This window comes from Podarcis liolepis (assembly GCF_965112155.1).
Source record: "Podarcis liolepis genome assembly, chromosome: 1".
NCBI classification, from domain to species: Eukaryota; Metazoa; Chordata; class Lepidosauria; order Squamata; family Lacertidae; genus Podarcis; species Podarcis liolepis.
In genome coordinates, this window is record NC_139554.1 from 3,158,635 (window position 1) to 3,434,956 (window position 276,322).

The window sequence follows — 276,322 nt, forward strand, 5'->3', positions numbered from 1 at the left end:
ACTATTTGATTCCAGCAGGCTTTTCTTCTTCGTGGTAGTTCTTTCTTTTTTAAAGTAATCAAATTTGGCTTTCACTGCTGGTCCTCTGCCCTTAAAGCTCTTAAAGCAGAGGCTGGATGGCCATCTGTCATGGAAACTTGAGCTGAGATTCCTGAACTGCAGGGGGTTGGACTAGATGACCCTCAGGGGTCCCTTCCAACTCTGCAATTCTAGGATTCTAAGAAAAATACAAAGCACTTTAGAGTGGGGCAAAAGAGGCAGATTTCAGCTCCTCTTTTCGAACCTGAAACGTTTCCCTGAAACCTTCCTCACAGCATCCGGCTGCTTCACCAATGGCAGTGTGTAAAATCATGATGGTGATGAATGCATTTGCCAAGTGTTCCTTTTTAAGAAAGAAAACGATGCATCTGTTGATGATCTAGAAGACTGGAGACTCTGCAGGAATCTTTAATGCAGAGTTTTCGGTATCTCGACACGTGTACCGTATTTTTCGCTCTATTGAACGCACCCAACCATAAGACGCACCCACTTTTAGAGGGAGAGAACAAGGAAAAAAAATTATCTCCCTCTCTGCCCAGCGCCCCTTCCATTTCTCCTCCCGCTTCTCTGAAGGGGCGCTGAGCAGAGAGGGAAAGCTACGCAGCGCCTCTCCAGCAAAGCAAAGCCAGGAGAGCAAGAGATGCGTACGAGTCCCTCTTACTCTCCTGGCTTCAGCGAAAGCAAAGCGAAGCCTCCGGAGGCTTCGGGTGGCTATTCCTGAAGCCATGGAGCCTGCATTCGCTCCATAAGACGCACACATATTTCCCCTTACTTTTTAGGAGGGGGATAGTGCGTCTTATAGAGAGAGAGAAACGGTACTTTCTGAGTGCGGTGATGCCTGGCTACTTGTACAAATTCATAGAAGTCAAGACTTTCAGTGGCTGCTAGCGAGGATGGCTGTGTTTCTTGTGTTGCAGTTCATGGTGCCTCCTTGATTCTTCAGAAAGGACCATCCCATCGCAGGAAGACTTCGTGCAACTTCAAGCCTTATGGGCTCTATTAGGCGCAGCCAATGTTCACAATAAGGGTGATATATCTTCTTGGTTTTCTGAACGCTAATCAATATATTGCAGCTGCCTTCAGATTGCAATTTTGCAACTATTATTTAGAACACGATGATTTGGAACATAATTATTGATAACAGATCAGTACCTTATAGATGTGGGAACTGCAAGAATTGATGTGTGCATTGCTTGGTACCAGCAGTCCTCAAAACCCAGCACTCTAAAGATTTAGATTAGCCTCTGGACCAAAACAACAGGAAGGCACCAGGTTGGGAAAGCCTGGTTTTGATCTTTTCTGATTTAGTCCTCCGAAAGCTTCCTCCATCACGTCAGCCACCTGGATGCAGACAAGGAGTCGCCCACCTGTGACCTGGAGATTAAGCTCAGGGGGGACGACACCTAAATCTCTTCCAAATGAGATTTGTGAGTGAAAACAAGCAAATAACAATATTTCAAGTCAATAAGCCTGGAAGCCCCAAATGTCTCCTTCAGAGTCAGATTAATCTTCCTGCAGGCAATTAAACCAACAAATGTTCTGTCAGACGAGCCTTCCTAATCAGCTCAGACAAGCATCCGTCATACCCTACTTGACTCTGGAGCTGCGGGAGCTCAAAGCCAGCCTGTAACACGCGATCCGTGATGGAGACGTCTTTCGCCCATAAGAACCCAAGCAGTGCCTTGTGGAATGAGGCCAAAGAGCCCATCTAGCCCTGTACCCTGTCCTCATGGTGGCCACCCAGGGGCCCCGATGAGAAGCCCCCAAGCAGAACCTGAGGACAGCAGCAGCACCTTCTCCAGCTCTGGTTCCAAGTCACCGGAAGTCACTGGAAGAAGATCAGAGATGTAATAGTGATGTTGTTGTTGTTTAGTCGTTTAGTCATGTCCACCTCTTCGTGACCCCCTGGACCAGAGCACGCCAGGCCCTCCTGTCTTCCACTGCCTCCCGCAGTTTGGTCAAACTCATGCTGGTAGCTTCGAGAACACTGTCCAACCATCTCGTCCTCTGTCATCCCCTTCTCCTTGTGCCCTCCATCTTTCCCAACGTCGGGGTCTTTTCCAGAGAGTCTTCTTTTCTCATGAGGTGGCCAAAGTCTTGGAGCCTCAGCTTCAGGATCTGTCCTTCCAGTGAGCACTCAGGGCTGATTTCCTTCAGAATGGATAGGTTTGATCTTCTTGCAGACCATGGGACTATTTTATTATTTGTACCCTGCCCATATGGCTGGGTTTCCCCAGCCACTCTGGGCGGCTTCCACAAAGACCAAAAATACACTAAGATGTCACACGTTAAAAGCTTCCTTGAACAGGGCTGCCTTAAGATGTCTTCTGAATGTCAGGTAGTTGCTTATCGCTTTGACATCTGATGGGAGGGTGTTCCACAGGGAGGGCGCCACCACCAAGAAGGCCCTCAGCCTGGTTCCCTGTAGCTTTGCTTCTCGCAGTGAAGGAACCGCTAAAAGGCCCTCGGCGCTGGACCTCAGTGTCCGGGCAGAACGATGGGGGTGGGGACGCTCCTTCAGGTATCCTGGACCGAGGCCATTTAGGGCTTTAAAGGTCAGCACCAACACTTTGAATTGTGCTCGAAAACATACTGGGAGCCAATGTAGGTCTTTCAGGACTGGTGTTATACGGTCCGGGCGGCTGCTCCCAGTCACCAGTCTAGCTGCCGCATTCTGGATTAGTTGTAGTTTCCGGGTCACCTTCACAGGTAGCCCCACATAGAGCACATTGCAGTAGTCCAAGCGGGAGATAACCAGAGCATGCACCACTCTTGCGAGACAGTCTGTGGGCAGGTAGGTTCTTAGCCTGCGTACCAGATGGAGCTGGTAGAAAGCTGCCCTGGACACAGAATTGACCTGCACCTTCATGGACAGCTGTGAGTCCAGAATGACTCCCAGGCTGCGCACCTGGTCCTTCAGGGGCACAGTGACCCCATTCAGGACCAGGGAATCCCCCACACCAGCCCGCCCCCTGTCTCCCAAGAACAGTACTTCTGTCTTGTCAGGATTCAACCTCAATCCATTAGCCACCATCCATCCTCCAACCACCTCCAGACACTCACACAGGACCTTCACCACCTTCACTGGTTCTGATTTGAAAGGTGGCTGCTGTGCCACAGGGCAGAAGGCAGGGAGCCCAGCGGGGGGGGGGGGGGACAGAGGCAATGAGATGCACCAAAGCTAACCAATTCCGGTTTTCTCCTTCCTGAATCTGTAAGGGCAGCATGGAGGCTACAGAGGAGAAAGAGAGGGCCACTCCTAGACTGGCCATGTACAGGTAAGTGAGGAGCTGGCAGAGGGCAGGTTGAAGATGGCAGAGCAGTGCCCTCTTCTCCCCAATTACTTTCTAAGAATACTTAAACAGGAAACTCCGAATTTATGCAGAGTGTTTGATGACCGGGACATTCACAGGGAAACCAAAATGCTTGTTTACAAAGCTATTGTACTACCAACCTTACTGTATTCTTGTGAAACATGGACCACTTATAAACACCATCTCCAGCTCCTCGAAAGATTCCATCAATGATGTCTCCAGAAAAATTTACACATCACTTGGGAAGACAGGTGAACTAATGTCAGTGTACTGGAAGATGCAAAGATCACCTGTGTTGAAGCAATGATTCTTCAACATCAACTTCGTTGGACGGGTCATGTTGTGCAGATGCCTGATGATCGTCTTCCAAAGCAACTACTCTATTCCGAACTTAAAAATGGAAAGTGTAATGCTGGTGGTCAACAAAAGAGGTTTAAAGACTCTCTCAAGGCAAATCTAAAAAAAAAGTAGTATAAACACTGACAACTGGGAAACACTGGCCTGCGAGCGCTCCAGTTGGAGAACAGCCTTTTCTAAAAGTGTCCTGGGCTTTGAAGACACTCAAACTCAGGACGCAAGGGCAAAACGTGCTAAGAGGAAGGCACACTTGGCAAATCCACACCGTGATCAACTCCTGTCCAGAAACCAATGTCTCCACTGTGGAAGGAGGTGTGGATCCAGAACTGGCCTGCACTGATTATAGTCATTGTTTGGATGGGGGGCTTTTATCCATTTCTGCAGTCACACAATCAATCAATTAATCAATCAATCAATAGCTGAACTGGGTTCCACACAGTCTCAAATACAAATTAACCGAAGAAGCCTCAAAAACAAAAACGCAAAATAAATACCAAAAACAAAAGCGCCAAACTTAATCTATTCCGGAAGTCCGTTTGACTTCCAAAATGTTAAAAAACCAAGGCACAGCTTCTGATTGGTGCAGGCGCCCCAGAAACAATAGCTGACAGCCGCATCCAACGTTCAGTTTCCAAAAAAAGTTCGAAAATCAGAACACTGACTTCCGGGGTTTTGCCGTTTGAGAACCAAGGCGTTTGAGAACCAAGGTGCCACTGTATTGTCTGATGGGTTCCAAGTGTCATTTTAATTGTGGCTTCATTGTGTTTTAATTTGATTATTTTATTACAAGAAAATGCGATGGGGACCAGCTGGCAGACAGAAAGAAGACAGATGCAACAGAAAATAGAGGAAAGGAAAAGAGGGAATCTGAAATAATATTTAGAATAAATTATGTTTGTGATCAGCACCCTATAGTTTCTCTGTCATTAACAGTCCTTGGTTACCTTTTTCTATTCCACATATTGTAAATGTACAAATTACACTGTTCTGATGCTGGATTCATTCTTTAATTTATCGCTTTCAGAGCTATTTTCTTGAGTCAAGTTTGTTTGTATCTGTGGTTCTGAGTTGTCACAATGTAGTCAATTATTGGTAACGGCTATTGATTCTCATACAAATTCGTTACCGTAGGTGCTCGTTCATGTACTCATATATACAAATATTTTATGCTATGATTTTCCTTCGCCCTTATCGTTTCAATAGCAAGAATGCGTAAAAACAATTTCCGTGTAATGTTCTTTCCTGTAGGTTCTTTTTTCTAGCTCGAAGATTAGATCCCAGCATATATCTACATCTGTGTGTCCCACCCTCCTGCCTATAAGTTAGTTTTTTCTGGGAACCTATAGCTATAAATGGGATGTTGAATAAGGGCGCAATCAATTATTGGTTGCTGTTTTGAATTTTATTGTGTGGTTATATTTCTTAGTGCATGGGTAGGCAAACTAAGGCCCGGGGGCTGGATCCGGCCCAATCGCCTTCTAAATCTGGCCCATGGACAGTCCAGGAATCAGCATGTTTTTACATGAGTAGGATGTGTCCTCTTATTTAAAATGCATCTCTGGGTTATTTGTGGGGCATAGGAGTTCGTTCAAAGTTTTTTTCCCAAAATATAGTCCGGCCCCTCACGAGGTCTGAGGGACGGTGGACCGGCCCCCTGCTGAAAAAGTTTGCTGACCCCTGACTTAGTGGGTTGTGCAAAGCGCTATTCTGAATAGTGCTTTCTATAGGCCCATTGCCTTGCTTCACCGGGGGGGGGGGGCGGCGGCTAGCCAGGTTTTTTGCCCCAGGTGAAGCCTCCATAGGCGTGCCACTGAGACTCCCAGCCTATTTGTGTCCAGAAGCCCAGAAGCAGTGCAGCTCACCTGACCCATGCCCTTCGGATGTAGACTGTGCCTGGATATGGAGGCTCTATCCAGTCGGCTCTATCCAGTCGGCCAGTTCGCATGCACGTAATCGTGCTCGCTCTTTTCCACCAGTCCCTTTTGGAAACACGACCCCCACCCCCATTAAAAAAAAAAATCCTACCGTAATTTGATTTCAAGTTTGTTTAAAGACAATTTTTAGTCCCCGACAAGTAAACATTTATATAAAGTGAGTGAAGGGTTTTCAGTTTAATCAAGGAGCGGCAACCAGTCGCTGCTGCCATAAATATTCAGTTATGGAAATGATGCGATTTAAGTAGGTTTTCTTGCCTGCCATAAATAAATGTTGTCGGGGATGAATACACCCTTTCAAACAACCCGTGAGAACTAAAGACTCACTGATGTCTGGTGACAACCCAGAAGCAAAACAAAAAAAAAACATTTTTGCCGAAAGGCGTTATCCGGCTGCAAAGCTGCAGCAAACCGGGGACTTTCCAATTCTACTATCTTAAGTTTGTTATCCAGGCACATCAAGGCAACACATTTTAGGGGAGGGTGGGGCGAAGGCAGGCCTTTTGGACAATCCAGGAGAAGCTGGATTCAGAGAACCTGCTTTCAGCACCGCAAAGCAAAGTTCACATTTCAGGCTCTGGCAAGATTCCAGACTGGACTGCTACAATGCCCTCTACATGGGGCTGCCCTTGGAGGCAATTCAGAAACGATTCAGAAATGTCCACCAGTCCAAATTGCAGTGATCAGATCAATAAAACAACAACAGACAAACCTATGGTCACGTAAAGCATCCTCAATAAACACATGAGACGTAACCGGATGTGTTCTTAGATAAATAAGGTATACTATTCATAGTCTCAAATTGTAAATTTCAACAGAAGTAACTCATAAAATTCAACAAATGACCAAAGCTGAAGACCCAGTGGATCAGATCATTCTATAGTCAGTTCATGCATAAGGTCCATTCATGTAATGGAGTCTATTCCACCTATCTGTTCATTTTCTTACTCAATTCCTTACATCCCTCAGGTCTGAATACTGAAATTGATTATAGTTGTTTTTTGTGAATTTGTACTGTTTACATGTAGCACACCTGAGCATGGACTATGTTTGATTCACCTCTGTGGGCCAAGTGGATTTTTTTTAGTACTTAATTTTGCATCTGTGGGTTGCTATTACTTTAGATCCATAAATTGTTTACATTAATGTATGAGTTTGTATTAATGTTTATATGTATATCATCTGAACATGGATTAAGTTTGTTTTATTTGTGCTGTGCCATGTGAGTCACTTTAAGAAAGATGTTCTGTATCTGTGGATTGCCAACACCTGTAACCCAATCAATATTGTGCTTGCCCATATAACCATACAGTGGTGCCCCGCAAGACGAATGCCTCGCAAGACGAAAAACGCGCAAGACGAAAGAGTTTTCCGTTTGTTGAGTCGTTCCGCAAGACAAATTTCCCTATGGGCTTGCTTCGCAAGACGAAACGTCTTGCGAGTTCTTGCGAGTTTGTTTCCTTTTTCTTAAAGCCGCTAAGCCGTTAATAGCCGCTAAGCCACTAAGCCGCTAATAGCCGTGCTTCGCAAGACGAAAAAAATGCAAGACGAAGAGACTCGCGGAACAGATTAATTTCGTCTTGCGAAGCACGACTGTACTTTGTAACAGTTGCTGCTTACTGCAACTACTAGTATGTCGTGAGATCCACTGTCCTGTAATATCACATATGGTATGTACAGTTATTTATGTTTTTATATTATTTTTGCTGTATCATGTGAGATCATGATATTGTATTTACCGTATTTTTCGCCCTATAGGGCGCACCAGCCCATAGGGCGCACCTAGTTTTAGGCAGGGGAATAAAGCAAAAAAATTGTTCCCCCCCCCCCAGGCGCGGGGCTGGGGCGGGGGAAGCCCAAGCTTCCCCTGACCCCAGCCCCCAGAACAGGCTGCTATCCGTAAGCCTAGGGAGCCCAGCGGGAAGTCGCACCGGGCTCCCACGACTTGCGGAGAGCTGCCCGAAGCCCGGGGCGCGCTACGCTGCGCTCCCCGGGTTTCGGCCTGCAGGCTGCTGTCCGCAAGCCTTGGGAGCCCGGCGGGAACTCCCACAGGCTCCCAAGGCTTGCAGATAGTTTCCTGAAGCCTGGAGAGCGAGAGGGGTCAGTGCGCACCAACCCCTCTCGCTCTCCAGGCTTCAGCGAAAGCCTGCATTCGCCCCATAGGATGCACACACCTTTCCCCTTCATTTTTGGAGGGGAAAAAGTGCGTCCAATAGGGCGAAAAATACGGTATTTGCATTACCTAGAGCTTTAACGACTGATGAAGCCCAGGACGGCGAACCAAAGCCAACATTCCGGAAATCCTTGTCTAGATTCTGTGAAAGGATTTTGTGGAACTGTAACAACCTTTCATGTGGCTGGTTTGGACTTTATGAACAGACAGGTGGAACAGACACTAATACACAGATGGACCTTATGCATGAACTGACTATAGAATGATCTGTGGCCTTACCTGTCCAGGTAAGAAAAGGACAAGTCAGGCAGCACACCCTTTCTCTTTGACTTCCTCTGTCGTTGGAGCAGCTTTTAGCTAGAATTGCTCTTTTGACTCTCAGCCCACAGAGGACACTGGGATTATCTCCATATGGGATAGATCCACATGTACATAGTTACAAAGTATATGCATATACAAAGTATATAAGTCTGCCTTCAGGGATCCAACTGTGAACCGATGATGTGAGTAAACTTCTTTTATATACTTTACACAAGACTGTGGCGTGTTTATTCTTTTAAAAGGGATCTAAGGGAACTTACCAGGAATCTAATATTGAGAGGCTTAAACAAGCCTGCAACCAGCTATCCGCTGTGTGTTTAAAAGGGGAATGTAAAACTCTGCTAAGTTATAGAACTTGCTAGCGCAAGTTAGGGACGCGGGATCGCATGGTCGGCGGTTTGAATCCCCGTCGTTCGGTCCCAGCGCCTGCCAACCTAGTAGTTCGAAAGCACCCCCGGGTGCAAGTAGATAAATAGGGACCGCTTACCAGCGGGAAGGTAAACGGCGTTCCGTGTGCTGCGCTGGCTCGCCAGATGCAGCTTGTCACGCTGGCCACTTGACCCGGAAGTGTCTGCGGACAGCGCTGGCTCCCGGCCTCTAGAGTGAGATGAGCGCACAACCCTAGAGTCTGTCAAGACTGGCCCGTACGGGCAGGGGTACCTTTACCTTTACCTTTTAGCGCAAGTTAGGAAGGATATTAATAAACAATATATCCTCTCCTGCCTCCCTGAACATTCCCACACTTATGATACTTTTAACTTCAGGTGCCGAAGACTGAATTTAGCACCTTCTGCCATGCCTGCTGCTCATAATACACGCCTCCTGGAATCGTAAGGGTGGCTTGGTGGAGGCCTGGTCGCAGAACGAAATATCAAAATCAGAGGGAAAGGAACCTGAAAAAGAACATAGACGGTTAAGGCATTGTGTTACACAAATATTATGGTGCACACACAGTGGACACACGCTCCAGAAAACCAATCTTTCACCCTTCAAAAATTAGGAAATATTCCCTGAGAAAAAGACACTTTATTTTAGTTCACAAAGCGATCCCAAAGCAATCTTGGCCCTCTTAAATGACCCCAGATATTTTCTCTGCAGTAGAAGAAAGTATCTTGGGAAAACCTTTCCCAATAGTTCTTTTCACTTGCAAAATCCTTCACACCCTGTAAATCAAGAGCCTTCTCACAAGAATAGGGGAGGTCTGGGACAATGGATGCAAGAACTCAGGAATTTCAAAAGAATAAGGCAATCAGCAAACATTATCAGGGATCTTGATAGGCAGGAAACAAGCCGCCCTCTGGCCGGGGAGGGCAGGGTATAAATAAAATTTATTATTATTATTATTATTATTATTATTATTATTATTATTATTATTATTATTTAGCCTTCAAGAGCCCTGACCTCCATGAATTCTCATCCTCTTTTGAAGGCATCCAAGTTGCTGGCCATCACTCCCTCATGTTGGAGAGAGTTCCACAGTTTAACTTTTTGCTACGTGGAAAAAAGCACTTTCTTTTTATTTATTGCGCCTCCCTCAACCATGTCCTCCATCACCCACGTGGACCCTCCTTCCTTGGAGGATTTTAAGCAGAGGTTGGTTGGCCATCTGTCATGGATGCTTCAGCTGAGATTCTTGCATTGCAGGGGTTGGACTAGATGACCCTCAGGATCCCTTCCAACACTAAAGTTCTAATATTCCCTAAACTTTGTTGTTGTTGTTGTTTAGTCGTTTAGTCGTGTTCGACTCTTCGTGACCCCCTGGACCAGAGCACGCCAGGCACTCGTGTCTTCCACTGCCTCCCGCAGTTTGGTCAAACTCATGCTGGTAGCTTCAAGAACACTGTCCAACCATCTTGTCCTCTGTCGTCCCCTTCTCCTTGTGCCCTCCATCTTTCCCAACATCAGGGTCTTTTCCAGGGAGTCTTCTCTTCTCATGAGGTGGCCAAAGTCTTGGAGCCTCAGCTTCATGATCTGTCCTTCCAGTGAGCACTCAGGGCTGACTTCCTTCAGAATGGATAGGTTGGATCTTCTTGCAGTCCATGGGACTCTCAAGAGTCTCCTCCAGCACCATAGTTCAAAAGCATCCATTCTTCGGCGATCAGCCTTCTTTATGGTCCAGCTCTCACTTCCTTACATCACTACTGGGAAAACCATAGCTTGAACTATACGGACCTTTATTGGCAAGGTGATGTCTCTGCTTTTTAAGATGCTCTCTAGGTTTGTCATCGCCTTTCTCCCAAGAAGCAGGCGTCTTTTAATTTCGTGGCTGCTGTCACCATCTGCAGTGATCATGGAGCCCAAGAAAGTAAAATCTCTCACTGCCTCCATTTCTTCCCCTTCTATTTGCCAGGAGGTGATGGGCCCAGTGGCCATGATCTTTGTTTTTTTAATGATGAGCTTCAGACCATATTTTGCGCTCTCCTCTTTCAGCCTCATTAAGAGGTTCTTTAATTCCCTAAACTACAAAGCCCCAAACCTTGAATCCTTTCCTCCTAGGAGAGTTGCTCCAGCGCCTTGATCATTATGGCTCCCTTAACTGAACCTGAAGCTACCCATTTGCAGCCCCAAAGAAGGGCAGCATCCATAATAATAATAATAATAATAATAATAATAGTAGTAGTAGTAATAATAATTATTATTATTTATTTATATCCCACCCTCCCCAGCAGAAGCCGGGCTCAGAGTGGCTAACAACAAGTAAAAATAGCACAGTGTACATAAAATCACAATCAATTTATTGAAATGCATTCTAAAATCAACTCACTCTAAAACCAATTCAAAATCAAATTAATGGCAACCACTGGGCTAGAGTTCTATGTGGATTACCGAAGGAGGGGGTCAGGCCTTTTAAGCCCCCCTTTTAAGCCCCCCTCAAATGCTGATGCCAAAAAGCATCCTCAGTCGCGTGACAAGTCTGCCACCTACCTTCCGAAATCCGGCACAAGGATCAGAGCAAAACCCTCTCCCTCTTCAAATGATCTCATTTAATTTCAGTTCAACATATGCGTCCGTGGGATTATTAACCCAGCACGCAGCAGCTGCAGAATATTTATTGCCACAGATAATAGATGTCTCCTTTTCCTCTGTTTTAAATTAAAATAGTGATTTGACCATTAGCCCACTGTTTGTACTACCCTGCACGGAATATTGATTTGGCTGTTGAAAGCGATTCGCAAAAGCGCAGAGCGTGGGAGATCCCAGGGCCAAGCAGTGTTTAAGATGCTGCGGGGGGGGTGAATGTTTGCACCTCCCAGAACTACTCCTAGGCTTAATTTATCAGAGGGTGGTGGCAAATGGGGCCAGGTAAGGGACATCACCTTACCAACAAAGGTCCATATAAGTTAAAGCCATGGTTTTCCCAGTAGTGATGTATGGAAGTGAGAGCTGGACCATAAAGAAGGCTGATCGCAAAAGAATTGATGCTTTTGAATTCTGGTGCTGGAGGAGACTCTTGAGAGTCCCATGGACTGCAAGAAGATCCAACCGAAGAGGCGGACACGACTAAACGACTAAACAACAACAAAGGGATTTTAGAAGGTCGGATCCACGCTATGGCCTTGGCTGCTCCATTCCCCCACCCCCAGTTATTCCGAGGTCTCCTGTTCCCTCCAAAGATTCCGACCTCATTCCAGAGCTGTCAACATTTCCCATTTTTTAAGGGAAATTCCCTTATTCCAAATAGGATTCCTCGCAAGAAAAGGGAAAAGTTGACAGCTATGCCTCATTCCCTTGCCACCCCTTTCGCCTGGTACTGTCTCCCCAAACACCTGGATGAAGCCATTGCAAGGGGCTGGAATAGGGGACCATTCCCTGGGGTCCCAACTCTACAATGCGATGGTCTTTCTCTTTCTTCTGTCAAATGCCTCCACGTAACTCATTTTTTTCAGTGTCTATGGACCTCCTAATCATAGGAAGAGCCTGCAGGATCAGGCCAATGGCTAGTTCAGCATCCTGTTTTCATAGTGGCTGAAACCCGCAAAGCAAGACCCAAGAACAAGAGCCCCCTCCCTCTTGTGGTTTTCAGAAACGGGTAAGAACTTAATTCGTACCAGAGGTCCGTTCTTAACTTGAAACTGTTCTTAACCTGAAGCACCACTTTAGCTAATGGGGCCTCCTGCTGCTGCCGCGCCGCTGGAGCACGATTTCTGATCTCATCCTGAAGCAAAGTTCTTAACCTGAAGCACTATTTCTGGGTTAGTGGAGTCTGTAACCTGAAGCGTCTGTAACCTGAGGTACCACTGTATAGCATTTGTAATAAAAGTGAAACATTATATATATACACACACACACTGTGATCATACATTTATATGCACACTCTTTCAGAAATTGTTGCTTGTGAAACCATTTTAATTGGTTTGCTGAGAGGCAGAGCATCTATTTTCCATGCAAAACGTCCCTGCTTCAATTCCCATCATCTCCAAGAAGGACCGGGAGAGCCCTGAGCTGCTACCAGTCAGTGTAGACAATACAGTGGTACCTCGGGTTAAGAACTTAATTCGTTCTGGAGGTCCGTTCTTAACCTGAAACTGTTCTTAACCTGAAGCACCACTTTAGCTAATGGGGCCTCCTGCTGCCGCTGCGTGATTTCTGTTCTCATCCTGACCTGAAGACCTGAGGTACCACTGTATTCCAAACAGTGCCGGATTTAAGTACAGTGGTACCTCGGGTTACAAACACTTCAGGTTACAGATGCTTCAGGTTACAGACTCTGCTAACCCAGAAATATTACCTCGGGTTAAGAACTTTGCTTCAGGATGAGAACAGAAATCATGTGGCAGCAGCAGGAGGCCCCATTAGCTAAAGTGGTGCTTCAGGTTAAGAACAGTTTCAGGTTAAGAAAGGACCTCCGGAACGAATTAAGTACTTAAGCTGAGGTACCACTGTATAAGCTAAGCAACCTAGCAGTTTGAAATCATGAAGTGCAAGTAGATAAATAGGTACCACTCCGGCGGGAAGGTAAACGGCATTTCCGTGCGCTGCTCTGGTTCACCAGAAGTGGCTTAGTCATGCTGGCCACATGACCCAGAAGCTGTACACCGGCTCCCTCGGCCAATAAAGCGAGATGAGCGCCGCAACCCCAGAGTCGGCCACGACTGGACCTAATGGTCAGGGGTACCTTTACCTAAACAAGCTCTAGCTTAAGGCCCCACTCTCTTGGGGGTACATTTCCAAAATATAAGATAAAAAGCAAATAAAATAAAACAGAACCTACAGAACAGTGTTTTGTGTTGTGCAAGGGTGATGATCAGGGGTGTTGGGACTTGTAGTCCCAAACCAGTTTAGGGGCAGCTTCAATGGGCCGTATCTGGGAATCGGAATATACATTGTGGGGGATCACATCCCCCCCCCCCATTTCTAAATAAAGCTCAGCTTGCTCATTTACCCTGTGATTCCACTTCTGGAAGGGCTTATCTGTTTCCGCAGCTAAAAGATCCTAAAAGCATCTTTCTTCCCACCTTCCTATGCCGAAGCGCTGCTGCGCTGACCCCTGCTGGCGGCTGGGGGAAGTGCGCGCGGCCTGAGAAGCACTTCCTGGCTCTGGCCAGGAGGAGGCGGTCGCGCAGCGCAGGAGCCCATTGGGCTCTGTCCGGTCAGTGGAGAAGTTCTTTGCAGAAATGCAGTCAAGGCTTGCGAGCCGCCGCCAAACTCCCTTTCCCGGCCAACACTCCCTGCAACCCGCTCCCTCCCCGAGATCTCGGTGCCCGCGGGGCCCGTCGCTTTTCCTGCGGGCTGAGCAGTTCCTGCAAGCGGCCAGAGACCCCCTGTCTGATCCGGGGGGGCAAAGGCAGGGGGCGAGTTCCCTTGATGGAATCTATTCATTTGCCCTTCATGGAATAAATGCATTTAATATTGTTCTTTCTGCAGCGTCTCTCTCCCACTTGCCCTTCTTAAGAATAATATTATTATTACTCTTTCAATGAGCAAAAGAGTCTGGGTTTGGCTGTGTTGCCCCGGCGAAGCTGCAGCGCCTCTCTCTCTCTCTCCCAATTGCCATTATTATTATTATTATTATTATTAGATTGCTGCTGAATGCAATAAAAAGTCCTCTCCCAATTGCCCTTCATATTAATATTCTTCTTCTTCTTTGGTTGCATTAAACAGCAAAAGGAGAGTCTGGGTTTGGCAGTGTTGCCCCGGCGAGGCTGCAGCGCCTCTCTCTCTCTCCCCATTGCCCTTTTTATTAATATTATTATTAATTATTAGAATTCAGCAAAAGAGAGTCTGGGTTTGGCTGTGTTGCCCAGGCGCGGCTGCAGCGCCTCTCTCTCTCTCTCTCCCAATTGCCCCTATTATTAATATTATTATTAATTATTAGAATTCAGCAAAAGAGAGTCTGGGTTTCGCTGTGTTGCCCAGGCGCGGCTGCAGCGGCTATTCACAGGCGCGGTCCCACTACTGATCGGCACGGGAGTTTTGACCTGCTCCGTCTCCGACCTGGGCCGGTTCACCCCTCCTTGGGCAACCTGGCGCGCCTCGGCTCCCCGGGGCTCGCCATATTGATGCCGAACTTAGTGCGGACACCCGATCGGCATAGCCCACAGCAGCCCCGAACTCCTGGGCTCAAGCGATCCGCCAGACTCAGCCTCCAGGAGTAGCTGGATTACAGGCACGCGCCACCGCGCCCGGCTGGCAGAAGGAAAGAAGGAACAGGCTCTTGGCTCGGCGCGGAGTGACGTCAGGGGAGGGGGCGGGGCGGGCGGGGGCGCAGGAAGACGTGACGTCAGAGGAGGGGGCGGGGCTGGCGGGGGCGCGGCGTCAGTGAGAGGGGCGGGGCCTGGGCCGGCGCGGGGCACCACGGGAGAGGCTCCTCCTCCGCCGGCGCGTGCGCAGTGGGGCGCGGCCTTTCCCTCCTCGCCAGGCGCCGAGCAAGATGGGGCACCAGCAGCTCTACTGGAGCCACCCGAGGAAGTTCGGCCAGGGGTCCCGATCCTGGTGGGTGGGGGCCGGGGGAGGGAGGGAGCGGGGGTGTGGGGGTGTGGAAGGATCAGGGAGGGGGGCGGGGGAGGGAAGGGAGCCCCGCCGCCATGAGGCGCCTCCGGGAGAGAAAGAGAGGGAGGAAAGGGCAGCCAAGCCCGGCGGGGGGGGGTCTGAGGGGGCGCTTCCTCCGAGGGGAAGAGGGGGGAATATAGGGAGTGGGGGGGTCCCGGCTGACCCACAGGCCTCTTCCTCCCCCTCCAGGCGCGTGTGAGGGAGGGAGCCCCGCCGCCATGAGGCGCCCCAGGGAGGGAAAGATAGCGAGGCCCCCCTCCTCCGGGGCTCTAAGAGGGCGGGGGGGAAGGGCAGCCAAGCCCGGGGGGAGTCTGAGGGGGCGCTTCCTCAGAGAGGAGGGGGGAGTATAGGGAGGAGGGTCCCCTGACCCACAGGCCTCTCTCTTTCTGTGGGAGGGGGGTTGAGGGGGCGCTTCCTCCAAGGGGGGAGGAAAAGAGGCGTCCCGGGCCTGACTGACCCCCAGGCCTCTTCCTCTCCCCTCCCAGCCGCGTCTGCTCCAACCGCCACGGCCTGATCCGCAAGTACGGGCTCAACATGTGCCGCCAGTGCTTCCGCCAGTACGCCAAGGACATCGGCTTCATCAAGGTGAGATGGGGGGCAGGGGGGATGGAGGGGCTCTGGGACCGGGGGGGGGTGCTTCTCTAGGGAGAGAGGCCAGCGAGGGCCGTCAGCCCTGCTCCTTGCGCTTCCCTGAGCCTAAAAGGCGGGCAGAAGGGCCGAGGAGCAAGTTGCTCCTTCCCAAGGGGAGAAGTGCCCCAGAGTAGAAAAAGGGGCCTCTTGGGTCCTGGCAGTCCCAGGCCCAGAGGAAGAAGCCACGGTTTGGGGGGACTCCAAGAGAAAGTCACGCTAAACCTCTTCACTCTTCTCTCTCCCACTTTTCAGCTGGATTAAACATCTGTCCACCCACAGAGATGGCCTGAAGAGGACGGCAAACATGGAAGCTGCATCAGCCAGATGAGACCCTCTTGCCGCACATAAGATGCTTTTGTGTACAGAACAATAAAAAATAGGGACTTGTTTGCCCAGATTCTCAAACTCTGATGTGATGCTTGTGATTTGACATAGTTCTATAGTCAGAGCAAATAGCGCTTGGAAGGAGGAGATAGCAGGGGTTGGATCCAGCACCCAAAAGGGGCCTTGTCATCTTATGGCCCATATCGATAGTATGAGCAAGGATTTGTTCAAGAATCTGTACTTAAGTTTTCCATCCCTATTTTTGTTGAAATTACTTGCACAAATTAGATCCATACAGAAATATTACTCATTAACAGACAGGATCATAAAGACATTGGATCTCCACGTACACTGTTAATTTTTAAAGCAAATAGGGTTTCTTTAAAAGCTCAATTCATGGTTTGGTTTATGTTCTCTACAATTAAAACAACTGATTATCGTTCTCCATGCTTCACCTTTGAATTTGTTTTTAGGACACATAGCCTGACCAATTCCATGTTTTCCTTCTAGGAGCCACTTTTTAAAAATGGTATCATGTGATGCCATCCAATATTTTTCAAAAGTAAGCCTTCCATTAGATGCCCATTTATAATAAATAATAAGAGTGCTCCCTTGTGCAGCAGACATACTAAAATTAAAAAGATACAGAAAAGATAGGAATAAACATACTTTGCATATTTTTACATGGTGAAAAATGCAAAACCAGCTGGATTATATCAACAACCATCTTCCAAATAAAATAAAAAAATTCCTTTCAGTAGCACCTTAGAGACCAACTAAGTTTCTTATTACTATGAGCTTTCGTGTGCATGTACACTTCTTCAGATACACACCTCTTCCAAATAATATACTCCCCCACATGTATAAAGTTCTTTTTATTGTTATGACCAAACCCGCACTCCTCATTATTTGTTTTGTATGCCATATGGGTTGTATCTTACAACTGTTTAAGCAGAGCAGGCCCCTGCTTTGGCAGCAGGACTTTACTGGGCTCTTTTGACAATGTTCCAAAGCTACATGGCTTAGCCATAGAGTATCATATAGCTCCCATTAAACAAAATGGATTTGTAGAAAACATTCTCTGCAAGTGGAATATTCCTGGTTATGTTCCTGGCATCTAATGTTCAAAAAACGATCTTGTATATAATGGCTCAGAAAAGTAGACTGCTTTTGGAAACCCATTGCAAGTTGGAGTGGGCAGGAGCAAGTGAGATGGTCTGAATATAAACACTCAAATATGTCAAAAATAAAAAAATTCCTTCCAGAAGCACCTTAAAGACCAACTAACTTAGTTGGTCTTTAAGGTGCTACTGGAAGGAATTTTTTTATTTTTGACTATGGCAGACCAACACAGCTACCGATCTGTAGCTCAAATATGTGTTCAATTTGTAGATGGACCCTGCTATAGATCTCACTTTAAATAAATTGTTCTTTGTAATTTAGAATGAAAGTGTGTTTATTCTAGTTTATAGCTGGGAATATAGAAGAGGAAAACACACACAACCTAATCGGTAAGAGTAAATAAAGTGATAATTACATAGTTATATACAGATGTTACAAGGTAATAGGATGCTTATCGTTAAAACAGCATCAAACGCTCCTAGTTTACAGGTCAAAAAGCTTGGAAACACAACCTTAACTACTGATAAACACAAAAGTTTGTCCCTAAATTCATCTAAACCCAAATCAATATAAAAAGCCCGGAAGCCCTGCTGGATCTGACCAGGGGCCCCGTCTAGTCCAGCATCCTGTTCTCACAATGAGATTCCTCAGTGGGAAACCTGCAAGCAGCACCTGAGCACAACAGGTGCACAACATTCATTATCCCCACTCTTTCTGATCCAGTTTGCCCCTTGCTTCATTGTTCCGTCTTGGAAGCAAAACTTCCCTTTATTTCCTAGGGCTTGCCTCTTTCAGATGAGATGCTATCTGGTTTCCCCTCATTTCTGATCTTCCCTTCACCACCTGCTGGAATAAAGAGAGAAACCCAGTCAGAGCCCAAGGGGGAAAGAAACACTCAAATCAGTTCACTTCTAAATTATGTGTGTTGGTGAGTTGTCTTGGCCTGAGCATTTCTGCCATCAAAAGGGGCAGTTCACAGCGTAACCCAAAAGATGCTCTTCTAGGCAGCAAGCTGTGGATCTGTCTATCCATCCTCTTGCCCTTGGATTCTCCTTTAAAAGGATTGCTCCCATGGAATAGGAGTGCTTGTTTTCCTAACTCTTGTACCCGGTGACTCACCAGACTCTTAACTAGCCTCTGCATGCATCTCAGGGTGCCACGGGTCATGGACATAGCCAGGAGGGGGCAGAGGGGGTAGCTGCCCCCCCAATCAAGTAAATTAAAATACTTAACTGACCAATTGCGTTGCAGATAACTTGGTTTCTTAAATTCCTGGCTACGTCTATGTCAGCAGCCTTATTTTGCATGTATCATAATTGAGGATTCAGTAATCTCTCTGCAGAAGCCTGACCATTCTCAGCTCATCAAAGGATCCAAACGCACATTGAAAGAGCTACCTGAACATTTCTCTCCATCGTCCAGGCCACAGACAATTGCAACTTCTTCTAGGTATGAGAACTGGTCAGTTTGGAGAATTTGAAGTCCTTCTTTGGAGAAAACAAATACATAAACCAGTCATTTCAACTAATTCCCATTAAAATAAAATGGTCAGTGGTTCCATTCCGGGTTCAGTTACCTGGGCTTTGTTGGTGCCTTTGCTCCAGAGATGGGATCACTCAGTTTGTGCTGGACCAATGAAAATGCCCCTTCTGGAGAAGAATCAGCTGTTTTGTAGGAGGCAACCCACAGTCCACCTTGTGACTTAAGGTTCTAGATCTAATCCATCACCCTCTTGAGCTCTGGCCCCCCAGGTGCCCCCTGGGAAGTTCATTCCCATCAGAGAGTGCAATGGGACTTTTCTTCCTGCCCCCACCCCAAAAACTGGCTGGGGTGGTGGTAGGGAGGCAAACAGAAATGCTACTGGAGTGAGCGACCATCAGGCAAACAGAAATGCTACTGGAGTGAGCGACCTCCTTAGTTATGCTGAATACATCCCATAGAAATTAATGGACCTACCGTACTTAAGTCCATTAATTTCAATGGGATGGATAGTCTGAGAATCAATTGGTTGGACACAAAAATAACTAACTAAATAAATGCACAACCTTCTGCCTCTCCAAGCAACATCGGGAGATCCCTGTCAACAGAATGCTCAACTTCACATCCAGAAAGCTGCCTGGTAAGAGTCAGATACTAGTTCAGTGTCATCTCCCCCCGCGATTTCAGAGATGGTCTTCTCCAGCCCTCCCTGGAGATGCCATTGGGACTGAACTTGGCTCCTTCTACATGCTTCCTCACTGAGCTAAGGCCCTTTCTCTGCCTAACTCATGAAAACATTGAATTTGCTCCACTGCAATTGCACTGACCGCTGGCTTTGCCTGTTGCTCTCTTCATGTTATTGGGGTGATTCTCTCTCCTTAGCTCAACATGAAAGGGACATGTTTAAACTATAAGCTGCCTCGGCTGAGATTTTGAGGAAAGGCAGTATTAAAAGAAGAAGAAAAAGCAAGGGGAGTTTTTAAAGAAGGAATGCAACTGAAATTATTTAGTGTTTACATTTGTCTCCTCCCTTTTTTCACATAACACACAATACAGCCCACAATCTTGCCTTGCACTGAGAGCAAGGCCTCACTTCATAGGGAGCCTGTGCAACCGGATGCAGATGTCTTCATGCAAAAGGCAACAGCGCTCTTGCCAGGGTCGTTCCCAAGCACTCAGCATCTGTGAGCGAATGATGGGGAGCAGCCAGCACACTCACAGTAGTGCCCCCCTCACCCCACGGTACCTTACACCTCATCAATGCACCCAGAACAGTTCCAAAAAGTCCTCTGTGATTTCTGGAATTCATGGAATCAGAATTGTAGGAAGGGACCCTTAGGGTCATCCAGCCCAACCCGCTGCAACACAGGAATTTCTGTGTCCTTTTCCGAAATACTCCTCTGAAAAGTGTCACTGCACGATCTGGTCTCTTAAGCGGTTTCTTCCTGTGTGCACACATGCCACACCCACTTTGCGCTTTCAGCTCGTGCTGAAACCCTCCCGGCTTTTCCCGTCCCCCTGGTGGATTTTGTGGTGCTTATTCAAGTTGGCCCTCTGGATGAAGCTCTTCCCGCATTCCGCGCACTCGTACGGCTTCTCCCCGGTGTGGATCCTCTGGTGCCGATTGAGGTTGGAGTTGCTGCCGAACCTCCTCCCGCAGACGGGGCACTTGTGAGGCTTCTCTCCCGTGTGGATCCTCTGGTGACGGTACAGGACCGAGCTGGACCTGAACGTCTTCCCACAAGACGAGCATTCGTAGGGCTTCTCCCCCGTGTGGGTCCTCTGGTGGATGATGAGCTTGGAGCCGGAAAGGAAGAACTTCCCACAGACCTGGCATTTGTGGGCTTTGGCTCCCGCTCGGCGGCTCTTGAGCATGCCGGAACCCGGGCTGAAGCTTTTCCCGTAAGCTCGGCAGGTATTCCGCTTCTTCCCTGTGTCCACTCCTGCCTGGACGGTGGTCACAATGAGGGCTGTGTAATCTCCCCCAAAAGGTACAGATGCGTCTCCATCCCCTCCGGAGTAGGTCCTCAGCTGGCCCTCAGGCCTCTCCTGACTGGCGGCAGCATTTTCCTGGAAGCGGCACTGGGGAACCACCTCTTCCGCTTTCCACAGGGACACCCCTGCTTGGCCCGAATCTTCCGCTGTGAACGTCTCCCTCTGGTGTGCGGCCAGCCGTTCTTTGCCTGCGTAAGAAATGAGAGAATCCCAAATGACTCTTTCCCTGCGCTAGAGAAAAGAAACAAAGAGTTTTAAAGCAGGGGAAATATAAAGGGTGGAGAATCAGAACATTAGGGGGAGGCAGTGTGGTGTAATGGTTAGAGTGATGGGGCAAAGGACCTGGGAGACCAGGGTTCAAATTCCCCACCCCACTGGGCCATGAAGCTCACTGGGTGATACTGGGCCAGTCGTTCACTCTCAGCCCAAACCCAGCTCACATGGTTGTGGGGATTAAATGGGGGAGAAGATAAGAGCATATGCCACTTTGAGCTCCTTGGGGGGGAGTGATATACAAATTTAATAAGCGAACAAACAATAACATGACCCATTCAGTAGGGGAAACAGCATTAGCAAGCTCACAGAAGGGAGTTGAGAGAGGCCCAAGCAATCTTTAGGTTTTTTACCTAAATAACTGCTGGACATTTGGTTTAATGTAGTTTGACGCAGTACGTCTGAGTACATCTTGCAATTAAGTTACCCGCCTCACAGTTACTCAGATCAGGGTTTCACGTATGGCTGCTCCTGTTCTGTGGAGCAGCTTTCCTGCTGAGATACAACAGGCACCAACTATCTGCACATTCCTGAAACAATTGAAGATATGTTTGTTCCTACAGGCTTTCCCAGTGAATGAATGAACGAATCTCTGCAAGAACGCCTCCTTCTTTGTATTGGGCTTAAGTAGATCTGTTTGCAGTTTCGAAGGCAGCCCTGTTTAGGGAAGCTTTTAATGTTTGATGCATTAAGGTATTTTAATATTTTGTTGGAAGCTGCCCAGAGTGGATGGGGAAGGCCAGCCAGATGGGCGGGGTATAAATAATTTATTATTATTATTATTATTATTATTATTATTATTATTATTATTACACCAGCCATTAATGCATTGGTGAGGATAACAATGGGAGCTACCAGAGAGAAATACAAATTGCATCAAGAGAGTGTTTTTTTCTGGGCACTGTCCCCACCTCCCACCCTTAGAAACCCCAAAGAGCCTGGACATTCTAATGGCAAGAGCATCTCCTGAGCCTTTCTGCAGAGAAAGGAGGAACTCAGACCAGCAGGAACTCGGGCGCAAGGCACCCCCCTCTTACCCAACTTGCCAGCTTCCTGGTCCTCCTCCTCCTCCTCCTCCTTTGTTTCAGCGCACAGGGGGCCCTCCTGCTCCCCACCATCAGGAGCAGTTTCTCCCTCGGAGAAATTCACAGCCACCACCTCAAAGGCCACCTGCAAGAGGAGCAAGGAAGCCTTTCAGAACGGGGGACCCCTAGATCCCAAGGCCCACTTCACTATCCCAGTCTTGACTTAGCAGCCCCATGGCCACATTGGGGGCTCAGATACAGGCTGCCTGTCTCCAGGAATTCGGAGTCTGATTGTCGCTCACCCACAGCAACTGACCCCCAGCCGGAGGGGCAGCTCCAGCAGGACAGAGCGAAGGCACTCCTGGAGGCTTTCTGCCGGGGGCAATTGGCCAGGGGGAGGCCACAGAGGGAAGAGCAGGACCCTCAGTGGTTGCATCTTCTAGCTAATGCAGAGGCCTCTCTGGGCAACAGGTGATGGGTTTCTGCAGCCTGCTCTGTGGGAGCGACGGAGAGAGATGCACTTGAGCAGAGAGAGGGAGGAGTGTGTGAGAAAGACAGAGGTACAATATCTGTGTGTGTGTTTGTGAGAGAGGCTAATGCTTGTCTTCACATGCTGCATGTTTGTGTGAGAGAAATCAATATTGTGTGATGCCCACAGTCAGGACCACCAAAACTTGGGTGACTGCATGGCAAGCGTAAGATTGTGGGTGAGAGAAAGAGCAACGACTATATTCTTTCTAAGTTTGCATTATGCCATACCACGCTCCCCGTGGAAGCCCACAACACTTTCTCAACATTCAAAATGTGCCCACCGGTCCCAAAAAGGTTGGCGACCATGGCTGATCGTAAAGCCAGGGTGGTGTAGTATCAGACTATGACCTTGGTGACCAGGGTTCCAATCCCCACTCAGGCAGGAAACTCCCTGGGTGACCTTGAGGGAACAGCCACTGCCTCCCAGCCCGATCTACCTCGCAAGGGGGTGTGTGTGGGGGGATTAATGAGGAGCAGAGCCATGCACGCTGCCTGGAGCTCCTTGGAGGAAAAGGTGCAATAATTATTTACAGAGGGCCTTCTTGGCAGTGGCACCCACCCTGTGGAACGCCCTCCCATCAGGTGTCAAGGAGATGAGTAACTATATAACTTTTAGAAGAAAATCTGAAGGCAGCCCTGGATTGGGAAGTTTTTAGTGTTCAATGTTTTATTATGTCTTTATATATGTTTGAAGGGACGCAGGTGGCGCTGTGGGTTAAACCACTGAGCCTAGGACTTGCCGATCAGAAAGTCAGCGGTTCGAATCCCTGCGACGGGGTGAGCTCCCGTTGCTCGGTCTCTGCAACCTAGCAGTTCAAAAGCACGTCAAAGTGCAAGTAGATAAATAGGTACCACTCCAGCGGGAAGGTAAACGGTGTTTCCATGCGCATGCGCTGCTCTGGTTCACCAGAAGCGACTTAGTAATGCTCACCACATGACCCGGAAACTGTACACCGGCTCCCTCGGCCAGTAAAGCGAGATGAGCGCCACAACCCCAGAGTCGGTCACGACTGGACCTAATGGTCAGGGGTCCCTTTACCTTTATATATGTTTGAAGCCACCCAGAGAGGCTGGGGCAAGCCAGTCTGATAGGCAGGATACAAATAATAAAATTATCATGATCATTATTAACCAATAAGGCTTTCCTACCTATATCGGAAGGAAGGGGGAATAGGAATGCAATGCAAACTTGAGCACCCAGATTTCGGATGTCCTGTTATTTACTCTGTGGGGCAACTGTGAGGGTCAGGCCAGGCTGTGGGCACAGCTGTACCCAAAAACTAGACCTGGAGGGTGCGCTTTCTGGACCCAGATCCTTAAGTCCCACCGCAGAGGAACTTTGCGGAGAAATCACCTGGCTTCCGTCTCTCTCAGCCTCCTGCTGCCTGAGCAGAAAGTCTTCGGCCAGGGCCACTGCCTGGGAGCAGGTCTCGGGGCCCCGTCCCCTCACCCAGCCCTGGATCTCGGGCGGCAGGACGGTCAGGAACTGCTCCAGGATCAGGAGCTCCAGGATCTGCTCCTTGGAGTGCCTCTCAATGGCCAGCCACTGGTGGCACAGCTCCTGGAGTCTCCCATGAACGGCCCGAGGCCCCTTGGCCTCCCCATAGCCGAAGCGCCGGAAGTGCTGCCGCCGCCTCTCCCGGCCGAGGGCATCTCTGCGCAAAAGGGCTTCCTTCACCTTCCCGTAGTCCTCCCGGTCGCTGCCCTCCAGCAAGCCAAAGGCCAACTCGGCTTCTCCTCGGAGGGCCGGCAAGAGCCGCGCCACCCACTCCTCCCGGGGCCAGCGGCAGGCAGCGGCCACTTGCTCAAAGGAGGCCAGGAAAGTCTTTGTGTCGCCCCACGGCGTGGGCTCCTCAGGCTGGGCTTCTGGGCCCTGGCAAGGGGGATCCACTGTCCTCAGGAAGTCCTGCCACTGGGATTCCCACTGGTGGGAGAAGCCTTCTTCTGGCTCCTCTTTCACCGGCTGCGGAGCTGCTTTCTGAATGGATCTCATAGCTTCTGGGGGCTGCGTTCTGTCCTCCATTTTGGGTTTGCAGTCTACAGTGTCCTGGTCTCTTCCTGCTTCCTCTGGGGCGCATCCTGTCGCAGCGTCTTCCTCCATCTTCATCTTCGCCAATAACTCCAGCAGCTCAGGAATAAACGACAGCAATCTGGACAGCTGCGCTGAGCTCCTGTCAAGGAAGAGGAAAGGCAGAATTGGAACACTGGAGATGTCAGCCTCCAGAAGACCCTTCGCCTTTTATTTCTAAACAAACTGGCCATATAGCAGATAACATGGACTTTCTGCCTGTTTTAGTGGGTTTCCAAAAGATTTTTAAAAAACCCAGCCTATTTATTTTGTAAATGCAGCCAGAACTTTACCTAACTACAGTCTCTTTTCTGCTGTTTGAGCACTCAGAGTGAATTTGAAAGTGAACCATTTCCCAAACCCAGATTCATCATCTTGGGATAGTGGGTTCAGGAGGGGTCCCAAAAGAGGAGAAAAGGAGGTGAGAATGGCAGTGGTCAGATAGGCCTCCTGTGGATGAAAAGTGAAGAAACCTTCCAGCTCAAATCCCTCAAAATCTTGGCTATGGAAGAATAAGATGGGGAAGATGAGATCATGAAGAAGAGGCCCATCCACAGCAACCAGCTGTTGCCTCTCCAGTTGAGGACTGCAAGGGCAGATGGATGCTCCCACTAGAGTTCTGGGCATGTGTCTCCCCGGAAGAGAGGGCTCTTATCCAGGGAGGGGGACAGGAGGGTGCAGAGGGTGGGTCCTTCTGGGAGCGTGCAAAGCTGCTTTCTGCCAAGTAAAGTCAATGGTCTCCCATCTGGTCTGCTCACGCGTCAGGCCCCCCCCCCAACCTTGCCCCTCTCCATGGAGATGCCTCTCTAAACACACACACACACACACACCTACCTCCTCTGCCCTGGCCTTATTTAATTGATTTACATTTCTTTACCGCCCCATATCCGTAGGTCTTAGGATGGTTCACAGGATAAGATCACAGTAGAAAAATATAAAATACATAATAAAAATAGAAACAAGAACCCAATAACCCCCCTCCCCAGGCATCTCCATAGCCAGGGCTAACTAGATACAGAAACAGCCCGTCTCTGCCCCCCTCCCTTCCCACCCCAGTGGGGTTCCCAAGGGCCTAGATCCCTCCCCTATCCTTGCAAAGCGCCCCCTCCCCAGACAAATTCACTGATGCTGCACAGCTGGCAGCTTACATTGGGGGGGGGATTGCAAGAAGGGCTGAATGGTGGGCGGGGGGGTCTTGCAAGGACCTGGCCACCCTCTGTCCTCCCCCCACCCCCTTTTGCAATGCAACTCCTGCATCTCACCTCTGCACGTGCCCCCCCCCACCCCGCCTTCCTCCCCGGTCCTGCTCTTTCTCAGCTGCTGCTGCGCTATTTAGTAGCAAACCTTCCCCAGCCACGGCTCCGCATAGAGATAGGAAAAGGCTAGAGTCACCGCAGGATTACTGTATGTATTTCTTTTTGTCTGAGGCTGAACTTCCGGGCTCGTTTCCTTCCTTCGCCCCGGAACGGAAGTGAAATCTTCCCATGGAGAAGAATGGAGAGATCGGAGACGTCTCCATGGCTGCTCTTTGTGAATGAATGAATGAATGGATGGATGGATGGATCTTTATTTGCGTCAGCCATCGGCCATAGCAATAAAACAACAATACGACATGCAAAGAAGAGAAATGAAAAAGTCAGTTATATAAAATACATTTTAGGGTTTTGAATCAGTAGTCAAAAAGTGCATTTTATTCTGATTGCACCAGCTAAAAACCTTGCAACCTTGCAGAGTCCTCTTTGGCCTGCGAGGGATTTCCCCCCTGTTCTAAACCCTTGGCTCTTATCTCCTGCTGTTTCATATTCTGATGCTCTGTTTATTGCTTCTATTATCTTAACGATTCCTTCCTCTTAAAAATTTTTTGCGTGCAGCTTTGGGAGACAGCAGGGCATTTAAATGATCGACATAATTTATTGCCTGCGCCCAACCGCAAAGGCAATGTAGGATTCTTGAGCTGTGATTCCCTTCATTGCAGGGGGCTGGACTAGATGACTCACGGGGTCCCAACTCTACGGACATTAATCATGCTCAAAATGGGGCCCGTGGAAATGAAATGAAGGGGTGGCTTAATTGGGTATCACCCAGTAATTTTTAGCACGGCTGGTATCGCACAGTATCACATCCACACAGAAATAAGAGGCAGGAGATCATGAATGCGAGTTGCTGAGAGGAATCCGGAGCCAGGAGAGATTTGCTGCTGTTCCAGTCCCGCTTGTGGGCTTCTTTCGGTTGGAGTGTCTGACTACTGTCAGAAGAGGATGGATCCAGAAGCCAGACTTCTCTGCTCTTCTCCCCTGCCTGATCACGGGCTAGTCCTGCACATGTCTGCAGCTGTTTCAGCAACCTTCCTTGGCATATTCCATTAATGGCTTCTGGGAAGCCCCTGGGTGCTCTCTTGACTTGAGGCTCTGCCTTTAAATCCAGGTCTCGTCCCAGCGAGAGGAGGGTGTAAGGGTGGCTTGGAGCTGATAAAGGCATTTATTTCTAGGTGGTTCATAAAGTTGGCACAGGGAGCTATTGTTACCTGGCCAGACACAAACTGATGTTAGAAGAATAAAAAAATTCCTTCCAGTAGCACCTTAAAGACCAACTAAGTTAGTTCTTGGTATGAGCTTTCGTGTGCATGCACACTTCTTCAGATACACTATGACTATGGCAGACCAACACGGCTACCTATCTGTAACTGATGTTAGAAGAGGAAGTGAATGGAGCACTATTTTCAGAAGCTGAATTTAAAAGTGTTGGATATCAGAGAAAGAGCTTAGGAAACTGAAGCCCCCACCACCAAACCATCATTTACCTATTTATTTATTGCATTTATATCCCTCCTTTTCCTCCAAGAAGCTCTAGGCAGTGTGCATGGTTCTCTCTCCTATTAATTCTGCGCAACAACCCTGCGAGGTAGGGTAAGCTGAGAGAAAGCAATGACCCCTGAGATCACCTAGTGAAGTTCAAAGCTGAGTGGGGGATTTGAACCTTGGTCTCCCAAGTCCCAGTCTGACTCTCCAACCATTAAGCCACACTGGCTCTCAAAAGCACCCCAAAGATCGCAGGGCAGTTCACAAAAGCAAAACACCTAATCAAACAAAAACAAACCAATTACCTCCCTCCCACAGATTTAGCAGGAACATAGAAAGCTGTCTTATACTGAATCAGATAATTCAGATTTTCAACCTATTTGAGTCCACAGTTCCCCTGACCTACTCCATTCTTTCTGCGGCACCCCTGTGGGACTCAGGAACCCTATTAGGTCACCCAATTGCCTGCAGAGCTGGCAGCCCCTCACCCTTTTTGGAACACCCTCCCCTGTGGAGTGTTCCCTCAACCTCTCCCCTCCCCTCTCCTTGCTCCTCTGGGCAACCGCAGCTTCTGCCACTGGTCTTTGAGCTGTTCACCCCACCCCACAGAGTGGCACCTCCTCACACTGCCCTACAGGGGCCTGGGAAGCACCCCCCTGGCCAGCCCCAGAGGCAACTTTCACCTGCAGAGCTTGTAATCAGGGCTGCTGCAACAAACAGCCATGCAAACCTTCAGGAGGCGGAGATGCAAGAGGGCATCAGAGGGAGGGAAGCAAAGAGGGACAGAGGCCAGTGTTGCCCACAGCACCCCTGACCATCCTTCAAGGCACCCCAGGGTGCCACGGCACACAGGTTGAAAACCACTTATTGATCTCTCTGGTGCAGACTGGTGGAAAGCAGCTCTCCAGAGTTTCAGGCAGGGTCCTTCCTCAGCCTACTCGGAGGCCAGGACTTGAACCCAGGACCTTCAGCTTTGCCCCTTCAACATGTGGATTTGAGAAGACTCCCGTGAGATTGCCCTGGTGAGGTCCCCTGAATGGTATGACATTCAGACTTAGAATTGAAGTGGTTCAACTGGGGTTTCATTGCCTGTTTTACAGTTGCTTTACCCATTCATTTCTGCACCTGCAAAATTTTCCTTGTTACCGACTCCCCACAAGCTTGCATTAGAGAAAATGGCTTCCTAACTGCCTTGAGCTTCAGCAAATCTCATCCCTACAACTCCGCAGCTTAAAAATTCTAGATGTACATACATTTAATAGCAGGTATAATCTCTCTCTCTCCTGCCATCTACTGGCTGTTGCATAGATCACCTTAACAAGTTTCAAACTTATGTCTGGAGGATATAAACCAGGTGGGCAAAGGCAGCTCTGGCCTATAATTCTAGCTCCTTCGCAGGCTGAGGCTGGTAGATGCCTTGAGCACTGTGGGTCTATGGTCAACCGGCATGCATGCTCAGGCTACCCTTTGGGAACTGAGGGGCACCAGGTTGAAAAAGGAAGGATGAAATCATGCCAGTCAAGAAACTTTGCCACACAAAATGGCAGTCCCATGTGGGGAATGTTATCTATAGTGAAACTGCAAGTGATTCCAACCTCTTTTGATGTAAAAACACCCACAACAAACCCCCGTGGATCATAGAACAAATCTGCTTTGTAAAACTGGCAGCAAATATTTTCCAAGAGAAATAAAATATAAACCACAAAACTTGGGAATTTAAACCTTCATTTAGATGGGAGTGTGAAGTTGACGAGAAGGCGACAACTTCCACCCCTGCCTGGAGAAAACTGGACATTTGAAACGTATGTCCGGCGCCCAACCTGACATTTTATAAACTTCTGCTCACTTGCTGAGATGACTCTCCTGCTGAAGAACCTAAGAGGAAGTGAGGGCCAAGGAGAGCCGGAGACATCATGCTTCTGAACTCCATTTGCTGGAAACTGCAGGAAGGTCCTGCTTAAAGGATTCCCATAGGTGCCAGGTTGGCCACTGTGAGGATTGGGATGCTGCCACTAGCCTGAACCAGATGCAGGACTCTTTTATGTTGGTATGAAAGCAACAGGGTACAAAAGAGTCAGTAAACGGAGGAGTCTCTCTGTAACTAAGACTCCTCTTCAGTTAGGCCCCTAACTCATACCATGGATATGACAAGGCCCCTTTTGGGTGCTGGATCCAACCCCTGCTATCTCCTCCTTTCAAGCGCTATTTGCTCTGACTATAGAACTATGTCAAATCACGAGCATCACATCAGAGTTTGAGAATCTGGGCAAACAAGTCCCTATTTTTATTGTTCTGTACACAAAAGCATCTTATGTGCAGCAAGAGGGTCTCATCCGGCTGAAGCAGCTTCCATGTTTGCCGTCCTCTTCAGGCCATCTCTGTGGGTGGACAGATGTTTAATCCAGCTGAAAAGTGGGAGAGAGAAGAGTGAAGACCTTTAGTGTGACTTTCTCTTGGAGTCCCCCCAACCCGGGGCTTCTTCCTCTGGGCCTGGGACTGCCAGGACCCAAGAGGCCCATTTTTCTACTCTGGGGCACTTCTCCCCTTGGGAAGGAGCAACTTGCTCCTCGGCCCTTCTGCCCGCCTTTTAGGCTCAGGGAAGCGCAAGGAGCAGGGCTGACGGCCCTCGCTGGCCTCTCCCCCGAGAGAAGCACCCCCTCCGTCCCAGAGCCCCTCCATCCTCCCTGCCCCCCATCTCACCTTGATGAAGCCGATGTCCTTGGCGTACTGGCGGAAGCACTGGCGGCACATGTTGAGCCCGTACTTGCGGATCAGGCCGTGGCGGTTGGAGCAGACGCGGCTGGGGGGGGGAGAGAGAGGCCTGGGGTCAGCTGGAGGGCAGGAGGGACCCCCACTCCCTGTACTCCCCCCCTCGGAGGAAGCGCCCCCTCAGCCCCTCCCCCACGGGGAGAGAAAGAGAGAGGCCTGTGGGTCAGGGGGGGCAGGAGGGACCCCCCACTCCCTATATTCCCTCTTCCCCTCGGAGGAAGCGCGCCCTCACCCCCCCCCCCGGGCTTGGCTGCCCTTTCTCCCCCCCCCCCGAATTTTAGATCCCCGGAGGAGGGGGCCTCCTTCTCTTTCCCTCCCGGAGGCGCCTCATGGCGGCGGGGCTCCCTCCCTCACACGTGGCTAGGGACGAGGAAGAGGCCTGTGGGTCAGCCGGGGGCCCACTCCCTATATTCCCCCCTCGGAGGAAGCGCCCCTCAGACCCCCCCCCGGGCTTGGCTGCCCTTTCCTCCTTCTCTTTCCCTCCCGGAGGCGCCTCATGGCGGCGGGGCTCCCTTCCCTCCCCCGCCCCCCTCCCTGATCCTTCCACACCCCCACACCCCCGCTCCCTCCCTCCCCCGGCCCCCACCCACCAGGATCGGGACCCCTGGCCGAACTTCCTCGGGTGGCTCCAGTAGAGCTGCTGGTGCCCCATCTTGCTCGGCGCCTGGCGAGGAGGGAAAGGCCGCGCCCCACTGCGCACGCGCCGGCGGAGGAGGAGCCTCTCCCGTGGTGCCCCGCGCCGGCCCAGGCCCCGCCCCTCTCACTGACGCCGCGCCCCCGCCAGCCCCGCCCCCTCCTCTGACGTCACGTCTTCCTGCGCCCCCGCCCGCCCCGCCCCCTCCCCTGACGTCACTCCGCGCCGAGCCAAGAGCCTGTTCCTTCTTTCCCTCTGCCAGCCGGGCGCGGTGGCGCGTGCCTGTAATCCAGCTACTCCTGGAGGCTGAGTCTGGCGGATCGCTTGAGCCCAGGAGTTCGGGGCTGCTGTGGGCTATGCCGATCGGGTGTCCGCACTAAGTTCGGCATCAATATGGCGAGCCCCGGGGAGCCGAGGCGCGCCAGGTTGCCCAAGGAGGGGTGAACCGGCCCAGGTCGGAGACGGAGCAGGTCAAAACTCCCGTGCCGATCAGTAGTGGGACCGCGCCTGTGAATAGCCGCTGCAGCCGCGCCTGGGCAACACAGCGAAACCCAGACTCTCCTTTTGCTGCCGGAATTAAAAATAATATTAATAATAATAAGGGCAATTGAGGGAGAGAGAGAGGCGCTGCAGCCGCGCCTGGGCAACACAGCCAAACCCAGACTCTCTTTTGCTGGTGGATTTGATAAAAGAATAATAATATTAATAATAAGGGCAAGTGGGAGAGAGAGAGAGGCGCTGCAGCCTCGCCGGGGCAACACAGCCAAACCCAGACTCTTCTTTTCCTGAGGAAAACAAAGAAGAAGAATATTCATAATAATAAAAATAAGGGCAATGGGGAGAGGACGTTTTATTGCATTCAGCAGCAATCAAATAAGAATAATAATAATAATAATGGCAATTGGGAGAGAGAGAGAGAGGCGCTGCAGCCTCACGGGGCAACACAGCCAAACCCAGACTCTCTTTTGCTCATTGAAAGAGTAATAATAATATTATTCTTAAGAAGGGCAAGTGGGAGAGAGACGCTGCAGAAAGAACAATATTAAATGCATTTATTCCATGAAGGGCAAATGAATAGATTCCATCAAGGGAACTCGCCCCCTGCCTTTGCCCCCCCGGATCAGACAGGGGGTCTCTGGCCGCTTGCAGGAACTGCTCAGCCCGCAGGAAAAGCGACGGGCCCCGCGGGCACCGAGATCTCGGGGAGGGAGCGGGTTGCAGGGAGTGTTGGCCGGGAAAGGGAGTTTGGCGGCGGCTCGCAAGCCTTGACTGCATTTCTGCAAAGAACTTCTCCACTGACCGGACAGAGCCCAATGGGCTCCTGCGCTGCGCGACCGCCTCCTCCTGGCCAGAGCCAGGAAGTGCTTCTCAGGCCGCGCGCACTTCCCCCAGCCGCCAGCAGGGGTCAGCGCAGCAGCGCACACGGACCGGTGGGAAGAAAGATGCTTTTAGGATCTTTTAGCTGCGGAAACAGATAAGCCCTTCTAGAAGTGGAACCACAGGGTAAATGAGCAAGTTGAGCTTTATTTAGAAATAGGGGGAAACGTGATCCACCACAATGTATATTCCGCTTCCCAGACACGGTCCATTGAAGCTGCCCCTAAACTGGTTTCCAGATGTTTGGGACTACAAGTCCCATCACCCCTGATCATCACCCTTGCAGGGCCCTGGTCTTCGTGGGGCATCCTGGAGGCCCTTGGTGCCTCCAGAGACTGCCAGGATTTTGTGGGAGCGATTTAAGGTATGGTTAGCAGATTTTTGTCAATGAATCCGGGGACACTTTTTTTTGGGAAGCTGAGTAGCAACAGGGAGTCAGTAGTGGGGATGGTGAGGCAAAAGACCCTGGGCCCAAGCACACATGCACATTGTATAAAGGTGCAAAGCCCTTCTTTCACACCCTGTGAAGCATAAATGCGAAGCACAAATGCACCGGCGCTCCGGAGGCGCAAAAGCTGCGCACAGACAGGGAGAATCGCTCTTGCTCTAGTCTACCGGATGCCAATCTGCCAGGCGCACTGCGCTTTCAGGATCATTATGCATTACTAGAGGAAAAGCTGACAAACATCATTGTGGGCTGGTCTCTTTTTAATGAGCGTGAGGTACTGTAGCAGCCTGCTTGTGGTTAACGCTTAGCTGGAATGAAATATTCAACGCAGCAATAGAGAATTTAAAATAATTATTTATTTGTCAGACAAATAAATGAGAGGCACAGTGGTATATGGTTACCAAGCTCTGGCCTGGCTCCTGCCATTATGGCCAGCCCTTATATTCCCTTAATCCAGCCCCCTTTGCTCCTCCTTGGGCTGCCTCTGTCCAATCAGCCTGGTTGGATTTCCTATTGGCTGATTGCTATAACCAATCACAATAGATACACCCATTTCCTTCTATCCTTATAAGGGAGACAAAGAGCTATATATAAATGACAAATAAGTAATAATATATCTTACATGTGTCTCAACAAGGAATCTTAATTACCAGCTCACCTCTTGCCCTCCTTGCCCTATTGCCTTCTAAAACAAATGGTTAATCTTAAATTTTTATCTTAAACATATGTCAAGGATCTTGAGTTTCACATCAACATTGAAAGATATCCTTCATTTGAAGGTTTCTAAACAAATGTCTGACAGCTAATATATCAGGACAGCATTTGATGGCGTCTTCTTGTCTGGCAAGAGGCTGGACTGGTGGCTGACTTAATTTCAAGATAAATACAACTCTTCTAGCATTTGTTAAATCCTTTGCATAATTACATTTAAGCCAACATATTTAATACACAACACAGATAGCCTCTTAAAAGGAATAAGGCCTTTTTAAAGTAGAGAGAGAAAGAAAGAAAAGGACTCAGTTTAAAACAGTTTCAGAAGAAGCCTCCCCCCCTTCAGCAAGCTGCTTTTCCCATTATCTGTTTAAGGAAGAAACAGCTTTAAAAAGACTTCCCAGCTAGATGCTTTAAAAAGACTTCCCAAAAAGCCTCTCTTTCTCTGTCAGCTAGATGTTTTTTCTCCCATTTACCTCTGGCCTTAGAAAATACAGCTCAAGGTTTAAGAGAGGCCCATGGTATCATTTTACTATTTGCCCATTCCTAATTATGTTTATCTCTGTTTTTTTATCTTCTGTAACATGTAGGGTCAATGTCCTGCTTTTAGTCTGTAATTTCAGCTTTTACGACTTTGAGAATTGCTTTCTGCTATCAATCAAAAAGGGGCCCCTTGTCTAGGAAAACAGTGCCAGTGTTTTCTTAAGCAGCTAGCCTTCTTGCCTGGCATGAATACTTTTGAAAATCTACTTTTGAAAATCTAAGCCCTCTTTAATATACAAGTCCTGATCAAACATTAATAAAATGCAGGCTTATGCCTGATGCCTCATTCCCCCCTTTCAAGCTCAAGGACCTTCGTCCCAAGTGTCCTTGATAGCTTGACCTTCATCATATTCCTGAGGTAAAGCTCTGTATAGGGCCATGATATGAGGTAGAGTTTCATTTGAAACCATCTTGCTAATTGTACTTCTAAAACATGAAATGATACATGGCATCATACATAAAACCATTACCACTACTGTCAAGAAAAACAAGCAAGACAATAGTATCCCTTTGAGTCCTGTGACATTAGGTAACCAATTGGTGAGCCATCCCATATCCCATCCTTCCCATGTTTGTACTGGGACATGTGCTATATTCTCCATCTTTGTGGCCAACACACGGATTGCCTCACCATTATCTGAAATGTTAAAGCAACAGGCATTCCCTGTCAAGTTCAAGACTCCACATAGGCCTCCCTGCTTGGCAAGTACATAATCCATTCCCATTTTCAGCTGCAAAATGGCGGCTCTACTTTCATCCAATTGTTGTGCAATAAGTCTCAAACTCCGGGCCGTTGCATTGGTTACAAGTTCCACTACTGCTTGCAATCGAATTATTCTGTTTAGATTATAAATAGGATCCCGTGCCCCTTGTATGAGCTCACCAGGATTCCAGGAGGCAGGATCATAATAGGCTATAATGCGCTCTGGTGGCCAATCATCAGTACCGCTCCAACTTTGGGTACTTCCTCCTGCTATATGAGAAATATCAGCGTTTCTTCGTGTACGCTTGGCCAAATTAGTAGGCATAATCCACATTGGTGGTAATACCCATCCCAGGAAACAAGTCCCACTCCATTTGGAGGGGAGTTTCTTGTATGCCCATTCTCCACATATCCACCACAACCATCGTGTCTGAGGTCTTTGGTACGTGGAGTACAGAAGGCGAAATAGCAAAAGAGGTAGAGAGTTCACAGTGCAGTATGTTAGATTGCCTTTTTCTGTCACAGTTATGTTCCATACCACTTTCCATGCATGAATAAAAGGAGGTGCACAGGGCAAGGCATCCCGAGTTCGATAGGTAGTATCGTGTGCCCAGGTATTCTTAATATTATCCCAAGTATAGTGACAATGAGAAGAGCCTATCATGGTAGAATCAGCTGCATCTGATGATTTATGTACACAGAATTCCCCTTGTACAGGTATAACTCGTAATGGTTTAGTTGAGTTCCATCCGGGGAAATTCTGTACTTCTGTCTGGTGTGGTATTTCGCTTACCATACCAATGGCATCTAATGGTATCGGTAATAAGGGCATACCTCCCTCTGAATCATCTGGCCCGAGAGAGCAAACAAGGCAATTGGTCCTATTTGCAACATTGGCTACCATTTCAGCTAAACCTACCCACATATTGTGGTCATGGTGGAATCCATATTTAGTCAATTTGGCCAGATTCAAGGACCCTTCCCCTTCCCAAGGGATCAGGATTAATAATAGAATCATGTTGATGTCTAGCATATGCATTCCTTCCACAAAAGATTACCTTATAGTGATAGCAAATAAATATTAGTCCCAATATAATTCCCCCAGTGACAGAAATGGGGAACCACCAAGACCAAAACATATATCCCGAGGATCCCCAATGAGTAATATCTCTGATAATTGTTCCACAAGGGGGTGGGCAGTCAATTAATTGTATAAGAGAATCTTTCCTTTCACAATCGCTGGTTCAGATGCTCCTCAAGCTTCAGGCGTGCGCAGGTCAGCCAGCTTCCAGGTTGTGGCTGCAGCAGGCCGGTCGTCTAATGTTGCCCGTGACCTAGCCCGTTCCCGGTAGGGCTAGATACAGGGGTTTTTGGAGAGAGTCAGTTTAAGAGGATTAGAGGGGTCACCTTTGCACGTCCAACTGCCTTCGGACTTCTTCAAACGGGAGTGATGAATCCAGGGGGTCACCTCAGCTACCTTCACCGCTGTTGGAGTAGAGAGCAAGACGGTGTAAGGTCCACGCCACTTAGGTGCAAGTGGATCACGTTTCCACTCTTTCACCCATACGCTATCGCCAGCCTGGAACTGATGAATCGGCTCGGCAATGCTGCACGGCGTGCGCTCGAGGACCCACCTGTTAAGAGAAACAAAAACACGGGAGAGAGATTGCACTTGTCCCTGTGTCACATGGTCTCCTATTTGTTTAAGATCAGCTGGAATATCCTGAACAAAGGAGGGCGGTCTCCCATACAGGAGCTCAAAAGGTGACAACTTAAGTCTTTTTGTGGGTGCACACCGAACACGAAACAGTGTTATGGGTAACACATCACTGCTGTGGCTAGCATCACCATCTTTTCCTTCTGCCACTTCTTCTTCTCTTGTTTCTCAGCCTCATCCCTATTCCGATAAACTCGGCGTGCAATGGCCATAATTTGGCTCATCAGCATCCCTTCCCATCCTTCTGATTTCTGAATTTTCTTACGAATGTCAGAAGCGCACTGGGCCACAAATGTAGCAGTAATCATTCTGCTGTTTTCAGGGGCTTCAGGGTCAAAAGGAGTCCATATACGATAGGCTTCTTGCAGCCTCTCTAAAAAGTCTCCTGGACTCTCATTTGGTTTCTGTTCTACTTCTGAGACTTTAGACATGTTAGTGGGCTTCTGGCATGCCCTGCGGATACCTTGCACAAGCGTCTGGCGATAGGTGGTAAGCCTGGCCAGGTGAATTACATTGTTTGGATCCCAATTAGGATCTTCCAAGGGAAAGTTGTCTTGGAGATGACGGTCAATATTAAAAATATTTCCCACTCTGGCCTGCTCACGCAAATATATCTGTGCCTTTTCAATTATGTCTCTCCTTTCCTCAGTGGTGAACAGAGTATTCAGGAGCTGGCGGCAATCTGTCCAAGTAGGACTATGAGTATTTATTATTGAAGTCACCAAGTCCATCATAGCCTGAGGTTTTTCTGCGAAAGATGGGGTGTGTGTTTTCCAATTCATCAGATCCGTAGTTGTGAATGGAATGTACTGCAGGGTCGAAGTTCGAGGTGGCCTTGGTCCAGGTAGCCCGTTAACCAGCACAGGCTCCTCAAGTGCATCAAATACTCTTCTGAGAGGGGCTACTAGTGATCTTTCTCTTCGCTTTGCTCTAAGGGCCTCAAATCATAGGGGATGGTATTTGTCCCAAGGCGTTCTTTTAGCAGCTTTATACGCCTGGCTGTATTGCTTGCTGACCGATTAAGGTCTCCCTGTAACTTCTGTAATAATTCTCTAGGACTTGGATGTACAGGAGTTTGGGGTAGGCAATCAGTTGTTTCACTAAAAGAGACTGTAGATGGAGTTCTACTGGGACTCACAGATGGAATAACCACTTCTGCTTGGGCTTTATTATAGGCCTCCAATGCCTCCTGAAGATATTTATCATAATCTATCAAGGAATCAAGTTCTGTGACTCCAGCCCCATTATTCATTCCACTTTCTTGCCTTGGGGTTACAACTGGTGGAGTGTTTGGATTAGGCTCCCTTCGATGTGGAGCATAGGGTGGAGGTGGAAGCAGCTCTTCCTCTGGTCCCTCAAAAATGGGTTTGAGTTTATTTGGCAAGATTCCTTTCCTAGCTTCGGCTTTTACAGCCAATAATTTGCATCGTTGGACTTTGCATTCCCTTATCCATGGAGGATTTTTATTTAATGTGCTCAGCCAGGAATCTATATATGAAAATTGTTCTGGGCACCCTCCAATTTCTTTGGCGATGTTAGACCAAAGTTTGCTTACTAAATTTATATCAAAGGTTCCTTGAGATGGCCATTCAGTATTTTGCTTCGGCCACTCTAATTCACATAACGTTCTCAGGCGCTCTGGCGTCATTTTGACTCCATATGCCCCTGAGAAGGCTTTCTTAAAATTATTTAACATACATTCAAGAGGTGTATTTTCCCCTTTTGAACCCCCAACTCCCATTGTATGGCCCTGTGAAGTATCCACTCAGTCACTCACACACACGCTTCGTGGGTTTCCTTGCCCAGATGGAGTCGCCTCACTGGGAACCGAAGTACTACCCACTCCACACTCAGGTCAGCTACAGATTGCTCTGTACTTTCTCACACATACAATGCGCTGGATACTTCACCACACACTACCTCCCAACTTCCCCTTTTCCCCCACCAGACCACCATCTGATATACCCAACCACCTAGCGTACTCAGTTCCCACTTACTGAGACGCAGAAGTTTGATCAAGACTTCTCTTCCTCCCAATTAATTGGAGGGCCAAAAATCCCTTTGTGCACTTACCCCTGGTTGGTTCCGTTTCCCCCCGGTCCGTCGCCGCCAGTGAGCAGGGTATCAGACAGACGAGACTTCTGCGTTCCCCCTGGAAAAATTTACCAGTGCGCGCTTGGGTAAGCAGTTTAGAGATCCTCTCTCTTGTACCCTGCTCAGTAGAGCGAAGGGGCTGCGTTCCAGCAGACCACTTATCCGAGTCACAGGGCACCATAAAATGTAGCACCCTGCTTGTGGTTAACGCTTAGCTGGAATGAAATATTCAACGCAGCAATAGAGAATTTAAAATAATTATTTATTTGTCAGACAAATAAATGAGAGGCACAGTGGTATATGGTTACCAAGCTCTGGCCTGGCTCCTGCCATTATGGCCAGCCCTTATATTCCCTTAATCCAGCCCCCTTTGCTCCTCCTTGGGCTGCCTCTGTCCAATCAGCCTGGTTGGATTTCCTATTGGCTGATTGCTATAACCAATCACAATAGATACACCCATTTCCTTCTATCCTTATAAGGGAGACAAAGAGCTATATATAAATGACAAATAAGTAATAATATATCTTACATGTGTCTCAACAAGGAATCTTAATTACCAGCTCACCTCTTGCCCTCCTTGCCCTATTGCCTTCTAAAACAAATGGTTAATCTTAAATTTTTATCTTAAACATATGTCAAGGATCTTGAGTTTCACATCAACATTGAAAGATATCCTTCATTTGAAGGTTTCTAAACAAATGTCTGACAGCTAATATATCAGGACAGCATTTGATGGCGTCTTCTTGTCTGGCAAGAGGCTGGACTGGTGGCTGACTTAATTTCAAGATAAATACAACTCTTCTAGCATTTGTTAAATCCTTTGCATAATTACATTTAAGCCAACATATTTAATACACAACACAGATAGCCTCTTAAAAGGAATAAGGCCTTTTTAAAGTAGAGAGAGAAAGAAAGAAAAGGACTCAGTTTAAAACAGTTTCAGAAGAAGCCTCCTCCCCTTCAGCAAGCTGCTTTTCCCATTATCTGTTTAAGGAAGAAACAGCTTTAAAAAGACTTCCCAGCTAGATGCTTTAAAAAGACTTCCCAAAAAGCCTCTCTTTCTCTGTCAGCTAGATGTTTTTTCTCCCATTTACCTCTGGCCTTAGAAAATACAGCTCAAGGTTTAAGAGAGGCCCATGGTATCATTTTACTATTTGCCCATTCCTAATTATGTTTATCTCTGTTTTTTTATCTTCTGTAACATGTAGGGTCAATGTCCTGCTTTTAGTCTGTAATTTCAGCTTTTACGACTTTGAGAATTGCTTTCTGCTATCAATCAAAAAGGGGCCCCTTGTCTAGGAAAACAGTGCCAGTGTTTTCTTAAGCAGCTAGCCTTCTTGCCTGGCATGAATACTTTTGAAAATCTACTTTTGAAAATCTAAGCCCTCTTTAATATACAAGTCCTGATCAAACATTAATAAAATGCAGGCTTATGCCTGATGCCTCAGTACAAGCACAAGAGAGGCTGAAGAAAAGGATGCAGTTAAGCAGCCTGGCTGGTATGCAGGAAGTAGAGCCAGTGCTTTTTGCTAGAATAAGAGGTGCTGGTTCTCACCATGAAGTTGTTACAGTAAGTGTTGCACTTTTTAACCAAAAAAAAAGGTTGGTGCCGGTACTGCGTACCCTTGAGTGCCCCCCTGGAAGAAGAAGAAGAAAGCACTGGATATAGCATTGGCAAAATTACCAGTCCTGCTTCTAGCCCCATGACCAGTGCCTCTGAAAGTCCTTTGGTCAGACATGGCTCTTGACAGCACCTGAGAGACAGTCTGTCCAACGTCCTTGCTAAGAGACCCACACCTGTAATTAAGTCCTATCTTGCTAGGTGGGCTCACTAAGAAGTTCTCCTCCGCCTGCTTGTTATTACTGATTTGCATTTCTTCCCTACCCTTCACCATAAGGTCCCATCTCAGGTTACAGCAATCTTTGTGACATTAAAAACAGTGTAAAATGAATAAATGGTGACAGCAGCCACGGAATTAAAAGACGCCTGCTTCTTGGGAGAAAAGCAATGACAAACCTAGGCAGCATCCTAAAAAGCAGAGACATCACCTTGATGACAAAGGTTCGTATAGTTAAAGCTCTGGTTTTCCCAGGAATGATGTATGGAAGTGAGAGCTGGACCATAAAGAAGGCTGATCGCCAAAGAATGGATGCTTTTGAATTCTGGTGCTGGAGGAGACTCTTGAGAGTCCCATGGACTGCAAGAAGATCAAACTGATCCATTCTTAAACAAATCAGCCCTGAGTGCTCACTGGAAGGACAGATCCTGAAGCTGAGGCTCCAAGACTTTGGCCACCTCATGAGAAGAGAAGACTCCCTGGAAAAGACCCTGATGTTGGGGAAGATGGAGGGCACAAGGAGAAGGGGAGACAGAGGACGAGATGGAGGGACAGTGTTCTCGAAGCTACAAACATGAGTTTGACCAAACTGCGGGAGGCAGTGGAAGACAGGAGTGCCTGGCGTGCTCTGGTCCAGGGGGTCACGAAGAGTCAGACACGACTAAACGACTAAACAACAACAAAATGAATTACAGTCAATAGAATAGGATGGGGCCTAAAACATGCATTTCAGGTGTCAAAGGCGTTTTAGGATGGAGGTTGCACTACAGGACCCTTGCAGTCCCTCCAACTCTACGGTTCTGTCATTCTGTTGCTTCTGGCTTGTGGGTGGAAATTCGGCTTTGATCTTACCTGGGATTCCAGCAGAGGGCAATGCAGACCAACAATCTATTATTGTCCCATAAAGAGGGAAGCAGAAGTCAAGATATCAACATCTGCATTCACACATTTGGGGCTGTAAACAATATTTCAACTAGAAGCAATGACTGGCACATCCCTGAGTGATAAGTTATGTATCCAGGATTGTGCCATTGCTTCCAGAGGTTTCATCCCCATTTGTGGGAAGCTGCGGACAGGGTACAGAGCAATAACTCGGTGGTGAAGTGCACATCCGGGGCTTGGATTTGAGAGTTCATTTATTTATTTCATTCCGCACTCCACCCCCCATTTCTTTCTTTTCTGATTTTAATTTATTTTATTTTGCAACACACACATAACACTAATAAAAGGAAAAGAAAAGAACACTTCAAAAGAAAATACAAAAAACCAATACGAAACAAATAATGGACAATGAACATATTTCAGCTCTTCTTTTCTTCCACTTGACTTCCTTCGTCCCATTTCTATCCCACTGTTCATCCAAGGAGCTCAAGCTGGCGTACCTCGTTCTCCACCTCCCCACATTACCCTCACAACAACCCTGTGAGGTAGGTTGGCCTGAGGGCAAGTGACCAGCCCATGGGTAGGCAAACTAAGGCCCAGGGGCCGGATCTGGCCCAATCGCCTTCTCAAAGAGGAAGTGAAGTGCCCAGTATTCCTTAAGGGGGCGTCTCCTCCCCCATATTTCTCCCTGAGGTCCAGCTCTGAGGGCCTTCTGGCGGTTCCCTCCCTGCAAGAAGTGAGGTTACAGGGAACCAGGCAGAGGGCCTTCTCGGTGGTGGCGCCCTCTCAGTGGAACGCCCTCCCACCAGATGTCAAAGAAATAAACAATTAACTGACGTTTAGAAGACATCTGAAGGCAGCTCTGTTTAGGGAAGTTTTTAATGACTGATGTTTCAATGTATTTTTAATCTTTTGTTGGAAGTGGGGTAGAAATAATAAATTATTATTATTATTATAAATTTTTATTCTGCCTCCCACCTGTTAGTAAATTATAAGAAGAGGCCTGTGTTTGGATCAGCCCAATGGCTAATAATAATAATAATAATAATTTATTTGTACCCCGCCCATCTGGCTGGGTTTCCCCAGCCACTCTGGGCGGCTTCCATAGAAACAAAAAATACAGTAAAATATCACAGATTAAATATTTTTATTTATTTACTTGAATTGAGGGAGGGGGAAGCTGCCTCCTGACCCCCCCCCCCCCGGCAACGCCTATGTGCCTTTCAGATTTAGGTCTCCAAACAGAATTAGATTGATGAAGTTAAGAGTTGGACGCTATACCATCATCTGCGGCTAGAGGGCGATAACTGGCTTTTATAGCCTGCCCGGAAGATACTGTAGCAGAGACGGCAGAAGACCATAGAGTTGCTTTCTACCCTTTCTCCATCTCTATGGAATCCGACGTCGCTGATCCCACGGGCGGGTTCGCACTGGGGGTCCTTGAAGGCAGATGTGGCTGTCTACCTAATCCGCCTGCTGCACTTGGATTTCTGAGGGCGGGGGTGGGGGCGAGAAGAGAGAAGCGAAGTTCGCGCCACAACTCTAGGGAAAAGAAACGGGTCAGGGGGCGGCTGCCGTGTAGAGATTGGGAGACGGGGATTCATCAGGCAGGCAGCGCTGTGGTCAGCCGCGACGCGCCGTTGCGTAAGTATGGAAGCGACCGGGATGAGGAAGGCCCTCTTTGGCTGTGTGGCGGTTTGAATCCTTTCCCGGCGTCGCGATGCGCGCGCAGGAGGCGGGAAAGGCGCTCGGTGGCCTTGGCGGTTTTTTGGCGGCGCCTGAGGCGGCGTCCGGGCGGAGATGCGTCTGCCGTGCGAGGTGTCGGTGGCGAGCCGCCTGCTCCCCTCGGCGGGGCTGCGAGGGCCGGGCCGCGCCGCCAGGGCTGTGCTGGCCCTCGGGAAGCCGCCCGGAGGAGGAGGAGGAGGGGGAGTCTGGCTCCTGGTCAGCACCGCCCGACACCGCCCGGGGGCCAAGTACCAGGTCAGGCAGGCAGGCAGGCCGCGCCCCGGCCCTGCTCTCGCTCTCTCTCTCTCTCCCCGCAGGGAGAGTCGGGGCCTCCTCGGTGGTGGCTCCCCGCTCCTGGGAAGCCCCACGGGATAAGGGTCGCCTTATCCCGTTTGTTATAAAAAGTATTTTAAATATTATTAGTACTACGGTGGTACCTCGGGTTACATACGCTTCAGGTTACAGACTCCGCTAACCCAGAAATAGTACCTCGGGTTAAGAACTTTGCTTCAGGATGAGGACAGAAATCGTGCTTTGGCAGGAGGCCCCATTAGCTAAAGTGGTACCTCAGGTGAAGAACAATTTCAGGTTAAGGACGGACCTCCAGAACGAATTAAGCACTTAACCCGAGGTACCACTGTACTGAGGTCCAGCACCGAGGGCCTTCTGGCGGTTCCCTCTCTGCGAGAAGTGAGGTTACAGGGAACCAGACAGAGGGCCTTCTCGGTAGTGGCGCCCGCCCTGTGGAACACCCTCCCACCAGATGTCAAGGAAATAAGCACTAGCTTATCTTTAAAAGACATCTGACGGCAGCCCTGTTTAGGGAAGTTTTTAATATTTAATGTTGTATTCTTTTTAACACTTGATTGGAAGCCGCCCAGAGTGACTGGGGATAAGCAGCTTAGCTAATTATCCCCTGGCCTCCTCGCTGGCCCAAGTAGGACTAATTCAGCCACCTAGCCCGGGTATCTATCTAATTCTTATTAGATGGATTTCCCCCAAATTGATTCTTGAACTTTGAATTTTGTTGTTATTCATGTTTTTATACTGTATTTTATGCTGCTTCTACAGTTGTTTTACATCTGTTGTTAGCCACCCTGAGCCCGGTTTTCTGAAACGGGAAGGGTGGGGTATAAATTTAAAAATATTGTTTATTCATTATTATTAGAAAGGCCTGGGAGAAGAGGAATGTTTTTGCCTGGTGCCTAAAGAGGTGTAAAAAGGGGGCAGGTGAGCGCCCCTGGGCAGAGCATTCCTCAAGCAAGGAGCCAGCACAGAAAAATCCTGTTCTTGTGTTGCTGCCCTCTGGACCTCTCACGAAGGAGGCGCACAAAGAAGGGCCTTCAGATCATGATTGCAGGGTCTGGGTCCGTGCCCGTGGGGGGAGGCAGTCCTTGAGCTTTTGCTGTCCTAATAAAAGCTTGGAGGATTGGGCAAAGGCATAGAGGAGAGGGTATTCATGGATACTAGCCACAATGGCTGCGCTCTGCCCTCCACAGATGGAGATAGCATGCTTCCAAATACTGGAAACTGCAAGAGAGAAGACTGTTATTGTGCTTGGGTCTTAACTTCCTCTGGTGAGCATCTGATTGGCCACTGTGAGAGGAGGATTCTGGGCTAGATGGGCCACTGGACTGATGATCCAGGAAGCTCGTCTTAAGCTCTTATGAGACTCTTGCCCAGAACTGCCAGCAGCCCCTCCTCTGCATGTAATGAGGACCAAGACGAGGGTGCCGTTCATTTATTTTGGCTGTCAACCTCAGAAGAGCCGGGCTACCTCAGCGTGGCCAAGCAGGTGCCTATGGGAAGCCTGCAAGCAGGACCAAGGGAATAATAGAGGCCAACTCCCATCATGCCCTGCCTGTAAGCTTCAATAATAATAATAATAATAATAATAATAATAATAATAATAATAATATATTATTTATACCCTGTCCATCTGGCTGAGTTTCCCCAGCCACTCTGGGCGGCTCCCAATCAAATGTTAAAAACAGTACGGCATTAAATATTAAAAATTTCCCTGAACAGGGCTGCCTTCAAATGTCTTTTAAAGATAGGATAGCTGCTTATTTCCTTCATATCTGAAGGGAGGGTGTTCCACAGGGCGGGTGCCACCACCGAGAAGGCCCTCTGCCTGGTTCCCTGTAACCTCGCAATGAGGGAACTGCCAGAAGGCCCTCGGCGCTGGATCTCAGTGTCCAGGCTGCGCGATGGGGGTGATGACGCTCTTTCAGGTATACCGGTATTCTAAGGGCATAGCTGTAAATTTTTCCCTTTTCTTGCGAGGAATCCTATTCGGAATAAGGGAATTTCCCTTTAAAAAGGGGAAACGTTGACAGCTATTTCTAAGGGTCACCTGGTTGGCACCTGAGGGAGAAAGCTGCAGTGAGGGCTGCTGGAGCATTGGAAAATGTACTCTTTAATAGTTACTTGGATTTATATGTAGCTCTGATCAGAACATGCGGGTCCCTTAAGAGGCAGAGAACAGAAGCAAAGAGCGACATGGCAACAGCCACGTTAGCAAAGCTGGAGGACGTGCCCAAGTAAAGGGGCAGCAAAAATTTATCAGGCTTGAAGTCCCCAGATACTCAAGGTGAAGTACTTCCTGGAGCTGAAGAACTAGATTAGGACACTGAAATCGGATACTAATTCCACTAATGAATTGGCAATTACTTGGCCACTGTGTAAAATGCTTTAAAAATTACAGATAATATGTTGTTTGGAAAGCAGAAGCCCTTCCAAAGCTGCTTTTGTCAAATATTAGCTTTGTATATGATTATTCGGCGGCCTCCGTCTTCCTGCTCTGAACTTGTGCTTGTAGTCCTTATCACCTTGGTCCTGGTTTGAAAAGCCATGGGGCAGATCTGGGATATTGCAGTGGTGAATAGGGAACAGTGGAGGGTTAAGGTGCCATTTGCTCCAGAGGAGTGGGAAGCTGTGCCACCAGTATTTTAAGAAGAGCTTTGCTGAATCAGGCTCAGCTTTCGGACACTGTCCAGTCACAAGGGGCTTTATAAAATGAACAGATTGTGAATCCCTTCCCACATTTTTAAAGCCGGAATATCTGGTTGGCAATTTGAACATGAAGCTTGTTTTTGGGTTCTCAGCAGGGAATGTTTACTTACAGGCTCATGGCTCTATTGTGCTCTTTTCCTTTTGAAAACAGCTGAGAGAGAACATAGAACAGCTCTTTACTAAGTTCGTGGAGGAAGGAAAAGCCACCGTACGGCTGAAGGAGCCAGCCGTGGACATCTGTCTTAGCAAGGTATGGCGTCAGGCCAGGGGCAGCAGATGGCCTTCTAACTGCGTGTTCTCACTTGCCAAATTAGGATGGTGTCTAGGTAGCCCTCCTTGGATGACGGGAAGACATGCACCCTCCCCAACCTCTAACCTGTCTCTGCTGAAATGATTAAATTTGGAGTTGATTCACAGGAGTTTGGATGCAGCAGGAAGCTCGTTAGCTTCTCCTTTGATCTTCCAAGAAATAGCGGTTGGGAGCTTTGTGACGTCTTGGCCGTCTCACAGTGAAGAAATAAAAATGCATCGTAATGTATGTGCTTCATTGATTTTTAAGCAGAGGTTGGATGGCCAGCTGTCATGTATGATCTAGTTGAGATTCTGGCATTGCAGGGGCGTGGATTAGAGGACCCTTGAGGTCCCTTCCAAGTCTACAATTCTATGATTCTACTTGTTTAAGTTATGTAGATATCACATTATATATATATCTCTCTATCTATATTAAATACATAACCGCCAGTTGCTGGGGACCAGGAGTGGGGAGAGTGCTGTTCCTCTCGGGTCCTGCTTGCGGGTTTCCCACAGGCATCTAGTTAGCCACTGTGAGAACAGGATTCTGGACTATATGGGCCATTGGGGCTTATGGTCCCCATATATATTTCATTTCTTAAGTTAGTGAACAGATTGGGAGAGATACCTTGCAACTTAAAATACCTTTCATCAATGTTGATTCTGGCTGGCAAGTTTTATATTTGCATCATTTTAGAAATGAGGTAGATAAGAGATTTTCTCGTTGCTTTGAGAATGATTTTTAAGTTTAAGCTTTGTGCTTCAGAACAATGCAGGTTTCGGTTTGTAGGACCAGATTATTCATGAAAGTTGTACAGTGTGACAATGCTGAAGCTTTCTTCTGCTGTCTCAATAGTTAGTCCTGTTCTTACAGGCCCCGCTTAATATTAGAGCAGTATTTGCCCAGCCTCCCTCGATGCCCCTGTTGACAATGTGGTTTGTTAATTGTGGCAGAGACAATGCTAGACAAAAATGCATTGTGCTTTCTTCCCCATTCGCTTTCCAAAGGCTGCCACCTGATCCTTTCCCACGTGTTTGTGTCATGGTTCAGAAAGTGCCAGCGCATTGACAAAAGCGTTGAATCTGCAAATGCTTATTATCTTGGTGTCCTATTTGGCTGCAGGCAAATGTCGGCCACCTGAAGACTTTCCTCTCTGCAATGAAGCTGGCTGACCGAGGCACCAACGAGGAAAGCTTGCCGCTGTCCACCTTGGCCCCACCGAAAGCTTCTGAAGTTGAGAAGCCAAAGACAAAGATGACCATAACATCCAGGAAGGATTACCCTTTCACCCAGAGCTTCCCATACACTCTGGAGCAACTCCAGGCCTCTTACTGCAAATTACCCCGCATTGATACGCACATACTTGGCCTGAAGAGTCTCCGGAAACTGGACTTGAGCCACAACCTTATCAAGAAGCTGCCAGTCACAATTGGGGATCTCGTGTTCCTCCAGGAGCTCAGCCTACAGGGCAACCTCCTGGAGTCCTTTGGCGCGGCCCTCTGTAATTCCACCCTCCGAAAGTCGCTCCAGTCTCTGGATCTCAGCCAGAACAAAATCAAAGCGCTTCCAGCCCAGTTCTGCCAGTTGCGGGAACTCATTCACTTGAAGTTGGATGACAACGATCTGATCAGGCTGCCGTTCAAGATCGGTCAACTGAGCCAGCTCCGCTTCTTGTCCGTGGCTCGGAACAAGCTCCCCTTTTTACCCAACAGCTTTGGAAAACTCTCCCTCGAGAGCCTGGATTTATTTGGCAATCCTTTTGAGCAGCCCAATCCCCTTGCTCCCGACATACAGCTAAAAATACCACTGACTTTGTGGGAACATTCAGCTAGAGCTACGATCAATTACAGGTAAAGGGGTTTGGGGGGGGGCTCTGAATGCCAGAAGCGGTGCATCCCTTTCCTTCCTATTGTTTCTTACAGTCAATAATCATATCAACGCTTTAGGACTTTTCCTAAAGTGTTGAGATTATTGTTGAGTGTAAGAAACAATTGTAACGTGAAGGAAAAGTAGGTAAAGCTCATGGAAGATTTTCAGAAAGGCCTTAGGATGATGTGCTGATGTGCATTTGTGGGGCTTCCTATACGAATACAGTATTTAGTGACTCGCAGAAGATCCCAGAGTCAATCCCTGACGGTTCCAGGTAGGGTTGGGAAACAGGCCTGGCTGGCGTGGAAGCCTTGGAAGTCTCTGCAAGTCAGGGTATTTGGCTCAGAAGTGTGTTTGGGGTGCATACATTCAATATGTTAATTTACAATGCTTGCAGGCTTCTTTCCAAGACAGGCTTCCAGGCTCTATGAAACTGCTCAGCACAAACTGTATTCACATCCAGGCCTTGTTCTCTTTTCACAGGCTCCCGTACAGCTGCCACGTCCTTCCTTCTCACCTCTGTCACGACCTGGACATGTCCAAGAGCTGTCACTGTGGGCGAGCCTGCCTAAGCAGCTTCATTCAGACGACCGTGACCATGAATCTCCACAGTGTGGCGCACACGGTTGTCCTTGTGGACAACATGGGGAGCACAGAGGCCCCCCTCCTCCGCTACTTCTGCTCTCTGACTTGCTACTCTCAGTTCCTGGACAGACATCTGCAAAGCATCCGATGACCTGAAACCGAAAACCACATGTGGTCTGAGAAGCCTCACTCAGCAACAGACGCTGTCTGATGTCGAAAGCAATGCTGGGACACTAGGAAGCAGAGCCAAGAGATCAGTTGTCTCCCAGGCCTTTCCTTTTTTCATCATCCAGAAGGAGCAAGGGAGGGAGGCAGGCTTGCATTCTAAACAGAATGCAGTTTAGCAAAGGCTACAGGTTCTTAATGAAACTCTCTTGCCTGCATAGATCAGGGAAGCTCCTTGCCTGAGAGTGGCAGGTTATGTTCAAGATGTGAATATCATATTCCTTCACCTTCCTGTTCATCGCTATGATTGAGCAGGAGGACTCTTCTTGTCGTGCCCTCAAGCAAGAACCTGATTTCCTTCTCCTGTGCATTATAAGGACACTGTTCTACCTACAAAAATAGTTAGCTGTTTGTTATTTAAAGCAGAACATGTTCAAAGTGTGTCTAGACGTTTGGCTTCTCTGGATGGCATGCGACTTGTTCAGACAAGCTCCAGGTTATTTCATCAGTCTCCCAAAATCTCTTCCCTGAAATGGTGTTCGCTCTGAACAGGACAGTATTACTAGTTAACACAGAGTTTATGCTGATTTTTTAACGTTCATGCCATTGTCAAAAGGAAGTTTGTCACGATCACACAACCTGTTGTGTTGCTATTGAAGAAGCGATTCAAAAATAACGATTCAAAACAAAATATTGTGGTGGCCAGTTCATCATATATTAAAATTTGTATGCAGGAACTGGTTTTTCCGAGTACCAGACGCAGGCACAAAGTGTTTTGGGAATGGTGCCCACGTGCAGAAATTGTAGTTTGAAAGGACAGGGGTATGTGATGCAAGAATGGGAAAGGATTGGGCCCCTGCTAGTCTGGATTTTGCCTGTAAAATGTGTGCTCTGTATGCAAGAATTATTATGGAGTGCATCATATGAAGCAAGTTTTGCATCAGTTAACTTCTGAAAGCCTCTTTTTATTTCTTAAAAAGAACAAATAAATGCTTAAGAGTCTGAAATGGTGTGAAATGAGTCTTGCATTACTCTTAAATGGAGCTGGGCTTTAGAAACAACATAGATCGCACCAGCATATTTCTGTTCCCTGGTCTCTGCTCTTTAGGATCGTGAAGGATTCTAAATTTACAAAATACAGTGACAGCACAGATAGAAACCTTTGGCCCATTAGAACTGAATGGCCTCTTTAACTCAGGGGCTGCTGTACTGCTTTCCAGCCCCATGGAAATGATGATGATGATGATTTTATTTATACCCTGCCCATCTGGCTGGGTTTCCCTAGCCACCCTGTGTGGCTTACAGAATATATAAAACATAATAAAGCATGAAACATTAAAAACTTCTCAGTACAGGGCTGCCTTCAGATGTCTTCTAAAAGTTGAGTACCTGTAGTTCTTTATCTTCTCAACATCTGCTGGGAGGGTGTTCTACAGGGCAGGCGCCAGTGAGGGAACTCCCAGAAGGCCCTTGGCGCTGGACCTCAGTGTCCAAACTGGCCAATGGGGGTGGACACGCTCCTTCAGGTATACTGGCCCGAGGCCGTTTAGCACCAACACTTTGAATTGTGCTCGGTAACATACTGGGACCCAGTGTAAGAGGGTCATTCCATATAGTGACCCAACTTTTTTACCTCATGTCATCCAATTTTCTTAATATTTTGTACACTTGTTGAATGATCAAAACTAAGTTCAACTCTAAAATAAACAAGACTTCGGCCAACAGAATTAACGCCTTGAAAGAATTCTCGTTAAGTACTAAATAATTATTTCAAAGTGTTTATTGTATCATGCAACAGCAAGCTGTCATTCTGCTATGGAACACATTTTTTAAAAAGCCTGACTAGCTTTTCATATACCTTTTAATTGAATAACTTTCTAAAGAAATGCCTGAGGTAACTGATATTATAGGTTGTAGTCTTTTTTATTCTGTTTTATTTTACTCCAGAGAGACCCGTTTATCCTAAATGGAACCCAATAAGGCAGACATGTTTGTACAAAAAATAAAAATTAATGTGATCCCAGTGAGATCCCACGGTGAAATTTTGCAGGAAGCAAAAATTTATTGGGGAAATTTTAATCGTATTAGATTTTGTAACAAATTTAAAGTACACCCATCATGTGACATACATTAAAGCCCATGAAGTTCTGAAGAGATTGGTGTTTTTAGTTTTGACAAATCTCAATCCTGGGCTGAGCTTTAAAGGCCAAAATGGTCAATTTTTTGAAATATCAAACCCTCATAACTCACAAACGGAATGAGATAAAAAATTAAAATTTTAGATTTGAACTTAGTTTTGATCATTCCACAAATGTACAAATTAAGGAAATTGGATGACATGAAGTAAAGAAGTTGGATCACTTGATATGGAATGACCCAGGAATTTCAGGAGAGGTGTTCTTTGGTCAAGGCCTGGGCTGCTTTAAGAGTACAGTGGTACCTCGGGTTAAGTACTTAATTCGTTCCAGAGGTCCATTCTTAACCTGAAACTGTTCTTAACCTGAGGTACCACTTTAGCTAATGGGGCCTCCTACTGCTGCCACGCCAACGAAGCACGATTTCTGTTCTTATCCTGAAGCAAAGTTCTTAACCTGAAGCACTATTTCTGGGTTAGTGGAGTCTGTAACCTGAAGCATATGTAATCTGAGGTACCACTGTACTACCAAGGACATATCTGGGTTTGCAGAGGGGAGAAGAATACTGTACATGAAGTTCAGAGTTCCACAGATCCCTTTTTTTTGGTGTGTGTGTCAGAATGAAGTGTCAAAAGGAATAGTGGGGCTGTAATGTATAGCTGGTCTCTTCCAGAATTAAAAGCCGCTACCAAGGTTTCAGAAAATTCCTCTTCTGAACTCTCCAACCTTCCCCAGTTCCTTCTATGCAACACACAAACATTTTCTTTTTCATAATAATAATAATAATAATAATAATTTATTTATACCCCTCCCATCTGGCTGGGTTTCCCCAGCCACTCTGGGCGGCTTCCAAAAGAATATTAAAATACTGTGATACATCAAACATTAAAAGTTTCCCTAAACAGGGCTGCCTTCAGATGTCTTCTAAAAGTCTGGTAGTTGTTGTTCTCTTTGACATCTGGTGGGAGGGCGTTCCACAGGGCGGGTGCCACTACTGATAAGGCCCTCTGCCTGGTTCCCTGTAACTTCTCGCAGGGAGGGAACCGCCAGAAGGCCCTCGGCGCTGGACCTCAGTGTCCGGGCAGAACGATGGAGGTGGAGACGCTCAGTCTTGTAGTTTCAGTCTTGTAGTTCCAGCCAGATGCTTCTTTTGGATGTGATTGTTTTTAAACTGCCAAGTAATTTGCATTTGCTTCTGAGTTCCAACTGGCGCTTCATGCAACAGCTGCAGCAGGCGGATGTCTTGGAAAGCAAGGCCACACCATTCCCAAGCAGGGAGGGATTAAAATGAAGACGCTTGTTGCACCCATCTCAGAGCCTGGTGTCAGCAACTCCTCTTTTACTTAAATAACATTTATGCTGCAACTTGGCAGATCAACAAAATCACAGCCACCCACATCCTCTTGTGTGCAATCCTAAAAAGGCACAACACAAAAGGAAATCTGGTTGAGAGGGAGGAGGAAATATGCAAGTACCAGTTCTTCCTAACAACCAGCTGTTAGGGAAAAGTTCTAGGTAGAGGAGACGCTGCCTTCTTTTTGCCCTTCTTTGCACGGCTGAAGACTCTGCACATGCTCTATGATACCCCATCCCCCACTGAGTTAAAGGGGGAGGCGGGGCTGGCACTTTGTTAAAAATGCAGAGGAGGAGGGGCAATTGTCTAATATTGAGACCTTCCATGATGTGCCCCTGTATTCCAGGGACAATCCCCGGATTTACAGAAGCTGTCCCGGTTTCCAATTTGATCCTAGAATGTCCTGCTTTTCCTTAGGACAGGGGTCAGCAAGGTTTACCTTTGCCTGGGCCGATTCACTCCAGCCGAGATCCCTCTGTGGGCCAGATAGCGTGCACCATTTTCGACGTCTGCGTCTGCACAGGTGCAATTTCCAGCGCTGCGGAAGTGAGTCCCCATGCCGTGCTGCGCCGGTTTAGCACAGTGCACAGGGACTCGCCGAGCAAATGGCTCGGGTGGGGGGGCAGCTCATGGGCTGGTTAAACAACCCCCATGGGCCGCAGGATGCTGATCTGTGCCTTAGGACATCCCTATTTTCATCAGAGAAATGTTGGAGGGTAAGGAGTTATGCAACCCTGGAGCCAAGGAGATAAGCGACTTTATAACCTTCAGAAGACATCTTAAGGAAGCCCTATAGAGGGAAGCTTTTTAATGTTTAATGTTTTTATACATATTGGAAGCTGCTCCGAGTGGCTGGGGCAACCCAGTTACATGGGCAGCCCATCATCATTATTGAATAGGATGTCCCTATTTTTATTGGGGACGCGGGTGGTGCTGTGGGTTAAACCACAGAGCCTAGGACTTGCCAATCAGGTCAGCCGTTCAAATCCCCATGACGGGGTGAGCTCCCGTTGCTCGGTCCCAGCTCCTGCCAACCTAGCAGTTCGAAAGCATGTCAAAGTGCAAGTAGATAAATAGGTACCACTCTGGCGGGAAGGTAAACGGCGTTTCTGTGCTTAGTCCTGCTGGCCACATGACCTGGAAGCTCCCTCGGCCAATAAAGCGAGATGAGCGCCGCAACCCCAGAGTCGGCCACGACTGGACCTAATGGGGTCCTTAGTCCATGGGGTCACAAAGAGTCGGACACGACTAAACAACATTTTCATTGGAGAAATGTTGGAGGGGAGGGAGTTATGCGACCCCCCAGGCAAGGAAACAGAAAACACCTGAAAGCAGCCCTGTAGGGGGGGAAGCATTTTAAAGGTTTAATATTTGTTGGAAGCTGCTTAGAGTGGCTGCAGCAACGCAGGTGACAAATAAAACTATTGTGATCGAATGCTTCGTCCCTCTTTTCGGGGGAGAAATGTTGGAGACTTTCCCGTTCCCGCTCGGCCGGGGCCCAGGCCGCCCTCCACCCCCGGCGCCGGCTCTTCCCTCTCCCCGGCCGGCCAGGGGCTCCGGATGCGGAAGCCGCACGTGGAGGGCGGAGAGCGGCGGCGGCAGGAGGAGGAGGAGGAGGATCCGGAGGCGGCGCCCTCGTCGCCGCTGCTGCAGCCCCGGCGGAGCGGAGCGTGGCGGCTGGTGGCGCGTCCGGGGCGGGGCGGCTGGCTGGCTGGCTGGCCGGCTCCCTCCCTCCCTCCCTCCTTCCTCCTCCGCCCGCCCGCCCGCCCACGCCCCATCCGGCCTCGGCGCGGGGACTGGCCGCCTCCGGAGAGAAAGAAGGCAGGCGGGCAGGGAGATCGAGCCCACGAAAGATGCCGCGCGCGCGGCGGAGGGCACCGTTGGCCGCCCGGCCGCTCGGCTGATGCGCCCCGGAGGGAGGGCCGCGCCGGGCCCGGCTCCTCGGTGATCGCCGCCGCCGCCGCCATGAGGCTCCGCATCTACAAGCGCAAAGTGCTGGCGCTGCTGCTGGCCCTGGCCGCCGCCGCCTGCGCCCTGGCGCTTTGGGGAGGCGCCGGAGAAGCCGGAGGGAAGCGCGAGGCGGATGATCGGGCGCCGCCGCCGCCTCCACCGCCGCCGCCGGGAGACCAGCCCGGGGTACCGGCCGGCAGCAGCAGCAGCAGCATCCTCCCCGCCCGGTCCGGCCAGCGGCTGCCCAACGCGTCGTCTCCGGCGTGGCTCCCCGGGGAAGAAGCGGCGGCGTCGGCCAACCGGACGCTGCACTACCGATCGCTGGTTTACCGGCTCAACTTCGACCAGCCCGTGCGCAACGAGGAGCGCTGGCGGGCGGCGGGCGGCGGCGGCGACGGGGCGGACGCGGTGCCGGTGGCGGTGGTGGTGCAGGTGCACGAGCGGGCCGAGCACCTCCGGCTGCTGCTGGCGTCTTTGCGCCGCGCTCCGGGCGCCGACCGGGTGCTGCTGGTGCTGAGCCACGACGTGTGGTCGGCCGAGCTGAACGCGCTGGCCGCGTCGGTGGACTTTTGCGCCGTGCTGCAGGTCTTCTTCCCCTTCAGCCTGCAGCTCTACCCGGGCGAGTTCCCGGGCACCGATCCGCGGGACTGTGCCCGGGACGTGGGCCAGGCGGCCGCGCTGCGCCTGGGCTGCCTCAACGCGCAATACCCGGACGCCTTCGGCCACTACCGGGAGGCTGCCTTTGCGCAAACCAAGCACCACTGGTGGTGGAAGTTGCACTTCGTCTGGGAGAGGGTGCGCGCCCTGCGACGCCACCCGGGGCTGGTGCTTTTCCTGGAGGAGGACCACTACTTGGCACCCGACTTCTACCACGTGCTGCAGCGCATGTGGGCCGCGCGCCAGAGGGACTGCCCCGAGTGCCAGGTGCTGTCGCTGGGCACCTACGCGCCTGTGCGGGGACCCTTCTCCGGACGGGCCGACAAGCTGGAGCTGAAGACCTGGAAGTCCACCGAGCACAACATGGGCATGGCCTTTGGGCGGGACACCTACGAGCAGCTGATGGGCTGCGCCGAGGCCTTCTGCACCTACGACGACTACAACTGGGACTGGACCCTGCAGCACCTGACCGTCAGCTGCCTGCCGCGCTTCTGGAAGGTGCTGGTGCCCGAGATCCCCAGGGTCTTCCACACGGGCGACTGCGGCATGCACCACAAGAGGCAGTGCCAGCCCGCCGCCCAGAGTGCCAAAGTCGACGCGCTGCTGGACGCCAACCGGCAGCACCTGTTCCCCGAGACCATGGTGGTGGGCAAGAGGTACTCGCTGGCCCCGCTGAGCCCCCATGTCAAGAACGGCGGCTGGGGAGACATTCGGGACCACGAGCTCTGCAAAAGTTACCGCAGGTTGCAGTGAGCCCAGCCGGGCCTGGATGGAGCCTTGGCCTTTCCCCCATCTCGGGCCTGAAACAGGGGGGGTGGCGAAAATGTATTGATTGGTTTCTGCTTTAATAGGGACAGTGGTTATTACAGAGAGAGAGAGAGAGAAAAGAAGTATTTCTGAGGCAGAAAGGTCCTGTAGGGGAATGTTAAAAATAAACATAAATGCTACTTGTTTACTGGAAAAATAATTGACAATTTTTACCTAGGCCTTTTTATAAAGTGTTTGTGACACTTTCAAACAACCCTGAATTCCGTTTTTCTTTTGCAGTTTGGGTGTCAAAGGGTTGGGCGAGTGCCTAAGATGACCAGGGCCCCCTGTTCCGCAACTCAGGAGCCCCCCAGTTCTGAACTGGTTGGCGCTTTCTGAACAACCCCTCACCCTCTCTCTGCCAACCACTTATCTTACTAGAGAGAATCAGTCGTTCAGTATTCCATAATCTTGTACATGCTTGCTTGAAATTTGGTACCTTAATACCTGCAAAAGCCTTCTATTTTATTTGCTATGTGCTTATGAGAAAATTGGAAATCCATTTCTTTTCACTTAAATGTAGAAATATGCAACTTTCTTTTTTTTTAGTTCTGCCAAAATAAAAAAAAATCATGTTTTTTGTAACACAAGTCTTCCAGTGATCCGAAACAATCCCTTTTAATTTTTATAGCGCCAAATTAAAAGAACAGCTTCAACAATGGTAATGACGACACAGTGCAATGATACAAAGTAAAGTAAATTAACAACATAACATTTGAAGAACTGAACTGAAAACAATGACAACCATTTACCTCCTGTTACAGAAACAATTCAGGTTCCTGCGTAGGCAGCCCAGCTTAATGAATAATTAAAAATAGGGCTGGGTGAAGAAACAGAGGAGAGCATCCAAGAGCTAAAAGCCCCAAGCAATGTAAAGTAACAGCATATGGAGAAGAGATATACTAATTGAGAGCCTAGTCTACATCTGTGTTAAGAGGCTCAGTAACCTTCAAAAGCCCTTCTGGATGAAAGAACACAGATCTAATTTAACTAGGTATTGAATGTTACAGCGCAATCCCATCAAAAAATTCTCCTGCACAAGTTCTTCGTAAAGTTAATGGGCCTTGTGCGAAAGAACTTCCCAGTGGATTGTGCCCTTCCTTCCTTGCCTCTGGAAAAAGGCACCAAAGATGAAATCCATTTCTATGCCCAAAATGTAACAAAGGCCCATTTGTGTATTGTGGTGCAGTAATACAGGCAGCAGCAGAAAACACAAGATGGCAAAGTCATCTCCAAGGCATCCCTTAGACCTGCAGCAAAACGCTTTATTGGTGAATTTTAGTGTGTTCCTAGATTTTACAGGACAATCCAATTAGCGGAAACTACTGAATTCTGTCTAACATAATTAACTGCTGAGTGTTTTCCAGAACTTGACTTTCTGGGATGCAAATGTGTTTCTTCAGGTTACAAGAGAGGAAAGACTTCATTAGGTTAGTCTCCCCTGCTCCATTTCAATTTTGAACATGCTAATTAATGTCGACAGAACTTCTAATTTAATGGCTTGAAGAGTGCTGATGGGTTTTCAAGCAGGTCTTAATTGAGAGTGGGTTCTGGTGAAATCTGTGGGACTGAGAAGAAGGTTACAATCCTGCTCCAGCCGAGCACTGTTGAGCCCCGATGCAGATCATTGGGGAACAATTATTCCATTTAAAATGTGCTAAGTTTTAGCTTCATGGTAGGTACCTGCCACATCCAGGGTATTGATGACTTTTGTTAAAACAACAGTTGGCACAAAACCTCTTCCTGTAAAATGCAGGCAGTTTCAAAAGCATCCAGCCTAGCTATGGTAGACAAATTAAGCAGAAGTTCTAAAATAGTCTTTGAACTGTGAAAACTAGTTTGGCCGACAGAAAACCTGACACACATTTCTGCTGTAAAACGTAGAGCTGGGAATAGATCTATGTACAGTAGCTGCTTGTGGGGCGTGCTATTCTCTGGCAACGGTTGGGTACAGCCCTGTCCCTTGAGGGCATGCTTACTTTGAAATCAATTCCATTAAAATGAATAGTATTATCTTCCTGTGAATGCAGTTTACAATCTGGCTATGACACCCAAAAACAGTTTTCATGCAAGAAACCAGGGGATTTCCCAAGACAGTTGCAACACTTGACGTTCAGGAGACTTGCATGGTTTTTGATGAACAGAGAGCAACTCATGGTATGTATACTGGTTTTAGCATCCACCATGAAAGCAAGCAAGCTGGTTTCTGCCCAGCTGGTGCTGTTGTATTTTTATCTACCTGTTTGAAGGGTGCTTGCAGAGTGTGAAAGGGATGCCCCAAAGGCAAGCCATACAAATTCACCCCTGAAAGTGATTGTGGCAGCACAAGTCGTTGTGAAATGTGAGGCTTCTGAGACGGGAGGACACTTCAAATAGTGGGTTGTTGTTTCCCCATCAGCGGAGAAGAGATGGGAATGCTGGAGGAAGGGGAAGTTGGAATAAAGGCATTATGAAACCCTGAAGTTGTGACAAGGCCTTGCGCAAGAGCATGTCTCAGTTGGCTCAGCCGAGAGATGAATTAGCCTTCTGCCCACACAGCCAGCCTCTTCGCTTTGCCCTTCCGTGGCACAAGACGTCACAACCAAGAAGTCTCCCTGTTTCAGTCACCGGCTTCAGAACAAGCCAGCACCCTAAACGAAACTTCAAAGTCTGGTTTAAGGTCCTCATTCCAAAGCTAGTAACTAGAGTCTCCCAGTTCAGAATGGGAAATTGATTAGAGACTTCCTGGGTTAATCCTGGTTGTGTGCACAGGCAAAAGGCATGTTCCTATTTCAGTTTAACAAACCTAGATGTAGCCTGACCACGACCTGTATGTTCCCCTGACTACTCGCAGCAACGGGATTTTGACTTGAATGAACTGCCAGTTTCTTTCTGAAATTCAGCAACTTGCTGAGTGCTCGTCTAAAGCCAGGGCTGCCAAGGCACTGCTCTCCAGATGTTGCTGCACGGCCACTTCTCTCCTTCCTGACCTTTAGCTGGGGCTGATCTGGAGAGCACTGTGTTGGTAACCCCTTCATGGAGTCCAATCCTTTCAAATCTCCCAAATGGAAGTGAACGTTTTTGAGCACATGGGACTGGTGCTTTGTTTCCGCAAGACTTGTGGTTGGGGTTCTGCACCGTCCCTTTCCTGTGCTCTTTGGAGGAAATGCAAAATGTAAAACTTGAGGTTTTTCTCGCCGCAGAGCCCGGCTGGGAGCTCAGCACATTAATCCAGTTCATACAACAAAGCATTCTGAAAGGCGACTGCGCAGTGCGTTGTGTGGCTGGTAATGTACTGCACACTTCCATCCCGCATGTCTGTTTCCTTTAGCACAGGAGGAGCCGGCCTGCTCCTGCCCTGGCCCTGGCTGTTCTGTGCTGACTCTGAATGCACACCCTTCCCCCCTCTGGTCTGGCCAGGCTCCTCCCAGTTAAACTGGGCTTGTGGTGTGGACGTGGCTCTTTCCTCCTCCCTTGCAAAAGCACGTTCTGACTCACGGCACTCCCTTATCTGCTGTTTCCCAGGGCTTGCCAAGCTGGGGTTGCTGGGGTCAAGCTCCAAACAATGGCCTGGTCCCCCGCCAACTTGGCCCATTGTTTCCATGGATGTGAGCGGAGCTGTTTGTGCGGGGCAGCTTTCTGCGTCTGCTGAGAGTTCACTGCCATTTTCTTGTTCACCATCCTCTCCCTTGGGAGCAGCTCCTTCTTGCATTTTACCAAGCTCAAAGCCGTTCTGCTCCAGCGGCTGTGAAAAGAAAGGGGGAGAGCTGTTTGTTACAGTGGTAGGCTAAGGTAGAGAGAAGTGTTGCTGAAAACGGTCTCAGCCACCAAACAGGAACAACCTGGGCTTCCTCCCAAACAGGTCTCCCTTTTTTTAAGTCCGTACCTTCTTGCAATGTTTCCAGTAAACAGGGCTGGAGATTTTTGCAGGCCTGGCAGTGGACCCTGACCTACAAAGCTCTGGGAACGTGCTCAGAGGCAAAGTTGCAAGAGTTCTGCCAGGTGGCTTCCCACTGTGTGCTCCTCACAGGAAGGATGATTCTGGCTGGGTTGTGCAAGATGCCTTGCGCTTGTCACAGAGCCGTAGTTACCCAATGCCCTGGGGCCATCTGGATCATGCACATTTCAGAGAAGGAGTCATGGTTTCAGCTGAGGAGACTCAATGTGCATAAGTCATAATTGGTGCACTAATTGGTTTTATTCTGATTACATGGTGTACTTGGACTTTCGACAAGGAACCTCACCAAAAACACCTCAGTAAGCTCATGGAATAATTGGAGAGGTCCTCTTGCAGATCAGGAATTGGTTAAGTATCAGGAAGTGGAGAGTAGGAAGAAATGGCCATTTCTCTGAATGGAGAGATGTAGAAAGTGCATTCCCCCAAGAATGGATACTGAGACCTGTGCTTTTTAACTTCTTCATAAGCAATGTAGTTTCCTAGCCCAGTTTCCAGGTGATGTTAAATTGTTCAGGGATAATGAAACAAAAGGAGATTGTGAAGACCAAACTGGGTGAATGGGTGGTCAAATGGCAAATGCAATTCAGTGCAAACAAGTGTAAAACAATGCATGTAGTCTAAATTAGGGCAAAGGGGTGTTTTGAGCCTCAACACCTTGTTGCTGAGGAGGACTGCATCTAAATCCTCCAAGGACCCTCTATGACAATGCTCACAAGCAGCCAATGATTGGTAGCCCAGGTCCCTATGTCAACATTCTTCCAATCGTTCCTATGCAGCAGGACGGGCCACATTCTGTGATGCTCAGAAGACTTTACACCAGCTCTCATTTTCACTGGCAAATAAAGCAGTCCTCTAAGATACAGAATAAGGCACAAACTCTCGCAGAGTAGCCTGGATATGAGCAGCAGGTGGTTGCCAACTTCAATATTCTTGGCCCTGTGCAATCTAGGACACCAAGGTGGTCTGTGCCACGGTGCTGGCTGCAAATGTTAATGGAAAAAGCTCTTCTGCTCCAGTGCAGAAAAATGAGAGCACAGATAAGGGAAAACACACCACGTAGATACCAACCAAGAGGTCTGGGTGTAGGCTGGAATTGCCATCCAAGCGATATCAAGCTCTGCTCTCCTTTCAATAATTAAATGTAGAAAATCAAATATTGATATTCATTGCAGTTGGCAAGTTTCCAACAGCTAACAAACAACAGGTGCCAGACCCAAGGTAGAAATGCAAGGCAGCCTCTGAGCCTTTAAATGGAAGCGGTAAGTTGACAACACATACAAAGTGTGAGACACTTTTATTTTACAGTAGGGGAAGCAGAAACAACCCCAGAGTCCGTAAGGAGAGCTGGGCTACAAATACAGGTGTCTGCTCTTATCTTTCATTTCATTGTGTGCAGGCAATTAAAGAGAGTGCACCTCGCAAGCAACCCACCCCCAGGAGCAAAGTCCAGACTGTGGCCTTGAACTTTCAGAGTCTGATCCAAGATACAGGCTGGCTGAGGCACATGATTATTGAAATAATATTTGCAAATGCAGCATGTGGAGCCACACCGTGTTCGGTCTATTTCAGGAAGAGATTACAACTCATCGGCTGCCACTTTTAATCATTTATTATTTGGGATATGCTATAATTTTACAAATTGCAAAGTTCTTGTAATGATTCTGCAGATTAAGTTGGGAGGAGGGGAGGGGAGTGGCATCCTAGAAAGCCTCATTCTGTGATGGGAATCTGACCGTTTGTTACAGCAGGCTATTTGAGAAACCGCCACACAGGACCAAGTAATTCTTAAATTCTTAAAATTTCAAGAGACTCTAAATATTAGGTGTCAGTCCAGCCAGCTGCCTCTGTTTATATTTGAATTTGGATTTCTATTCCTTCCAAGATGACAAGTCTTCATGCTCTCCAAAAGGGCTTCAAAATCACAAAGCTTACAAGATCCGCAATAAGATGAGAAAAATCTGACTTCCGACATGCAGTTAAGATCCTCTCCAAATGCAGTGGAACAGTGTGGTCTGTTCTGGGAGCATGTTCATGGCCATCAGGAACATTCTTGCTTATCCTAAATCTCTCTCTGCAGTTTAAATTCAATGTTGCTTGTCCTGCATTGAGTTGAAGCCAAATTCTGGCTGATCTGCAGATTTCTGCACAAGCATGGCAATCTCATTGAAACACAGAACATTCCCAGCACACGCATGCCAGGGTGGGGAGCTTAATACAAGAGGAATAGCAAGTTGCCATGTTTGCTGAACATTTAATTTGGAAGTTTTCAGAATCAATGGGCGCCCGTAACGCACAGGTAAAAATATCCTTACAAGCAGCAAGGCGTTGGGCAAATGGAACTGGAGACAGGTAAGACAGTGACTGGTTTCTCCAGTGTTGTTCATGGATGATAAGGCAGCCCTGCTGAACAATGCCTTACCTTTAATCTGATCTGACTTTTGCCCTCCGAGACATCCAACACTTCAATTAATGGCTGATGTTCCATCTCAGACGGGCTGGAACGGGACATCCTCGAAAGACTGTCCAGAAACTCATCCACATTGTCTTCAGTGACAAACCACCTTTCCTGAAGGGGAGAAACAAGTGCAAGGATTAAACTTTCCCTTTGGTTACAAAACACCAGCCCTTAGGCACCCCAAAGCTGCCGTAATCCCCAGATCTCTGATTCTCCTTAAAGCTGGCATTCTTAAATAACGGATGAAACCTTCAGCTGTGGCACCCTCAATCAGAAAGTCACACACAACCAAATGGATCAGCAACAAGGTGTAGATTTTATTGTGGGCTGACAGACTTCATGCTAGTCAACAAAGTGATGCTTTCCTTAAGGTATTTCTATCCCTTTTCAAGCAATCTACTTATACTAAAAACCAGAATCCAGCTGCCTAATTTTCTAGCAGATCCATGCTTGCAGGTGATAATGCTTTTTCCATATGCTGGCAAATGGCACAAGGGCAGGCCAGACCGGGTTGGTTTTGTTTTCTTTTTCTTTGGTTAAAGCCTTTTTGCCAAGGCCCTTCTTCCTTGTGAGCATCTGTCTGAGGGATGCCATGGAACTCCAACAAAAGAAAAGTCTTTCTTGGCAGTGACACCTGAACTCTCAAATGCCCTTGCCACACAGCCTTTAGCAATGACAAACCTAGACAGCATCTTAAAAAACAGAAACATCACCTTGCCAACAAAGGTCCGTATAGTTAAAGCTATGGTTTTCCCAATAGAGATGTATGGAAGTGAGAGCTGGACCGTAAAGAAGGCTGATTGCCGAAGAATGGATGCTTTTGAATTCTGGTGCTGGAGGAGACTCTGGAGAGGCCCATGGACTGCAAGAAGATCAAACCTCTCCATTCTGAAGGAAATCAGCCCTGAGTGCTCACTGGAAGGACAGATCCTGAAGCTGAGGCTCCAAGACTTTGGCCACCTCATGAGAAGAGAAGACTCCCTGGAAAAGACCCTTATGTTGGGAAAGATGGAGGGCACAAGGAGAAGGGGACAACAGAGGATGAGATGGTTGGACACTGTTCTCGAAGCTACAAACATGAGTCTGACCAAACTGCGGGAGGCAGTGGAAGTGGAGTGCCTGGCGTGCTCTGGTCCAGGGGGTCACGAAATGTCAGACACGACTGAACGACTAAACAACAACAACAACACACACAGCCTTGCTTCCCTGGCACCCTCATCAGAGTCCTTTCGGCACCAGGCTAAGGTGTTTTTGCTCACAGAAGCATTTTAACCTTGTGTAGTACATTTTAATGATTAACCATTTTATCTGTTGTTTCATTATTGTGCTTATGCTGTATACACCCAACCGGTCTGAAGGTCAGGATGAAGATTCAATATATACAGTGACAGGCCAATTCTATGTTAGGCTGCAGACATTTTTTTAAGGCCTTTGAGCAAGAATCCAGATGCAAAAGTGCTGCATTACTCAACCCCAAAAGACATTCACCAATGAGAGAGAAACAGAGGCTATGCAGATTTGTCAACCTTTTTTTCTGGCAAAGCGCCAGCGCCTTGTACAACTGTGCGGCGAGGAGAAATTCAACAGGTGAAGCTTTTTACACATGGGGTAAATGAACTGGACCATGTGGCAATAAAATCTTCAGCCAGTGAATTTTTGCTTGTAATACCGTTGTAAAAAAAAAAGTAGAGCAGATCCCCTATGAGGAAATGTTGCAACATTTGGGACTTTTCGGTTTAGAGAAACGGCAAGTACAAAGGCAACGGTGCCCAAAGCTGTTTTCTGGATTGCAGGTACAGGCGTGCTTTGTCCTGGAGCCGCCATTTCCTCAATCTCAGGGGACAGCTGGGAGAAGCCTCTGAAGAGCTCCAGCTAGAAGAAAATACCAAATGGAATGGATGCCCCAAGGAGCTCTATGGATCTGGCCTTTAAAGCTAAAGTAAAATGTCCAGGTTCACTGATGAAGCAAACTGCCCAGTAGGGAATTTCACTTTCGTTATTTTTGCCCATGTTCCCTGTCTGCACATCACTGAAAAAGATGGCTCCGCATGCTGTCCTGGTTTGAGAGCAGTACATGTGAAAAGGATCTAGGAGTCTTGGTTGACCACAAACTTGACATGAGCCAACAGTGTGACGCGGCAGCTAAAAAAGCCAATGCAATTCTGGGCTGCATCAATAGGAGTATAGCATCTAGATCAAGGGACGTAATAGTGCCACTGTATTCTGCTCTGGTCAGACCTCACCTGGAGTACTGTGTCCAGTTCTGGGCACCACAGTTCAAGAAGGACACTGACAAACTGGAACGTGTCCAGAGGAGGGCAACCAAAATGGTCCAAGGCCTGGAAACGATGCCTTATGAGGAACGGCTAAGGGAGCTGGGCATGTTTAGCCTGGAGAAGAGGAGGTTAAGGGGTGATATGATAGCCATGTTCAAATATATAAAAGGATGTCATATAGAGGAGGGAGAAAGGTTGTTTTCTGCTGCTCCAGAGAAGCGGACACGGAGCAATGGATCCAAACTACAAGAAAGAAGATTCCACCTAAACATTAGGAAGAACTTCCTGACAGTAAGAGCTGTTTGACAGTGGAATTTGCTGCCAAGGAGTGTGGTGGAGTCTCCTTCTTTGGAGGTCTTTAAGCAGAGGCTTGACAACCATATGTCAGGAGTGCTCTGATGGTGTTTCCTGCTTGGCAGGGGGTTGGACTCGATGGCCCTTGTGGTCTCTTCCAACTCTATGCTTCTATGGTTCACACATAATGCTGAACTGTAATAACAATAACAGTTTTATTATCTATACCCTGCCAATCTTCCCTGCCCTCTCCTCCACCAGGACAACCAAGAGGAGGAAATCAGAAGTGATTGCTTCCATCTGCAGATAACCATAGTGACTCAGGTCCAAAGCTAGGGGAAACTGTGATGAATGTTAACTATATTTCAGAGAACAAGCCGCCTTCAAAATGCAGTGTATTAACTATAGTTAACACTGATCATGGTCCTCAGTTTGGACAAAATAAGTAATTACAGTTGGCTGAAAACAGAAGCAAGAGCTTTCCATTTCCTTGTGGCTTTTCCAGAGGTGAGGGAGGTGCCAGAGGCTCCCCCAGACTCATTCTCATAACCTTACATCACTGTCGCCACTGTTTCAGAGTTAACAAAACCCACACACGCGCCCTTGGAACATGTCACTCTCAAGAAGCTTCACATATATTAAGATACATTTTTATTTTATAACATTCATAGGATGACTTTATGAACTCATTCAATGTGGCTTACAGCCTTATAAAAATACAACTTTCGACAGAAATAAGATAAGTAAAAAAACTTCTAATAGAACCACAATGTTAAGAAAACCTGCAATAATAAATACATGTCCAGCCCAGAAAAAGCACACAAATCCATCAACCAAGAGAAGGCCAATGGCAAGATGGAATATCACTCATAGGTAAGTCACTGAACCCAACTGGGCATACTGAGAATATTGCACAAAACCACAATAACGATGTATGTCTAGGACTTAACACTATATGTCAGCACTATGTCACGTTGTTCATAGGGCATTAAATAAAATCAACTAATAAAGCACATTTTGGGTTCACAGTAGTCTTTGGAGCAATTGCCAATGGTAAGAAATAAAGCTAACAGATCCATTTTTGCCCCTTTATCAATAATACCCAGTGCTAAGTTATTAGAATGGAAAGTTTCTCTCCAGCAGACTGCAGGCATTTTAAAAGTAGGTCATGCGCTGGATCTAAATTAAGTTAAGGTGCCTTTATGGTGAATTCAGGAAACAGGTTCAAAAGAAACTCGGATCTCAGCGCCTCTCTGCCTTTTTGCAAATCCTGCTGCAGAGGAGATCAGCTAAAGTCAGAGTCTCTACGGCAATGGAAGATGAAAGCCACAAAGGGGGGAGTCTCCTATGTATAAGGTATTAGCAATGGCCAGAATTAAGACAGCTCCAGAAAGGCTTTCGGCTGCTTAATCAAGAGGTTAATAACTTTGGTGACACAAGTTTCCTATACCAGGAAGGCGGCAAATGAAACTTAAATATTAATGGCTTCTAGAAAATGATGGTGCTTTTTATCAGCGATTAAATCAGTAACAATTTTGATGGGTAGATTTTCTTTTCCAAATGTATTCTCTATTCTTTATTCTAGTTTCTGTGATGTATCAAGACGGCAAAATGGCTTGAAATGGCCCTGGGTTTATTTCCTCCTGTCATTCCCGTTTTCGAATACCATGTTACAATAAATATTCTAATCCCGGTTCTATATTTGTTACGCCTCTGCTTTGACAAATAATGCTTAGATAAATAGAAACTTCCAAAGCAAAGGTCAACAACAGCACCAAAGCAAACATCTATAAACCACTGAAAATTAGTATGTAACAGCATGTGGGGGCTCCTTTCTTTACTTTTAGAACTGCTTTGTTTACGCAAATTTTTCAAAACACTGTTTTGCATCTTACAATGTTTTTGAACAGTTTTATGTGCTAATGGGGTGTACTTTTAGGGAGTTGTTTGTTGGCGGCTCTGAGCATTTTCAAACAGGAAGGCAGGATTAAAAGAGCTTTGAAATAAACTGAACAAATAAAATCTGGTGACAAATGTGGAAATGTGGACTTAATTTCATCAGATATTTATAAAGGATAGGAAATGGAAGAACTGACTACTTTGCTCCACATTAGGGAGGACACTAGCTAGACAAATATATTTATTTTGGGGAAAGGGCATGGCATTAAGAGAGGTGTGTTTTTTGCTTTGTGATTGTCTAAGAGTTGCTCCTTGTTACACTAATTTGCTGTAGAAAAAAGAAGAGGGGGAAAGAACTGCTTAATACAGGTCTGCGTGAAACCTTTGTAAGTTGTGCATAATTGCCCCATCCCAGTGTTGCTAAAGAGAGATCTGTCTGTTTACGCCTTCTCTCCGATTCCTGTTCCTTAACCATTTACTTACTTTTAAGAGGACCTCTCCTCTGATCCCACGACAGCTAAGCTTACTCAGGAGTCTAATGCTCCTGTCTATCTGAAGTATAGACTAGCCTAGAGCAAAGCTGCCACCAAATACTTCCATCCTAGCAACCCACTGCAAATCCATTCAGATGACTAAAGCTGATTTGGGAAACTGGGCATTAAAATGGAATTAACGCTGTGGACATAGTTTTATGGGGAAAGTGTGCATTATTAACTAAGGGGGGTTTATTGCTCACACCCTGGCTTCCAAAATGGCTTGGAACCCATTTGCCTATTACATCATTGCTGAAATACAAAGAGATGGAAGGAACATCTTTTTTTAATCAATCTGAATATCTTCTAGTTGGCATCCTAAAGGTTTGGTTTGCATAAGATCCTGGATGGTTTAGTTTACAGCCTGGTGCTGATAATGTCAAGATTGCAAGTTTGCTTCTCCGTATGGGACAGCTGCATATTCCTGCACTGCAGGGGGTTGGACTAGATGACCCTCAGGGTCCCTTCCAACACTTCAGTTCTGTGATTCTATGGTTGTACCCTGATGTGTGAGCCTCCTTCGGTTCCAGCTGGAAGAGTAAACACACAGGAATTCCTCCCAGGTGAAGAAGAGTGAGATATGGTCTCCGGTCTGTTAGTGCCACCATGTGTAAGCGAAAAGGAATCCTATTTTAAAACATTTATGTAGGTTGCCTTCTCACAGCACTAAAAACCAACCCCTGCTTCTTGGGGGAAACATAGAGAGCGAAGAACTCCACTGCCTATCTGCTGGTGGTGATGACGAGAGCAACAATTTCCCCCCTCTGAAGAGCAAACCGCGTTTCACCATGGCAATCCCCTTAAACGTCCACGTGCCAAAACCAATTCTAGTTGGCATTTCTCCACTCATTTGGAAAACATCAAGAACTGGCAATTTTCCGCTGTTGCCAGCAAAACATGAAACTAGCTGCTCCGTTTTGGAAAGGAACAACTAGGCAAACATGTAATCTGTGGATTGACAAAAACAAAGGATCCCAGAAGAACCCCAGCACCACAGAAAAATACCAAGGCATGGGGAAACCCAAGAGATTCCACAGTAACATGTGCGCCATTCTAGAAAATGCAAGATACAAGCAAATGAGTATAAAACTATTTATGTGCTTATTGCTAATGGTATCAGTTTGGAAATACTGGAAACCACAACTGTATGTTACTCACAAAAGTGTGGTGTTAGGAGAAAGGTCGTTTTTCTTTTCTGTGGATTATATTTTACATAAAGTAGATTACCACAAACTTTTATTTTAGTCTGTATTTCTTAGCTGATGTGCAGTCATGATTATTGTATCATACAGTAATGCAGGGCGCAGCGAATTACAAGAGCGGTCGCAGGCAAAAATCACGATGCAGGAGAAACCGTGAAGCCAGCCAGTGCCCCTACCTAGCTCCATCCTTATTTCAGACATTGTCATACATTGGTATATTGTGATGCTGGAAACCAGGTATTGCCCAGCCCTGGCTTATACACTCTGCCTCCACAGTCATGGGGACATTTGAAGCTTCCACTTCCATTTTCTATTTACCACAGCTTAGCGTTAGGTCCAAACACAAAATGTAATTAATCTTATTTATGGTTTACTGAAACAAGTCAGCTTCATAAACCATGTTTTGAATTGGGTTTGTTTTATTAAACCAGATGTTATAAACCTTTTAAACCTGTTGTGAGCACCAAATATGAACAGCAACCAAGGACAGAGCTCAATGTATCCTATTGACTAGCACAAGAGAATGCTTCTTTCAAGTTTAATTTCAGTGGGTGGAGGAGACTCTGTAGGCACAAGGGAAGGTCTCTGTGGGTGCTGGTGAACGGAAGAAGAAGAAGAAGAGGAGGAGGAGGAGGATTTTGGATTTGATATCCTGCTTTATAACTACCCTAAGGTTATGGAGAAAGCTAGAGAGTTCCAGAAAGACATCTACTTCTGCTTCATTGACTATGCAAAAGCCTTTGACTGTGTCGACCACAGCAAACTATGGCAAGTTCTTAAAGAAATGGGAGTGCCTGATCACCTCATCTGTCTCCTGAGAAATCTCTATGTGGGACAAGAAGCTACAGTTAGAACTGGATATGGAACAACTGATTGGTTCAAAATTGGGAAAGGAGTACGACAAGGCTATATATTGTCTCCCTGCTTATTTAACTTATATGCAGAATTCATCATGCAAAAGGCTGGGCTAGATGAATCCCTAGCCGGAATTAAGATTGCCAGAAGAAATATCAACAACCTCAGATATGCAGATGACACAACCTTGATGGCAGAAAGTGAACCTTTTAAGGAGGGTGAAAGAGGAGAGCGCAAAATATGGTCGGAAGCTCAACATAAAAAAAACTAAGATCATGGCCACTGGTCCCATCACCTCCTGGCAAATAGAAGGGGAAGAAATGGAGGCAGTGAGAGATTTTACTTTCTTGGGCTCCATGATCACTGTAGATGGTGACAGCAGCCACGAAATTAAAAGACGCCTGCTTCTTGGGAGAAAAGCAATGACAAACCTAGACAGCATCTTAAAAAGCAGAGACATCACCTTGCCAACAAAGGTCCGTATAGTTAAAGCTATGGTTTTCCCAGTAGTGATGTATGGAAGTGAGAGCTGGACCATAAAGAAGGCTGATCGCCAAAGAATTGATGCTTTTGAATTATGCTGCTGGAGGAGACTCTTGAGAGTCCCATGGACTGCAAGAAGAACAACAACAAGGAGTCTCAAAGTGCCTGACATTCTCTTTTCCCTTCCTCCCCCACAACAAACATAAGAGGACCCTCCTGGATCAGGACAATGATCCATGTAGTCCACCTTCCTGTTCTCACAGTGTCCAACCAGATGCATATGAGAAGCCTGAAATCAGTTAATATATCAGTTTCTTGTAGGGCAGTGGTTCCCAATTGGAGGTCCACAGACCCCAGGGGGTCTACATAACCCACCCAAGGGGGGTCAGTGGCACCACTCACATAAAAAAACCTACCATAGAGATATCAAAATTTTCAGAAGTAGGGGCTCCATGGCTTGCCTTTTGAAAAACAGGGGGTCTGCAGTACTAAGCTAATTGGGAACCACTGTTATGGGGAGTAGAATCCCTTCCCTTCTTGACTCATACACATATCAACACATGATTAGCACAAGAATTATGGAATGAAGAGACAACAATCCAGACTAATTTTCCCAAGAGTCATTCTAATATTGAGCAAATTGTTCCCAACTGTGCATTAAATAATTAGTGTTATTAATCCTTTCTTGCAAGGGTTGGCATTCATTTTGACTACCTCCTGTATGTTCTTCAACTACAGTCAGCAGCTATTGGACAGGATTTACAGTGTTCGGGAACTAATGGTGCTGACTAGGGCTGATGGGAATTGTAGTTCAAACTAGGTTGGGGGAAGGATGACTTATAAAGCCACCAATATATTCTGAAGCACACCTCTGTCAGTTAACCAGCTGCTACAATGTCAGTGTATAACCTGAAAATATTTATTTTTTTCTAAGCATTCTCCTATGAAAGTATTTTCAGTTGCTAGCTGGAGGTCAAGCAAGAACTAATTCCACTGGCTAATTCCAAAAGAATCTAGATATGTGGGAAGGATAGAAATAGGAAAACTAGAGCTGCTGATAAAATTGTTTATACTGTAACAAGAAGGTATCTGGTTTCTTGGACCAAGACGTGGATAATCTTGAATCTCTCTCCACGAGAATGTCACTAAATAAACCCGTTTTTCTCATTCTAAACAGTGCATCTTTGCCTGAAGGCTTCATGTCTGGAATTTATGCTTTCCTGCATGCCTGTTTCTTATATCTCTCTATCTTCCCTGGAGAAAAAATGGCCAATTGTTGTCCATACTGCAGGGGTATCACTGCAACCAGGCCCCATCCATGGGCTGCGGAAGGCAAAGACCCATGAGCACAGCTGAGCCAACGCTGGCAGTACAGATCTTGGTCACTGGGACACACCTTCAGCCTCCAGGTGCCAGCTGTTCTGTATGATGGAAAACTTATTTGCTTTTGCTGTACCACTTGGCTGAAAAATCTGACGAAATGAAACCAGTCACCTGCAACTGAACCGTCTCCCATTCGTAGTCCTCACACCCAGCCAGCGGCAATGCCTGACATAAGGAGTTAATGGTTTCTGCAAAGCATTAGATTAATGACCTTTCACCAGCCTCTGAGAGAAATGCCACAGTTATTTTTTACCTCCTTGCCATCAATGATCCATACTGAATGAGATAATATAATTTTAAAAATTTTAATCAAAAGGGCATTTGATCTGTTAAAACCCTATTTAACAAACTGCTGGCCTTTAAGGAACTTCAGAACGAAAGGTCACATTACCTCTCTCAGAGATGCAACCCTTGGAGGAATAGCAGTGGGGAAAGTCCAACCGTATCAAGCGCTCAGTCTCTTTCTTTAAAAACTGCTGTGGTTTTCCAATCCGAGGGTGTGCATTTAAGATGGGAGCAGAAGGTGAACACAACTAGCACTCCAGCACAAGACAAGATCCTCCACAAAGTGGTGGGTTGAACTCCAGAACAGGAGGGAAATTACTAAAGGCCACAACTGAAACACCTGAGAAAGGATAAAGATGTATCTGTCGCCAGAAGACAGAAGCCCAAACACCATCCCCAAAAAGTAACATGTTGCAGAGCGCCCTCACCTGGTTCTAGAACCAGAGCAAAATCACAGGGGAGTTTGGTGATGGTTTACAGGTCACTATATACTTATAAGCTCTTCTTCAACATGTTTCTGTTTAACAGAAGAGAGCCAGTGTGGTGTAGTGGTTAAGAGTGGTGGACTCGTAATCTGGGGAACCGGGTTTGCTTCCCTGCTCCTCCACCTGCAGCTGCTGGGTGACCTTGGGCTAGTGACACTTCTCTGAAGTCTCTCAGCCCCACTCACCTCACAGAGTGTTTGTTGTGGGGGAGGAAGGGAAAGGAGAATGTTAGCCGCTTTGAGACTCCTTAGGGTAATGATAAAGCGGGATATCAAATCCAAAAACAAAACAAAACAGCAGGGGCTTGATTTGATCAGTTTACTCTCAACTAAACCAAAAGCAAGCAGCAGCTAGTCTGGATTGCACCCCACTTTAAAGTTGAGTTTTGCACCCTGAACCTGGATGTTCAGAAGCTGGCTGTGGGCAAAAGTGTCTTTGCACAACTTTGCTTGGGTGCACCTGTTCCTAGAAAAGTCAGATCTGGCCAGGATACCTCACGACCTGCATTGCAGCTGAACTAGCTTTTGTTTGAAAGCTTCAGCTGGCACAGTATGCTGCGGCCAGACTGCTGACTGGAGCCAGTTATCAGGAATGTGTGGCTCCACTATTACAAGAGTTTAACTGACAGTCGGCCCATATCCAGACCCAAATCAAAGTGCTGGTTAGGACTTTAAACTTCTATTTCAGGAGTGGCAAAGCTTTCTAGCCCAGCAGACCAAGCCTGACAGGTGAAAAGGTCCTGCAAAACACCCCTATATAAAGTACAGAGCTTATTTTAGTCATCGCTAGTATACAGGACTCAGTAGCATCAATATGTCATTTGTACTGGCATATAATTAATATTGATGTGAGTTTGAATAATTAATTATATGTCAATGCAAGTGATATTTTGAAGCTACTGAGTCCTGGCATACACGGGTTCTGCCTTGCCAGAATGCAACCGTAGCTCTAATAGTATCTCATGTTGATGAGAGCTGACTCAATTCTCCAATTAAGTGGTAAATAAATGTGTGTGCTTTCTTCAACAGGGAAAAATGTATAGCCCCAGTGTCAGCAAGAAGACCAAACCTAGGTCCTCTCTTTCCTCCCCTCTGCAATTTTAATATGAGGTTTTTTTCCCCCATGCAAAGAAACATTCTAGGCAACAGAACTCCAGAGAATCACTCTACAGATTCATGAGCATTCGGGCTGGAATGTTTATTCACAAAGGTGGAAGCTAGAACAAGAAATGCTGTCTTCAAGGAGCAGAACTGCAAATTAAGCTAGTTTGAGTATTGGAACAGAGAGGAAGCATACTTTACTTTGCCTCTTCAGCTTCTAAACAAACATGATGACGAAACTGCAAATGGCCACACATTTGTTTACTAAACAGGTGTCAGAAGGAGGATGACAGTTTCAGGCCCCTGCTGACATCAAATAGGAGAAACTTTATAGCATATTACACACCGGCAAGTAGCAAAGCAGAAAAGCAATGACAAACCTAGACAGAATCTTAAAAAGCAGAGACATCACCTTGCCAACAAAGGTCTGTATAGTTCAAGCTATAGTTTTCCCAGTAGTGATGTATGGAAGTGAGAGTTGGACCATAAATAGAAGGCTGATCGCCGAAGAATTGAGGCTTTTCAATTCTGGTGCTGGAGGAGACTCTTGAGAGTCCCATGGACTGCAAGAAGATCAGACCTCTCCATTCTGAAGGAAATCAGCCCTGAGTGCTCACTGGAAGGACAGATCCTGAAGCTGAGGCTCCAATACTTTGGCCACCTCATAAGAAGAGAAGACTCCCTGGAAAAGACCCTGATGTTGGGAAAGATGGAGGGCACAAGGAGAAGGGGACGACAGAGGACGAGATGGTGGGACAGTGTTCTTGAAACTACCAACATGAGTCTGACCAAACTGCGGGAGGCAGTGGAAGACAGGAGGGCCTGGTGTGCTCTGGTCCAGGGGGTCACAAAGAGACGGACACCACTAAACGACTAAACAACAAAACTAAACAAGTAGCAAAGCAAGTTCAGGGGACAAGTTCTTCTGTGTAGGGTTAGGCACACACTATTCACTTCAGTACTAGGAGGTGCTTGTGTTTTGACAGCGCCTTCTCCAGTTCAGCCCACAGGAGGTCAGGTGCAATCTTGACGCAAAGCCCTGAACAGTTTGGGACTTAGGTTCCTGAATGACTTTTTCTCTCTCTCATACAAGCATACTCAACTACTGCCGAACATCCTCAGAGGTCCTTCTCAAGCCTTCGGAGGCAAGGAGAATGGGAAGAGAGCAGTGGGTTGCCATACTAAAAGGGTGTACGTAACAGTAACTACTTACTATGGAGGTTATTTTCTTTTCATCACTGTGGTAGGGAAGGAAAATGTTCCCAACACCCCAATAGCTATGGGCAGTAAGAAAACAACCACAGCACTTCAACTTAACATCACATGCATCTAGTTGGCCTTCAGGTAAAGGACTAACTGGGGAGTCACTTGCTATAATAATAATAATAATAATAATAATAATAATAATAATAATATTTCTACCCGCCCATCTGGCTGGGTTTCCCCAGCCACTCTGGGCGGCTTCCAAACTGAACATTAAAAACAATACAGCATTGGACATTAAAAACTTCCCTAAACAGGGCCGCTTTCCGTTGTCTTTTAAAAGTAAAATAGTTTATTGCCTTGACATCTGCTGGGAAGGCATTCCACAGGGCAGGCACCACCACCGAGAAGACCCTCTGCCTCATTCCCTGTAACCTCACTTCTCGCAGCGAGGGAACCACCAGAAGGCCCTCAGCGCTGGACCTCAGTGTCCGGGCAGAACGATGGGGGTGGAGACGCTCCTTCAGGTATACTGGACCGAGGCCGTTTATGGCTTTAAAGGGCTTTACTACTCCCACAAATCCTAAGAATGGAAGAACCACCTTGCTGGATCAGGTCAAAGACTCATCGAGTCCAGCATCCTGCTGTCCACAGTGGTCAACAAGATGCCTCAGGGAAGCCCAGCAGCAAAAACATGAGCAGAACAGCACTCCTTATCACTGCCTTGGCAATGGGCATAAGAAATAGCCTTATACTCCACATATTTGTCTAGTCTCCTATTAATGCTATCCAAATTGTTGGCCATCCATTCCATCGTTTAACTATGCACTGTGTGAACCCAGACGCCTTTCTGTTGCTCACACATTTAGCAAGGAGCCTAGTGGGGAAAGTTTTGGAGACCCACATTCAAATCCTGCTCAGCCATGAGGGTCACTGGTGATGTGGGGCCTATCACATTATTAGTCTCAGCATAACTTCAAAGTGTAGCTGTGAGAATGTATGGGATAACAAGTGAGTCCACAATGCCCCAAGTAGAAGAAGAGCAGAATAAAAACGAAATAAGGGCCTCAAAAATATACCCTTGATTCTGCTACACCCTGAGGGTGAGAGTAATATGAAATGTAGTTTTACCTGCAAGGAATCACCATTTGGGCCAAAATACATCTTTCTCCAAAGTCCAGTGGTCTCGAGAGACTTGGTGAGGGAAATAACAGCATTATCGGGGGACACATCAAGTCCAAACTCAGGGGGACTCAGTCTATTTTCTGGAGGAAACTGCAAGACGAATGTATAAGAAGCAAAGTCTTTGCTGGCAAAACTAACTCTGTAGCAATTTGTTCCTACTTCCCCCCTGAGGCTCTGGGGAACAATGCCTGGCACCTGCAAGATCAGCCTCAGAGAGTTTTCATCCTGAGTGCACTGGAAAGGGGGACACCGGGCGGCTGTGCTTGCAGGGGGCACTGGAGGGTCAAGGCAGCTAGCGGGGCTTTTGGCAGAATCTGGATCAACGGTGGGGCCCTCCGTGGGCGACAGAGGAGAACCAGAGGCTATGTTTGCAGGACACAGAGAGGCAGGTGCAGAAATCTGCACGACGCTAGTGGTACTGGGGCACGCTGGTGGCGCAGGAAGCTCGCTTCTTGTCGAGGGCATCGGATCCTCATCTACAGTAGAGCAGTCCGGACCCGACAGGGTTGCCACGGAATGATCCAGGCCGTCACAGCGGGACACACGTGGAGGAGGCAGGATGCCACCGGGGCACGGCGAGGGCACCACGCCGCTGGTGACCTGGGTGTTTTCGTTCAGATCCATGTCGGCGCAGAGCAGCCCCTGACTTACTCCCGCAACAGGGCCGCGTAGCTCCACGGTGCTGTCCACGCACGGATCTTCACGCGGCGCAGCAGGCAAACCCGCGGCGCGACCAGTGCCGGCGCACGTCGAGACGATCGGACGCGTGTCAGCCGCCGGAGCGCTTTCCGCGGGAACCTCCGGGCTCCTGGCATCGGGGCTCCGAGGCTCGTCGGAATCGTTATGACCCGGACACGTGGAGAGGCCGGGCTCGGGAGCGGCCGGAGCGCTTTCCGCGGCGCACCCCGGCCTCGCCTCCACGTGGGCGGCAAGGGGCGTTTGCTCCGCGTCGCTCGCGGCTTGGATCGGGGCGCAGCCCGGCTGCGGTTCAGCCGAGCCTCCGGTTTCCGAAAGCAGCGGCGGCGGCTCCTCCTCTTCCTCCTCCCTTCCTTCTTCCTCCTCCTCCTCCTCCGGCGGCCGGCCTTGCTCGCCGCAGCCGGGGCTCCCCTGCTCTTGCCCGGCCGGCGGCAGGACGGGCAGCACGACCACCAGCTGCCTCTTGGCCTTGTTGAAGGTGGCCTTGCCGGCGGCCTCGTCCACGGCGTAGGGCAGCGGCAGGCGCAGGCTGTAGGCGGCGGGGCGCCGCGACTCCAGCCGCAGCTCCCGCCCGCGGACCTCCAGCTCCGCCTGGGCGGCCGAGCCCAGGCAGGGCAGCTCCACCGTCACCACCAGCTCGCGGGGCACCGGGCTGGGCGCCGAGTCGCGGCAGCAGCGGTAGTCCTGCAGGTCCACGTAGGAGCGCTGCCGGAGGCTCCAGCGCGGCGTGGTGGCCGCCGGGGCCGGCTCGGGCGTCGGCCTCGGGGGCTGGGCTGGGCGAGGCGGGTAGGCGTAGGGCGTCGGGAAGGGCGGCAGCGGCGAGGGGCGGCTCTCTTCCTCCCCGGTTCCTTCCGGGGCGGCCCCGGGCAGCGGCGTCCGGAGCAGCGTGGCCTGCGGGACTCCCTTGTACTTGACGCCCCTTAGCGGCACGGCGTTGGCGCGGTCCAGGCCGGGCGAGAAGTGGCTCTCCAGCGCCTCCAGGGCCGTGTCGCTCACCAGGCGGCGGAAGCGGGCCGAGCGGGCGGCCAGGCGGAGCGCGTCCGGGTGGAAGAGCACGTCGTAGACCAGGCGCGGCGGGCCGCGAGGCTCCCCGGGCCGGCGCCGGCTGCCCAGCTCCTCCCGGCCCGGCGCCAGGCAGTGCGGCAGCGTCCAGCGGCTGCCCCCGGGCTCCGGCCTGGCCTCGGGCCTGGCCACCAGCGCGTTGCCGCAGACGTTGACGTAGCAGCGGCGGGAGCCGGCCTGGCTGGTCCGCAGCACCCAGCCGGGCTGCGGGTGCAGGAAGCGCGCCTCGACGCCCCGCTGCCGCTCCAGGGCCGACACCTCCGCCTCGTACACGGCCCGCTGCGCCGGGTCGCTCAGCTCGGCCGCGTAGTCGGCGAACAGCTTGCGGAAGCCTTCGTCCTGGAAGGCCTTGCTCAGCCGCTCCACCTCGTCCCCCGTCAGCTCCAGGGCTTCCAGGCTCGAGCGGACCGCCATGCCGGCCCTCGGAAAGCCACCGGGGAAGGAGGAGGAGGAGGACGGCCGTTGCTATGGAAGCCACCCTAACAAGATGGCGGCGGCGAGGCCCGTCGCTATGGAGACGGGGCCGGCAAAATGGCGGATGCCGCCGTTGCTATAGGAACGACCTCGGCAAAATGGCGGAGGCCGCCGTTGCTATAGAAACGACCCCGGCAAAATGGCGGAGGGGAGGGCGGCGGCCGCCGTTGCTATAGAAATGACCCCGGCAAAATGGCGGAGGCCGCCGTTGCTATAGAAACGACCCCGGCAAAATGGCGGAGGCCGCCGTTGCTATAGAAATAACCTCGGCAAAATGGCGACGGGGATAGTGGAGGCCGTCGTTGCTATAGAAACGACCTCGGCAAAATGGCGGCGAGGCCCGTCGCCCTGGAGAAGGCGGCAAGCAAAATGGCGGAGGCCGCAGTCTCTGTGGAAGCGTTACCGACCTAGGTGACAGGTATTTTCGCACCGTCCAATGAGATATTTGGGGGTGACGCGTACCCCGCAAGTGTCTCTTGCGTCTGTCCGAGCGGCCCGGAGGTTCCTGCCGCTTCGTCCTGAAAGGGTTAACAGCGGTAATGGAGCTGCCGGTCCTAGAGCGGAAAGGAAGTGTGAAAGAGAGGAGCTTCCGTTCCCCGTCTCGCTGTCCTTCCTGGCGGAGGCGCTGGAGGCGGGGAACTGGGGAGCAGCTGCCAGATCGTAGGAGCCAATGTCCCTTCCTCTCCCCCCCCCCAATAAAATATTTGAGGGGGCCGCCCCCCAAGTTGATGGTTGTTGCCTTTCAGATGGGGTGTGCCAGGTCAAGAGGCAGAATCGGAGCGGGTGCTGGGGCAAAGGGCTGCAAATGGGACTTCCCACCCTGAGCACCTAAAAGGCAATGGACAAAAGTTTTCTCTTGCATTTAATAATAATAATAATAATATTTATTTATTTATTTATATCCCGCCCTCCCCAGCCGAAGCCGGGCTCAGAGCGGCTAATTCTTCCAGGGTGGGTAGATCTTGCGTCTTCCAATACTTTGCAAAAAGTATTCTTGCTGCTGTTGTAGCATACATAAAAAAAGTTCTGTCTTTCTTTGGCACCAATTGGCCGACTGCCCAGGAGAAAGGCCTCTGGTTTTTTCAGGAAGGTATATTTAAATACCTTTTTCAGTTCATTATATATCATTTCCCAGAAAGCCTTAATCTTCGGGTACGTCCTGCTTTTCTTTCTCCCAGCAGATTTATGCTTAAGGATTCGCTATGGTTAGGTTTCTTTTTAAAGAAAAAACCCAACACACACTTGCTGTTTCAGAAATGGTTTTCAACTGAAGACAGAACCGTACCATTAGTTTTAACAAGTTACTGAAGGGCTTCTGCGGTTTTTATTAAGCTGCTGGGGAAACTTGAGTGTTCATTCTGGTTTATTTGAACAGAGGAGCCTGCAGAATCAGGCCAGAGGTTGCCATTAATTTGATTTGAGCTGGTTTTATAACGAACTGATTTTAAAATGTTGTATTATTTTACTGTTGTTAGCCGCTCTGAGCCCGGCTTCGGCTGGGGAGGGCGGGATATAAATAAATAAATAAATAAATAAATAAATAAAATAATACAACATTTTAAAATCAGTTCGTTATAAAACCAGCTCAAATCAAATTAATGGCAACCTCTGGCCTGATTCTGCAGGCTCCTCTGTTCAAATAAACCAGAATGAACACTCAAGTTTCCCCAGCAGCTTAATAAAAACCGCAGAAGCCCTTCAGTAACTTGTTAAAACCAATGGTACGGTTCTGTCTTCAGTTGAAAACCATTTCTGAAACAGCAAGTGTGTGTTGGGTTTTTTCTTTAAAAAGAAACCTAACCATAGCGAATCCTTAAGCATAAATCTGCTGGGAGAAAGAAAAGCAGGACGTACCCGAAGATTAAGGCTTTCTGGGAAATGATATATAATGAACTGAAAAAGGTATTTAAATATACCTTCCTGAAAAAACCAGAGGCCTTTCTCCTGGGCAGTCGGCCAATTGGTGCCAAAGAAAGACAGAACTTTTTTTATGTATGCTACAACAGCAGCAAGAATACTTTTTGCAAAGTATTGGAAGACGCAAGATCTACCCACCCTGGAAGAATGGCAGATGAAGGTGATAGATTACATGGGACTGGCAGAAATGACCGGCAGAATCCGAAACCAGGGAAGAGAGACGGCGGAAGAAGATTGGAAGAAATTTAAGAACTATCTTGGGAAATATTACAAAATTAGTGAATGTTAGATTGATGTTGGATAGAATCTAAGTGGTTATCAGCTGTAATGATTAAGATAATTGGGGGGGGGGGAAGAAAGGTGTAAAATCAAGGGTGAGGAATACAAAAAGGGGAGGTAGGAGGAGGTCCGTGAGATAAGTTAAAAGAAAATAAGTGAATGAAATTATGTGTTTTTAATTTTTGTGTTTTTGTTTTTTGTCTTGTTTGTATAATCTTTGAAAAGTTAATAAATATATATTTTTTTTAAAAAAAGAAAAGCAGGATGCTGCCTGGCTGGCAGTCAAAACCTTGCCGCTTCCTTTCCTCCTGCAGCGCCCAGAATGGCATAGTCCACAATGTACTCTGGAAACTCTGGCCATGTGCAGAGGGAAGGGTGGGCATCGCTTTCTGGGATGCGTAGTGGGGAGGTTTGGGCTCCACGGTACTGAGGTTGCTGCAGTGCAGGATTACCCAATAAGCAAAGGTAAAGGATCCCTGGACGTTAAGTCCAGTCAAAGGCGACTATGGGGTTACAGAGCGGCTAACATCATACAAATAACACAGTATACATAGAAACAGGAATCAATTAAAATACATCTTAAAATTAATTCAGACAAATGAAAACCTGGACAAATGGCAGTTATCAGGTGAAGATTGAGAGCAGTTAATACTTGCCAGGACCTATTGTTTTCACTGATCATACAAGGACCTGTGAACAGGCTAGGAGGCCTCCTTCATGCTTGATCTTATACAAAGGAAAATAGGTCAGACTGCCCCCTGGCCAAAGGCCTGGCAGAACAGCTCCGTCTTGCAGGCCCTGCAGAAAGATGTCAAATCCCGCAGGGCCCTAGTCTCTTGTGGGAGAGCGTTCCACAAGGCTGGAGCCACGGCCAAAAAGGCCCTGGCTCTGGTCGAGGCCAGTCTGATTTCCCTGGGGCCCAGGATCTTCAGTGTTGTTTGCAGACTGTAAAGTCCTCCGTGGGGCATATCAGAAGAGGCGGTTCTGTAGGTACGAGGGTCCTAGGCCATATAGGGCTTTGAAGGTTAAAACCAGCACCTTAAACCTAATCCTGTACTCCACTGGGAGCCAGTGCAGCTGGTATAGCACTGGGTGAATGTGATCCCGCAGCAAGGCCCTTCTCCAGAGGAAAATGCTTGCAAGGAAGTTTCAAATGCAACCACCATTATTCCCCCCCATCTCCTACAAAGCTCATGTATCAAGGGCAGCCTTCCTGGCTATTAACATTTTAAAGTCATTCAGACTTCCACTGTGAACAAAAGTACTTCCCACAAGGTTGCTTCATGGAGAACGACAGAGGGCATGAATTGCTAAAGCACGTGTAAGGCATTAATGGAAAGTCAAATGGGTCTGAACTTTCAGCAGTACGCACTTTAATTCAGAAGTGTAGCAGCAAGAGCTAAACCAATTATTTTAATTTTACTCCCGCTATCCTTTGAGACTAATGAAATTGCCTTGTAAGATGAAAAGAGCAACAGCTCCTGGGCATGAACTTCAGGGCTACAGACTTCCTTACTTGGTCACAATGGCATGTTGCTCATGCTTGGTTTTTAGTATAAAAAGACTTATTTTAGTATAAAGACACGGAAGCATTTGGAGCAACAAATGCAGAGGGTAGGATTGGCAGCTGCCATCAACACTGGTTCCATAACGAAACAGGATGACTAAAAATGGTGAACAAGCCTTAGGATATGTAAAATGAACCATGGAAAGAGAAGAAGGGAAGTAATTGGACATTATAAACTTTGTAAAATGTCTATTTGAAATTGTAAAACAGAAAATATAAATTATATGTATATAAAAAATGGTGAACAAGCCATAGGTACACATTTCCATATGTTGTGGTGGTGTGACCTCATCAAATCTTTCTGGAGTGCTGTAAACAAAGAAATAAACTTGATGTACAAAACAACTGTTCTTGCGCACTAACACTACTTGGGCTTGGGGTGCCACCTGCTCAAGATTACGCCAATGATGACATCTTAGCCTTTCTATTGACCTCTGTTGGAAAACTGGTGTTGGGCTGAACACTGATTCTTGGTATACCATAGTATGGTCAATAGCATTGGCTGAGAAACTAACAGGTTAGGTCAGAGCAGCAAAGGGCAAACACAATCGCTATTCCTTTTATAACATATGGCAAATGTTTAGTGAATACATAAATTGTTCGGACTGTGGCAGGAATCCACCCAACACTCATAGGAAAATATGGTGTGATCTCTTAGAGGAATCGAATGAAACTTTATCACACAGCATGACAAAAGTCTGTAATTCTATCAGGACAGCTCTGTTGTTTACTGCTGTAGCAATTGTTTTCTCAAAATGTATCTTCTGTACCATGAAAAATAAATGAAATCATCCAAAAAAAGGTGAACAAGCCCACACATTTCAGTGAATTCTCTTCACAGTTGTTTTTTTTTAAAGCGTTTATTAATTTTCCAATAAGAACATCTAATCAACATATCAAATCAAATCCAATAAAAAACTGAAATAAAAATAAGTCCAATTGTCTTCCAAATTGTGATAATTTTGGTTTTGGCTTCCCAGGGTCTGAATTCCGAAGCGCTTTCAACATCATAGTCCTGCCTCTCATCATCAATGTTTTTCATAATTCCATATCCGATCTTTTCCTCCACGTTTTGACTCTGGTTCTGCGATCCTCATTCATGTCAGAAAACACATACTTTTTTTTCTATGGAATGCAGATTTGTCCGTATATTGTACTCTTTCAGCTGTTTTTGTTTTTTCATCGCACCGCTTCTTTAATTGCATCCAAATTCAGAGTTCTGTCCAGCTCTTTGAGAGTTGTTATTTTGGCAGCTCCCAGATTGTTAATCTTTCCCGTCCAGGTGTTATCAAAGAAACAGAGAGAAACCTCCTTCTGAAATTCCTTGCTGATTTATTCTTGAGCAGACTGTTTGCAATGTAGCCATATATCAGACAGTTAACAATTAGCCTTTGGAATCCACCCAATCCAATCCCCCCTCCGGGCCCGAGAGGGCGGCTGCCAGACATCCATTTAGCCCTCTCTCTCGCTCATAATAAAAAACTTCCTTTTTGCAAACAGTTGTATATATAATATTGTTTCCAGTCTTTATGACCAACCATCAGTTAGCTCCTGTTTCTCTTAATCAGGGAAGTATTTCAGATATTCCGTAAGCGCGTGGTGGGCAGAAGCCATTTTGTCTTTGTTTTCGTCTTTAACAGACATTTCCGGTCTTAGAAGAAAAGCAGCTGCGAATAGGTCCCAATTATATATGAAAGTCCATCTGTCCTCACTTTTTGAAGAACAATTTAGGTTCTTAATGAGACTTGGCATGCAATACGGATTGTTAAAGGAAGTAGAAAAAAGCATACCAAGCCCCTCCAAATTCCAAACGTCATGATGAGGATCTCTTTGAAGTTCGATCTTTTGCACCAGAGACTGTACATACCGCAGGTTTTCCCCCCAGCTTCATCAGTTCAGAGCATGTCTGTTTGTTTTTCAAATCTTTATACTTTCCCAAACAGATGCGTCCGGCTATGGAGTGGCGTTGAAGGAGTGTCAGTCTGTCCCTTGCTCCGTGACCCAGTGCCCCTGCCGTCTGCCACATCGGCAATCTGGGGCAGACCGCGGATCATCGAGACAGTCCTCCCCTGCCCTGGGGAGGCTGCCAGGGCTAATTACCCCCAGATCAGCCCTGAATTATCGGAACGGCTGAGGTCCGATCATGTGGGATCTGCCATTTTCCACCGCCGGGAACAGGAAGCCCCACTTAAGTTATTTTTTAAAAGGGCACACACTTAAGCTTTAAAAAGTATCAAGTCCCATCCATCAGTTGCGCACAACCGGAGTAATGCTCCCCACCAAATCTTCTTTCTTATGCTAGAACATACCTTTTGATATGCTACATGAACCAGTAGATTAGCTGCATAGGTCCTAGAAACTTGAGAGAACATCTTGTTTCTTATGCTATCAGTCTTGGCTACCTTGTTTTGATGAGGCTGTGTAAATTCAGAAGTTATAATCCCATTATCAGTCAGTGCGTATTCTGAAAACTATCCTGAAGTGCTGTTGCTGGTGTGTATTCTCAGGACTGGGATGTGGGCTGAAGATACATACAGTAGCAACTTTGCGGAAGTGATCGATGTCTGGATGGTAGACTGCCTCAAGGATACGTATGCTGTGTCTGGTACAGTGGTGCCCCGCAAGACGAATGCCTCGCAAGACGGAAAACCCGCTAGACGAAAGGGTTTTCCGTTTTGGAGGTGCTTCGCAAAACGAATTTTCTATGGGCTTGCTTCGCAAGACGACAATGCCTTGCGAGTTCCTGCGGGGTTTTTTCCCCTCCCCCCCTTTCTAAGCCGCTAATCAGCTGATCCGATCAGCAGATAAGCCGCTAATAGCGCTAATCCGCTAATCCGCCAATGGGCTTGCTTCGCAAGACGAAAAAACCGCTAGACGAAGAGAATCACAGAACAGATTCTTTTCGTCTTGCGAGGCACCACTGTATAATGGAAGACTGGCAGGCAGGATATTAATGCAATAAACCAACAGGGTTTGGTGTGGGGCTTCTTGCAGCTGTAGGGAGAACTGTAATTGTTCCACATTATAGAAGAGCTTTTAGCAGAATAGGCACAGGAGAGCTAGTCTTAGCAACTGCCTAATAAATGGGAGCGCCGCACATCCATCCACAGCAAAGTTCCAAAACCTGGTATGCTAAATATTTCAGCCAGTTTGTGGTTAGGTAGGACCATGATATGACGCCAACCCCCTTCAGTTGTTAAGAGACCCCAGTTTTGGAGAATGTAAAATGAGCATTTGTCTGCTTAGAACTGATGTTTCACGTATTGGAAGGTTCTCAAGCCCCTTTGGAGAGGTTCCCCCGTCCCCCCAAATTCAGAAAAGCCATCCACAAATAGTTGAACTGTTATGACAGCAGAAGGCAAAAGGGCACACATTTCTCAAGTCAGAATCCAGCCACAATTTTTTTTTGTCTGAATAAAAATCACTTAAGAGAAAAAGTTATTGGGCCATTGCGCCATCGCTGTTTCAAGTAGAGCTGTAAGTACGCCACAAGCCTATTCCATCCATTGCTTTAAAGTTTATTTACAAGACGTTCAATATCTGTAACAGCAGCATATAATAAAATCCATGATTCCAGAAGTGGTGCTTCCATGGTATTAAGGTCAGAATACTTGATCTACTGCTATTTCCTGAGATTCAAATATCTTGAAGTTTGCTGGGGGGGAAGGGAAAAAAATCAAGTTACCATAACTACATTGGTGCTTCTTGAAACTTAACTTCTTATCTTCTTTCTTTGGCCTTAATGCTTGCTTTTTAAAAGTTTGTAAAATAAGCACTAGCAACTTCAAAGGAGTTTGCCATACTAAGATATCTCTGTTCCTATGGTTACATAGAATTAAACCCTCGCATTTGATTAAAGTTACGTGAATATTCTAGATCCAAGATTAGTGCACTTGATGGGGACACAAAGAGCCCACTTCACACAGATTTGTAATGCTTTGTCCCAGGCCCTGAGGATTAAGTTCTGTTTAATGCAACAAAAAAAGGAACCCTTTACACTTCACACGGAAGGCTACCGAGATTGCCTCTGATCGCTGAGTCTTAATGCTTCCATATTTAATTCCCTTAAAACTCAGCTTGGCTGTCTTCCAGATGGCTGGGGTCGCTGAAAGTTTACTAGCTTAGTTATAAAGGAAAGGTCTTAAAAGCCATAGCTTGGTCTGAAAATCACAAATGTACCTGAGAGAATAACTGCCAGTTACGCAGAATAAGGTTTCAGGGTTGTGTTACAAATATGTGGGAAGGTGGGGGGAATATAAAATTTTGTAATGCCCACTCTTAACTGAGTGCACTAGCTAGGGTGTCACTGCTGCCTTTCAGCCTTAACTTTGTGGTAAGGATACAAAAAAAGCATACAGTCTTTTATATTCTAATATATCTTGTATCTACATTTTATATAGGCGATATTTTATATTCATCTTTTATAGCCTACATTCTGTGAATAAAAACATATGAATGAAAAACCCTCTTACTAAAAACGCTCATTGAGAATTCTACACAGATGTATTCACAAGGCAGACTGGTCCAAATTCATGTTGTTACCCAAGGGCAAGAGTTCCAAAACAGGAACTGAGATTTATTTGTTTCTATTTAACAAGGCTGTATTTACCACTTACCAGAACAAAACAAAAAAAAAGCCCCCAAGGCAGTTTAACAACAAAACAGTTAAAATACCAAAAACACCAACAGAAAACAAGTATTAAAAGCAGGTGACATGAAAGTTTAAAACAGACTTAAACCTGGTGAACAGCTAATGTACTCCTGTTAAACTGAAATGCTAGAATTATATGCCTAGGCAGGTGTGAAGGGATAATGAGCTGCTTGTGCGTAAAATCGTAGTCCCTCAGAGTTTGTTCAAGTCCACAAACCTCTGTCTGTGACGGAGCCCCTCAGACATGGCTCCTCTAGTCACTGGCAGATTCCGACAGTGGTTGCTTTCGGAATCGCTTCCAACATAAAAGCTCCTTAACGGAAACACGTCTTCTGGACTCTCTGCGTGACAGTTTCCGGCGAGGAGTGGGTGTCCCTACAGGAGGTCCTGAAACCTCCCCACTGTTTTCGCTGGAAGTGTCTCTGAGCCATCCCTCCTGCTCACTTCCCCTCAGCTCACCTCCTCTCCCCCTGCTGGTTCCCTCTTCAGCTGCTGAGTCTCTCCCAACCTGTGTGAGCCCTTCCACCTCCCTTCCTTCCGATGGCAGTTCCCTGACAGCAGGGCTTGCCGACACAAAGTTCTTAGCAGGCACCGAGAACAATTCACTGAAGGCACGTGCAAAATATTAATGGGCAGGAAGTTCTCAAAAATGGGTGGTGCAACACTAAAGGACCCGTTGCCTACAAAAGCAGGACAAGCATGACATGGCACTTGCAAAAGCACAAGTCCTGCAGAGCAAAATAGCAGAGAGGGCACATTTTTGGGTCATTTCCTTTTGGTATATAGAGGGGAGACAAGCTTCATAATTCCCTCCCTGGAAAGGTTTATCTGAATCTCAATCTTCCTTTGAATAGTATTAAAAACCCTTATATTCAGACACCTTGTTAGCCACTATGGTGCTATGGGGCTGAAATTCTTGGGTATGGATTTTTCCTTGCGAGTACAGTAACCCCACAACTCATGCAGGGGTTACATTCTGTGGAATGCACCAAAAGCCAAAATCTCATATAGTTAAGACACACTAGGTTCAATGGGGGGGCGGGGATTGCCAAAGCCTTCTTACCCAAACGTCCGTCCACTTCTTAATACGCACAAATTAAATGTGCCTAAGTTGCAGGCTCACTGTAGTCATGCTTTATATATTGAACAGTTTATTTTTATCCTAGTCAAACACCAAACTCTTTGTTCCACCAAACAAAGAATTTACAACAGCAGCCCAAATAACGGTGAAATTTGTATTGTAAAAGCAGGGAGGGTCAAAACATCTCTCACACTTACTATTTGATATGAAAAAACAAGACCTTACCTGTCCTCCACTGTTTTGTTAGATGGGTAGAATACTTTGAATGAAAAGCCACTTCTTGGGAAAGATCCCTGGAATGAGGGGGTAAGAAAGGATTTTAGTTTTCAAAGCTCATCATTTGGATTTCTTAAGAACTTCTGAAGGGCTGTAGCTCAGCGGTACATCATCTACTTTGCATGCAGAAGGTTCAGTCCTCTGCATCTCTATAAAGGCTTGGGAATATCCCATCTGAAACCTAGAGAGCCACTGATAGTCAACATGGACAACACAGACCAAATCTGACTCAATGTAAAACCAGCTTCCTGTGTTCTTGTCGCCACGGCAATAGAACCTTGATAAAATAGATTTGATGAGCAGGTAATGCCCCATGGCTTGGCTATCGCCTCACCTTGTCCCAGGAACTCTCTACACTTGGCTTTTGTTTTGAAACGCCAATTGCGTACCTGCCTGGATCTTTGCAAAAGGACCTAATTTAGATTCTGGAAAGGCAAAATCAGTAGCTTTCCCTGTAACACAAGGCATCTCAAATTTGTTCAGCTTTACGGGGACACCTCCAAGAGGCTGATCCATGCCACTCTTTTCAAAGACACATTTTTCTAGCACCAGACTAAAGTAGAATCTGAGGCTCCAAATTAACAAAACAGTGCGCTGCTTGCATAAGAGTAAGTACAGTGGTACCTCGCAAGACGAATGCCTCGCAAGACAAAAAACTCGCTAGATGAAAGGTTTTTCCGTTTTCGATTTGCCTCGCAAGACGAATTTCCCTATGGGCTTGTTTCGCAAGACAAAAACGTCTCGCAACTTTGTTTCCTTTGTCTAAAAACAAAGACATGTTTTGTTTATAAAGTTAATTTATTTTCCCTTCAATTTTTGAACTGCTCTTTACAGTATGTGTGACTTTAAAGAGCAGTTAATAAACTGTTGTTGTACCAAATTTGGCTTTGTTTGGACTTTTTTTGACCATAGGAACGCATTAATTGATTTTCAATGCATTCCTATGGGATTTCGTGATTCGCAAGACGAAAAATTCGCTAGACGGCAAAACTTGCGGAACGAATTAATTTCGTCTTGCGGGGCACCACTGTACTAGTCACCACCACCTGGCAGCATTTAATTTAAGAATAATAATGGAAGGAAGGAATGAAACTCAGGTACAATAACTTTCAGTTAACTTGCCATTTTTTTGTTTTGGAAAAACTAAATAAATGTTTAGTTCAGAATGAGCGGTGCTAAGTAGGAACAATGCCAACTAAGAGTGTGTACTAACAATACATTAAACACATTTTTTTTTCTTACTAGAGACTGTTTTTCATCATGCTTACAGAAGGAAGGAAAGGGTGGATAGAGAGATAGGATCTTACGGGATTTATGCAGAGGCAATCAGTGTTGGTCACAGTGAACGGGTCATATTTGTCAGCAAAGACAATGAGATCCGGCAGAGGGTAGATTCTCAATGTATAGTCATAAGCCCAGTAGACAGGACTAACATTAAGGGGCAATGGAGTCAGATGCCCTTGTGATAAAATAGTCTTTACAAACTGCAAGGCAAAGAACAAGGGCACACAAATTACTTTGGTTTCCATTTGAAAGCAAAACCCTGTTTTTCAAACTCCTATATAAATCACAAAACCATCTTCCTTTCCTGATGCTTAGCACATGTTAAAAAGAGCACTATATGCTTCATTTTGAGTTCTAAATCTGGTAAACTAAGTCAGAACTGAGACTCATTCAAATCTCTGCAGTCTTGTGCGGTGACTTGGGGAACACTAAGGTAAAGGTAAAGGGACCCCTGACCATTAGGTCCAGTCGTGGCCAACTCTGGGGTTGCGGCGCTCATCTCGCTTTATTGGCCGAGGGAGCCGGCATACAGCTTCCGGGTCATGTGGCCAGCATGACTAAGCTGCTTCTGGCGAACCAGAGCAGCGCACGGAAATGCTGTTTACCTTCCCGCCGGAGCGGTACCTATTTATCTACTTGCACTTTGACGTGCTTTCGAACTGCTAGGTTGGCAGGAGCAGGGACCGAGCAACAGGAGCTCACCCCGTCGCTGGGATTCAAACCACCGACCTTCTGATCGGCAAACCCTAGGCTCAGTGGTTTAGACCACAGTGCCACCCGTGTCCCTGGGGAACACTACTGTGGCCCAATGAAATTCCCATGCTACCAACAGCATCTGAAGTGATCTCTGAGGACCATGCTTTGGGGAAGCTATACTTTTCCAGAGCAGAGCAGCTGCAAGGCCTCTTGTATGGAAGATGAACCATTTGGAATCCCATTTAGTCATCATAATCCATCCACACATTCCATTAACTATATTAAAAAGTTTCTACAGAATATACAGAAGAAGATGGAATTTCAGCTCCTCTCTCTCTCTTTTCAATGAAGACTACTTCTCCCTCAGCAGAACTCTTGTATACGTGTCCCATATTATTTGCACAGAAATGCACTGGAACAGAAAAGAACTTCGGGTGTCTGAAGATTAAAATAAGGCAGCCACTTTAAACATACTGCATTCTTCAGGACACCCAAAGTTTCCCTTCTGCTCCTGCCCCGGCAGATTTGGGAGGGCATGCGGGGGGCAGCAGAGAAGGGAAGGTCTCATTGTTTGAGCAGAAATCTCCTTGCACAGTGTTGAATATCACCCAGAGTACAAGTGGGAGTCCACTCCGCTGGTAATCAGACACAAACGGCCTCAGTTCAGTATACCTGAAGGAGCATCTCGACCCCCATCGTTCTGCCCGGACGCTGAGGTCCAGCACCGAGGGCCTTCTGGCGGTTCCCTCACTGCGAGAAGCCAAGTTACAGTGAACCAGGCAGAGGGCCTTCTCGGTGGTGGCGCCCGCCCTGTGGAATGCCCTCCCATCAGATGTCAAAGAGATAAACAACTACCAGACTTTTAGAAGACATCTGAAGACACCCCTGTTCAGGGAAGTTTTAAATGTGTGACATTTTAATGTATTTTTAATCTTTGTTGGAAGCCGCCTACAGTGGCTGGGGAAACCCAGCCAGATTGGCGGGGTATAAATAAATAAATTATTATTATTATTAACATTATTAGATTGTTTTCTCTGGGTAAGATCCAAATGTGGCAGTCCACTTGCACAACCCATTTATTTAAAACGGCCCTGTGATCCTTGGATGAAGGGTAGTATAGGAGTTGAATAAAAAATAAAAGCAATGAAGAAATCTGCTTGCATATACTGTAAGGAGTTCAGTTTTCTCTTCTTCCCTCTCCAGCCCTCCCCATATCCTCCAAATCTGCTTCCTCCCCACCCTTCAGAGCAGGTGGAGGTGGGGGAGATGCAGAGGTAAGGAAAGGAATGAGAAGCAGGTGCCCGATCACATCACACTGGATCTCTTCCTCAATTTCTTACTCTATTACTAAAAATAACCATGGTAGAACAATAGTAACGACCTAACCAGCAGAAGATTATCCCCAAATGTTTCATGCTTTTTTTGCCTTACGTGATTAGAAATATCCAAGTTGCTGTTAGGAAAACGGACACAGTTCCGGCACATCTTGTTTACCAGGTCTTCTCTAAAGATTATTATTTCCTGAGTGCAGTACTGGACTCTGGAAGGAAGAAGCGCAATTTTATTTTTTCAGGGTGATTAAACAGGCATCCAGGACAGACCATCAGCAAGGCAGAAACACACACAGACTCCTCCCCGGATACCCAGAGTGTTATCCCTACACAAATATGTAGTATTATGTGTACTATTAATATGACACATATTAAAGCTCTCCATTTAAAAGATCTCTTTTAAATTGGGACATTTACCTGCAAGGGTTTGTAGTGAAGACTGAAAATGGCACCTGCTGTTTGAACTCTTCAGTAATGTTTTCAGGAAGTGGCGGCCTGAAATAAATTTGTGTGGTATGTATTAGAAATAAATGTGTCTATTCTCAAGGTTGGATGTTTGAATGAATCACCTTAATTGTCAAGTCACAAGCATACCTTGGCAAAATTGAGCCTGGGCCAGGGTCTTCAGAGCCAGGAACAAACACAAATCGACTGCTATAAATAGTTGAATACATATACTACATTTAACATAACTGATAGGTAAAAATCAAAGCATCAGTAAAGTAAATGGCAACATTACTCAAATACAACCAGAGTTTTAGAAGTGGATGGCAGGCCGCATAAACCTCCAGTTATGACAGGTGAATGAAAGGCTTTTTGGGGATTTTGTAGCTACCTAGGGATGCAGGTGGCGCTGTGGGTTAAACCCCAGAGCCTTGGACTTGCCGATCAGAAGGTTGGCGGTTCGAATCCCCGTGATGGGGTGAGCTCCCGTTGCTCGGACCCTGCTCCTGCCAACCTAGCAGTTTGAAAGCACGTTAAAGTGCAAGTAGATAAATAGGTACCGCTCCGGTGGGAAGGTAAATGGCATTTCCATGCGCTGGTTTGCCGGAAGCAGCTTAGTCATGCTTGGCCACATGACCCGGAAGCTGTACGCGTGCTCCCTCGGCCAATAAAGCAAGATGAGTGCCGCAACCCCAGAGTCGGCCACGACTGGCCATAATGGTCAGGGGTCCCCTTTACACTTTACCTAGGAGTTTCTAGCTAACAAAGGTACAGTCCCCATTGTCTCCCAAGACAGACAGGTTGCCAACAACAACAAAATATTTAAGTGTGGCTGAACAAAGGAGAATGAACTTTTTAGTAGCTGTTATCAAAATTCTGAATACAATACTTGGTGTGAATGGACCCAGGTTTTCTATCTTTCTTTAAGGGGGACTAAATTCTGCAGGGTGGAATGTTTTCTCTAACTGACAAATCTGAAGAACATCTTCTTCAGTAATATTTTTCACCAAGCAAATAAAAAAACAGCACATACCTCTTATGGATACTGGGGTATTCACAGATGATATTTGCAAGGGCTTTCAGTGAACCTAAAGGTACAACCATAAAAGCTTTCCTATGAAACTGCATAGTTATTCCTACATTTTCTCATCTTATCCACAGGTAACCAATATGCATCTTACATCGACAGCTGAACAACAGTTACGCAGAACACTTCTTATTTCCCCCCACCTTAAGTAACTAAACCAGTTGGTTATATTGTAAATGGCTTTGTGGAAGCTGTTTCTCACAGTGCCAAGATCACTAAGGCAAGTATTTTTATTACTGAACCTAAGCAAGTTTAAATTGAGATATCAATTATAGCTGGGCAAAACTGTAGTTCCATTTCAGCCACTTCTGGGTGAAAAGCCACACTGAGAACCCTAGTAAGGGGGGCGGGCTCTGCATATTCTAATAAACATGGTATTCTCTAGGATATGAGCCTGCTGCCATGGTGCCCTCCCGCTTCAATCACTATTGAAATGGGTAAACTCTTCTAACTGGGAGTGGCTGCCAAGACCACATAACACCGATCTTGAAAGACCTACATTGGCTCCCAGTCCGTTTCCGAGCACAATTCAAAGTGTTGGTGCTGACCTTTAAAGCCCTAAATGGCCTCAGTCCAGTATATCTGAAGGTGCATCTCCACCCCCATCGTTCAGCGCCGAGGGCCTTCTGGCAGTTCCCTCACTGCAAGATGTGAGGTTACAGGGAACCAGACAGAGGGCCTTCTCGGTAGTGGCGCCCGCCCTGTGGAACACCCTCCCTTCAGATGTCAAAGGAAAAAACACCTACCAGACTTTTAGAAGACATCTGAAGGCAGCCCTGTTTAGGGAAGCTTTTAATGTTTGATGCTTTACTGTATTTTAATATTCTGTTGGAAGCCGCCCAGAGTGGCTGGGGAAGCCCAACCAGATGGGCGGGGTATAAATAATAAATGATGATCATGATGATGATTACTACTACTACTATATTATAATGGAAACAGCTCAGTTGCCACCACATTCCACCAGCTTCATTCAAAGCATGTCAAGTTTGCACCAGTCATTTATTTATTTATTTATTTATTTATTTATTTTATTTTATTTTATTTTATTTTATTTTATTTTATTTTATTTTTTGATGGAACCCCTTATATGGGATTTTGTATATAAATTTTCCCTCGGTTCTTTTTGCTGGCCCATGTAGGACCAGCATGGATAGTTGGCCCTGGTGAATATTTGACGTTTTCTCCCCTTGTGATCTTGATTTATGGGCTACCACTAAAACGAGGCTGCATTTTAAGCTGTATTTTAAACAGTATTTTAACCTATATTTTAATCAACTGTTTGTTTGTTTTAAAAATGTTTTTACTGTATTTTGTATTTGGTGTCAGCCACCCTGAGCCCGGTCTTGGCCAGGGAGGGTGGGGTATAAATAAAATTATTATTATTATTATTATTATTATTATTATTATTATTATTATTATTAAAATTAGCCTTAGCCCTCCCATTCATGACAAATTCCCACCATGGATCTCTCTACAGAACGGTCTCTCAAATGTTTAAATAATACACAAACAGAAAAAACCACAAACTATTCACAATATGCAATACAGCAGCTGACTCCAAAGTACCTTTTAGCGACTGAATTTGGTTTTTTCCGTATGGGGCAGAGGAAAAGTTCCCACAGAAGAAGAAGCAAGTTGGCGGCATGGAGGAGTAACCTGGTTAGAGGAACAAGGAACGTCACTGACTTTTGGTTTGGTAGCACGCATCTTTTTTGTTTTTACATTTTGCTTCACATTTCAACCAAAACCTTTAAGCGATTGACAAATATGGGTCAACAGAGCTACCTGAAAACATAATACGCAGCTTCTCCAAAACTTCTGCTTGGTCCAGCCAAACGTCCGAAAGGAACACAAACATGGCGTCCTCGTTTTCTTCTTCCAGCTGTTTCAATTTCGCAGAAGATTTCACAGAGGTCGAAGAAGGCCCTCCAAAGAAGTTTGTGTTTCCATAATACGCCCTACAGCATGAACAGCAAATGCCAGAAGGCTCCATTTAATAATAATAAAAAATAATAACAATAATAATAATTTATTTATACCCCGCCCTTCCCGGTTCAGAAAACCGGGCTCAGGGCGGCAAACAACAAATTTAAAACACTTAATTAATGCAATAAAATACAGTATAAAACGTGAATAACAATAAATTCAGAATTCAAAAATCAATTTAGGGGGGAAATGCATCCAATAAACATTAGATGATCACCAGGGCTAGCTGGCTAAATTAGTCCTATTTGGGCCAGCGAGGAGACCAGGGGAGAATTAGCTGTGGGATCCCAGAGCGGGGAATCTTCATAAAAAGGGGAGGGGGAGGGAAGGAAGGGGAATAAAAAAATCAGGCTAAGTTCAAATTGAAAGCCAGGCGGAATAGCTCCGTCTTACAGGCCCTGGGGAAGGAAGTTAAGCTCATTCCTCTCCCAGATCACGTCCTCAGTTTGTCACTTGTTGGTTGCAAAGAGTTTGACTTTAAGTGAGGGTCTGTAGCTTCCAGCACAACATTGATGGCAGAAAGTGAGGAGGAATTAAAGAACCTTTTAATGAAGCTGAAAGAGGAAAGCGCAAAATAAGGTCTGAAGCTCAACATCAAAAAAACGAAGATCATGGCCACTGGGCCCATCACCTCCTGGCAAATAGAAGGGGAAGAAATGGAGGCAGTGAGAGAATTTACTTTCTTGGGCTCCATGATCACCGCAGATGGTGACAGCAGTCATGAAATTAAAAGACGCCTGCTTCTTGGGAGAAAACAATGACAAGCCTAGACAGCATCTTAAAAAGTAGAGACATCACCTTGCCAACAAAGGTCCGTATAGTTAAAGCTATGGTTTTCCCAGTAGTGATGTATGGAAGTGAGAGCTAGACCATAAAGAAGGCTGATCGCCAAAGAATTGATACTTTTGAATTTTCATGCTGGAGGAGACTCTTGAGAGTCCCATGGACTGCAAGAAGATCAAACCTCTCCACTCTGAAAGAAATCAGCCCTGAGTGCTCACTGGAAGGACAGATCCTGAAGCTGAGGCTCCAAGACTTTGGCCACCTCAGGAGAAGAGAAGACTCCCTGGAAAAGACTCTGATGTTGGGAAAGATGGAGGGGACAAGAAGGGGACGACAGAGGACGAGATGGTGGGACAGTGTTCTCGAAACTATGAGCGTGAGTTTGACCAAACTGCAGGAGGCAGCGGAAGACAGGAGTGCCTGGCGTGCTCTGGTCCAGGGGGTCACGAAGAGTCGGACACGACTAAACGACTAAACAACAGCAGCAAGCTTCCAGCACTGATCACTGACTCCCCAACCCAGCTCACTATGCCCCTCACCTGCATAAAGTTTCTGAAATGCAAATTTTTGCTGATAATAATCCACATTACAAAATCCATCCCAACATCAGTTCCTCAAGAGATTAAATAAACTGTATACTGTTACACCCAAGATTTTCCTTCAGAACAGTGGAGCAGAATGAAAATTAATAGTTTTATAGTTTTTTACCTAGTTGTTGTAGAAGGCTCCGTAGGGGGGAAGCCAAACGCATTGACGTGAAATATTTCATCTTCATACCAGCCTAGGAAATAAGATTAGCATGTTTTTTTTTCCAAATTCAAAAAAACCATGGTATGCTTTAAACTTATCACTCCCATTGATGCTACTTCCTCCACCAAAGACGCCAGGCTCTCTGAACATATTTTACATTATTTTTCTCCCAGGTTCTCAAATGTGTAAATGATACACGAACAGAAAAACCACAAGCTAATTGCCTACTGATTCATAAATGCGATAAAGGAGCTGATCCCTAAGTACCTTTTAGCAAGCAAATTTGGTTTTTTCCATATGGGACAGAGGAAAATTCCCACACAAGAACAAGCAAGTTGGAAGCATGGAGAATAACCTGGTTAGAGGAATGTCTTACTCAAGGAGGCCCACCTAGAGGTCTGCTTACGATCACTGCAGCGCCAGATAAAAACATTTCTGTTTTCCTGGATTTTGAAGAAAAGCTAGTGTATTTTATTTATTTATTTAGAGCCCTTAGATTTTACCATCTATTTAGATGGGAAATTTGTAGATCTTTTAGGACTGGTGTTATATGGTCCCGGAGGCAGCTCCCAGTCACCTGTCTAGGTGCCTTTGGCACCCAAGATAGATATTTTAGGACCCACCCTAATCTCTGGATTATAATCCATTTTAATCTTTAATATTGCATTTTTAAATTGTCATAACACACCCTGGGATCTCATGATGAAGGGCAGGTTAATAATATAATAAAGGTAAAGGGACCCCTGACCATTAGGTCCAGTCGTGACCGACTCTGGGGTTGCGGCGCTCATCTCGCTTTATTGGCCAAGGGATCCAGCGTACAGCTTCTGAGTCATGTGGCCAGCATGACTAAGCCGCTTCTGGCAAACCAGAGCAGCGCACAGAAACGCTGTTTACCTTCCCGCCAGAGTGGTACCTATTTATCTACTTGCACTTTGACGTGCTTTCGAACTGCTAGGTTGGCAGGAGCAGGGACTGAGCAACGGGAGCTCACCCCGTCCTGGGGATTCGAACTGCCAACCTTCTGATCGGCAAGTCCTAGGCTCTGGGGTTAACCTACAGCACCACCCACGTCCCCAATAATATAATAATTAATAATAATAACACATAAGTTGTTGATGCAGTCTGTATTCTGCTGGAGTGTATGGATTGTATACACAACTTCTATATGAATAGGTTCTGTTCAAAGCCTTAGAACAACACCTAGGCAGTGTCCTCTGGTACAATTCTCTTCTCTCCACCCACCCTTATTTGTTCAGATCCCTGGATTTATCATGCAAACAGAGCCAGTAGTTATATCAGCTGAACAAGTCTGACCTTACTGAGAAGAGTGAAGCTTGAGAAGAAGAAAAATGATCTGGCTTACCTTCTGTTAAAACAAAACATGACTCTGTGTATAAGCCACTGTGGAACTGGTACAAAACAGTTAAGGAAGATATTCTTGCTACGTAGGCAGCACTATAGAAATGATTCTAATTATTCTAATCAAAGCAAATGAACAGCTGTGGCTCAAAACACAGACTTTAGGCAAGGCTGTGAATATTCTTTGCACCTTCATTTCTGCACATGAAAGCCAACAGTCTAAATTATTCCATGTGTTGGTTAAAACAGAACAATAACATTTAGGCCTTCATACTGTTGCAAATTGGGAAGGGCCTGCAGAGAGCTCATATACAAAAATATTGGGGTTTTTTGTCAGCTGAGTAGCAAGTGCAGGATCAGAAAACTTCCATTTCTAGGTGAATCTCCAGGAAGACGGTTATGATGACTACAGCTGTGTGCGATCATGGCAAGTTGATAGTTAGAAAGACACAAAGACAGCTGTGTAAGCACTGTTGGGTGGGAAGAACTATGTTTTTAATTAAACCTTTCCAGCTGTTTGGCTGCAAAAGCAGCAACACTCAGTGTCTGGCCATTTGAAATAGAGGAGACGAGTGAGGACTAGGTACTGTTCAGGAATGAAATGCCCCAGTCCACAGGGTTAACAACTAGAAATCAACATGTGAAAAAAATGAAAAGGGAGTTGGAGAAAGGAAAACTTTGTAGCAGCTGGATGAGAAAAAAGAAAGCAAATTATTATTATTATTATTATTATTATTATTATTATTATACCCTATACAATGATTAAACTACAGGTAGGAAAAAAGAATTGGGGGGAAAAACAAGTAGAAAGTCCACAAAGAAATGCAAAAGGGGAAATATGAGTTTATCTCACTGTTCAGTCTCTTTTCTTACTTAGGATGCATGTAAAAGGATATTGCTTTACTAATGTCCAGCTGGACAACTCCTGTTGGATCTTCCAAGAAAAATTTCCCCTTAAAAATATGGATAAAATAAATTAGGGCCAAGCCATTCAGCTTCAAAACACTCCCCTTGAGGTCATGCAACTGTAAAAAATTTCCACTTCTGCTTATATTAGTTGAATATTTTGGACCATTCCCCTGGTCACATTTTAACACAAATCATGTGCATCGCCACCAGAACACTGAACAGCAAAGTCATCTAAAGAGCCGTTGCTGCGGCCCGGCTTACCTCTTTCAGCTGGGTTATCATCCCCAGAACGATAACTTCCTTAACTTTAGCAGAGTTCCCCAAGAGAGTTTCTATAGTTTTGAGCTACAATCAGAGACAAATAAATTTAATTAGTTAAGGCCTGCGTTTCCCAGATTCAAAAATTAGCTACACAGCCCTTAGAGCTACTTTACCCCCTTTGAATGTCAGTCCCTGGTGCCCTAATGCAAACGGCTTTCAGCGGTTTTTAAAGACTCCTTAGTTTGTCCTTAGTTTGCTCTTGTGGGATGCGGGTGGCGCCGTGGTCTAAACCACAGAGCCTAGGACTTGCTGATCATAAGGTCAGCGGTTCGAATCCCTGCCACGGTGTGAGCTCCCGTTGCTCGGTCCCTGCTCCTGCCCACCAAGCAGTTCGAAAGCACGAAGTGCAAATAGATAAATAGGTACCGCTCCGGCGGGAAGGTAAATGGCGTTTCCGTGCGCTGCTCTGGTTCGCCAGAAGCGGCTTAGTCCTGCTGGCCACATGACCCGGAAGCTGTACACCGGCTTCCTCGGCCGATAACGCGAGATGAGCGCTGCAACCCCAGAGTCGGCCACGACTGGACCTAATAGTCAGGGTTCCCTTTACCTTTACCTTTAGTTTGCTCTCAGGAAAAATGGGAGCTGCTGTTTGAGAAACGCATGCTCAAAGTCTCCAAAAGGCCTTTGTGTTGCAAGGTGCAGGATATAAATTCTGTAAATATTGAAGTAAGTAAGTAAATGAAAACATCTTAAATTTTACCTGGAATTTACTTCTGCTTTCCTCTGCAGGTGCGCCAATAGCAGATGGTGTGAACAGTTCGTGCCTATGCGTTCTCTGCACAGTGGGAAACACAAGCCAGGTAGCAAGGGAAAGCACCATGCAGTTAGGGTTAAAACATTTCCCCCCTTGCAATGATGCCCTCAAGCTGTTATCCCACATTAACCACGGTCCTAGCCTACTATGGTTGGGATATGTGCTTTACAAGCTTGGTGGTAAAACAAAACGATGTTCCACAGCTACAAAATTAATTATTTGGAAGGAAACTGCAGTTGCTTGCTTAACATATACTGTATTTTTTGCTCTGTAAGACTCACTTTTTCCCTCCTAAAAAGTAAGGGGAAATGTGTGTGCGTCTTATGGAGCGAATGCAGGCTGTGCAGCTATCCCAGAAGCCAGAACAGCAAAAGGGATCACTGCTTTCGCTAAGCAGCGATCCCTCTTGCTGTTCTGGCTTCTGGGATTCAGAATATTATTTTTTCTTGTTTTCCTACTCCAAAAACTAGGAGCGTCTTGTGGTCTGGTGCGTCTTATAGAGCAAAAAATACAATAATCAACTCATGGAATTCGCTGCCACAGCATGTGGTGGCAGCCACTATTACAAATACAGTGGTACCTCGGGATGCCAACGGGATCCATCCCGGAGCCCCGTTCGCATCCTGAACAGAACGTAAGACACGACTGGGAATCTGTGTGTGCGCGGGTCATGTTTCGCCGCTTCCGCGCATGATGTCATTTTTACCGTCTGCGCATGCGCGAGCGGCGAAACCCGGAGTGCAACCCGAAAATACTTATCCTGAAGCGTATTTATCCCGAGGTATGACTGTAATTTTAAGATGGGAATAAGCCAAATTCGTGAAGGAAGAGGAAACTATCAGCAGCTGTCAGCCATAGCAGCTAAGTGGAACCTCCTTGTCCACGGGGAAGTATAGCATCTAGATCAAGGGAAGTAATAGTGCCACTGTATTCTGCTCTGGTCAGACCTCACCTGGAGTACTGTGTCCAGTTCTGGGCACCACAATTCAAGAAGGACACTGACAAACTGGAACGTGTCCAGAGGAGGGCAACCAAAATGGTCAAAGGCCTGGAAACGATGCCTTATGAGGAACGGCTAAGGGAGCTGGGCATGTTTAGCCTGGAGAAGAGGAGGTTAAGGGGTGATATGATAGCCATGTTCAAATATAGAAAAGGATGTCACATAGAGGAGGGAGAAAGGTTGTTTTCTGCTGCTCCAGAGAAGCGGACACGGAGCAATGGATCCAAACTACAAGAAAGAAGATTCCACCTAAACATTAGGAAGAACTTCCTGGCAGTAAGAGCTGTTTGACAGTGGAATTTGCTGCCAAGGAGTGTGGTGGAGTCTCCTGCTTTGGAGGTCTTTAAGCAGAGGCTTGACAACCATATGTCAGGAGTGCTCTGATGGTGTTTCCTGCTTGGCAGGGGGTTGGACTCGATGGCCCTTGTGGTCTCTTCCAACTCTATGATTCTATGATTCTATGATACCTTGCAAAATCAGTTGCTGGAGGGCAAACAGCACAGAAAGGCTACTGCTCTCAAGTCCTTCTGGGGGCATTGGGAGCACCTGAGCGGCCACTGTGGACATAGGATGCTAGGCTACATAGGTCCTTGGGTCCGATTCAGCAGCACCCTTGTCATGTACTTATGGCATTAATATGTATCTGATGGAGTATTTCCTCCCTTTACCTTACCTGCTGCAAGATGATGTAGCGCTCACGAAACAGTTCTGCTTTATCCCTGGCAGAGCCAAATAAATTTGGAGCCGAATGGCCGGTCATTGAGAGGCTGAAATCAATTTTTACAGAGACTTGTGTAAAGGTGGATTTTAAGCGAGCACAAAAAGTGTGCGCTAATAATAATACGGGACCGCCTCTCCTGGTCTGCCCCGCGGAGGACCTTCAGGTCCACAAATGACAACATTTTGGAGGTCCCAAGTCGCAAGGTGGTTAGGTTGGTCTCAACCAGTGGCGTAGCGTGGGTTGTCATCACCCGGGGCAAGGCAAGTAATTTGCGCCCCCTAACCCGTGGATTTTAGCACTGCGAGTGCGAGCGCCCCCCCCCCCAGATGTTGCGCCCGGTGCGGCCAGCCCCCCCTGCACCCCCCACGCTACGCCACTGGTCTCAACTATGGCCAGGGCCTTTTCAGTACTGGCCCCGACTTGGTGGAATGCTCTGTCCCAAGAGACCAGGGCCCTGCGGGACTTGACATCTTTCCAAAGGGCCTGCAAGACAGAGCTGTTCCGCCTGGCCTTTGGTTTGGACTCAGTCTGACCCTTATCCCTCCCTCCCCTTATGGTCTTGATCTATCGGCTACTTTTAAAACGAGACTGCATTTTAAATTGTATTTTAACCCGTGTTTTAAATTGGGTTTTATTCTTTTCTTTTCTCTCCCCCCCCATTATGTTTTTATTGTAATTTTACTGGTGTCAGCCACCCTGAGCCCGGCTCTGGCAGGGGAGGGCGGGGCATAAATAAAAAAATATTTATTTATTTATTATTAATAATAGTAGTAGTAATAATAATACCCTGCCCATCTGGCTTCCCCAGCTGCTCTGAGCGGTTTACACAATATATAAAACATAATAAAGTATCAAACATTAAAAACTTCCCGATACAGAGCTTCCTTCAGATGTCTTTTAAAAGTTGTATAGTTCTTTACAGTGGTACCTCGCAAGACGAATGCCTCGCAAGACAAAAAACTCGCTAGACGAAAGGTTTTTCCGTTTTTGAGTTGCCTCGCAAGACGAATTTCCCTATGGGCTTGCTTCGCAAGACGAAAACGTCTTGCGACTTTGTTTCCTTTTACTTAAAACTGTTAAAACAAAGGGTGCTTAGCTTGAACAGCTACAGTTGCGACTTGACTTCAAGGAGCAACTGTTAGCACGTGGTTTTGCAGCCTTTTCTCAGACTTTGCTCACTTTTGAAGCTTTTCCAAAACTTTTCCAGAACTTCTCTTGCATCCATTTGGTAAGTTAAACTTTTAAAACTTTTTGGGGGGGTTTTGGATTTTGGGTTGGGGTGTTTGGGATTCAAGGACTTGGTGTTGTGGGGGGGGGGGTTTGCGATAATCTGGGAGCTTGTGGGCCTTTTTTGGGAATTTTTATGATTTTCTGTGACCATCGGGCCAGTTTGTTTTTTTTCAATTTTTTTTCCTGAGTTTGAATTTCTGAGTGCTGGCTGGCTGGGGGAACAGCTGGAGAGGTTTCTGCAGGAATCTGGGAGCTTGTGGGGCTGTTTTGGGAATTTTTATGATTTTCTGTGACCATTGGGCCACTCTGCTGTTTTTTTAAAAAAATCTGGATTTGAATTTCTGTGTGGTGGGTGGCTGGGGGAACAGTTGAGGAGGGGGTTCTTCAGCAAGAAGCAAAGAGTGGAAGAGGAGCCTTCTTCGAGTGGTCCCCCAGAGTCTTAGAAAATGTACTGTACACTTTGTTGATTTTTAAATGTTTTTCTGTCATGTCTATAAAGTTAATTTATTTTCCCTTCAATTTTTGAACTGTTCTTTACAGTATGTGTGACTTTAAAGAGCAGTTAATAAACTCTTGTTGTACCAAATTTGGCTTTGTTTGGACTTTTTTTGACCATAGGAACGCATTAATTGATTTTCAATGCATTCCTATGGGATTTCGTGATTCGCAAGACGAAAAATTCGCTAGACGACAAAACTTGCGGAATGAATTAATTTCGTCTTGCGGGGCACCACTGTATTCCCTTAACATCTGAAGGGTGTTCTACAGGGAGGGCGCCACTACCGAGAAGGCCTTCTGCCTGGTTCCCTGTAACTTCACTTCTCGCAGTAAGGGAACCAGCAGAAGACCTTGGAGATGGACCTCAGTGTCCAGGCTAGATGACGGGGGTGAAGACGCTTCTTCAGGTATACTTGGCCGAGGCCGTTTAGGGCTTTAAAGGTCAACACCAACACTTTGAATTGTGCTCGGAAACACACTGGCAGCCAATGAAGATCCTTTAGGACCGGAAATATATGGTCTCGGCGGCCGCTCCCAGTCACCAGTCTAGCTGCCGCATTTTGGATTAGTTGTAGTTTCCAGGTCACCTTCAAAGGTAGCCCCACGTAGAGCGCATTGCAGTAGTCCAAGCAGGAGATAACCAGAGCATGCACCACTCTGGCGAGACAGTCTGTGGGCAGGGAGGGTCTCAGCTGGTGTACCAGGTGGAGCTGGTAGACAGCTGCCCTAGACATAGAATTGACCTGCGCCTCCGTGCTAAAATAGGGAACTAGGAAACCTTTGCATATTGTAAGTCAAACCTGGTCTGAGGAAATGGGGAAACTTTGGGATTGTTGGGATGCCAGCTCTTCCGAAACTGCAAAGCAAGAACTTACGGGAGAAACTTCTTTCTTTCAGAATTGTAAACGTATCTGGGGATATCAAATGCTCCAATAATGTTGAAAATATGTTCCCTGGGGGTTAAAACAAAGACATACACAGTAAGGCACATACATATGAATGCATTTTAAAGGGGGGGGTCACTTTTAAAACAATTTGATTCATTATCCTACTGTATCTTATTCATGTGTTTTCACATTTACAAGAAAATCACTTTACATTTGCTTGAACAGCGAGAATAGTTACTTTGATTTTCAATTTATTCTAGCAGACGCAAATAAACGGCTTCCCTCGGGGTTCAAACACTCCCCTGGCACAGCTCAAGGAGTTCAGAAGCTTATGCTTTTGATTAACCAGTTTGTTGCGTCCTAAGAACATCAAAAAAGCCCTGTTGCATGAGAGCAAAGGCCTATTTTCTCACAGTAGCAAACCATCTGCCTATATACGAAGCACACAAACTGAATTATTAGCACAACAGCGCTCTCTGATTCCCAGCAAGTGACCAGGAGCATGCCACCGCTGAGGCAATACAGTGGTACCTCTGGTTGCAAACAGGATCCGTTCCGGAGGCCCGCTCGCAACATGAAAAGAACGCAACCCGCAGTGGCGCACGGGTTGTGATTCACCGCTTCTGCGCATGTCATTTTGCGAGTCTGCGCATGCGCGAGCGGCAAAACCCGGAAGTAACCCTTTCCAGTACACCCGGGGCGCCGTGGGACGTAACCTGAAAGAACCTAACATGTAGCAGACGTAACATGAGGTTTGACTGTACCAGGGGTCTGCAACCCGCGGCTCCGGAGCCGCATGTGGCTCTTTTACACCTTTGCCGCGGCTCCGGGGTGGATACTAGCGAGGGGAGGAGGCGCATTGTGCGCCCCGACACTCCCCACTGTGGCGGGCACTGTACTGGCTGTGACATCGCATGGGGGTGGTGCGTGCGTTAGTCACGCACCGTCCCGACGTCACCTTCCCACTCGCCCGCCCGCTACATTGTAAGTGGCATGTACGCTGGTCACTGCATTGAAAGGGGGCATGTACGCTGGTCACTGTTTTGAAGGGGAGTGAAGAATACACACACAAAAAAAAGGTAACTTGTTAATTTAACGTTTATTTCTATGAGGAGGAGTAATTCTGAGGGGTCAAACAAAGAAATAATAAAAAAGTGAGAAAAAAGTTATTTTTATAATGACGAGTTTTGTGGCTCCCAGTTTTTTTCCCCTTTGGAAACGGGTCCAAGTGGCTCTTTTTGTCTTAAAGGTTGCAGACCCCTGGACTGTACAGCCACCCTGACTAGTAGCCATTGATAGCAGTATCCTCCATGAATTTGTCTAAGACTCCTTTAAAGCCGTTCAGGTGGATTACCACTACTGTCTCCTATGGCAGCAAGTTCTATAGTTTAAGTGTGCATTGCATGAAGAAGGACTTTCTTTTTCTCCTTCCTAAATTTCCAAACATTCATCTTCTTTGGATATCCCCCTGGTTGCAGTGTGATGACTGACAGAGGGGATGTTTAGTTGTCCACTCCTGGACAAACTGTGATTTATCTTACTGATGGTTAGTGAAACTAAGCCACGGTTTATGAAGATGGCTTGCTTTCGCTAACCACAGCTAAATGAGCCATAGTTTATGGTTCAGATTACAAGCTTAGTGCTCTCCTACCTGCCCTCGTATCGATTTTACACGCAAGTAGAACATCTGAATAGGACTTTAAGTCAAAGAGCATTCCAGACTTACTGGGCTGTATTCAACTGAGTCAGAGGTAGAATCTGCACACATATAAAAACTGTCCTGAAAATGCTTTTTTCAAAAGTGTTTTTAAAAATACATTGAATTTTCCTTAAGGCTCATCATCGCGATCTAGTGCCACCTTGTATACTGCACTTAAAACACACTTAAAACTTTTTTGTTTGCGGCTGTATAGCTGAGTCCTCTATCTCATTTAAATAACTGACAGTCAAGTTTATGGATTTTAAAAAAATATATATTCTTTTTTATTATTATTTGCTTTTCTGTATAATCATACCATCAATGCATACTGTGTTACAGTCAAGCACAAGGTAATAAGAAAAGAAAAATAACTTAAATATAACACGTATGTATATGAGCAATAATCGCAACATAACTTATTCCTCCACTCTTATATACACTGACATTAACTCCCCTTTCACTCTTTCCCTGGTTTTCTATCTGGTATCTTTCCAAATTGCATTTTCTTACTCTATTAAATTGTTTCCATTGCCATACACTATCCCACTTTGTCACGTCTACTGCTGAGTATTTATACAGCCTGTTGCACTTATTTTCTTGTTATAGTATTTTTCCATATAACCTATATATATTGTCAAATCTTCTTATAGTTTCTTATTGTCCTTATTTCCTCATCTGTTTGTCATGCTGGCGAGTTCTAAATAATCTAATATTTTAAGATGCCATTCTTTCCGTGATGGTACCACATCTGTTCTCCACGTTTGTGCTACCAGAGTTCGGGCCGCTGTAGTCACAAACATTCATAATGTAGTGGGATTTCTGTTGTTATTATTCCCAGAAGGAAAGCTTCTGGGTTGTTAGGAAGCGTTCTTTTAAACATTTTCTTCCCAATGCTATCAGCTAATGATCTCTGGTAAAAGCCACACAGTGCCCTAGACATGTCATTTTAATGTAAGAACAAGATTACAATTGCTCAGAGTCTAAATAAGGGGCTAGTGTTAATGAGTTTCAAATCTGAAATATCAGCAGGGAGGGCTACAAATGGCAATTAACTGAATTTGATGGCAGAAATGTTCCCAGTGGTTTGTTTACTCCTCTATGTGAATTGATGCCGACTTACATGGTCTCATCTAGGGACTGGCTGCACTCCTGGACTGCTGCTTCCACCATGGCTCTTTCAATCATATTACATGTCACTGAAGAGAACAATTCAAAAGATTAAAATGGTTTACAGATTGTTCTTTGCTGAAAGAAAATTATATGAAGATGATGTATAGATGGTATATGACACCAGTGCAGTTAGGAAAAATGTATAAAACTAGCTCAAATATGTGTTGGAAGTGTAAGGAAAAGGAGGGGACATTTTACCATATGTGATGGGATTGTAATGAAATTTTTAAAAAATTGGGAAATGATATACAGTGGTACCTCGGGTTAAGTACTTAATTCATTCCGGAGGTCCGTTCTTAACCTGAAACTGTTCTTAACTTGAAGCACCACTTTAGCTAATGGGGCCTCCGGCTGCTGCTGTGCCACCGGAGCACAATTTCTGTTCTCATCCTGAAGCAAAGTACTTAACCCGAGGTACTATTTCTGGGTTAGCGGAGTCTGTAACCTGAAACGTATGTAATCTGAGGTACCACTGTACAATGAATTGAAGAAAATATTCCATCTAACATTTGCTTAAAAACCTGAAGCATTTTTGTTAGGGATTGTAGGAAAAGACCTGCCAAAGAAGTTGAAAAATATCTTCATGTCTGTGACAACGGTGGCCAGAGTCTTAATAGCACAAGGATGGAAGACTGAGGAAACTCCGATGAAAGAAGTATGGCAAGAGAAACTGATGGACTATGCAGAATTGGCAAAATTGACACATAAACTACGGGGCAAGGATAACTGTGACTTTAAAGATGAATGGGAACCTTTTACAAAGTATCTAAAGATCCAACAAAGCGAATTGGACTCCTTGGCAGGCTTTGAATAAACACTCACAAATTATTGATAATAACCAGTTGGATAAATTAGGGATTTATACAGTTTTGTAACATGCAGAGAATAGCATTTATAGAGAAACCAGAGATTGGAACTGAGGGAAGTCGGGGGGGCTGTTTTGTGGGGGGGGGATTAAGGAGTATATGTTTTAAGATAATATGTTTTGTTTAAATTCCTAATTTTTTTTAAAAAAAAGATTAAAATGGTAGCCTATGCATCTGCAGGCTACAGAAGTATTTCACAAAGCATTTTAAAATACCGTATTTTTCGCTCTATAGGACGCACTTTTTCCCATCCAAAAATTAAGGGGAAATGTGTGTGCAACCTATGGAGCGAATGCAGACTCCTTGGCTTCAGCGACAGCAACGCGAAGCCTCCAAAGCGCAAAGGGACCACTTCGCAGAAGGGGCGCTGAGCAGAGATATTTTTTTTTCTTGTTCTCCCCCTCTAAAACAAGGTGCGTCCTATGGTTGGCGGCGTCCTATAGAGCGAAAAATACGGTACCTTTGCTTCAAGAGAAATCATAATAGAATTGCAATCTTATTAGCAATGAGAAGCTAACTGGAACATAATGCTCTATTTGCTGGTTGCACATGCAGCCTTCTGACCCAAAGTTCTGCCCCTGCCATCTATTGTGCCAATTATTAGATCCATAGAACTTTAACACATTTGATTATCATGAGCATCACATCCACATAAGGACGCCACAAAACTCATAAGAATCCAACTTTCTTTTCTCTTCAAAGCATTTAAGATGACCAAAACTCTACTTACAAGGCTGCTTTTCAACAGCATCAATTATATTTTCTATCATGTCTTCAAGCTCTGCTTCATTAACTGTCTGAAGAGCTTCTGTGAGATACTTGGTAGCTTCTCTGATTAAAGAACAAAGAACAAAATTAGTCAAGATGTGGTTGAAACAATCATAATAATGCTCAAGACGATGGCAAACAGATGTGAACCTGATCACGAGAACGGCCCCCATTGAATCATTAGTTTGTCAGCTAAAATACAGTCATACCTTGGTTCTTGAATGTAATCCGTTCCGGAAGTCCGTTCGACTTCCGAAAGCGTTCAAAAACCAAGGCGCAGCTTCCGATTGGCTGCGGGAGCTTCCTGCACTCAACTGGAAGCTGCGGAAGTCGCGTCGGACGTTGGGCTTCCAAAAAAGTTCGTAAACCAGAAAGCTCACTTCCGGGTTTGCAGTATTCGGGAACCAAAATGTACAAGTACCAAGGTGTTCGGGAACCAAGGTACGACTGTATATTGCTAATTTCAGCAGAGGGAGGGGACCTGCAGGCAGGGCCAGATTTAGGTTTGATGAGGCCCTAAGCTACTAAAGGTAATGGGGCCCTTTATATGTCCAGCTGTCAACAACAAATTGTCGCTGCTTTTTGTGTTGAGTATATGCTATATGGTCATTTATGGACCTAATAGGTATCTAAAGTGGAAGACAGGAGTGCCTGGCGTGCTCTGGTCCATGGGGTCACCAAGAGTCAGACACGACTAAACGGCTAAACAACAACAAGGTTTCTAAAGCCATTTACACATAACAAAATATGTACTTTATCAAAGGAATTGTTGAACTGAAATTCAATTTAGAAGTATATTAACAGTGAAATACAATTAAGTATATTAATAGTGAGATTTTTATTAAGCTCCAAGTTAAAGTGATTTTTTATTCATAACAAACACTTTGGCATTTGGCAATAATCTAGTCTCTAGAAACTTGCTATAACATGAAATAATAATTGTAGGTTTTATTTGTTTTTTTATCTTATATTTTGGAAATGTACATCCGGGTTTGGTTTTTTCCTTTAATTTTTTGGGGGGCTATAGCTATAGCTAGTTTAGCTTATACGTAAACCTGGCACTGCCTGGGGGTGCCCAAGGAAGGGCTTTGTGGGAGCATGTGCATGTGTGACCTGATTTGGAGCGAGAATTCTTCCAGAGACTTCATTCAGCTGCTTTGCCAAGTAGTCATCGGCTGGACCTCTCTCCTCCGTCCTGAATTTGCCTAGCTCAGGCATCCCCAAACTCTGTCCTGCTGTCACTGACATATCTAGCTTATTATCAGGGGAAACCATTTTATGAGCCCTCTCCAAACCCAATGCTTTCTGGGAGGGAGCAGTTTTGCTAGAGTGTCTAAGGAAGATGCCAGGATTGGTGGCAGCGGGTGGGGGCTCCTTCACAACTGACAAGTCTAGCTTGTCATCAGAAGGAATGATTGTCATGAATCCTTTGGAGCAGCCATAGGCAAACTTGACCCTCCAGATGTTTTTGGACTACAACTCCCATCATACTTAGCTAACAGGACCAGTGGTCAGGGATGATGGGAATTGTAGTCTCAAAACATCTGGAGGGCCGAGTTTGCCTATGCTTGCCCTTGGCCATGGGGTGGAGTCCCACAACATCTGGAAGAAATAAAAATAAAATAAAAAATTGTCCAGTAGCACCTTATAGACCAGGCACCCCCAAACTCGGCCCTCCAGATGTTTTGGGACTACAACGCCCATCATCCCTAGCTAACAGGACCAGTGGTCAGGGATGATGGGAATTGTAGTCCCAAAACATCTGGAGGGCCGAGTTTGGGGGTGCCAGGTTTAATTCTTTTTTTCTAAAAGCTTTCTAACCTAGTATGTAGAAACTTTTCTCACATCTTGCAGCACCGAATTTCCCACGGTCCTTGCGACCTGCGGCTGATGGCAGCCCTTCCAGATGTTAGATTAAGGTAGGTAGCCATGTTGGTCTGATGCAGTCAAAATAAAAATAATAATTAAAAAATTGTCCAGTGGCACCTTATAGACCAACTAAGTTTGTTCTGGTATAGGCTTTCGTGTGCATGCACGATTTTAATGTTTTTTGCTTTTAATGTTTGATCCATTACTGTATTTTAATATTTTGTTGGAAGCCGCCCAGAGTGGATGGGGAAGCCCAGCCAGATGGGTGGGGTATTATTAATAATAATAATAATAATAAGTATTATTATTGTTATCATTATTATTATTATATAGTTGGTCTATAAGGTGCTACTGGCCCATTTTTTTATTTCTCCCAGATGTTGTGGGACTCCACCCTCATCAGCTCACATGGCCAAGGGCAAGCATAGGCAAACTCAGCCCTCCAGATGTTCTGAGACTACAATTCCCATCATCCCTGACCATTCCTCCTATTAGCTAGGGATGATGGGAGTTGTAGTCCCAAAACATCTGGAGGGCCGAGTTTGGGGATGCCTGAACAGTCATATTTACTTGAAGCAATTCTAAATCATTAAAAAACACACCTCTATAATAGATGCAGATCTTGGAAATGCATATGCTTTATTTCTGCACCTGACAATGCTCACTTCCCTTTTATTTTTATTATTTACATTTAATTATTTCAGATGATGACGATGCGTCTGCCACATCCAGCCCAGCAAGCATCCGCAGACGAATTAAGACCCCGACATGGACTTTGGACATGCCTGGTCATTAAAAAAAAACCCTCTCTATAATATATGTATTTCAATCAAATCTGGAGGACCGAGATTGGCTCCGTGTGAGCCGCCCCAGCTTTCGACGTTGCCTGTCCATTTCACACGAGGAGACGACCCCAAGTCCTCAGATATGGCGAAAAAAGCTCCATTCGTTGCACATCCCCTTTCTCATCTCTTTGTCAGCCACCTGAGGAGCCACAGGGGGGAGGCGGCGCCCGCGCGCGCCTGGGGCTGCGTTCACACGTACACGTGTACACCCACCCCTTCATGGGTTGGGGGGGGGCAGCGTCTGGCTTCCCACCCCGGGGTGTTTCTGCCCCCTTCTTTGCCTGCTACTCACGCGCGGAGCAGCAAGCCGTGCATCTTGAAGGCGGCGCCCACTTTGCCCCTCAGCTTCTCCGCCGCCATCTTGGGCGCTTTTTCCCGCCAAGGCCGGGGCCGCCGCCTCCTCGTCCCTCGTCAGCCCGGCCCCTTCGCGAGGAGGGAAGGCCCGACGCGGCGCCGCCTGCCTCCGCTTCCTTCACCCCGAAGGCGCCTCTGCGGGGCAGACGCATCGCCATCATCCGAAATAATTAAATGTAAATAATAAAAATAAAATAAATATATAAAATAAATATAATATAATAAATATAAATAATATAAATATAATATAAATATAATATAAATATAATATACTATATATAATAAATATATAATATACTATATATAATATATATATAATATAATATATATATAATATAATATATATATAATATAAATATAATATAAATATAAATAAATAAATATAAAATAAAAATAATAAAATAAATAATAATAATAATAAAAATAAAAGGGAAGTCAGCATCGTCCGGTGCAAAAAATATGTGCATTTCCAAGATCTGCATCTGTTGTTGTTGCTGCTGAGTCCTTTAGTCGATTCCTTTCATTGCAAGGGGGGGTTAGACTAGATGACCCTGGGGGGACCCCTTTCTACTTTACAATTCTATGATTCTCTGAACGAGCAGCACACAAGTCATGGATGCTTTCGTTGGGACTTCTGCATTGCAGGGGGTTGGACTAGATGGAGAGCAGCTATCAATCAGTGTAGACCAGGCATGTCCAAAGTCCATTTCAGGGTCTTAATTCGGCCCCCAAAACCCATTTTTACCCGGCCCCTGTGGCTTTCTAAAATAATAATAATAATAATAATAAATTTTATTTATACCCTGCCCTCCCCAGGCAAGACCGGGCTCAGGGCGACTAACAAACAATTACAAAAACGAGTTGATTGAAATACAACTTAAAGAACAAGATTAAAATATTAAAATATTAAAATGCAGCCTCATCACAGGAGGAGAAAGGAAAAAAGAAAGAGGGAGAGAGGATCAAACAATTTTGGGGTAGAATTGTATTAAAAAGCTCAGCAACTTACAACTTCAGTCCTAAAAAAAAGCTTAATAACTTTGGTCGGCCCTCACGCATATTCACTTCACCAAATCTGACCCTCTTTATGAAGATTTAATGATGTTAATGTTTAAGTTAAGTTTTATAAGAACTGATTTGTAAAACCGTTAAAAGGATATGCAATGAAGTTCAACCAAGGTGATGCGAGGAAGTCACTTAACAATGTTAATAAGTGTAATTTTTAATAAGGCTATGATTTATGTTTGTTTGTCTTATGTGTGTGTTTGTTTATAATAATGTGAAAACCAATAATTTTTTTTTGAAAAAATAAGTGAATCTGACTGAAAAAAGTTTGGGCACCCCTGGTGCAGACAATACTGAACTAGACACAACAATGGCCTGGCTATGCTACTGTAAAGCATGGGAGTCAAATAATGCTGCTGGGAATGTACCAGCTCTCTCTGGCCTATGGCAGCTCTAAAACACTAAATGTAATTTAATGTTTTATAACTGGTAAGAAGTGACAGCCAGTAGCGTGACACAGTGCTTACTCACAAGTAGATCCAATGCAGAAATGACCTCCACCTTGCTGTTTTTAATTCAGCTCACAAACTCGTGTTAAGCTTATAGTCAGTTTAGTTTGAACTTCTTTTTCTAGCATTTGAAATGTGGGAATACAGTAAATGGACAAAAGTACAAAGATTCACAAAATGTTTAGGGGTATGGGCAGGGCTAGATTTAGGTTTGATGAGGCCCTCAGCTACTGAAGGTAATAGGGCCCTTAATATGTCCAGCTGTCCTTTGCCAACAACAAATTGTCACTATTTTTTGTGTTGAGTATATGCTATATGATACAGTGGTACCCCGCAAGACGAACGCCTCGCGAGACGAAAAACTCGCAAAACGAAAGGTTTTTTCGTTTTCGAGTTGCCTCGCAAGACGAATTTCCCTATGGGCTTGCTTCGCAAAACGAAGCTTGCCCCAGGGACAGAGGGTCTTCTCTTTTGAAGCAAGGGGCAGCGGGGAGAAGCGATCTTCTCCCCGCAGCCCCAGGTCCGGGGACAGCGGGAAGCGCTTCCCACTGCCCCCGGACCTCTTTTGAAGCAAGGGGCTGCGGGGAGATCGCTTCTCCCGGTGCTCCGAAGCCGGGCGGGGGGGAGGGAACACCTGCCCCCACCGCCCGGCTTCGGAACGCTGCTCCGAAGCGGGGCGGGGGGGCGGGAACACCTGCCCCCGCCGCCCCGCTTCGGAACGCTGCTCCGAAGCGGGGCGGGGGGGCGGGAACACCTGTCCCCGCCGCCGGGCTCCGGAGCGCTGCTGCGAAGCCGGGCGGGGGGGCGGGAACACATGCCCCCACCGCCCCGCTTCGGAACGCTGCTCCGAAGCGGGGCGGGGGGGCGGGAACACCTGCCCCAGCCGCCCCGCTTCGGAACGCTGCTCCGAAGCGGGGCGGGGGGGCGGGAACACCTTCTGAAGGCCCGCCAGCATTTTAAGATCGCCCCGGACAGCGGAGAAGTCCTCCGCTGTCCCAGGGTTTTTTAAAATGCTGGGGGTGGGAAGAAAAGCCCTTGTCCCCCCCCCCAGCCTTCAGAAGAGGTTCGGGGACAGACTGTCCCCGGACCTGGTCTGAAGGCGGTTTCCCTAGGAACGCATTAATTGATTTTCAATGCATTCCTATGGGAAACCGTGCATCGCAAGACGAAAAACTCGCAAGACGAAGAGACTTGCGGAACGAATTAATTTCGTCTTGCGAGGCACCACTGTAATTTATGGTCCTACTGTAATAGGTATCTAAAGCCATTTGCCACTGTTGCTGTATGTAGGTTTTAATTTATGTTTTTTATCTTATATTTTGGAATGCACATCCAGGGTTTTTTTGCTTTAATTTTTTTGGGGCCCCCAAGAGAGTGGGGCCCTAAGCAATAGCTTATTTAGCTTACACGTAAATCCGGCACTGTGTGTGCGTCCGTCCCCCCAAAAAAAAACCACTGCTCCCAAGGCTTGGTTTCCAGACCCTTGATCGTCTTGGTCGCCCTCCTCTGCACACCTTCCAGCTTGTCAACATCCTTCTCAAATTGTGGCGCCCAACATTGGACACAGTATTCCAGGTGTGGTCTGACCAAGGCAGAATAGAGTGGGACTATTCCTTCCCTTGATCTGGACACTAGACTTCTGTGGATGCAGCCTAGAATAGCACTAGCTTTTTTTGCTGCTGCATCACACTGTTGACTCATGTTCAGCTTATGGTCCACCAAGACTTCTAGATCCTTTTCACATGTACAGTCATACCTCGTTACGTTTGCCTCGGGTTAAATCTTTTCAGGTTGCGTCCCGCAGCGACCCGGAAGTACCAGAAAGGGTTACTTCCGGGTTTCACCACTCGCGCATGCGCAGATGCTCAAAATGATGGCACGCACACACACAAAAGTGACGAATCGCGACCCGTGCAGACGCGAGTCACGTTCTGCTCATTTTGTGAACGGGGCTCCGGAACAGATCCCATTCACAACCAGAGGTACTGCTGTACTGCTAGTAAGACAGGTGTCCCCCATCCTATATTTGGGGTTTTTCCTTCCTAAGTGCAGAACCTGACATTTGTCCCTATTGAAATTCATTGTTAGCTTGTGCCAGGTTCTCCGATGTGTTCTCATTTTGAATTCTGATTCTGTCTTCTGCGGCATTAGCTACCCCTCCCAGTTCGCTGTCACCTGCAAATTGGATGAGCATCCTCAGGACGAAACGTGCTAAGAGGAAGGCACGCTTGGCAAACCCTCACTGTGATCAACTCCTGCCCAGAAACCAATGTCTCCACTGTGGAAGGACATGTGTATCCAGACTTGGCCTCCATGGTCGCTTACAGACTCATGGAAGACAATTTTACTCGGCTTTAAGTGATTGCCGAAGGATGAGCATCCCCTAAACTCCTTCATCCAAGTCATTTATAAAGACATTGAACCACCTGTCCAGGACAGAACGCTTCCACTTTTCCCCAGGATGATGAGTAACCCTTACTGGACACCGGGTTATTTATTTAACAAGATTTATATACTGCTTTGAAATAGATCGCACTCCTCTTCTTCCATTTGGCAAACGACTGTACTGTTGAAATGGCAACGAGATCGCACTGGCCTATTTATTCTGAATGTTTGTGATGCCAATAAAGGTTTGATGATGATGATGATATACTGCTTACTTAAAAAAAAAACTAAAAAGTTACAGTGGTACCCCGGGTTAAGTACTTAAATTCGTTCCGGAAGTCGGTTCTTAACCTGAAACTGTTCTTAACCTGAGGTACCACTTTAGCTAATGGGGCCTCCTGCCAAAGCACGATTTCTGTTCTCATCCTGAAGCAAAGTTCTTAATCTGAAGCACTATTGCTGGGTTAGTGGAGTCTGTAACCTGAAGCGTATGTAACCCGAGGTACCACTGTACTGTACTTGGTTTTCATAAAATAATGCCCTTTCCATGTGTTACTTCATTAACTTCTATCATGTTGCCTCTTATTCGCTATTTTCAATCTGAACGAAAAAGCTTCAAACGTTGAACCCTTTCTTCATAGGGAAGCCGCTCCAGCCCCTCGGTTCTTTTGGGTTTCCCTTTTCTGGCCCTTTTCCCTGTTGAATGGTCTCTTTAAATGTGAAAGTTCATTATTGTTCCACAAGATGTAAATTTCTTTAAGGGCCAGAGCAAATAACAAGACCCATTTTTACAGCTGTGAAACAGTGTAGCAGGTGCTGCTAAATTGTGTTAATTAAGCTGTGTCAGCAATTGGGTATACAGTGGTACCTCAGGTTAAGTACTTAATTCGTTCTTAACCTGAATCTGTTCTTAACCTGAAGCACCACTTTAGCTAATGGGGCCTCCTGCTGCTGCCGCACCACCGGACCACGATTTCTGTTCTCAACCTGAAGCAAAGTTCTTAACCTGAAGCACTATTTCTGGGTTAGCGGAGTCTGTAACCTGAACTGTATGTAACCTGAAGCGTATGTAACCCAAGGTACCACTGTAGTATATAAATAAAGAGCAGCACCTAGCTCTCTCAGTACCCTGGGGGATGGGTTGGTGGTTGGGTCATGTTTGTTGATATATTTAGTGTAAAAGGAGTTTTTGCTTTTTTTATTAAAACCTTGTTAAAGTTATTTTTGAGTTCCTTGTGTTACCGGAAAAATCCGAGGGCTCCCTTGGACAAAAACAAAGACACCAACCAGGATAACTTGGAGCAAAACAGCAGCCTGTAGGCTTGGCCTTTATTGAACTGTTGCAACAGGGTGCTCCCCTCACTTGCAGGAGAGAAGAAAGACCCAGAAAGATGGTGTGCCAGACCTTATAAAAACTTTTGAAATTCCCATCCTCCAGGTCAAGCCCACCCCCAGAAACATCATGCATACATTACAGAAAGGAGGGGTTGAGGGAGGAGTTGTGGTGGTAACCTGAGTGTCTTGTCACCTGGCTGGTTCCTCCTTTCCCCCTGCCCATGAGTCACTTCCAGGAGACAAAAGGGAGTTGGCAGTTTCCTGCCCCCAGAGGGAAGATCTGATCATTGTCCTTTGTTTCAGTCCATGCTGAATCCACTCCCATATGCAAGTTCTTTGTGATCTTGATTGTCTTCTGTCTGGGATCATCAGGGTTGGCATAGCAACTGGGCAGGGCTCCTGTGGATGTGCTGGGATGGTGAAGGGATTATGGCTGACCAGAACCAAGCCAACCCCCTTTGATAGTCCTTGTCATATGGAGTAAAATAAAAATGGAACTGTGCAAATCCGATGTATGGTTGATTTTCTATGAATTTATAACAGAAATGTGGCGTATGTAGTGTGTGAAGTTTGTACAAACAGAATGATTGGGGTGTGGGGGGGTTCCTGCTATACTTGTAATGTGTGGTCTCCCCAGCAAGCTTTCTGCAGCGCAACTAAACTGCAAATAGCCAACATTCCCAACCCCGCGATGCCCTTTTTCAGATGAGGCGACCGCCATGGCGCCGGTATTTCCAACGCGGCCGCGCCAGAGGCCATTTCGTTTTCCTTTCCAAGGACATGGGATTTGCCTTATCACAGCGCCTTTTTACGAGCAGACAATAACGAAGACGCCAGCCCGTCCGTTTATTGATATTTATTCTTCTTCTCTTCCCCCGCCCTCCCCGGCGTACTCCGCCTTTCCCCCTCAAACGGCGCTCGGGGCGGTTGGCGCGAGGCGAGTCCTGCGCATCCTCGCCAAGGGAGAGAGGAGGCGGCGGCGGAAGAAGCGGCTCCGCGACGTCTCCCCTCCCCAAGGCCAACGGCGCCGCGCTCCCGAGCCAGGCCCGCGTTCCGAGCGGTCGGGCGTCGCGCGGTTGCTGAGGGGACGACGCGGGGCGACGGCAGCCTGCCTTTTCACCCCGCGTCAAGATGGCGGCGGCGGCGGCGACTCCTGCTGCCGCCGCTTCCCCCCCGCTTCAGGAGTTCTCCGTGGCCGAGGAGCGGAGCGGGCACTGCGCCGTGGTGGACGGCGGCTGCCTCTACGTGTGGGGGGGATACGTGGTAAGGAAGGGGCGAGGGAGGCGGCGGAGAAGCGGGGCGGCGGCGGCGGCGGGAGGCTCCGGGCGGCCGACAACAAAACAACTCCGTGAGGCGAAGGGGCGCTGGCTCCGCCCACTCGGGCGCTCGCTGAGGAGAGCAAAATGGGCGGGAAAGCATAACAGGGCGAGAGGCCCCGGAGGGGTGGGGGTTTGGAGGTAGAGGTGAAGCGGGATTGGAGAGAGGGGCCGTCGATTACCTAAGCGACGTCGCCTATTGGTCGGTGGTTTTTCGAGGCGCGGCGGCCGGCCTATTTTCCCGCCCCCTGCCCTGAGGAGACCTTCTGTTCTAGAGCGGTGTATAAATTCAATAAATAAAAGGGCGACTTGGTTCCCCGCCACTCGCCCTCTTTCGCCAATAACATTTCATTTCATAAGATTCAAACACCGCTTGGTTGTGGGGGGGGGGGGGCACACAAAACCTCAAAGCGGTTTACAAAATATAATAATAAAACAGTACAAATTGTCAGCAAGAAAAGTTAACCTTGGTTAAAAACTTTCCGAAAGCTGAAATGGCAGTCGTCTTAAAACATGGAAACTCGAAGACAACATCTGGGCGGGCTTGTGTAAATGAATGATTTTAGCAGGCATGGGAAAGGGCAGTGTGGTGTACCCCTGCTTGATGTCAATAGGCAGGGAGTTCCAAAGCGTAGGTGCCGCCACACGAGAAAATGAAATTATTACAAATGTGGAACAGATCTCATGGGACACCTGTAACAGTGCCAGTTCTGTCGATTGAAGCTGCTGGGTGGGCAATTATGGGGTGAGGCAACCTTGCAGGTAAATTGTCCCAGCCTTGTTGGAGCCATAGCATTGGGTGGCCTTCCCCAACCTGATGCCCTCCAGATGTTTTGGGCTACAGTGGTAATAACAACAACAACAACAACAACAACAACAATAATAATAATATATTATTTCTACCCCGCCCATCTGGCTGGGCCTCCCCAGCCACACTGGGCGGCTTCCATAGAAACCAAAAATACACTAAGATTTCACACGTTAAAAACTTCCCTGAACAGGGCTGCCTTAAGATGTCTTCTGAATGTCAGGTAGTTGTTTATTGCTTTGACATCTGGTGGGAGGGCGTTCCACAGGGCAGGCGCGACTACCGAGAAGGCCCTCTGCCTGGTTCCCTGTAACCTCACTTCTTGCAGAGAGGGAACCGCCAGAAGGCCCTCAGCGCTGGACCTCAGTGTCCGGGCAGAACGATGGGGGTGGAGACGCTCCTTCAGGTATACTGGACCGAGGCCGTTTAGGGCTTTAAAGGTCAGCTCCAACACTTTGAATTGTGCTCGGAAACGTACTGGGAGCCAATGTAGGTCTTTCAAGACCGGTCTTATATGGTCCCAGTCACCAGTCCGGCTGCCGCATTCTGGATTAGTTGTAGTTTCCGAGTCACCTTCAAAGGTAGCCCCACATAGAGTGCATTGCAGTAGTCCAAGCGGGAGATAACCAGAGCATGCACCACTCTGGCGAGACAGTCTGCAGGCAGATAGGGTCTCAGCCTGCGTACCAGATGGAGCTGGTAGACAGCTGCCCTGGACACAGATTTGACCTGCGCCTCCATGGACAGCTGTGAGTCCAAAATGACTTCCAGGCTGCGCACCTGGTCCTTCAGGGGCACAGTTACCCCATTCAGGACCAGGGAATCCTCCACACCTGCCCGCCTCCTGTCCCCCAAAAACAGCACTTCTGTCTTGTCAGGATTCAACCTCAATCTGTTATACCTTGGTTCTCAAATGCCTTGGTACTCAAACAACTTGGAACCCAAACACAGCAAACCCAGAAGTGTTCCGGTTTGCAAACTTTTTGTGGAAGCCAAATGTGCTCTGTTTTGAGTGTTATGCTTTTGTTTTGAGTGTTATGCTGATGATTTGAGTTTTACGCTTCTGTTTTGAGTGCCACTCTTCCGTTTTTAGTGTTATGCTGAGGTCTATCTGTTTTTGCTATTTATTTTGCATTTTTGTTTTTGTGGCTCTCTTTGTTTTTGTGACAGTTCAGCGATTGATTGATTGAGTGAGTGAGTGAGTGAGTGAGTGACTGCAGTACATTGTTTATTGCTTTAATTTTATGGATCCGTGGTCTCGTTAGATAATAAAATCCATGTTAAATTGATGTTATGGGGGTTGTTTTTAAAAGTCTGGAAAGGATGAATCCCTTTTGCATTACTTTCTATGGGAAAGCGCACCTTGTTTTTGGAACGCTTTGGTTTTGGAACAGGCTTCTGGAATGGATTAAGTTTGAGAACCAAGGTACCACTGTCCTACCTTGTCAGCCCCAGCCAGCACAAACATGCCTGCATGGCATGGGTGCAAGTCTTCCAGGATTCACAGCCAAGATGGTCCTGAGTGGCTTTAGAAGAGGATTGGACATATTCCTGGAGGATAATAGCCCTGATAGCTGTGCTCTGCCTCCATGCTTCTGAATAACAGTTGCAGGAAGCCACAGGAGCATTAGCCAGGGACCTCTGGCAGCAACCTCCACTTCTCATATGCAAACCTTCATCATTCAAATAATTATTTACAGTGCCATTAGCTGGATGATTGATTCTGGTTGTGATTTCTCTCCTCTGGCTTTGCTAGCAAACTGGAGGGATGCCATTTTAGTTTCACAAATACAGTGGTGCCCCGCAAGACAAATGCCTCGCAAGACGAAAAACTCGCTAGACGAAAGGGTTTTCTGTTTTTGCGTTACTTCGCTAGACGAATTTCCCTATGGGCTTGCTTCGCAAGACGAAAACGTCTTGCGCTTTTTTAAAAAAGCCACTTGAAGAGGCACAGTTGCGACGGACCGTGCTTCGCAAGACGAAAAACATCGCAAGACGAAAAGACTCGCGGAACGAATTATTTTCGTCTTGCGAGGCACCACTGTACAGTTCTTGGTTCTGCATGGATATCACACGTGCACGTCCTCCCAAATACGCCATTTGTGTGCAGCTAAATGATCACAGAAGATCAGCGCAGAAAGAGCAGTGGCTGACCTTTTGCTGAGATCTATGGGAGTACGGGAGAAGGTTGTGCCTTGCTATGGCTAGTCTGCCTTTCCCTGCCTTTGTTCAGGCACAAAGATCTTACAATGATTTTAGTACAAAATAATTCCACATGAGTGGCATAGTCTCCACATCTCTAGCTCCAGAATCCTGATTGCCGTGTGCCATGAGATTAGGCATTAAATATCCCAGTTTATGGTGGTTGGTTTTAATGCCTAATACTTCCCGAAAGTCATGATCACCACTAATACTTTTCACGATGAGCAACTTTTCAAAATAGGAATTTCTTTATTACATTGCTTTTAACAATACTGTTGAGTGCCTTGATTTCCCTGCTTCCCATTTGCTGCTGAACCAGACTTAATTTAATTTCCCAAGAGACCTTGGTGGAACTCTGAGCAGAGTGGATCTTAGGTAGCTAGCAAAACTCCTATATACAGGAAGATAATTCCATGAGTGTCCATTATTACAGCACTGCTTCCACAATCCAAATCACTTGATGAGAAGCTATAATTGGAAATGAAAAGTAGCTTGTTAGTAAAAAGGAAGATTTCCAGTGACCCTGATGAAACATTTGTATGCCTGTGATTTTCTTTCTTATTTTGGTTAGTCAATTGAAGAAAATGAAGTTTATTTACCTAACGATGAGCTGTGGATCTATGAAATTGACAGTGGAATATGGTAAGTCATATTATTTGCTGACAATTTTTAACAAGGACTTTATATCACAAGCCTTCATAAGTTTCAAAAGGCATGATCCTAAATTCCCTGGGTAAAAGTAAATCCCATGGATTTTCATGGACTTTCTGCATAATATGTGCTGGAAAATAGGTATCAGTATTTCTCCTTCCTTTTTATTGTATTGCTGCGACTAGTCCTGGAGGCTTTCAGCATGTGACAGTGGACACACCCCAGGAGTGGCTTTGACAGGCCGGCCAAAACGGGTGAGGGTAGCTGATGGGTGAGGGACTTCCTCTGCAAGCAAAGGCAGGCTCTGGCGGATTGAGCAGAAGAGACCAACAGTGGGTCCAATAGTCAAGAAGGCAGTTTCTGCATATGCTGTAGTGTAGAGCATGGGTCGGCAAACTAAGGTCCGCAGGTCGGATCAGGCCCAATTGCCTTCTGGATCCGGCCTGCGGATGGTCCGGGAATCATCACATGGATCGCCAGTGTGCGTGTTCTTTCCCTCTCCCTCTCATGGCAGCGGCGGCGACGCCTCCTCCCTCCCTCCTCCTGGCTTCTCCCCACCCTGCCTAGAGGAGGAAGGGGGCTGGGCTTTGTTTGCACACTGCTCATCGTCGCCCTGCCATCGCCGCCTGCCCCTGCCGCTCACAAGACACAGGTAAGCAGTCACCGGGGCTCGTGGGGCTCTTGCATCATCCCCCCCCCAAATATAGTCCGGCCCCCCACATGGTCTGAGGGACAGTGGACCGGCCCCCTGCTGAAAAAGTTTGCTGACCCCTGCTGTAGAGGGAAGTGAGGAGCAGCATGGGAATGTAGCCCATCTAAGAGAAGGAAAACTCTGACCCTAAACCTCTGCTGCCTTGTGTGATATCTTCAGGAGAAGAAAAGGTTAAAGAGTAAACCTTACACAAATCTGGAGAGGAGTCCATAAGACGGTTGGCCTGAACGTATTGCTCTGCTTTTCTTTGGACTGTAGCAAGGCGAAGAGAAGGCTTCAACCAGAGCCAGGGCCTTTTCCACACTGGCCCCGGCCTGGTGGAACGCTCTGTCTCATGAGACCAGGGCCCTGTAGGATCTGATTCCTTTCCGCAGGGCCTGTAAGACAGAGTTGTTTAATGTTTCAGTATTTTAATGTTGTATTTTAATCTTGTTTTTAAGTTGTATTTATTCAACTTGTTTTTATTATTGCTTGTTAGCCGCCCTGAGCCCAGCCTTGGCTGGGGTGGGCGGGGTATAAATAAAAATTATTATTATTATTATTATTATTATTATTATTATTATCATCATCATCTGGCCATCCCAGGACCTCCATACACACTGCCCAGGCTTGCATCCAAGGGAGGTCCCTTTGATGCTCCTAACACAGCAGTTTGACTTCATCCCCAGAGGCACACTCCATTGTCTCTTGAGACAGAGATACATGCCAATAGTAGGTTGTGTCTAGGGATGGCACCAGTGGGGTCTGGTCCATTAGGGCAAATGGGGCACTGCCCAACCAGCCTCAGTCTACCCTTCGCTAACTACTACCTGTATTTCATTACATATTTCATTCATGAATCGCTTCCCATGAGGGCTCCTGAAGGAATTTACTCCTGAATCTGTGGGTCAAATTATGGGATTTCTTATGCTCGCTGATTTACAGGTCGATGCATCTGATGGAAGGTGAATTGCCTCCATCCATGTCTGGAAGTTGCGGAGCATCTGTTAATGGAAAGCTGTACATCTTTGGAGGATATGATGACAAAGGATACAGCAATCGGGTAAAGGGTTCCTTTCTTTTTAGAAACTTTCGGATAGAATTACTAAGCATGTTAAGGATGAAATAGTATAGTAATGAGAATTAAACTGTTCAAGAAATCTTAACATTATGTTTTGATTTTATTTTCACACGGATGTAACAGGCTAGAACCAGAAGAACAACCTTAGGGTATGCCCAAGTATTTGAACCGCAGAACCTATCACACACACACACACACACACACACACACACACACACACACTCTTTTAACCCTCCTCCTTATTTCCATAATGATTTGCCATGTGATGCAGGCGCTTATGTTTGAGAAGCAGCCTGACTGGGTGTGTGTAATTTGTTTTGCAGTTCTGTGCATGTTATGCTGCTACCAAAAGAAGGGCAGCAACTCATTCATGCCAGTGTAAATTTGATGACCTGTTTGTTATGCTGCCATTCAAAATTTATAGAAGCCTGCAGAGCTGCCCTTTGATGTCAGAGGGACTCTGCTTGACACCGATGTTTAGGAACTGATCTTGACTAGATTCTGTGGAGTAACTAGATTCTATAACTCTTTATGATGGGGCTTCACAGTAATTAATTTTAGTAGAAGCTGTGACCAAACACCAATTGAGAGGTTAAGCCTTTCTGCTTCCTTTTATTTCTTTGGAATTTATGTTGCTGTTGTGGAAAAGGTTAAGGACAGTCTGACTTTCAACAGTTAAAATTAGAATACGGAAGCCCCCTGCAATGAGAAGTGCTGCTCATTATTAGCAGTGAGGAAGTGGAGGAAGAAGATTTTAAGCCTTTTCTATTAAAACTATAAAGGACTAAATATTACTGGTTGTTCTCTCCAGACACCGCTTTTGCCAGTTGGCACTTCATTTTTTCCAGAATATTGCTGTGTGTTGAAAGTGTCTTAATTTCCTTTTAAGCTCTATTATGTTAATTTGCGAACAAGAAATGGAACCTATTTGTGGAAAAAAATCACAGACTTTAAAGGGCAGCCTCCTACGCCACGTGACAAACTTGCCTGCTGGGTGTATAAAGACAGGTAATTGTCATGGGCGATTTCACAAATGGGGAGGTGGCATTAAGCTGGTGAAGAGACCAGGTTGTAATTCTGTGTGGCTTGATGACCTTTGTCTTCCCTTAATTCACTTGTGCTTCTGTTCCTTCACTTATAAAATGAGAATTGCGCTGATGTCGACAGCCTGCAAATTATGTGTGAGGCATGATACTGGATAGGATTAGAGCCCAAGGCAATATTAAAACCTTGTTAAATGACAGTGGTTCACTGACTTAGAAATATTAGATGATTAAAACATGAATGCATATTTGAGTTTTTCTCTGCTGATTGATCTGCATTTTGGTAGCACAGATAAGTCCTTTTACTCTTAAATGCCTTGCTCCAGTAGTTCCTTGCACACTGGAGGGTGGGAAGGTTTCACACACAAGGAGAATTGAAACAAGATGATTGCAGGTGTCAAAAGAACTATAGAGCTGCCTTCTCTAACCTGTTGCCTTCTAGGTGTGTGAGTTGTAGTCAAAAAGGTGTAGAAGGCAACAGGTTAGGGAAGGCTGCTCTAGAGGAATTACCGTATTTTTCGCTCTATAACACGCACCCGACCATTACACACACGTAGTTTTCAGAGGAGGAAAATCCGTAGGCATGCCACCCGTAGGCATTTCCTCCATAACACGCACAGACATTTCCCCTTACTTTCTAGGAGGAAAAAAGTGAGTGTTATGGTGCAAAAAATACGGTAAATTGGGGCATCTGATCTCTTCGATCTAATGGCAGGAATTAATTTGTAAATTTTAATTCTGATTTTTTTAAAAGGCTCATCTATTTTGGTGGCTATGGCTGTAGAAAGCAGAGTGAGCTGAGTGACTGTTTTGATGTTCATGATGCATATTGGGTAAGAGATCTGTTACAGTTTCAAATAAAGAGGACCCTGTGTTGGAAGGAATATTAGCAGTGGTTTTATCGTCTTTTATTCCTTCTCACCTACTGTTTCACTTCTTCTTTTCTTTCAGGGAGAACGGATATTCTGGGGATGGCACAATGACGTTCATGTTTTTGATACAACTACGCAAACTTGGTATCAGCCAAAAATTAAAGTAAGTGCTACTTGAACTCTGGATTTTTTGTTGTCATGTTTCGTTGTCCTCCAGAGGCTTTCCAAACACAATCTCACATATCTTTCCTTATGCTCTTGGATTGATATGAATATTCTGAATCATTTATTTATCGAAGTATTTCTAGGCTGCTTTTAAGGGTAATGCCCTACCATAGTAAAAAAACAAATCTGCAAACACAGACATTTTAAAGTATTTCTAAGAAATAAAAACCTATTGCAGTCTTAGGAGACGACAGCAGTGAACCAAACTGGTTTTGAGGCCAGTTTGAATGCCTGAACTGAAGAGGCCAATGCAATCCACACAGAAGAGACATCATAGGTGAACCTAGACAGGGTGCTGTTGTAAATAAAAATATGCCCTTTTCCCTTATGGGGTATCCAAGAGCCCATATAGAGTCCTTACATAGGTTCCCTATTGGTAGGAGAAAATAACAGAGGCCAACCAGAGAATATTGAGAAGCAAAGCAGCTAGTAAGCTTGATCTTTATTGATCTGTTGCAACAGGGTACTCCCCTCACACGCAGGAGAGGAAGAGGACCCAGAACAATGGCCTGCCAGGCCTTATAAAGACTTTTGAAATTCCCATCCTCTAGATCAAGACCACCCCCAGAAACATTATGCCTACATCACAGAAGGGGTGTAACCTAAGACCACCCCTCAGATACATCCCACCTACATCACAGAAATTTAAATGTTGTTTTTCTCCTGTCCCAGTTTATCTCCTGTCTGGCAAGTTGCTTGATTGGATTTCTGGGGAGCCTGGCCATTCTTTTGTAGTGCTAAAATACTTATTTCCTGGGCCAGGTCACAGGCTCACACCTTATTCATATCTTTGAGACAGGATTTGAGAGGAAGAGACAATGGGGAGGCTTTTCCATTTTTTTACCATGCAGAGAAACATTTGCTCAGTTTAGGAATCAAAATGGTTCCAGGTTGGCTTTCCTGTGTTGATCTATGTGTGTGCAGTTATGAACATTACTATATACTTAAGACCATAAAATTCCTATCACATTATTCCCCCCTTTGGGGCTAGTATTTTTCTTAAAAATTTTTGCCCCACAAATAATATCGTATGTTGTAAATGGATGTGTTTGTATAAATACATCATATAAAAATAACACATGTTGCGTCTTGCTACTAAATTACTTGTGGCATTCTAACACTTTGGGAGAGACCATTTACTCAATAGTTGTCTATGCTTTACACTTAGCAGGAAGGTAAGGTCCACTAATGACTGAAAAGTGCAGTTTGCTTCCCCCCCGCCATTTTTGTGTTCTCAGGTGTCAAGGTAGCTCTTCTGTGGTCTCACACTGACATAGTGCTACAGCAACACATCCTGTCTGTTGAATCCCCTCAGGGCTTTCATTTAACCATGTTGCCTGGCATTCACCATAGCTGGCACAGGTTTGGGCATCTCGTGAGGGAGAGGTCTTCGCCTTGGCCTTTAGCTATGGGATTTTATTATAGGCTGTGGTCATGGGAAGCTGCTCACTTGCACTTAAAGGACCAAAAAGCTAATTGCAGCCTGGATACACTTGCCCAATTCAAACTGAGTCCAATTTGAATTTATCTTGCCCCATGGTTCTCAAGTCTTCAAACCAATCTGTTAAAAGAAAACCATTCTTAAAAAGGGCACTTTGTCCAAATAAGTCAATTTAAGTCTATAAGGGATCATTCCTGCTAAACCAAAGCATATCCACCTTCATGTACCTGGTGTTTTATGGATCCAGAAGTTTGTCCTTGGCAAAGCGAGGTTTAACACATTTTAAAATGGATAGGGAAGATTGGCATAGTGCCAGGTGGGACAATGTGGTTATAAATTGATCTAAACATTGGACTACACAATAGTGTGAGCTAGTAGAAAGTATAAAATGCATGAGAATTCTCCATTGATGTGTAAGCAATAAGACATTAAACATAAAAACAGTTACACACAATAAAATTGCCCCCCTTTGTGGAAATCACACTGTCAGACACATTTCAACATTCTTACATAATAACACATAATACAAAACAAAATAATTAAATATCTGTTGCATATCTTGACCCAATTGTGATCTTTTACGTATGTATCTTTTGAATCCTGGAGCAGAGGCTTGAGGTTCAAGTGAAAAAATGTCCTTGCAATTCAACTCCTCCCCCCTTTGTCAGCCCCCCCCCCCGTCAGTCTATAGCCTTTGAAAGAGATAACTGTGGGCACTTTGAAAACTCTGGTGTTGCAGGTCTTGTGAGTTGAGGGGTTGTTGCTGCTTTTCATCATTGCACATCTGTAGAAGTGATATCCTGTAAGGGGGCAGGGTTTTGGGGAGACTTAAACACACAGTTAGAAGGGGAAGGAAGGGGCAAAAGGCAAAAAGGATGTCCTCCAGTTTCCATGGGAAGCTGCAAATAATAACAATCTTAGTGGATTAAACATTTTATTCATTATCATTATTGGACTATTTTGATTGTTGTTAGCCGCCCTGAGCCCAGCTTCGGCTGGGGAGGGCAGGATATAAATAAAATTTATTATTTATTATTATTTATTATCACATTTCCATATAATTACTGTTATTATCTGCTAAGTTTGTTTGCTTTCCTTCACTTAGTTTTTGTTGTTGTTGTTCTTTTCATACTCCACATGTATAGAAAGAGAACTGTAAAAAAATACAAAGGTTAAAAAATACAAAAGAAAGCAAAAAATTAGATTACCAATCAGATGAAAACAAACTTGACACAAGGACATCAGATTTAGAAAAGAATTATTATTAAATATATTATCAAAACCACGCAGATTACTACTAGACTGAAAAAAATGGGAAAACAATGGGGGGAAAAAACCTTTAAATTCACCATGTGCTATCTGATAAAAGAACTTCATGAAACTGACTTTCAACATGTGATGAACATGTCCCCAAAGTAGAACACACACACACAAAATGAGCTATGAGGAACCAAAAATAAATAAATGCTAAGGCACACAATAAGTAACCTGAAGTAATCTGTTTTGGCATTCTAACATCCCAAATGAAAATAAAATAGTGTTTGTTGATGTGACAACATCAGCTGTAATGTTAATACTGGGAAATGAGTTAATTCCAAGAAAAAATGAATGGCAATTTAAAGTTGTGCAAGTACCTTGCACTAGCCAAAATGACAGAATTAATAAGAAATGCTCAGGCAAAAAGGTAAACAAATACCATTCCACAAACAATGTTTGATTGTGCTTTGATTAATTTCATATATATATAATGGAAGAACTGATAAAACGAACTTAATAAACGAAAACAGATTATTTGTAACCTAAAAAAAATGTCAAAGCCACAAAGAGATAGAAGGAAATCAACTAATATAGCAGGGATTCAGACTTGTTTTGCTGAACAGAAAGAAAGTGACTGTTTGGCTTTAAGGGAAGAAAGACAAAAGGAAAACAAATGCAATTACTTTTTATAGAGTATTTAAATCACTGTTTGCATCCCCTCATTATCATTTGTGCTGTGGGAGAAAAGAAGGGACACTCTGTTAAAAGGGAAAATTATTTCATGTGAGAGGTCTGTCAGGAAATGCTGTTCCTAAAATGCATAGGCATATACACACCTGTTGAAAGGGAAAATTATTTCATGTGAGAGGTTTGTCAGGAAATGCTGTTCCTAAAATGCATAGGCATACACACACACACACACACACACACACACACACACACACGGGGAGAAACTGCTCAAGAGAGGAACTCACAGTGGGAGTGCTTTGATATTTACCTGTGAAAAGAATTTGGCATGTCCAGTACTTAACTCTATTGTCTTAAGTAGCCCCTGGAGCAAAACACATTAAGGGTGATTTCCCTGATGGTTCCAAGTTTTCTTTTGATTTGGAAGAAACCTCCTCTCCCCCCTTACAGTTCCCCCCTTCCTCCCTCTCTCTTCTTTAGCTGATCTAGCCTCTGTGCATGTGCAGAGTTCATGTCTCAGCAAACCTTTTATACTATTGAAAATGTTGCATCCTTTGGCTAAATTAGAATAAGGAAGGGAAAGGTAAGGAGTAGATTTTTAAAATAGGGTTAGATTTTTAAAACAAAAAAGAGAAACTCAGCAATTTAAGTATTCACCAAAGCTAGCAATTTCAGCCCAAGCAAACGAGACTGCTTCCTTTATGTACAGGAAAGGGCTAATATCCCTCTGGCCATTCGCGGAACAATCAACCGCTCTCTTATTTATGAGTAAAAATGGCCAGAGAGTTAGAATTCATAGGATTTTTATTTATTTATTTATTTTAACATTCTCAGTCATGGTCAAGGCTAATTCTACTTAACTATATGAATTTTTATGTGCTTAAACTTTGAGTAGTCTTTTAAGTCTGATTTTTGTAAATAATAGACAAAATGATAAACACTGTAATCACTTAAATGCCTGATATCACCAGTTCTGCTTCAAACATCATGGCTTTCACCTCTCACCTTTTAAAAAACAAAGAGCAAATCTGGGCTGAATTTCAACTCATCAGCCACAATTGGGAAAGTTGAAAGGGACCTGGGGTCATCTAGTCCAACCCTAAAATACAGGGTTCATAGCAAGATTTGTACTACCAGAAACACACACATTCATCTCTCACCTTTAAAAACAAAGAGCAAATCTGGGCTGGATTTCAACTCATCAGCCACAAATTGGGAAAGTTGAAAGGGACCTGGGTCATCTAGTCCAACCCTAAAATACAGGGTTCATAGCAAGATTTGTACTACCAGAAACACACACATACTTATGTACACAGACACAACTGGGGAAGAGACCACAAGCCATGCGCCTATCATGTACTAAGGAAGAGGAAAATAAAAGTACCCAACCCTTTTAGCAGATCTTGAAGCTAGTTTGAGTGAGTGTTTACTTCCTTAGACTAAAGAGTGAAAGTTCCTAGATAAATTATCTTTAAAGACTGAAGTGAACATTTTTCCTAAGATAGGGAGAGGATCTCTTATAAAGCATAGTTAAAAAAGCCATAGATTTGATTTAAAAGGAATACAAAAGTAAACAATTTTTCCTGAACTTGCAGAGGAATAGTAAGCCTAATCTATGCCCCCCCCCTGCAGTTTCCTTTAAAGGAAGCTTACTCGGGAGTAAATTTACCTGGCACAGAATAAGAAGGAGAAGGGGAAAAAACCTGAAAGAGACAGAATGAAACAAGGGGGGGCATTTTCTAAGAAAAGAGGCCAGGACGTCTTATAGAGACTGATATCAGGAGCCTTACAATAACTCTTCTGTCCAACCAGATCAAAGTTAAAACTGGACTCACATATTTTTCTTAGAAGGAACACCATACTTTCATAGGCATATGCTTAATGAAATACATACACTGCATTTTAGCTTGAGAGAGCAGTTGGCTCAACTAGGCTTTTGCAGCAGAAACATTAGGTTAACTTAGACTGGAACACAGGTGTAGTCACAAACTCAAAAGTTACAACACAACATCATTTACCATTAGACTTAAAATCACCCTCCCCACTGAAACTAGAGAAAGGAGGTGGGGTAATCCTCCTTTCAGAACACAAGTAGCACGTATACAGGATTTTACCACTTGGGAGAAAAACTCTCTTTTAGAGCCTCTTTAACAAACATTTGCACACTTCATTCTCAATTTTTGTCTTGTTTAAGACTGATAAGGTTCAACATGGCTTCCTTAGATTTAGAACTTGGAGCAAGCTTGCATTTTTATTTTAGATGGTACATTTAAGATAAGCAGCTGCTGGATGTTGTCTAAGTACAATTTAAACACAGGAAAAACGTTTCTTAAACACAAATTGAAGGGGACTGTTAGAGTCCAGGCGGGAAGTAAGCACCAACTGGGCTTCTTTCCCATCAGGAGTCTGTGGGTTCATTTCTTTTGATTGAGGTGCACCCATTTTAAGAATTTTAATGGCGCTAGCTTTTACTTTTATACTGCAGTCGGGGTTTTATCCCCACTTCTCAGGAAACACAATAAATAACCCACAGTACACTCAATTTGGACAACTCCGAGAATTAGTACTGTGACACACCGCCGTTCGTCTGGCCTGACTTACTAGGCTGGTACAGCTGTTGGCCTTTCCTGGCTACTAAGCTAACAGTGCGGTCAGCGATCTCAAACCCCCCCCCTTTGGTCATTACTCAGCCAGGGAGCCCACAGCAACCTCCTGCCTCTTACAATCTAACCTGAGAGTTCCCTACTGGACGCTTGCATAGCGCAGTGCCAGATTGGGACTCAGAAATGACAAAGAAGGAAAGGAATCAGGTGCCCTTGCTTTCTCTGCTCACAGGTCATCTCTAACAAAGATCGCCATGGCAGAGGTGCGGCTACACCTGAGAGTTAAATAGTTTTCAGTACAGAAGAAAAAGCACAACCTTTTTCTGGGCAAAACTCCGAAGGAATAGGTCGGCATATAGACTGTAGAAGGGAAATGAAAGAAGTCACACACAACTTTTGCCTGGGCATACTCCGAAGGGCTAGGGCTGGTGTTGAGATTGAGGGGACAGAAAGGAGAAGGCAATTTTTAGATGAGGAAAAAAGTAGAAATTTTAGATTTGAAGGGAAAAGGAAGAATTACAATAATTTTGGTTGCTGTGGTTTAGAGACCCCAACCCACTACCCGTGTTTCCTACTTAATACTCACTTCCGCATGCGCTGTTCCTGGTGATCCCACGATCTCTTGACTGGTTGTTTAAGGCCGGCCTGATCAAGCTTTGCTTCCTCTGGTTAGCCCCGCTGAAACTCCAGTTATTGCCAGACCCTGGGACCGATGGAAGACTGGTTATTCCTCCTGGCAAACTGCCTGGTGCGCGCTGGATAACCAGTCCTTCCTCGCTTCCAGAATCTGGGTAACCAAAAGTCCCTTCGTGCGTGGTCGCCATCTGTTGTAAATAAAAATATGCCCTTTTCCCTTATGGGGTATCCAAGAGCCCATATAGAGTCCTTACATAGGTTCCCTATTGGTAGGAGAAAATAACAGAGGCCAACCAGAGAATATTGAGAAGCAAAGCAGCTAGTAAGCTTGATCTTTATTGATCTGTTGCAACAGGGTACTCCCCTCACACGCAGGAGAGGAAGAGGACCCAGAACAATGGCCTGCCAGGCCTTATAAAGACTTTTGAAATTCCCATCCTCTAGATCAAGACCACCCCCAGAAACATTATGCCTACATCACAGAAGGGGTGTAACCTAAGACCACCCCTCAGATACATCCCACCTACATCACAGAAATTTAAATGTTGTTTTTCTCCTGTCCCAGTTTATCTCCTGTCTGGCAAGTTGCTTGATTGGATTTCTGGGGAGCCTGGCCATTCTTTTGTAGTGCTAAAATACTTATTTCCTGGGCCAGGTCACAGGCTCACACCTTATTCATATCTTTGAGACAGGATTTGAGAGGAAGAGACAATGGGGAGGCTTTTCCATTTTTTTACCATGCAGAGAAACATTTGCTCAGTTTAGGAATCAAAATGGTTCCAGGTTGGCTTTCCTGTGTTGATCTATGTGTGTGCAGTTATGAACATTACTATATACTTAAGACCATAAAATTCCTATCACAGTGCCCATCCTGTCTTCTTGTGCTAGGCAACTTTATTGATCTTACCAGTGGTAAGATATCCATATCCACGTAGGACCTTCAATGCAGATCTTAATGTGCAGGCAAAAATCATATGGGCGAAGCCGATAACCTGATCCCAAAATTTTAGGGATTTAGGTTACCACAACAATTTTTAAATTGGCCCCAGAAACTCACAGACAGGATTGACTTTCCGGTCCATACCAGAATGTAGACAGTCAATTCGTTCTGCAGCAACTGAAGTTTCTAAACCACCTTCAAAGGCAGTCCTGGCTCAGACACAATACAGCAGTCCTAAGAATCACAGCAGTACTTCTTTTGTGTTTGCTTGCAGAATGGAGTTCCACCTCAGCCTCGAGCAGCACATTCATGCACAGTCCTAGGAAACAAAGGTTACGTGTTTGGAGGCCGTGTTTTGGTTTGTACTGATTTTATGTTTACGCTATGAAAAAACGGGGGGAAAGGAGCATGTCAGTGCTGGAAAGGGAAAAGCACTCAGCTTTGAAGTAAAGATAAATGGTGAGGCCTGCTGTGAGGGAAAGGGAGCCTATTTACCTTTTTAAAAAGAGCTGCAGTGTTTTAAAAAGTGAGCCAGCCTTTGCTGAAGTAACAGAGTTCCAAAACTACAAAGGCAGGTTGTATTGCCAGTGACATCTTGAATTCAATCAACAGATACTGCTCCCCAAAATATATCTTCTAAGGAAAATACTTTGGATTGTAATTGGTACTAATGTATGCATGTAATGTTTAGCAAGATTAGGCTACAAGTGTGTTTATACTTCTGCTATCTGCAGGACCAGAGACAGTCGGCCTCCGATATCAGCAGGAGAGAACTCTTGCCCTTGGGGCCATTTATGGATTCCCAAAGGCATCTCTATGTGGACAGGATACAGAGGAGCAATTCCCATTAAGTGGGGAGGGCGCTGTTGCACCCAGGTCCTCTTTGAGGCCTTCCCATCCATGTATCTGGTGGGCTGTTAGTGGAGCTGAATGCTGGTCTAGATCCAGCAGGGCTGTCCTTACTTCTTTTTATGAAAATGCAGATTGCATTTGAAGTTGCTGTGATCAAGAATAATAATGTAAATATATGAGAGTGCAGCCAGCAGACATAAAGGGATTTCCTCTGTGGAGCTCCCTTTCTCCATCCAGCAGTATTCAATACAAGAAGCCAAAGTTCTTCCTATTCACCATCCTGCTTTTCCTCTTGACCAAATGAAATATATCGGAACTGTGCCTTAAGTTAGAGAGAGGGGGCTAGGTAGGAAATCAGAAAATTGATCATGTTAGCTGGGTGGAGTTCATGGGAGTTGTAGTTCAGAACATCTGGAGGTTACCAGGTCAGGGAATATTGCCTTAATCCATAAAGAACACAATCTGTCTTGAAACAGCTGCAATTTGCCCATTTGAGGAGTTCTCAGACAGAATCTATTACTTGGCTGTCCTTTGAAAATCATTCTGTATTGTCATATTTTCCTAATTAAACTTTTTTATTTTAACAGCAAAAAAGAATGAATGATTTACATTATTTGAATTTGGATACCTGGGTTTGGTCGGGAAAGTAAGTTTTTCCTCATGTCATAGCTCTGTTGTATGTAACAATTCATGTTCAATGTATTTGTATATTTTGTCCTGAATACTCCCATCATTACTCCCCCCCCTTTGGTTTTCTTTTTTGGGGGGAGCTTGAGCTAAAAACTGCTGTTTGTTATGCTTAAAATAACAATGATGCCCTTTTTAGATAATTGTTTTAGGGTGGTGAACAGCAATATGGTTTGGGGGAACATTTATTTGGATTGTGTGGAAATCTCAGTTTGACATATCTTTGAAGTACAGTGGTGCCCCGCAAGACGAATGCCTCGCAAGACGGAAAACTCGCTAGACGAAAGAGTTTTCCGTTTTGGAGGTGCTTCGCAAAACGAATCTCCTATGGGCTTGCTTCGCAAGACGAAAATGTCTTGCGAGTTCCTGCAGGTTTTTTTTCCTTCCCCCCCTTTTTCTAAGCCGCTTATCAGCTGATCCTAAAAGCCGCTAAAAGCTAATAGCGCTAATCCGCTAATCCGTCAATGGGCTTGCTTCGCAAGACAAAAAAACCGCTAGAGGAAGAGAATCACAGAACGGATTCTTTTCGTCTTGCGAGGCACCACTGTACGTTTATCCATTCTTATGACTGGGAAAACAGTATTTTGTAAAGGAAGGAAGGAAGGAAGGAAGGAAGGAAGGAAGGAAGGAAGGAATTCTATAATTCCCTCCTTTATTTTTTTTGTTTAAATTTTGTTTGATGTTAAATTAGTAGTATTTATTGTTCTGGGCCTCAGACCCAATGAATTTATTACCATATTACACATTTATTACACATGCAAAGCCTTTAGGGAGAACAGGGTCTGTAGCCCCCTTCTCACCAGTATCAGATAGTGCTTCTGTTAGGAGCCTGCCTCCTTGGTAGCTATGGATTCCTGGTTTTGAAAGACAAGGAGAGTCCCCAGACAGACCTTGGGATTTTCATGGATCCTAAGAATGTCCCAATGGGACACGGGTGGCGCTGTGGGTCAAACCACAGAGCCTAGGACTTGCCGTTCAGAAGGTCGGCGGTTCGAATCCCCGCGACGGGGTGAGCTCCCGTTGCTCAGTCCCTGCTCCTGCCAACCTAGCAGTTCAAAAGCACGTCAAAGTGCAAGTAGATAAATAGGTACCGCTCTGGCGGGAAGGTAAACGGCGTTTCCATGCGCTGCTCTGGTTCGCCAGAAGCGGCTTAGTCATGCTGGCCACATGACCCGGAAGCTGTACGCCGGCTCCCTTGGCCAATAAAGCGAGATGAGCGCCGGGACCCCAGAGTCGGCCACGACTGGACCTAATGGTCAGGGGTCCCTTTACCTTTACCTTTAAGAATGTCCCAACAAGAGGTTCCCAAGAGCAAAAAGACTTGAAAAATAGAGCATTACCCATGGGAAGGACTCTCATTGGCAGTGGTGCAGTAAGCAAGTGCTCTGTAAGCAAATCACTTGACGTGAATGCTGACTTCGCAAAATAGTTGTTCCCCCCCACCTGAAAGATGCTAAACTGCCCACCCAATAATTATTTTGTTTGTTTCTTGAAATATGTAGGCCTTTTGTTTTTTGCTTGCTTTTCCTAGAATTTGTACAAATGGAGAAAAACCAGGAGACAGATCATGGCATACTTTGACATCTGTGACAGACAGTAAACTTTTCCTGTTTGGTGGACTGAGTTCAGACAATGTACCCTTAAGTAAGTAGTTTGATATTAATTGATAGTTATCACTTTATTTATTCAAAATTATTGAGTACACTATGCTAAGAGGGAAGCAAGTTCAAGCTGAATGATTTGTGTGATTAACAAACTAGAATGCTAAGATAAATTACAAACTTGTTTGTCAATGAATTGCTGGCACAATACCAACAGAAGAATTCTGCATACATGATTCTTGAAGGACTTGCCACCATCCAGGCGCCTGTCCCCCTGCTCCAAATCTGACTACAAGCAAACTTAAAGATAATATTTCAATCCATCTTTTATCAAAGTCTAGAAGATTTCATGTTTCAGAAGGAAACTGCTGTGGCTTTCTTTATAAGTCAAAGAACTGCAGCCAGCTGAAGATAAAATCAGTGTCAGAATGTTTTTTAAAAATGTTCCTTTAGTTTTTAGTTTCAGACTTGGCATTTTAAAAAACAGTACTATAACGCATCGGCTGCAGTTACTTAGGGGTAAATCTATTTATCTGCAGAGCTTACTTCTAACTAAACAGACATAGGATAATTTTTTATTATTATTTATTGAAAGCAGTTTTATCCAGGTCTTCACACAAAAGAGACTCTCAGAACACCTTTCCTTCTAACTAAGCTGCTTTAGTTCTGGGTAATTTCCATCTCCAGCCAATAGGCCTTGTGAAGATATCTGGGCTTTAAAATGGTACCCCTGCCTCCCAAGACTAGTTTATTGTCTGCCTCTGCAGCAGAAGTCTGAAATGCGCAGCCTAGTCTGCGGCCTGTCACAACAGATGGGAAAAGTGGTGAAAAGAAGAAGACTCGCCCAAGCAGAGATGCTGAATGCTTGTGAAACAGAGTGGTCCCAGTCCATAGAACCATGTAACTAGTCAAGTCTGTGCTCAAGGAGGCTTCAAGTTACAACATCCCTCCTTGCCACCACTTTTGTAACGGAAGGGAATTTTAAAAGCAGGTAGTGCTGATATGGCCCTAAAGTCCAGTGTTCTGTAGGAGGAGGGTGTCAAAAGCCCATAGGGTTAGTACAAGCTGCTCCTTGGGTCCTGTCCACAGTTGCCCTAGTTTTTCATATTCAGTATCATTTATTTCATGTTTAAACACGAAACATAATATATTGCATAACTTAAATGGTCTCTTATTGTCAAGTTGTGTGTGTTTAAAGAAAATAAATAGCAGTAATTATTCCTCTTTCTTTATTTTCAGGTGATGGTTGGATTTATGATGTCGCAACAAACAAATGGCAACAACTTAAATACTTACCAAAGAGCATACCGAGGTACAATCAGATGCGTGCCTGGGGGTTGGTGAAACCAGCCCCCAACCAAGGGCGCAGACCCCGGGGGGGGGGGGGAGGCGTGCAAAAAACACCTATCAGACTGTGGAGTGTATGGTGTAGGTGTGTGTAGTGACTTGCCTCCACTGTCGTGGTGAAATCAAACATAGGAGAAGCTTCCTGTCCTTTTTGCACCATGGCACAAATGCATGCTAATTCTTTTGCTCTTCCTCCTTGCCCTGCCTTCACTCCAGATGCTTTGAGTAGTTGGGTCCTTCTTCTGTGCCCTTTCATCACCATGCAGTATTGGGCAGGGATCAGCAACTGTTGGCCCCATGGCCAAATCTGTTCTCCTGAGGAATACTTTGGAGGCAAGAGAGCTGTGTGGAAGGTCTGTCAGACCCCTTTGGAGAGGTGGGCCTCTCAGCCTCTTGTAAAACTAGCTGCTAACTGGAAACTACCAGCAGGTAGTGGTCCTCTCCAGGGAATCAAACATTAAACAAAGTGCATTTGCATTTCTGCTAAGATTTTTAAGTAAAAGTTTTAATCCAGAGAAAGTTGGCCTCAGAACAATAGTTTGAAGCCAACAGGAACTAAGACTGCAATTTCCTAAACATGCTTGCTTTGAAAGACGTTCCACTGCAATCACTGGGACAAAGTGCTGATTCACACACGCTTGTAAACAACTTGTTATTTTGGTAGTTTGAACTCTCACTCTGTGTCTCAGTGTAGACATAACATTCTTGATCTCCTAAGAATCAATATTCAGAGAACTCCGCAGCCTTGTGCTCTCCTTCCTTTCTCTCTTCTCCCATAACACACACGCTCTTCCTTTTTTGGAATGAACCATGCTGCAGGGTCTGAGTGAGCTGATAATATTGTTAACTGTGGTTAGCTCAACATAGAGTTTGCTACCCTGCTGTTAACCATGATTGCAATAGTAGCATTAGCAGTGGTGCAGACATACTCATAGGGAGGCCAGAAGGGAGGAAGGAGTGCTTGTGTCTGTGGGGCAGTCCCATTCTCCCAACCATGGTTTAGGCCAGTGTTTCCCAACCACTGTTCCGCGGCACACTAGTGTGCCGCGAGATGTTGCCTGGTGTGCCGCGGGAAAAATTAAAAAATTCGAAAGATAGCTTCATATCCGGAGAGGCGGCCTTCAGGTGAGTTTTAATTTTAATTTTCCTTCTCCCACTTAATGCCCCACGCTCGCCCGAGCAGCTTGCAGTCCTCGGTAACCACGGCGACCCGAAGGAGGGGAGGGAACAGGGAAGTCGAGGGCGGCGGCGAGCCGCGATGACATCAGTGGGCCGCGCCGCCTCGCCCTGGCACGGTGTGAGAGCCCCGGCTAGTGGCGCGAGCTTCGGAATAAGTGGGATCCGCGTGCGCGAGACCGAGATCGCGGGTAAGGAGCTCAGCCCTGGGCAGGAGGAAGTGGGGCCGCGCGTGCGGGCCACATCCCCACAGAGAGCGAGCCTCCCCCGGCCCACCACTCCGGGCAGGTCCACTCGCATGAGGGGGCGGCGATGGCGACGGCCGGCAGCTTGCCTGCAATGCCATCCCTCGAGCAGGCGAGGAGCCCGGAGGCTACCAGATGCGAGTCCTCTTTCCCACCCTGCTCGGGAGTCCAGAGCACTTGGTCGCATTCAGGATCTAGAGTGGGGAAGCGGGGCTTGTGTCTGGGCTGGACACATTGGGCTGCCTGTGCCGCTCGACCTGCGGGGAGAAATCAGGGTGGGAGTCACGACCGTGAGGCAGGGCTGCCAAGTGTGGCAGAAGAGGACACGGCCGTCGCACCTGTCCTTAGGTAGGAGCTTCTTCCGTGTCGACCTGCTGCCCTAAAGTCTTGGCTTTTTTCTTGGCTTTTTGGCGGTTGGCACAGAAGGAAGGCAAGGGGGAGGGGGGAAAATTGAAACTTACACTTTCGTGCGTCCCTCCCGGCGTGACGCTGCGCGCTGACGTCACGGGGCTGTAATGGTGGTGTGCCTCGAGATTTTTTTCATGAAACAAGTGTGCCTTTGCCCAAAAAAGGTTGGGAAACACTGGTTTAGGCGATCAGGAAATTTACATGTGAGTATGTGATATCTGGGGCAAGGTGAAGGACTTCCCAAAACCTGCTGACTGCTTTATGCTGCTTTTATGATTTTGTGGGCTTTGACCTTCCTTCCTTCCTTCCTTCCTTCCTTCCTTCCTTCCTTCCTTCCTTCCTTCCTTCCTTTATTTACATTTTAATTGATTTTTGGGGGGGCGGGGAGGGAATATTGTTGAAGAGTGGTGTAAAATTTATTTTGCTAAATAGATAAACACCCAAACTATTACTTTTTAACACTTTGTGAATATATGAAGACAAATACATGAATGCATTCATTTAAAAAATACTGTGTTAGGATGGATGTCCATGTCTCTGTCTGTGGTGTTACTCTGTGATGCCTGTTCCAAGTAATCACCTTACCTAACAGCCTATAAGCTGATAAACATCTGTGTTTGATCTCACCCTTCTGTAAAGGTAAATATGCTAAGGATCAGCATAATTTCATTAAGACTTAAAACAGCCTGGCCTTCTCTTGGTTGTGCTTTAGCACATCTGCTGGGCTAGACTTCATTCTTTTTTTCATAGTGTGGACTCAGCTGCCACTCCTGTTGCGATATTGGCCCTTGCTGTGATAAGTACTTTTTTCTGAATAAAAGATACCCTCCCTGACAGTTGCACAGAATACTTTGTAGAATTCAGTTATAACTCAGTACTATAATTCTAGGTGGAGGGTTTATTTTAAAAGGTGACGTTAATCTAGCTGATATGTGATGCAAATAACATGCTTTATTAGAATGTCTAGGTACTAAGTTAGAGCAGCTGTGAGAGGACATAAACCTATCAGTCTGTAGAAAAAAGCTTCAGGTTTCAAGCTAGGAGTCAAGGCACAGAGTCAAGGCAGGAAAGGCTTTCCAGTGTTCTGCGATGATCCAGTCCAGGCCAGAGTTTTCCTAATGCAGATAAGACAGAGGCAGACCTATCAACAGGTATGAGGAAGAGAACAGGTGGGATACAGTTTAGTGTAAGGAGAACAGTGCATAATTGCTGAAATTAATGAAGTAAGAAGTGCTATTTAGTACCGAGTCATCTTGCACATATTTTTGCAATAGTTAAATAAACAAAAGGGGACAAATTCTGCAATCCTGTTGACCCCAGTGAGTTATACTCAGTCTGTTAATTCTTGAAAGAAAATTCAGCTCAGTGCAGTGAAGCTCTCTTTACAAACCTATATGAATTGGTCCTATTTTGAACTGCTGTGTATCCATGCATACCCATTTGTTTATTTTGCACTAGCATGTGCAAAAAGAAAATTTACTCCCGTTAGCATAATTTTGTAAACCATTAACATTCAGAAAGTTCCAAATCTTGGAAGATGAAAAGGAGGGATGAGAGATTAAAGACCCTTCGTTCCTTTGACCTCAATGACATATCAGGGGTGGGGGGAGGAGAAACTGAACTTAGCAGCTCACTCTAGCTGTGGGAAGCTGGTATCTAAACTAAATTACCAAGTTCTTCTTGTACCTTTTTTCATAAGTGTGTTTTTAAGGTAACAAATTCCATCTCCGTGCTTGTCAGATTCCTTTGAATTGAGGCAGGTGAGGGAGGAGAGGCGCCTTCTTTGTCCCAGAGATGTTTCTCCAACTCTCAAATTATGCCCTTCAGAATAAGCAAGTTCAAGAATCAGTGCCTGGGTTTCACCCTATGATTTTGAGTGAAGGCCAAGATCTGTAAGAAAGAAAGATTTCTTTCCGATGGCCCAGTTTTTAAATCATTGCCATGGCCTTTCCTACTCTCAAATCAAGTCCCTCTATATCACAGCAGCCATTTTTAATTGTGTTTGCTAAAGGTACTTTTTAAATCTGCACTCACAAGAGAACTATTTTGGTTGTGTTCCTCATATTTAAATCTATCTTGCTGGGCTTTATGATAGCATCATTTTAAGAATTGGAATGCATACATTGTTAAACGTTTATTAAACAGCTGTGTTTAACAAAAAAAGTAAGCCCACTCATGGTAAGTAGTAAAAGGGTAGTAAATTCTTGATTTGTGTCTAATGAATTCAGATGTTTTTAGAATCCATTTGAGTGGACTAGTTAGTTAGTTCAAGAGCTGAGAGACAGCTCCATTCAAATAAATCTATTTACTATGTAGTAGAGATTAAAGGGGGAGAGTTCTACAATAGCCTACAAAATGCACTAAAACCCTATGATAGCTACCTGAAAACTTTTTTTAAATGCACAGTTATTTGAATATTTATTCTCACTATAATATACCTTTAGATTGTGGCATACAGCTTGTCTTGGTAAAGAAGGTGAAGTGATGGTCTTTGGAGGAAGTAAAGACGACTTGCATTTCATGGACACGGTCAGTAAATAGAACACTTGTTAAATGTCACCATTGTGCTGATAAATCTTTTAATTGAAATTTAAAAATATTTTTATGGAGAGAATTTAGGTAAACAGAATCAGATCACATGAGAGGAGTTTTTATCCTTCCTGAACTACTCCTCCCTCTCCTTTCCCTATGCACCCCTAAATCTCTTCTGGGGCTCCCACAACCCTCCAGAGCAGATTTGGGGGGGGGGGCGCCTGGGAGGTGCTTGAGGAGAGGGTGAGGATATTCCATTTCACAAATTGAAATCCTTGCATTATCAGAACTGCTTTGTTGGCTTAGCCCAATGTTTTTAAATACCTCCTTAAAATATTTAGTTGTTCTTCCTTACCCAGTTTTGCTGGGGTTTTTTAACTGTTTCTGCTGCACGTTGGTATTGTTGATTTTATGTTATTTTTTAATTGCATATATTTTAATGCAATGTTTTATTGTTGTGCGTTGCTATAAGTACCTTTGTTGCAAAGTAACTCATAAATATTTGAATTTTTTGTTGTTCTTGCTTAGGGACACTGCAGCGATTTACTGATTTTCCAGACACAACCGTATTCACTTCTCAGGTGAGCTGAGAAATTACAGTACTCAGATAACAATATTATAATGCCATGAGCCTAGTTGAGTTCAACACTTTTTAAAAGCAACTGTATATTCCAAAATGTTAAGCGGTAACTATCCCGACATAGCGGCTTCAGAGCACATGCAGGGCCACTGACACACACGAAGCTGTACCCATGCAGGGGCTGTTCAGGGAGTCAGGGAATGCTCCACACACAGTGCAATGGTTTCTATTTCAGTTGCGCATCTGTTAACCTCAAACTTGAAACCACATACAAAACAGTGTGCGACTTTGAAGAGCCCAAAGCCTTTCCCATTCACTTGATAATCCTTGCAACATCACTTTAAATAGGTCAGCGTTATGGGTGAGACGCAGCTGATGAGTCCCGTCAGCGGAAGCCTTGTGCAATAGGGCTGCTTCCACCACCTCTTCACTAACCTCTCCCACACTCCAAATTGGCTTAGTGTGGGTGGGTGTCAGGAACAGTGCACAGGGGGAAGGGGGATCAGTCCATCAGACGAGCTGACAAGGATCACCTTAGCACAGAGTTGAATTAATCACTTTAGTCCCCATATTGCAGGTAAGGGGCCAGGGCTGAGGTTGCGACTAGATTCAGTCGTCGGCTCCAAACCATGGCCTGTCTATCTTTGTGCCTGAACCAATGTCGGTTTACGAACCATGGTGTGTGAAACACTGTCAAACTATGATATCAAGCCTCTATTTGAAGCTGGTTTGCAAACCACAGTTGATGTGGGCTTGTGGTTTTCATTTATCAAATCCTTGAAAACACAGACCTACTTCAGAAGGCTAATGCACCATGTGGATGGGAGCAAACTTGCACAGCTGAGCAGATGGAAGACAAAATCTGCTCTAAGCCATGGTTTAATATTGGACGTCCAAATCACAGTGTGGAGTCTTAACTGCACTTAGCACAAACCAGTTTGGCGTGATGTTTCAACTAAGCCATATTAACTTGCCTAAAGCCACCTGGTAAATTCATAGTTGAGATGAGAATACCTAGGTACTCACATGGATAAAACTGTTTTCTTCTATATAATGTTTAACCTGCAAAACTTTGTAATCTGGCATTATCTCTTTCAGACTGAGCCTTGACTGCATTGGTAAAAATGCTGCCCTCTTGGAGAACCAACTATCCTGGTTACCATCTAGACTTTTGGAGGAAGCTATGGATAAAATAACTTTTTGGGCTGCTGTTAGTCATCGTCGAGAAAGAAAAGCCGAAGCAGCAGCAGCACAGGAGCAGATTAATGTCTCTTAGCAACCATTCTTCATGAATATACAGCGCACAGTACAGACCCTTCTTGGAGATAATTTTGAAATGTTACTGTTGACTGTTTGGGCTGAATTTCTAAGGTTGGGTCAGATCGGGTGAAAGGCACTCTGATTTGCTGGTGCATAAGGAATGGGAACAGAGTCTACTGATGTAATAACAGCTCCACTTAGGGGCTCTGGAGGTTAATAACAACTTTCTTGGGTTTACTGAGCCAGTTCATAAAGCTAGTTGAGCCATTTATTATTATTAAAGCTAAATATGTTAATGAGGCTTCAGACAGTCAAAGCTTTATTTGGTCATATTCCTGCGTATTGCTACACTTTAGCCATTGTCTGAAGAGGGGGATTTCTTTAATACATCTGAAGCCGCAAAACTCTCTTCTTTCGACAGCACTATAAAAAACTTGGTTGAAAGTTGCATGGGCCGGGTATTGACACTATTTTATAGAAACACTTTAAAGTTGCACTTTTGTGTTAAATGTTTTTACTGGGCAAAGTTTTACTGTTGCAATAAACATTGATGGACTGTAAATAATCACAATTTTAAAAATGTTACGCAGACCACAATGTGTAAGGTTTGTATTCAACTTAGCTGTTTTTTTGTTATTTATTGTAAAGTATTTATAAAATACAAATTTCCTATCAGTTTTAGGTATTTAGCTAATAGGGACCCTGTTGTTACCATTTTGCTGTTATGTTTTGAATAGAATCTTACTCTGAATACTTTTACTCGCCATTTTGAGCAAAAATCTTGGGGGGAAATCCTTTTGTTTATACATCTACTTTGAGTTGCCTTCAGGCTGGTTGCAGTAATAACCAAGCACATGTGGTATTAGGAGGAGGTGGAGTCATGCCACGATATGCTGCTTAATAATTCAGTATCACATTTAAGCCATATATCTCTTTAGGGATATTTTTGATAGTGGGGGAGGAATTCAACATCATACTCTTCTGATCATTCCACCAGCACATGCATTTCAGTTCCCCAGAGGGAACAATCCCTTGCCTACTCTCTCCCTCAAACTTGGGGTGTGGGGAGCCCATTGCGCAAGTGGAAATCTTTGTGCTAATGGGACTTGTTAGGCGAATCCCACCGTAGCAGTTTTGCTTCTGTTGGGGAAGGAGTGATGCAGATTTTATAGAGCTGATCTTTGCTTCCTTGTTCTTAGTGCAGAACCTACAAGCTAAAATAAGGAATGTGGGCTTTTACTCCCAAAACCGAGTATGTGACTTATCAAATATAGAGCTATGTTTCAGATATTTGACTTTGGACCTAATATATGAATGACTGAAAATCAGAGGAATCGGGTGGTTCAAGCACCTGAATAGATGCAGCAGTTTAGTGAAGCCATTAATGCCAACCTTTGTCGTGGAACAATGGCATAACGTACTTTGAACGTACTGTAGGTAGCAAGTGACTTTTTATCTACCTTTTGTCATGAGATTCACTCCAGTTCTGCTCCCTTCTAGGTAAAATGTTGCACTTGGCATTGACGGATGAAGCCGTCTTGGAGCAAATCAAGATGTCACAAATATTTCTCTTGAAGTATTTTTAACGATCATCCTGGCAGATGTTTGGGTTAAGGCTGCAAACTTGTGTGTGGAAGTTCTGTGCCTTTAACAAGCTGAAATTCAGACGAAGCTTTTCTGATGTGCAGGTGAAGTAACGAGTTAGTTTCCTCTGAATCTCTGCTTGTTGCACAGCTGTTAAAACACAAAAGGAGTCCATCCAAAAGAAAAGTTGGCAAAACTAGCCTAGTAGGATGAGAACCCTTTATTGCATTATTAGAACTGATCTGACCAGTTATGAAAATTACGGCATTGGAGAATGCTGCACAGGAGCATTCAGTTCTTGCCTTCTGGTCCCCAGCACATGCAGGGTACTCGAGTGCCATACGCCTCAAGCATTAAAATGCAATCCCCTGGAATATTCTGCACAAGGCCTCTGCAGAACGAATGGGAGCCTCTCCCATACATGAGCAGGAAAACTTCAGTGGATTGCGACAGTATTTTGAAGTGATGGTCGTTTATTTTAATGGAACCTCTACATAATGTGTTTAGGATTGGTGTGAGAATTCTATGGACTTCCAGATAACCTTGCAAATAGCAATGGTGCTACTTAAAAGGTCAAATCCTGATGAGGTCAAAGTCAGGGGAACTTGACTCTGAACTTCAGTGGCAACATTGATGATTATACCATACCTGAGCTAGAAAACTTTGACAGGGATGTATCCGCAAGTTTTTCATATTGAAATTGTGTTCAGAATCAGTTCCAAAGAAAAGTGCCTTTATTGCCTTATTATGTTTTCATGTGTGTTTTACAATATCTGCAGAAGACTGAAATTTTCTCTCTCGCAATAAAAACATGGAATTCTGACGATCTTGTTTCTGTTATACAATTATATACAGTAATCCTGTTTACCGATAGCAAACTTACGGTTATTATGGGGCTGAAACCACACCATGCACACAAGCAAGTTGTCAGCAGGTATACGGTCACCCTACAGTTTGCAGAAGTACCCACACCACCACTCTCAAGAAGCTTTAGTGAAGACCGTCGCACAAACACACCAGTGAGGATTGGGCATGTTCAGTGGCCATAGAAGACTGTTGGCGGATAGAGAAATGGAAAACCAAGGGGGAGAAGGGAAAGGAATGGAGCATTCCACACTGCAACAACGTTTTATTAGTTTCGAAACAAATGAAAGAGGCTTCTTATTTATTAAATTTGTATACGGCCCTTCATCCGAAGATCCTAAGGTGGTTCACAACACAACAGAAAAATACAAAATAAGAACACAAAGTACAAAACAGCAATACAGTACAAAAACAAATAACCCATAAAATGAGCTGCACACTGTGGCAGGAGTATAGTCAAGGAATTCAGAAGCGCATAGTTTATAGAAGGAAAGGAAATCACACTTAAAAACAACATCGTTGCCTGTGAGTTTACAGAATGGCAATTGAATGGGGGTTAGGGGTGCAGGTAAGTCAGGTAGACAGTGAATCTAGCAGGTGGAGTGGATGGTTGAGAGCAGAAGAAAGGTTCTGTGTGTCCACTGAAAACTAAATCCACACACCCCAAGGAAAACGGAAGGAAGAGGATACTAGGCTGCACACCTTTAGTCACTTGAACACTCGAGCAGAAGGTTTAGAATCCAGGCCCCTTTTTGGTGCCTGTGAGTTGTCATAATCCCTCATTAACTGGCAGCCCTTTCACTTTCCAGAGTGGATGCGCAAGAAACCCAAAGAATGGGCAGCACCGCTCTGCAAAACAGCTTGCATCTCAATCCTCTGTGTGCGCAGGCAGATGAGAATCAATGTGAAGCAGTGTGGGGTTAGGAGCAGGTTCAAATCCTGGGAGACCTGCTTGGGTGAGCCACTGGCTCTCGGATGTTACCAACCTCACAGGGTTGTTGGGAGGACAGCATGGGGGGGGGAAGAAGCAAAAATGGCTTGGCTTCTCTCTCATCACCATTCTTCATTGGAGGTTTAAATAAACAAAGACGGATGACCCCCAGTCAGGGAATCTTCACCTGCGATTCCTGCATTGCAGGGGGGGTAGACTAGATGACCCTGGGGGGGCCCTTTCAACTTTACAATTCTATGATTCCCTGAATGAGCAACACATAAGTCATGGATGCTTTCGTTGGGACTTGGGGTTGGACTAGATGACCTTTGGGTTCCCTTGTTTAGTCGTGTCCAACTCTTCGTGACCCCTGGACCAGAGCACGCCAGGCCCTCCTGTCTTCCACTGCCTCCCGCAGTTTGGTCAAACTCATGCTGGTAGCTTCGAGAACACTGTCCCACCATCTCGTCCTCCGTCGTCCCCTTCTCCTTGTGCCCTCCATCTTTCCCAACATCAGGGTCTTTTCCAGGGAGTCTTCTCTTCCCATGAGGTGGCCAAAGTCTTGGAGCCTCAGCTTCAGGATCTGTCCTTCCAGTGAGCACTCAGGGCTGATTTCCTTCAGAATGGATACGTTTGATCTTCTTGCAGTCCATGGGACTCTCCAGTGTCTCCTCCAGCAGCATAATTCAAAAGCATCAATTCTTTGGCGATCAGCCTTCTTGATGGTCCAGTGCTCGCTTCCATACATCACTACTGGGAAAACCACAGCTTTAACTATATGGACCTTTGTTGGCAAGGCGATGTCTCTGCTTTTTAAGATGTTGTCCAGGTTTGTCATTGCTTGGGTTCCCTTACCATTCTATGATTCTACCATTCTTTCCCCCCCCCCCCAACCTCCCTCTGAGCAGGGAGAACACACCCCTCTCATCTGGAAGCCGCCTTGAAATCCATGGGTATCATATGTGGTGGGATTGTAAGGTAATTAAAAAAATTTGGGAAATGATTTACAACGAATTGAAGAAAATGTTCCATTTAACATTTGTTAAAAAAACCCAAGGCATTTTTGTTGGGGATTGTAGGGAAAGACCTGCCAAAAAAGTTGAAAAACATCTTCATATATGCGACAACGTGAGAGTTCTGGTAGCACAAGGATGTAAGACTGAAGAAATCCCAACAAAAGAATCATGGCAAGAAAAATTGACAAGGATAACTGTGACTTTAAGGATGAATGGGAACCCTTTACAAAGTATCTGAAGATGCAACAAAGCGAACTGGACTCCTTGGCAGGTTTTGAATAAACATTCACAAACTTTTTATTGATAATAATCAGCTAAATAGTTTTGAGGATCTATACAACTTTGTAACATGCAGAAAATAGCATTCTTAGAGAAACCAAAGACTGGAACTAAGGGAAGTCAGGGGGTGGGGGAGGGGGAGGGAGGAAAAATGGGGGGGGACAAGGATGATATGTTTTTGGATAATATGTCTTGTTATAATTCTGAATAATAATAAAAAAAGAAGTCGTCCCTGGGTAGAAAGGAATACGTAATTCCAATGACCACAGCAGCCACTCTCGGCCACCCCTGCAAGGTAGACCAGTGACAATCTCACGCTTTCTCGGGTGCCGTTCCTCTCCTTCCCTGCAGGGGGAGCAAGACCGCGGCGGACGCTCTGTCCAGCTCTCTCGCCTCCTCCGTCGAAGGCCGAGGGGGCGGAGCTTCCGCTGGGGCAGGAAGGCGGGCCGGATATCCGCCGGCACCGGCGGATGTTGACATTGTGAGCGGACCCCGCTAAGGTAAGTCGAGAGGGGAGAAGGGGGCGCCTTCCGTTGAGCCCGGCAGGGGGGGCGGGCAAAGGTTTCCTATCCCCCCCCGGCCTTCTTCAGTGGCTCCTTCCTCCTCCTGCAGGATAAGGTGACTGAATGGGCTGCACCACTGCAGGCTGGGGGGGTCTCTTTTTTTGGGGGGGTTGTCACCTTTTAGGAAGCTCCCCCCCCCAGTTAAAAAGGAAAGTGGCTGGGGAAACCCAGCCAGATGGGCGGGGTATAAATAATAAAGTATTATTATTATTATTATTATTATTATTATTATTATTATTATTATTATTATTACCCTGCAAGGGTAATATTATTATTATTATTATTATTATTATTATTATTATTATTATTATTATTATTATTATCATTATCTTGCAAGGGTTATAATAATATTATTATTAGTAGTAGTACCCTGCTCTTGTAGCCTCCCAAATAGATTACAGCAATCTACTCTTTGGGGGCCTAAAGCAGGCATAGGCAAACTCGGCCCTCCAGATATTTTGAGACTACAATTCCCATCATCCCTGACCACCGGTCCTGTTAGCGAGGGATGATGGGAGTTGTAGTCCCAAAGCAGCTGACGGGCCGAGTTTGCCTATGCCTGGGCTAGCCCATCAGGGAGAAACCGTCATTTCATTTACTGCATAATAATTTATAATAATAATAATTAATGATTTATACCCCGCCCATCTGGCTGGGTTTCCCAGCCGCTCTGGGCGGCTTCCAACGAAACACTAAAATATAATAACCTATTCAACATTAAAAGCTTCCCGAAACAGGGCTGCCTTCAGATGTCTTCTAAAAGTCTGGTAGTTGTTCTTCTCTTTGACATCTGGTGGGAGGGCGTTCCACAGGGAGGGCGCCACTACCGAGAAGGCCCTCTGCCTGGTTCCCTTGGCTTCTCACAGGAAGGGAACCACCAGAAGGCCCTCGGAGCTGGACCTCAGTGTCCGGGAAGAACGATGGGGGTGGAGATGCTCCTTCAGGTATACTGCATTCCTATCCCATCCTTTTTACCTCCAAGGAGTTTGAAAGCGGAGCGCAGGGTTCTCCTCACCCTCTCCCCTCATTTCACCCCCGACAGCCCTGCGAGGTAGGGGAGCAATTGGTTCTTTATTTCATTTGCTTACCCCTTAGATCTCTGGGTGGTTTGCAGCATCAAGATACAAGATAAAAGCAAAAAATGCATAATAACAACATCAACAACAACAACCCCCTTTTCCCCAACCCTCACCCTGTATTGGATATTGGTGGTGGGTGTTGTAATGTATATTGTTTTTTTATACTGTAAACCACTCTGCGGATCTTCCGGTGGAGGGCAGCAGGTGTATTTAAGAAATATGTAAGATAAATAGGCTGAGAGGGAGAGCGACTGGCCCACAAGGTCACCCAATGAGCTCCATGGCTGAGCGTGGAATTGGAACCCATGTCCCCCAGGCCCTCTTCAGACACTCTGAACCATGACTACGCCACCCTCTCTGTTTCCTATTATTTCCAGTCTTAAATCCAGTTCTCCACAATTCCACATCTGGTCGGACTTGCAGGGTTGTTTGTTGATTGCATTTATATTCCGCCTTTACCTCCAAGGAGCTCAAAGTGGGGTACCTGGTTCTCACCCCTCCTCATTTAAGCCCCACAACAACTCTGTGAGGTAGGTTAGGTTGAGAGGCGGTATTGGTTGACCCTCGAGATCACCCCAAGTAAGCTTCATGTGGTCCAGTGGGGATTTGAACCCTGCTCTCTCAAGTCCTTGGACGCGGGTGGCGCTGTGGGTTAAACCACAGAGCCTAGGACTTGCCGATCAGAAGGTCGCCGGTTCAAATCCCCGCGACGGGGTGAGCTCCCGTTGCTCGGTCCCTGCTCCTGCCAACCTAGCAGTTCAAAAGAACGTCAAAGTGCAAGTAGATAAATAGGTACCGCTCCAGCGGGAAGGTAAACGGTATTTCCGTGCGCTGCTCTGGTTCGCCAGAAGCGGCTTACCTATGCTTGCCACATGACCTGGAAGCTGTACACCGGCTCCCTCGGCCAATAAACAAGATGAGCACCACAACCCCAGAGTCAACCATGACTGGACCTAATGGTCAGGGGTCCCTTTACCTTTACCTCTCAAGTCCTAGTATGATACTCCAACCACTACACCATGCTACCTTTCCAGGGTTTCTAGCCCTGATCCCCGTTGTGCTAGTTTTATATAGCACCCCCCCATTTTTTGTTCAAAACTGTGATTTCCCCTCACTGGCTGCAGCACAACCCATCCCACCCCTTGAAGGAATCTACCTCCATATGTTGCTGCAAACGGGTCTGAGCTCAGTGGTCCAGCACCTGCTTTGGCAGAAGGGCCTAGATTCAGTCCCTAGCATCTCCAGATACCTCCAGATTCCTGTCTGAAAAGCCCAGAAAGATCCCACAAGCCAGTGCTGAAGATTATAATGAGTCATTCTACTGGTCTGACACTTATATAAGGCAAATTCCTATGTGTCCATGTTGCTATGACTGGACCATTGAGTACAGATGCAAAGTGGTCATGAGGCAGGGCCATGTGTCCAGACCAGATCCCTGACCAGGTGCAGAGGAGCTTTTAAAAGCTCTGAGCAGTTGGAAGAATGGGCTGGGGAGCCATCCTGTCTACCTGTGCCTTTAAATGTCAAACACTTTGCAGCTGCTTAAGCTGTGATTTTGATCATCTTCTGTTTTGGCTAGCAAGAAATCCATTTAAACTGCCTTTAAACAGCCGTCAGCATTTCAGGCTCCAGGTACTGTCATCTAGCAGCTAAGCCTTGGGATGTCCAAATGACTAGGAAAGGTAGCCAAGAGCCAATTCTTCTTTTCCAGCTGCCTCCTCCTCCTCCTCCTGCTTCCCTGGCCAAGACCTTCAGGGCTGGCTTTTCCCAGAGAGCTTTTAAAGACATCCTTGAGATGCTGAGCTTGGCTGTGGGTGAGACTACTAGGCCATGGAGCTTGTTTTTCCTGCTCTGGTTGGCTAAGACCTTTATTTGCACTCAACATTGAGGTCATCTTCACAGAGTGAGCTTGGAGAGGAACGGGTGGCTCTCTTGCAGTTTTTCAGGACGCTTCCAGATTGTCAGTATGTTACGGGACAGATTTGAGTGCATACCAGGAAGTTTGGATTTGTGCAATTGGATTAAAGCACTCTGTTGCCAGTCTAGAGCAACAAATCAAGTTGGTTTTTTTGTGCGGAGGAAAATGACAGAGGAATGCACCAAAAAGTGAGGAATGAGTGAATGGTTAATGGAAAGATGTGTACACACTCCACAAGCAAATTGGGATGAATGCTCAAGAAATGGGTTATTTGAAGGAGATCTTAGTTTGTGAAAAGGTAGCTCTCCCTTTGAGGTGTCTGGTTTCTCACTTTGAGAACAGGATTCTGGACAAGGTGGTGCCCCTTGGACCTCATCCAGCAGCGAGTTTATGTGTAGAGATAAGTTCACGTTAGTCCATAGTAAGATTTGACGTGAAGATCTTAGTTTCAGTCATTGAGCATAAATTCATAAACTCTTATTTTTAATACTATAACTGTAATTATTGTTACAGATAGGTAGCCGTGTTGGTCTGCCATAGTCAAAATAAAAAAATTCCTTCCAGTAGCACCTTAAAGACCAACTAAGTTAGTTCTTGGTATGAGCTTTCGTGTCCATGCACACTTCTTCAGATATGTATCTGAAGAATGTATGTGTATCTGAAGAAGTGTGCATGCACACGAAAGCTCATACCAAGAACTAACTTAGTTGGTCTTTAAGGTGCTACTGGAAGGAATTTTTTAATTGTAATTATTGTGTTATACATACCCTTATGAGTTTGCGTTTCTAATCTCTGTTTGAGTTTGTAATCTCCATTTGAGTTTGTAATCCTTGTCAGAATACATACTTTTGAATGGATTAGTTTTTTCAATTGACTATTGATTTGCGAGAAAGGACCACTCCCACTTTTGAAACTTATATTGGCCAGAGTTCTTGGTGTGCTCTTTTCTCTTGGTATATTTAATAACAAGAACGCCAACTTATTTAACCCTAGGAGCCAGCCAAAAGAAAACAAGAGATTTTCAGAGACTGTCAGAATTGTCTCTTGCCCCTCGCTGACTCCTCTTTCCCCCGGGCAAAGGAAACAGCTCTGAGCTTGGCTTTTTCTCCATCCTGTTTTGGCTATGCACAATTTTGAAAGCTTTTCTTCCTTTTTGTGCCCTTCTTGAAGAAGACTGTTACAGGCATGGCAGATGACAATGAAGAGTTGCCGGTGGATGAGGATCTGCCGGAGGATGAAGATTTGCCGGCGGATGAAGAGATTCCCGGGCCAGCAGAGGACAGCTTAGAGCATCTAGAGAATGGCAGTCCTGCCGAACGGAGCGGCCACGTGGCTGTCAGCGACGGGCAGTGCATGTTCGTTTGGGGCGGGTATAAGGTGAGCAGCAAAAAAAGACTCTTTATTTGGCAAAGGCAGGACAAGAAGTGGTGGAGCCCTTGTTCCCTCCATCACAGAGGGCTGGAGAAGATGCACCCAGTTTAAAATGTGTGTGTGTGTTTGTGAGATAGATAGAGAGAGAGAGAGCAACAGGTTGCTGCTAACCATGTTGTAATAATAATAATAATAATAATAATTAATAATTAAAATAATAAATTTTATTTATATACCGCCCTCCCCAGCCGGAGCCGGGCTCAGGGCGGCTAACAACAATAAAATAGTACAACATTCTAAAATCATTTCATTATAAAATTAATTCAACTCAAATTGATGGCAACCATTAGGCTAAAGATCTGTGAAGATTGCCAAAGGAGGGAGTCAGGCTGTGCCCTGACCAAAGGCCTGGTGGAACAGCTCTGTCTTGCAGGCCCTGCGGAAAGATATCAGGTCCTGCAGGGCCCTAGTCTCTTGTGACAGAGCGTTCCACCAGATTGGAGCCACAGCCAAAAAAGCCCTGGCTCTGGTTGAGGCCAGCCTAACCATTCTGTGGCCTGGGACCTTCAAGATGTTTTTATTTGAAGACCGTAAGTTCCTCTGTGGGACATACCAGGAGAGGCTATCCCGTAGGTATGAGGGTCCTAGACCGCATAGGACTTTAAAGGTTAAAACCAGCACCTTAAACCTGATCCTGTACCCCACCGGGAGCCAGTGCAGCTGGTATAGCACCGGGTGAATGTGATCTCGCAGCGAAGACCCCATAAGGAGTCTCACCGCGGCATTCTGCACCCGCTGGAGTTTCTGGGTCAGTCTCAAGGGCAGCCCCACATAGAGCGAGTCACAATAATCCAGTCTGGAGGTGACCGTCGCGTGGATCATAATAATTTAATTGATGTGTTGCCTTATATTTGAAGGTCTCAAGGGACGTTGTGGGACGTGTTGCCATTATTATTACTTTATTTGTGCATTGTCTTATGCCCCAAAGCTCTCAAGGGATGCACAGTCAAACCTCATGTTACGTTTGCTTTAGGTTGAGTGTTTTCAGGTTGCGTCCTGCAGCGACCCGGAAGTACCGGAAAGGGTTACTTCTGGGTTTCGCTGCTCGCGCATGCGCAGACGCGCAAAAGGACGTTATGTGCAGAAACGGCGAATTGCGACCCGCAGACACGGGCTGCGTTCCTTTCAGGTTGCGAACGGGCCTCCAGAATGGATCCCGTTCGCAACCAGAGGTACCAGTGTACAGGATGAGGATGCTGAGGATGATAGTGACATTATGGACTTGATTTAAATCAAATCGATTTAAATCACTAGTCAGTAAGACTTGATTTAAATCAATAGTCAGTAAGACTTGATTTACATCAATTTTTTTACAGAAAGACTCATTCTTGCTGGTATAATCTTAATATTTACAACCAGACAAAGGTTTCATTTTTTGGAATAATAAATTTTCAGAGTAGTTTTTACAGTTATATCAAAAAATATACTATACTATTAGAAATAGATTGACAGATAATTATGAAATTATTGTGAGATTTAATAAGTTAACTTTATATTTGGACAACTTTTCTGCTGTACTTGGAAGGAGAAAAATAATTGTTTCCTTAATAACAATTTAAACAATTCATTTTCAATTAGAACAATAACATTATAGCATATGTATCCATGTTTGTTAACTGATGTGGTTAAACGATTTTAAAAACACCTTTGAGTTTTAGCATACATGAAAAACTTAAAACAAATCCTTATTTCCTAACGAATAGTCTTTGTACTATAATGTAACTTAAAGAGAAAACTCTCTTTAGAAAGATTTTTCCTCCAAAAGCATTTCATTTTAAAAATCCAATTTAAATTTTAAAAAATCTGATTTAAATAAAAAAAATCATTTTTTTTTAAATATATTTTTTTAAAAACATTGATTTTAATCCACCCTGAATAGTGATAATTTATTTGTACACCACCCATGTGACCTCTTCTGCTGTTTCCCCTTCCTTGGAGGTTTTGAAGCAGAGGTTGGATGTCCATCTGTCCTGGATGCTTTAGCTGAGATTCCTGCATTATAGCGGGTTGGACTAGATGACCCTTGGGGTCCCTTCCAACTCTATGATTCTATGACATGGGGCTGGGGGTGGTCCTGGCTTAGTCAGGATCCTCTGTCTCTAGAAAAATGCTCCCTGTGGATTCATCAGAATGTCAGATCGAAAAAACAGTCTATAAATGAAATAAATAAATGGGGCTCACGGTCTTGCCCTGGAATATCCCACATTTTTATACCCAAGTTGGCCAAGATTCTCAGAATATAGATATTTGGGTGGAAATGGAGGGTGGGGTGTTCTTTATTGGCATAAAGAGAGGAGCAGATGGTGCTTTTTAATTCACCGTTCCGTTTAATAATGGGGGTGCCTCCCCCCTTTTCCTTCTTTCCTGCTCTCAGAATGCTCAGGTGAGAGGATTCTACGACTTTTACCTGCCCCGAGATGAAATCTGGATATACAACATGGAAACGGGACGATGGTAAATTATATCTTGACTGCCTCCTATCTCCCCACCAACACCAAAAAATACCTCCAACCGTGATAACGTTTTGTTAGAGCAGTAGAAAATAAGAATAAAAATAATCATCATAATAAAATAAAATAACAATTTATTTATTATTTATACCTCGCCCATCTGGCTGGGTTTCCCCAGCCACTCTGGGCGGCTTCCAACAGAATAGTAAAATACAATAGTCTATTAAACATTAAAAGCTTCCCTAAACAGGGCTGCCTTCAGATGTCTTCTAAAAGTCTGGTAGTTGTTTATTTCCTTGACATCTGGTGGGAGGGTGTTCCACAGGGAGGGCGCCACCACCGAGAAGGCCCTCTGCCTGGTTCCCTCTAACTTGGCTTCTCGCAGCGAGGGAACCGCCAGAAGGCCCTTGGAGCTGGACCTCAGCGTCCGGGCTGAACGATGGGGGTGGAGACGCTCCTTCAGGTATCCTGGGCCGAGGCCATTTAGGGCTTTAAAGGTCAGCACCAACGCTTCAAGTTGTGCTCAGAAACATACAGTCGTACCTTGGAAGTCAAACAGAATCCATTCTGGAAGTCTGTTCAACATCCAAAAGGTTCAGAAACCAAAGCGCAGCTTCTGATTTCCTGGCTTCTGATTTCCTGCAGCCAATCGGAAGTTGTGGAAGCTCTGTCGGACGTTCGGGTTCCAAAGAACATTCGCAAACCGGAACGCTCACTTCCGGGTTTGCATCGTTCAGGAGCCAAAACGTTCGACTTGCAACCGTACTTCCATGTCCTCCAGTTTTTTGTTCGTTTGCTTTATTTTTCAACCCACCCTTTCTAGATGGCTCAAGGCAGATAAGACAAAATGTGCATTGAAAGAAGGAAATCGTAGGCCTTTTGGTTAGGGAGTCTTCTGATCCGCTTTGCGGAAAGCAAGACGGGGAGAGTTGCCTTCCTCTGTTGGATTTCTTGGAATTCACAGAAGTTGTCAGTACCATCATCCCTGATGGATCCTCCTCGTCAGGTTGTCTTGAGTTGAGTGCTGGAGGTCCTGCCTAGAGATGGTTACTCTCCTTACCTAGATGCCTGATTCCAGAAGGTGGTGCCAGTGTATTTCCACTGGGTTTTATGCTTGGGGATCCCACTGTTTTATAACATGTGCATGAATCCATTGAGAACGTTCACATGGTGCTTTGGATTGAAGTGCCATCAGTTTGGGAGGTGATGGGAACTCTGAATTGGTGTGTAAGTAGCACACTAAAGGTAAAGGGACCCCTGACCATTAGGTCCAGTCGTGACCGACTGTGGGGTTGCGGCGCTCATCTCGTTTTATTGGCCGAGGGAGCCGGCGTACCGCTTCCGGGTCATGTGGCCAGCATGACTAAGCCGCTTCTGGCGAACCAGAGCAGCGCACGGAAACGCCGTTTACCTTCCCGCCGGAGTGGTACCTATTTATCTACTTGCACTTTGAGATAGAACCTCGCTTTTGAACTGCTAGGTTGGCAGGAGCAGGGACCGAGCAACCGGAGCTCACCCCGTCGCGGGGATTCGAACCGCCAACCTTCTGATCGGCAAGTCCTAGGCTCTGTGGTTTTACCCACAGCACCACCTGCGTCCCTAAAGTAGCACACTAAGTTATAACAAAAGCTATAAACGACAGATAAGCATCAGAAAGGAAAGCTTCCTTGTTAAACCCAGAGGTCTTTCTGCCCCTGCCTTGCCAGGACAAAGCACAGAACGGCTGGAGATGTTCCCCCTTCCATGTCAGGGAGCTGCGCCGTCTGTATGGACAGAGTCTTGTACCTGTTTGGAGGGCACCACGCACGCGGCAACACAAACAAGGTCAGTCCTCGAATTTCCCAGGGTGGGGTGGGGCTCGCCCCCTTTGTTTGCCTTCGTTTTGGAGCCAGAAAACTACAGTATCCAAAACCCCCACACTATCTAACATCAGATCCATCCCATGTTGCCTGACAGGCCAAATTAAGATCTTAAAGGTAAAGGACCACTGGATAGTGAAGTCCAGTCAAAGGCGACTATGGGGTTGTGGCGCTCATCTCGCTTTCAGGCCAGGGGAGCCGGCGTTTGTCCACAGACAGTTTTCCAGGTCATGTGGCCAGCAGGACTAAACCGCTTCTGGTGCAACGGGACACCGTGACAGAAGCCAGAGCGTACGGAAACACCATTTACCTTCCCGCCGCAACAGTACCTATTTATCTACTTGCACTGGTGTGCTTTCGAACTTCTAGGTTGGCAGGGGCTGGGACAGAGCAACAGGAGCTCACCCCGTTGCAGGGATTTGAACCGCCGACCTTCTTCTCGACAAGCCCAAGAGGCTCAGTGGTTTAGACCACAGCGCGACCCGCGTCCCTAAGATCTTTAAATCGACACAGAGCAATCCAAATAATCAGGACTCCTTTGGGCCAATGAGCTGCACGTTTATAATCTATTCCTTCATTTTCTTGCAGTTCTACATGCTTAATTCCAGGTCGAGCGACAAAGTGTTGCAGTGGGTCAGGGTGGAGTGCCAAGGCATCCCCCCGTCATCAAAAGACAAACTCGGCGTTTGGGTTTATAGAAACAAGTAAGTTTGTCGGCGTGAAGCAGAGCCCAGCTGTTCCGGGGTCCCGTCTCTTTCCTGGAAATGATTGTGTGCTCTGCAGCCTCATTTGACTCAAAAAAATAGTGGGTTTCCATGTTGCCTGTTCTCCAAAGTGTCTCTGTTACCCATTCATTACTGTAATAGCACTCCTTGTATTTAATTTGTAATGTAATTTGGCCTAATTGGATTATGTTGGTTTCGTGTAAGCAACCTATAGCTTTTATATAAAAATAGGCAGCATATGTAATAAGTGCACTTACTTGATGTTCCATGACGTCCTAAATATTAGAAGAAACTTGCAGCCAAATAGCATACAGGTTTGTGACCATGCAGAGTTAATGGTAATTTTCAGAGTAGAGTTAGCAACAGCAAGAGGGGGCGAGGAAACAAGCTAAGAAACTTTTCCGGCTAAAATAGCCACACAACTGGATGCCTCTTCCCACCCCCTGAAAAATAATGTTTTGTTGGCTTTTTGTTTTTTTTCCTGAAATAGCAACAGCAAAGCACCTCAGAGCTAATGCTGCCGACGTCCTGCTCTTGTCCTTTGGCACTTCTAACTGCCTTTGCGAATGATTCTTTGCCAATTTTAGCTGCAGTATGTAAAGGGGGGAGAAGCAGGTCATGGGTGCTCAGTTTCATTTAAATAAATCAACCTTTGCCCACCTGGTGCCCTTCAGACGTGCTGGCTCAGCTTATGAAAGGCTAAAATAAATAATGGAATCTTTTCTCAGATATTCTGCCTTCTACTTTTTAAGTGGCACTTTCTCGTAAGTGGAAATCCATTACCGCATATTACCTGGTCACTCTGATGATAGTGTATTCTTTTGTTTTTCTGCCTTCCCTTCCTTCTTTTTGAACAGGCTTATATTTTTTGGTGGCTACGGGTATTACCCGGAAGGGGAGCAGATTGGAAGGTTTGAGTTTGATGAAACCTCTTTTTGGGTAAGTCTTTTGCTTTTTGTGCACTGGAACCTCTAGTGGCTCATTTACTGATTTATGCTCTTGTAGCCTCCCAAATAGATTACAGCAATCTACTCTTTGGGAGCCTAAAGCAGGCATAGGCAACCTCGGCCCTCCAGATGTTTTGGAACTACAATTTCCATCATCCCTGACCCTCTGGTCCTGTTAGCTAGGGATCATGGGAGTTGTAGTCCCAAAAGATCTGGAGGGTTGACTTTGCCTATGCCTGCCCTAAAGACATTCTGGAAGCTGCAGATTGCTCAGGATGCTGCTGCTTGGCTGTTGGCTGGAGCAGCAAGGAGGGGTTGTATCGGCCCCATCCTGAAAGCTCTGCAGTGGCTGCATGTGATCAAAACCCCTAAGTGAATTAGGACCCAAAGAAAGACTCTCTCTCCCCGCCCCCTGCCATCCAACCTTTGCATTATGATCCACAGAGAATGCCCTGCTTATAGTCACATCTGTTGGACAGTGACACAAGACAGGGCCTTCTCGGTGGTGGCATCTCACCTGTGATTTCTATGGAACCCCCTCCCAGGTGACATCCGCTTGGCCCCCTCGGTACAAACATTCAAGCCAAAGCTAAAGGCATGCCCAGGCCTTTGGATCCATAAGTGGAATTTATTCTAGATATTTGCCACTGCTTATTTGATTCTGATTGTGGGGATTTGATTTTATTGGGTTTATCATTCTGTTGTTGCTGTTTTTATCTTGTTTCTTGTTGTGAGCTGCACTATGCTTCCTGATTGAGGAAGGGTGAGGAAGCATTAAATAAATACAGTGGTGCCCCGCAAGACGAATGCCTCGCAAGACGGAAAACTCGCTAGACGAAAGAGTTTTCCGTTTTGGAGGTGCTTCGCAAAACGAATCTCCTATGGGCTTGCTTCGCAAGACGACAATGTATTGCGAGTTCCTGCGGGGTTTTTTCCCTCCCCCCCCCTTTTCTAAGCCGCTTATCAGCTGATCCGATCAGCAGATAAGCCGCTAATAGCGCTAATCCGCTAATCCGTCAATGGACTTGCTTCGCAAGACAAAAAAACCGCTAGACGAAGAGAATCACAGAACGGATTCTTTTCGTCTTGCGAGGCACCACTGTAATACCAAAAAGGCAGGGAGATGGCACATGAGGCCCCCAGAACAACTGTGGCTTTCAGCTCCACTGCCTTGAATACCTGCCCGTATTTACCTGCTCTGTGGTCCTGCTCCTCTTGGGTGGTAGATGCTGAAACTCAAACCTGTTCTAGAAGCCTCTTGCACACATCACAGGAGGAACAGTGGCCGCAGGTAGTCAGCGCTCCGTTCCACAAATTTTTCTGTCCTAGATTGCAAATGTCGAAACCGCTGCACGGAATGAGATTTTATCCATTGTCCCTGTTCTTGTCTAAAAGAATTCAGGTGTTCCCCGTGGGTGGAACGATCACGTTCACGTCCTGGACACAGACACCTTTACGTGGAGCCAGCCTGTAACCAAGGTAAAGTAGTGGACTTCCAAAATACGGCAATCGTACGTTTATAAAAAATTATGATCCGGTAGGACCACCCATATTGATTAATATCAGCTGATTCATTTCCACTGCCCGTCAGATCCTAACAAATATCATCATCATCATCAATCTTTATTACGGTCCAGAGACCCAACAAATCATTACAAAGCAATACACAATTCATACAGCCTACCTCCAGGTTAAATAAGCATTTTGTTCAGAATATAGGGATTATTTGTTCTTGCAACCACCGATAAAAACTTTGCCACTGCTAATGTTCTAGCGTTTGTCCGGTCTTCCAATAGGAACCTGACATAGTGAGCCTCTGATTTTCCTGGGAAAGGTACCAGCAAGGGTAGTATCAGTTCAGCCCTGGCTTGCTCTTATTTTGCACAGTGCAACAAAATATGTTTTATGGAATTGATGTCTTGAGCACATGAGCAAAGTCTGTCCTGGTAGGGAACTCCTCTCAACCTGCCAGCCAACACTGCAGAGGGAAAGACATTTCGTCTGGCTTTGGTGAAAAGCCTTCGATAGTTTGGTACTGTCAGGTTTTTGATGTAAGATGTTAACTTAAAGACATGCCCGTATTGTACTCCTACTGCCAGCGGACGCAAATATAACCAGCAGCAGCAAGTTCCTGAAAAGTGGTCAGTGGCAGGAGACGGGAAGGGATCATAGAATCATAGAGTTGGAAGAGACCACAAGGGCCATCGAGTCCAACCCCCTGCCAAGCAGGAAACACCATCAGAGCACTCCTGACATATGGTTGTCAAGCCTCTGCTTAAAGACCTCCAAAGTAGGAGACTCCACCACACTCCTTGGCAGCAAATTCCACTGTCGAACAGCTCTTACTGTCAGGAAGTTCTTCCTAATGTTTAGGTGGAATCTTCTTTCTTGTAGTTTGGATCCATTGCTCCGTGTCCGCTTCTCTGGAGCAGCAGAAAACAACCTTTCTCCCTCCTCTATGTGACATCCTTTTATATATTTGAACATGGCTATCATATCACCCCTCAACCTCCTCTTCTCCAGGAAAAGGAGATTTCGTAGAGCCCAAAGCAGGTAGTCTCTCACCTGTCCCCTCTTCTTCCCCCCGCAGGGTAAATCGCCGTCACCCCGAGCAGCCCACGCTTGTGCCACGGTTGGAAACAGAGGCTACGTCTTTGGAGGAAGATACCGAGTGAGTGCGAGAGCAGAGTGGGGACGCTGCTGCTGCCTTTCTGGAGTGCAGGTTTCACTAAACGCGTCCCTCTCTCCCTCTTTCCCTCAGGAGTCCAGGATGAACGATCTCTATGCCCTCAATCTGGACAAGTGGGAGTGGCATGAAATGTACGTAGGCTTCTGTCTCCCCTTGTCGGCGCAGGGAAGCTGATCCCGAGTAGATGCTCTCCAAATCTTTTGGACTACAACTCCCATCAGTCCCAGCGAGCACTTTTGGGAGCCGGTGGGAATTGCATCTGGAGAGCACCGGGTCTCGTTTGCTATTCTTACTTCATTTATTGCGATTTATCCCCTGCCCTTCATCCTAAGGTCCCAGGGCAGGTTACGACAACTCACACCGTTCTGTACAATTTAAAATGACTGAAATAAGGTGGGGCCTAAAATTGCTTATTATTGATTTGTTTAGAGAAGGATTTCTATCCCGCTATGTCGTCAAAAATATACAGGTGAAACTCGAAAAATTAGAATATCGTGGAAAAGTTCCTTTCTTTCACTAATTCAACTTAAAAGGTGAAACTAATATATGAGATTGACTCATGACATTCAAAGCAAGATATGTCAAGCCTTGATTTGTTCTACAGGTGAAACTCGAAAAATTAGAATATCGTGGAAAAGTTCCTTTATTTTAGTAATTCAACTTAAAAGGTGAAACTAATATATGAGATTGACTCATGACATTCAAAGCAAGATATGTCAAGCCTTGATTTGTTCTACAGGTGAAACTCTAAAAATTAGAATATCATGGAAAAGTTCCTTTATTTCAGTAATTCAACTTAAAAGGTGAAACTAATATATGAGATTGACTCGTGACATGCAAAGCGAGATATGTCAAGCCTTGATTTGTTATCATTGCTAAGATCATGGCGTACAGCTGATAGAAACCCCAAATGAACAATCTCAGAAAATTAGAATATTCAAGGAAATCAGCAAAACAAGGATTGCAAATGGAGCAAGATTGGACCTCTGAGAAGTAGAAGCCAATCTCGCTTTGCATGTCATGAGTTGATCTCATATATTAGTTTCACCTTTTAAGTTGAATTACTGAAATAAAGGAACTTTTCCATGATATTCTAATTTTTCAAGTTTCACCTGTACCTAAGTGGTTTGCAGCACTCCCCTATTCCCATTTTTAGTTGGCCAGGAAAACTTGAAGCGTGGGTTGAGTACAGAAGCAGCCGGCCAAATCTTCTCCCAAAGCCTGACTTCGTGGCCGGAGCAGCGAATCACCTGGATCGATGTCTCCAGAGTTTCCACAATCTCCCACCCCGGTCAGGAACAGGTTGCTTATAGTAAGATCAGACACTCCATTCCTGGCTGCTGTTTTGACCCCCTGTCAATCTCTTGTGTTTCCCCAACACAGAATCACGCAAGGCATCTGCCCGGTTGGCCGATCTTGGCATTCTCTAACCCCCGTTTCGTCTGACCATCTCTTCCTCTTTGGCGGGTTCACCACCGACAAGCAGCCTCTCAGTAAGTAAATCCCAGGAGAACTAAAAATAGCCTTTGGTTTAGACAGAAGAGCCTTTTCCGCAGAATTGGTTGGCGCTGGGTTTATTTTAGCCTTCATGGGATGATCCCAGAAGGTCCTTGCAGTGGCTGCAGTTCAGGACCCAGTGGCATCTGGGGTCTGGCGCTGCTGCTGTTTGTTGCCCACCCCTCTCAAAAACACGGGCTAGATTTAAAGCGGCTAAAAGGGTCACAAAACACAACAGGCTGTGGGAAGTTGGGCTGATTGATACGGATCTCAAATAATACATAATAGGGGTGGGGACATTGTAGGATGGGACCGTCAAAGTGCAAGTAGATAAATAGGTACCGCTCCGGCGGGAAGGTAAACGGCGTTTCCATGCGCTGCTCTGGTCCGCCAGAAGTGGCTTAGTCATGCTGGCCACATGACCTGGAAGCTGTACGCCTGCTCCCTTGGCCAGTAAAGCGAGATGAGCGCCGCAACCCCAGAGTCGGCCACGACTGGACCTAATGGTCAGGGGCCCCTTTACCCTTTACCTTTTGTTAAGTCCTGGCCAGCTTCAGAGGTCTGTGTTGGAATCCACACTTCTTTCTTAACATATTTTATTTTATCAGATTTCTTACCTGCCCTTGACCACAAGGACTTGGGGTGGCACTTGGATATGATGTATATTGGCTTGTGGCCTTCAGTTGGCAACAACCTCCACCTCCTGAGCCGCTCTGGCTTCAGCTGGTGAGCCTTGAACTTCTAGCAAGAAAACCAAAGTAGATCCTATAACTCTGAAGTCTTTCCTCCCCCCCTCTCGCCCTCCCACCCCCACCTAGTACATCTGGTTTAAATTTGGCATCCTGAGAATCTTGGCTATCACTTCATTTTTTAAAAAAAACAAACCCAAGTTTCTAGACCTCATGTTTGTAAAGAAAATTTGGAAACATCTCTGTGCCTTCCCACCATCATCACCAATGTTCCACGTGGACGTGTTTCATTGCATCAAAAAAAGTACAATGAATTATTGGAGTTAAATGATTGTATGCAAAACCAATTAATTTAACCAGAGTTTAGGGGTTGGGGTGTGTCCTGATCCTCATGTTTCCTATTTGCCTCTTGAGCCTCTCGCGGTAGTTGTGGGAAATGACGGCTTCAAGTGACCACCTTGTGAGTTCAAATTCTGGATCAAGTTGTGGCCATGGACAGCTTCTTTTGCTAACACTCAGAACTCGCTCCCAACGAAAACCTCCCTTCTGTTCCTTGCAGGTGATGCCTGGATCTATTGCATTAGTAAAAACGAGTGGATACAATTTGAGCACAATTATTCAGAGAAACCCCGGTAAGCAGCCCCACGCGCAGTAACAGACACTACTCTGAACCTTCCACAGAACTCGCCTCTCCTGGTCGTTGCTTTGCTTGCACTGACGGCCCTCTTTGGCTTCTACCTTCATGGCTCTTTAGATTTTGGGCAGTCTTTCAGCTCTTGCCTTTTTTGAGCTCAAGTAAGATTGGCTTTACAAGGGATGCGGGTGTCGCTGTGGGTTAAACCACAGAGCCTAGGACCTGCCAATCAGAAGGTCAGCGGTTCGAATCCCCGCAATGGGGTGAGCTCCCGTTGCTCGGTCCCAGCTCCTGCCCACCTAGCAGTTCGACAGCACGTCAAAGTGCAAGTAGATAAATAGGTACCGCTCCGGCGGGAAGGTAAACGCCGTTTCTGTGCGCTGCTCTTGTTTCACCAGAAGCGGCTTAGTCATGCTGGCCACATGACCCGGAAGCTGTACGCCAGCTCCCTCGGCCAATAAAGTGAGATGAGCGCTACAACCCCAGAGTCGGTCACGACTGGACCTAATGGTCAGGGATACCTTTACCTTTACCTTAAAATTGGCTTTAAGGGGTGGAGAGAAACCACTCCACCGTCTTGCATTTGACAGGGACAAATTCTGGATGAGAATATTGTCAGACAGCTGCGGCAATGCTGTCTGCAGCAGAAGTGTAGCGTCCAAATCAAGGGAAGTCTTAGTGCCCCTCTATTCCTGGAGTCCTGTGTCCAGTTCTGGGCGCCACAGTTTAAAAAGGATATTGAGAAGCTGCAGTGTGTGCAGCCTGGAGAAGATAAAAGGGCCTGGAAACCAAGCCTTGTGAGGAACAGTAGAGGGAGTTTGGGATGTTTAGCCTGAAGAGGAGGAGATTGAGAAGTTGGATAGCCGTTGGTCAGGGATTCTTTAGCTGCGATTCCTGCGCTGCGGGAGATTGGATTTGGTGACTCTCTGGGGCCTCTTCGAACTCTACAATTCTCTGATTTCCCCTTTGCATAATGGGCAGTGTGTCTAGGCCAGACTCCTCAGTTCCAGTAAACTCAGGCCAGTCTCCATTTGGCCGGCCTGCAAGGGGCTTCAAATGTCAGCCGTTCCCTTGTTTGCATCCCAGAGAAGCCAAGCGTAGCCACTTAGGTCTGTGCTTTTATTCTGTTTTAAAAAGCAATTTGCCATTCCTGAATCTTGCCGCACGTTTGGGCAAAGGGGTCCATATTTTTCATCCGGCAGCCTTCCCACCTCAGGGGTAAGAAACAAAGGAGTGTCTTGTAACAGGCCCTTGCTTAAAGGAGTGGAGGGCGGATAAACCCTCTTGTCCAACCGCTGACTTCTCTGGGCCACAAACAAGACAGCTGAAAAGCGACACAAAATGTTCAAAAACTCACAGAAATGGATAATCGCAACAACAAAACAGGGGAGATGAAAGCCGTATATGGCAGCAGGATTCCCTTGAGTTGCAGCCAAAGCTTTCTGCTGAATCTTCCCACTTCTTGACCCCACCTTGGCCCAGTAGACCTGAAGGAGCGTCTCCACCCCCATTGTTCTGCCCGGACACTGAGGTCCAGCACCGAGGGCCTTTTGGCAGTTCCCTCACTGCAAGAAGCAAAGCTACAGGGAACCAGGCAGAGGGCCTTCTCGGTGGTGGCACCCGCCCTGTGGAACGCCCTCCCACCAGATGTCAAAGAGATAAACAGCGGTTCAGGACCTGCTCTCGGACAGGAATGATCAAATTACTTTGATAGTGGCTAAATTTTTGAGTGCTGTCCATGTGGAAAGACTGGGCCATTATAGAGAGATTTCGTGGTTCTTGATTGGCCGGTGATGTGGTAGTGTTAGACTGTATTATTTATGCAAATTGTTATGTCGAATTCGTATTCTCCACAATCTGTATACGGTGTTTGTTTTATAATGGGTGGTTTGCTATGCCTAATAAAGGATTGATTGATAAACAACTACCAGACATTTAGAAGACATCTGAAGGGATGTCAGGAAAGTTTTTAATCTGTGACATTTTGATGTATTTTTCATCTTTGTTGGAAGCTGCCCAGAGTGGCTGGGGAGACCCAGCCAGATGGGTGGGGTACAAATAAATCATCATCATTACTATTATTAATTTGTGTGATCTTACAGGCTCTGGCACACGGCGTGTGCGAGCGACGAGGGAGAGGTGATTGTCTTTGGGGGCTGTGCCAACAATCTGCTTGCCCACCACAAAGCCGTAAGTCCTTGTTGTTGTTCTTCTCCGGGCACCTGGGCACCAAGTCACAGCTCCCTTTGTAAAGCCCAAAGGCTGCCTGCTCCGTCATCGTGTGGGGGCAGAATTCCTGGCTTCACCCCCCCCCGGCCCATTGCAAAGCAGTTCCACCTGCGTAGAGGCACCCCGTCTCATACACCTTTCAGTGCCGTGATTGCCAGCCTGTGGGGCAGAAGAAGCGGTGCGCATGACCACTATTTCTGGTTTTGGTCATGGCAAAACGTTGGCATTTGGATTTTCCAGCAAGACCCACCGGATAAGCTGTTTGACAGTGGGACAGTCTCCCTTGCGAGGTTGTGGACTTTCCTTCCTTGGAGGCTTTTAAGCAGAGGTTGGATGGCCGTCTGTCATGGATCCTTTAGCTGAGATTCCTGCATTGCAGGGGGTCAGACTAGATGACCCTCGGTGTCCCTTCCAATTCTATGAATCTATGATGATGGGTCTCGACTCGCTCTAACATGGCTGCCATCTCCTGGGCAGTTCCTCTGGCCCCAGTCCAAATCTGTGCAGAAGTGAGGGCGGGGGAGAGCAGGGGCCCAGGGGCCACATTCCTTTGGGGGGAGAGCAGGGGCCCACATTCCTTTTTCAGCCCAGGGGCCACATTCCTTTGGGGCAAGACTTCCGGGGGCCGGGGCCTGGCACACAACTCTCCATCTGGGCTAGCAAAAGGCATTGCCATGGGTCAAAGGAACACTCTAGCCAGGTGAAACCACTAGAGGAAGGAGCAGACGAGGTACGTCTTGAGTGCACAGCCCCTGTAGAGTCCTGAGGGCCCGTTGCCGTTAATTAAATTTCTTTATGTCCCTTCATCTGACGATCACAGGGCGGTTTACAATATAAAAGCACAACATTACAAGCCATCATAACGAATAAAAACAGCATCTCCCTTACACACTCAGTTTAAAAGGCCATTAAGCTGTTTAATTAACCCAAGGCCTGAGCAAAGAGGAATGTGTTTGCCTGGCACCTAAAGATAGGCAACGAAGGCACCAGTTAAGGAAGCTCGGAGGGCAGGATTCGACCCCTGAGGTTCCCCATTCCTTGCGAATTCTGCCCTTGTGGTTCTCCCTGGTGATGGATTTCAAATATCCTGAAGTGGAAGTGGTACATCTCACAAGAGGGCAGACGTTACTCACCCGCTTGGGGGTCTTCCACCCCACCTGCCGTTTTATCCTCAGAACCACCTCGGGAATTAGGTTGGGCTGAGAGACTTCAGGGCTGGGCAAGGATTCGAACCCGGCTCTCTCTGGTCCAGGGCCAGCAATGTAGTCTCTACAGCTCCACACGGACCCTTTTGAATCGGGCTGAAGTCAAAGGTGCTTTTTCAATCATGAGATTTATACAAGCTGCTCTTTCTTTTTCTTTCAGGCACATAGTAATGAGATTCTTGTCTTTTCTCTTCAACCAAAATCCCTCGTAAGGTATATATTAAAGTGGGGGAAACCCACTAATTGCTTGTGCATTCTTGCAGTTACGGTTGGATATGCAACATGAGAAACTGGGGATTTTCATATGGTATATGACGGGCTCAAGTCTCTTCCTGAGAAAAATAGGAGCAGAATTACTGTATTTTTCGTTCTATAAGATGCACCAGACCACAAGACGCACCTAGTTTTTAGAGGAGGAAAACAAGAAAAAATATATTCTGAATCTCAGAAGCCAGAACAGCAAGAGGGATCGCTGCACAGTGAAAGCAGCAATCCCTCTTGCTGTTCTGGCTTCTGTGATAGCAGCACATCCTGCATTCACTCCATAAGACGCACACACATTTCCCCTTACTTTTTGGGAGGGAAAAAGTGTGTCTTATAGAGCAAAAAATACGGTATTCTCGGAGTCAGAGAAACAACTTCTGTTGAGGTTTCCTCTCTAGGAATGGGTGACCATATGTCAACAAGATTTCGCCCCGTTTGTAAGCTCTGGGAAGTCAGTCAGCATTTGGCAGGTGCGTTTCAACCTGTCAGTTGGGATAAGGATAGCTGCACCTGTTGAATTTCTGCCTGCCTAAAAAGTATGTCACCCGAGAAAGGAAGGAAAAGTCTCCCCCCGTCCCCAACTGTGCCGGGCCCATCCAGCCTGGCTCTGCTCTCTTAACAGGTAGTTGCACAGCCTGAATTATTACTCGGAAAAGCTGGGAAGCAAATCTGTTGCTGGGGAGGGTTCTGCTTTTAGAACACAGCCCCTTCTCCATCTCCCCACATGGAGCCCTAAGCAGAGATTCCCAGAAGGCCAGCTGAGACTCATCCCAAGGTCAGGGGCTGGTTCCTTTTGTATAAAGGTCACACCCAGCAGGTGATGGGAAGGGTTTAGCTAAGAGGACTAACCAAGAGAAAAGCAAGGGAGGGCAGACCCACTCTGATTGTTGGATAACAGTGGGTCCCAAGGTGGGCACTACGAGTTAACGACTATCAGACTTTGAGCAGCTAGTATCATTAAATCAAATTTGTCAGTTTCATTGGATCAGATTCAGTAGTTTTAATTGAATTGTCAATAAATGTGCAATCACTTGTTAGTTTAGCATTGTGCCGTGTTAAACCTCCCTTGGTGGGTTGTGCAAACAGTGCTTTTTGTAGAGTAAGGGGCGCTGGGGATGCATGAATGGAAACCGAGGGGACGGCAGCCCCCCAAATTTGGGAACCACTGCTCTAGGAGAACCCTAGAAAGCCCAGTGGAGATGTGCCCCATGTTCTGTTGGCCATTGGGTGGGACTTGGTGGAGGGCAGGAGAGGAGCCTGGCACAAATTCTCAGCCCCTTTTTTCTCCCCTCTCTTTTTCCCGTCCCACAGGCTGTGCCTGGAAGCCATCATGTGCTTCAAGGAGATCCTGGCCAGCTCCTGGCACTGCCTGCCCAAACACCTCCTCCACAGCCTCAACCAGCGCTTTGGGAGTAACAACACGTCTGGCTCCTAGGAGGACGGCAGTGAAGATGTCTGGCCGCGCTGCGCATGAACGAGCCCTTCTTATATAAAGAGATGTAATAATTTGAACCATCCCGGTTTGGCAAAGTGTGTGTGACATTTGTATAGGTTAATTCCCCCCACCCCCCACCCAAACTCCGCGTTGTAGGTAACGGCTTCTCTGCTTTCACCTTTCTTTTCTGTTTGCATGTGAATGGCTTAGAGAGAGAACCTATTTTTGTGTAAAAATTTGTTTGCAATAAATGTATTTAATGCAAGGCGAGAGGAACGTCACTGCTTCACCTGCCCTCCAGAACGATCCCTGGGAAGGGCTTGCCGCTGGCTTAAAAGCTGTGGGGCTGCAGCCCTTGAAAGAAAACGGATCAGCAGAGGAACTGAACCCTCTGTATTGTTAGCGCTGCCTTTAAGACGGAAGAAAAAGCAGCGGTGGACTTTGGGACAGTTGCAGCTGTTATTTCCTTCAGGGAAAAGAGCTCCATAGTCTGTAGCTCCTTGAACCTGCTCAGCTACTTCTGTCAGGCACTATATCACAAAAGATCTGATAGCCAGCCTCAAGTAGCTGAAGGGATGTCCCATGGGAGGAAGGAAAAGCTTGCTTTCTGCTTCTCTGGAGGGCAGGAACCAAACCAATGGATTCAAATGACAAGGGAGATTCCGGCAAAACATTAGGAAGAACTTTCTGGCAGCTACAGCTGTTCAACAGTGGAATGAATATGTTGGTGTGTAAACAGGTGTAACAGCTAATTTGTATTTTAGAAGGGGATTTCCCTCTCCCTAAGGGACGCAGGTGGCGCTGTGGTCTAAACCACAGAGCCTAGGGCTTGCTGATCAGAAGGTCGGCGGTTCGAATCCCCGCGACGGGGTACGCTCCCGTTGCTCGGTCCCTGCTCCTGCCAACCTAGCAGTTCGAAAGCACACCAGTGCAAGAACATAAACAGGTACCGCTCTGGCGGGAAGGTAAACGGCATTTCCATGCGCTGCTCTGGTTCGCCAGAAGCGGCTTAGTCATGCTGGCCACATGACCCGGAAGCTGTATGCCGGCTCCCTCGGCCAATAAAGCAAGATGAACGGCGCAACCCCAGAGTTGATCACGACTGGACCTAATGGTCAGGGGTCCCTTTACCCTTTACCTTTAAACAGGTGTAACTAGAGCTAATTTGTATTTTAGAAGGGGATTTCCCTCTCCCTAAAGGTTTTTTTACTTCATTTCCCGACATCAACCCATACAGGAAGACTAAAGCAATGAAATGCCTGGTCCTCTCACAGTTGCTAAACGCACCCTCTTATTTCAAACCTAACTCAATCCATCTGGGAGGAGACAAGCAGGGGACTGAGGCCTTTAATAAGCATCTCAGCAAGATGTCCCATAAGCAGCTTTCTGGACATTGTAGCAATAGGAACGCTCAAATCTGGAATCTAAAACATGAGAAGGACTTGAGCAGTCATGTAATACGGTAGACCATAACCCGCTTCCACACATAGCTGTGATCTGAAAGCTGGAGCTAAGTTAACAGGATGCACTGCTCTCGCTTTGGCCAAATAAGCAACAGAAGTCATCAGTATCAGTCACACTTGTATTTGCAAAACTGGAAGGAGGCCCAGACAGGGAGGTCGGTTGTCACTCTTGGCAGTGGGTGAAGGCAGTCCAGGGCTGCAGGCCGGCGGTGCTGTGAGCAGTGGCCCCTCACCTCTTTTTCAGGTTCAGGAGATTGGGGGCCGACACCTTGACTTTGCCCGGAATATTTCTGGACAGGTCTGTATCCTGTAGAAGAGAATAACACGATTCCATCTTGGTCAGCTGTACATAGAGCAAAACCTTGGTTCTGTTCGCCAGAAACTCGGTTAGGATAAAACCACACAAATTGGCTCCGAAAGCAGACGCCACTTGCTTTCGGCCAAAGCTGCAGGCCTGCCCCCTGCCCAGAGAAGGGGCTTCTTACCTTGACGCTGCGAAAGAGATCCTTCTCTCTCGGGGTCGCCTCCTTGGACTGCATGAAATTGTGCAGAGCCGTTTTTGCAGCTGTTGGGAAGACAGAAGGTACAGATTTATGGGGCAGGGGGCCATCAGCAGAGATGGAAATGTACCACCGTTTGTTCACTTAGAACATCCTTGCAAGCAGGTTCACCGCGGCCACCACCCAACTGACGGATCACGAGCCTTTCTGCCCACCGTGGAAGTCAGTGGGCACATTGCAGGCCAAAGGGGGGAAAGCAAGCTTGCTTACCTGGAGATGATTCTCCAATCACTACAGAAGACAGGCGAGTGGTTGTTTGCAAGCCAGACAGATTTCTGGGCTACCCATCTTTCTACAGCAGTGATAGGGAATCTCCAGATTTGCGGCCAAATGGGACCCACCAGGCCTCCCCATTTGGCCCACAAGGCTGTTTGGGGCAAGTCAAGCCCACCTGATGCCAGACCTGACTGGCTGCTGGGTTCCTGGGGACACTACAGAAGGGATTTTGACAGGTGGACAGGAAAACCGACCAGTCAATCATACGATGTGATAATGACATTGAGAGACTGGTGTGTAAGCATGAAATTTGGCCCCACAAATTTACCGTATTTTCCGCTCTATAAGACACACTTTCCCCCTCCTAAAAAGTACGGGGAAATGTGTGTGCATCTTATGGAGCGAATGCAGGCTGCGCGGCTAAGCCAGAAGCCAGAACAGCAAGAGGGATTGCAGCGCAGCGCTCCCTCTTGCTGTTCTAGCTTCTGCCTTAGCCCCTCTGTCCCTTCCCCCACCTCCTGGAAAAGCCCCCAAGAGCTGTGCTCCCTTTAAAGAGCCACACGGAGCATGTGTGCAGCTCTTGGGGAAAAGCCCGCAAGTGCCACACACACACTCCTCACGGCTCGGGAAAGGGAGCGCTGAGCAGAGCCTGGGATGCATACAGGCTCTGCTCAGAGCTCCCCTTAAATAATATTTTTTCCCTTGCATTCCCCCTCTAAAAACTAGATGTGTCTTATGGTCAGGTGCGTCTTATGGAGCGAAAAATACGGTAAGAGGTCAAGCTGCCTCGTAACGCTCACGTTTCCCGAGTAATGCTGCCCTGCGGAATTTTTGTGTGTGCAATTGATCCACTGGCTAGAACAACAAAAAGGAGCTGGGAAGAAATGCAACGGAGAGCGTACAATACCTTTGCCCTTCTTCTGTGTGCCAGGTGTCAGCTTGACTTTGTATCTTGAAAAAAAAGAACAAGAACAAACACAAGGTTTAATCGGAGGCCCCTTTTACGAAGGGCAATGCCAAAGGGGCCAAGAGTTGCTGCCACTCACTTGTGGTTGGTCATGGTGGTGTAAGGGGCGCAGAATGGGATGGCGAAGAGGAGAATGTCTTCCAGGTGGGGCTGCCCAGTCAGAGAATCATACAGCGTCTCTCCTTCCTGAAACAGAACAGAGGAGATGGGAGCAGAGGCTGTGAAGGGAGAGGGGTGGGCATGCCTGGCTCTGGGGGTTTTTCTGTGCTTTTATCCTTTCCGGCAAATCCTTTAGACACACACACATTCAAGCCAACTTTCTTAGGGTAGAAACACACATACGGCTCCTGCTGGCTTGACAGAGATTTAATGGACTCTTCACAGTTCTAACTTTGTAATTCATTTCTTTTTGTATGTGTCGCACAATATTTTCAAATGGGGTGGTGGTGGTTTATACAGTCTTTAAAGACTCCCCATTGGCCATATGGATGTATGTACACAAGTTTTCTTTATGGTCTTTTGCGGCCATTCCATATTTCACTCAAATGCTCCCATGTAAGAATCTTTTTTTTAAACTGACACTAAGCTATTTCCAGGGACGCAGGTGGCGCTGTGGTCTAAAGCACAGAGCCTAGGGCTTGCCGATCAGAAGGTCAGCGGTTCGTATCCCCACAGCAGGGTGAGCTCCCGTTGCTCGGTCCCTACTCCTGCCAACCTAGCAGTTTGAAAAGACGTCAAAGTGCAAGTAGATAAATAGGTACCGCTCCAGTGGGAAGGTAAATGGCGTTTCTGTGCGCTGCTCTGGCTGGCCACATGACCCAGAAGCTGTATGCCCAGCTCCCTCAGCCAATAAAGCGAGATGAGCGCTGCAACCCCAGAGTCGGCCACGACTGGACCTAATGGTAGGGGTCCCGTTACCTTTACAAATCTTAAGACACTAAGCTATTTCCAGAGCCCACTGGATGAAGAACATGTGGCATTTATTTCATAAAACAAAGGAAGGAACCTCCTTCAGCCTTTTTGGTAACAGGATATCTGTGAGTGGCTCGTCACCAGGTGAAACTCAAGAGAAAAGGGTTTGGAGAATGCACCGTCCTGATGATTCCTCGCATCAATGTGGGGGGTGGGCAGGGAGAACACATTCTGAGGAGGTATCTTCATGTTCCCTCCCCAAGCCACAGCTCTCTTAGGTTCAGGATACGACGGATCTGACCGAGTCAAAGCACTTCCAGCATTCCCCCCGAAATTGGGCATTTTGTATTTACCTCGTTCCCCAGCTGATCCTGGTCCTGATCATCCTGCAAAAGTCAACATAAGAATGTAAGAACGTAAGAGTCCTGCTGGCGTCCAGATGCATTTCTGCCTCTGATTGTAGAGGCAGAGCGTAGACATTGTGTCTAGGAGCCATTGGCAGCCTTCTCCTCCTCCATGAAATTGTCTAATCCTCTTTTCAAGCCATCCCGGTTAGTGGCCATGACTGCCTCCTGTGGCAATGAGTTCCACAGTTTAACTATACGCTGCACGAAGAAGTCCTGTCTTTTTATCTATCCTGAATCTTCCAACACTCAGCTGAATTGGATATCGGTGAGTTCTATTGTTATGAGAGGGAGAAAAACTGCCCTCTTTCTCTGTGCTATTTCATAAGCTTCTATCATATTTCCTCTTGCTTGCCTTTTCTCTAAACTTAAAAGTTCTGAACGCTGCAACCTTCCTTCACTCGAAATGATCAGTCATCTTGGTGGCCCTTTTCTCAACGTTTTCCAACTCTACCATATCCTCTCTGAGGTGAGGTGACCAGAACTCTACTGCACAGTCTTCCAAATGTGATTGCTCAACAGATTTGTATAATGGCATTATGATACTGACAGTTTTATTTGCAATTCCTTTCCTAATGATCCCTCTCATGGAATTTGCCTTTTTCACGGCTGCTGCACACTTGGCGGACATCTTCACTATGGCCCCAAGGTCTCATTCATTCCTGGTCAGTCACCATGAACGTTTATGTTAAATTTATGGCTTTTTGCCCCTATATGCATCAATTTAACCTCGTTTACACTGAATTTCACTTTCAATTTTACCTCCCATTCACTCAGCTTGGAGAGGTCCTTTTGAAGCTCCTTGCAATCTCATTTTAAGAAGTGACTCCTAACTCTAGATCGTTTATGAACATGTTAAAATGCACAGGTCCCAGCCCTGATCCCTGGGGGACTCCCACTTCCTACTTCTTTCCATTCAGAGAACTGTCCATTTATTCCTGCTGTTTGCTTCCTGCAACTTAGCCAAGTCCTTATCCACAAGATGACTTCTCCTCTTATTCCTTGACTGCTAAGCTTACTCAAGAGCCTTTGGTGAGGTACTTTGTCGAAAGCTTTTGGAAAGTCCAAGTAAACAATGTAAGCCGGATCACCTCTGCTGATATGCTTGCTGACACTCTCTAGGTTCGTGAGACAGGACTTTCCTTCGCAGAAGCCATGCTGGCTCTGCTTTAGTGGGGCTTGTTCTTCTATGTGCTGAGTTATTTTATCCTTAACAAAACTTTCCACTAGTTTTCCAAACATTAAGGCAACAGGCCTGTAATTTCCAGAATGGCCTCCCGAATCCCTTTTTTACAAATTGCATTACATTGCCGGCTTACCAGTTGTCAGGTGTGGGGGCTGATCTGTTACATATAAGTTACATATTTTTGTGCAAAGATTAGAAATCTCACATTTGAGTTCCTTGAGAACTCTCAGGTGGATGCCATCCAGGTGTGACGATCTGTCAATTTTTATTTCGTCTCTTAGGCCTGGAACTTCATCTCTTGCCACCACTGTCTCAGTTCTTTAGACTTGCCTCCTGCAAAGGTTAACCCTGGCTCTGATATTTGCCCTATATCCTCTGCTGTGAAGAGAGATGCACAGAAATCATTTAGCTTCTCCACAATCTCTTGATCCCCCTTTACAACTCCTTTGACTCCCTAGTCATCTGAGGAACCAACTGCCTCCCTAGATGATTTTCTGATGCTAACACATTTAAAGAGCTTCCTGTTGCTGGCTCTTCAAAGCTTTTTTTAAAGCATCCCTTTCTCTCTGCACTTCCTTTGCCAGATTTGTGTTCCTTTGCATTCTTTTCATTTGGACATTTTGCCTCCAATAGCTTCTCTGACTCTGCCTGAGGTCCAAGCTGGTGGGGTCTCTTGACTCTCACGGTACCTTTTCCTGATCTGCTGGACACACACGAGTTTCTAATATTGTGGTCTTAAACAACTCCAAAGCGTTTTGGCGATTTGACCCTCTGCCTTTTAACCTCCTCTTTACCAATCTCCTCATTTGGGACAAATTTCCTCTTTTGAAATCAAATGTGACCGTGCTGGATTTCCTTGGCCATTTGCATCTATATTTGGCTCAACAACGCTTACATCTCGCACCAGGTCCTGGGCGCCACTCAAAATTAAGTCTATTATTATTATTATTGCCTGGCGTGCTCCGGTCCATGGGGTCACGAAGAGTCAGACACGACTAAACGACTAAACAACAACAACAACAACAACATTATTATTATTATTATTATTTGGGGTATCTAGAAATATTGCCCCTTTGTCATGACTGGAACACATATCTAGCCAGTCTACGCGAGGGTGCTTGAAATCACCCTTTACTACTCCTATTTTCAGATGCTTCCTTGATTTCATTCATCATCTCAAGGTCTCCTTGAGCATTTTGATCAGGGGGATGATAGCACGTCCCCAGTACTAAATTACTCCTGATTATGTGCAGGTGTCCAGCCCCTTTTGAGATTTCTAGCTTGCTGGACTCAGTGCTGTCTTTGATGTAGAGTGAAACCATCTCAAGCAACACGCTGAGCCTTCAGCAAAAAAATGGGGGCAGGGGGAGAAAGGTGCAAAGAAGCCCAGCTTTCGGGAGGCCCAGAAGCTGGAAAATAGAGAAATCTCACTCAGTGTGGCTGTTCACTGCTTTGAATCTGGCGGCTGGGATTTTAAAACTGCCGGCTTTTGTTACTGTACAGTGGTACCTCGGGTTAAGAACTTAATTCATTCTGGAGGTCCGTTCTTAACCTGAAACTGTTCTTAACCTGAAGCACCACTTTAGCTAATGGGGCCTCCCGCTGCTGCCGCGCCGCCAGAGCACGATTTCTGTTCTCATCCTGAAGCAAAGTTCTTAACCTGAGATAATATTTCTGGGTTAGCAGAGTCTGTAACCTGAAGCGTCTGTAACCCGAGGTACCACTGTACTGCTACCCGGTAGTAATCAACTACCACCCAATGATTCCTACTCTCAAGGTCCCTTCTAATTCCATGATTCTGAGTCCTACTCAGAGTACACCCAGTGAAATCAAGAACATGAGAAGAGTCTGCTGGATCAGGCCAATGGCCCATCGAGTCCAGCATCCTGTTCTCACAGGAGCCAACCAGACTCCTCAATGGGAAACCAGCAGGCAAAATTTGAACACAAGAGCCAAACAGAGCCTTCTCCTCCACTCCAATTTCAATGAGCCTCTTCTGAGCTGAATACCCCCCGCGTCTTGCATGTCTTAGTCTATATTGTTGCATTCGTCAAATTATCTGAAGGAGCGTCTCCACCCCCATCGTTCTGCCCGGACGCTGAGGTCCAGCTCCGAGGGCCTTCTGGCAGTTCCCTCATTGCGAGAAGCTAAGCTACAGGGAACCAGGCAGAGGGCCTTCTCGGTGGTGGCACCTGCCCTGTGGAACGCTCTCCCATCAGATGTCAAAGAGAACAACAACTACCTGACATTTAGAAGACATCTGAAGTTTTTAATGTGTGACATTTTAATGTATTCTTAATCTTTGTTGGAAGCCGCCCAGAGTGGCTGGGGTACAAATAATAATAAATTATTATTATTATTATTATTATTATTATTATTATTATTATTATTATTGTTGTTGTTGTTGTTGTTGTTGTATTTGCAGAATATGTTCCAAAAAACAAGCAATGCAATGCAAAGAACAAAGGGGAGAAAAATTAGTTCTTGTAAGACACTTCCTGTCTATCTTTAGATAAGCATCAGGATCCGTCAGTCACCGTTCCCTCCACCAGCGACGAAACATGAACAGATCCAAAATGGGCCTTCCGAGAAACAAGAGGGGCATCCTGGCCTGCTCGGGGGAACCCCAAGATTTTCAGAAGCGCGACAAATATTCCAAGACGAAAGAAATAATGAGGCGAAGGGGGCAGGGAGAAGAGAATGTGCAAACCTCAAAGAGGACACAACATGCTGAGCAGCAACAGATTAGGAAGCACCAGTTAGAAGAAACAGGAAAACAAGGAGTGCGGAGGGGAGATGTCTCACCTTGACCCCTGAAACGACAGCAACTCACCCTTCGCCAACCTGGTGCCCGCGAGATGTTGTGGGGCTGCTACTCCCATCAGCCTGGAGGGCACCAGGTTGGCAAAGGGGGAAGTACCTGGAGGAGGGCTGGTTCCAAGGAAGGAAAGCCTGAAGTACTTGCGGGAGGGCAGGAGAAGTCACTGCTTTCTATAGTAGCCGCCTCTTATTTATTTATTAAAATTTATATATCACTTGATTGTTAAAAAATAGCAAGAAAACTATTAATTAAAAACAACACATTAAAGTATTCAAAAAACAGAACCAGCAATGAGCTACAAACAAGCTAAAATGCATATCAACGTTCTATAAGCGGGGGCAAGTTTGTCTAAAAGAAAAATGTTTCTAGCAGGTACCGAAAAGAACGTAGCAAAGGCTACCTGCCTAACATCATGTTACAGGAATTCTGAGGTCTTACATATATATAAAAAATAAATGTTCATAAACATATGAGGCAAACAGATACGTAAGTATATAAACCACGTGTCTGAAATAGTACAGGAGAGCAATCCTGAAGCCATTTTGACTCTCCCAAATCAACCTCAAATATTTCTCTGCAAGGAGGGAAGAAATGGGAAAATTTCCTCCCCATTGTCTCCCTGCTCACAAATCCTGTCTTAAGGGCATATCTGTGTCTGAATAAGGTGAGCCTGTGACCTGGATTCAGGAACTGAGTATTTACCATCACAAAAGAATGCCCAGGTAAAAGCAATCAGTGACCGTTATTAGGTATCCTGGCAGACAGGATTTCTGCTGTAGACCACCCCTTCAGTGATATATGTAGGAAGATTTTTGGGGGTGGTCTTGAGCTACAGGGGAGGCAATTTTCAAATGTCTATATAAGGGCTTGCACACCATTTTTCTGGGTCCCTCTTGCGTGTGATGAGTGGGGGACCCTGTTGCAACAGATTAATAAACATCAGGCTTACTAGCTGCTTTGCTTCTCAATATTCTCTGCTTGGCCTCTGTTATTTGTCTCCTACCAATAGAGAACCTGCAGGAAGACTCTATTAGTGCTCTTGGGTACCCCATAAGGGAAAAGGAGCAAATTTTTTCTTTATAACAATCACTAGGCAGGGAGTTCCAAAGTGCAGGTACTGCCAAACTAAAATATTGGTTTCTTACAGACTTGGCACCTGCAGTGGTGCCCCTTACGCAGACTGAAGGGATCGAGTGGGAGCCTGTGGGATCAGGCGATCTCGCAGGAAAACTGGTCCCAAGTTGTTAGGGGCTGTGGCGTTTGCCTCCTAGGATGGGTCATAAGGAAAGGGGTAAAATAGGTGTGATGTGATTGGCCAGTGAGAATGCAAGGGGGGAATAAAAGTTAGAGTGGGAGGTTTTGAAAGTCAGTCGAGTTGAGGTTTGGGAGTTGAGTGGTTTTGAGGCTTGGGGAGTTGAAGAAGGAAGAGGGAGGTTTAGGTGTGGGTTGGTAGAATCATAGAATCATAGAGTTGGAAGAGACCACAAGGGCCATCGAGTCCAACCCCCTGCCAAGCAGGAAACACCATCAGAGGACTTCTGACATATGGTTGTCAAGCCTCTGCTTAAAGACCTCCAAAGCAGGAGACTCCACCACACTCCTTGGCAGCAAATTCCACTGTCGAACAGCTCTTACTGTCAGGAAGTTCTTCCTAATGTTTAGGTGGAATCTTCTTTCTTGTAGTTTGGATCCATTGCTCCGTGTCCGCTTCTCTGGAGCAGCAGAAAACAACCTTTCTCCCTCCTCTATGTGACATCCTTTTATATATTTGAACATGGCTATCATATCACCCCTTAACCTCCTCTTCTCCAGGCTAAACATGCCCAGCTCCCTTAGCCGTTCCTCATAAGGCATCGTTTCCAGGCCTTTGACCTGTATTGCGTTGTATTGCGAAAGAGTGAGAGGAATTGTTAGGTGGAGTCAGATAGATAGTTGGAATAATCAGTTTGGAGTTGTTAGGAACTAAGAATAAGAAACTGACAAGTAAAATTAACTGTAACCATAAGCTTGTTCCTGCATTTAAAAATAAACTTGATTTATGTTAACCACTGACTGGACTCCGTGTGTCCCCGTGAGATACGGGATGGTGGCAGCGAAGAAGGCAATAGACCGTCAAACGTCCGGGGGCCCTGTGTGTGATCGCCACAGGGGCTTTGTGCGCTAACAGGGACAGGTTCTCTCTCGACGGCTTACCTTCTCGTCCAGGTGCTCCTCCAAAGCCACGTCCTGCAACTCGACGGCCACGTGCTCTATCGTGACCCCCTCTCCCCTCCGGCCCCCTCGCGGCTTCTGGGGCTGCTTCTTGGCAGAGTCCGGACCCCCCTTCCCTTTCTTGGCTTTCCGCGGCTTCTCTTCTTTGCTCGAACCTGCAGACTGTGTTGGGTGCAAACAAGCGGCGTTAGAATTCGAGACCCGACACAGGAAGCAAAGGGGAAATACATTTATTTTCTCTTTCTCCCCACCCCCCACCCCAGAACGCAGGCCACAGACAAGGCCGGATTAATATCCTTAAGAGGTAACCACTTAAAAAGTTTTTGGTGCTCCCATACGTGTCCAATTCAAAATATAAACAATAATAAACAGCAAAATGAAATTTTATTTTTCAAAATGAAACAAAACCTACAGTAAAATGGAAAATAATGTTTATTTTGGTACGCTTCCACTTTACTTGTATTTGAAACGTTTTCTCCTACTTTTTATAATTGCAAAGTTTTTGATCAGATACTCAGAACTAATCTTACAGAACATGTCCGCTTCTATGCTTAGTAGAGATTATTATAATGATAATAATGTTATTATTTATACCCCGCCCATCTGGCTGGGTTTCCCCAGCCACTCTGGGCGGCTTACAAAATATATAAAGCATAATAAAGCATCAAACATTAAAAGCTTCCCGATACAGGGCTGCCTTCAGATGTCTTCTAAAAGTTGTATAGTTCTTTATCTCCTTGACATCTGAAGAGGGTGTTCCACAGGAATAAGGCATCCAGCCTGCCTTGTTGAACAGTTATTCTGTTGGGATTTTTTAATATACTTCAACTGAGAAAATGAATGCTCAGCTGGGCAATTTGTGACCATTAATGTTAAAAATATACGAAAGAAAATGTCAGCGTTTGGAAAAGCACATTCAATATTGTCCGAATCTTGTTTTCACTTTTATTACACTGAATGTATGACGCACATACGAGTGAAATTGCCGAAGCTGAGCTGAGAAATTTGCGTCCAAGTTCTCGGGTATCAATCAATCGGGTATCATACAAGTATCAATCCACTTTTGACAACACTGAGAATAGTTTTCAATTTCAAAGAAAACTCCTCTGCTATTTCTTTTTTTGTGGAAGCTGGTTCAGCTACACCAGGGGTCTGCAACCTTTAAGACAAAAAGAGCCACTTGGACCCGTTTCCGAAGAAAAAAAATCTGGGAGCCGCAAAACTCGTCATTATAAAAATAACTTTTTTGTCACTTTTTATTATTTCTTTGTTTGACCCCTCAGAATTACTCCTACTCATAGAAATAAACATTAAATTAACAAGTTACCTTTTTGTGTGTGTGTGTTCTTCACTCCCCTTCAAAACAGTGACCAGCGTACATGCCCCCTTTCAATGCAGTGACCAGCGTACATGCCCCTTACAATGTAGCGGGCGGGCGGGAAGGTGACGTCGGGACGGTGCGTGACTAACGCACGCAGCGCCCCCATGCGACGTCACAGCCAGTACAGCGCCCGCCACAGTGGGGAGTGTCGGGGCGCACAATGCGCCTCCTCCCCTCGCTAGTATCCGCCCCGGAGCCGCGGCAAAGGTGTAAAAGAGCCACATGCGGCTCCGGAGCCGCGGGTTGCTGACCCCTGAGCTACACCGTATGATCCATGGTAAATCCAGCAATGGAAAATTCCAGTTTTCCATTGATGCCCTAAGCATGTGCTCATTCTGCTTAATGATTAATCCAGCCGTGGACACAGAAGAGCTCCCTTGCCCTGAACCAGGCCACCGGGTCCACCCAGCTCAGGACTAACTCTCCGGGTTTTTTGGCAGGACATGGATGCTTTCGCTGGGATTCCTGCATTGCAGGGGGCTGGACTAGATGACCCCCGGGGGTCCCTTACAATTCTATGATCTCTCCCAGCCCTACCTGGGGAGCCGCTGGGGGTTGAACCAGAGACCTTCTCCATGCAAGAAAAATGCTCTAGCCTCTGAGCTGCAATGGCCCTTCTTCCCCAGGTAAAGAGAGACCCAGCCCCTTTCTGCCTGACTCACCCCCAGCAGCTTCATGATCAGCTCCCGCTCTTCCTCGTCCTGGTCCTTGTACTTCTCCTTGATCTTCTTCAGTTTACTCTGCAGAGGAGAGAGGGAAGGAGCAGAGTTGAGCAGCTTTCCCCAAAGACAGGGTGCGCTAGGCTCCTCCACAGCACTCGCTCCGAATGCGGCACCCAACTCGGTCTGGATCCGAGCCATTTCATGCATTTTACACTGGTACCTTGGTTCTCAAACGCCTTGGTACTCAAACAACTTGGAACCCAAACACTGCAAACCTGGAAGTCTGTCTGTTTTTGCTATTTATTTTGCATTTTTGCTTTTGCGGCTTTTTCGTTTTGCTTTGGTGAATGCGTGGAACCCAGTTCAGCTACTGATTGACTTGTGTGACTGCAGTACATTGTTTATTGCTTTCATTTTATGGATCAATGGTCTCGTTAGATAGGAAAATGCATGTTAAATTGCTGTTTTAGGGGTTGTTTTTAAAGTCTGGAACTGATTAATCCATTTTGCATTACTTTATATGGGAAAGTGCGCCTTGGTTTTGGAACGGTTTGGTTTTGGAACGGACTTCCGGAACGGATTAAGTTTGAGATCCAAGGTACCACTGCATTTATTAATATTTAAACACCGCTTGAGTGTAAGAGAAACCCTCAGAGCAGAAAGACAAAACAATAAGATCAAAACAAATTTGCAGCAACACTTTAAACCAGGCCAAAGCTAAAATGCTATTTTCTAAACACCTAGGCACGCTTGTCTAAACAAGAACGTTTTTAGCAGGTGCCAAGAAGAGGAAAGGGAAGGCAGCTGCTTGACCTCAAGAGGGAGGGAGTTCCAAAGTGCAGGCGGCAGGCAAAATAGGCGAACTCCACAGCTCTGCAATGCCCACCTTCTGTCCCCTCTTCATGGGCTGCTGGGCCCCTGCTGCATTCTTGCCGGCGCTGGGAGGAGGCGCTGGGTGCTGAGGGCTGCCGTCCTCTTCCTTCCCCTTGGGCGGGTCTGGATCCTCTGGGTCACTTGGCTTCCTCTTCTTCATTTCCCTGGGGAAAAGGCAGGAGGCCTGAGACCCGTGGTCCCCAAACAGGGCAACAGCGCCCCCTTAGTGGCGTCTTCCTTAGCAGATTGCGACTACAGTGGTGCCTCGCAAGACGAAAAGAATCCGTTCTGTGATTCTCTTCGTCTAGCGGTTTTTTCGTCTTGCGAAGCAAGCCCATTGACGGATTAGCGGATTAGCGCTATTAGCGGCTTTTAGCAGCTTATCAGCTTATCGGATCAGCTGATAAGCGGCTTAGCGGCTTAGAAAAAGGGGGGAAAGGGGAAAAAACGCGCAGGAACCCGCAAGACATTGTCGTCTTGCGAAGCAAGCCCATAGGAAATTCATTTTGCGAAGCACCTCCAAAACAGAAAACTCTTTCGTCTAGCGAGTTTTCCGTCTTGCGAGGCATTCGTCTTGCGGGGCACCACTGTATTCCAAATAAAGCTTTTTATAAGGTAGGGCAGGGGACAAGGGGGGAACAAGAGGGCAGGGACCCCCAAAAGCTTGGAAGCGGCTCCTTAGACCATTCAAGGGCTCAGACAGAGAATAATGGCTGATGAAGATGATGGACAATGCCAAAATAGCGAGACTGATTGGGAAAATCAGAAACCAGGAAGAGAAGAATTTCAAGGAAAATGGGAAAAAATTATAATGTACTTAAGAGAACGCTGTAAATGACTAAAACGTTTGGCAGGATTTGAGTAAAGTTTGTAATGTACGGAAAAATATGGAAAAACAGACTATTCGTTTTTTTAACAAATTAGAGAAAATAAGGTAAGCAGATGAAAAAAGATAGATAATGGAAACCAGGGAAGGATGGAGGGAAGTCAAGGGATCCAGAGAATCCTAAATAAGGAGGTGAATGATGTGTTTGGATTTAAATTTGTTATGTAAAACTTAATAAAAATATATTTTAAAAAAAGAAAAAAGACCACCCAAGGGCTCAGAGTCCGTCCAGCTGCTTGGCTTCAAACAGCCAGGAGGCATCAACCAGCAGCTGAGAGAAGAGCCACTGTCAGGGGGGCAAGTCAAACCGCTCCCCATGGTTGCCTTCATCTCCTCTGTGCCTCTGCCACCCCCTTCCTCCTCTACATGGTGATGGTGTCAGTGGTCCCCCTACCCACCCACTGCCTGGACAAGCCTAATTTTGGCACTTGTGAATGTCCACTGCCTTCTCTTCCCAATTCTTCCCCACCCCAGTTTACATTTTTTGCTGCTGCTTTAGCAGGGGCAGGACACAGGTGGTGCTGTGGGTTAAACCACAGAGCCTAGGACTTGCTGATCAGAAGGTCGGCGGTTCGAATCCCCGCGACCGGGTGAGCTCCCATTGTTCAGTCCCTGCTCCTGCCCACCTAGCAGTTCGAAAGCATCTCAAAGTGCAGGTAGATAAATAGGTCTGGCAGGAAGGTAAACGGCGTTTCTGTGCGCTGCTCTGGTTCGCCAGAAGTGGCTTAGTCATGCTGGCCACATGACCCGGAAGCTGTACATCAGCTCCCTCGGCCAATAAAGCGAGATGAGCGCCACAACCCCAGAGTCGGCCACGACTGGACCTAATGGTCAGGGGTCCCTTTACAGTGGTGCCTCACAAGATGAACGCCTCGCAAAACGAAAAACTCGCAAGACAAAAGAGTTTTCCGTTTTTGAGTCGTTCCGCAAGACGAATTTCCCTATGGGCTTGCTTCGCAAGAAGAAAGCCCATAGGGAAATCTCCGGGGACCTCTTTTAAAATGCTGGCAGTCGGGAGCAAAGACTTTCGCCCACCGCCGGCCTTCAGAAGAGGTCCTGGACCTCTTCTGAAGGCCGGTGGGGGGCAAAGGTCTTTGCTCCCCCCCCCCCGCCTGCCTTCCTGGGACAGCAGAGACTTCTCAGCTGTCCTGGGCGATCTTAAAATGCCCGCCAGCATTTTAAAATCGCCCCGGGACAGCGGAGGCTTCGCTGCCGCCCGCCAGCATTTTAAAATCACCCCGGGACAGCGGAGGCTTCGCTGCCGCCCGCCAGCATTTTAAAATCGCCCCAGGACAGCGGGGGCTTTTAAAATGCTGGTGGTCGGCAGCAAAGCCCTCCTGTCCCTGGAGCTTGCGGGGTGGGAGGGGGGGAGAAGGGCTTTTCTTCCCACCGCCAGCCTTCAGAACAGCCTTCTGAAGGCTGGCAGTGGGAAGAAATGCCCTTGTCGTCGTCCCCCAGCCTTCAGAAGAGGTTGGGGGACAGACTGTCCCCGGACCTGGTCTGAAGGTGGTTTCCATAGGAACGCATTGATTGATTTTCAATGCATTCCTATGGGAAACCGTGCTTCGCAAGACGAAAAACTCACAAGAAAAAACTTGCGGAACGAATTAATTTCGTCTTGCGAGGCACCACTGTACCTTTAGCAGGGGCACCCAAACCCTTCACCTGAGCTGCTTTGCTCAAAGGAAGGAGGAGGCAGGCAGCTTTGGCAGGGGGGTGGGAGGGAGGGCCAGTGGGGCAGGGGGGCCCTCCAAAGCACAGCCCCTGTTCACACACACACACACACACGGACGGCCTCTGTTTGGAGGCTACTTTTGGGAGAGGGAGGGAAAAGGGGACTCCCTCCACGCTGGCACCAGCAGCCAGCAAACCTCAGCCTGGCTCAGTCTGCGTTGCACGTGGCCCTGCAGAAATCTCCTCAGGGAGGGAGAAAGTCAGACCGGCAAGCCAGCCACAAGGCTGAAGACGTCTGCTGGATCACAAGGAATCAAATCTCTTAAGCAGCCCCGAAACTGCGGCCCGAGGCTCACTGCCGCCCCAGGATCCTCACCTCCTCTCCTTGGCTGAGAGGTGCCTCCGGCCCTGAGACTTGCTGTCGCTCTGCAAGGGAGAGAGAAAAGGGAATAAAGACTCCGTCTGTGTCCTCTGGGGCAGCAGGCAAGCGTTATGATCATCGATCACTGGCTGGTATCCGGCAGGAGCTTACCAAGCTCGAGACGTCCTCCTTTGGAGCAGGTTTCAGCTGGGATCTGGAAGGAAACGAATAAGTCCTTTGTTAGCAGGAGCTGCCAATCTGGTGTGAGATGTTGGGAAGTGGATGTTGATTATGGGAGAGAAAGTTCTTTCTGATGTTAACTCAGACTCCCCCTTCTTGCCATTTGAACTGACTAGTTCAAGTCCTACCCTCTGGAATAGCAGAAAACAATCTTGCTCCATCTCCTTCAGATATCTGAAGATGGCTATCAGATCTCCTCTTACCTGGGCTAAACATCTTCCGAGCTGGAGAGGAGGTGGGGTTGCGGGCTTCATGCCCTCCCCCCACGTGGGCGGGGGCTGGATTGCAGGGAATCCTTAGGTGCCTAAGCCAATACCTTTTCATTGCTGTAATCAATAAAGTTGTGGTCTTTTCTAGCCCATCAACCTTATATCACGTGTCCTTGTGTCTTCATTTCACTTCGCGGGGGTCGGGTCCTCGAACCACAAAGACTCTCCTCCCTGAAAGAGAGGGGAGTGGTTGTGGTCGGGAGCCCGAGCGCCGCCCAGCAGGGGGCGTGGCCCCCTGCCTCCAGCTCACCTGGCTGGCGCTCACGCCCCCCCTGTGGCCACCCAACCAGGTGCCACGGAGGGGGCGTGTTCAGCAGCCTTTTGCTGCAGCGCCAGCCTCTCCCTGGCCTCATTCCTCGTCGTCGCCCCGTCGCGAGTCACCCACCCTCCACTCCCTTTTAGTTAGGGCTTAGGTCATTGGCCTTGCTATGGACCTTAGGTTGGTCGCCCTGGTTGCCCGGGGGGCCTGGTAGGAGTTTTGCGCTATTTAGGGCTGGCGCGCCTGAGGATTTCCCTCTTTCTCCGCTCCAGCACCCCAGCTGCTCCGGTTTCCCACCCTCCCACCCTTTAGGTTTGGCTCTTTGACCTTGCTATGGACTTTGCTTGGTCGCCGTCAAGGGGCCTGGTAGGAATTTTTTCCACTTGGCAAATTGGCACCAGCCATTTGGTTTTTCGCCTACCTGGTAGCAAATCGTCACAACTTCCTCGGCATTGGCGGTTAGGCATTGGTATGGGTATTGTTATGTAGATGAAGGGGGAGGATGCGCCATCACTTGCCCCGCATATTGAAGGGTAGTGTGGTAAAGGATTCCGGGGGGCGTGGCCCTGTCCAAAGCCTATGGAGGTGTGGGCCTAAGGCACGCCCCCTAGCGGTGACCCCAGGGGAGTTCCTAGTTGATGTACATCAGCAGGACTCCCCCTACTGGTGGTTAACCCTTGCCAGTCTTCTAGCAATCAGGCTGAAGCCGGTTAGTCGATAGGACCAATGCCTAAGCCAATACCGCTCAATTCCTGTAATCAATAAAGTTGTGGCCTAATTTTGCCTATTAACCTAAAATACTGGTGTCCTGTGTCTTTATTTCCGTGGGGGAGGCGGGAACTCGCCACGTAACTCAACCCTTCATCGTAAGGCCTGGTTTCTGGACCCTTCATTCTCCAGGCCACCCTCCTCGCCACACCTTCCAGCTTGACAACACCCTCCTTAAACTGGCTCCAAGAAACCAGTTCCCAGATTTCACTACGCCAATCGCAGCTCACACCCAGCCAAGCTCACAATCCATACGTTGCTTCGTCCTCCTGAAAGCAACACACACAAAGCCAAGGTGTGGCTCAGCGTGTCTCGGTTACCTTTGGGACTGCAGGTGCGAGAGGTCAATGGTCGTGTCGGGAAAACGTATCTCTTCCAAGGCCTGACTCCCTTTGCCCTCCTCCTCCTCCTCCTCTGAGTCTGCATACTCCTCGTCGGACGATCCTTCTGGAGCCAGGGCATGTCCTGCCCCATCCCCATCCCCCTCCTGGTGGGGGGTCTCGGCCGGGTCTTTCTCATCCTCAGCCTTCTCCTGAGGTTCCTCCTTTTCGCCATCGCTGCTGCTGCTGTCGTCTCCTTCCGGTGCGTCTTGGAAAAGAAAGTGCAGCTGCATTCTCCAGGGCTTAGAGTCTAACAGCCATCTGCAAGCAGATGTCCTCCAGATACTTTGGACCACAATTCCCACCGTCCCTGACCTTTGTCCATGCCAACTGGGGCCGATGGGAACTGTATTCCAACCTGGATAGGACAGGACTGGGAAATCTGCTGCTGCCTGAAAAGATTCTGCCCTTTCTTCCTATAGTGCTTCCTGGACCCAAAACTCTCCCCACCAAAAAGCTTGCATGGGGTCTTCTCTCCCTCTCTAAGGATTCACCAACCTGGTGCCCTACAGATATTTTGGATTGCTTCCATGTTGGCTAGGGGGATGGGAGTCTTCCTCCAAAACAACTCGAGGGCACTAGGTTGGCGAAAGCTGCCCTCTCCTCTCTAAACCTTTTAACCAGGCCTTTGGTTGATCTGATTTACAACCTGTGCCCTTTTAAAATGTTTTTTTTGGGGGGGGGAGGGGGGCTATTGGGTTGTTGTTTTTATTTTTATTAGGCATTTTGTGGTTTTATATCCTGATTTTTAGTGATGCATGGAAGCGAAGCGAGAGCTGGACCATCAAGAAGGCTGATTGCTGAAGAATGGATGCTTTTGAATTCTGGTGCTGGAGGAGACTCTTGAGAGTCCCATGGACTGCAAGAAGATCAAACCTCTCCATTCTGAAGGAAATCAGCCCTGAGTGCTCACTGGGAGGACAGATCCTGAAGCTGAGGCTCCAAGACTTTGGCCACCTCATGAGAAGAGAAGACTCCCTGGAAAAGACTCTGATGTTGGTAAAGATGGAGGGCACAAGGAGAAAGGGAAGGCAGAGGACGAGATGGTGGGACAGTGTTCTCGAAGCTACCAGCATGAGTTTGACCAAATAATAATAATAATAATAAACCTCAAAATGAATCTTGTCCAGGAAGTTCACTGTGTCAATGGACTTTGTCCCATATCCCAGGGCCACCCCAAGCTCTCCCTGGCAGTGTGTGGAGCCCCCGATCACCCCCTTTGCCCTCCTACCTAAGGGCTCCATCTCTTCCGCCGCCAGTTCACTGGTGCTGCTGGTCACCGTCTCCATGTCCTCATCTTGCACCTTGACCTTCCGCTCCCCTTTGTGTCGCCACACGCAGGATTCATCCACCTGGGGGAGAGAAGGCCGTGTGACCCTGGGATGCTGGAAGCACCCCCCTCCAAGGCAACCATCAAAGCTGAAGCAGGCGGGCTGCATGGGCAGAAGCCACTCACACAAAAAGGGGCCCCGAACGGCCCGACTAATCCAGCAACCTGCTCTCACAATGGCCAACCAGGTGTCAGGGACGGTGCTGAGGACGGCTGCACTGAGGAGGAATGGTGGGAGACTCCCTCTCCCGCTGATCCGGATTAGGATCCTGAATCTTCCCAGGAGCAGGAGGACAGTATAGATTTGGAATAGTGGTTTGCAGAGGGACACGCTGCATTTTCCCGCGTATAAGACGAGGGTTTTTTTATTTTTTTTAATGTAAAAATGTAAAAAATTGGGGATCGTCTTATACACGGGTAGTGCAGGGGGCGGGGGCTTAACAACTCTGGGCAATCTCTCCCTATTTTCTTAATTTGGAGTCCCAAAAAACAGGGGGCATGTTATACACGGAAAAATACGGTAGTTCAGAAGACAAAAGCTGGGACATACTGGAGGGGAAACATCTAGGAGAAGATACATTGGGAGAGAGAGGGTTAACAGATTCACCGTCTCCGGAAAGCATTCCTCCGCTCTCCCCAAGGTCAAGAAGAGCTGAGAAAGCGGCAGAACAGAAAGCACACAAAGCACAGAGGGGACAGGCTCAGATTACAAGGTGTAGAAGTGACGAGGAGATGGGTTCTTTGTTCTCCTGCTGCAATTATTAAAGTTTATAACTGGTAAGCAGACTCCTTTTCCTTTGTCCTGCTTATCACTTTGGATCAAATCTATGCTTCCAGGTGCCATAAGAAAGCTGCAGAGATAGCGCAGGATAGTGCGCACCCCGGAAATGATCTCTTTCAGCTTCTGCCTTCTGGAAGAAGGTACAGGGTTATAAAGACTAGGACTGGCCGTCTGAGAAACAGCTTCTATCCAAATGCAATTTTGGTTTTAAACGCAGTGTAAGGTAGTCTCTGTGGGAGTATACTGTATTTAATTATGGGGTATCAGAGTTTTTAGGGGGTTAACCAGGCTGGGATAGCTGAGATAGCAGGCTGGTTGGTTTCTGAATGTCTGGTGTAGATTTTTTCAATTATCGTACTGATTATCGTATCGTATCTACTGCCATGGGGGGAGGAAGCCAGTTCCCTGAAGCCTGACATCAGGTGCCCCAAAGGGAGGACCACAAACAGGGCAAGAGGAAAACAGCATCTCTCCTTGCCACCTGAAATTCCCAGCACCTGGCATTTAAAGGTACTTACTGCCTCCGAGAGTGGGAGGAGAACAAAGCAGTTGTTTAATTAGCCAAACGGCGAATAGCCAAAATCGATGCCCTTTTAAACTGTGTGTTGGAGCGGGGTATTGTTTTGTTTGTTACTGTGTTGTGTATTTTTGTGTTTTTATAATGTAACCCACCATGTGATCCTCAAGGGAAGGACAGTATAGAAATTTAATTAATAAATATAAATAGATACAACCCCCCCCAAAAAAATCTGGGCCAATCAGGATTGGGGGAGGGCTGAATGTGCACATCACTGCAGTTGAGGGTGCAGCAGGATACAGAAGAATCAACGCAGGATTAGTTTTTTTAAAGAAGGACCTTCAAATAATTAGAGACCAGAAATTGAAGGCACTGTACCTTAAATAAGAAGCTGAAGCCCATCATCAGATAGGAAGGAGGGAGAAAATTCTTTTTCCCTGTATAGGAGGAAAAGAAAGAAGCAAACCTGTTCAGGGTTTTGTGAACATTCCACTGTTCCGTCCTGCAAGAGGGGAGGAATTCGGCAAAGTTCAGCCGTTTGGGGATCTTGATGTGAAGATGCCCAAAGGGAACAGACAAAACTCTTCCCCTTCCACCCCCAGCTGGACCTGGGGCTGCCCAGCCAGGTATGGATTCCAGGAACCCTCTCTGTGTCTCACCTGGTGGGTCTTACCTCTGACCATGAAGCTTCCAGTTGTCAGGTATTCTCCAGTGGGGGCCGTTTTAGACACCTGTGTGGAATTTATCCAGAGATGTTAATCACACACTGATTTTTGACATCAGGCATGCTCTTTGACTGTACCCTTTTCGGCGCCTGCTAAAAACATTTTAGCCTATCCAAAAATGTAGAACTTTGCTGTATGTATTTTGACTCTGAATTGATTTTAGAATGTATTTCAATTAACTGATTGTGATTTTATGTAAACTGTGTTATTTTTACTGTTGTCAGCCGCTCTGAGCCCGGCTTCGGCTGGGGAGGGCAGGATATAAATAAAATATTATCATTAATATTATGTTTTAATCTGTTTTTAGTTTATTGCTGGTTTTACCTTTTGGATGTCTTAAAGACAGAGTTGTTTCTTACTGATAATTTTATTGTTTTCCTCTCTTTGTTAACTGCTTTGAGGGTTTTTACAATCAACCAGTGCATAATTTCTTATAAAATAAATAAATTACCATTATAAGTACCAGAACGAGGCCGTTGAGAAACATAGAGAAGTTCCAAAACAGCCTTCCACAATCTTAGTGCCTCTCAGCACAGCCGCGGTGACTCATCACCAATATCACAGAATTATAAAACAGTACAGTTGGAAGGGACCACCAAGGGTCCTCTGCAACCTCTCCTTAAAAACCTCCAAAGAAGGAGAGTCTTCCACCTTCCAAGGGAGTCTTTTCCACTCTTGAGCACTTCTTATGGTCAGAAAATTCTTCCTAACGTTGAATGGGAGTCTCCTTTCTTATAAATTGAATCCATTTCTACCCCCTTTCTCCCTTGATGTGTTATCAATTTCACTGGCTATGCTTCATCAAGTTTGGAAAAATATTCTTTTTAAAATGCAAAGTTAAGCCAAGCCACACCCCTCTCAGTTTTTCTGTGAATCACCCTGAGACCTCCAGGTATAGGGCGGTATAGGTAGGTAAATGTCAAGGACCTCTGGACATTTAAGTCCAGTCAAAGGAGACTATGGGGTTGCGGCTCTCATCTCCGCTTTCAGGCCGAGGGAGCTGGTGTTAGTCCATAAACAGCTTTCCGGGTCATGTGGCCAACAGGACTAAAATCTTCTGGTGCAACGGGACATCGTGATGGAAACCAGAGTGCACAGAAACGCCAAATAGCTTCCCTCTTCAGCAGTACCTATTTATCTACTTGCACTGGCGTGCTTCCGAGCTGCTAGGTTGGCAGGAGCAGGGACCGAGCAACGGGAGCTCACCCTGTCGTGGGGATTCGAACTGCCGACCTTCTGATTGGCAAGCCCAAGAGGCACAGTGGTTTAGACCACAGCGCCACCCGTGTCCCTAGGGCGGTATATAAGCTCAATGCATAATAATAATAACAGCAGCAGCCACTCCAGGCCTCATTACCTGATGATGATACACCCACCAGGCGCTAGTGATGACCCGGGCGTCCCAGGCAGCGCTGTAGCACAGGGCCATCGTGCCGGCCTCAGTGAGCGTCCGTGGAGGGATGGGCTCCCCTGGAACGGAAGCAGCGCCAGAAGCAGGTTAGTATCAGGGAACCCCAACACCAAAGAAAACAGAGCTCTCCAAGTTTAGCAACCTGGAGGCGGTTGGAGGATGGATGGCAGCTAACGGATTGAGGTTGAATCCTGAGAAGACAGAAGTACTGTTTTGGGTGACGGGGGCTGGCGGGTGTGGAGGATTCCCTGGTCCTAAATGGGGTAACTGTGCCCCTGAAGGACCAGGTGTGCAGCCTGGGAGTCATTTTGGACTCACAGCTGTCCACGGAGGCACAGGTCAATTCTGTGTCCAGGGCAGCTGTTTACCAGCTCCATCTGGTACGCAGGCTGAGACCCTCCCTGCCCGCGGACTGTCTCGCCAGAGTGGTGCATGCTCTGGTTATCTCCCACTTGGACTACTGCAATGCGCTCTATGTGGGGCTACCTTTGAAGGTGACCCAGGAACTATAACTAATCCAGAATGCGGCAGCTAGACTGGTGACTGGGAGTGGCCCCCGAGACCACATAACACCAGTCTTGAAAGACCTGCATTGGCTCCCAGCACATTTATGAGCACAATTCAAAGTGTTGGCGCTGACCTTGAAAGCCCTAAATGGCCCCGGTCCAGGATACCTGAAGGAGCTTCTCCACCCCCATCGTTCAGCCCAGACACTGAGGTCCAGCTCCGAGGGCCTTCTGGCGGTTCCCTCACTGCGAGAAGCCAAGTTACAGGGAACCAGGCAGAGGGCCTTCTCGGTAGTGGTGCCCTCCCTGTGGAACGCCCTCCCATCAGATGTCAAAGAAATAAACAACTATATGATATTTATAAGACATCTAAAGGCAGCCCTGTTTAGGGAAGTTTTTAATAACTGATGTTTTAATGTATTTTTAATCTTTTGTTGGAAGCCGCCCAAAGTGACTGGGGAAACCCAGCCATATAGGTGGGGTAGAAATAATAAATTATTATTATTATATCATTGCTAAAAATAAAATTTGTAGTCTTCTCAATGCAGTTTGGGTACAAAATCACCAGCAAGCCAACATCCTCTGCATGCTGAAGAAAAAGTAGGAAACTGACTTTTTATTTTTGACACATTTGTATACTGCCTCGTCACCACCAAAGTCCTCTGGGTGGTTCACAGAAGTTTCAAAAATCGATAGAATTTAAGGTAGAAAAAAAAGCCCTAAAACCAATCACCGTAATAATGACAGACTGTTCTTTTGCCCTCTCAAAATTCACTTTCCTGAAAGCATTTACCTGTTGGATTCTTTATGACACAACTGGTTGCTCCATGGAGGTCAGCGTGCACATAGATGTCGCCTTACACAGAGGAAGGGAGACAGAGAGAGGCCAGTGGTGAATATCCGTGCAGCTTTAGTCTAAACCTCTTTTTAAAGCTCACGAAATTGGTGGCCATCACTACATGTTGTAGGAGCAAACTGCACAGTACTCCTTCACACAGAGCGCGGCTGAACTTTATTTTGGTAAAGGGTAAAGGGACCCCTGACCATTAGGTCCAGTCGCAAACGACTCTGGGGTTGTGGCGCTCATCTTGATTTACTGGCCGAGGGAGCCGGCGTACAGCTTCTGGGTCATGTGGCCAGCACGACTAAGCCGCTTCTGGCGAACCAGAGCAGCGCATGGAAACGCTGTTTACCTTCCTGCCAGAGCAGTACCTACGGTATTTATCTACTTGCACTTTGACGTGCTTTGGAACTGGTAGGTGGGCAGGAGCAGGGACCGAGCAACGGGAGCTCACCCCGTCGTGGGGATTCGAACCTTCTGATCAGCAAGTCCTAGGCTCTGTGGTTTAACCCACAGCGCCACCCGCGTCCCTGAGCTTTATTTAGCCTGTCCCAAATCTGGCCTGCACCCCCTGAGTGAGGAGCGAGGCAGACTCACCTGGCCGCAGGTATCTCTTGACGATCATTTCATTTTGCTGCTGGTCTCTTCCAGCTATAACAAGGTAATTTTCAGAGCTAATGAACCACAGGAATTTCTCAAACCTGCCAGATTACATCAAGCCATCAAGACAGAGCAAGGCATTGGAATAACAAAAAAACAGGCACTACGTGATGTTGTCAGGGAACAGCCCCCCATCTTAGAAACATTTAAGCCCGTCCCTTGAGAACCCCACTCAACTGAAAGAAGAATGGCAAGTTCCTCCTAACCCAAAGCTTAAAACATCTGGATCTTAAGCCTTAAGTACTTAACTCACATCACACAGACAAGAACATGCAAAAGATGTTCAGATAATTCACTCGCTTATATCCGTGCACAGACACTCACCAGAACACCTTCCTCGCCTTCTGAATAGTGGAAACCGTTTGAACTTCTTTCAGTGTTTGCTTGGTCTTCTTTTCCGCTGATTTGAAGGCCTGTTTAGGCAAACAAACAAACAAAGCAAGCAAGGAAAGAGTTAAGGATGTAAGAAAAGTCCTGCTGGATCAGGCCAATGGCCCACCTAGTCCAGCATCTGGTTCTCACGGTGACTGAACAGTTGCCTGTGGGAAAACAGTAAGCAGGATTTGGGCACAAGAGCAGTTCTCCCCTCCTGTGATTTCCAGCAACTAGAATTTGGAATTTAAAGAGATCTCCCAAGTTACAATGAAGTAGTGTAAGCAATGCAAATGGCAGATGCTCAAAACGATCAGTATTCTGTTCCTGGACCTGCCTATGTGCTGCCTATACCTGCAATCGGCTTACGACATGTTTGCCTTTGACCATCTTGCTCTTAACTCCTGCCGGATGAGAAGCAGACACTCTGGATTCACCAACAGCAGGCTTGGAGGGTTTGCCCCCAGACTCCACAAGGCTATTCTCTTGAATTCGGCTCACTTGCTACTAAACCATTATATCAGGGGCGGAGGAAGAGACCCTTTTGCAGGCAGGAAGAGACCTTTTTCAGCTCAAGGGCCAGATCCATACCCCTTCATTGGCCATTTTCAGACTTACCTCCAATCTTAGCACCATGGGATGAGAGTGCAAAAATGTGCACTGCCAGCTTTTACTACGAAAGAGCAAAGAGAGGCTTATCTCTGATCTTAGCACTTAGCCCTAAGATGAAAGAGAAGAGATCCCTTGTCTTCAATCTTAGTACTTAGCACTTAGATCAGAGATAACAGATCTCTGTGCAGGACGTAATATGACTTCAGGTGACTGACAAGTGCGCTTGGTTTGCATAAGATTCGGAGGTCAAATTCACAGGCCTGGCAGGCTTGGCTGGGCCCATGGGCTGGAGGTTTCAAGTACAGTGGTACCTTGGTTTACGAACTTAATCCGTTCCGGAAGTCCGTTCTTAAACCAAAGCATTCTTCAACCAAGGTGTGCTTTCCCATAGCAGCAGGGGACTCAATTTACAAATGGAACTCACTCAACAGGAAGTGAAACATGTTCTGCTTCCAAGGCAAAGTTCACAAACCAAAACACCTACTTCCGGGTTTGCAGCGTCCTTCATCCAAGTTGTTCATAAACTAAGCTGTTCTTAAACCAAGGCACCACTGTACTGGAGCTTATTTTCGGTCGATGTATATGAACCGTGAAAATTGTGAAAAGCTCCAAGCAGACTGGAAAGAGTTGCTTATGGCTGCTGCCATAAAGTGCCTTGAAGGAAGAAAGGCAAAGAAATCACCAACGCACCTTCTCTGCAGCTTCCACCGTTTTCTGGGTTTTTCTGGCTGCGTGCCTCTTGTGATCGTAATACCTGGGAGAGAAGCAGCCGTGTCAATGTCTCCATCCCATTCCCTTCTTCCGTTAGGATTACAGCCCGTTTGCCTTTCTATGCAAGATGCCTTATACGCCCACATAAATAGCGCAGAACCCATGATTTGGAAGATGTGAATTATCAATTTGTTCGGAAGGAGTGCTAATCACAGTGCTTCGTCCACACTTAATGACTCCCTGGAATAAGTCAGTGGTGGGGGTGGGAATGGAAAGCTGGCCTAATGCTCTGCAGAGAGATCTGAAGTAATGGATCTCAGAAAGATCTTGATGCCTTGGGCAGGACCAAAAGAAATGCAATTAAGGAGGTGAGAGGAACCCCTTGATTCACTGGCACTAAACTGGTCCTATATCCCAGGGCCACTTTCAGGGGGCAACCCCAGCCAAACACTCGAGCCCCTTACTTTTTGGCATTGGCATAAGCGGACAAGCTGAGATCCAAGTCCACCAGAAGGGGCTTGTTCTTCTGGCGCTTGGGAAGCGGTTTGGCTTTCTTCTTCTGCTTCCTCCCGCTCTGCGGCTCTTCCGCCACCTCCCCTTCCTCTTCCTCCTCCTCTTCTGAGAGCATGTAAGGGTTCCTAGCCAAGCAGAAAAGACAGGCATTGAAAAAGTCCAGGGCCAAAAATGTCTACACTTATTTATTTTATTTTTTAAAAGTATGGACACTGCTAGCTGCAGGAAGACCAATTGAAAAGTTCTGACCAGGATTTCCCATTCATTCTGTTGATTGCGCACATGATCTGCGGTCTAATAATACAGTAAAATTCTGCATTGTTTTCTGTGCCTAGATTAGAAAGCTGAATTCAGCAGAGTTATTACACACGTCATGTGTTTTCCGTTGTCTGTTCTGTGTGGTTTATTCTGCTTCTGTCAGTCATAGGGAGGGGAAAGGAAGTCATCCCACGCTGGCAGGGGTGGGCAAGAGCTGAGGTATAACTACTTAGTGCAGGGGTAGCCAATCTGACACCCTCCATATGCTCCTGGGCACATGTATAAAAAGGGAAAAGACCCCTGAATGGTTAAGTCCAGTCAAAGGTGACTCTGGGGTTGTGGAACTCATCTCGCTTTCAGGCCAAGGGAGCCGGCGTTTGTCCACAAATAGCTTTCTGGGTCATGTGGCCAGCAGAACTAGACCGCTTCTGGCGCAATGGAACACCGTGACGGAAACCAGAGCGCACGGAAATGCCATTTACCTTCCTGCCGCAACGGTACCTATTTATCTACTTGCACTGGCATGCTTTCGAACTGCCAGGTTGGCAGGAGCTGGGACAGAGCAACAGGTGCTCACCCTGCCGTGGGGATTCGAACCGCCGACCTTCGGATTGGCAAGCCCAAGAGGCTCAGCGGTTTAGACCACAGTGCCACCCACGTCCCTATTGGGCTCATGTATAAGCATGTATAGGCTCTGGGGAGGCTGGAGGGACATTGCTGGGACAACTCTTGGGTTGAGACAACTGGCTAAAAAATTTCCCATGTTTTAAACAGTTCTCTGGCTCCTCAGTTTTGTTTTTGTCGGGTTGGGGTTGGTTAAATGTTCAGCTGGGTTTGGCGGTTATTTTAATTTGGGTATAAACAAAAAGTGTTCATTATTGTCATTATTGTTACTATTGTTATTATTGATTTCTATTAATTTATTGGTTTGTTTGTTGCCTGTATAGGATAGTCTGTTTTTTAATGCTTGATGTTTTGCTGTGTTTATATATATGCCGTAAGCCGCCCAGCCAGGTGCGTGGGATATAATTATAATACAACAACATACAGTGGTGCCCCGCAAGACGAATGCCTCGCAAGACGGAAAACTCGCTAGACGAAAGAGTTTTCCGTTTTGGAGGTGCTTCGCAAAACGAATCTCCTATGGGCTTGCTTCGCAAGACGACAATGTCTTGCGAGTTCCTGCTGGTTTTTTCCCCTCCCCCCCCTTTTCTAAGCCGCTAAGCCACTTATCAGCTGATCCGATAAGCCGCTAAAAGCGCTAATCCGCTAATCCATCAATGGGCTTGCTTCGCAAGACGAAAAAACCGCTAGACGAAGAGAATCACAGAACGGATTCTTTTCATCTTGCGAGGCACCACTGTATCAATTTACAAAAACAGCTCCTTGTAGGAAAAGCCTCAGCACTGCTGATTTCAGTGGTACGCAAGTAGCACTCCCAATATTCTCCAGATTACAGGCCCCAAGCCAACCTAGGCTGGGGCTGGGGCTTATTCATCCAATTAAATTGCAGATAAGAACCCAATGCTGTCTTTGCTGGAACAGGGACCCCACTCCCATTGCTCCAGCACTTGGTCCTCGGAGGGTTAGTTTGTCTCCAGGCAGTGAGGTCCTATTTTCAGCTATTCTCAGTCCCACTCCCCCAATTCTGCCTAACCCTGGACCTCCTAACAAAGGAGTTTCAATACACGCCCCCCCAACCACCCCTTTCCAGCGCGTTTCTCCCACCTGCCCGGCGCTTACTTCAGGAGCATCGTGATGTGGTTGGTCTGCAGCTTCAGCTCTTTGATGGCGCTTGCCACGGGGTCCCCCTGGGCCTGGGCTTCTTTGACAATAGCGCCAATCTCCGTCCAGTCAATCTGGTTGGCTAAGGCACTCCGGACCACCTGGATGGCTCGGTCAACTATCTCCAGGTTCATTTCCACAAGCTCCCCTTTCACCTTGTCAATTTCCTTTGGGAAAGTGAAGGAGACCAAAAATGCAGCAGCTGAGATGCTCTGGAGTATGACAAATGGACTGAAGCCAACAATTTATGGAGTCATCATGGTGGTACGATAACAGCCCTTTACCTGAGCTTGATGGAGAGCTTCAAGCCGGTGCTCATGGTCCTTCCGAACATTTTCCAGCTTCTTTAGTGCTTGTTTCTCCTTTCAGGACAAAATGAAGGAGGAAAGAAAGACGGGTGGTGATTTGATGCTCATGCCAACTCAGGCAGCGTGAGCTGAAGGCAAAACAGGAGGGGAGGGAAGGCTGCAAGTAGGTAGCTAGAAGGAGCCACTCTGGTCTACTGGGGAAAGGAGTAGACCTGGCAGGTCTGGAGGCAGCTGGCAGGCAGTTCATCTCCTGAATCACCCCAAGTTGACAAGATGCAGGAGCCAAGGCTGTGCCTTACTCTGTATTAGCAAAAGCAGGGAAGCTATCTCACAGAGAGCTCCATGTGTGTTTGACAGCAGCAAAACTTTCCCCTCTAATGCTGAAGCTATTAGGGTTCTCAGCAGGGGCAAAAGTAAAATTCTCCCCATCTGAACGACAATCCACAGCTGGCAACTGGCTCCTTAAGGAAACCACAAGGTGTTGTGTCAAATGCTAATTCTTTAACAGGATCAGTACCTGCTGCAATGCCTTCAGGTCTATCTTCTGTCCTTCCAGCTTGGAGTAAAATTCATCCACTGCCTTCCAAAAGAGATGAAAACTTTTTAATATATATATATGTGTGTGTCAGGAAGTTGCTTTTCATTTCTCATAAAAAATAAAAGTTCAGAACAAAACCAATTACATCCAAAAAGGCCCTCGAGTTAGATTTCCTTCAATCTCAAACTCCGAAGTTTGAGTTCAGAATTCACTTGAGCAAAGCAACTTTCTGTGTCGCAGCTTCCACATTCTGGTGACGCCCAAAAGTACAGATGCCACCACCCGCCGCTTCAAAAATCTGTAACTCAAAATCCTAAACTTGGCTCTTAAACCGCTATGCTGCATTCAGATCCATCTTGCTGCAACCACAAACAGTTGGCAGGATTCTAACTCAGTGGCCACTGGGGCTTCCCAGTGCCGCCTGACACAATTAAAAAATTACACTCCACTTATAAAATACAATACATATCAAACACAGGACCGTACCTTGTTGAAAGAGTCAAACTCCACGTACGGACATCTTGTGTGTTGCGAAAACAAGAAAGGGTGAAATTCCTCATATCTGCAAGACACACATTGGATAATGTAGCAGCAGCAGCAGCAAACCAAAAGCAGCTAATGCTATTCTAGGCTGCATCAAAAATGAGTAGAGAGTCATTCTAAGGTTGTAGCTGACTTATTTAGTGGAGCAAGGAATTGCCGTTGTATAGCTCCTTTTTGGGCCAATCATAAGAAGATTCACGAAACAGAGATTGAAATCTGCGTATCTCGTTGTCGGAGTTCCGTTGGGACAGCACCAGCACAAGTACACATAGAGAGAGTTGTTCTCACGGACGTATTTCAGGAATATTTGGCTTTGAGATGTTGAGTTGCGTGTGCCATTATTATTTTGGCTTTGTATACATCAATTAAGATTTCATGAATTAGAAACTGTTGAAATGTCATGCATTTTGTTAACAAATTTTTGTAAACATAGTTGCTCTCTGAGATTCCTACATTGCAGGGGTTGGACTAGATGACCCTTAAGGTCCCTTTCCAACCCTGCAATTCTAGGATTCTATGACCAGCAGGAAAATGAGGGACCAAAAAGGAGTCTCCCTTCAAAATACACACGTGAGGATTTCTTCTGGAGGCTTGCTGGGTTCCAGACTTGGCTTTTTCTCCCTCTTCTGAATGATATAACCCTGCCAAAAAAAGAGAAGTAGAGAAACCCTGAGCAGAATTTCTTTTCAGTTTTCTTTTTCTTGGAATTATTGTGATTATTATGGTTTTTATTTTTAGCTAGCCATCAATAACGGCGAGTTAGACCAGAGCCTACAAGACTGCCTGGGGCGAGGGGATAGGAGAGACTAGAAGCTTGGGTCACAAAAAGTGGAAGGTAAGCACTAGGCCAGAACACATTGGGAGAAGAAACTAAGGATCACAACAAGACGACCACAAAATCCAAATTTGTACACCTTCTCCAGAATACATCATTTGATATGAGAAGGGTGAAACCACAGCTATTTTTGCGTGAGATTCTCTGGGCTCCCCTCCTCCTTGGTCCAATAAGTCTGCCTTCTGCATCACGGTCCCAGACTTCCTCCACTTCTGGGCTAGGGAGCTTGAGAATGTTGACTAAACCCACCCCTCCCTGGAAGATCTGAAATGGCAACGTTTGAACATTGCTTCTCTGGAACCTGTGTGCAAAAACCAGAGCACTTCAACCATGAGCTACCTTGCCGTTAAAGTTGTCTGTGATCGCCATATATTCTTCTGCTTTCTGTAGCGCAGCAAGTACCTTTTCGACATCTAAAAAGAGAAAAAATGGAATCCAAGATTTTTGATTCTGTGGCTTCCTGCCGTGCTACAGCATATTCTCTGCATATTGGAGGCAGCCTTGGGCCACATCAGATAATCTGTCCACCTAATCCCAGGATGGGAACCTGGAGCCTCCAAATGCTATTAGACTGCAACTCCCATCATCTCTGACCACTGATGATGCTGGCTGGTGGCTGGTGTTGATGCAGTCCAGGAAGAGCTAGAGGGCAACAGGTACCTCATCCCTGATCTAAGCTCAATGTTGTCAACAAACTCTCCAGGGTTTCAGACAGGATAACTATTGGCAAAACTTATTGGTGTTTCGCAACTTTCTGACTAGTTGCAGGACCTTAGCCAGACCTAGCAGAGTACACACAGAATCCACGGAAGCAATTGGCTGCAGACAGGATAGACGAAGCAGGAACCAGGAACTTGTAGTTAGGTGTTTATTATATACAGGACTATTTACAGGAACAGAACACGGATCTTTTGCTAGCTCTCTCTGACACGACTCACAACTCCTACACTGACACACAGAACTCTGAACCTCTGAACTCTGGAACTAACACATTCCAGTTAGTAAGCCATTAATTATCACTCCTTTGAGAGAGCTTGACCAATCAGGGAGCGGTCTCCATGTCTCTGTTATCACCAGGCAGACTTACTCCTTCAGATTGCCTTCTGGCTGTCTGCCAAACCTTAATTGACTCTGTGTGAGTAGCTGCACGTACACGGTTTCCCAACAATAACAGTGGTACCTCTGGTTACGAACAGGATCCGTTCTGGAGGCCCGGCCGTATCCCAAAAATTTCGTAACCAGAGGACTGCTTCTGCACACGCACGCAGCGCCACAGAGTTCTTCTGCAGACGCACGAGTGGCAAACCCACTTCCGGGTTTGCTGCGGTAGTAACCCGAAGATTCTGTAACCTGGAGGTTATGCGACACGAGGTACCACTGTATTTTTTCAGCCTTGCCTAGAGATGCTGGGGATATGATCAAGCCCAGAGCTGCAGACTGCCCCAAGGCTGGTTTAGGAGAATAAGAATTAAGCATTTCCAAAGCATCAGCTGTGTTAGCCCCGTACAGTGACGCCTTAAAGCAGTGGTTCTCAAAGATTGGCGTGGCAGGAGAGGATAGCAAGTGTGGTGGAAGATTCAAAGACAATCAAGGAAACATTTAAACATTTCGGTGTAGTACAGTATAAAAATATTCTTTATAAATGAGGTTATCTGGCAAAAGCTCACACCTCTCATGGAGTATGTACACATATTTAAGGTACATACATAAGATGCTCATTTCTAATTATAGTCTGAGAGTGATTCATGTTCTTATGTAAGCTGCATTGTTTTATACTTTCTGGGTGTCCCATTATAAAGCAATTGTGTTCTGTGTTATAAATCAGTTGCTAGTTGTTGCTTCTTTTTGCTTCCCCATGTATTTCTTAGCAATAAAAAAATTGCTAAGAGCAAATTGTTATTCTGAAAGTGTGGCCCAGGAAAAAAAAAGTTTGAAAACCAGTGCATTATAGGCTAACTAATTTATTATGGTTTAAGCTTTCAAGAACTCATGCACACAATATTAGCTGGCAGGTATGCAAAGAAAGAAAGTGTAGGTTGGGAGGTGAATGAGGTGCAAAAATGACAGGCCGTAATGATCAGAGCTGAAATATATATACCCTATGCAAACACCTTTAACCTTTTGAGCAGCATATTGGTGATAACTGCTGAGATGATCGACTTAACACCACTCGTACGTCAGGGAACCACTCACAAGAAACAGGGAATTAGCCAGGCCTAATGGATGAAATTAAAATGATACACCACACTGCGTAACACAAAGATCTTGAAATACTAGGCATTATGCAAGTGTCATGTGACATGCAAATGGGCGTGCGGCGCATTTCGCGATGAAACGTCTGGCCACTTGCCTTTCTCTTCTATCTGTTCTGCTTTGGCATTACTGGAAATTCCCGCTTCCATAAGGCAGTGCTCGATAAGTGTGGCTCCATAAGCTATATAAAGTGGAGGAAGGGAGAGGACCATTTATGAGACCAAACAATTAGCCAGAGACATGGATTTAAAAGAACCCCCCCCCCCAGGAATTTGTTTCAAACAAGGCAGAATATGGGACATTTTATACACAGGGGATAAAGAAGCCTCCATCTTCAACAACAATTTGTTTAAATAAATTTTAAAAAATGTCCAGTAGCTCCTTAGAGGTCAACTAAGTTTGTCCTGGTTGGTCTCAAAGGTGCTACTGGACAATTTTTATATTTTTTTATTTCGACTGTCTCAGACCAACACAGCTACCTACCTGAATCAGCAATTTGTTTAGTCTGTCCCTTCCCAGCCCCAAACAAATATATGTCATTTTAAGTATCGCGGCAAAGACCTTACACATCTCAAAAACATTACAGCTCTCAAAAGCAATTGGCTATTACTGGAAGAAATACACCTGTTATTTGAGGTTCCAACAGGTTCTCTTAGATATATTTGTAACCCTGCTTTCTTCCCTAGGGCTCAAAGTTGCTTACAAACTTTGAAAAACAGAACATAGCTTATTGCTGATTTCAATCTTAACATAAATGGTACTTACGAAGGTGAGGATTTAGGACTCTCTTTAGCTGGTCCCCTTTCGGTGCACTGGCTATTATTTCTGTCAACCTGTTAAGTGCGAGATGGGGAGGAAGGTCACCCCCCCAAAAGGAATACATTGCTATAGAATGATATTGAAGAGGAAAGCACATTGTGAACATAATGCACTGTCATACAGTGGTTTCACTCCTTCCTCCTGGGCCGTGTTCAGAGAGTGGTGGTGGGGGATGAGTGTTCAGACCCCTGGGCTCTCACTTGTGGGGTGCCTCAGGGTTCCGTCCCCTCCCCCATGCTTTTTAACATCTATATGAAGCCGCTGGGAGAGATCATCAGGGGGTTTGGACTGGGTGTCCATCAATATGCAGATGATACCCAGCTCTACCTCTCTTTCAAATCAGAACCAGTGAAGGCGGTGAAGGTCCTGTGTGAGTGCCTGGAGGCGGTTGGAGGATGGATGGCGGCTAATGGATTGAAGTTGAATCCTGACAAGACAGAAGTACTGTTTTGGGGGGACAGGGGGCGGGCTGGTGTGGAGGACTCCCTGGCCCTGAATAGGGTAACTGTGCCCCTGAAGGACCAGGTGCGCAGCCTGGGAGTCATTTTGGACTCACAGCTGTCCATGGAGGCGCAGGTCAATTCTGTATCCAGGGCAGCTGTCTACCAACTCCACCTGGTACGCAGGATGAGACCCTCCCTGCCCACAGACTGTCTCGCCAGAGTGGTGCATGCTCTAGTTATCTCCCGCTTGGACTACTGCAATGCGCTCTACGTGGGGCTACCTTTGAAGGTGACCCAGAAACTACAACTAATCCAGAATGCGGCAGCTAGACTGGTGACTGGGGGCGGCCGCCAAGACCACATAACACCGGTCTTGAAAGACCTACATTGGCTCCCAGTACGTTTCCGAGCACAATTCAAAGTGCTGGTGTTGACCTTTAAAGCCCTAAACGGCTTTGGCCCAGTATACCTGAAGGAGCGTCTCCACCCCCATCGTTCTGCCCGGACGCTGAGGTGCAGCGCTGAGGGCCTTCTGGCGGTTCCCTCATTGCGAGAAGCAAAGCTACAGGGAACCAGGCAGAGGGCCTTTTCGGTGGTGGCGCCCGCCCTGTGGAACGCCCTCCCATCAGATGTCAAAATGATAAACAACTACCTGACATTCAGAAGACATCTTAAGGCAGCCCTGTTCAGGGAAGTTTTTAATGTATGATATTTTAGTGTTTTTTGGTTTCTGTGGAAGCCGCCCAGAGTGGCTGGGGAAACCCAGCCAGATGGGCGGGGTACAAATAAATTATTATTATTATTATTATTATTATTATTATTATTATTATTATTATTATTATTATTATTATTATAAGGGTCTGCCAGATCAGGCCAAGAGCCCATCTAGTCCAGCCTCCTTGTCTCACAATGACCAGCCAGATGACCGTGGGAAACCTGCAAACAAGATCTGATCGCAAGAGCCTTCTCGCCTCCTCTGGTTTCCAACAACTCGCATTGAGAAGCAATACAGTGGTACCTCGTGTTACAGACAGGATCCGTTCCGGAGGCCTATCTGTAACGTGAAACGCCCACATCTTGAAGAGCTGCGTCTGCGCAGGTGTGAGGTGCAATTTGGCGCTTCTGTGCTTGCGGTGAAACCCAGAAGTAACCCGTTCCGGTACTTCCAGGTTGCCGCGGGACGAAACGTGAAAAGACGCAACATGAAGGTATGACTGTATTGCTTCTAACTGCGAAGACAGAGCATAGCCACTGACAGCCCTCTCCACCTCCATGAATTTGTCTAATCCCATATCCCCAAAGATAAAATTAACATATTCCTGTACGCAACAACAGCAGCGAGAACGTTGGTGGCCAGTTACTGGAAAGGAAATAACATCCCAACAAAAAGGGAATGGCTAAGTAAACGATGTGAGTATCTGGAGTTAGCAAAATTGACGGACATAATAAGGCAGAAATCTAAAACGATGGTACAGAAACAATGGGAATGCGTAAATGAATATTTACACAAACAGGGATCAAACACGAAAGTACAAAGATTAGATGGACTATGAAAGAATTTAAGGAAAGGAAGTGACTGAAGAACAGGTGTAAAGGTGAAATAGATAACCAAGAGACGTGTGGTGAATGCGGTGGAAGTCTTTTATAATATTTTAACTAGGATTTAAATATTGTACTGTTTGAAGTATGAATTTGGAATTATTGATTATGGAAAGTATTTTTTCTCTTCATCCTTTTCCTTCTTTCTTTCTTTCATCTTTCATCTTCTTTTCTAGTCTGCATTCTGGAAAATTGTGTAGATAAATGTTTTTTGTATGGTTATGTATTGTTACTACCGTATTTTTCGCCCTATAAGACGCACTTTTCCCCCTCCAAAAATGAAGGGGAGATGTGTGTGCGTCCTATGGGGCGAATACAGGCTTCGCGCCAGCCTCCGGAGGGTCGCGCAGAGCTGCCTGCCCTCCCAGGGTCTGCACAGCTCTGCGCAACCCTCCGGAGCCCGGCGCCAAGCCGCGCCAGCCTCCGGAAGGTTGCGCAGAGCTGCCTGCATTCCGAAGCCTCGGGCGCGCTGAAGAGCATGCTAGGGGTTCGCACAGCTGTCCGCAAGCCTGGGGAGACCGGCGTGGCTCCCTAGGCTTGCGGATAGCAGGCTGTTCTGGGGGCTGGGGTCGGGGGAAGCTCAGGCTTCCCCTGCGCCAGACCCGTGCCTGGGGGGTAAATTTTTTTTTTCTTTATCCCCCCCAAAAAAAACAACAACAACTAGGTGCGTCCTATAGGGCGGTGCGTCCTATGGGGTGAAAAATACGGTATTTCTTTTTTCTCTCCATTTTTCTGTAACATCTAATAAAATTTAATAAAAATGATAAATTTTTTAAAAAATTGTCTAATCCCAGGCTGGTGCCATCCCTGCCCCCTGTGGCAGGGAGTTCCGCAGTTTGACTTTGTGCTGTGTGAAAAAGTCCTTACTTTTTCTGTCCTGAATCTTCCAACGCTCAGCTTCAATGGAGGCCCACCGGTTCCAGCATTATGAGAGGAGAAAAGCATTTCTCGGTCTACTTTTTCTGTGCCATGCAAGTTTTTAAAAAACTCCTATCATGTTGCCTCTTACTTCCTTTTTCTCTAAACTACAAAGTCCCAAACGACACAACCTTTCTTCACAGGGGAGTCATTCCATTCCCCTTGATCCTTTTGGGGTTGTGCAGGGTTGTTAAGGCAGCAGAGAGCATTGTTGGCTGCCCACTCTCCACCTTAGAGCAGATTTATGCCACAAGGTGCCATAGGAAGGCACTGGACATAGTAAAAGATCCATCGCATCCTGGTCACTGTCTCTTCGAGCTCTTGCCGTTGGGACGGAGATACAGGATGATGAAGACAAGAACGAGCCGTCTTAAGAACAGCTTCTTCTCCAGAGCGATCTCGGCCCTGAATGGGAAGCCCGGACTTTGAAAGTCATCTAATCTCCCTTGCTGTATTATACTGTATTGTTTAATTAGTGTTTTTATGGAGCAGTCAAGTAATTTTGTTGTCCCCGAAGGGGGCAATGACAATAAAGATATTATTATTATTATTATTATTATTATTATTATTATTATTATTATTATTATTATTTTGGGTGTCAAACCCAAACCAGAGCCACTTTACACCCCAGCAAGCGGGTCTCTGAAAAGCAGCTCCACTCAGTTCTTGGAGAGGGATGGGGCAGGTGCAGATATTGCTTTCTCCCCCAAACTAAATGCTGCACAAAGAACAGAGGTACCTTTCCAAACTGGGCAATGGCGCTGCTGCTTTGGCGTTGTCGACCGGGTAGTGTTCCCGAACTGCAAACTTTACATCATCTGCTTCATCCGTGCGAAACCTCAGGATGTTCAGTATTAGGTATTCATGGTCAGTAAGAACGATGTTGCCCTGCAAAAGAGTTTCCAAGCAAAATGCAGGTTTCAACCTATAAAGTCTTAATGGAGCCTCTCCCTGTGTCAGCAGTATTATTATTATTATTATTATTATTATTAATTACTTCCCTTCACCCTAAAATCCCTGGCAGGTTGTAACATTAAAACACTGTATTTAAAACAGCTGAAATCAAATTACGATCACAAAAATAAAGGACACACCTCAAGTGTCAGGCTGTTTTGCGGATTTGTAAGCAGCTTCAAGACACTTTATTGTGGAAAGTAATAAAATAGTCATAAGACAAGGCTGCGATTTTAGTTCCTATGCTGTGGACTTAGATGTTCAACATTCACCATCCATGCTACCTAGGGAAATCGGGATGCCTTTAATTACTATTTATTTATTGCTTGTCTGCTTTGCATATGGTATGACGCAAAACCCTGCTACTGCCCTTTTGGGTTCTTAGTAATGGCAGTAAAGGAAATTCGAAACAAAAATGAAGAGCCTTTCTACCAAGTAACAAAGCAGCAGCACGAGGGGGAGAGACCAGCCTTTTTGCCTCCAAGACCCGCAGCTCTTTCACCCTCCACTTACCCTGTCGTACAACTCTATAATCAGATGATAGGCAGCTTCGTCGCTCCCAAACTGGAAATCGACTATCCTGTCGACGCCAAGCTGCGTCACACTCACAAGCCTTCTGGTCTTCAGGTGCTTGCGACACTGTCAGCGGGGAGAGCACAAACAGGTCTCACAAAGGGACAATGAGGCAGAGTCGTTTGCTCCCCCCCCCCTGCAAAAAGCCAGGGTAGCTGAGGACTCCTACACCCCATAAATAAAAATGTAGATATCATAGTCTCTCATAAACTTTTGGATCGTTTGATATAGTTGAACAATGGCCTGATAACAGCAGGAGAAGCATGGTGTTGGGGAGAGTCTACAGTGGTAGTCATGTTACGGATGAGATCCGTTCCGGAGGCCCATCCACAACGTGAAAAACCCGCAACTCAAAGTGCTGCGTCTGCGCAGGTGTGCGGTGCAATTTAGCGCTTCTTTGCATGCACAAGAGGCAAAACCTGGAAGTAACCCATTCCAGTACTTCCGGGTGGCCACGGGACACAAGACGAAAACACGCAACCTGAAATGGATGTAACATGAAGTAAAGGTAAAGGGATCCCTGACCATTAGGTCCAGTCGTGACCGACTCTGGGCACTCGTCTCACTTTATTGGCCGAGGGAGCCGGCATACAGCTTCCGGGTCATGTGGCCAGCATGACTAAGCTGCTTCTGGAGAACCAGAGCAGCGCACGGAAACACCGTTTACCTTCCCGCCAGAGCGGTACCTATTTATCTACTTGCACTTTGACATGCTTTCGAACTGCTAGGTTGGCAGGAGCAGGGACCGAGCAACGGGAGCTCACCCCATCGCGGGGATTCGAACCGCCAACCTTCTGATTGGCAAGCCCTAGGCTCTGTGGTTTAACCAACAGCGCCACCCGCGTCCCAACATGAAGTATAACTGTATTTAAAAAAAGAAAAACCTATGGGGAAGGTCTGGCAGAAGCAAAGGGTGGAGAAGATGTGACTTTGGCTACCCGAAAACCTCCCCCATCACTTGTTTGGCTGCTGAGTCCTCAGCAGATATTGCTAGCCTGCCTGCTTCCAGAACTCACTCCGCCACATGAACACACATATCTATGTAAAACACTCCAAAGCCTTAGAGCATGGAGTGGAATTATTCACCTACTCCTGCCAGGAGAAGGACAGGTGAGAGCTCTCCACTCAACAAGAGAAAACCAAGGCACAAGCCTTGCTGTTATTTGGGCCTGTAGTCTCATACTGCAAGGTTCATACGTGAAAATGCAAAATGCTTGTATGGCTAGCCTCAAAGATGAAACGACAACATTAGCGGCTTGGCATGTTTTCTCTCTCCACCCCAGAAATCTGCAGCATGCAGAGAAAGATGCATTTACCTTCATTGCAAATCCAGATGGCATCATGTTCTTGGGCCACTCAAACTCTGTTGTGTGAATTCTTATGCCAGATTCCAGGAGAAGCGTAGCCTTGAGGTCTGGCCTAATGACAACAGAAGGCATCAGGGAGCATCTAGGCACAGATCTGGCGTAGATGTGGGCGCAACACATGCTCTTCCTCCTCTGGGAAGTGCAAGCTTGCATTTTTAATTTTTTCAAAATCAAACACTGAATTTGCATGCTGGCATCCACTCGCTCGCAATAAATTTATGCAGTTGGTAATCATAAAGATCCCCAGAACTGAGGTTTCCCACGAGTAATCACTTGAAGGATCTTTTTAACAATCAAGCAGTATATAAATTTTATGAACTAAACAATGTTTAGAAACTCAGGGAAAGTAGTGTGTGAAGATGCTTGGAAAAGCAAGGACAGGTGAACCTTCTCCCTATGTTTAACAACAGCACCAGGAAAATACATAATATGGGCACGCTATGCAGGGGAGGAAGAAGAGGGAAAGGTTGTAATCATTCACAGAAAGCAGAGGGGACAACATACACCTGTATCTTTGAAAAAAAGTCCCATTAATTTTAATGCATCTTGATTTCATGTACTACATTCAAAAGACTACATTCATAGGAAACAGATCCGTGTTCCAACTTCCTTTTCATACATAGTGTTCTAGTTTTGGTTGGCTATTTTATCTCACTGAAGATTGAGATACATGTAAGACACACATACAGATTCAAAAGTTAGAGATACCCTGAAGAGAGCCGGGATGACTAACCTGTGAGTCTCCAGATGTTACTGGACTAGAGCTCCCTGACCACTGGCCATGCTGGCTGGGACTGATGGGAGCTGGAATCCAGCAAAATCTGGAGAGCCAAAGGCTTCCTGAATTAAAGAAAACAAGGAAGTTTCAGCTCTTACTTCTGAAGGCGAATAAGGTATGTCTTATTGTCCACATCGTAAACATTGTTTACTCTCATTCCCAACAAGCTAAAAAAAGAGAGAGAGGAGAAAAGTCATTATATATTTATATTTTTACCAGTGTAAGGAAATTTATAGAAGACTGTTCTTGTTGCAAACACTGACTCAATATTTTTTTTAACAAAGAGCAACTGTTAATCTTATTGTGGTTAAGGCTGGAGGAGGCAGTGAAAGAACTGCTTCTTAAATCAAAAGGACAACAAATTAATTATAACACAAACATCTTTCTGGGCTAAGTCCAATCTGGAGTAGTCTTCTACGCTGATTATCTTGGAACAGGACTACAGTGGTACCTCTGGATGCGAATGGGATCCGTTCCGGAGCCCCATTCGCATCCAGAGTAGAACGTAACACGCGACTGCGTGACTGCACATGCGCGGGTCGTGTTTTGCCGCTTCCGCACATGCGCGTGACGTCATTCTGAGTGTCTGCGCATGCACGAGTGGCAAAACCTGGAAGTAATGGGTTTTGTTAATTCCGGATCGCCGCGTAGCGCAACCTGAAAATGCTCAACCTGAAGCATATTTCACCCGAGGTATGACTGTAGTGAGATAGAATCAATGTGACATGTAGTCGTGGGTCTCAAAATCAGCCAAATACAGTCATACCTCGGGTTAAATGTGCTTCAGGTTAAGCGTTTTCAGGTTACGCTCCACGGCGACCCGGATGTAACGGAGCGCGTTACTTCCGGGTTTTGCCACTCGCGCACGTGCAGATGCTCAAAATGACGTCAGGCGCATGCGAAGAAATGGCGAATCGCGACCCGCGCACGCGCAGACGTGGATTGCGTTCACTTCAGGATGCAAACGGGGCTCTGGAACGGATCCGGTTCGCATCCAGAGGTACCACTGTAAAATATGTGGCAGGTCCTACACAGGGCCAGCCCAAGATATGTTGGCACCTGAGGCAGACCCCAAAATAGCACACACCCTCTCCCCACCAGGGAAGATCTACATCAGGAACAAGGGATGAAGACTGGGAAAGAAAGAAGACTGGGATCTGTAGCCCCGGTGAATCCCACCCACTTTCCTTTTCCTTTTCTTTTTTTTGCTAAGTGCATAAAGCCCAGTGCATGCAAGTTAAATGTGTGTAAATTGTTAGTTGCCCGTATAGTAGTGCTCCCATGCCAGCGGCCTTCAATCGGCAGGTGAAAGAATGTAGCTCAGGATCAGGAAAGGACCCTTAAGATGTTGCTGGACTCTGACTCCCAGCACTCCTGACCACTGGCTACACAGGCTGCTGTGAGTTGGAAGACTCAGGGTTTCCCAAACTTGAGCTTCCAGCTGCTTTTGGACTACAACTCCCATCATCCCTGGCTAGCAGGACCAGTGGTCAGGGATGATGGGAATTGGGAGTCCAAAAACAGCTGGAAGCTCAAGTTTGGGAAACCCTGAGTCTGCCAACTCACAGCAGCCCCGTTTAGGGAAGCTTTTAATGTTTGATGCATTACTGTATTTTAATATTTTGTTGGAAGCTGCCCAGAGTGGCTGGGGAAGCCCAACCAGATGGGCGGGGTATAAATAAATTATTATTATTATTATTATTAGGAAACATTGCTAGGAGTCTAACACAGACATAGGCAAACTCAGCCCCCCAACTGTTTTAGGACTACAACAACTCCCATGATCCCTAGCTAGCAAGACCAGTGGTCAGGGATGATGGGAATTGGAGTCCAAAAAACAGCTGGAGACCCAAGTTTGGGAAACACTGCTAGGAGTCTAACACAGACATAGGCAAACTCAGCCCTCCAGATGTTTTAGGACTACAACTTCCATGTTCCCTAGCTAACAGGACCAGTGGTCAGGGATGATGGGAATTGTAGTCCCAAAACATCTGGAGGGCCGAGGTCGCCTCTGCCTGGTCTAACAACCAGGGGAAACATCAAATACAGACCAGCCTTCCTCTGGCGCCTTACAGAGGTTTCGGACTACAACTCCCATCAACCCCCAGCCAGCTCCCACGTGATTTGGACTACAACTCCCACCAGGCCCTGCTAACTCATGGGAACTGTAGTCCAAAGCTCCTGGGAGGCACCTGATTGGGGGAGGGCGGGGAGTGGGCGGGGCGAGGTAAAGGGGCGGGGACCAATGCCCAGGTGGGCGGGGCCTCCGTCGTCGCGGGGGCGGGGCCGCCGCCCGCCTGTCACGAGGCTCCCTCCTACCTCTGGCGCAGCTCGGCTATCACCGCCCGGATATCGACCGTGCTGAAGCGGGACTTCATGGCCGGGCCTCTCCTCTCCGCGGCGGACTCTGCCCGGCCTTCCCTCGCCGCCGCGCTGCCGGACGCTTTTCCTCCTGTCAGGCGCCGAATCGCCCGCGCGCATGCGCCTCGCGCCACGTGACCTACGGCGAGCCCACTAGGCCAAAACTGTTCCGGCGCGGCGTTAGGGAAGGCGAGGAGCTCCCTGCCGCCCTCTGCCGGACGGCGTGGAAATGGCAGCGCTTGAAAGTGCAGGAATTTAATGATGGGAAAGCACTTTTCGTATGCTCAGAGGTCCCCGCTATTTCTTCACCTTGTTCATGCATTGCATTTCTACCCCACCTTTCCTCCTTGAAGCGGAAGGCGGTGTTCCTAGGTCTCCTGCGAGGCATCCAGAGGGTGCCCTTATTGATGCTGATCTTAGCAAGGGCACCTTCTCCGCATATAATATAGCCCATAACAGCCTAGGACTTCTAGGACAAGCAATCCTCAGCCTCCCAAGATGCAACCATGCTCAGCTGTTGGCGGAAGCCCGATATGCAGATTTGATTTCAGATCTTGGGGTTTGGAGTTTGGCTGGCACTTAGGAGGAGAATTCTGAAATGTTTTATTTAGAGGAGCATGTTGCTGTGAGATGGGGAGCTTGGGTAGGACAGGGTTAATGGAGCAAGGCTTATTTAATACTCCTGACAAAGTTGCCAGGCACAGCTTTTGTTAAAGAAAGTACAGGTGATGCGTTTCCATGGCTACTGATTGTTAGGTGATCTCTCTCAAGGCTTCTGAATGGAGCAGAAAGAGGCCTCCCACTCAGCAGCTAAGAGTGATGTAATCTAAAAAGGGAGAATTAAAAACTGCAGTCAAAATAAAAAAAATTCCTTCCAGTAGCACCTTAAAAACCAACTAAGTTAGTTCTTGGTATGAGCTTTCGTGTGCATGCACACTTCTTCAGATACACTGAAACAGAAGTTGCCAGATCCTTCTATATAGTGAGAAGGTGGGGAGGGGTATTACTCAGAAGGGTGGTGGGAATGGGAGATTGGCAGATAGCTGAGATGAGCCTGTTGACGACTCTTAACGACTGCAATAGGTCTTAAAGGAAAAGGCAAGGGGTGAGAAGGTGAAAAATGGCTTAGTCATGTATAATGAGATAAGAATCCAATGTCTTTGTTCAAACCAGGTCTCTCCATGGTTTTAAGTTTGGTAATGAGTTGCAATTCAGCAGCTTCTCTTTCCAGTCTATTTCTGAAATTCCTTTGTAGTAAAACAGCTACTTTGAGATCTTGTATAGAATGTCCTGGGAGATTGAAGTGTTCTCCTACTGGTTTCTCTGTTTTGTGATTCTTGATGTCAGATTTTGACTATGGCAGACCAACACGGCTACCTATCTGCAACTTAAAAACTGCAGTTAGGCCAGACTGAGAGAGAGCCAAGGTAAGCCTCTGTAAGCTCTGTCTGAGAGGATACTCTTGAGAAAAGTGGATTTGGGCCTTGAGTGTTTAAATCTGGGATGGGGAACTGGATCCCACAGTGGGTTGGCTACATGCCTTCCACACACACACACACACACACACACACGAAAGCTTATACTCAGAACAAACTTAGTTGGTCTCTATAAGGTGCTACTGGACAATTTTTTTATTTATTTCGACTGTGTCAGACCAACACGGCTACCTACCTGAAGCTACACACAAAGAGAGACGCCAAATTTGGCAGGTGGGCAGTGGTGCCCACCTGCCATTCACATGGCATCAGGTGACCTGCTTTCCTGAGCCGAATGTTAAAAATCAGACGGTGTGAACAAAGTCCCAGGGCTCTGAAAATGCTGGTTAGTGGTGCCTATAGGACAGGTGGATATAGAATATTTTTGTTTTGACAAGTTTTTGCACCTGGATGAAGCCACCTCTGCCTTAGGTGTTTTGTGTTATTAATTAATTAATTAATTACTATAGTACATTTCACCCACTATTCTTTTGTTTTTCAGCTTTCCAGTTTTAAAACAGTAGACTTTTTAGCTGTTTTTATTATATGACCGTAATCACCTTCACCAGCATGTAAAAGGCAACTCATTAATTGATCAATAATGATGTAATCCTAACGGTGGCTCCATCCATGCTCGGCCTGTAATTTTGCAAATAAATGCAAATATTACAAAATACCAGTAAGTCTCCAGAGACCTCCTTCTAATGGAAACAAAACAAAACCAAACTGGGAGGGGTGGCTAACACCCCAGAGGACAGGATCACACTTCAAAACGACCTTGACAGATTAGAGAACTGGGCCAAAACAAACAAGATGAATTTTAACAGGGAGAAATGTAAAGTATTGCACTTGGGCAAAAAAAATGAGAGGCACAAATACAAGATGGGTGACACCTGGCTTGAGAGCAGTACATGTGAAAAGGATCTAGGAGTCTTGGTTGACCACAAACTTGACATGAGCCAACAGTGTGACGCGGCAGCTAGAAAAGCCAATGCAATTCTGGGCTGCATCAATAGGAGTATAGCATCTAGATCAAGGGAAGTAATAGTGCCACTGTATTCTGCTCTGGTCAGACCTCACCTGGAGTACTGTGTCCAGTTCTGGGCACCACAGTTCAAGAAGGACACTGACAAACTGGAACGTGTCCAGAGGAGGGCAACCAAAATGGTCAAAGGCCTGGAAACGATGCCTTATGAGGAACGGCTAAGGGAGCTGGGCATGTTTAGCCTGGAGAAGAGGAGGTTAAGGGGTGATATGATAGCCATGTTCAAATATATAAAAGGATGTCACATAGAGGAGGGAGAAAGGTTGTTTTCTGCTGCTCCAGAGAAGCGGACACGGAGCAATGGAGCCAAACTACAAGAAAGAAGATTCCACCTGCTTGGACAAGTGGGGTAAGCGTAGCACTAATTTTCAAAATGTGCTTAGATAGACTTAAGCCAGCCTGATAGCAAAGAGGAGTATTGTTTCCAGGGATAATAGGCACTTTGCACAAGTTCAGAGACATGTGCATTTTATTTTCAGAAGAGAGGATGCCCAGGGTGGTGGCTTTGACCTGGGCGAATTCAGCATCCGGTTGGATCTTGACACACTGAGGACCATTGTATTGATGCTGACCTTAGCAATGCACTCATTCAACAACATACTGTAGTCCACAGGGACGCGGACTTATAAAAAATATTGGGGGGGGCCCGGGAAAGCTCATGAATAATAAATAAGCTCATGAATATGCAAATAAAGTGGCGCCGCCGCCTCGTGAGCGAATAGGGGAGAGCGTGCTGCGCCTATTAATCAGCTCCAAGGACCTTCTGCTAGGGAGGTAGGGAGGTAGGGAGGGAGGGAGGGAGGGGAGCCCTGGATCGCCCTCTGTTTCTGTCTTGCAAGAAACAAGGAAACAGGAGGAAACATTGTATCCGCTGTTGCTACATTTTGTAGCGCGCTTCTTCCCCGCTTTCTGCTCTCGGTTTCTTGCGCTCTCCTGGCGGATCGCGCGCTCCAGACACGGGGCTGCTGCTTCCTGACTTCGGATTGGCTGCCTCTCACCTTGGACGATGCCCATTGGTCAGCGATGGTTCTTTGAGAAATCCTGATGTTTCATTGAGGGGTTTCGGGACTCTATTGAAGGGTTTACAAGCCTTCAATAATCTCCGGCGCTCTGCTGGAGGGGCGCCGGAGATTATTGGGGGGGGCGGAGCCCCCCCAAACAAATTTTTGAGGGGGCTCGGGCCCCCTCAAGCCCCATGGAGTCGGCGCCTATGGTAGTCCATAGCAGCAGCCTAGAACTCTGGAGCTAGAGCAACCTTCCAGGCTCAGATCCAAGGAGCTGGGATTACAGGCAAGAGCCACCACACCAGGGCTCCTTGTTTGCTTCCTGTGTGTCCATCATCCAGAAGATGGCAGCAAAGATCAAAACACTGAATCAACACTGTATTCTCAAATGAATAAATAACTTTCAGACAGTAGGAGCTGTTTGACAGTGGAACCGGCTTCCTCAGGAAGTTGTGGACTCTTTCATTGGAGGCTTTTAAGCAGAGGTTGGATAGCCATCTGTCATAGATGCTTTAGTTGAGTTTCCTGCATCACAGGGGATTGGACCAGAAGACCCATGGATCCCTTGCAGCTCTACACTTCTATGATTCGTTTCCTGCTTGGCAGGGGGTTGGACTCGATGGCCCTTGTGGTCTCTTCCAACTCTATGATTCTATGATTCTATGAAACCACAGGTGGGAAGAGGGCTCTTGTGGTCGAATCCTGACTGCTGGTTTCCCACAAGCATCTGGTTGGCCACTGTGAGAACAGGAGGCTGGACTAGATGGGCCCTCGGCCTCATCGAGGAGGCTCCTCTCACATTCTTAAAATAATGAGAAATACTCTTTTTTTCTGTTCAGAAAACCCACCTACGTGGGCTGTGTCTCCCCAAACTGCTTAGATGCCCACAGCTGATCGCTAGGACACCACCACAGTCCTGCCTATATCATGATGGTTAGAGACTGTGTGTAAATGATCTGCTGTGAGAATAGGCAGAACATAAGAAAAAGCCTGGCAGGATCAGGCCAAAGTGGGACCATAGTTGGGAGACAATGGAGGAGTGCGCCTTTGGGGGTGAAACATGTTTTGTTGCAGCTGAAGGCTGATGAAGGCATCTGGTTGTGCTGCTACAGATGAATCATGACATGAATCAGTATGTTTCCGAGCACAATTCAAAGTGTTGGTGCTGACCTTTAAAGTCCTAAACAGCCTCTGCCCAGTATACCTGAAGGAGCGTCTCCACCCCCATCGTTCAGCCCGGACACTGAGATCCAGTGCCAAGGGCCTTCTGGTGGTTCCCTCATTGCGAGAAGTGATGTTACAGGGAACCAGACAGAGGGCCTTCTCGGTAGTGGCACCCGCCCTGTGTAACGCCCTCCCAGCAGATGTGAAAGAAATAAGCAGCTATCTTCTTTTTGAAAGACATCTGAAGGCAGCCCTGTTTAGGGAAGTTTTTAATATTTAATGCTGTATTGTTTTTAACACTTGATTGGAAGCCGCCCAGAGTGGCTGGGGAAACTCTGAGGAGATTTCACCCCTCCCATACCCAAGAATCTCCTGACCATCTCCTGATGGTTTCTGCTGACTCTCCACAGAGAAGAGGAGGCGTGTCCTGCCTATTAACTTATTCTGCCCAGCAACATATCTGTGTGTGAGAGAGTCAGTCAGTCAGTATATCGGAGAGAGTGAGAGTGTTAGAGATCCTAGAGATTAGATTGCTGCTAAGAGCAGCTGCAGACTCTCAGTATAGCATTGCTTTATGCTCAGAATATTTAGCTCTGTATATAGTTTTGTACCATAGTTGTAGATATTTACAGAGCTGCTCTCCGAGTGGTTTATACTCTGCAAGACTCTGCAAAACTCTGCTGCGCAACGACTGAAGTATTGAGACAGTGAATCTGGTGCTCTCAGCTCTCAGCTGTGAGTCCACAGCACTGTGACCGTTTCCTGCGGGAAGGAGGTCTCTGGCGGTGCTACCCAGCTCGCCCAGCCCAGTCGGGGTTGAGGTGCAAGAGTCCAGTTGGTGCACTGGCTCTCTAGGGCGATGCTGACAAACTCAGCCAGATGGGCGGGGTATAAATAATAAATTATTATTATTATTATTATATTTCTTCTCTCTGCGCTCCTCCAAGCAGTCCTTCCTCCTCTGGTCACTGCTGTGGATGCAGGACCTGGCTATCCATCCTGTATTGCGGTCATCTGCAAGGGATTCCCACACAGCGGGGTTGATATTGTCAGCCTTCACGTCTTATAATTCAGAGTTGGATTTGGTCCCTGAAGCCAACTCTCCACAGAGCAAATCCTTGGGGATCCTGCCATCTTCCCTTTTGTGGACATGACCAAGCCAGTGTAGACATTGCTGGGAATGTGGCCTTGGGAGAATATATGTTTGAGACACTGTCCTGCTGTGCATCTCTCCTGACAGTTGGAAGTTGCGCACAGCTCACTTCCATAAAGCAGCTTGCTCAACACACAGGCCTGGTGGACCTTCATCTTGTTGTTGTTGTTTAGTCGTTTAGTCGTGTCCGCCTCTTCGTGACCCCCTGGACCAGAGCACGCCAGGCACTCCTGTCTTCCACTGCCTCCCGCAGTTTGGTCAGGCTCATGTTGGTAGCTTCGAGAACACTATCCAACCATCTCGTCCTCTGTCATCCCCTTCTCCTTCCGCCCTCCATCTTTCCCAACATCAGGGTCTTTTCCAGGGAGTCTTCTCTTCTCATGAGGTGGCCAAAGTATTGGAGCCTCAGCTTCAGGATCTGTCCTTCCAGTGAGCACTCAGGGCTGATTTCCTTCAGAATGGATCGGTTTGATCTTCTTGCTGTCCATGGGACTCTCAAGAATCTCCTTCAGCACCATAATTCAAAAGCATCAATTCTTAGTCAATCAGCCTTCTTTATGGTCCAGCTTTCACTTCCATACATCACTACTGGGAAAACCATAGCTTGAACTATACGGACCTTTGTTGGCAAGGTGGACCTTCATCTAGGCCATCATAATATTGCAGGATGAGCACTTTGGGTTAACAATGTTCTCTCCTTTTTGTTACTTTATATTTTGTGTTCTGCACATAGCTGTCAACTTTCAGATTTGAAAAGAAGGCAGCCTCGAAAATGAGGGAGCAGAAGCCTCACCTGTCCCGGGGACAGTCTACGGGATATCTAACAATCCAGGTTAGCAGCGGGAAACAATGCTGGAATAAGGGAATTTCCCGCAAAAAAAGGGAAGGTTGACAGCTATGGTTCTGTATGTTCTTACATTCTGGAGTTGCTCTGAGACGTTTTATGTAGCAAGCAATGAATGCAATAAATATTAAGTCCTTTTTATCATATTATATTATGATGGGGTGGTGCTGTGGGTTAAACCACAAAGCCTGGGGCTTGCCAATCAGAAGGTTGGTGGTTCGAATCCCAGCTACGGGGTGAGCTCCCGTTGCTCGGTCCCTGCTCCTGCCAACCTAGCAGTTTGAAAGCACGTCAAAGTCCAAGCAGATGAATAGGTTCCACTATGGCGTTTCCATGTGCTGTTCTGGTTCGCCAGAAGAGGCTTAGCCATGCTGGCCACATGACCCGGAAGCTGTACGCCGGCTCCCTCGGCCAATAAAGCGAGATGAGCGCCACAACCTCAGAGTCGGCCATGACTGGACCTAATGGTCAGAGGTCCCTTTAGCCTTTACCATGATGGGCCTTACAAGAGCTGAGACCTGGGACGAGAAGGAGGTGAAAAAGTCGCCTGAGGTCTTTTAAGAAATTGGACAGGACAGATAAGCTTTGCATGAGATCAGCTGCAATTCAGGAGAGGGCGTGGTCTGCATTCCTCTTCTCCCGCTCTTACATATCTTCCCTTCAGGCAAGGGAGCGCTTAACGAGAGGCCGCAAATATGTCAAATATTGCTATTTTATCTCGGCTCCCATCCACGTGCGTGGCCCTTTAAGGAGACGTGAGGCCGAGTCGCGCAGCAACTGACGTAGATCGCGCGTTCTCGGCTCATGGGGATGACACGAAGCGCGTGCGCAGTTCCGTCTCTGAGACCGTTCCTCCGGATCATGCGCAGTAGAGAGAGGCCACGTTAGGTGAGAAGGCCACCACACTTGCGCGGTCTTCGGCCGGGCCCTTGAGGTAAATTCTCCCCGTGGGGGTTTCTCTTCCGGGATTGGCGACTGGAAATGCGGCTGCGCGAAATGGAACCGCGCATGCGCATATGCCCGTTCGAGAGGCGACCACCTGAGGTGATATTTCCCCCTCTCTTTCTGTCTCGGCACTCGGGGAAGGGAAAAGGCGCGGCGCTTAAACGCCGAGCTTAATGGTGGAAGGAACAGAACTGAACAGAACAGAGGCTCCCCCTGTGAAGGGAGCGGGCGACCCACTGAGCATGCGCAAGGGCTTCGTTTCCCGCCCTGACTCTGCGCGTGCGCATTCCGGGTTTAAACTGCGCGCGCGCGCTTCCCCGCCCTCTCGCCCCTCCCCCCGTCTTATAGGCGGGGCCGCTTCCCTTTCGCAAGTCGGTCGGGCGAGGGAGGGAGCGAGCTGCGCGCATGCGCGTCGCCGCCGGCCGCCTCGAGCCAGCGAAGCCAGGCAAGGGAGTTTGTGAGGGAAGAAGAAGCGAGGCGGGCCGGCTGGGCAGGAGGGCCCCTTCTCCCACCCGGAAAGGCCGGCCGGCCGGCGGACGGCCCAGCTCGCTGGCGCTGAGGGAGAGCCGGCGCCCCCTGAGGTAAGTGCGGGCGGCGGCGGCAAGGGCTTCCCTTCTCCTCCCTCCCCCTCACGCCGCCCCTGACGGAGCCTCCGACTGACTCTCCTCCTCCTCCTCCTCTCCCCCTTCTCTTTTCTCCTCAGAGCGCCGAAGCGACGCCCGGGGGAGCCCAGCAGAGCGCGGGGAGGCTCCCGGGCCTGCTCTGACTGACGGGCGAGGAGACCTCGCGACCCCGCCCCCTCGCGCCAAGCCACGCCCCTCGCCGCGAGGCCACGCCCCCTCCTCGCCCCTCTTCGTCTCAAGTCAAGCATCTCCCCCCCCCTTGTTCCTTCTCTTGGTGCATATAAGTGGGGGCTGCATTATTCCTCTTCTACCCCCTTCCCTCCTCCCCCAAAGCCCCTTCCTCAAGTTCTTGGGCCCCATAGAGACCAGTAAATCTCTGGTCTTTCCCCTGTCCAGGTGTGGTCCCCCCCCCAACCACCGCCACCTGTGTGGATTACTTGGCGGGTGCAGCAACAGCCCATCCCTCTTCTTCTTCTCCCACCCACCCCCTAACTCTCTGCCCCCCTCTCCCCCCGTGGATGCCTGCCTCCCCCCGGCCGCCATCATGGGCAAGGTGCTGTCCAAGATCTTTGGCAACAAGGAGATGCGGATCCTGATGCTGGGCCTGGACGCGGCGGGCAAGACCACCATCCTGTACAAACTCAAGCTGGGCCAGGCGGTCACGACGATCCCCACCGTGGGCTTCAACGTGGAGACCGTGACTTACAAAAACGTCAAGTTTAACGTGTGGGACGTCGGGGGCCAGGATAAGATCCGGCCGCTGTGGCGGCACTACTACACGGGCACCCAGGGCCTGATCTTTGTGGTGGACTGCGCTGACCGGGACCGCATAGACGAGGCCCGGCAGGAGCTGCACCGCATCATCAACGACCGGGAGATGCGGGATGCCATCATCCTTATCTTTGCCAACAAGCAGGACCTTCCTGACGCCATGAAGCCCCACGAGATCCAAGAGAAACTAGGCCTGACCCGAATCAGGGATAGGAATTGGTATGTTCAGCCGTCCTGTGCCACCTCGGGAGACGGACTCTACGAAGGGCTGACATGGTTAACATCTAACTATAAATCCTAATGATCATTAAAAATTAAAAAAAAGAGACAAACTATTACTAGTCTTCAAGAGAGTTTAGCGGGGAAAGAAATACTTGCTTCCCGAGAAAGAATGATCCTCCATACTAAAATGTTCTGAAATTAAGCATCCATAGGATTACAATGATTGCTCACCTCTTCGCCAGTTACCACCCTTTTCTTCCACATACTTGACTGGATCCCCAGTTTAATACAATTCTTGCTTGGTGTTAAGATGCTCTAATCTTCAACTGTGAATGAACACAAGCACTAGTTTATATGGCAAGCTTCCAGCGACATGGGGGGGGAGGGGGGAAGGAGACACATAGCTTTGCAAAGCAACTTTTCTCATACTATGAGAGCCCTTGGTTATGATGATTTGACTTCATTTGTTTTGAGTCTTGGGGCTAAGGCATCACCTTTTTAAATGTATGCTTTCTGATTTAGTTCCCCCTGACCCCCCCCTCTCCATTATCATCTGCTGTAGATTTGCTTCCTTTTGCAACCATGCAGAATATGTTGATAGGTCTCTTGTTATCTAGTAAACTGAAAACCATTGCTTATGAACAAACTGCAGTCTGTCCTCTTTATGGTGAGAGCTTACCTGTAACCAGAAACTAAAATTTTCATCTCCTTTATCTGGCCTTTTGACAAATCGGAAGGGTAGCATTTAGAATAAATGTATGGTTGCTTACTGGGCCCAGTGATGGCCGGGTAATTCAAGAACCACTTCAAAATGTTAGCTGCAGGAGGTTATGAACCAAATATAATGCATGATTAAGGATGCAAATAAGTTTCCATTCTAAATAGCAACCGTAGGCAGGATGAAACGAGACTAGTGTCAAACCACAGTTCCTGTACTTTGCATTGTAAAGTTAATTTTTCTGCTGCAGCATTAAGTAGTTGCATTACTTTCCAGTTTCAGTGCAAATATGCTTTCATTCCATAAAGTGCAGCAATAATTCGTAAGAATAATGTGTGATGTACACATTAAAAAAAAAATCATAAACTTGTAGTCAAAACTTGAATGTTAAAAACTCTTCCTGTCTTAATAATTGAGACAAAGGTGGCAGCATCACAATTGGTCTAAAAGCTTCTAAAAACTTAAGTAGATTATTTGTAGACCTTTTAGCTTGGCTTCTAAGACGCATCTTTATTAACTTGAGGGGGCGGGGGGGGGAGCCTGCATCTATCTGCATCTATACTATGATTTGAATAAGTCACTCTTAAGAATTTATTGCGATGTACTAATATGAAGGAAGGATGTGGCAACTTGGTTTTGCAGATACTACTAATTAAATGGAAGAAATGAGTGTCTTTGGAAGTTGCTTCCCTTTCATCTGTTACAAAACCATACTGAATTCACGCAGGCAGTGACAGACAAATTCTAGACTTCTGTTCTGGTAGTCCCTTTATTTGATCTGCTTTGGATGTATAAAGCCCTTTGGAAGGGCAGCAATGATTCAGGTGGAGAGTGAGCAAACGACTATGAATGTAAACTTCCACGTTCCGTTCTTCAAGGGCAAAGCATCTCATTTGTCATATCGCAGCTTTCAAATGTCTGATTAGTTGTATGGGGGGAAATGATTGTGAATTCAGGTTAGCATAAAAATGGTTTCAATCACGTATTAATACTAGGTGCAAAAAATGTAAAGCAGCTGGTTCCTATTCAGCCTTAAGGATTAATTTCAGATTTCCTCAAGGAGTAAAACTCATCTGAGGAATTTTAGGAATGTATTGCTACAAAACCAGAAGAAAATTGCTTTTGTTAAAGGGTATGAGTTTGAAATAAAATTGGGGCATTACACTACACTTCTTCAGTGTTGATTTTGCTACTTAAATTGTGGACTCTAGAGCTTGTACCAAAGATATTTGAGGGGGATAAAGTAATGAGAAATTAATTTCTTAGAACTGAATGCTTAGCATCATTAACAGAAAAAAAACTTGAGCTCTGATCCTGAATAAACATATATCATAGTTATTTGGATTTTTTACTTCCTCCAAATTGGATGCAGATTATTCACATAAAATAATTTTTAGGATCAGAACAAAAATTAATTTTCATCGGAAAAACGGCAGTGGTTCACAAAAAGTTCTACTAAAGCAACAAATTTGTGAGAGAATCGAACAAAAATGCTACATTCTGGTTGCAATAAAAATAAATTTAGAATCTTTCTTCCTGGCAGCATTGGCAAGGGTGGTAATGCAAACAAAAAGTCCACAAAACAGTTAAGTGTAGTCTTCTGGAATAACTAAAGCCAAGCACAAAGTAGTTGCCTAAACTGGAAAACTTGAAGATCTGTTACTAGTTCTCAAACTTTCATATAAATCTTAACTGCAGTAAAAACATGGGTGGTTTTACCTTTGGTGAAGGGTTTATTGTATCTTTTCTCTCACCAAGACAGAATCAAATTGTCATATAACTTATACATTAATTTGAAATCGTTACTTGGTATGTCAATTTTGTTCCTCCAAGTGTGCCAGTTTTGTAGGTAAAAAAAGATAAATATTAATTCTGGTTTTGTTTTCCCCTTTAAATTGCCAGTCTTTGGTGGGAAACATGAAGTTGAAAAATGTGTGACAGATGCATCAAATAACTTTTGATACTGAACAAAAATTAGTAAAGTTTCATTTTAAGTGTCTCTTTCAAAGAAACAACATTTTGTGTTCTCTCTGGCTCAAAGGTAGCCATAAAAATTGATGACTTTGGAGATTTATCTGCAGCTTGCAAGATAAAATGCAATCTTAGAATTCAACTTCTTTAGGGGGAAAAGGTTCAGTACATCCAACTTCTGTGTTCATGTGACTCTATAAAGTGCAACTGAATCCGTTTTTGAATGGCGTTAACTTTGTCTGATAAGTGAATGAGTCTGTAGACTGTGATCTCCCTGAATAAAGTAAACAGGATTTTTTGTGTTCGCAATATGGTTGTAGTGTTGGTAAAAGAACTAATAAGCAGAAAATAAAGCAATTATAAAGTGCAGTTCTCCTGTTATGTTTGAACATGGGAGAAATAAGTATATTTGAATACTTGTGTGTGTCATAGTCTTTGGCAGGTGTTGAAAAGTTTGCCTGCGGGGAGGATTCTTAGGGGTGAGGAGAGTTTTTTGGGGGGTGGGTTTTTTAACTGAGTGAAATGTAACTTTATCTGGTGTTGAAAAGTCAAAAGAATATCTGATCCACATGTGTTCCTCAAGGATGATGATGTATTAAACAAAGACAGCTACTGTATTTTTCGCTCTATAAGATGCACCAGACCACAAGACGCACCTAGTTTTTGGAGGAGGAAAACAAGAAAAAAAATATTCTGAATCTCAGAAGCCAGAACAGCAAGAGGGATCGCTGCGCAGTGAAAGCAGCAGTCCCTCTTGCTGTTCTGGCTTCTGTGATAGCTGTGCAGCCTGCATTCGCTCCATAAGACGCACACACATTTCCCCTTACTTGTTAGGAGGGAAAAAGTGAGTCTTATAGAGCAAAAAATACGGTATGTAGGACATTTGTGCTGCTTTAAGGAAACGCGCAGCCAACAGGAAAAGGTCTGATTGTCAAGAAGGGATCGTTGCAGTCCCAAAGAGATCAGTACTGGAAGATACTGCATGGAAGGAAGAGAAGGTTTAGAAAATTAATCAGTGCTTTAGAAAGAAAAGTTAGAGAGGAGAGAGTGGTTTAAAACGTGTGACAAATCTCAAATAAGTGAAAAGCACAAGAGGATTTCAGGATGGAGAGTGCAGTAACTATGAGGTAAAGGGACCCCTGACCATTAGGTCCAGTCGTGGCCAACTCTGGGGTTGCAGCGCTCATCTCGCTTTATTGGCCGAGGGAGCTGGTGTACAGCTTCCGGGTCATGTGGCCAGCATGACTAAGCCACTTCTGGAGAACCAGAGCAGCGCACGGAAACTCCGTTTACCTTCCCAACGGAGCGGTACCTGTTTATCTACTTGCACTTTGACGTGCTTTCGAACTGCTAGGTTGGCAGGAGCAGGGACTGAGGAATGGGAGCTCACCCTGTTGCGAGGATTCGAACTGCCGACCTTCTGATCGGCAAATCCTAGGCACTGTAGTTTAACCCACAACACCACCCGTGTCCCAAGTAACTATGAGAGGAGGATGTAAAACAGGGTTGGGGAACCTATGGTCTTCTAGATGCTTCTGGACTACAACACCTGGCCGCCCTGACCATTGGACATGCTGGCTGACCCTGTACTATGGCTCCAACATTAGTACAGCAGTTGTCTCCAAAGCTGAGTGAAGATGACACCGATTAAAGAAGTCTGTGGAAGTTGACAGGTGCAGCTATTCTCTGTGCATACTAACTTGTAAGCAAGCCTTGCTAGCTATATACATGATAGTAAGCCATACCACGCGCAAATGAATTTCACCCGGTTTGTTCCAACTGGCTTTGGGAGAAAACAAATCACAATCTCTGGTTTAGCAGTGCAGAGTGTGACTGCAGACCTTATTTTCCTCCTAGGCCTTTTAAACATCTATTAATATGTTTAAGTGATGTTTTATCATCTGATTTTAGATTGTTTAATCTGATTAGTGATGTAGTTTTTAGATGGCATGGTTGGTTTTAGATGCCCCTAGTTTTATATTATTGTTCTGGTTTGATTTTTTGAAAACTACAGTTTACGTGTTCTATTATGAACTGTTTGTATTTTGGTGTGTGCGTTTCTTATTTTGCGGTATGTTGCCTAGCAGCTTATCACATGAGGCGACTAGGAAGAACTTCCTGACAGTAAGAGCTGTTCGACAGTGGAATTTGCTGCCAAGGAGTGTGGTGGAGTCTCCTACTTTGGAGGTCTTTAAGCAGAGGCTTGACAACCATATGTCAGGAGTGCTCTGATGGTGTTTCCTGCTTGGCAGGGGGTTGGACTCGATGGCCCTTGTGGTCTATTCCAACTCTAGGATTCTATGATTCTATGATTCTATGACTAATAAATACAGTCAGTAATAACCAGGGATCATAGTTTTGTTTTTGCTCCTACAAACAGTGATCAATAAGCCGAGAACAAACTTTGGCTACAGATCAGTCTGTTGAGACTGATGATCCTTGGTTTAGACTAAACTGGAGATTGTGGTTTGTTGGAGCAAGTCATGGGTTTGTAGTTTACCATGACGTGCAAACTAAACTGCTGTGTACAGTTGGTTTCGTAAGTTAATGTTCCTATGATAGGTGGAGTTCAGGAAGATGGATACATTAGTTCTGTGACAGCTGTGAACTGAGAGAAGAGAATGGGAGAGCCAGATACATGGATTGAGGTTTTAGGTAAGATTGGAGAGTTGTAATCAGATTCAGGTCTGACAGGTATGCTTTAACCCTAAGGTGGGGAATCTTTTCATTATCTCCCCACCCCTGTTGGGCCAAATTTGATAGATAGGCAGGCAGGCCACCCACCTGTCAATCACCTGAATAATGACATGGGTGATGCTGCACTTTGAAGCCCTGGTTGTTGGAATGTCAAAGTTCAGCATGATCTGTGTGAAAGGCTTTTGCTAGTGGGCAGGTTTATGGAGGCTCAAAGAGCAACGCAGAGCGATTTGAAAGTTCTTTGCAGCTCTCAAAATGCGGGGCCCCATTGTAAATACAGTGGTACCTCAGGTTACATACGCTCCAGGTTACACACTCCACTAAGCCAGAAATAGTGCTTCAGGTTAAGAACTTTGCTTCAGGATAAGAACAGAAATCAGGCTCCGGCGGCGCGGCGGTAGCAGGAGGCCCCATTAGCTAAAGTGGTGCTTCAGGTTAAGAACAGTTTCAGGTTAAGTACAGACCTCTGGAACGAATTACGTACTTAACCCGAGGTACCACTGTATAGTATTCAGCTGTATCATATTTTTCTCTCTCCATCAACACTTGTTAGTTAAAATAGTCTAAATCAGTTGCATATATATGACTAAATTATCTGACTTTCAATAGGGGACTCTGATTCACTTACTAAGTTTAAAGTACTGGGTCCCCCCCCCCTCTGTGCATGGAATTCGAGTTCGAAGGATATGCACAACATCTAAATTTGGTGTTCAAAAACCTACTTCAAGAGTGAATGACTTCTGTTGTGTTGTCTTTTCAAAGTTAATGGTGGTGGTGCCAGGGATAAATCTATTAAAATGGAGAGATTACTGTAGAATCATAGAATCATAGAGTTGGAAGAGACCACAAGGGCCATCGAGTCCAACCCCCTGCCAAGCAGGAAACACCATCAGAGCACTCCTGGCATATGGTTGTCAAGCCTCTGCTTAAAGACCTCCAAAGGAGGAGACTCCACCACACTCCTTGGCAGCAAATTCCACTGTCGAACAGCTCTTACTGTCAGGAAGTTCTTCCTAATGTTTAGGTGGAATCTTCTTTCTTGTAGTTTGGATCCATTGCTCCGTGTCCGCTTCTCTGGAGCAGCAGAAAACAACCTTTCTCCCTCCTCTATGTGACATCCTTTTATATATTTGAACATGGCTATCATATCACCCCTTAACCTCCTCTTCTCCAGGCTAAACATGCCCAGCTCCCTTAGCCGTTCCTCATAAGGCATCGTTTCCAGGCCTTTTACCATTTTGGTTGCCCTCCTCTGGACACGTTCCAGTTTGTCAGTCTGTCATTACTGAATTATTGTGCTTTGCACGTAATTTAAGTTTTATTTTGTGACAGGCCAAATTTAAATAACAGGTGGGTCATTCTACACCAAATCACCTGATTTTAATCCTCGACCATTTGGGTCTGAAATAACTCAAATATTGGGCCTGAAATAACTCACATATTCATGAGAATAGTTAAAATTGTACCCTCATGTTACAATGTTATCTGATGTTTTTGGACCAAAAAAAACTTTAACAATTAATTTGAGGTTATCTCATAGGTATGTACACATACAAAAATTTTGAACAAAATCTGAGACGTGAGAGCACATAGCACCAGGTGATTTGGCGTGGAATGACCCAGATGCGGTAAAGCTTATGTCAGAAGACTTAAAGTAATGTTGTTGGTAGTCTAGGTGCCTTATTGTTTTTAAATGCGGGAATTGCTTTTGCACAGAAGCTTTTGAAATCTGTTTAAATTGCTGCTCCAAACAGTTTCGGCTTTTAACTCGTGTTTATGGCTTTATTATGACATTTACATGACCTATGTATACGTGAGAGAACAGGATTCAAAATTACAGTGGCTTCATGACATGTGACAGTAACTTAAAATTAATCTTAAAACTGTCAGCCTCCCAAGGGGAGTTCACATAGGCCAATAACCTAATTATAGACAAAATAAAAAGGGACAGATTCCCAAGCCCAGATGCACCCACCCAAGAATTCTAAAAGATATCAGATGTGAAATTTGTGGTCTTCTAACAAAAATAACAAAAATAGGGATGCGGGTGGTGCTGTGGGTTAAACCACAGAGCCTAGGACTTGCCGATCAGAAGGTCGGCAGTTCAAATCCCCGCAATGGGGTGAGCTCCCGTTGCTTGGTCCCTGCTCCTGCCAACCTAGCAGTTCGAAAGCATCTCAAAGTCAAGTAGATAAATAGAGGAAGGTAAACGGGAAGGTAAACGGCGTTTCCGTGCGCTGCTCTGGTTAACCAGAAGCGGCTTAGTCATGCTGGCCATATGACCTGGAAGCTGTACACCGGCTTCCTCGGCCAGTAAAGCAAGATGAGCGCCGCAACCCCAGTCGGCCACAACTGGACCTAATGGTCAGGGTCCTTAACAAAAATATGTAAGTTGCTCAGTTCAGTCGCCATACCAGAGGACTTGAAAGTAGGCAATGTAGCACCAGTTTTCAAAAAGGGACTGGGGGTGGTGTGGAATCCTGAAAATTACGGACCAGTTAGTTTCATACCTGTCCCAGGAAAACTGGTAGAAAGTATTGTTAAAGATAAAATAACCGAACATATAGAAGAAAAAGACTTGCTGAAGCAGAACCAACATGGCTTCTGCCAGGGCAAGTGTATCACAAACCTATTGGAGTTCTTTGAGAGTGTCCACAAGCATATAGATAGAGCTGATTCAGTTCACAGAGGGTACTTGGACCTTGCCAAAGAGCTGAGTGCTCATGGAAGAAGAGGAGGGGTCCTCTTGTGGATCAGGAATTGGTTAAGTACCAGGAAGTGGGAAGTACAAGCAACTGACTAGCTATGCTGTGCAAGGCAGAGCTACAGCTAGACTGGTTTACCAACTGGAAAGCTCTCCGATTGTCAAAGACTAGGGTGTGCCACTTAGCATGTGGATCAGTGAGACGGTGGTGCCACACCGCCTTTCCTCAACTTGCTGATTCCCAGAGTAGATAATACCAGCTGAACCAGATTTTTGTGTTTAGTCTTGCCTAGGTAACAAAGCTATGAAGATGCGCAAAGCATCCCAGATAAACGGCTAGTCCAGCCTTGCAGTCTGGTAGAACAAATCCACAATCTCCCAAAATCAAACTGTTCCGTTGAGCTGTTGAGCTGGCGTTTGCCAAGTTTCTTTTTTCTTTTTTCTAATGTTTGACTTGGATTTGCAGTTGTCCTGTCATCTGCTGTCTGAATGCAGCCTAACTTTTCCATTTATCCCTTTAACGTCTTTCATTGCATAATCTATGGGTTTCTGCCATGTAAATCTCCGCTGCACTTAGCCTTCTTTCTGTGCTAAGCATACAGGCAAAGGCTGGAAGGAACTGGCTACATTCTGCCTTCAAGCCATGTTTATCATCCTCAGGGGAGGCGCTCCGTACTGCAAATCAAAAACCTCTGTTCTGCAGGACACCAAATCCTCTCTTAAAACACCCCCCGAGATGGTTATATTTTCTTCCCCTATCTGCATGACTTAATGTTGTTCAGAAATACTGAGTTATGTATAAATTTTAGAACAGCGGCTGTGTTAGGGCACAACTGGGTGTTAGAATTCTGAGCTGCTACTGAAAACCCTTGTGGGAAACACATGTGTCTTGTGGTACCCCAAAGCTTAGCAGATCAATTCCCACATGAGCTTCCACAGCCATCAGACTCCCACAAATGTGCTTGACACCATAAGACGGTTAGAGGTGCCACAATGCAATTTGTTGATTCCAATTTTTGTGTGTGTGTGTCAGCCTTTGGAAAGACAGAAATGCAAAGTGTGTGCCAGCAAGTGTAGGGTAAGTCCCACCAGAAATAATTTAACAAATGGCATGGGATTTACCCTGCAAATATATTTCGCGCCGCTTTGGGCTGTATCCAACTAAGTCATGCTCAGAATAGACTGACTGAAATCAATGGGCTGAAATTAATCGGCTCCATTGATTTCAGCAGGTCTGCTCTGAGTGTTACTTAGTTGAAGTCAATTCTGTGTCTATAAAACAGCCTGATATGGTACATATGAAGAAGAATTTTCTTGTTCTGTTCCTTGTCATTCAAACCGTTCAAATAAGGGCTGGTAGTCTCAAGGGAGTCTGTGGCCTGGTTCTGGTCGCTTGTAAGAATAGCTGTTGTCTTGTGTCCTAAAAGCACACAATACTGTATGGCTCCAATAAGTCCAGGATTGCTACACCACTGTTTCCTGCTACAATTGAACTGGGAAACTCTTGTTTTAATCTCTTATCAACAGAGATATCCTGGTCTGTATTTGGGTATTAAAGCAGTTTTCTGATATGAATGTTATAGGGAAGCAGTGGTTTAACAGCTCCTAGAAGTCACCTTGTACTATTGTGCACAAAGGGAAAGGGGATGCTGGAGCCTGGAAGCCTGACTTGTGTTTTTGGTCTAATAAATCATGGTTTACTTAACCAAAAACTCACCCTTTGAACTGGGTGACTATGGAATCTATGTTGTTGATGATGAGAGAGAGTCCAAATGAGGCTTAAGGCTAGCTTCTTCCACAACTAATGCCAGGTTTCTCAGTCTTCCATAAAATGTGTATTTTGCCATTCCTACAGGCATGCTCCCTCTTAAAGTACAAATACCTACTCAAAAGTAAATCCCATTGAATTAAAATGGGATTAACTCACAGGTAAGTGTGCGTAGGATTGCAGCCGTAGTAGGTTTCTTGTAAGACCAGCACCTGGACTGCACCATACATTCCTCCTGTAATATTGATTGAAATCTTTATTCCACTATATCCCTGTTCCTTTCCTTACTAATGCCTCCGTGGATTTTTTTATACAAATTCAAAATGTAAAGTGTGAGATGTTCTTTGCCCTCGTGTTAGCTGGATGGAATGACATAGAAGCAAGATTTGCCCAGGGCACTTAACAACAATAACAATAACAACTATTTGTACCCCACCCATTGGACTGGGTTTCCCCAGCCACTCTGGGTTGCTTACAGCATATATTAAAAATTGTGTTTAAGAGGATAAAACTGAACCTTGATGCACAGCTTGTATAAAAGGTAAAGGGACCCCTGACCACTAGGTCCAGTTGTGGCCGACTCTGGGGTTGCAGCGCTCATCTCGCTTTATTGGCCGAGGGAGCCAGCGTACAGCTTCCGGGTCATGTGGCCAGCATGACTAAGCCGCTTCTGGCGAACAAGAGCAGCGCACGGAAACGCCATTTACCTTCCCGCCGGAGCGGTACCTATTTATCTACTTGCACTTTAACATGCTTTTGAACTGCTAGGTGGGCAGGAGCAGGGTCCGAGCAACGGGAGCTCACCCCGTCACGGGGATTCGAACCGCCAACCTTCTGATCGGCAAGTCCTAGGCTCTGTGGTTTAACCCACAGCGCCACCCGCGCCCCTTTGTATAAAACAGTGGTATGCAAATATGTCAAAACAGAGTTAAAAAGAAAATGATGTTGCTTGCCCAGTCCTACTAGCACACACATTCTCAATTCTCTGTTTTCCATAAGCATGTTTTATTGAAACATTTTACATGAAACCACACCATTTCCTCTCCCCCTCTTGCCTTACAGGGTAGGGGGATCCACTTTTGTATTGTGAAAGCAGACATCACCCTAGCAAAGTTTGCATTACGTCATCCTGTTTGTCCCGTTGAGAGATTATGTTGAGCCATAATTTGTGGGCCAGCAATGACTAAAGTGAATTGTTGACAGTGTTGTTTATAACTTGGAGGGGTGGGGTGGCGCAGACCAGGGCTGAGCCTCGCATGCCAATGAAGTAGATGTGATGATGCGGTCAGCATGAAGTAATTCTACTCCTTTGTGAATCTTGGAACAGGCACTCACTAAGAGTGGAGATTGAACCTCCTTGTATTAACAGTTGTTAATACAATTATTAACAGTGATATTAACAATGTGCCACTTATGTGAATTAATTCATGCTTATCAAAATAATAAATAAAAGTGTTGCCAACCTGCCTCCCCCAATGGCAACTAGACATTCTGTTTTGGTGCCCACAATCCAGGTCCCAGAAGTCATTTGGCTCCTAGCTTTTCTATCCCAGTTGTAACACTGCTCCCATCTTTCCTCCCTTCTCCATTTTATCACAACCCTGTGAGATACCGTAGGTTAAGCTGAGTGATGGTGCCCAGCCCAGGGTCCCCCAGTGACCTTCATGGCTAAGTGTGGACTTCTACCCTGGTCTCCAAGGTTCTGATCTCAGCCAAGCTGTGTCTTGTGCATCTCAAAAAGTCCTATTTTATGATCTGGCGATACAAACAGTAACCTCAGTGAAACGAAATGGATTAGGGTCTGATCAGTCAGGATGGCGAAACCACCCAGGAATCCTCTGTTGACTTTATAAGAAAGACAGGCTATATGTGGAATAATAGATCTCGAATTCTGCTTGTCATTTAAACTGCTGGACTTACATTCCAAGTGTGCTAGTGAGGAGAAGCTTTCTCAAAATCAGAGCAACCAGCACAGGCAAGAGTTGACAGAAGTGTTGAATTCCTCTTTGTATCCCATCTTTCTCATGTAAACTGCTTCCAGTATTCCAGTTATTCCATATTATTCTAACAGCAGCCCTTGGAGGTAGGATAAGCTGTGAAATCTGACGAGCCGAAAGTTACCCAGTGAGCCTTAGGACTGTGTATGGCTTTGAAACTTGATCTGAGGTGTGATCCCACCTCTGTACACCAACATTAGCAGGGACAGCTTTCTGGTTTCTGGTGTGTTTCTGAAATTGCAGTGGGTTGGACTAAATGACCCTTTGGGTCCCTTCCAACTGTACAGTGCTCCACTCCTACGATCCTTTCTATCCTTGTGGTGCTACTTGTTGCGCAAGAGTCACTGTTGGACATGATTCCAGTTACAGATAGGTAGCCGTGTTGGTCTGCCATAGTCAAAATAAAAAAATTCCTTCCAGTAGCACCTTAAAGACCAACTAAGTTAGTTCTTGGTATGAGTTTTCGTGTGCATGCACACTTCTTCAGATACACTGAAACAGAAGTTGCCAGATCCTTCTATATAGTGAGAAGGTGGGGAGGGGTATTACTCAGAAGGGTGGTGGGAATGGGAGATTGGCAGATAGCTGAGATGAGCCTGTTGACGACTCTTAACGACTGCAATAGGTCTTACAGGAAAAGGCAAGGGGTGAGAAGGTGAGAAATGGCTTAGTCATGTATAATGAGATAAGAATCCAATGTCTTTCTTCAGACCAGGTCTCTCCATGGTTTTAAGTTTGGTAATGAGTTGCAATTCAGCAGCAGTTGGACATGAAACAAACTTCAAAGCCTTGTTCATCTGTGAATTTAATTTAACGATGCAATTCACATTCAGGGTTTCCTGAGTGCTAGATATAGCCCTCTTGTGACCAAAGACTGTTCCACTCCATTGTAGTACTAGGCGTTAAGCTGTTCAGCCCTGCCTTAAGCAAACATTCGCTGTGAAAGCAGGGAGTGTTATTGCCATGTTGCTAATGCAAAACAAGTACTTCCAGCTTTTCAATTACCACTTCTCTTTGCTGGCAAAACATGTTAATCTAATTACTGTATTAGCTAAACATCTGCCATGATGCCCTTTCCTCAACAAGGGGTTGGATTAGTTTGGAATAGTCTGTCGCCTCTTGGTAGTGGCGGTTCCCCTCCCTTTCCTAGACTGAGCAATTTGTTCTTGCTTACTATTACACCTGAGTTAACATAAAAAAATTCCTTCCAGTAGCACCTTAAAGACCATCTGAAGAAGTGTGCATGCACACGAAAGCTCATACCAAGAACTAACTTAGTTGGTCTTTAAGGTGCTACTGGAAGGAATTTTTTTATTTTGACTATGGCAGACCAACACGGCTACCTATCTGTAACCTGAGTTAACAAATAGGGTTCTGGACATCTCTCAAACATTTCCCTGAGCAATCTGCATTTCCGACTTCTGATAGCAGAGGCACTCTCATTTTCTGGATTAAAGTTGCAGGGCACCATTTTATCCCCCCAAAGGCTTCTATAGTCAGTAATGGTCTTATTCATCTGCCCTTGAAGGAGTCTGTTCTTGTGTTCTGAATCTCATCCAGGGTTGCAATGGGGAAACTCCTCCTGAGGGGAGCTGATGCTGCTGCACCAGAACTGGTTGCTAAAAAATGTGGCAGAATTGTTTCCGTGCAGGGATTGGGAGAAGGCAAGGCCAGAACACTGGATCATGCAGAGAAGCAGTAGGCAGCTGCCTCCTGTGAGTGAGCTCTCAGGATCCATCTCATTGGCAAACTACAGGCACTGTTGGACACTCACTTGTCAAAGAGATTCAGTCACATATCCAAATGTACAGTGGTACCTCGGGTTACAGGCGCTTCAGGTTACAGACTCCGCTAACCGAGAAATAGTACTTCGAGTTAAGAACTTTGCTTAAGGATGAGGACAGAAATCGTGCGGGGGCAGTGGGAGGCCCCTTTAGCTAAAGTGGTACCTGAGATTAAGAACAGTTTCAGGTTAAGAACAGACCTCCGAAACGAATTAAGTTCTTAACCCGAGGTACCACTGTAGAGACAATTATTCTACCCCCCAATTTTTTAACATTACCCTTATCAAATGCAGTTGGCAGAAGATCATTCAACATCAACTTGGATGTCTTTATGAGAGGATTAGATAAATTCATGGAGGACAGGTAAGATAAAGGACCCCTGGATGGTTAAGTCCAGTCAAAGGCGACTATGGGGTTGCGGCGCTCATCTTGCTTTCAGGCCGAGGGAGCCGGTGTTTGTCCACAGACAGCTTTCCGTGACGTGGCCAGCAGGACTAAACCGCTACTAGCGCAACAGGACACCGTGACGGAAACCAGAGTGCATGGAAACGCCGTTTACCTTCCCGCCACAGTGGTACCTATTGATCTACTTGCACTGGTGTGCTTTCAAACTGCTAGGTTGGCAGGAGCTGGGACAAAGCAATGGGAGTTCACCCCATTGCGGGGATTCGAACCGCCGACCTTCCGATCGGCAAGCCCAAGAGGCTCAGTGGTTTAGACCACAACGCCACCCGCGTCCCTTATGGAGGACAGGGCTGTCAATATGGCTATGCTGTGCCTCCACAGTCGAAGGCAGCAATGCTTCTGTGCACCACAGAAGACGATGCTGGACTAGGTGGGTCGTTGGTCTGATCCAGCAGGCTCTTCTTACAATCTTTAGATAAGTTTTTTAAATATTGAGCTTCTTTGGAAATGCAAATTAAAAAATTGGCTACCACTTTGCTGTTTTTGTGACAACAGGCTGATCCTGCCACCCCTCTAGAAACAGAAAATCAACCAACTTTTGGAGCCAAGCATGGCAAGAATAGATGGTTATGTGCTCTTGGTGCATCCACTCTTCAACAATCGCTTTTCCTCTCGTTTAATGAGCTGGAAGATGGAGTAATGAGGCTGAATTTCCTGCCCAAGACAAAGGGTCTTTCTTCCCAAGGGCTGGGATCCTGCTCCATGTTGCATGTTAAATTCTCATGAACCAGTCATTACGGCTTTTCTCCTAAGCTCTTGGAGCTGCGAGGACAGACTTCTTTTTATCCATTTTGCTTCTCTCTCTCTCACACACACCCCATACATGATTGCGCATAACTCACACTCACATCATTCATACAGACTGGCATCTGTAGTACTATTGGGTCATTGGGCCTTATGTCAAACAGCACTGCAAGAACCCTTTTCAGCCTTGCACGAGACTTTTGTATTAAAATTTCAAAACACCAAGTGGAAATGGATGTTGCCCTGTCCAACCCCCCAAAGAAAAGCAGAGCCTTCATTTTGCCCATAGTGGAACATGGTAACTAGGGACTAGTAATATTTGCTCTCATTGCTCATCTCTTAACAGCAGTCCAGGGCTTATACAGTATTGCCAAACCTTGGAAGTCTAGTTACAGATAGGTAGCCGTGTTGGTCTGCCATAGTCAAAATAAAAAAATTTCTTCCAGTAGCACCTTAAAGACCAACTAAGTTAGTTCTTGGTATGAGCTTTCGGTGTATCTGAAGAAGTGTGCATGCACACGAAAGCTCATACCAAGAACTAACTTAGTTGGTCTTTAAGGTGCTACTGGAAGAATTTTTTTTATTTTGACTTGGAAGTCTAATTCTTAATAATTTGGACTGGTGGTCCTGGCAGACTGCCCTTATTGAGAAGCTAATTTAGTTCCCAACGTATCTAAAGGGCAGAGCTCAAATGACTCCCCTCCCCAATATGGCATGATTTTATTTCATACACGAATATTGAGGCACATGGTCACTTAGTGTCACCAATCTCTGCAAACGCCAGGCACCACTAATACTTTATGGAACCTTTATTCTTAATTGTGGTAGAACCATAAAGCATCACAGCTTGGAAGGACAGCGGTACAAAGCCATGGGGCAGTTCAAAAGGCACAATAACGTACTGGGTCATACAAAGATTGCCTTTACAAATAATAAAATAGGTAAAAATAAAAGTACTTCCCACCTGTTTGGCTTTCAGTGTGAACAGCACTGAATTTCTGCTCCCTCTAGTACAGACTTAGGGGTGGGCAGGGAGTAGCAGCAGAGATGGGGGGCTGGTGTCAGGATTGCCAATCTTTTTTCGCTAGTGGGCACCAGCGGGATCTTGAGGAAGCGCAGGACGGAAGTCTCTGTTCATCAACTGGTGAGCAAAGACTTTATTCTTTTTTAAAAAAAAATGTTAGATTTTCCACCGTGATAACACAAACCACAAAGCAAGATGATACACAAAAATAGAAAAAGGAAAAAGAAGAAAGAGAGGGGGGAAAGGGGGAACAATAAACAGATAAACAATAACAACAAATTTAATTCTTCACAAATCCAACCTTTTAAACATCTTGGTTAACTGCCTCAAATCCCTCCCTTCTGAGTTTCCTTGTAATTAAAAGTAACAGCTTTCCAATATCATTATTAAACTAAAACAATTTCCAATTATAGTCCATCTTACTCACTTTTCTTAACATTTTAAATCCCATTTATTTAATTATGACTTAATTTAATCCTAGGCCTATTTGTTTCTTTCAAGTAATTTCTAATTTTTTATATTACAATATTTATTCAAATAGTCCTTGAATTTCCTCCAGTCCTCTTCTTTCTGGTTGCGGATTCTTCCAGTCGGGTCAGCTAGCTCTGAAAAGTCCATCAAATACTTTATTCTTTGCCAGCCAGTGTGTCCCCCTGCAGGGACCAGGCTGGCAAAGCAGACCGTGCTCTGTGGTCCAACTTTGACAGGTGGGTGGGCACCTGTCAAAGGTTGGCCCACAGACTGGGCAGAGAAAGCTCCTCTGGGTCAAAAAGTTTGCCCACTCCTGCTCTGGATCAAGAGAAGGGGACCTTCTCTATCACAAGGGCCAAATTCTATCATGGGCCACATTTTGGGGGCTGCATTCCAGGTCTGGCCAGGCAGAAATCTGAGGTTTCCCCGTTCACCCGCCTTTCCACCCAGCACTAAGAGGCATTATTCTGGTTCAAGCAAGGTCACACAATCCAGTCTGGGAGAAAGCATTTGAAGAGGGTGTGCAGCAAGGCTTGTGGTGGGGCAAGGGGCCTAGAGAGAGACCCTAGGGTCCGGTGCAGAGCCCAGGAGGGGCCACGTTCGGGCCTGAGGTTCTCCCCACCAATTGTGGATTCAATTGTGCAGCAGTAACAGAGCATTCACTCTGAAATTGGGCAGCTCTACACAGAGCTGAATTGCTAAGCGGGGCAACCCAAGGCGAGGCTGTAGATGGTTTGTGGCAGCTGAGGGGGTATTCCAGCCCTCTCTCTATCCTGGACATACAGCGTTTTCTAAAATTGTCTGCGACTTTTGATTATATAAATGCAATGCGATGCAATACGAACAGAGGTTAAATAACAAATGTGCAGGCACCAGCTCAGTCCAGCTTTTCATTAAACCTGCAAGGAATGAGTGCAGAGATGCTGAAATGATTGATGGCGCTTATTAGTAAGATTGAAGGAAAATCTTTGAATGCACAAACCTGCTTCTATTTGCAGGATTTCTGCTTCGTGCATGCATCAGCCCCAGATATTCGAAGGGGTGGGTTGATTGAGGAAAAAACTACTTTTTCTCCCTTCTCCCAGCTACGACCATTTGCACATACAAAACCTAATCCCAGAATTGCATCCACATGTACACTCAGGCCATTGTGGGGAAAGACAACTAACCTGGTTGAGCAATGTAAACGGAGCCGCTCCATTTTTTTCTGCCAAGACATCCCAAACCCCCGCCCTTGTGAGTATCTGATGGAAGAGGCAAGGGGAAAGGGAACGTTGTCCATTTGCAAGCTAACACACAGCCCATCAGTGGCGTAGCGTGGGTTGTCAGCACCCGGGGCAAGGCAAGTAATTTGCGCCCCCTAACCCGTGGATTTGCGCCCCCTAACCCTAACCCCCAGATGTTGCGCCCGGTGCGGCCGGCCCCCCCCTGCACCCCCCACGCTACGCCACTGCAGCCCATCTTTTAAATCTGGCGCCAAGAGTAGCAGAATTCATATTTGTTTCTTTAAGGCAGAAAAGTCTTTGTAACTACAAAGCTGCTGCTGTAGAACTGGAAGCGCTTGGCTTCCAGGCGTGCATGTGGCTTGGAGGGGGCTGTTTCATGTTCTAATTAACCCCATTGAATGTAAAGCCTGCTATGGAGCTACATAAAAGAGCCATTCACCCTGATTCATTTTCACAAAGTTTGCATGGAGGCAATGCAACGTCTGCTGATGTTTAAACATGCATTGTGACTTGGCTGTGTGGTTATACGGATGTCCTAACAAGCAATTATCATCCCACACTTTCTAGGGCATTTGCTCATCAAGAAGCGGGGGGGGGGGGGATTGGGGATTGGGAGGGAGGAGCAGTTTTGTTGCACAAGAGCGCCAGATCCTAATTTAATTGCAGAACCTAAATTTGCTGGTATATGACTGAACCCCACCTGTGAAATAGTGGCAGCCTGGAAGCAGCCTGTGTCTCAGGAGCAGGGGTGAATTCATCGGAAGCATACCCAACGCACATTTAAAGCACACTTTCCCACTACAAGGAATCCTGGAAACTGTAGTTTTCCCTTCCCATACCTAAGTGTGCACTGGTTGTGCTCTGAATGCATGATGTGACTCTGCCCTCAGTTTCACAGGAGAACTGACGTCGCATGGGAGGGAAATCTGATTCAGTTTGCGTTTGAAGGTAAACTGGCCTGATTCTAAAATAAAACGAGACAAAACACAATCATTCTTCAAAATTTGCATGCCTCTAAATTTTGCAATGCAGTCCTCTGGCCGTGTAAAAAAGCCCCCACATAGATCGGTGAAAATAACATACAAAATGCTTTATATTAGGAGAAATAGCTGGGGGGGGGGAGTGCATGTTGGGGAGATTGCATACAAATGTGTACGTTAGGAGAGATTTGCACTGAGAAACCAATGAATTTTCAAGCTGTTGTCAAAGTGTAGAGACCTGAACTGAACTTAAGTTTGGGAAAATGAGAAGTGAAGCTGAAATAGATGGATTTGCCCGTCCCTGGACCATAAAGAAGGCTGATCGCTGAAGAACTGATAATTTTGAATTCTGGTGCTGGAGGAGACTCTTGAGAGTCCCATGGACTGCAAGAAGATCAAACTGATCCATTCTGAAGGAAATCAGCCCTGAGTGCTCACTGGAAGGACAGATCATGAAGCTGAGGCTCCAATACTTTGGCCACCTCATGAGAAGAGTAGAGTCCCTGGAAAAGACCCTGATGCTGGGAAAGATGGAGGGCACAAGGAGAAGGGGACGACAGAGGACAAGATGGTGGGACAGTGTTCTCAAAGCTACCAGCATGAGGGAGGCAGTGGAAGACAGGAGTGCCTGGTGAGCTCTGGTCCAGGGGGTCACGAAGAGTTGGACACGACTAAACGACTAAACAACAACACCCTTTTCTGATAAATTTCAGCTAAGCACTAGTGAAGACCAGCCTGCTGAATTGATAAGCAGTCGATGAAGATGATACAAATAATGGAAAGAGAGAGATCTGCTCTGTCCAGCCAGCCTCTGTCAGCAGTCTGTTCGCGTGTGAGGAAAAGCTTCTCTCTGCGCTTTGGTGCTGGAGCAAGCGAGCAAGTCCTGGAATGAGGGCCACTGTTAATGGCACGACTCTGGAACAACAAGGCGCGTGATGCCCTCGGCTGGCTTTTGCGCGGAGTGAGGCCGCTTAGCAGCTTCAGTGAACAGGCAATTTGCAAAAGTGCCTGGCAAATCGCCGTGTCAAATGCCACGCTCAGATTGGCGCAATTGCATGCTTAATGTCCGGAACCATCCGCAGCCCATGGCGGAAAAGGCAAAGAGCTCAGACACAGCAGGCAGCAAGGAAATAGAAGGAAAGAGGGTCAGCTACACACCACACCTCTGCCCCATAACCTAGAAGGAGTGTCCTCCTAAGGCAGGGGTCAGCAAACCTTTCCAGCAGGGGGCTGGTCCACTGTCCCTCAGACCTTGTGGGGGGCCGGACTTTTTTTGGGGGGGGATGAACGAATTCCTATGCCCCACAAATAACCCAGAGATGCATTTTAAATAAAAGGACACATTCTACTCATGTAAAAACAGGCTGATTCCCAGAGTGTCAGCTGGCCAGATTTAGAAGGTGATTGGGCCGGATCCGGCGCATGGGCCTTAGTTTGCCTACCCATGTCCTAAGGCCTCATTGGCCTCATTTTTGTTGTTGTTTAGTCGTGTCCGCCTCTTTGTGACCCCCTGGACCAGAGCACGCCAGGCCCTCCTGTCTTCCACTGCCTCCCCCAGTTTGGTCAAACTCATGCTGGTAGCTTTGAGAACACTGTCCCACCATCTCGTCCTCTGTCATCCCCTTCTCCTTGTGCCCTCCATCTTTCCCAACATCAGGGTCTTTTCCAGGGAATCTTCTCTTCTCACGAGGTGGCCGAAATATTGTAGTCTCAGCTTCAGGATCTGTCCTTCCAGTGAGCACTCAGGGCTGATTTCCTTCAGAGTGGAGAGGTTTGATCTCCAGTCCATGGGACTCTCTTGAGTCTCCTCCAGCACCATTTTAAACAGATTTTAATATTGCATTGCTGCAACTCACCCTGGGACCTTCTGGTGAAAGGTGGGTAAGAAACTGAAGAAACAACATCATCAACAACAACTCATTATGTGTGTAGTAGGCATTGTATAAAATCACATCTGAAAATGGGGGCGTTGAAAAGGAACATGCAATATAATGGCAATTAATTTTCATGGGGGTCCTTAAAAAAAACAAAAAACGCTCAAATTGATGCGCAAATGTGGTGAATTGAATTTAAGATTGAAATAATGAGAACTGAGAGTGGCAGACGTGTTTGTCCTTGGATAGGACGCAAGATCTGCTCTTTCACTCTCGTTTGCTCCATTCAACTCCAGCAGCAAAGGGGGGATGACCTTGTTGCTCATCCTTCTGTTTTAGACAGACTGCTAGTTACGTTCTTCCCTCCTGAAGCAACACCGCCAGAGAAGTGGGGGCCGCAACCCCGCCGTAGATTAGATGGGAGATTGCAGACCTATAAAGAAATGGTTTTTTCAGGACCAGATCTTGGCCTGAAATCGTGTGAGAGAGAAAAGCGCCCCAAATGGTCACCGTTGTCTCACTGGGGGAAAAATACCAGGATGTCCCTGTTTTTCTGGGGCAGTTGACAGGCATTTTCTTATCCTTATACTCTTTCAGATGTTGCCCACAGCTTGGATCTTTTCTGTGTAACAAGTGGCTAACCAATTTGATAAATCCTAAGTTCCTGGACACGGGTGGCGCTGTGGGTTAAACCACAGAGCCTAGGACTTGCCGATCAGAAGGTCGGCAGTTTGAATCCCTGCGACGGGGTGAGCTCCCATTGCTCGGTCCCTGCTCCTGCCAACCTAGCAGTTAGAAAGCATGTCAAAGTGCAAGTAGATAAAGAGGTACCGCTCCGGTGGGAAGGTAAACGGCGTTTCCATGCGCTGCTCTGGTTCGCCAGAAGCAGCTTAGTCCTGCTGGCCACATGACCCGGAAGCTGTACGCCGGCTCCCTCGGCCAATAAAGCGAGATGAGCGCCGCAACCCCAGAGTCGGCCACGACTGGACCTAATGGTCAGGGGTCCCTTTACTTTACTAAGTTCCTGGAAGTTACAGCTATCTGGGATGCACCCGATGATCCTGGAACGTGTCTTGGGCAGAGCACAGGGGAAAACAGCGAACGCAGAAACAGCCTCAGGAAACATCTGTGCCCCCCACCCCACCCAAGCCACACCTGATCCACCCCACCAACTCGCTTTGCAGACAGCCGGCATCCTTTGTCTGCAATCCTTTTGATGAAGGGCGGCCTGATAAATATTTAGAATAAATAAATAGCCGCTTCCTGTCTACCGTCTCGATGCAAAAAGTCTGAACTGGCAAAACACCCTTTTATTTCCCCCCCCCCCCCAGGAATGGCAGGCAGCCTCTTCTTAGACACCTCGCTGGAGGGATGGAGTTGCTCAAGGCGCATCGCTCAGCAAGGTCAGGCTAATAAGCCGATGCTATTAAAAGCTGGAGCCGGCAGACCAGCTGGACAAGGAGCTGGAGTCGTGGAATGCTGCCTGGCCGGTGGGGCGAGCATCGCGCAGCTCCGGTTGCATTAAGGGAAGCACATGGGGAAAGGAGCAGCAGGATCCCATCTCTGAATCCCCAAGTGGGAGATGCACGCTCTCTCTCTCTCTCTCTCTCTCTCTCTCTCGGCAGCTTCTGAAATCAGTGTGTGTATGTGGGTGTTTGTGGGTGTGTTTTGGTTTGGCAGCTGTACAACTTCAGAGTTGGACCAGAGCCCAGCAAGGGCTGAAGCAGAACCCTTGTGCAGGTTTACTCGGAAGTTGTTGTTGTTGTTTAGTCATTTAGTCGTGTCTGATCAGCCTTCTTGATGGTCCAGCTCTCACTTCCATACTTCACTACTGGGAAAACCAGAGCTTGAACTATACGGACCTTTTTTGGGTTATGGACCACCAAAACCTGGAAGTACCAGAATGGGTTACTTCTGGGTTTCGGTGCTTGTGCATGTGCAGAAGCACTAAATCATGCTTTGTGCATAAGCTCCAAATTGCAAACCGCGCGTGCGCAGACATGCAGCTGCGGGTTGTGAACGCTGCGGGTTGCGAATGTGCATCCTGCACGGATCACGTTCGCAACTTGAGCGTCCACTGTACTGTGGGGCTGCGGCTGAGAGGCAGAGCTCCTGTTCTGCATGCAAAAAGAGCCAGGGTCAACCCCCGGCAGCCCCTCCAGCTCTGTCCCCCGCCTGAAACTTGGAGAGTCTCTGCTGATCAGTGTTGACAGCACTGAGTTAGGGGGACCAGTGGTCTGGCTCAGGAAAAGTCAGCTTCCTGTGTCTATCCGCCCAGAGCCTGCAAGATTGGGCAGGCTGCGAATCTAAACCAAATTCATAAATTAAAAAGCAAACCTCATCATTATTTTGGAAATAAAGCAATTGTTGCTCTGCGCTTTTGTTGGGGGCGGCAGCGGCAGAGGACATTTCTGGTCCTCCTGTTAAATCTTCCTCAGTGGCTCGTAATGAACCTGCTACTTAATTAAAACCATGTCGCAGCAATCTAAACGCCTGCATTATGGCCAACCAAGGGGAAACAATCAATTGTTTTGTTGCAGCTAATTGCCATCACTTTGCTCTTCAGGATCCAGGGCCCTTGGCTGGCAGGTGCTGAGCGTTGTTTGGAATGAAGCTCGCCCTAGAACGAAACAGCTTCAGCGCAAGCAGCTCCGCTTGCTCTCATCCCCTGACCGCCTCCCTCTTTCCTCCATTCCCTCCTCCCCATCTCTTTCCTCCTCAACTGGAATTCAGAGTGTAAGCTCCTTGGGGCAGGATCCTACCTGTTTTGCTCCTCTTGGCCTGCAAAGCATTGTGGGCAGGGATGGGGGGGAAGCAAGCGGCCAGGCAAGATGGCTTTTTGGAAAAGAGCTGGCGCCAAGGCTCAGCCGATGGAGGCATCTGCTGGGAGCCCCCGTCCCATGGAGGGGGGGCGGCGGGGATCACTGATGAGAGCCTGGCAAGAAAAGGTAAGAGGCATCACATTAAAGTTTATAGAAACCATGCATGGAATGGAGAAAGTGGGTGGATCAAAGCTTTTCTCCCTCTCTCATAATACTAAAACTCATGAGCATCCAAGAAAGGTGAATGTTGGAAGATTCAGGGCAGATATGAGAAAGTTCTCCTTCGGACAGTGCATTGGTTTGGTTTGTTACTGCTCTTGCTTTTGTTATGTATTCTGTGTTTTTATTTCATGTTTTTAGGCTGTGAACTGCCCTGAGATACGATAGGATAATCTTTATTGTCATTGTCCCATACAGAACAATGAAGTTGAAAAAAATCTACATCAGACATTCAAAAACCAACAAGCCTGCTATCCCAGCCTGGTTAACCCCCTAAAAACTCTGATACCCCATAATTAAATGCAATATACTCCTACAGAAACTACCTTACACTGCGTTTAAAACCAAAATTGCATTTGGATGGAAACTGTTTCTCAGGCGGCTAGTCCTACTCTTTATAACCCTGGACCTTCTTCCAGAAGGCAGAAACTGAAAGAGATCATTTCCGGGGTGCGTACTATCCTGCGCTATCTCTGCCGCTTTCTTATGGCACCTGGAAGCATAGATTTGATTCAAGGTGGGAAAAGTGCACCCAATTATTCTCTCCGCAGTCTTTACAACCCTGGACAGCGTTGTTTTCCCCCTGACTCTGATCTTTGGATGAACGGCAGTATAAACATTTAACAAAGAAAAGTATTTGAACTGTGGCACTCACTCCCCCAGGAGAAAGTGATGGCCACCAACTTGGTTGGCATTAAAAGGTTAGCCCAATTGATGGAGGAGAGGGCTGTCGATGGCTACCAGCCACAATGGCTGTGTTCTGCCTCCGCAGTCGGAGACAATGATGTTTCTGAATACCAGTTGCTGGAAACTACAGAAAGGGAGAAGACTCTTGATTTGTGCTTGCATGCCTCCCATTGAGGCATCTAGATGGGCCATTGTTCTTACGTTCTTAAGTGCCCTGGATGCATCAGAACCCACCCAAGCCCAACCAGTTCAACTGGGATGCAGGTGGGGTTTGGATCCGTAACCAGGATAATTTCCTCCTGCGTGCAGATCTCCTCCTCTTGCCAGACTGAGAGACACTTGATTAATTGTTGTTGTTTAGTCGTTTAGTCGTGTCCGCCTCTTCGTGACCCCCTGGACCAGAGCACGCCTGGCCCTCCTGTCTTCCACTGCCTCCCGCAGTTTGGTCAAACTCATGTTTGTAGCTTCGAGAACACTGTCCAACCATCTCGTCCTGTTTCGTCCCCTTCTCCTTGTGCCCTCCATCTTTCCCAACATCAGGGTCTTTCCCAGGGAGTCTTCTCTTCTCATGAGGTGGCCAAAGTCTTGGAGCCTCAGCTTCAGGATCTGTCCTTCCCGTGAGCACTCAGGGCTGATTTCCTTCAGAATGGAGAGGTTTGGTCTTCTTGCAGTCCATGGGACTCTCAAGAGTCTCCTCCAGCATCAATTCTTCGGCGATCAGCTTTCTTTCATGGACTTGATTAATGGCTTTATTTCTTGTCAAAAGCTGTGACAACGTTCCACAGTGACACAATGCAGTTGTTGCCCTGGCTTCCTATTTCCGCTTTTTAATTCATTCCCCACATCTGCCCGTATCAGAATCTCCTCTTCAACCTGCTTTGCTTGCAACCCCCCCCAAAAAAAAACCTGGGACTTTCTAACAGTAGGTTGGGAACTCCCCACTCAGCTTTGGGGCTCCCTTTTCAGCTGTGAGAACTTTCAAAAAAGAAGGTGGGAGCAGAGAAAGAGCATCCTGTTGGATGAATTGCGCCGGGGGGTGCTCCCCGCAGCTGCCTCCGCCACTCACCCTCGCCTGTCCCTGTTGATCAATACAGAGCCTAATACTTAGGCGGCTCAGCACAGCCGCCTCTGACCAGGGGGCTGAAAGGAAATTGCACCGACAGCAAAGGCCGGCTCAGCCAGGACAGTGTCCCTCTAAATATCTCTGTCTCTCTGTGGGGAGGGAGCGTGCCACAGGACCCGAGAAACGTCCAAGCACAACAAAATGCAAACGCCATTCGAGGCCAGTGCTCATGCATCCGCCTTGCAGGGCCAGGCTGGTGACACAGCTTGATTGGCACACGCCAACCGGGTGCCTCAGCTCAGGAGAGGGACCTGCAGTCGCTGCAGTCTGCACCTCCAGCAGCCGACACCTGCCCAGCCCAAGACAGGCTCGTGCTGAAAGCGAAGGAAGTGCTTGTGGTTGTCTTGTGGCCAGCAGCAGCCACAAAGAGAGCTCTGGGTTCAAATCTCATTCTGATGTTGTGGGTTTGTGGGGGGTCAGTGTGGATGATGCTCTGAGTCCCTTCCCATTCTTGCGGTCCTGTACCCCAAGGGACCCTGATGTTGGGAAAGACCCTGATGTTGGGAAAGATGGAGGGCACAAGGAGAAGGGGACGACAGAGGACGAGATGGTGGGACAGTGTTCTCGAAGCTACAAACATGAGTTTGACCAAACTGCGGGAGGCAGTAGAAGACAGGAGTGCCTGGCGTGCTCTGGTCCAGGGGGTCACGAAGAGTCGGACACCACTAAATGACTAAACAACAAAAACAACAAGGGAGTTGCTAGGTAGGAGAGCAATAGCCGGTTTGGTGTGCATGAGCTGAGCTGGAAGAAAAGGAAAAAGAAGAAGAGTTTGGGTTTGATATCCCGCTTTATCACTACCCGAAGGAGTCTCAAAGCGGCTAACATTCTCCTTTCCCTTCCTCCCCCACAACAAACACTCTGTGAGGTGAGTGGGGCTGAGAGACTTCAGAGAAGTGTGACTGGCCCAAGGTCACCCAGCAGCTGCATGTGGAGGAGCAGGGAAGCGAACCCGGTTCACCAGATTACGAGTCCACCGCTCTTAACCACTACACCACACTGGAAGCTGGAGGCACAGAGACCTACTTGCTCTGTGCTGGATCCAAAGCTGCAGCTAATGGAGAAACAGGATCTGTCGGGGTGTTAATGATGTGAGTCCCTACATCCTATGCTTAGGATGTGAATAAAGCAATATGTCCTAAAGACAACACAGTCTTTGCTGACCTTTGTTCCAAGGAAACATAACTCTTAGTAGGTTCTGGAATCCCTGGAATCTCTCGTTGCTTGGTGACTGGGGTGGTGTGCACACTGTATAAAGAGACTATCAATGTTTGTGGCCAGTACAATATCTAGTCTCAGTGAGTTCCACAGCTCAGTTAGATACACTGTGATGGAAACACCTCTGCCTGTCCGTTTCAATAGCTGTAAGTGTGAACCGTTCTGGATTATAACCATGTCAAACCCTGAAGTGTGTGTTCCGTTTTTTGGATTACAACCCATTTTTGGGGGATTAAAACCAATTTTGGGGGGGAGACCCAATTGGCAAAAGCACACCTTGGGTTACAACCTGTTTTGGTTTACAACCAGACCTCCGGAACGGATTATGGTTGTAAACCAAGGTATCACTGTACTGTACTTACATGGAACTTATTGTTTCAAGCAACCAGTTTTTAATAGCTTTGTGCTGTTTTTATTTTCATTTTAACAGATTTGGTTTTTATACAGTGGTGCCTCGCAAGACGAAAATAATCCGTTCTGCGAGTCTCTTCGTCTTGCGGTTTTTCGTCTTGCAAAGCAAGCCCATTAGCGGCTTAGCGCTATTAGCGGCTTAGTGGGCTTAGTGGATCAGCTGATAAGCAGTTTAGCGGCTTAGCGGATCAGCTGATAAGCGGCTTAGCGGATCAGCTGTTAAGCAGCTTAGCGGATCAGCTGTTAAGCGGCTTAGCGGCTTAGGATCAGCTGATAAGCGGCTTAGCGGCTTGGGGAAAAGGGGGGGGAGGGAAAAAAACCCGCAGGAACTCGCAAGACATTATAGTCTTGCGAAGCAAGCCAATAGGAAATTCGTTTTGCGAAGCACCTCCAAAACGGAAAACCCTTTTGTCTAGCGGGTTTTCCATCTTGCGAGGCATTCGTCTTGCGGGGCACCACTGTATTATTTTAATGCTGAATGCTGCACCCCGAACCACATTTTTAAATTCTTTTTTCTGGAGCTAATGTTTAAAGTGATTTAACTGCCCCCACCCCGGTCCACACACCCCTCTCCTCCTTGTTCCTTTATGAACTCTTGGTGCCTCACTTCTGCAAAACCTACATGAGTCTACCCATCCCCACTTGGGACTTGCTCCAAAGTAGACCTGCATGGGCTCAATGCTAGGAAGCTCCAGCCGCCAGAGGCAGGAAGGAAGAGTCCTGCTTCGTTGCTTTGCTGGAATGAGTTTCTGGAGAGATTCGGCCAATTGGGCGCATAATGGTGCATGCCGGCCAACAATGCTCAGGTCTACTGGCTTGTGTGTTAAAAATCCCTCAACCAGATAAGCCTGCAGATAAATCAAGCACCATCTTCGGGTCATAAGAAGGTAAGAAGAGTTTGCTGAATAATAATAATAATAATAATTTATTTGTAACCCACCCATCTGGCTGGGTTTCCCCAGCCACTCTGGGCAGCTTCCAACAAAGATTAAAAACACATTAAAATGTCACACATTAAAAACTTCCAGTTACAGATAGGTAGCCGTGTTGGTCTGCCATAGTCAAAATAAAAAAATTCCTTCCAGTAGCACCTTAAAGACCAACTAAGTTAGTTCTTGGTATGAGCTTTCGTGTGCATGCACACTTCTTCAGATACACTGAAACAGAAGTTGCCCACCTTCTCACTATATAGAAGAAGCTTTTCAAACGGTTCGTCACGCTTGTTTCGGATTTTCCCTGTCAGCTTTGCCAGTTCTGCATATTCAATCATTTTTGTCTGCCATTCTTCCAAAGTTGGAAGTTCCTGCTGCTTCCATTTATGGGCTAAAAGTGTCCTTGCAGCCGTGGTAGCATACATAAACATATTTATTATATACGTTTTAGTTTTTTATTAGTTTTTTAGCATATCATTTTCAACCATTATTAAACATACTTTTATATCTTATACAATTTTTTTGACTTCCATCAATCACATCTGAAAATTTTCCAATCTTTTTCACTTAATATACATTTCTTACTTTCACTATTATATTTAAATATCATAACTAATGTCTCTCTTTTTTCTCTTCTTTGCAATATTTCATATATTCCTCCTTGCAAAACTTCTTGTAGTCCTTCTAGCGTAATTTGTTGATTACAGTTGCTCTTCAAATAATTCATATATTTCTACCAATCTTCTGTAAATCTCTTGTCCTGCAGGTTTCGAATCCTTCCTGTCATTTTATGCAATTCTGCGTAGTCCATTAATTTTATCTGCTACATAAACATATTTAAGTCTACTTTTGGAATTTCTTCTCTCACAATACCCAATAGGAAAGTCCCTTTATTTAAAATAAAAGTACAGTGGTACCTCGGGTTAAGTACTTAATTCGTTCCGGAGGTCCGTTCTTAACCTGAAGCACCACTTTAGCTAATGGGGCCTCCTGCTGCTGCCACGCCACCGGAGCACGATTTCTGTTCTCATCCTGAAGCAAAGTTCTTAACCCGAGGTAATATTTCTGGGTTAGTGGAGTCTGTAACCTGAAGCATATGTAACCCGAGGTACCACTGCACTTAATTCGTTCCGGAGGTCCTTTCTTAACCTGAAACTGTTCTTAACCTGAAGCACCACTTTAGCTAATGGGGCCTCCCGCTGCTGCCACGCCACCGTGCCACAATTTCTGTTCTCATCCTGAAGCAAAGTTCTTAACCCGAGGTACTATTTCTGGGTTAAAAGAGTCTGTAACCTGAAGTGTCTGTAACCTGAAGTGTCTGTAACCTGAAGCGTCTGTAACCCGAGGTACCACTGTATATTTTAAAATCTTTTTCAGTTCATTGTATATCATATCCCAGTAGGCTTTAACTCCAGCACACTGTTCTTCCAGTGGCCAACAAAGGTCCTGTGAGTGCCGGCCATTTCTAGTGAGGGATATTTCCACGTAGAGTCGTTTTTCCAAAACAAATGTAGAGGACTGGCAGATTAAGAGGTTGAAAGACTGAATTTGCTCAACTGGGAAGTGGAACAGCATCCTGAGTTGTTCAGAGTCTCTACCAGGCCATCTTGAGCTTGGCCGTGTTTGCGTTTGCCCTGGAGATGCCCAAGGGCAGAACCAACCACACTCTCTGTCCAGAAAGGGTGCTTGCGAATATCTTGTGAAACTACAACTAATCCAGAATGCGACAGCTAGACTGGTGACTGGGAGTGGCTGCCGGGACCACATAACACCGGTCCTGAAAGACCTACACTGGCTCCCAGTACGTTTCCAAGCACAATTCAAAGTGTTGGTGCTGACCTCGAAAGCCCTAAACAGCCTCAAAGGCCCAGTAGACCTGAAGGAGCGTCTCCACCCCCATCGTTCAGCCTGGACACTGAGGTCCAGCTCCGAGGGCCTTCTGGCGGTTCCCTCCCTGCGAGAAGCAAAGTTACAGGGAACCAGGCAGAGGGCCTTCTCGGTGGTGGCACCCGCCCTGTGGAACGCCCTCCCACCAGATGTCAAAGAGATAAACAACTACCTGACATTCAGAACACATCTGAAGGCAGCCCTGTTTAGGGAAGCTTTTAATGTGTGACATTTTAGTGTATTTTTGATCTTTGTTGGAAGCCGCCCAGAGTGGATGGGGAAACCCAGCCAGATGGGCGGCGTACAAATAATAAATTATTATTATTATCATCATCATCATCATCATCTTCCCGTCTCATCCAGGAGCTCAGTCTGCATATAGGAGGACTCTAGCGTTTTCCTGCCCCAGTTTTTCCTGCTCTCCGGGGTGTGATGAAAGCCATGCCCCAGGTGCTTGTTATTAAAGCGCTGGATGTTTCCACTAATTGCCTGTCATTCTCCATTGCTCTCCCGACCCCCCGCCACACAATGGCCAGGCCAAACCACAGCCCAAAGGGAATGCCATCAGGAAGAAGACAGGGCAGCAAAATAAAGCAGGAGATGAAAAAACTCTAAAAATAAAAAGCAAAGGAGTGCACTGGCTGGTCTGGCTGCGGAAGAACATAAGTCAAGCCTGATGGATGAGGAAAACGGCACATCTAGTCCACCCGCCTGTTCTCACAGCGGCCAAACAGGTGCCTCTGGCAAACCTGCAAGCAGAATCCGAGCACAAGAGCAATTCTCCCCTCCTGTGCTTGCCAGAAACTACCTGTGATGGCCTGGGAATCGGACTCAGAGGCTGAACCTGAGGAATCCCAGCCTGCACAGGATTCCCCGCCTCCAGAACCAGCTGAGCCAGGGCTGGGGCCTGAGCCTGAAGGGTCCTCATTTGTGCTGGCTCCTCAGGTGCAGGCACCAGCTGAGTCTGCTCTGGCTCCTGAGGTGATGGAGGACCCATTGCCTGCAGGTGCTCCACTCTCAGCCCCGTCAGGGGAGGCTGAGGTTGCCTCTGGGTCCGCTCACCCTCCAGCCTCTCCTGAGCTGCAGAGGCTCAGGGCAGAGAGGCGGAGGGAACTTAGTTCCCGCAGGAGGAGTGCTCGCCTCCAGGCCAGGAGAGGTGAGTCACCTGTGGACCGGGGCCGCCCTATGCCTTGGGGCAGATAAAAGCCAGCCAGCCCAGTCCCAGGTTGCGGGAGCAACATTGTTGGTAGCCTATTCCTGCCTGCACCCTGTCCTGCTCTTCTGCCAGAGTTCCTGACCTCACCCGACTCCCTGCCTTGGACCCAGCTTCAGCCTGATGGACAGCCTCTATACTGCACCCTCGATTTCGGACTGGACTCGGACCTCGCCTCACGGTTAGCCCCCGGGACCAGCACACTACCATTCAGAAGCATTGCTGCCTCTGAAAGTGGAGGCAGAACGTACTGTATTTTTCACTCCATAAGACGCACTTCTTTCCTCCTAAAAAGTAAGGGGATATGTCTGTGTGTCTTATGAAGCGAATGCCACGGAGGAGGGGCGGACGGGAGTCATGGCTCCCCTTCCTACCCTCCTCTGCGGCTAGCTTTTAAGCAAGCAAAGGGAGAGCTGCTTACACGTGTGTAAGCAGCTCTTGCTCTGCTTGCTTTACAGCGAGGAGGGACAGACGGCAGCCCCTTCCGCCCCTCCTCCCAGCTGACGGGAGATCCGTTTCCTCCTCCTATTTTTTGCTCCGGTTCCGGCGTCACCTCGGAGGCGAGGCGAGGCAGCTGCCCACCACAGGCACACACAAATGTGAACACTCCCTCCCTCTCTCTTCCTTCTGTCCTTCCCTCCCTCCCTCCCTCTTCCAACTTGAATAAAATATTGGGGGGGGGGGGAGCAGGTAAGCCCCACCTCACATACCGTAATTCAGCCTTTCTCAACCTGTGGGTCCCCAGATGTTGTTGAACCACAACTCCCACTTCCCCTATGTTTATTAAATAGTTCAGTACAACATTTGATTCAGAATTCCCCCCCCCCCTTGTTTTCCTTCTCTAAAAACTAGGTGCGTCTTATGGTCGGGTGTGTCTTATAGTGGGGTAGCTATGCTGGCTAGCGGACATCAACAGCCTTCTCCTCCTTGAATGTGCCCAATCCTCTCTTAACGCTATCCATGTTAGTGGTCATCACTGCCTCCGGTGGGATGGAAACCCAGCCAGATGGGCAGGGGAATAATAATAATAATAATAATAATAATAATAATAATAATAATAATAATTATAATTCTTTGGTGGTCACTCATAGCTGAGTAAGATTGTCTTCCATAAACACTGTTGTTTGTTTGTTTTTTACATTTTTAAAATAGTTCATTTATATGCTGACAAACAAAAAAGGACACATAGATATACAATATATTACCAACAACAACAAAAATAATAATATATAGACTAAATTTGACTTCATTTTCTTTATTGACTTCCTTCGCCTTCTACATGGGTCTAATATCAACCATGGTAATCTTCTTTCTTTCATCTTCTTCTTAACTTACTTTAATCCCAGAGTAGTTGGGGAAACCCAGCCAGATGGGCAGGGTATAAATGATAAATAATAAAATTCTTCTCATCATTTCTTCTTCTTTGGCGATCACTTGCAGCCAAGTAAGTTTGTCTTCCATAAACACAGTTTTAACAATGAGTCCGTAGGTCACTATGGAGACCAGTTCTGGATCCACACGTCCTTCCACAGTGGGGACATTGGTTTCTGGGCGGGAGTTGATCCCGGTGTGGATTTGCCAAGTGTGCCTTCCTCTTAGCACGTTTCTCCCTTGCATCCTGAGTTCGAGTCTCTTCAAAGCCCTTGACACCTTTGGTAAAGGCTGTTCTCCAACTGGAGCACTCGCAGGCCAGTGTTTCCCAGTTGTCTGTGTTTATACCACATTTTTTAAGATTTGCCTTGAGAGAGTCTTCAAACCTCTTTTGTTGACCACCAGCATTACGCTTTCCATTTTTTAGTTTGGAATAGAGTAGTTGCTCTGGAAGACGAGAATCAGGCATCGGCACAACATGACCAGTTATTATTACACTGTATACTGCCCTGAGAACCTCGGATGTAGGCTGGTATATAAATGTAAATTTATCAGTCCTGTATTTTCCAACATTCGTTGGACGCCCACGGCTTCTAGTCTTCTCTGAATTGAGGCCACATTTGAGCACTGTAATTTATGGGATTTCTGTCAAGCGCTGAAAAAAGTCGGCTCCTCCAAGCCTTCCTTGGTCCCAATTCTGGGTGATGATGAAAACCTACACATACCGCAAGAGTCCCATTGCCTGTTGCACATTCCTTTCGTTGCAGAGCTGTAAATCAGCTGCACCGAGGTGGACTAATGCAGGGAACACTTAGAAGCACGGCAAAGTAATGAGTAGGGGCTGCTGATCTATTGATTTATTCATGCATTTCCTTCCTCTTCCTAACCCTTTAATAGCCCCCACCCCCACTCCTCTTCCTCGTGTAACAATCTCTGGGCAGGTATAAAACACGGGCCACGGATCAGGATCATAGCAACCGTCGCAGTATTTTTAAAACTGGAAATCCCAAATCAAGACGACTTCCTTCTCATTCATGCTCCTACATGGCTGAACATGTGTGTGCAAGCTGCAGAAATATAGACCAGCCACAACCAAATCTCCAATCCTCTCTCTCCTCCAAGAGGAAGACAACTTGGGACTTATGATGTTATGAATTGGGATAATTTTAGTCTGATGCCCCGAGTCTCTTCCACTTCTTGGAACGTGAGAGCAGGCTTGCCAAAGCCGTCCATCCTGCTAATTCATAGTTTTGGCTGGCTAGTTAAGCAGCACGATTAGCATAACCAGTGGCTTTTTCCCCTTGGGGGTACGCAGGGATACGCATACCTCTAAACATTTTGTGCATCTTTGTACTTTTGTCCACTTACTGAATTTATTTTCCCCGATTTGAACTATAAAATGGTGATTTTCTTGAGTCAAAATGAGAGTTGTTGTTGTTGTTTAGTCATTTAGTCGTGTCTGACTCTTCGTGACCCCCTGGACCAGAGCACGCCAGGCCCTCCTGACTTCCACTGCCTCCTGCAGTTTGGTCAGACTCATGCTGGTAGCTTCGAGAACACTGTCCCACCAGCTCGTCCTCTGTCATCCCCTTCTCCTTGTGCCCTCCATCTTTCCCAACATCAGGGTCTTTTCCAGGGAGTCTTCTCTTCTCATGAGGTGGCCAAAGTCTTGGAGCCTCAGCTTCAGGATCTGTCCTTCCAGTGAGCACTCAGGGCTGATTTCCTTCAGAATGGAGAGGTTGGATCTTCTTGCAGTCCATGGGACTCTCAAGAGTCTCCTCCAGCACCAGAATTCAAAAGCATCAATTCTTCGGCAGTCAGCCTTCTTGATGGTCCAGCTCTCACTTCCATACATCACTACTGGGAAAACCAGAGCTTTAACTATACTCTGTGTCCAGAGTTGGCAGATTATTATGGGGTGGAAGGTTCACAGGCTTTGAAGGACTTGCTCAGAAATTTATTGACATATGCAGGAGAATTAACAGTGACAAAAAAGTGACTGAAAAAAAGAGAGAAAGAAATATTCTCCTGATGGGAGCCTAGTTTGGAGATTGCACTGTATGGCAGAACAACCCCCCCCCCTTTTTTTATGAGCACAACCTTTCACAGCCCTCCCCTGAATTTTGCATGAGGTACACCATTAGCTAATGCTCCAAGAACGCAAGGGCATGTGTCTTTGATTCAGAGGCTTCCCAGAGCGGCATAAATCTCCAGCTCATGGTGACAAACAGCAGACGGGGAGGTGAGGGGGGGCGCAGCTAATGATATTGCCCAATTTCCCTGGGCCTGCAGTAATGAATCCATGATGGCGCCTCTGCGACCCTCACCTTGATAGGAAGTTTGCTCTCCCCGCCCCTCTCTCTTCCAGGGATGCCTCTTGATATTAACAAACTGCTGAAAGCTGAAACCAATCGGAATCCTTGGCCGATGGGTGGTGACAGGCAGGTCGGGCAGAAAACTGAGCAGCCTCTCGTTTGAGCTGGTTAGTTTCTTTGGGAGGTGAATAATAATAATAATCTATAATGAAATGAAAAAGATGTTAAGTTATACTTTTGTAAAAAAGCCAGAAGCTTTCTTATTAGGTATTGTGGGAAAGGACATCAAAAGAAAGGATTGTAAAATCTTCCAGTATGCGGTAACGGCAGCTAGAATTGTGGTAGCGCAGAAATGGAAGCAGGAAGAAATTCCAACGATAGCAGAGTGGAGATTAAAATTGACTGAATATGCCGAGTTGGACAAATTAACAGGGAAAATTAGATATATTAAGGATCAAAAGTTTATTGAAGACTGGGGGAAATTTGCGGGTTATCTGGAGAACAAATGTTTTGTAAATACAACGCTAGTGGGATTTAAAGAGGCACTGTAAAGTACTAATAAGTATTGCTTAATGGAAATAATGTACGAAGGGAGGTAAGAATGGCAATATGAATGATCGGAATGCATTATAAAGAAACAAATACGAATGAATGTCAATGACGTTGAAGGAAGTCCAAAATGTATGAGATGTACTAAATACGGATATAATGTATATATAATGGGAAATCAATAAAATTTTAAAATGCAAATGCAAATGCAAATGCAAATAATAATAATAATAATAATAATAATAATAATCTATTATTTATACCCCGCCCATCTGGCTGGGTCCCCCCAGCCACTCTGGGCGGCATCCAATAAAACACTAAAATACAATAGCCTATTAAACATTAAAAGCTTCCCTAAACAGGGCTGCCTTCAGATGTCTTCTAAAAGTTTGGTAGTTGCTTTTCTCTTTGACATCTGATGGGAGGCCGTTCCACAGGGCAGGCGCCACCACCGAGAAGGCCCTCTGCCTGGTTCGCTGTAACTTGGCCTCTCGCAGTGAGGGAACCGCCAGAAGGCCCTCGGAGCTGGACCTCAGTGTCCGGGCAGAACAATGGGGGTGGAGACGCTCCATCAGGTATACTGGACCGAGGCAGTTTAGGGCTTTCAAGGTCAGCACCAACACTTTGAATTGTGTTTGGAAATGTACTGGGAGCCAATGTAGGTCTTTCAAAACCGGTGTTATATGGTCTCGGCGGCCGCTCCCAGTCACCAGTCTAGCTGCCGCATTCTGGATTAATTGCAGTTTCCGGGTCACCTTCAAAGGTAGTCCCACGTAGAGCGCATTGCAGTAGTCCAAGAGGGAGATAACCAGAGCATGCGCCACTTTGGCGAGACAGTCTGTGGACAGGGAGGGTCTCAGCCTGCGTACCAGATGGAGCTGGTAAACAGCTGCCCTGGACACAGATTTGACCCGCGCCTCCATGGACAGCTGTGAGTCCAAAATGACTCCCAGGCTGCGCACCTGGTCCTTCAGGGGCACAGTGACCCCATTCAGGACCAGGGAGTCCTCCATACCCACCCGTCTCCTGTCCCCCCAAAACAGTACTTCTTGTGAGGATTCAACCTCAATCTGTTAGCCGCCATCCATCCTCCAACCGCCTCCAGACACTCAAACAGGACCTTCACCGCCTTCACTGGTTCCGATTTGAAAGAGAGGTAGATCTGAAGGAGGTGTGTTATGTACTGAGTTGAATAGGATCCAAAATGCAGCAGTCTGATTGGTCCTAGAACAATAGGATTCAGAATGCAGCAGTCTGATTGGTCCTAGAACAATGCAGCAGTATGATTGGTCCGCAGGAGCCACCCAATCCAGCTCCAGATGAAAGTGAATCCACAACCTGATTGGCCTACAGGAGAATTCCGGAATTAGCCAGTCAGGTGCAGCCAATCACGTGTAAATAATGTATATAAAGCAGATACTTTGAGGGGACTTTCATTCCTCCTCACCACTATGAGCTGAATAAAGAGAATGAAATCCACTCTGGACTCTGAGTATATTTCAGGGTGCAAGTCTGAACCATTGAGCGTGACTGGACAGAAGGGAAGCCTGTTGTGTAAGGCACAAAGGAAGAGGAGAGGGTCTCTGGTCAAGATGAGCCCTGCTCTTTCCTTCCTTGCAAACCCGGTTTGAATTCTGACTACAGGCTGTTTCTGCACCACGTGCCATCGCTCTTAGGTGCGAGCCCAAAGGAGCGTGCGAACGCATTGCTTCAAGCGTGGGAGGAGCAGGCTTGCCACTTTGCAAGCAAAGGAAAAGTTTCTGTTATGCGACAGGAAGAAAAAGGAAATAACGGCCACCTCCGAGTGTGGAGGCAGATTGTAGACATCAAGCGGAAGGTACCTATTGGCCAGTGCCAATGTCCCCATGAACCCATCTCCCTGCCCTATTCCCAGAAATGTTCTGCAAATGTTGCCGTGTGCTTGCTTTTTAAAATTCCATGGAGCATTCTTGGCCAAGTTGGCACCCTTCAAAATTGGCACAACTCTGTCAACGTTTCCCTTATTTAAGGGAAATTCCCTTATTCCGAATAGGATTCCTCGCAAGAAAAGGGAAAAGTTGACAACTATGACTCCCAGCCAGCCAGCCAGGCTTTTGCTTCTGTGGAAATGTCCAGATTGTGGGAGATTTTGCAGCCCAATCTAACGAGGTCTATTCTTGTTAATTAGCAAGTCCAGGGGCTAATGTGACCGCAGAACTATAACTTGCCTACCTATAAATTGATGGCTCTCTGGTCCTTAGCCCCATTACTGAGTAACAAGAACATGTGTTATTATATTTGACTGCAAAATCTTGCATAATAATAATAATATTTTATTTATATCCCACCCTCCCCAGCTGAAGCTGGGCTCAGAGCAGCTAACAACAATAAAAGTAACACAGCATTCTAAAATCAATTCATTCTAAAATCAATTCAAAATCAAATTAACGGTAACCATTCGGCTAGAGTTCTGTGAGGATTACCAAAGGAGGGGGTCAGACTGTGCCTTGGCCAAAGGCCTGGTGGAACAGCTCTGTCTTGCAGGCCCTGCGGAAAGATGTCAGGTCCCGCAGGGCCCTTGTCTCTTGTGACAGAGCGTCCCACCAGATCGGAGCCACAGCCGAAAAAGCCCTGGCTCTGGTTGAGGCCAGCCTAACCTCTCTGAGGCCCGGGACCTCCAAGATGTTTTTGTAAGTTCCTCCGCGGGGCATACCAGGAGAGGCGGTCCCGTAGGTACGAGGGTCCTAGGCCGCATAGGGCTTTGAAGGTCAAAACCAGCGCCTTAATCCTGACCCTGTACTCCACCGGGAGCCAGTGCAGCTGGTATAGCACTGGGTGAATGTGATCCCATGGCAAGGACCCCATAAGGAGTCTCGCCGCAGCATTCTGCACCCGCTGGAGTTTCTGGGTCAGTCTCAAGGGCAGCCCCACGTAGAGCGAGTTACAATAATCCAGTCTGGAGGTGACCGTCACGTGGATCACAGTGGCTAGGTCAGGGCGAGAGAGATAAGGGGCCAACTGCTTAGCTTGGCGGAGATGGAAAAAACACCGCCTTTGTTATAGCTGCAATTAACCCCCCTGAGTCCCGTCTTGACTTGAGGGCTCCCGTCTCTCGGCAGAGGGATGTCATCCCACAGATACATTGCTTCCATGTCACCCCAAGAGCTGACCAGTGTCTCCAAGACGACCACCTCACCCCCAGAGCTTTGCAGCTGAGCAGGCTTATCCCTGAGTGCACACAGCGCTGGCATCCTCTGTGACTATGACACAAGCGCTTGTGCTCATAACGTCAGGGCTTTTTGTCTGCACAGCTAGGGGGTATTTCTGTAGCCCATTCTTACAGGCATGTAATCTGGCAGGCTTTGTGGTGGGGGGGATGCGACTGGGACAAGGGCAGACAATGACCCACAGACAAGGCATGGGGCTCCTTCAAATGATCTCTTTGGGCGCTGCCTGTGTCAAAGAGGCTGGACGTGATGCCGGACACGGCCTGAGGCCTCTCAAAAAGGAACTCTTGCAGGCCGTTCCCTGGCCAGCATTAGGAACAGATGATGGTTTTATGTAATGAGTTGAATAGGATCCAAAATGCAGCAGTTTGATTGGTCCTCGAACAATAGGATTCAGAATCCAGCAGTCTGATTGGTCCTAGAACAATAGGACTCAGAATGTAGCATTCTGATTGGTCCTAGAACAATGCAGCAGTGTGATTGGTCTGCAGGAGCCACCCAATCCAGCTCCAGATGGAAGTGAATCCACAACCTGATTGGCCTACAGGAGAATTCCGGAATTAGCCAATCATGTGCAGCCCATTGTGTAAATAATGTATATAAAGCAGATACTTTGGGGGGACATTCTCACCACTATGAGCTGAATAAAGAGCATGAAATCCACTCTCGACTCTGAGTATATTTCAGATGGAAAGAAGGCTGGTAGTTGCAGAGGCCAAGAAGCCTTCCTAGTGAGGAGTGGAATCCAATCTAGTGGGGAAGAAGAAAGAAATGAAATCAGAACAACACAATAAGAGGAGTGCATAAACTATGGACCATGTTCCTGCAGGAGGCAGAGATGGCGACCGATCTGGATGGTTTTAAAAGAGGATTGGACACATAAAATCATGGAGTCATTGGCGGAAGAGAGGGCTGTTGGTGGCTGTCAACCAGGATGACTCCGCACTGCCTCCACACTTGGCTTCCCCTTACCTTTGTATCATGAAATAATAATAATAATAATAATAATAATAATAATAATAATAATAATAATAATAATAAAAATAAAATTTATTATTTGTACCCCGCCCATCTGGGCAGCTTCCAACAAAGATTAAAAATACATTAAAATGTCACACATTAAAAACTTCCCTCAACAGGGCTGCCTTCAGATGTCTTCTAAACGTCAAATACTGTGGTACCTCGGGTTAAGTAATTAATTCGTTCTGGAGGTCCGTTCTTAACCTGAAACTGTTCTTAAATTGAAACACCACTTTAGCTAACGGGGCCTCCTGCTGCTGCCGCGCTGCCGGAGCACAATTTCTGTTCTTATCCTGAAGCAAAGTTCTTAACCTGAGATACTATTTCTGGGTTAGCGGAGTCTGTAACCTGAAGCGTATGTAACCCAAGGTACCACTATAGTTGTTTGTCTCTTTGACATCTGGTGGGAGGGCATTCCACAGGGCGGGTGCCACTACCGAGAAGGCCCTCTGCCTGGTTCCCTGTAACCTCACTTCTTGTAGCGAGGGAACCGCCAGAAGGCCCTCAGCCCTGGACCTCAGTGTCCAGGCTGAACGATGGGGGTGGAGATGCTCCTTCAGGTATATTGGGCCGAGACCGTTTAGGGCTTTCAAGGTCAGTGCCAACACTTTGAATTGTGCTCGGAAACGTACTGGGAGCCAGTGTAGGTCTTTCCAGACCGGTGTTATGTGGTCTCGGCGGCCGCTCCCAGTCACCAGTCTAGCTGCCGCATTCTGGGTTAGTTGTAGTTTCGGGGTCACCTTCAAAGGTAGCCCCATGTAGAGCGCATTGCAGTAGTCCAAACGGGAGATAACCAGAGCATGCACCACTCTGGCGAGACAGTCTGCGGGCAGGTAGGGTCTTAGCCTGCGTACCAGATGGAGCTGGTAGACACAGAATTGACCTGCGCCTCCATGAACAGCTGTGAGTTCAGGGGCACAGTTACTCCATTCAGGACCAGGGAGTCCCCCACACTAGTCCGCCCCGTCCCCCAAGAACAGTACTCCTGTCTTGTCAGAATTCAACCTCAATCCATTAGCCACCATCCATCCTCCAACCGCCTCCCTGGAGGAAATGATCAGTGGCGGAGGAAGGGGTGGGGGTGGGGGTACGGATCGCCCCGGGTGTCATCACTGGGGTGTGTGTGTGTGACAAAATGACAAAAATATGAGGGTGTTGTTTTTTTTAAAAAAATGGGCTCACGAAACCTTTTAGTTCAGTCAACAAACATAATGAAACGCGGCTGGCACTGGGCGCCACACCATGGGGGCCGGCACTTACCTCACTTACCTCTCCTGGGAGTAATGTGCTCGCTTGGGCGCTCGCAGGCTCCATGCTGCCTGAAATGGCAGCATGGGGCTTGCGTCTGCCCACCGCCTCTCCCTCAGCTGCCCTATAGCTGAGGGGGAGGCAGCATAGAGGCTCCATGCAGCACGTCCTGCCCCCATGGGCGGCTCGCCCCACCCTCGGCTGCAGGATGCGCACGCCGCACCAGGCAGCCAAGCCGCTGGCTACACCGCTGGATATGATCGCTTCCTCTCCAACATCCAAGCACTTCCACTTTGTCGATCAGTTCCTCCCTGTTGGTGAGGACCAGGTCAAGGATAGATGAACCCCTTGTTGCTTCTTCCACCTTCTTGGAAATGAAATGGTCAGCGAGGCAGTGGAAGAATTTGTCAGACCTTACATTCTTGGCAGAGTCTGAGTCCCAACCAATATCGGGAAGTTGAAGTCTCAGAAGAAGAAGAGGAGGAGGAGGAATTTGGATTTGACATCCTGCTTTATCATTACCCTAAGGAGTGGCGCTGTGGGTTAAACCACAGAGCCTAGGACTTGCTGATCAGAAGGTCGGCGGTTCGAATCCCCAGGACGGGGTGAGCTCCCATTGCTTGGTCCCTGCTCCTGCCCGCCTAGCAGTTTGAAAGCACGTCAAAATGCAAGTAGATAAATAGGTACTGCTCCGGCGGGAAGGTAAACGGTGTTTCTGTGCGCTGCTCTGGTTCACCAGAAGCGGCTTAGTCATGCGGCCACATGACCCGGAAGTTGTACACCGGCTCCCTCGGCCAGTAAAGCGAGATGAGCGCCGCAACCCCAGAGTCGTCACGACTGGACCTAATGGTCAGGGGTCCCTTTACCTTTAAGAAGTCTCAAAGCGGTTAACATTCTCCTTTCCCTTCCTTCCCCACAACAAACACTCTGTGAGGTGAGTGGGACCAAGAGACTTCAGAGAAGTGTGACTAGCCCAAGGTCACCCAGCAGTAGGCCCAGACAGAGGGGGGGGGGCATATGGGCCACTTGGCCTGGCCCTCCGATTCCAAAGGGGGCCTCGGACAGCATATTCACAATTGCAGGGGATGCACTCTGGTGAACGTGGAGGCGCAAAGGCGGCGGCGGATTCCCTGGGGCCATGGCTGGCAGTGCGAGTCTTGTTCATAAGACTTCAGTTATCCCCAGGGTAAAAAAGGGGGGGCACATTATCTACAACGGCGTTTCTGTGCGCTGCTCTGGTTCGCCAGAAGCGGCTTAGTCATGCTGGCCACATGACCCAGTAGCTGTACGCCGGCTCCCTCGGCCAATGAAGCGAGATGAGCACTGGAACCCCAGAGTCGGCCACGACTGGACCTAATGGCCAGGGGTCCCTTTACCTTTACGTTATCTACCTGGCCCGGGCCTCTGCCTGGCTCTGCAAGCCCCTGTCCAGCAGCTGCAGGTGGAGGAGCGGGGAAGCGAACCCGGTTCACCAGATTACGAGTCTACCGCTCTTAACCACTACACCACACTAACTCTCACCACATCGACTGCTACATCTCTCCTTTTTGAATGTTTGGCAGTCTGTTCTAGGAAGGCACCACCCAGGTCTTCAGTCTGTCTGGAGGTCTACAGGAGACCCCCATAGTAGGGTCACTGTGGTTTCGCTCTCCTCTGGTTTTTACCTATATGCTCTCAATCCGCCTTCTATGCTCCAAGTCACGGACCTCTTCACAAGTGTACACATCCTTTACATATAATGCTACTCCTCCTCCCTTCCTGTTTGATCTATTTCTTTTGAGCAGCCCTTACCCGCCCCCCATTCCTGCATCCCAGCCATGAGTCTCATCCCACCAGGTTTCCGTAATGCCTGTGACCCTTCAGAGGCTCCCTGTATCCTCGTCTCATTGCACGCAACCCCAGCTCTTCTTGCAACTCACAACAACAACCTGTTTCTCTCTCTTCTTAGTGCCAATATAACCAAGACACGGCAGTTGGTCTTGGCTCGGTTACTCCCTCTTGGATGACATAACAGCAGGGAAGGCGAGAGGCAACCTTGCAATTCAGTCGGCAAACAAGGCAGGCAGAGGAGGGAGACAGGGTTATTCCAGGGGATCAGCAGGGAGGGAGAAAAGGAGGGGTGTGCGTGTTTGTGTGTGTGTGTAAATGTACTTTCAAGAAAGGATTGTCTTAGAGAACCACCTTTGCATTTTTTTAAATGAAAGGCAGATCAACAGCAACGTATGAATACAAGAGGCTGCTGGATCAGGCCAGGGGCCCATCTTTCTTTCTTTCTTTCTTTCTTTCTTTCTTTCTTTCTTTCTTTCTTTTATCCTAGAGGTCGCAATAAAGAGTAGTTGTCGAAATATTCTTCCCCAATCTTCGTCTAAAATCCGTTCCTGAGTATCTATCCTCCAATATTCTTTCAAACTTTCCTTTGGTGATTTCCCCTTGTTTAATAACACCTTATACAATTTTGAAACTATTTTGGCCCTGTCTGTCCTATAGCCTTTCACTAATTCTTCGAGGGGTGTAATAATTCTTTTACTACATTTTTTTTAACTTCTTCTTCCTTTAGCGGAGAGGAAATTTGTCTTTTCGGTAGCCAATCAATTTTATTACCACTATGAGCTGAATAATGAGCATGAAATCCACACTCAACTCCGAGTATATTTCAGGTTTTGAGGGCAACCAAGGGCCACTGCAAAGTGTGCCAATGGGCACGGGGCACAGTGCCCCAGAGGATACCCTTAACCATCCACAATTCGAACAGGGGGCCTATCAGTGCTCCCCCTCCTGGCAAGGAAGCGCAAGCCCGGATGGTGGCCTCTGCTCATTCGTGAGCAAGGAAGGGGAGCGCATTGGAGTCTCCTGTCTTGGGTCAGCCCTGGAAGCAGCCAGTGCTCCCCTTCTCATCTCCACTGTTGAGCAAAGCGTGACAATTGGGGGTGGCAGAGGGGAGGGGACATGGAAAGAGTGATGGGCCTCTGTGCTCAAAGATCTCTTGACATTTCCATTCACTTTGGTGCTTTCTACGCCGGCTGCCAAGATGGCAAATGAATGCCTCCTGTTTTTCTTTGAGGGCAGGAAGTTGCAAACTCTATGCCGTCTGGAGACAGCTCTGCGCATTAACCCGCCTGCAGAGGACACAACCCTGCTCCTCTGGACGGAGCATTGCAGAAGGCTCCAGGGCACAATCCAAGGCTTGGGTGATGTGGGTGGTGCTGTGATCTAAACCACTGAGCCTCTTGGGCTTGCTGATCAGAAGGTCAGCAGTTCGAATCCCCACAATGGGGTGAGCTCCCATTGTTCTGTCCCAGCTCCTGCCAACCTAGCAGTTTGAAAGCACACCAGTGCAAGTAGATAAATAGGTAGCGCTCCGGCGGGAAGGTAAACAGTGTTTCCGTGCACTCTGGTTTCCGTCACGGTGTTCCATTGCACCAGATGTGGTTTAGTCCTGCTGGCCACATGACCCGGAAAGCTGTCTGTGGACAAACATTGGCTCCCTTGGCCTGAAAGTGAGATGAGCACCGCAACCCCGTAGTCACATTTGAATGGACTTAACCCTCCAGGGGTCCATTTCCCTTTTTTTTTGCTGCCGCTTGGTTGCATGGCTCTTCTTTTTCTCATGCATCATTTTTTAAAAATAAACTAGAAATGCATGCAGTTAAGTCAGAATCACTGGGATATTGTTATTTATTTACCACATTAATATGCCACCTATTCCTTCAATGGTGCACATGGTCCTCTCCCTCCTTATTTTGTTCCCCACAACAACATTGTGAGGTAGGCGAGGCTGAGTGGCAGTGACAGGCCCAAAGCCACCCCCAGCGAGCTTCGTGGCTGAGTGGGGATTCAAAGCCTGGTCTCTCCCAGGTGCTAGGATGACACTCTAAACACTATACCACACTGGCTCTCAAGGTCAGTTGGCAATTTTTATTCTCTCCCCCCATTCTTCTTCATAGAATCATAGAATCATAGAATTGGAAGAGACCACAAGGGCCATCGAGTCCAACCCCCTGCCAAGCAGGAAACACCATCAGAGCATTCCTGACATATGGTTGTCAAGCCTCTGCTTAAAGACCTCCAAAGGAGGAGACTCCACCACACTCCTGGGCAGCAAATTCCACTGTCAAACAGCTCTTACTGTCAGGAAGTTCTTCCTAATGTTTAGGTGGAATCTTCTTTCTTGTCGTTTGGATCCATTGCTCCGTGTCCGCTTCTCTGGAGCAGCAGAAAACAACCTTTCTCCCTCCTCTATATGACATCCTTTTATATATTTGAACATGGCTATCATATCACCCCTTAACCTCCTCTTCTCCAGGCTAAACATGCCCAGCTCCCTTAGCCGTTCCTCATAAGGCATCGTTTCCAGGCCTTTGACCATTTTGGTTGCCCTCCTCTGGACACGTTCCAGTTTGTCAGTGTCCTTCTTGAATTGTGGTGCCCAGAACTGGACACAGTACTCCAGGTGAGGTCTGACCAGAGCAGAATACAGCGGCACAATTACTTCCCTTGATCTAGATGCTATACTCCTATTGATGCAGCCCAGAATTGCATTGGCTTTTTTAGGTGCCACGTCACACTGTTGGCTCATGTCAACATGAGCCAACTTCTTCTTCTCCTCTTCTTCTTCTTCTCCTCCTCTTCTTTGGCAATCACTCAAAAGCCAAGTAAGAATGTCTTGCATAAACACGGTTTTAACAATGAGTCCGTAGGTGACTGTGGAGGCCAATTCTGGATCCACACATCCTTCCACAGTGGGGACATTGGTTTCCGTGCAGGAGTTGATCATGGTGTGGATTTGCCAAGCGTGCCTTCCTCTTAGCATGTTCCTCCCTTGCATCCTGAATTCGAGTCTCTTCAAAGCCCATGACATCTTTGGTAAAGGCTGTTCTCCAACTGGAGCACTCGCAGGCCAGTGTTTCCCAGTTGTCAGTGTTTATACTACATTTTTAAAGATTTGCCTAGAGAGTGTCTTTAAACCTCTTTTGTTGACCACCAGCATGACGCTTTCCATTTTTAAGTTCGGAATAGAGTAGTTGCTTTGGAAGACGATCATCAGGCATCCACACAACATGACCGGTCCAATGAAGTTGATGTTGAAGAATCGTTGCTTCAACACTGGTGATCTTTGCTTCTTCCAGTATTCTGGTATTAGTTCGCCTGTCTTCCCAAGTGATGTGTAAAATTTTTCGGAGACACCGTTGATGGATTCCTGAGCATTGATCCTGCATGCAAAGTGGTCACTCTACAGCTGAGCCACGGATCTTCCCTCCTGAGATGTTTCCTCTTCTAGTCATGCAGTGTATGTCTTTTGCAGCTATAAGGGCTCTCAGGACCCACCTTTGCTGTTCACCTGTTAGTCCCCAAAAAACAGGGATATGACGGGCGCTTGGAAACAGAGGGTGTGCTCACTGCCCATCGCTCTGAGCCACACGCTCTACAAGAAGCTCAGGGGTGATGCAGGGGGGGCTGTCTCCTACCTCCTGATCTTTCCCTTACGGATCCTCAATAAACTTCTGAGCAACCTCATGGTTCTCCCCAACACAGCTTTTAAAAGCCACTGCAGAAGCCCTCTTCCTTCCCACACAGGTTTGCTTCTGCAGTGCTTCATGGAAGAGAGATCCTGGGCAGACCGCACACTTAAAATGGGGCATGCACACTCGCGCATAGCTCCAGGGCTGACCCAAGACATTTGGCTGCCTGAGGCAAAGAAGTAAATGGCAAGCCCCCCCCCCCAGCCTCCCAATACGCCGCAGTCAAGGTGCCTAGTTATATGCCTGAAATAATAAATAGTGGCACCAGAGAGGCATTGTCAATGTATTTTGGCATCCGAGACAGAAAACCACACAAGCATCTCTCTTTCTCCCTGGAAATAAAAATACAGTACAAACAAACCATTTTCCTCCTAAAAAAAAACAACGAAAAACAAAATGCTTTATCTCCAAAACAGAAGAAATTAAGAGTGCAAATGGCAGAGGGAAGTCACATCTGCCAGAGTCTCAGGAAGGGAGACAAAAGATGAAGGCCACGTATATTTCCCCCGTGAGTGGGCTCCAAGTAGGAAAAAAATATGACCCTGAACACTTCTGGTGCAAATGGCCACTAGCCTCTCTCTAATGGTAGGGCCGGCCCTGCCTGCTTCCAGTGCAACAGGGCATCACTGGTCCTCATCCTAGGTCCTTTTTCTTGCCAGAAGTTTCTGTGCCATGAAGATGTAAACAAAAATTGCCCTTTTCCCTTATGGGCTATCCAAGAGCCCATATAGAGTCCTTACATAGGTTCCCTATTGGTAGGAGAGAATAACAGAGGCCAGCCAGAGAATATTGAGAAGCAAAGCAGCTAGTAAGCTTGATCTTTATTGATCTGTTGCAACAGGGTGCTCCCCTCACACGCAGGAGAGAGGAGGAACCCAGAAAAATGGCATGCAAGGCCTTATAAAGACTTTTGAATTAGCCACCCTGTAGATCAAGACCACCCCCAGAAACATCATACATACATCACAGAAGGGGTGTAACCTAAGACCACCCCTCAGATACATCACACCTACATCACAGAAAAGGCGGTTTAAAACAGAAATTTGAATATTGTTTTTCTCCTGTCGTTGTGTATCTCCTGTCTGGCAGGTTACTTGATTGGATTGCCTGGGGAGCCTGGCCAGTCTTTTGTAATGATAAATACTTAGTTCCTGGGCCAGGTCACAGGCTCACACCCTATTCAAACACAGGGTTTTGTGAAGGAAAAGACAATGGGGAGGCTTTTCCATTTTCCTTTGACCTTGCAGAGAAAACATTTGCTCAGTTTGGGAATCAAAATGGTTCCAGGTCGGTCTTCCTGTGCTGATCTAGGTATGGGCTTGGTTGGTACACTTATGAACATTTATGTCCGAATAAACGGACATAAATCTGACATCAAGAATCACAAAACAGAGAAACCAGTAGGAGAACACTTCAATCTCCCAGGACATTCTATACAAGATCTCAAAGTAGCTGTTTTACTACAAAGGAATTTCAGAAATAGACTGGAAAGAGAAGCTGCTGAATTGCAACTCATTACCAAACGTAAAACCATGGAGAGACCTGGTCTGAACAGAGACATTGGATTCTTATCTCATTATACATGACTAAGCCATTTCTCACCTTCTCACCCCTTGCCTTTTCCTGTAAGACCTATTACAGTCGTTAAGAGTCGTCAACAGGCTCATCTCAGCTATCTGCCAATCTCCCATTCCCACCACCCTTCTGAGTAATACCCCTCCCCACCTTCTCACTATATAGAAGGATCTGGCAACTTCTGTTTCAGTGTATCTGAAGAAGTGTGCATGCACACGAAAGCTCATACCAAGAACTAACTTAGTTGGTCTTTAAGGTGCTACTGGAAGGAATTTTTTTATTTTGAACATTTAACATTTATCTAAGACCTCAAAATTCCTATCACAAAGACAAATTTTATTTTTCCATAGCACCCTGTACATGAAAGTCCTTTTTACTGGTGCAATTTTAAAAAATGCAAGCTCTTGCTGCCCCAGCTGTCTTGCACATTTGATCTTACTGATCGTCAGCGGGATGACGAGAGCAGGCGGAGAAAAGGAAGGAAAACAGGAGATTTCTCGAAGCCCCCTCACAGGTCTGCAAACAATGCTGGCAGCAAGTCATGAACATCCTTTGATCTTCCAGTCTCTGCAGGAACCAAATCTGCAAGGAGCACACTTGATAGTCAAAGTGGTTCAAATCCCTTGGGGACTGGAGGGAGGAATCTAGCAGACAAAGGCTCCCTTGTCCGCTTGGTGTCTGCCCTGAATTCTTGGGACCGATGTTGCAAGGGCAAAGCTCACGAGATCGCCCCTGGGTGACCTCTAAGGACCCTGAACAGGGGAGAGAGAGGAAAGGGGCTGTGACAGGCAGACCAGACAGGGACCAAACCAAGGAAGGGCCATCTATCTTTCGGGTCAGTGCAGAGGTCTGCAACCCGCGGCTCCGGAGCCGCATGTGGCTCTTTTACACCTTTGCCACGGCTCCGGGGCGGATACTAGCGAGGGGAGGAGGCGCATTGTGCACCCCGACACTCCCCACTGTGGCGGGCGCTGTAATGGCTGTGACGTCGTATGGGGGTGGTGTGTGCATTGTCACGCACCATCCCGACGTCACCTTCCCGCCCGCTGTCAGATCGCGGCTCCGGAGATATATTTGTTTTAAATGTCGCAATGGTTTTGCAGCTCCCAGTTTTTTTTTCCTTCGGAAACGGGCCCAAGTGGCTCTTTTTGTCTTAAAGGTTGCAGACCCTTGGGTCAGTGGAAGGCTGGATCCTGTTTTACAAGTCTGAATTTCATTCACGTCTGTAGCTTTTCATGCATTTTTATATTGTTGTTTTTCTAGTTTTAGGTTGCTGACATTATTTTAATTCTATGGTTTTTTTAGACACTGGTTAGATTTATATATATATATATTAAGTGGTTGTTGTTGTTTAGTCGTTTAGTCGTATCCGACTCTTCGTGACCCCCTGGACCAGAGCACGCCAGGCACTTCTGTCTTCCACTGCCTCCCGCAGTTAGTCAAACTCATGCTGGTAGCTTCGAGAACACTATCCAACCATCTCGTCCTCCATCGTCCCCTTCTCCTTGTGCCCTCCATCTTTCCCAGCATCAGGGTCTTTTCCAGGGAGTCTTCTCTTCTCATGAGGTGGCCAAAGTCTTGGAGCCTCAGCTTCAGGATCTGTCCTTCCAGTGAACACTCAGGGCTGATTTCCTTCAGAATGGAGAGGTTGGATCTTCTTGCAGTCCATGGGACTCTCAAGAGTCTCCTCCAGCACCATAATTCAAAAGCATCCATTCTTCAGCAATCAGCCTTCTTTATGGTCCAGCTCTCACTTCCATACATCACTACTGGGAAAACCACAGCTTTAACTATATGGGCCTTTGTTGGCAAAGTGATGTCTCTGCTTTTTTTTAAGTGATGTCTCTGTCTAGGTCAGGGGTCTGCAACCTTTAAGACAAAAAGAGCCACTTGGACCCGTTTCCAAAGAAAAAAACCAACTGGGAGCCGCAGAACCATTGCGACATTTAAAACAAATATATCTCCGGAGCCGCAATCTGACAGCGGGTGGGAAGGTGACGTCGGGACGGTGCGTGACTAATGCACGCACCGCCCCCATGCGACGTCACAGCCAGTACAGCGTCCGCCACAGTGGGGAGTGTCGGGGCGCACAATGCACCTCCTCCCCTCACTAGTATCTGCCCCGGAGCCGCGGCAAAGGTGTAAAAGAGCCACATGCGGCTCCGGAGCCGCGGGTTGCAGACCCCTGGTCTAGGTTAAGTGGTATTCAGGTGTCTTTGAACATAGAACATGGCTTTCTGCTGGGCCAAGACCATTAGACTACTCAGCTCCATATTGTCTGCACTGATTGGCAGCAGCTTTCTGGGGTTTCAGACAGGAGTTCTTCAAAGTCCTACCCTGGAGATGCTACAGAGAATTAAACCCGGCAGTTTCTGTAAGCAGAACATATGCATTCAATCATGGAGAGATGACCCATCATAGGAGCAGCCCTGCAGGACCAGACCAAAAGGGGCCCACCTACAATAACAGAACAGTAGAGTTGGGAGGGAACCCCAAGGGTCATCTAGTCCAACCCCCTGCAATGCAGAAATCACAGCTGAAGAATCCTTGACTGATGGCCTTCCATCCTCTGCTTAAAATCTCCAAGGAAGGCAACTCCCCTACTTTCCAAGAGAGCCCGTTCTGCTTTCCCAGCATCTTGGTTCTCATAGTGGCCAACCGGATGCAGGACCTGAGTGCGAATCCCAGCCACCCAATGTGTGTGTGTGTGTTTTAGTTTTTTTAATTAGGAATTTCAACATAACAATTTATCAAAAATATATCATCCTCATCCCCCCCATTTTCCCCTCCCCTAAAAAGAAAAACCCACCCTCACAGACTTCCTTCAGCTCTCTCTGGTTTCTCAGCACATGTTATTCTCTACATATTATAAAATTGTAAAGATCCTTAATTAATCCATCAATATGTTTCCAATAAAAAAAAAATGTATATGTTTATTCAAAACCTGCCAAGGAGTCCAGTTCATTTTGTTGTTCCTTTAAGTACTTTGTAAAAGGTTCCCATTCTTCTTTAAAGCCACAGTTGTCCTTATCATGTAGTTTGTGTGTCAATTTCGCCAATTCTGCGTAATCCATCAGTTTCTCTTGCCACAGTTCTTCGGTCGGGATTTCCTCATTCTTCTATCCTTGTGCTATTAAGACTCTCACCCAGTTTATGTTTCCCACCCCGCTTGCAATACAGCTCTTTTTCTTTACTTCTGTTTTAGTGCTGCATAACACACACACACACACGCGCACAAACAACCAGATGAAAAGCTGCCATATTTGAAGATGTCTCAGTCCCCCAGTTTTGGACTGGGCACAAATCATTCCTGCAGTTATGGGGGTGCGGTGGGGAGAACATCTGCCTTAATGCCACCGTGATTCAAGCTCCAGCACTGGGAGAGTTTGGTAACTGGTGATATGTGCAGTTTTACGATACACCTGGGGCAGAGGGGTGAGAGTTGTCTGCATCACAACTTTCAGCTGGTTCAGTGGTCATTTTCGCACCCCCAGGGATGCCCAGGTCTGCAAGGTGTGTTTGGTGTCTCAGGCAGAAGATTCGCAGCAATGCCAACTGCTAGGACACTTGCTGTGGAAGAAGCCACCGTAAAACAAACACGTCTAGTGGTATTAGGTACATTCCGCCTCTCTAGAAAGGAGACTGGGGCAGGCTACGATTGCACTCTTATCTTATGCTGCCCCCTTCTGGGTAGGGGTGGGAGAGAAATCCTTTCACAAATTTAGTTTCCCATACCAACACATGAATCAAAACACACTCTTTGAAATCCACACTTCTCAGAATTTTGCAATGCACTTCCCTAACCAAAAGCAGGCGCACACACAAAAATATAATAGTGAAAAATGCCCACAAAACAGAGTATATTGCTTACCAAGCATTTTTGTATATTAAGAAACTATGTGCACAAAAGTGTGTAGTAATTCTCATATGCATTTTTTAAAACAAAAAGTTTGCAAATATATGTGGAAATGGGGTGGACCCAGCTTAACAAATGAAAAGAGAGACTGAAAGAATCCAAAGCTGAGAGATTTGGCCTTCTCTAGTTCTGGCTAGGAAAAATTGGCTACCAAACCACAGTGTGGCTGCCAAAACTTGTTGTTGTTTAGTCGTTTAGTTGTGTCTGACTCTTCGTGACCCCCTGGACCAGAGCACGCCAGGCCCTCCTGTCTTCCACTGTCTCCCGCAGTTTGGTCAAACTCATGCTGGTAGCTTCAAGAACACTGTCCAACCACCTCGTCCTCTGTCGTCCCCTTCTCCGTGTGCCCTCCATCTTTCCCAACATCAGGGTCTTTTCCAGAGAGTCTTCTCTTCTCATGAGGTGGCCAAAGTCTTGGAGCCTCAGCTTCAGGATCTGTCCTTCCAGTGAGCACTCAGGGCTGATTTCCTGAAGAATGGAGAGGTTTGATCTCCTTGCAGTCCATGGGCCTCTCCAGAGTCTCCTCCAGCACCAGAATTCAACAGCATCAATTCTTCGGCGATCAGCCTTCTTTATGGTCCAGCTCTCACTCCATACATCACTACTGGGAAAACCATAGCTTTAACTATACAGACCTTGCTTGAAATCTGCTTTTCTGAGTTCAACTTGAATTTGGAACCGGATGTAAGAAATATCAAGTCAGTTTAAATCTGAATCCTGGCAAGATGGAGACTCAGTGCAGATGCTTAGGGGAGTCATTAATGCATTTTTAAAGGAATGAACCGCAACTCCTCCCTGCACCCCAAAAGGGACACAGCAGTGTTTTGCAAAAGATGTGCATTTGCTAACCTATATACACAGGTGCAAACTAATAAACAGTGCTGTCAGGGGTTTAGGAGCAGAAGCACGGGCAAGGGAGGAAACAGAGAGCGAAGGGGAGGAGGCAGAAGAAAAGATGAGTGACGACGACGACCCGAGATCTCCTAGTCTTTCCAGTGAATCAGAGGATTCACAGAAAGGAGCACCAGTGGCGAGGGCAAGGGGGGAGTCTAGGGGGGCACCCCAGGAAGACAGAGCCAGAGAGGACTCAGGGGGGAGCAGCTGGAAATCGGGACCAGCGTCACCGCCAGGAAGCAGGGAAGAGGAAGGGAGCCAGGGGGGAAGCGCTGGCAGCTCACCACAGGAGGGAGGACATGAGTCAGGAGTGGCCACACCTCCACAGGAGGGAGGACATGAGTCGGGGATGGTCACACCTCCATCGGGGAGCGAAGAAACGGTTGAGAGGAAAGTGGAAGGTTGGGCGCGCGCGCCAAGTTCAAATGCAGAGGAAGGCGGCGCAGTAAGCAGCCCCGAAAGAGAGCCAGGTCCTAAAGCCCGGCGCAAGGAGGCAGGAGGGTCTGGGTCAGCGTCAGAAGAATCCCGGAAGGAAGAAGCCCCGGGGGGTAGAGGGACCCAGAGGAGGACAGTCAGGAGGAAAAGGTGGAGCAAGGCTAGGATATTAAGTTGGTGCACACAGGGCGGAGACTCAGACGGAGCTTCGCCGACCTAGCTACTAGGCGTAGAGTTGCGCGCAGCAGCGTGAGAATGGAAACTGTAATTCAATAAAGACTTTTACTTAATGACCGCTGGCTAGCGTGATCCTCTGTGAGCTAGGATCTTCAAGCAGCTCTGACAGTAAGCTCCGTCTCAACTTGTGGGCATCTACAGCCTCGAGGAGGGGAGAGACACAGGTGCCTACTAGCAAGCTCACGAACGGCAGACGACATGACGGCTGAGCAGCAGATAGAGGAACTCAGAAACGCGGTGGCACAACTGAACGCCGAGGCTCTAGCATCCAGGAAGAGGGAGGAGGAAGCAGCCGCAGCCTGCAGGGATCTCCAGGTCAGGTTAGACGTGCTGACAAAGCAGACACCCCGGCAGGAGGGCATTGGGTTGGCGAGACGGACAGGCGGGCTGGTCTCTCACTTCGATGGGAACCTGCAACAGTATCCCAACTTTAGAGCCGACGTACTGTGCGCACTGCAACTGCTGCATAAAGACTTTAGAGATGAACAAGAGAGAGTGGGGTTCATCATGTCCCATCTGCATGGGGATGCGAGAGCATGGCTACGCAATTTATG

The 276,322-nt window shown here is 46.6% G+C and overlaps 11 protein-coding genes and 3 long non-coding RNA genes across 26 annotated transcripts; 8 read left to right on the forward strand and 6 right to left on the reverse strand.

Moving 5' to 3' along the window:
• Positions 1–14,915: 14,915 nt before the first annotated feature.
• LOC310712904 (small ribosomal subunit protein uS14) lies at positions 14,916–16,163 on the forward strand. The gene is made up of 3 exons (XM_083516356.1): positions 14,916–15,071; positions 15,614–15,713; positions 16,011–16,163. The coding sequence occupies exons 1-3, from the start codon at positions 15,010–15,012 to the stop codon at positions 16,017–16,019; spliced, it is 171 nt and encodes a 56-aa protein (XP_083372482.1). The 5' UTR covers positions 14,916–15,009; the 3' UTR covers positions 16,020–16,163.
• A 2,950-nt stretch (positions 16,164–19,113) lies between these two features.
• Positions 19,114–26,065, reverse strand: LOC310712331 (zinc finger protein with KRAB and SCAN domains 5-like). Of its 3 annotated transcripts, none has more exons than XM_083515267.1 (4): positions 25,979–26,065; positions 23,862–24,678; positions 21,989–22,121; positions 19,115–20,866 (listed from the first exon to the last, which is right to left on the reverse strand). In XM_083515267.1, exons 1-4 carry the CDS (start codon positions 26,059–26,061, stop codon positions 20,163–20,165), a joined length of 1,737 nt encoding a protein of 578 aa, XP_083371393.1. In that variant the 5' UTR covers positions 26,062–26,065; the 3' UTR covers positions 19,115–20,162. The 3 variants fall into 3 exon arrangements, with proteins under 3 accessions (XP_083371394.1, XP_083371393.1, XP_083371395.1); XM_083515269.1 differs by lacking the exon at positions 25,979–26,065 and adding an exon at positions 25,838–25,970 and having other exon boundaries at positions 19,116–20,866; XM_083515268.1 differs by lacking the exon at positions 21,989–22,121 and having other exon boundaries at positions 19,114–20,909.
• Positions 26,066–29,626: 3,561 nt separating this feature from the next.
• LOC310712897 (small ribosomal subunit protein uS14) lies at positions 29,627–30,894 on the reverse strand. The gene is made up of 3 exons (XM_083516344.1): positions 30,733–30,894; positions 30,074–30,173; positions 29,627–29,778 (listed from the first exon to the last, which is right to left on the reverse strand). The coding sequence occupies exons 1-3, from the start codon at positions 30,792–30,794 to the stop codon at positions 29,770–29,772; spliced, it is 171 nt and encodes a 56-aa protein (XP_083372470.1). The 5' UTR covers positions 30,795–30,894; the 3' UTR covers positions 29,627–29,769.
• Positions 30,895–42,780: 11,886 nt separating this feature from the next.
• On the forward strand, positions 42,781–49,747 carry LRR1 (leucine rich repeat protein 1). 3 transcript variants are annotated; one of them, XM_083515633.1, is made up of 4 exons: positions 42,781–43,069; positions 45,981–46,079; positions 47,244–47,971; positions 48,474–49,747. In XM_083515633.1, the coding sequence occupies exons 1-4, from the start codon at positions 42,890–42,892 to the stop codon at positions 48,724–48,726; spliced, it is 1,260 nt and encodes a 419-aa protein (XP_083371759.1). In that variant the 5' UTR covers positions 42,781–42,889; the 3' UTR covers positions 48,727–49,747. The 3 variants fall into 3 exon arrangements, with proteins under 3 accessions (XP_083371759.1, XP_083371760.1, XP_083371761.1); XM_083515634.1 differs by having other exon boundaries at positions 42,781–43,030; XM_083515635.1 differs by lacking the exon at positions 45,981–46,079 and having other exon boundaries at positions 42,836–43,069.
• On the reverse strand, positions 48,912–51,166 carry LOC310712922. Its single transcript, XR_014529015.1, has 2 exons — positions 49,228–51,166; positions 48,912–49,196 (listed from the first exon to the last, which is right to left on the reverse strand). It is a non-coding gene; the product is annotated as an uncharacterized lncRNA (long non-coding RNA).
• Positions 51,167–53,876: 2,710 nt separating this feature from the next.
• Positions 53,877–56,233, forward strand: MGAT2 (alpha-1,6-mannosyl-glycoprotein 2-beta-N-acetylglucosaminyltransferase). Its single transcript, XM_083515500.1, has one exon. The coding sequence runs from the start codon at positions 54,195–54,197 to the stop codon at positions 55,587–55,589; it is 1,395 nt and encodes a 464-aa protein (XP_083371626.1). The 5' UTR covers positions 53,877–54,194; the 3' UTR covers positions 55,590–56,233.
• Positions 56,234–56,876: 643 nt separating this feature from the next.
• DNAAF2 (dynein axonemal assembly factor 2) lies at positions 56,877–77,405 on the reverse strand. Its single transcript, XM_083514647.1, has 3 exons — positions 75,165–77,405; positions 62,000–62,146; positions 56,877–59,367 (listed from the first exon to the last, which is right to left on the reverse strand). Exons 1-3 carry the CDS (start codon positions 77,388–77,390, stop codon positions 58,849–58,851), a joined length of 2,892 nt encoding a protein of 963 aa, XP_083370773.1. The 5' UTR covers positions 77,391–77,405; the 3' UTR covers positions 56,877–58,848.
• Positions 65,220–66,301, forward strand: LOC310712990. The gene is made up of 2 exons (XR_014529064.1): positions 65,220–65,658; positions 66,191–66,301. It is a non-coding gene; the product is annotated as an uncharacterized lncRNA (long non-coding RNA).
• Positions 77,406–84,715: 7,310 nt separating the features above from the next.
• POLE2 (DNA polymerase epsilon 2, accessory subunit) lies at positions 84,716–110,930 on the reverse strand. Its single transcript, XM_083515311.1, has 19 exons — positions 110,774–110,930; positions 107,730–107,830; positions 106,084–106,159; positions 103,253–103,330; positions 100,602–100,695; positions 98,875–98,949; positions 98,115–98,198; positions 97,841–97,897; positions 96,949–96,997; positions 95,541–95,613; positions 93,849–94,021; positions 93,630–93,719; positions 92,010–92,064; positions 91,127–91,186; positions 90,950–91,027; positions 90,633–90,741; positions 88,529–88,705; positions 87,171–87,238; positions 84,716–84,868 (listed from the first exon to the last, which is right to left on the reverse strand). The coding sequence occupies exons 1-19, from the start codon at positions 110,839–110,841 to the stop codon at positions 84,850–84,852; spliced, it is 1,584 nt and encodes a 527-aa protein (XP_083371437.1). The 5' UTR covers positions 110,842–110,930; the 3' UTR covers positions 84,716–84,849.
• On the forward strand, positions 84,877–86,951 carry LOC310712936. The gene is made up of 3 exons (XR_014529018.1): positions 84,877–85,513; positions 85,565–86,012; positions 86,426–86,951. It is a non-coding gene; the product is annotated as an uncharacterized lncRNA (long non-coding RNA).
• Positions 110,931–116,767: 5,837 nt separating the features above from the next.
• Positions 116,768–145,617, forward strand: KLHDC1 (kelch domain containing 1). Of its 4 annotated transcripts, none has more exons than XM_083515659.1 (13): positions 116,768–117,332; positions 120,967–121,037; positions 122,683–122,800; positions 123,708–123,826; positions 124,616–124,694; positions 124,813–124,896; positions 132,797–132,880; positions 133,962–134,020; positions 135,593–135,705; positions 136,902–136,974; positions 141,283–141,367; positions 141,899–141,951; positions 143,049–145,617. In XM_083515659.1, the coding sequence occupies exons 1-13, from the start codon at positions 117,201–117,203 to the stop codon at positions 143,224–143,226; spliced, it is 1,248 nt and encodes a 415-aa protein (XP_083371785.1). In that variant the 5' UTR covers positions 116,768–117,200; the 3' UTR covers positions 143,227–145,617. The 4 variants fall into 4 exon arrangements, with proteins under 4 accessions (XP_083371785.1, XP_083371787.1, XP_083371788.1 ...); XM_083515661.1 differs by having other exon boundaries at positions 116,787–116,909; XM_083515660.1 differs by lacking the exon at positions 116,768–117,332 and adding an exon at positions 117,662–117,743 and having other exon boundaries at positions 120,965–121,037.
• A 2,696-nt stretch (positions 145,618–148,313) lies between these two features.
• KLHDC2 (kelch domain containing 2) lies at positions 148,314–169,763 on the forward strand. Of its 4 annotated transcripts, none has more exons than XM_083515591.1 (14): positions 148,314–148,384; positions 152,615–152,821; positions 155,250–155,329; positions 157,032–157,149; positions 157,773–157,888; positions 158,767–158,848; positions 160,252–160,335; positions 161,447–161,527; positions 161,618–161,676; positions 162,929–163,038; positions 164,291–164,363; positions 166,468–166,555; positions 167,960–168,012; positions 169,375–169,763. In XM_083515591.1, exons 2-14 carry the CDS (start codon positions 152,630–152,632, stop codon positions 169,496–169,498), a joined length of 1,260 nt encoding a protein of 419 aa, XP_083371717.1. In that variant the 5' UTR covers positions 148,314–148,384; positions 152,615–152,629; the 3' UTR covers positions 169,499–169,763. The 4 variants fall into 4 exon arrangements, with proteins under 4 accessions (XP_083371717.1, XP_083371719.1, XP_083371718.1 ...); XM_083515593.1 differs by having other exon boundaries at positions 148,332–148,384; positions 152,628–152,821; XM_083515592.1 differs by having other exon boundaries at positions 148,358–148,502.
• A 1,068-nt stretch (positions 169,764–170,831) lies between these two features.
• On the reverse strand, positions 170,832–213,433 carry NEMF (nuclear export mediator factor). Of its 2 annotated transcripts, XM_083514623.1 has the most exons (33): positions 213,261–213,433; positions 211,040–211,108; positions 210,113–210,215; positions 208,737–208,862; positions 208,009–208,157; positions 204,256–204,323; positions 203,588–203,671; positions 201,577–201,650; positions 200,973–201,043; positions 200,346–200,421; positions 199,839–199,901; positions 199,298–199,375; positions 198,972–199,180; positions 196,922–197,095; positions 196,437–196,500; positions 195,087–195,175; positions 194,700–194,803; positions 194,055–194,117; positions 192,702–192,814; positions 191,293–191,350; positions 190,998–191,056; positions 189,223–189,343; positions 187,932–188,199; positions 186,247–186,289; positions 186,091–186,140; positions 183,168–183,318; positions 182,282–182,359; positions 180,221–180,400; positions 173,970–174,002; positions 172,784–172,890; positions 172,645–172,688; positions 171,447–171,526; positions 170,832–171,268 (listed from the first exon to the last, which is right to left on the reverse strand). In XM_083514623.1, the coding sequence occupies exons 1-33, from the start codon at positions 213,317–213,319 to the stop codon at positions 171,191–171,193; spliced, it is 3,186 nt and encodes a 1,061-aa protein (XP_083370749.1). In that variant the 5' UTR covers positions 213,320–213,433; the 3' UTR covers positions 170,832–171,190. The 2 variants fall into 2 exon arrangements, with proteins under 2 accessions (XP_083370749.1, XP_083370750.1); XM_083514624.1 differs by lacking the exon at positions 173,970–174,002 and having other exon boundaries at positions 213,261–213,431.
• A 7,379-nt stretch (positions 213,434–220,812) lies between these two features.
• Positions 220,813–225,606, forward strand: ARF6 (ARF GTPase 6). 2 transcript variants are annotated; one of them, XM_083516252.1, is made up of 2 exons: positions 220,813–220,921; positions 221,636–225,606. In XM_083516252.1, exon 2 carries the CDS (start codon positions 222,100–222,102, stop codon positions 222,625–222,627), a length of 528 nt encoding a protein of 175 aa, XP_083372378.1. In that variant the 5' UTR covers positions 220,813–220,921; positions 221,636–222,099; the 3' UTR covers positions 222,628–225,606. The 2 variants fall into 2 exon arrangements, with proteins under 2 accessions (XP_083372378.1, XP_083372377.1); XM_083516251.1 differs by having other exon boundaries at positions 220,910–221,513.
• Positions 225,607–276,322: the final 50,716 nt, after the last annotated feature.

Coding starts and splice junctions, on each gene's coding strand:
- LOC310712331 (XM_083515267.1), bottom strand. CDS start 26,061: ATGGGAAGATTTCACTTCCGTTCCGGGGCGAAGGAAGGAAACGAGCCC. Junction 24,679..25,978: donor GACAAAAAGAAATACATACA/GTAATCCTGCGG, acceptor CTTCCTTGACAG/GAGCTCAGCGCAGCTGTCCA. Junction 22,122..23,861: donor CTGAGAGAGACGGAAGCCAG/GTGATTTCTCCG, acceptor CTCCTCTTGCAG/GTGGCCTTTGAGGTGGTGGC.
- MGAT2 (XM_083515500.1), top strand. CDS start 54,195: ATGAGGCTCCGCATCTACAAGCGCAAAGTGCTGGCGCTGCTGCTGGCC.
- KLHDC1 (XM_083515659.1), top strand. CDS start 117,201: ATGGCGGCGGCGGCGGCGACTCCTGCTGCCGCCGCTTCCCCCCCGCTT. Junction 136,975..141,282: donor TTACCAAAGAGCATACCGAG/GTACAATCAGAT, acceptor ATATACCTTTAG/ATTGTGGCATACAGCTTGTC. Junction 141,368..141,898: donor ACTTGCATTTCATGGACACG/GTCAGTAAATAG, acceptor GTTCTTGCTTAG/GGACACTGCAGCGATTTACT.
- LOC310712897 (XM_083516344.1), bottom strand. CDS start 30,794: ATGGGGCACCAGCAGCTCTACTGGAGCCACCCGAGGAAGTTCGGCCAG. Junction 30,174..30,732: donor GGCCAGGGGTCCCGATCCTG/GTGGGTGGGGGC, acceptor TCCCCCCCCCAG/CCGCGTCTGCTCCAACCGCC.
- LRR1 (XM_083515633.1), top strand. CDS start 42,890: ATGCGTCTGCCGTGCGAGGTGTCGGTGGCGAGCCGCCTGCTCCCCTCG. Junction 43,070..45,980: donor GCCCGGGGGCCAAGTACCAG/GTCAGGCAGGCA, acceptor TTTTGAAAACAG/CTGAGAGAGAACATAGAACA. Junction 46,080..47,243: donor TGGACATCTGTCTTAGCAAG/GTATGGCGTCAG, acceptor ATTTGGCTGCAG/GCAAATGTCGGCCACCTGAA.
- DNAAF2 (XM_083514647.1), bottom strand. CDS start 77,390: ATGGCGGTCCGCTCGAGCCTGGAAGCCCTGGAGCTGACGGGGGACGAG. Junction 62,147..75,164: donor CAAATGGTGATTCCTTGCAG/GTAAAACTACAT, acceptor TCTCCCCTTCAG/GAAAGGTGGTTTGTCACTGA. Junction 59,368..61,999: donor AAAGTCAGATCAGATTAAAG/GTAAGGCATTGT, acceptor TTCTTTTCACAG/CCGCTGGAGCAGAACGGCTT.
- NEMF (XM_083514623.1), bottom strand. CDS start 213,319: ATGAAGTCCCGCTTCAGCACGGTCGATATCCGGGCGGTGATAGCCGAG. Junction 203,672..204,255: donor AGTCCTAAATCCTCACCTTC/GTAAGTACCATT, acceptor CACTTTATATAG/CTTATGGAGCCACACTTATC. Junction 196,501..196,921: donor GCTTATGCCAATGCCAAAAA/GTAAGGGGCTCG, acceptor CTTCTCTCCCAG/GTATTACGATCACAAGAGGC.
- LOC310712904 (XM_083516356.1), top strand. CDS start 15,010: ATGGGGCACCAGCAGCTCTACTGGAGCCACCCGAGGAAGTTCGGCCAG. Junction 15,072..15,613: donor GGCCAGGGGTCCCGATCCTG/GTGGGTGGGGGC, acceptor CTCCCCTCCCAG/CCGCGTCTGCTCCAACCGCC.
- POLE2 (XM_083515311.1), bottom strand. CDS start 110,841: ATGGCGGCGGAGAAGCTGAGGGGCAAAGTGGGCGCCGCCTTCAAGATG. Junction 106,160..107,729: donor TGCTGTTGAAAAGCAGCCTT/GTAAGTAGAGTT, acceptor TGTTCTCTTCAG/TGACATGTAATATGATTGAA. Junction 97,898..98,114: donor TGATAACCCAGCTGAAAGAG/GTAAGCCGGGCC, acceptor CATATTTTTAAG/GGGAAATTTTTCTTGGAAGA.
- ARF6 (XM_083516252.1), top strand. CDS start 222,100: ATGGGCAAGGTGCTGTCCAAGATCTTTGGCAACAAGGAGATGCGGATC.
- KLHDC2 (XM_083515591.1), top strand. CDS start 152,630: ATGGCAGATGACAATGAAGAGTTGCCGGTGGATGAGGATCTGCCGGAG. Junction 155,330..157,031: donor AACATGGAAACGGGACGATG/GTAAATTATATC, acceptor CTGCCTTGCCAG/GACAAAGCACAGAACGGCTG. Junction 164,364..166,467: donor AATTATTCAGAGAAACCCCG/GTAAGCAGCCCC, acceptor GTGATCTTACAG/GCTCTGGCACACGGCGTGTG.